Source organism: Equus quagga, chromosome 6 (assembly GCF_021613505.1).
Source record: "Equus quagga isolate Etosha38 chromosome 6, UCLA_HA_Equagga_1.0, whole genome shotgun sequence".
Taxonomy (NCBI): Eukaryota; Metazoa; Chordata; class Mammalia; order Perissodactyla; family Equidae; genus Equus; species Equus quagga.
Genome location: NC_060272.1, coordinates 60,268,307 through 60,520,217, shown reverse-complemented (window position 1 = coordinate 60,520,217; position 251,911 = coordinate 60,268,307). Strand labels below are relative to the sequence as shown.

The following is a 251,911-nucleotide window of genomic DNA, read 5'->3' as shown; positions in this document are numbered from 1 at the left end:
TGGAGAGAGGCGCTCACAGCAGGCTCTTTCCACAACACTGTTACTCTGTGGCTCAGGCATGACTTGGCCCATAGGGAGGATCTGGACCCGTCTTATAATGGCTTGGCATTCCATGTTTTAGGAAGAAATGGGACCAGATATCTGGAGAATGACTAAATCTGCTTTCTACTTCGTATTTCTAAGGTTGTCCACCAGCTTACTGACTTCATACTTCATCCAATGAGAAGAGGACGTTCTCAGTAGACCAGGTGTGTGGACACCTCTCTCCTCTACCCTACGAACACCTCTCCCCCTGGTACTTGTGGGGGGCAGTGAGTCTAGGTCTTGCCCAGCTGTGGCCCTGTGTCTCTGGAAGAAAGAGGTTGGTATCATCAATGGGCCATTATCTCCTGGCTGGAGGCCTCATAGTTTGGCCTTTGGCAGGCGGGGATGTCCTGGATAAAAATGAAGCTAACGCTTGCTGTCTGCAAGGCTCTGTTCCATTACTTGTGGATGTTAACTCATTTAATTTTCCACAGCAGTGTTATGAGGTGGCTCCTTTCAGTACATCCATTTTATAGATGAGAACACCAAGGCACAGAGAGTGGAAGCGCTGTCTGCTTCCCGAGTCCATGGGCATAACCACTGTGCTGTGAGGCCTCTTGCCTTGTCGAATGTAACATTACCAACATTAGGAGTGGTTGATGTGGTCCAGATTCCGCTAGGAAAGTGTCTTCCAACTTATATTCCGGACACCAGATTTTGTGGACAAATGGAAGGATATGGAAAGTGCTAAGGAGCATTGGGATACATCAGTAGCTTGCAATGTACCTGTTGAAACTGGTAAAAACTCTATAGGTTTTACACTCTTTTCTTCACCAAAAAGCAGGGTATGAGGCAGAGGTTGAAAAGTGAATGCACACAGCAACTGACACACATTTTGTAACATTTCGAGCGAATTTTTTTGCGGGGAGCCCCTGGCAGAGAAGTTCCAGCGTCAGCTCTGGCTGAACCTCACCTCCAGGACCTGACCGCTACGTCGACACAGGGACTCAGGATTTTCCAGGTTTCTCTTTGTACTGCAGGGTATGGCAGGGTAAATCCAGGCACGACTTTGCGGCTGCACAGATTCCTCTTACTCGCCGACTGATGCTTTAGCAGTTTTCTCTTGGTCCTAGTTTCTCCTGAGAGAGAGACAGGCTCACCACAGCAACGATCATCAAGGTGTTGGTGGTGAGGGAGCGAGTCCCTATGAGCCGTGGCTGGGAAGAGGGTACAGGACTTGGCAAAAACCCTTCTGTAAATTCCAGTAGCCCATTCTCGGCCTCAATCAACAGTGCCTGGTCAGGAATGGCCCTCGTTGCTCCCACGATACAGCAGCTCACCCTGGGCCCAGCCTGGGCTCCCCTCGCCACACCCTCTCTGCCATAGTGTGGTCATTGGCATCTTCCCCACCCATCAGCCACAGGAGTACACTTAGCCGTCTCAATGCTGCCACTGCTTGAAGTGTGGTACCTCCCTCAAAGTTAAGGAGATGGTGAGATGTAAGCCACACGTCTCTTGGCTCTGTAATAGCAGAAACCGCAACATGTTCATGAAGGTGAAAATAAAAATACAGCTATAAACATTACGATGCAACTGACTTGAATTGCAACATCTGGAAAGACCCACAAGTACAACCTCTGAGTTATCTGCTTCTGCCTCCACTCCTTCCATTTTTTTTTTTTTTTTGGGGTGAGGAAGATTGGCCCTGAGCTAGCATCTCTTGCCAATCTTCCTCTGTTTTGTATGTAGGATGCTGCCACAGCACGGCTTGATGAGTGGTGTGTAGGTCTACGCCCGGGATCCAGACCTGTGAACCCCAGGCCGCCGGAGCAGAGTACACATACTTAACCACTACGCCACTGGGCTGGCCCACTCCCTCCAATTTTTTAAAAACACCATCTGCCCTTCAGACTTCTGTAGAGCTCAGTCAGGTTGCCCCACAATGATCATGTAGGTACAATAAGGATTACCTGCATAAAGTGCCAAGGAGAGATTTCTGGGCACCATCACTCCAATATTCATCTCCTAGGTGAACAGAGTTATTGTTGTTGGTCATTTTTACCTCTTAAGGGGGTTGCATTGGTGTAACTTTCTGTGTCAGGAATTAGGAATATAAATGTTCTCACTCCATTTCTGGGGAATGGAGTAGAGATAGAAGGAAGTTTGTCACTGGGGTGTCCCTCCATCTTCTGTGTGGGGGTTGGTATGGGGACTTTCCTCAGGGAACTCTGAACAGAGTGGGGAAGAGTGTGGATGCTGAAGTCCTCAGCGGGCAGTTAGTCTGCGGACTTGGGCAAGTTGCTCAGTGTCTGTGAGCCTCCTGCTCCTCATCTGTAAATAGGGGTGCTGATCCCAGGACCCACCTCACTGGGTGGTTCCCATGAGTAAACATAAGCTCCTTAGGTCGGCGCCTGGCACATAGTGAGCCTTCTGTAACAATTAGTTCTTCTTATTAATCATGATAATTACAAAAGAAAGAGGCTCTCCTTGGGTCCAAACTAGCCCCCCCCATCTGGTTCTTTCTTCGGTCAAAACTTTGCTTTCTGGCCCCCATGCCTTCTCCCTTGCTGTTAGCTCTCCTTCTGTCTCTGTCGAAAGTCCAACCCATTTGCCCTTCAAGGGCCCTCAAAATGTCACCCTTTCCAGGTCAAGTTTCCTAAGCCCCTCAGAGGGATGCGAGTGTTGTCTCTGATGCTGCCAGAGCCCTTGTTATCTACCCCTTTCCCCATACCCCTGACATATTGGGTTGAGGCATCTTTGAGCAGACTCTTGCCTCTCACATCCACCCACTAGAGAGCTGCCCCCATGCCTCTGACACCTGTGCCGGTGGCTGGGGGTGGGGCCATATCTGCAGGTGCAGTGTGTGGGCAGTGCAGAGGAGGGGTGAGGGTGTGCTGCCAACCAACATCCTCTAAATGCCACTGGCCTAACACCTCGCACATTTATTTCTTGTTCCCCTAGACTCTGCCTTGAGTCTGGGGGACAGTCCAGAAGAATTATCTTCATTTGGTGGCGCACTGTTTTAGGCTGCTTTGATCATATGGCATCTCTGTGAGAGCAGATGCTCCCATCATCTCTAAGGCAGGGGAAGAGAGAAAAGGGAGGCCACCTCTTAAATGCTTCCATCCGAAAGTGACTGTGCCAGCTTTAAGCTGCTGTCTCTGGGCTCCAAAGCTCCCCTTCTGGGATTCTGCAATGTGTTCCTTTCCTTTGCCCACTGGCTCCCTGTTAGGCTTGTCCATAGGGGTGCTGGAGGCCAGGGGGAGTGGAGAAGGCACTTGCTCCTTCCTGTTTGCTCGAGTTCCTTTCAGTGTCGTCCCACAATGTCCCTGTGCCCTCCCAGCAGCATTGGCTCATCTCCAGCTCCTTCAGACACAAACAGAAGCCCCACCAGCCACAGGCAGGCAGCAGCTCCTCCGCAGAGGTCTGACTTCCCCTTCCCCGGGCTTCTCTGCTCACCTTCCAGGTTCCGATGTCCTCAACATCTTCCCTTTGCTCCCATCCCAAAAACTCGCAGCTTTTTCCTGCAGTTATGACCTCTGTGTCACCTGCTTGCCTTGTTAGTCAGCTTGCTTAACACTTGTTAAACCAATGCCCAATGTTAAATGATCCCTGTTAAATGACAAGTGTGGCGTCTGTTTTCCTGACTGAACCCTAGTGAATACAGGGAAGATCTTTCCTGCTCACATTTCTTAGGCCAGAAGTAGTCACCTGGCCGCTTCCAGCCTCAGTGGTATGGAGGTGGGGTGGGTGGGGAGAGCCCTGAAGGAGGAGAACCAATATTCGGCCAAGGACTTTGTATTTTGGAATTTAAACTGTGTGTCCCAGTAACTATTACTGCATAACAAAATTTTCAACCACTTAGTGGCTTAAAACAACCATTTTATTGTGCTAATTCTGTGGGTCAGGAACTCAGGGATGGCTTGTCTCTGCTCCATGATGTCTGGGACCTCAGCTGCAAAGACCCAAAGGCTGGGAGTGGGTCCACAGTTGGGGGCTGACATCATTTGAAGGCTCATTCACTCACCTGTCCGGTGCCTGGACCCAGGAGACTTGAAGACTAGGACACCTGGCCAGATTGTCTGCATTATTCTGCACTTTGCTTTTGACCTTAATAATATATGTTGGTGTTCTTTCCACATCAGTTAATGGAAGGCTACTGTATTCTTTTTGCTACAGCTGCATAGTATCCCATTGCATTGGGTGTACAATGTGTTTAACCAGTTTCCCATTGTTGCTCATTTAGGTAATTTCTAGTTTTTTGCTGTTACAAAAAGGTCTGCAATGAATAGTGTTGTCTAATATGTCACAAGTGGGTGATTAGATCTGTAGGATAAATATTTGTTGGTTCACTTGCCTGATCAAAGAGTACAGGCAAAGTGTAATTTCCCTTCATAGGGACTGTACAGCTTAAACTCTCCTAGCAATGTGTCGTTTCTCTAGTGTTACCAGCATAGTGTGTGACCAGTTTTGCATTTTTTGCCAATGATAGTGAAAAACGGTTTTTCCATGTTTTATTTTGCACTTCTCGCTGAGTGTGAGATTGAACATCTTGTCATACATTTGAGTTCTTTGTATTTCCTTTCCTGTGAACTGCCTGTATCCTTTGCTTCTTTTTATATTATTATTTCACATCCATATTTTGGGACTTAGTATGTTTTTTTATATTAGATTAGATTAGCCCTTTTCTGGGATACGAGTTGCAAATATTTTTTCCTGGTTTGCTATTTGCTTTTTTTTTTTTTTTTTTGAGGAAGATTAGCCCTGAGCTAACTGCTGCCACTCCTCCTCTTTTTGCTGAGGAAGACTGGCCCTGAGCTAACATCCATGCCCATCTTCCTCTACTTTATATGTGGGACGCCTACCACAGCATGGCATGCCAAGCAGTTCCATGTCCACACCTGGGATCCGAACTGGCAAACCCCCGGCTGCTGAAGCGGAAAGTGTGCACTTAACCGCTGTGCCACCGGGCTGGCCCCTGCTTTAACTTTTTAAAATTGCTATACACAAAGTTTTTATTGTTATGGCACTGAAATGATCAATCTTTTGAGTTGGCTTCTGTATTTTGAGACATGGTTTGAAAGGCCACCACCACTCCAAGATTATAAAGGAATTCTCCCATGTCTTCTAGTTTATTTGGTCTCATTTTTTACATTTAAATGTTTGGTTCATTTGGAATTCATTCTGGAATAAGGTGTGTGTGAGCTATGGATCCAACTGTAATTTTTAGGTGGCTACTCAGTTCTCCCAACATCATTTACTGAATTGTTCTTTTTCACTCCACTGACGTGAGGTGTTAGCCTTATCAAATACTAAATTTCTGTATTTACTCGGGACCATGGGCTTTCTGTTCTGTTCCTTTAGTGTTTTTGGTTTAAGTTATTGAGGCTTTATAATTTAGTGGGGCTAGTCCCTTCTCATTGCTCTTTTTCAAAGTTTTTCTATTTTTACTTTTCCAAATGAATGGCAGTATCATACTCTTTTATTTACAGTGGATTTATAGTATCTTTTAAAACTTGAGGTTCCTTTTTTTAAGTAATTCTTAACTGTATTGTCATAAACTGTGTGCGCTCTTTCTGGACACGTACTCCCTGGTCCTTTGCAGTTTTAACTTCTTCACTCCTCTGAGGTCATTTTGAGCCAGATTTACAATGAATGGACTCCAAGTTTTTCATAGCATGACAGGACACTAGACTTCATGCTGGTTTAAATGGGTCTGAGTAAAATTCAGAGTATCATAAATTAATTCTATTAGTATTATTACTTGAGCACCTGATACATGAATTTTCCTCAAATGTTTTCTTGATTACTTTTCAGAATACAAGCTGAGAGAGAAAAGGTCTTATACTCCCATATAGGAACATTCTTACTGCATAGTGGCAGTCACTGGTAAACTGTGGAACCATTAAACATAATTTCTTCTCTAAGACCGTGGGTCATCCTAGAAATACTGAGTCAGATAGAGCTGATAACTTAGGCCGGGGCAGGCAAATCATTCAATAGCTATGAAGGACATGCATAAAAATTGTAAACCAGGCAGGCACCACCCAGTGACTGAAGGAACACCCAAGGAGGTCTGGGAAGTTTGAGAAGGAAGTGAGAAGTTGGCCTGTGTCCTTAGCAAAATGGACTTAATGACTAGGTTCTAGTTTATTTTATTGACTTGATGTACAGGGTTCTCTAGTCCTAAGCTATCTGAATATCAGTCTTTAGGTTAAAAAAATTGAGGTGAAACTCACACAAAATTAACAGAAAGTGAACAATTCAGTGGCATTTAGTACATTCACAATGTTGTACAACCACCACCTCTGTTGAGTTTCAAAACATTTCCAAAATAAAACCCCACACCCATTCAGCAGTTACTTTCCATTCCGTCCTCCTTCTAGCTCCTGGCAACCACTAATCTCCTGTCTGTCTTTATGGATTTCCCTACTGTAGTTATTTCATGTAAATAGAATCATACAATAGGTGACCTCCTGTGTCCGCTTTTTTTCACTTAGTATGTTTTCGAGGTTCATCCACATTGTAGCTATATTCCCTTTCTGAACATGTTAGCTTCTCATTTGTGGTAAAGAGATTTCATCCTTGGGAGACTAAGTATTTAAGAGAATGGGTTATTCTAGGGCTAGGTGTGGGCTCAAAATGGGAATCCAAGTATCAAAGGATGAAATTCTAGAGGAAGGAAACCAGAGCTTCTCATTTAGTCTGATACACTTGTACCAGATTCTTCTTGTCTGATTTCTGTTCAATCCTTAGAGGGCTGTGGGTTGTCTGGATATAGGTCTTTGGCACAATGTCTGGCATACCCAATAAATGCTATCATAAATGGAATATTAAAGTCAATCATTATTTTGCTTTCTTTCTTGGAATTCAAGACTTCTGGGGGGGGAGCACAGGATAGTTGTCAAGTGTAGGGGTACTAAACCTATCACCTGGATTCAAATCTCAGCTCCATCATTTATTAGCCATGCTACCTTTGGGAGATGCTTGACTTCTCTGTGCTTCTGTTTATACTCAATAGAGCAATTAAGAGGATTGTATGAGATGACTAAGATAAAGCACTGAACACAATGCCTGACACCCATTGAGTGGCCAGTAGATGGTAGCTATTATGATGTGAATGGGTCACATGGCTTCAAAACCTACCCATTTTCAAAACTCATTTCTTTTGACAAGTTTTCCACAGCAAGTATCATCCTGTTTATTATATAAGATGAAAAATAGCCCTTATAGCATCTAAACATTTGAAGAAACCACTCCAGACACTGAGGATTTGATGACTATAACTATTAAAACCTTAGTTCTTCTGTCAACTTTTTTTGAGTCTTCTCTCCCCTTTAAGAGTACCAGGGAGAAAATAATGAATAAATAAAGGGATACTCTCGAGGGCATAATGCGTTATCTTAAAAAGTGTGTATAAAAATAGAATATTTAAAAAGCTCTTTTAAAATATGCAGCATATACATCACCTGTGTTGATGGCAGGTGGTCAGGATACAGGATGACAGGTTTTAGGTTTTGGGGAACCATTTTCTTTCATCGTTGGTTTGCCTGACTGAGTCACCATATACACGGGATCCTCCTGCAGAGAATCTGTTCATGAGGCTGAGAAGGCGTCTGTCTGTGTTGGAAACCAATCCACAAAATGCTCAAACACAACATGTAAAATTCCTATTTCTAATCTACAGAAAAAAAATGAGGTGACATGCCACCCTGTAAATCAGTATCATATTCTTCTCAAGGCTGATCTCATACTTAGTCGCTTCTGTAGGGTGAGGCTCCTACATTCAAAAATATCTCCTCTTCCCCAGCCTAACATTTTAAACTTTATTGTGGTACCCGCAGTTGCTGCAATTAGAGATCCACCTGGATTTTAAAAAGCAACGTATCCCCAGACGACGTCTGTGGGATGGAAATTTTCACAGGGGATGAGTGAGAGGGAACACTGAACTTGCTGGTGGAGGGCAGACATGGGGGCAGATGGCACTGCCAGCAACCGGAAGGTTATGCCCCCGGAGGTGGGCAAAAGAAGGAAAGAAGTGAAGAACACAGGAAAGGTGAGGACAGGTCAGAGATTTTCTTTCCAATAGGAAGGTTACCTCAGACTCATCTTTATTCTTTATAAAGGAAGCAAGATAGCTAAGGAATTGCACAAAATCAAGTCACTAGGATAAAACTTCTAATTTCATTCTTTAACTTACTGGACTTTACCCTTTTTGAGTACGGGTCCTCTGTGTTCAAGATGTGAATACTGTAGGCCCACCCATTGCAAGAAAAGGGAAAATCTTAACATTTTCGAAACGAGGCAGCAAATAGTGAATGTATATGAATACAATAAACATATCTCAAAAAAGAATGATACAACTTTTATTTTCCATGGATTTTAAAGATACTTTTGCTACATAGTTTATGTATTTTTATGAGATTATATTTTTTCATTTGTATGAAGTTCAACCTTATACAATTTTAAGGTGATATGTTTGGTAGTGTATCTATAATCTTTAAAAAGTTTAGAGTTTTTGGAATGTACAGTATATGAGGTAAAATAAGATTACATTAAAAATTGTTTTCTCCTCTGCACTGATTTTGCAGTGAGACTCAAAGGGCAAGGACACTATTAAATGACATTTACTATCAAAAATAGGAGTTCATTTGAGTTACTATGAAAAACATAAGCCACTGTAACTGTCACAGTGGCACATTTTACCATTTTAGACATTCAACTATATAGAAATCTCTGGGCTATTACACTCAAACTCATTTGTACTGCCAAATGTGGCACTTTTAAGAAGTTTCTAGAAAATAATTGCAATCACTGTTGTTTTGGGGGAAAGTTATCAGACTATACATAAGAGATTAAATTTAAATAAAATGTAAACATACAGTATATTATAGTGACAGATCATTCTTACCACTTGGAAAGGCCAAGTTTATCCGCTTCTTTTTTGAACAAAGGTTAATGTTTTTTCTATAGCACAGATCATTTGACATAAAACAATTACAATACATGCCCATTCTAATATAAGAGAAATTCTTCAGAGATCTTCAAAGCACAAAACATGTGTCCTTTTTTCAAAGACTGACAGAAATGCTTAGTAATCACTAAAATGCTAACATGAGCAACTAAAAATTAGTGATTCACTATCCTAAAATTCAAATAATAAATTAAAAAGGCTAGTTACAAGTGTTTTACAGATAACAGATGTGATAAAACAAGAATTTTAGATAGTTTCATTACAAACTGTATTACTACTGGCAGTCATTGACATCTATGCGAGATGTACAATGTGATACTTGACAAGATTCAATCGGATCATTCAGTAACTCACAAATGCAAGCTCACAAAACATTAATGAATTACGCAATTGCAAAGTGCTCTAATGCAACATTAACCACATGCAATCAACAATTTGGAACAGTATCTTAACAGACATTACATTAAACATTAGTTTTTCAAGAAAGAAAGCAGCTTGAAGTTTACTGGTGCAAATTAATTTTGTCTTCGGATTTGGTGCCCCAAACAAAAAGGTTAGGTTTGATTATGAATTCTGATGGTGATGGCAGTAGTTGTGGGAGAAGCAGCAAAACTTATGGGAGTTCTTCCAAAATTAGCCTATACCAGATAGATGGAGTGAGTGCACATATGTGTGTGTATATATATATATTTCTACACTCGGTATGTATAGTTTATCTATATGCCATATATGTACGTCATGTCCTTACACACATACATATAGTTCAAAGGTTCACAAAACCAAATTAAACAGGTTTGAAATGCAGAGTTGATTATAATTACTTTTAAAAAGTAACTATCGAAAAGCCCTCTGTTCTTTTCCATGTTCTCAAGACCTGAAGAGGTGCTTTTTGAGTAAACATTAAAATATTTTTAGGCCAAGTAAACTGTCTGTGCTTTCTTTAAGTAACATCTGTGAATTTGTGAATATATACTGGTAATGAAGAACTCCACATTTATCAAACAAGAAGCTGTTTTTTCATGCATATTCTTTCATCCAGTTTTTGTTTGCTAAGCCCCTCCAGTTATTCATCATAATCCCACTTACCAAATAATTAAGACAAATGAGGAGGTAGAAATATAGCACTAGATTGCTTTCACAGCATCAGACTTGAACATTTTTATAGAGCATGTTAGTGTAAATTTTAATCATTCTGAATTTTTTACTAGGTAATTATCTTTAAAAGGAATAGATCAGGTTGTCACTGTTACACTCATGCTGACTGGTCAAAATATCAATTACACTGTTGCCTCTTGGAAAGTTTGTTTTACAAGAAGCCATGTCAAAAAAAAAAAAAAAAAGGCAAAAGAAAAAGAAAAAAATAGGAAAGAAAAAAAGCCCCAACCAAACAAAAACCCAAAAATTGCTATTTCTGTGGCTTGCATTCTAATAAGGTGCCAGCCTCTATTTAACAATATAAGCACTGAAAATGGGAAGAATGATATACTATAGTCTCAATGCCAGTGCTAAATGCCACTGTTTTTATAAAAGCAATACAGAAATAATTTTAGTACATGACGAAATAAAATGTAATACAGTATTAAAAATAAAGTTATATTTTCACTTGATTACAAAGTACTGAATGATAAAGGCAATCAAAATGGAAAAGAAAGCAAACAGCACAAGGATGACGGCTGCACACTGCTCGTCACTAAGTGCCCGCCGGGTCCTCGTGCTTTCCACAGTGTCTCTGTTGGTGCTGGCTGGTGGTTCAGTCCTCTGAGAGATGAAGAGCACTGTTGTGCTGTAGGGACCTACTAGGTCCTGATGCCCCACAGGGTCTTGGCACTGGCGAATGGCACACACACGGAAACGATACTCACAGTTCAGCTGAAGGCTTGAATACCGGAATGAAGAGTCGGGACCTTTGTAAATCTGTTAATAATATATTAGAAAAAGAATTATGTATGAAGGCTGGGCATAAAATGTGTTAAAATTGGCTATTTTTGGAATTATTTTTGACATGGAAGCTAGTGAGTGTGACTGCTTTTATTTTTTAAATGACATTTTAAAAATACTTATTCATCAAAGAACTTATCTGTCTGCTGTACAAGGGCAGGAGAAATTTGCAAAGTAAGGATGTAAGATTGACCTTCACAGAGCTTATAGACCAGTTAAGGAGTGAAGATGTGCCCCCAAAGTAGCTAGAGAACAAGCAAAATCAGCCCACAGGCTTTTCGCTGGTTTCCTTAAATGTAAGAAGTCCTACTTTTGGAAATCATTCCATGAAAGGAGGAACAGTGTCTAATCTTGCTCCCCCATTAATCTTTGCATAACTGGTTTCTGTACAATTTCAAACATATCTTATCTGTTAACAATTAATGTAAAACAATTAATGAGTGAATAAGGGGAACTTACTTTTTTTTGCTGAGGAAGATTCACCCTGAGCTAACACCTATGCCAGTCTTCCTCTCTTTTGTATGTGGGTCGCTGCCACAGCATGGGCGCTGATGAGTGTGGTGTAGGTCTGCCCCTGGGAACCAAACCCGGGCCGTGGAAGCAGTGCACACTTAATTTAACCACTATGCCAGAGGGCCAGCCCAAGGGGAGCTTTCTATTGGCATCTATGGCAAATCATTTCAAAAACTTTAAGGAGAGAGATTGCTCAGAATCACAGAACTGGATCTTAAAACTCAAATCCTCTCCCCATCCCTTAGAAGGGAAATAACAAGAATGAACTTCTATGGATTTTCAAGAGAGTGTGCTAGTGCTAAAGAGGATACGCATTAACACTGGTCACTCCTGGGTCCCAGTTCTGTTCTACCACTTCACACTCCTTGTGATCTCAGACCAATTACCTTAGTATAACAGGCATAACAGTAGTTATCTTGTATGCTAATTATGAGAATGAAATAAACTAACACTTGTCAAAGCACTTAACACAGTGCCTAGCATACAGTGAGTACTCAATATATGGAAGCTACCATTTCCATCAACGAGTTCCTTCCCTCATCTTATAAATAAGAAAACCAAGGCTCATAATGACTTTTTTTTTTTAGGAAGATTAGCCCTGAGCTAACTGCTGCCAATCCTCCTCTTTTTGCTGAGGAAGACTGGAACTGAGCGCACATCTGTGCTCACCTTCCTCTACTTTATACATGGGATGTCTACCACAGCATGGTTTGCCAAGTGGTGCCATGTCCCTACCCGGGATCCAAACTGGTGAACCCTGGGCCTCCAAAGCAGAACGTGCACACTTAACCACTGTGCCACCGAGCTGGCCCTCATAATAACTTTCTTTTCTTTTCTTTTTTTTAGGAAGATTAGCCCTGAGCTAACTACTGCCAATCCTCCTCCTTTTGCTGAGGAAGGCTGGCCCTGAGCCAACATCCGTGCCCATCCTCCTCCACTCTATACGTGGGACGCCTACCACAGCATGGCTTTTGCCAAGCGGTGCCATGTCCGTATCCAGGATCCGAATCGGTGAACCCCGGGCCGCCGAGAAGTGGAACGTACGAACTCAACCTCTGTGCCACCGGGCCGGCCCCTCATAATAACTTTCTAGTTGAGTCCTTTCAGTTAGTTGGTGGGCTATAAGTCAGATCAATCACGATCTGGGCTAGCATTCTTTCATGCAATTATAGCCACTTCAATTGTAGCTGTGTTGTAAATCTAAATTTTTACATATTGGTTTGCTCCTTAAGGAGGAAGGTAAGATCCTTGTCTCATTTTTGTGTCTTCAGAATCCAGCATTTATAATAGGTACTTAATAAAAAGCCACTAAATTAGTGAATTACTGACTATGTATATGTCAAAATGTATATGGGTGGATGCTGAGAAGAGATATAAAGAAACTTTTATTGAAGGAAGTAAGCCTTAAGATGGATCTTAAAGAAAATGGTGAATATACATGAGTCCTGTGGATGCAGATAAGCATTTCAGGGGGGTGGGAATATAGAAATGGTTCATGTCTGGGCAATGGTAAAAGCATTAACTTAAGTAAATTAGAAGGTTGTATTAGAAAGCATGTGAAGACTGTGCACATACAGTGAGGCCAATTTAGTAAAAATAAGAAATATGTATTTGTCTTATGGATATAATGGGTGATATATATTTTTGTCTTTAAAATTTGCTTTAAAGGGCTGGCCTGGTGGCGCAGCAGTTAAGTTTGCATGTTCCGCTTCGGTGGCCCGGGGTTCGCCGGTTCGGATCCCAGGTGCGGACATGGCACTGCTGGGCAAAGCCATGCTGTGGTAGGCGTCCCACATAGAAAGTAGAAGAAGATGGGCACATATGTTAGCTGAGGGCCAGTCTTCCTCAGCAAAAAAGAGGAGGATTGGCAGTGGATGTTAGCTCAGGGCTAATCTCCCTCAAAATAAATAAATAAATAAAAGATTTACTTTTCATTTGTCTCCAAGTGAGCATGGTAATGTGGTTAGAAAAAACACAACAAATGGTATGAGGGTGAGAGGTGAAGAGATCTGACACAGACGAGGAATATGGTCACACAATAGTTGGAAATTTAGGTTTAATTCCACAGGGGCCACTTGAGATGTAGTGATAGTTAAACAGTGCTTAAGGAGTCCTGATGGTAAGGCTGAGTGAGGGACTGAGGGAACTGGCGGAACAGGGGCTCTTGCTGTATAAAAGCACAAAGTTATGAGGCCTTGCTATAGTTTTTATGGATCATTTTTAGAAATGATTTTTATAAGAATAAGAGTTGGCAGGCAAAAAAAAAAAATTGTTTTCCAAGAGTTTAAAGCTCAAGCATCAAAATGATGCTAGTGCTTATGCCAGTGATGAGGTGAGAAAGAAGCTGGAGAGGAAAGACCAGGAGGAAAGATGATGAGATCAAGTTTCCAATTTTGTGTTTTCGATGCTGGGAAGATATCTAAACAGGGAGATGTCTTACAGGTAACTGTAGATACAGGAGTGAAGAAAACAGGTGAACTTGCTAAAGCTGATTTAAAAAGGTTTATCTTATCTGGTGAAGCTATTCAAAATAAGCCTTAAAGCTTGAGATAAGCTGGGTTAGGTCTTAGAATGAGAAATAAGAATTAAAATGAAAATACCATTCCCTGCCCCACCACACCCCCGATATTGGTAAGGTAAAATTGTTGTGACCTTAATAAATAGAAAAGTGTAAGTGAAAACTCTAATAATTCATGATCTTTTGGCCTGGAGCTACTGCTCACAGATAGTATTACATATAACTAAAATAAAACAGCCCCTTATATTTGCTATCAATCAACTATCCATTTATAGGCAGAGTGTGGCAAATATCAATTAATGCAGATTTACAGTTAAGAGAATGGCAGGTAAGAGATTACTGTTTCCACTTTAAGCTTATTAAATTTAAACTTGTGAAGTTTGTGTGTGTCTAGCTGGCCAAGAACTTTGAAGTAGTATGCCAACTGCAACAGAATTTTACAGGAAAACCTTTAAACAAAGTTTAGAGTCTCATAAATTGGTATTTGTCCTTATTTTAGCTTTGTAAATATATCATAGCACGGAGAAAATAACAATTGTAGAATTGAGGCCAATAAAAATGAAACCAGTATTTTACCTGTTTATATCTATCTCTAGATCCACATTCTGAACACCTATTTAGTTGGCTAGATTAATTTACCAAGTAGTCATACTAAAATTCAAAACAGTCCTTGTTGTTACCTTTTAAGGACAAGTGTACACATTTACTATCAAAGATAGCCATTTTCGAAGCTGTTATTACAGAGGAACAGATTCTGTTTAACTATTTCCACTTTCTGTGTACATTACATATCCACAATCTGATTTTACACTGACTAATACGCACAGTATGTATTACTTAGAGCAGCGAGTGTAAGACGACGATTTCAGTGACACATTACTTTTAGACTGGATGCAGACTTACTTAAGCCTTTCCTTAAGATTTATTTTGCATTGATTACATTTAAAAGTAATTATTCATTATGACATACTGATAAGGCATATGTTGTCATATCATTTGGCACATATGATCACATAGTGTGATCCTTCTGTAACTTAGGAATATACTACTGCAAATAATTCTTTGTAGCGATCAATAGACGAAGACAACAGTATAAAGCCTCTCAAACAACTGACTGTAGACGAATAGCCACACTGCCCTTGTCTCTGCCATTCTCCCCCCATCATTGCTGGGGAAGTTGTTAAGTGAACTTGGAGCTTTCAGAGCAGTTCTTAAATTTACTGTGCACAAGCAACACTTGGAACTTGAAACAAAAACAGAATAGTGGGTCCCACTCCCAGACATTCAGGTTCATTAGGTCCAAGGGCCACTCTGAGTGAGGAGCACTGTTTCTGAGAATCCAAGTGTAGAAGTTTAAGAAAGGAAGAAGTTGTATAGAATCCAACAGGCCACTGTCCCAGCACCCATTCTCTGACACTGCCAAGATGCCAAATACTGTGATTTTGGACAGGGTGTCAAACTCTCCCTTACCCAGTCCACGTAATAGGAGAAGTGGGCCTCACTCTTAATTCCAGAGGTGGACCCCGGTTGGCTTAAGCCCTGGCACAGTCATTGGTTGAGGGATGGCTTTGTAAGCCAAGTGCTTTCTCTTCCCTGAATGTGAATGAAGAAGACCCATAGCTAAGGGTAACTGAAGGCTGTGAGAGAAACCATGTCCCTGATAACTTCATGGAGCTTCTGGATCAACCAATCCTGAAGCCTACCTACCTTCAAGGCTTCCCCCCTAAGAGGATTAACACTTAAAAGCTTATAAGCCAGTTCGAGTTGGTTTTCGTGGTATTTGCAACACAATGAGCTTTGACACAAGAACTGCCTTAGGTACAGACTCCCAGGTGGGGTTGATCTGGTTTGAAAGTGGCTCTGCTGTCCCCCAATATTTGCATTTCACCTTGTGATAACACTTGAAATGCTATTTTGGTTAAAAAGGACTTGCTTTCAAAAACATATACAGTTCTGAGAGGATTAAAGAGCCTGCAGACACTTGACTTTGGTATGAATTTTCCCAAGCAAATAGTCTTTCTCCTGAATGCCGATAAGGCCAGCTATACTGTGTATATGAGAGTTATGATGTATATGAGGGAGGCAAGAGTCAGAGGGAAAGTACAATTTTAGAGAACAGGGCAAGTCTAGGGAAAGTGCTACAGAACAGGACATAGAGTAGCAGGAAGGCAAGCAAGGGTTTGGTCAACGCCACTGAATGATCAAAGAGGAATGAAGAAAGGGAAGAATCCAAAGAAATCAGTTTGTTTCTAAGTTTGCCCCAGGGTCATAAGTACTTTTTGCTGCCGGGCTAATTTGCTTCCAGATCCCCAAACCCAGCAACATTATAGGTTAAACAGGTTTTTATAGGCCAGCCTAGCAACTCAACCACCACATTATAAATAACAATCCCCTAGTTAAAAACATCAACAGTTCCTACTGCTATAGAATAAAGACCGGTACTTGGCCTCCTCCACTACATACTCCATTCCTGAGCCTTACTCAAGGCACACTTGAGAGTTCATGATTCATCTTAAGCTCACCAGCCCCCCAAAAGACTCACTTAAATGACACTCCTTTTGGAAAACGTTCCCAAACTCCAGATCGAATAAATCACTCCTTTTTATAAAGTAGGTTTTAGCTTTATTGTGACCTTTGATTTGTTTAGCTATGTAAAATGTCATGATTATAAAATTTCTGCTTGCTTGCTAAATTCTAAACAACTTTCTTGAGATCAGAACAGTAACTTAACAATGTAGACCCCCCAAATTCTTTATACACAGTATTTAATATAAGTGTATTGAATATAAAATTAATTTTAAGTAAAATACTAAATTCCACGAATGAAATTGAATTCGCAAAAAAAGGAACTTCACACTTTTGGAATATAACTTGCCAATAAATCATAACATTTTATAAATGTTTAAGAGCTTGAGATGAGCATATATAGGATGAAGTTCTAAGGAAATCCGTGTTTTAAGTTTTACAGCGTGCTGACGATCTAAAGTGAGTGAAGTGCTAAGGTTAAGTTAGCTTTTAAGTTAAATTAGAATTAGCATTGCTGTTTCATGCAGTGATATGCTTATTAAAATTCACATACTACTCAAACGTGGGGTCTCTTTCCTTTAAATGTGTAATATAATTATATTTTCTTTAATATAAATTTTTGCTTCCTCCTTGGAAGGAAACCTGTTTATCTGTAAATTATATTCAAATCTAATTATTATGCCAATTTGCAGATGGCTTAATAAAGAAAAACAATCACATGCCAAACTTAATCTGACTCTTTGGGGCCTTTTGTAATTTCAGTTAAGAAATTATACTTCCATACTTAACAAAACTTGAAAGAACAAAATTATATTGATATTGAAAAATATTCTATTATGAATAGTTATAAAAGCACAAGATGGAAATAAAACAGATGAATGACTGGTTTTCTTGTGGGAAAAGAAAATACAAGATAAGATACTAAAATGAAAACAACCCAGCTTTTTAAAAGCCCTCAAAATCAAGAAGGTTGACAGCAAAAGGGGAGACTCAGATGAAATGCTTATAGAAATTACGCTCTTGAGTTGCAAAAGAACCCGTCTTTTTCTTCTTTATAGAAGTTATAATGAACATTGACAGCTCCCTACTTCATCTTACTGCTTTCATCCTCTAAGAGGAAGCTATCTTTGAAATTTCTCGGGAAGGTGATACTTCCTCTAGGCTTCCATAATCCTCTGTCTACTGTCATATTTACAACACTGCATTATAATTATGACTATTACTATTATTGTAAAAGCCTCCTTAATGGTCTGCTTCTGCCCTAGTCCCACCCTCGCCAAAATGACCTTGTGTCTCATCATGTGACTACTCTGGTCAAAATCCTCCACTGGCTTCTCATTTTACATGGAGTAAAACTCACAGTATGGCCGATAATGCTCTACATGATCTCCACAACACTCTTGGACTCTCTATCATTAACTACCTGACTTCATCTACTGTTTGTCCCCTTGGCTCACACTGCCCCAGCCATATTGACCTCTTTGTTGTTCTAAATTTAACAAGCATGCTCCTGCCTCAGGGCCTTTGCACTTATTGTTTCTTCTTCTTGGAACACTCTTCTCATATTCAATTCCTTTGGGTCTCTGGTCAAATGTCACCTGCCTGCCCTGTAAGAAACAGCATTCGCTGTCCCTCCCTCCAGTACTCCCTATTTCTCTTACTCAGTTTTACTTTTTCTCCACTGTGCTTATCACTGTCTAACATGTGATATAGTGATGTGTTTATTTGCCTTTACTATCTCTTTTTCTACTGGACTGTAAGCTCCATGGAGGCAAGGGTCTGTTGTTCAGTGTTGTATCCTGAGTGCCGCCTAGCGGAGAGTTCAGTAAATACTTATCAAATGAATGAATAACCTGTTCCAAGTGTAGTTTACACAAAAATGATTCTGAATCCTCAGATACTGTGTAGTTACTAATCTTTGGAGCATAGTAAGTACTGAACAAACGTTTTTGAATTAGGAAAATATAGTCAAATCTTGCATTGAAAATACATAAAAAAGAGAAAGGTAAAAATACATAGCCACAGAATTATACCATGGCACATACCTGTTTGAATTCTGAATCCTTTCCCACCATAACTTGAAGACTATAAATAACTGGATCACCTTTCATTGGCTGTAAACACTCCCATGTAATTTCACAAATGTGATCATTTACTTTCTCTATTTTGGGGGCTGTAGAGAACAAATACAAATAAAATCTGCTCTACTTGATTTTTAACTTGGCACATCACACAGACACTTGTTTTAATCAAAATCAACAAACCTTTAAAACCCAGTTATAAACTTGAAATGAATATCAGTGAATTTTTGAAAATTGCAGAGAAGTGCTTCACTCTCATTATCTCCAAGCTATACAATGTACAGGCGCCACAATGGCCAGACTGGCTAAAAGATGTGTCAAGGTAAGCACTGCTTTCACTGAGCTAAAAAGCCAATAGAGGGGTATGGCAGTTCTAAAACAACGTTTATGGTACTTCTCAGAGCATCACTAGAACACGAAATTTTATACCTTAAGAAATCTCCTAAGAAGATGAGTTGAAAAATACCCCTAGCTGCTTGATCACATATGACCTCCACACTCAATAAATAGTGGGATACAAAGGGGTTAAAATTAGCAATCTTTTTAAGACTAAGAGACACTAAACGGGATAAGGGAACAGAAAAATGTGAAACTCTATCAACATTATTAGAAAGACTATTCAAGAACAGTCCTGCTAACTATAGATCTGCTTAACAAATGATACATTCAAGTACAGGATACACAACACTGGACTAGAAGTCTTTGTGATCTGGCCTCAGAGTGTGAGGAATTTTAGTGTTTTTGGCTAAATGCACCAAGTGTAATCCTTGCCAGGGTCATTTAAAAATAAGAACCCCTCTGAAATTAATTTTAAAGATCTATCTATAAACAAATGTGTGTGAGTGTAAATTTGATTTAAAATTTAAGTTAACTAAGAATTTACTTATGTTTTGCTTAACAGATGACTTGACTCTCTCCTTGAAATCCAACTGAATGAAACAGTGACTCAAGACAACCAGAGTTTGTGATTTTTTCTTTAAGTAACAATAGCAGAAATAGCAAATGACCCTAGTAGAAAACCAGCCTACTATTTATTCAATTCAGTATTTTTATGTTAGATTTTTAAGAAGATCAGTGACAAAATCCAGTACTTATCTGAGTATCAATGTGCCAGATAAAACAGCTTTTATTATTTAGTGAATCTCCCAGTAGGTGGGCTTGTCTATATAATTTCTTCCTTATAATTTAAATGTTGGACACATACTGGATGATAAATTTTACCAACAGCATATTAAGCACATTATGAATATGGATTTAAAATTAATTTATTATAGAAGAAAATAACTTGAAGATGTATAACTTACCTTTCAAGGCAGCTGGCACAGATTTTGGAGTAGTGAAAATATATTCTTGGGAGAGAGGACCTTCCCCAGCTTCATTACAAGCTTGAATACAGAACTTATAGGATGTTGATTCACTAAGTCTTTGCACTTTGTATGTATGACATGGACCTCTGTACAAGGATACAAACCTAAAATGGAAATGACTCTTGTTAAAAACAAACCTTGGGGCCAGCCAGGTGGAGCAGCGGTTAAGTTAGCATGTTTCACTTTGGCAGCCTGGGGTTCGCAGGTTTGGATCTCAGGTGTGGACCTACATAATGCCCATCAAGGCATGCTGTGGCGGTGTCACAGATACAAAGCAGACGAAGACTGGCATAGGTGTTAGCTCAGGGCCAATCTTCCTCACACACGCATAAAAAAAACCCAAAAAACTTTGACTACCTTATGAAAAATGTTTTGAAACTACTAATGAAGTACAGTTGGGACATCATTTAGGAGTAATAAGTTGCTCCTAGAAATTAATGCAAGGAATGGTTCGTCACTCCAAATAAATCTGTGTTTTTTCATCAGATGATGAAAATCACAGAAATAAAAATTTTCCAGTTTGACATGGTTTCCTGAAAATTTATTTGCTAAATCTCATGTCAAATCATGGTAACTGTTTCTTCTTAGGCTTTCTCGTATAGCTTTGTTTCTGACTGCTGTCTTCTAATGTATACATTTTTAAAGATACTCGGAACACAATTTTCATTATAAATTATTTCTAATTAGAGTCATGGGCGTACAATTTGTCACATAAAAAAGAATTCTTAATTCCCAGGCATAATGTTAGCTGATTTGGTGATGTTTTCTAGAGATTTACATAGCAATATGAGAGAATATATAATTTTCCATAAATTATCTACTTGAACTGTCCGATGGAAAGTTTAACATCATACATGTTATCCATAAGTTCAATGTTCCCCAATATTTCTGATTGGCTGTTTTTTAAATTTTTGGAAACTGGAGAATGAAAAATGAATGCTCATATAGTTCTAATAGTTTAAAAATTGTAGTTAGGTTAAAAATGAAAATATTTAATGACTACAAGTAACAGTATTTCCAAGAAGCAGTAATTGGATAAGTCTTGCCTTTTCAATCTCCAAATTTTTTTTTAATGGTAGGAAAAAAAAACACTGGTAAAACCACCGTTGAAAAAAGCTGAACAATGACAAGACCTGTGGTCAGGGAATAGCGGAAGTTGCATCCTGACACTATCCCACAGCAAGTGTAATTAGCTGTGAAAAATCAAAGGGAAGGAGTGTAACTAAAGATATTAAATTTATATAGTAAATCTGCAATATCATCAAAGGGTTTCTTTATTTTCCACAGCCAAATGCCTCTAGCTATACGCACACCCTACAACAAGTGTCTAGATGCTAGCTAAATATTAATTAAGCTTGACGTTCTATAATAGAATATAGACTATAATATAAACTACATTAATAGAATCTCAATTCTATTATCTTTCAACCAAAACACTAATTTGACCTGTTTCCGGTAAACCTTTTTGTATTACCCCATATAAATGCTAGAAAGGGGATGAAAATAACTTAAAGAATTAATTCATCCAACAATAATAATACATATTAAAGATAAACGGCTATACCAAAAACCTATGGCGAGGAAGAACTCCTTCAGTACATAAAATTCTGCCAAGAACAAAAAATAAAATTCATAGAGGCACAGATTTCAGGAAATGATCAATACTGTTTGCTCTGTGTAATGCTCTTACTGGTGATACAGTATGTTTAATTCTGAATGTGATTTTAAACGTGTAAGTATTTCTAATAGTACTCATGTACGAGCACCGCATATATTTGAATCTATTATTGAATACTTGGGTAAGATACAAACCCAACACAAAAAACAAAGTAACCTTGGGAAAAACTCTTTCTAGTACTCTGAATCCATCAGATATACAAATTGTTTCTAATAAATTGAGTGAAAAGTAAAATTCAAATTCTTAAAATATCAGAAGAGTAAAAGCTGTGGAGGGTATATGGCATTGTTTATATGGGATATAATGTTAATAAACAGCCCCAGATTGATATTTGAATAATTTATATTACTACTTTGAGTAAAGTAATTCAAATGCATGATTTAGTGGCAAAGTATATGGCAAGGGTGTAATGATAATGTAAAGAGTGGCAGCATAGATACGAACCTGAGTAGCAAGGGGACGGAATAATCAGAGTCTAACTGAGATCTGACACTGAGGAACTGAACTATACTCATTTAGTGTGCAGGCCCTGTGACGGGGTGTGGAGAAGAGTGAGGCATAATCTCTGCCCCTGAAGGATCTCAGAGGCTTTAAGCCAATCAACCACTTACTGTAAAAACTGCCTCTGGCTGGAAATAAGCATTGAGGAGCTCATTTTGTAGCAAAGATGAGGCTTCTTTTACTAGCATGAAGAGAGTAAATGGGTTGCAGAAGAGAGCCAAAGAATAGCTCACTTAATTTTTTCTTTCTTGGCAGCTCTCTCACAAGTTATAAATAAGAAATCATTGTGCTTTCTGATGTTTTGAAAACAGCACACAATTATTTCTTATGAGAATTCAGTTTTTGAAAATTTATATACTTAAGCCCTAAGAAACTAGATAAAGAAGCAATTAAAAACACCTACCTTCCATTCTTATCCTCCATCTGAAGGTGGTACTGAATAGAATCTGTTGATAATGTCCTTGGGGTTCCTTCTCCCCATTTCAGTTTAAGGTTCTGGTGGCTAAAGGCAACACATTCCAGACGAGGCGGATCAGGAGGGAGGGGCTTAGTTTTTAATTTTATCATGTGACTGAAAGGGCCAGCTCCAAGGCTATTCAAGGCTTGAATTCGTATTCTAAGTGCCATGATTAAAAAAAAAAAAAGAAATTTAGTTTATGATTATTTATCTCTCTGGTCGAGGCAAAAATTAATATAGTTTTCAGAGTGTACCTGTATGTTGTATCCGGTTGCAAATTGTCTATAATATAGCTTGTAACCTTTCCCACTGTCAAGGGCTGTTTATCTCCACAGTCTATGCTGTAGGCAAGGATTTCTGAACCATGGTCACAAGGCTTTTCCCAGCTTATTGCAAGGCATGTAGAAGGTGAATAATGGGGATCTTCTATTTCATCATCACTTATTTCTTGAAGACAAGTCACAATGGCAGGAACTGATGGTGGAGTCACACAGGCTACTACTTCACTGAAAGGGCCTGCACCCACAATACTCAGAGCCTACAAATTAACAGAGCCCATAAGTTAACAAAAACATGACCATGAAAATGCTCACAAAACACAAACCCCTGAATAGAGTAAGTGACAAGGCCCCAGTCGCCTTTACCTGGACTCTGCAATAATAGGTAGTTGCTGGTGAAAGTCCTTTTAATTCATAACTGAGACCAGGCCCACAGTAACATATCTGCATACTTCCTTCAACTCCTCCCCACTCCAGTCGATATTCAGTGACATCAGTTCCATTACTCAAAGGGACCTTTAAATTAAGGAAAGTTATCAAATTCTGTCATTGATTAAATAAGCTTTTGGACAAAAATATTGTTAACCTAAGCATGTCAAAAACTAGATTGCTTCTGAATTTTTAAAAAATGTTTAAGCAGAATTAAAACTGTTCAATATTATATTATGTTTTCATTCACTAAGGCCACCTCAGTTTAAGATTGGTCAAAAAGTATAACTTGGGGCTGGCCCCGTGGCCGAGTGGTTAAGTTCACGCGCTATGCTGCAGGTGGCCCAGTGTTTCCTTGGTTCGAATCCTGGGCGGAGACATCAAACCACGCTGAGGCGGCATCTCACATGCCACAACTAGAAGGACCCACAACTAAGAATATACAACTATGTACCAGGGGGCTTTGGGGAGAAAAAGGAAAAAAATAAAATCTTAAAAACAAATATATATATATAACTTTGTTTTCAATTAGAAGTAGAAATATGACTGAATCACTTTAGGAGTATTTTAAGGTAAATATACTTCAAAATAATTCTATTAAGTAGTATAAAATGTTAAGTCATACAAGGACATTTTCTTTGTTAAATCTCAAAGGAAACTGAAAATGAAATTACCGTTACTGATTACTACTATACCAAATAAATACACCGGAGATAATAAATGTAAGAGAAATACTACTATATTAACTCCTATGAATGTTTATTCTGAACGTCAAGCTCACCAATGGCTAAATATCTCAGGACTGAGACACAGCCTTCGATAAAATACAAAGCACACCATGAACAACAATCTAAATACTTGTAAAGCAAATATACCTTACTTAAACGCTTCAAAGAGAAAAAGGAATTCACTTTTTACCACATGAATTTAACTAGGACTTACTCTGTATAATTTAGGAGGTGAAATGGACAGTATCTTTATTCTTTTATATAAACTATTCTGATCATTTAAGAAAGTAACTATAAGACAACAGAAATTACAATACCTCCCAATTTACTTGTGCACAAGTCGCAGATTTACATGTCACTTGAGGGGGCTTGCACTGATCTGGTGGTCCAGGGGCTGTAGTAATCTCACATTTTTCTGAAAATGGTCCAAACTAGACAAACAAATATAACCAGTGTTTTACTTTTCACCCACTGATGGCACAGCTCTCCGTAAATATTCATAAATAATTAAGTGCATCATCCCTCTCCTTAAAGACTAATCGGTGATTGTAATTCTAAAAGTATTCACAGAAAGTAAAAAGATTTAATGATCATGGAAGTGACTATGTGGGTATTTTTAAGTTTCATTTACTATACTTCCTTCATGAATTGGTTTTTATAAGAAGGGGAGGGTACGAGGGAACTACGTAGGTAGAATAAGTCAGAAGAAATTATGAGGAGTGAAGAAATCGATACCAATTAAAGGCATGAGAGATGGTAGGCATAAATTATATCTTAACATTTAGAATAGCTTTAGAAGGGTCTAAAATGTATATTCTCTGGAAGTATAGAAAGCACATATTTACTTAAGAGGGTTTTGACAAATTATCACAAACCTGAAAATATAGATTAAGGGCACTAGGATTAAAGATGGTATCTCAATGTACTGCAGCCTTGTGGGGCTGACAAGATGATGACTTCAGACAGGAAGGAATGACTTACATAAGTTCTGCCAACAAAGGATGTAAATTGGACATTTAAGAAATTTAAAAATAAGTTTACAGACAGAAATACTGAGCTCAGCTGGAGAATGGGGTGTAAAATATAGTACAGTTCACTAAAATCTGAAATAATGGGGAAGGGAGAGATTTGTCAGTTTAATTTTGTGAAATATTAATTACAGAAGAGTTTAAAGAAACAGAGTACTATTCAACTGAGGTAAGAAATTACTGCTTTGTCCTTAGAGAACCGGATTTAATGCAGAGATGAGAGGTATCACAGCTGAGTATAAAGGACTTTGGTTCTGGAGTCTGACAAACCTGTCTGGTTTATCTCTATCACCTCTTAGTTTGCGTGACTGTGGGCAAGATATTTAGCTTTGCTGAGCCCCAGTTTCCTCAGTTGTAAAATGGAGATGTTGGCTATTTTGTCCATTTTGTGGAGCTGTATGAATATATAGGTAACATTAAAAAAAAATCCACACAAACCCAGAAATGCTTAAAACATAAGTAGGCAAAAAATAAATCACAATTAGTCCATCTGAAAGTAAATGCTGCATATAACCAGCCTCAAAAAAACAGTAACTCGGGCTGGCCCGGTGGTGTAGTGCTTAAGTGCGCACGTTCCGCTTCGGCGGCCCGGGGTTTGCTGGTTTGGATCCCGGGTGCAGACATGGCACTGCTTGACAAGCCATGCTGTGGTAGGCATCCCACATGTAAAGCAGAGGAAGATGGGCACGGATGTGAGCTCAGGGCCAGTCTTCCTCAGCAAAAAGAGGAGGATTGGCAGCAGTTAGCTCAGGGCTAATCTTCCTCAATAAAACAAAAAAACCTTAATTACTCCAAGTATTTCATCTTATAATCTCCTTTCTACTCTTAAATTTACTAAGTAAACCCTATCAGCACTGCCTGAAAGGCAAACGTTAGCTCAGCTGAAGTCCAAAATGTCAGAAATCATAAGTGGGCTTTGAAAATGTACTGGGATTCTAGAACAATTAAGTTGCAGGATATACTGACCTCTCTCTTATTTATCAATATAGGCTCATTAACAATTGTAAAATTTGGAGTCACATGTTGAAAGCAAACTGGCCAAATAATGGGTGCAATTATATATGTTATATAAAACACTACTGTGATTATGATTCAGTTCGCACATCCTCCTACCCCTATTTTGTTAGCTGCGCGCAGTCTGAAGCTGTAAGTCTTTCCTGGAAGAAGGTTGCTCACTGTACATTCTACTTCAGAACCTTGGTAAACTTCTCTGGGTTCATCTTTTTCTACAGGAGACATTTCTACATCATAGCAGTAAATGGGTGATCCACCATCGACCAGAGGGGGTCCTAAAGGTGACAAGATTTATGCAGTTTAACAAGAGAAATATATTTAGTATTAACTTAATTATAATTTATTACCAAAATGGAAATTACCCCATCGTAACTGTATTTCTTTTGCTTTGGGTCTACCCTGTAACCTGGGAGGGAGGCATGGGCCAGGAGGCACAGCTGGAGTCTGCACAAGTAAAGATTCAGATACCTGCCAAAACAAAGCAAAAGCAAAACAAAAATGCCCCAAGCCAAATAATCAGATTGTTTTTGTTAAAGGAAAATAACACAAATACAAAGATTGCATCAATGGCTTCAAACGGTACTTGACTATCCACTGAAAAGGAATAAAGTTCTGAATAAAATCAAAATCCAATTAAATCGTTTAATCTCAAATTTTATACAGACAAAGACACATACTATGTGACTACTATATACAAAGAAACTTACAGGGGGGTGGTGGCACTAAAAAAAAGAACAAAAAACTCTCCCTTGTTTCCATAATTAAAAACCAAAAGGAAACCAACAAACTCTTAACACAACCTAATGGACATTAGTTCTGATCCTGTCTAATGGATCCACAAATCTCTTCTAAGGAAGGATGTTTTAACACATTTTGTAAATGGTCTGTCGTGTTTTCAGGAGGTTTAGACTATTTTGGCTACTTTACTTTTAACCTAAACAGTAATTCGTTTATTTATTTATTTAAAAAAAATCTTTCCTTCTTCCTTTCCTCTTAAAAATAATTCAAAAATCAGGTAAGCTTTTCCAAGTATTTGGCATATTTCCAAGTAATTGGTATTATTTTTAGTTTCTATGCTATCTTTCAAAAAAATGTCTTTTAGTTTTATTTTTAAAAACGTTCTCTTAAAAACAATGAAATAAACTCAGTGCCATATTTCTTATCTGCATTGTATTAAGATTTACCTTAACAATCTTTCCAAACATGAATAAGCTATTTGGTCATCACCTTATTCAGAAAGGTATCCTATATAAGAATGCTGTAATACTGTATCAGAAAAATAGAGTTTTTTTAGGAGGGGGGAGGAAGGAAGGGTTTCCTTTTTTTAAAATCCAGGAAGATTTTATTAGATAAATGAAGCAATTAGATCCCAAGCCTGTTGGGCAGGACTTGCATTTGGTTTCACGATACTCGCATTTTCAACAAAATGCTTATAATTCACTTTTAAAAATATACTTTGATTGCACTAAATTCCATTTGAAAAATAATAACAATTATGAATGCTCCAAGAAACCATTCTTGGTTAAATTCATTAAAAAAAAATTCACTCCTATTAAAAACCATACCTCTGTAGAACATTACACGTCTCATTTATAATCCATAGTACATTTTACATTGTACATAGTACCATCCATATATAGTACATTTTAAGTTCATTTTGGTTATTGGATCTCTAATAATAAAAAGTAATTGCCAACTTTTCTGAAATAAGTAACTATAAGAATCTATGTTTAAAGAGTAAATGATATTTTATGGTTTGTTCTGATACATGTAATTTATGGAGCAGTAAATCAGTCTACAATTATTTTATTTCTATTGGGTATTGTTATTAAGCATCCTAAAATTTATCTTTATAAAATTTTATGCAATGTTTTTGTATATTTGTGTATACTGTATATTTTGGATATATTTTTCCAAAGCTAAACACCAACCAGACAGTAGATATTCACTGAATACTGACCATAAGCTAAGTACTACATTAACATATTTTGGTCACTTTAAAATTAACCGCCTGGGCTACAGAAATTACTTTTATACATGTATGGATACATTTAAATATTTGAGGTAACATCTGGTGATCCCATGTCATTTGATCAAACTTGAAAAAAAAATCTACACATAAGTATTACCGCACTCTGTCCTCCATCACTGATGCAGTAAACTCGTAAACGATAGAAACAGCCTGGATTCAGTCGATCACAAAGATGCTCCCTAGTAGCTCCACTGTATATCATATCCCATTTGTTTCCTGTAAGGTGAAGAATTATGTTCGATCAGCTGCAAGGTAATGTTTAACGTTTTGGTATCATGGACACAGCAGGTATCCTAGCTTCACTAAATAAGTGTTTACGTAATTTGTCAGAAACAATTTAAGCTTGTTTCGAGTTTCCTGGAAATGATCTAATTTTCTCTATGTGTGCAGCTTCCTAGACAAATTTGCATGGCTTTGTTGAAGTGAAATATCTCTGTAACTCTGTACAGACTTTGGCCTAGATTGGTAATTTGCTTTTAATTAAGCATTTTAAATGTGTTTACTGGTCCAGCAATAACATTATAACATACAAAGAACAGAAAGAACCAATACCATAGGAAGTTTAGCCTTAATTAAAAGACATCCTTGTGTTTTTTGGCAGGAAATAGGTCAGTTCATAGAAACAAAGATTGCTAAATGTATGATTCAAGAATAAAGTTCACTAGGCATAGAATTTATTACTAAAACTAGTATAATGTAAGTTAAATTTTAGAAGATAGTTTTTCTCTGTACATCTGGATATAAATCTAACTTAATAAACCAACCTTCAGAAGACTTTAGGTATATTGCAACTGAGCAATGCAAACAAATGAGAAAAAAACCCTGAAAATGCAAACGTAAATGATAAGTGTACAGCAGTCCTACATTTGATTCATTGTATTTCTGGGGACTGATTACAACTTAAAGTGGGTCATAACAGGCAAAAGCTTAACTGCTACAAACAAAGGAAAAAAATCAAGAGGAAAGAAAAGAGATCACATAAAATGTAAAGTCATGAGAAATAGAGGCCGACTGACTGGTATAAATCTATCAATATTTAACAGTTATTCTTACCATTAGGACCTTCTGCCATCTCTACTACATATTTATTGATGGCTGCTCCTCCATTGTCTTTTGGTGGGTCTACTCGAAGAAAAAAGGGTATTAGGCAAAGTACATATAATTTAAAAATGACAGAAAACCCTAAAAAACAAAATACCAAACATAGGATTTCTTAAAAAGAAAAAAGAATAATCTGCAATGTTTTATTAATACCAGCATCTCATTACTCTATTGGTTTTGCATTAAGTAGTATATAAGCAGGTGCTCAATAAATGTTTGTTTTAAATGAATGATTTTCTTTTCTCCTGAAAGCCAGGATGACCCAGGTGACTTTAGCTACAAGTTCGGTAATCTTTCATTTCGTACAGTGCTACCCCTGCTCATAGTCCTACACTGGATCCCAAGTTCTCCCTGTATCAAATCTGAACTTAGTATGTGTGAATACAAAGCTTTCCACAACAAAGATCCTCAAACAATGAATGACTCTCACATTTCTTATTGAACTTGCCTGAGCTAACAAATTTACTCAAATATGTTAAAAATTATCTTAATATTCAAATCATCTTAATCAAATATAAGAGTAATGATGTACAGATATGCATGACATCTTACCCCAAGTTATTTTAAAACTGTGTGAATGTATCTTTCCTTTAACTGAAGGCTTTACAGGTACTCCTGGTTTATCAGGGCATGTAGTAAATTCTACTATTTCACTTGGATTACTTTTACCTTCTGAGTTGTAAGCAATAACCTGTGATGAGAACACGGAGACATAAAATAATTAATGTTTGACACCTAATGATAGATACCGGCTTAATGAACGAAGTGATGAGAGACAAATGGGCTCAATCAAATGATAAAGAAAGTTTTCAGACTGTGATGGCTTGTTTATGTGAGAATTATGTGTTTACTGCTTGTCTTCAATAGGGACTCAGCATATCTGAAGAGTATTCAGGTATAATCAGTCCCCTTTTAGAGTCAGTGCTGGGAATCCAGTGTGAGTCTAACATTTGGATACTAAACAAGAGTCATCACAGGGACAATTGTGATACTTGATGGGCTTTAGGCTTGCTTTACTTATTCTTTTAATATTCTTCAGAGGTTTAAAAAGATGTCCACAAATTCTTTGAATTTCCTGTCTTCAAAAGATAAAGCCTAATTCCTCTTCCCTTTGAACTGTACTTAATGACTTCTAACAAACAGAAAGTAGCAGAAATGATGGTGTGTGTAGCTTCCCTATGGAGAAGCCCGACTGGTAAGAAACTGAAGGCTCTGACCAACAGTCAGTGAGAAACTGAGGGCTCCTGGCAACAACCACTTGAGTGAACTTGGAAGCAAGCCCTCCAGCCCCAGCCAAGCCCTCAGAAGTGTGTGGCCTAAGCTCACATCTTGACTGCAACCTCACAGAAACCCTGCACTAGAACCACCCAGCTAAGCTGGTCCTAGATTCCTGACCCACAGAAACTGTGAGATGATAATGTTCTTTCTTTCAAGCTAAGTTGTACAGCAACAGAAAAGTATAATTCATAGCTAGGTATTATTATATTTGACTTCAGAAAATTAATTATATTTATATTTTTACCTTATCTCTTCTACTCAACTTAAATCTCAAGTCCAATATCAAACTTGATATGATTTTCTCTTCTCCAAACTTGCTCCATCTCTGTTCTTTCCCATCACTAAAAAGCACTACCATCTACCTAGTTGCTCAAGTCAAAAATCTAGGAGACATCCTTGATTCTTCTTGCTCTAAACCTACATATCAAATCTATTAGTAAATCTTGTCAACTCTACCTCCACTTCTCTGTTTTCTACTACTACCACCACCTTAGTCAAAGCCTCCTTTATCTTGTCTTTTCTGAATGACTATAATCTACTACTAACTAGTTTCCCAACTTCCATTCCTTCCCCCAACTGCATCTACTTTCTATACAGCAGCTAAAGGGACTTTATCACTTCTCAGCTTAGAACCCTCCAATGGCTTCTCACATTAATAAAATCTAAATTCCTTATCATGGCCTACAATGCCCTATGTGATTTCACTCCTGACTACCTACACGTTAGGGTATTTTGCATTAGCAGTTATCTCCCCTGCCTGGAATGTTCTTTTTGACCTTGACCATGCTACCTCCTTGTTATTCAGATCTGTTGTCATTTCCGAGAAGACTTTCTTGACTCTCCAGTTATTCTGTCACTTCACCCTATTGGAGTTAACTTGCTTAGCACTTATCACTGTCTGATATTTGTTTGCTTCATTGTCTATTCCTCCCACTAGAATATTAGCTGTTTTGATCACTATTGTATTCTTACTGTTTAGAACAGTGCTTATCACAGAGTAGATGCTCAATAATTACTGGTTGAATGAATGACTCATAGTTGGGGACCACTATGACATGACACTATAGATAAGGATCTAAATAAACCTACTACCCCAAATAACTCATGCAGCCCATGAGAAGGTAAAATTTAGTCCAATTGTTCAATTTTGCTCAGGCTTCCTCAGTCCTCTCACATATTCACATGGATTTCAGGATGAATTTTCTCACTCTGCTGCTTTACAAATTAGACTACAAAGGGGATCAAAACATTTCTTAATATGGTACACAGTGTCTACTTAAACCTAATAACCAGAGGAAGCTTTTAAAGTAAGAGCAGACTCTAAAAACCATAAGGATCCACTAATTATGTTTTTAAGGCTATATATTTCAGCAGTGTCTCCTTTTACTTCAGTTAGCCATAAATGTATTAAAGGTATAAAGCTATTAAGGTCATCTTTTTCTCCCTCCACAAATTTTACAAATAATCAAAACATTAATTTGGTGCCCACCACAAAGGGAGCACTGTGCTAGGAACTCTAGGTGTTCTGCACTCCTTACTTACAATGAGTTTAGAATCTTTGTGTGGAAGATAGGCAATATGCATATCAAAAGAATTAGGCAAGAGAAGAAAGATTACTATGGCCTACATAAAACAGTCCAGGAAGGTTTTGAAAAGGCAAATGGAAGTAATACTGACAACAACAGTGAAAAGGGAAGCTTGGATAAGAGAGAACAGAAAGACCTGAGGATAAGAGCAGAAGTGAATGGTTACTAGAGAGCTCTGCTCAGGGAAGGATGAGTAATCAACCTGGCGAGGTAGCCAGTTCAAGTAAGGAGTGAAAGGCAGTACATTTTAATAACTGAATGCGTCAGAATATAAAGAATCTTAGGTAAAACTAAGTACATTGTTTTTTAGGGGGAAAGCTGTGTTTCAGAAAGATTAATCTAGTTATAAAATAGAACCTGAATTAGAAGGTGAGAGAATAGCCTGAAAGTGATACTGAACAGGTTTGGAGATTCAGTATTCTTCATGACAGAAATGACCGGTGATATAAGGCAAAGAGATGATATATCCAAGGGTGAAAGAGATATACCAAGAAGATTAAGGACTAAACTCAGGCACACTTACGGCAGAGGAGAAGGAAGACATCATAAAATGACACCAGACAAGATAAGAAAGATGAAAGGGACATGACTATGTACTGACATAGATGCTGATGTCTAAGTGAATTTCAAGGACGGAAGATGAGAGAAGTTGATAGATTCAAGATGCTAACTGTTTTGATTTCTCTCCACCTCCGAAAAGGCCTCAGAAACAAGTAACAAGCTGAAGTCAAAATATCTAAGGGTTCTCAGTTCAAGGTACTCAGACCTTGACCTTTAGAAGCCTTGCTACTTGAAAAACTTACTTTTCAGGAACTTTAGGAAACAAGGCATCAGCTTTCCAGTGGCCCAGAGTCATTTTCAGAGGAAATTATCCTCTGAAGCCTTTAATTCTTTTTTTTTTTAAATGTGGACACCAGGTCCTAGCCTAGCTTCCAGTGAACTACTGGATGTAATTAACACTGTTTGCTTGTTTATCACTCTGAATTTCAAGTGATTTTAAGAATTCTGACTGTTATCTTATGCTTTAAATTTTTATTTTCTTTTTTCTTTGGTCCTTAACATTTTTTCATGGTTCTAATTTTGTTTTGGTATTTTGACTGTCTTAGGATTGTCCGTAGTGTAGAACCTAGAACTCTGGCATTTGGTAAATTTGGTCATATTACAATTTTCTTTTATGTTAATCATATCCTTATTGTTTCTTTCTTTCCTCCTCCTCCTCCTTTTTTTTTTTTTTGGTGAGGAAGATTGGCCTGGGCTAACATTTGTTGCCAATCTTCCTCTTTTTGTTTGAGGAAGATTGTCCCTGAGCTAAGATCTGTGCCAATCTTCCTCTATTTTATATGTGGGACACCACCACAGCATAGCTTGATGAGCAGTATGTAGGGCCACACCTGGGATCCGAACCCGTGAACCCCGGGCTGCTGAAGTGGAGCAGGCAAACTTAAAACACTACGCCACTGGGCCGGCCCCTGCTTATTATTTCTTTACAAACAATAATATACTATCTAGTCACTACTTCCTGGATTATAATATTTTTATTGCTTTTGCTTAGGATTTTAAGTTTTTTTAGAGTGTTAAGATTTTATATTGACATGTTTGCTTGAAAGAGGAGTCTGCAATGTCACACTAGAAAAGGAAGACCGAGACACAGCAATAGGATTTAATGATTCAAAACCCCCTCACAGCTGGCACCCAGCACATGGCAGATTCAAAAGAAATGTCTGGGCTTCTAGAATACTTCATACAGTCCTCATTTTCTATTTGCTGGATTTTTTTTTTTCTCCTCTAGTTCAGTGTTTCTCAAATTTCAGCAAGCATCAGAATCACTTGGAGGGCCTGCTAAAAATCAATTGCTAGGCCTTACCCCCAGAATTTCTGATTGAGTAGCTCTGGGGTGGGGCCAGAGAATTTACATTTCTAACAAGTTCCCAGGTGATGAGAGAATGGTCCTGTGATCACACTTTGAGAACTACTGCTCTAGATATTATCACTATTTTAATTTATTTGTTATTTAATAAACCAGCATATAATCTCCTCCTACAATCCAGTGATTTGTTAAGAGGTGGTTTAGGGACACACTGTTTTCCCCTTCCCTCTCCAGTTATTTGGGGGTGCTTTTTGGAAAAGCCTATTGTCTCCTTGGAGATTCTATACCCTGCAATTTGAGAGTGACTGCCACAGTGAAACAGTTTTAAAGAGAAATTTCAGATTTGTTTACAGTAATTAGTAAGGAATTTAACTCCTGGTTGTGTGTACACATTTTTGTCCCTATGTGGCAATAACACCATGGCACATGGTTTCATGGCAGTAGAATTCTAAGAACTATAATAAACTTACCAAATTATAAAGACACAAACAACTTCCCCTTAAAAGACCTGTTGGTATGACAATCATTACTGAAGCAAAATATAATCCAGTATCATCATGAGAGAAAAACTGGAATGAATGTATATACTTCTCAGGCATTTTATAAATCTTGTAAATATGAAAACTGTATTTGGAAATTAAAATGACCCAGTGTTATCATAAGTTTTAAAAATGAAACTAGTATATGAAATAAACCATAACAAATATAATTATTATGCACTATATAACAAATTTCCCATTAACATTAAAATTTTTTTTTTTTTAAAGATTGGCACCTGAGCTAACAACTGTTGCCAATCTTCTCTCTCTTTTTTTTTTTTTTGCTTTATCTCCCCAAATCACCCCCGTACATAGTTGTATATCTTAGTTGCAGGTCCTTCTAGTTGTGGAATGTGGGATGCCGCCTCAACGCAGCCTGACGAGCGGTGCCATGTCCGCGCCCAGGATCCCAACCAGTGAAACCCTGGGCCACCGAAGTGGAGTGCATGAACTTAACTACTCGGCCACGGGCCGGCCCCAGCATTAAAATTTTCTTTCTAAGGTTCTCAAAGAGTAATAAAATTTATGTTTGCTTTTGGATAGTGAAAACAATTTACAGTGGCTTCTATCATTTATTTGAAATGATTTGATTAAATAAGCACTGGTAGGAAAATTCAAATGTTGAATTTATCAACTAATAACCATCCTGTTGTATTTCTGGGAAAACTGCACAAAAATGTAGGCTGGCTTATATAACTGGTATGATAACTACTTCAAGCACTGCCTGCCGAGAAATAGCAATGTTTATTGATGAGGATTTTTAGGCTGGTTAATTTTAAAAAACTGCAGATGAGAAGCAAGCTCCTAGGATTGGAATTTGCTTGCTCTTTGAGAGATATCTGCATTTGTGAAGGAAGGGGGGATGACCTTGTAGGGACCTGAAATTGGCCACCCCAAGATATGTCTCTTTGGCAACAGGATTGTTTTGGGCTGCTTGCTTTTGATAAACTGGGACAGGGAGGGAGGCTCTGGGGAATGGAACTTGCCCTTGTTGGGACACATTTACATTTGTAAGGTAAATCTCTATCTGTAAAAGGTGCCTCCCTCTCTGTACCAGGAAGAAGAGAGATGACCTTATCCCTAGAAACTCTTAATGGGGAAGGCAAGAACTTAAGTTGGTTGCTGTCTGGCAATCTCATGTAACTGATTTAGGGTGGTGGCTTCTGACCTTTACTTAATCCGATTTGATTCTTGTCTAAAAGTCATAGGATCACCCAACGACCAGACCCCATCTGCACTGACACCGTTTTAACTTTTTTTCATGTTCTTTCCTTTGTCTTGTAAAGAAATGACTCACATACCCATGCCTTATAAAATTACCCCTAACCCTCAACTCCGGGCAGCAGCAGGAGCTCTGACAGCCCATGGGTCCTGTCCCCATGCTATTCTATTCTCTAAATAAAAGAGCACTACTGCCAGATCTTAAGAGTCTAAGAAATCTTTCTTTCCACTCCTCGGCTCACCAACCCCGCATCATTTATCACTGACCAAGTCAGAGCTAAAATATATCCTAGAATGGATGCTATACTAGGAAGGATACAGAATTTCAGGAGTTTCTACAGCAGAAGAATTTTCAAAGCTTGCTACTGTTTCAAGTGAGCAAGAATGATATGTAGAGTCTCCATGGCTCAAGCAAGCAACAATGACACTGAGAGTCTCTCCGCCTTCCTCGTGAAATAATTCAGTCCAAAGGTCAAAAGGTGGGCTAAACAAGGCAAGTATTTGTGCTGGAGGACAGGGGTGGACTGGGTGGAGGCAGCAGCCATTTGGCTAGCTGGAACTCAAACACTCTGAGCAGGACCTTAGGGAAGGGTATGAGGGGAAGAGAAGGAGTTTGAGCCGAAAAGTACATATATGGAACATAACTGGGGCAAAGTCTCTCACTGATGATGAAGGTGGTTGGAAATAAGGAAAGGAGAAAACTAGAATTAACCTGTGGCGATATGGTGTGAACTCATGATTTTTAAAAATAGATATATATAGAAACACAGTTGTAAATGTGTTTGTGCATGTAAACTGTATATATATATATACAAAAAACATATACATACATATAGTTCCTAGCTCTGTCCAGTGAGAGGGTGCCCAGGAGGAGCAAAACCCCTTTAGCAGTAAGTATACTTACTACCTAGACCTTGGGTTGTAAATGCTACTGTCCACTAAAAGGACCCAGGTGCTTTGAGAGATGGCCAATTCCAAGGTTGAAGAAGGGAAAGTATAAGACAAGACTGGAATATCATGTGCCAAAAAGGAAGGGCTCAAAGAATGATAGAGGGACATGTCAAAAGGAATCAGAAGCCAGTTTGAAGGGGCTCCCAAATCTGAGACAATTTGACCCTCACAATTGATAACCATGGTAACAAAACATAACCCACTCAAGATACAGGAATCCATGAGTTCATTCTAATATAAATGAGGAAGAGAAAGCTTTTCCTTGTAGTATAATGCCAACTAATAAATCTAGAAGGAATAATAAAATAAAAAAATCACTACTTGGCAACCATTAATCATAGTAATAATTGATTCAGGCAAGAATTATCAATGAGTGTTAAAACTAGTGGGTAAAAGTTTGATGAGGAATAAGATGTTTAACATAGTATTTACAAAATACTTATTACAAAAGGAAAAAGAACAACTTTACAGTGAAGAAACATGGCAGATATCACCTTCATCAAGTGACTACCAGTAATGGGACAAGTGAAATTGTGCACCATTTGATATGATGTACTGAGAAAAAAATACCATTACTTTTTCTGGTATCTCTGCCAAAAAATCATATTCTGAGTATGTTTAACAACAGCCAGATATTAAAAGACATCTGTTCACATTATACAAATAAGAGTTTCATAAAACATTAAAATTGTTTTGAATTTAAATATAAAAAGTTTGAGAAGCACTGTTATACAGCAAGAAAGTAAAACAATAAAGCTCATTAGAAAAGGCCAAAATTACTTAAGATTTAAAACTAAGGAGTGAGGTATGTACATGGCTTTAAAATAACAGGAACAATAAGAACAACAAAAATCTTTTAAGGGCTTTCAAAACTTACCTTAAATTTATACTTTGTACTACGTCTGAGATTTTTCACTGTGTAAGCAAGATCTTCTCCATCATATTTAGGCTTAAAACCATATCCCTACAAAGGGAAAACAAGTCTTCACTGAATGTGTTACAGCAGAAATATGGGGAACAACAAGTATGTGAAAAGATTCAGGTGTTCTTCATTTTCTACTATGTGCAGTGATTAATGCTCTGTTGAGTGTAATCCTTACTTTGATGCTTCTATCTTGAGTGGACAGATCCAGAAATGCTACTAAATATTTGTAGGAGGATGAGAGAGACCTCAGATTCTCAGTAAATACAGTAGCCAGGAGAAGATCTTTGTGCTGAGGGAGGAGTCAGAGCCAATGTTAACTTTGTCATCATTAAGCTTATCCCTAGAACTAGCAGGAATTTCCCAGACAGATGTTGCAACAGCTAAACAGAACTGTAACTAACATATTTAACTTGCTCTGAACACAAAGTTGTGTTTAGGTGACTAAATGAATGGTTGGTTGTGTTGGTAGGGATGTCACTTAGGTTTGGGATTGCTATTAATGCTTCACTACTTTCTCAATGTTATTTTTAAAATTTTTAAAATTTGCGGGGCTGGCCCTGAGGCTGAGTGGTTAAGTTCAAGCGCTCTGCTGCAGGTGGCCCAGTGTTTCGTTGGTTCGAATCCTGGGTGCGGACAAGGCACTGCTCATTGAGCCACGCTGAGGCGGTGTCCCACATGCCACAACTAGAAGGACCCACAGCTAAGAATATAACTATGTACCGGGGGGCTTTGGGGAGAAAAAAGAAAAAAATAAAATCTTTAAAAAAAAATTTTCTTTAAATCTGAGATATAATTCACCATAAAATTCCCATTTTAAAGTATAAAATTCAATGACTTAGAGTATATTCACAAGGTTATACAACCATCACTTAATTCCTAATTCCAGAATAAAGCCCATATTTTATTTTTTGGTTTGCAGTCACTTCCCCTCTTTTCTCATCCACTAATATACTTCCTGTCTCTATGGATTTGCCCATATCAATATAAACAGAACAACGTAATTTATGTGGTCTTTTGAGACTGAGTTCTTTCACTTAGCATAATGTTTTCAAGGTTCATTCATGTTGTGGCATGTGTCAGTACTCCATTCCTTTATATGGCTGAAAGATATATATCACATTTTGTTTATCCATTCATCAGCTGATGGACATTTGGGTTATTTCCACATTTTGGCTATTATGAATAAAGCTGCTATGAACATTTGTGTACAAATGTTTTTACGAACAGCTGTTTTCAATTCTCCTGGGTATATACCTAGGAGTGGACCAATGCTATTCTTGACTCATATTGCCTCACAGTAGCTCTGAAAAGCTATGGAACTACAAGAACTAACAGAAGACACCCTAACTCTTATTCAGCTTGGTTCCAGCTCATGGGAGATGAGCCACTGGTAACTAGATTCAGGCTGTACCATAGTCTTATGAGGCTCTTCAAATCTTCTATGGCACTTGCAGGGAAGCAGTATATGAACACAGCTGGAGAAGGGCAGACACATTATTTCCTTATCTTTTAGAGCTGCTTAATCTAGAAGGCTGTGGTGATTTTTCCCCACTTTATTTTCTCCAAAACATATATATTTAAAATGCTGTTGCTGCCAGGCACAAACATACATTCAAACACACATAAAAAGCAAAACCCCCTCCTACACATTAAAAAAACCAAAACTGTCTTCTCCCAAACAATAACCTACTAAGGATTCAAAGGATTTGGGGAAGGATCTAACTATCGTGGCAATATTTGCTGTATCAAGATTAGTGCCACACTAAAAGATGTTTTAAATACTCTATTTAAAATACATATTCATACTTACTGAAGTTTCTTCCTCCATCTCTAAAATGTAAGAAATTCCTTCATCTGATGGTGTTCCTAGGGGTTTACTCCATTGTAAGGATAACCAAGTAACCCCAGCCTTTGTTAACACAGGACTTGCTGGCATAGAAGGTGCACAGCCTGAGGTGTAATATAAGACTTCTTCACTAAAACCACTGTTGAAACAAATGGTTTTTAAGAAGGAATGAAAAAAAAGTTATTTTTAAAGCTAAACAACTCATTTTTGATAAATGTCATTTTTTTGAAAATGACAATTTTGATGATTAATTATAATCCAAATAATATATCTTGGATTTGGTATCTTTACGGCAACCAGGTCAGATACCTAAAATGAATCAGTATTCTTTTAAAACTGCATTTATGTAACTAAGACATTCTCTTACAGCTTTTGCTAGGCCAGTAATACATATTAACTGTATCAACAAAGTGACAAACTAAAGCATAATTTTTAGTGGATAATTTGGACTGTGAAGAATTTACACAAAGAAGTTGACTGGATAATCTAGGATATCTACATTAAAATATGTCTTACCTTGTACCATAGTCATTTTTGGCTGATAGTCTAAATTTACAACCCATCGCTGGTGACAATTTAGTAATTTTAAATTGCTTCTGTGAGCCCATGTAACACTGACAAAATTCTCCATTTCCTTTTCCCTAAAAGAAATTATTGTATCATTATTGTAAAAAGATAAATACACATCAATTCCTAATTGACAGACAGTAACATAGTAGCTAGTGTATATTAAAAGTCATCTTTGTTACCGTGCACACCACAGATCTCAAGAGAAAGTTGAGATAACACACATCTTTTATATGATATTTACTGATCATTAAATGCAGAGTTCAACAACTGGAGAGTAGGTATCTTTGCATACTCTTGAAATAAGTACCCTGTTTTAGCTGATGCTAAACCTCTGGCTTTAATGAAAGAAACTCTTCCCAGGTATAGACCCCACAATCTCTATGGGGGGACTGGTAGTGGTGAAAACAGGGTGATTTTTGATACGCACAACTGGCGGTATTCCTCATCCTATGAAAAGTTCTATGCAAACAGTTTTAGGAAAAGGTCCCCAACTCATCCTAAACCCCCACCTAGACAGCTGCTAAGCTTCTTTAAAATAAAGGGTTTGGAGCCACTACTGCTTAGATGTAACAATGAAAGATTATAAGCAGAGAGAAAAGCCCAATTATAGGCAATAAGATGGGAGAGAAAAGTCTGCAGCTCAGGACAACTCAAGAGTTTTGGAAATTTAGGGTGCTACATAAAATGGACAAGTCTCTCTTTCTCCATTCATCTTTCTTTACTGTGTTGGTAGAGAGAAAGGGTGCTCAGGGTGATATCAGCTTCAAAGAAAACCTTTAATCCATATCTGGCTGCTTTACTAAACTCTCTTGTTAGTTTTAATAATCTTTACAGTTGATTCTACTGAGTTGTCTAAATAGAAAATCATATCTTCTTTAAATAATGATAATTTTGCCCCCCTGCCCAGCCACCATGGCTGTACTTCTTGTTCTGGTTCCAAACCATACTGCAATAACTATAATGTCCTGAATAATGTTAAACAAAGGTGGGAATAACTGGCAACTTTGACTGGTTTGTGCTTTGACTAGAAATGCTTTTATTGTTCAGTGATGGTACTTCACTTAATATAAAAATAATTATCAAATAAGAATTTACCTTTCTATTCTTAATTTGTTTTGAGTTTTAACTGGATGGGTGCTAAATTTTAGCAAATATCTTTTCATAACTTATCCAGATGATATGGTTTTTCTTCTAACTTACCATGAAATAGTAATAGATTTCCTATTTCTGAATTCTCTAAGAACTAATGGAATAAAATCTACTTGGTTGTATTTCATTACTCTTTTAATATACTGCTGCATTCCCAAATTATCAATGGAATTTCTTCTACTCCCTTTGGCCCCTCCTCTTAGCTATGGTGTTAGCAGCAGGGTAAGAGGGAACATCATAAATGACAGTAAAAGTACTAAACAATACAGTCCAGTATGCTTGCTGTGGTAGACTGAATAATGGCCCCCCAAAGATATCCACATCTTAATCCCTAGAACCTGTGGATGTTATCTTATATGATAACAGGGACTACACAGAGGTGATTAAAGTTAAGGCTTCTGAGATGGAGAGATTATCCTAGACTATCTGGGTGGGCCCTAAATGGAATTACAAACATCCTTAGAGGGAGGCAGAGAAGGAGTTGAAGACAGAAGAGGAAGAAGGCAATGTATAATGGCAACAGGGGGAGAAAAGGGGATCTGATATGGCCATAAACCAAGTAACGAGGACAGCCTCTAGAAGCTGGACAAGGCAAGGAAATGGGTTCTCCTCTACAGTCCCTGGAGAAGCATGGCCATGGTGACACCTTGATTTTGGTGTGTCCAAAACCATTTTGGATTTCTGGCTTCCAGAACTATAAGAGAATAAATGTGTGTTGTTTTAAGCCACCAGGTCTGTGGTAATTTGTTAAAGCAGCCATAATAAACGAGTACACGTGCCTTTAAGGCTGATGTGAAAAAAAAATTCCTTCATCAGGGTAATTACCAAAGTGACAGCTTTGATGGTGGTGGTTTAGTGGAAAACAAAACAAAACACAGGGAGGTCTAGTCAGTACTGTTTTCTAAGAACACCATCAATTTACTCATGCTCCACATGAAATCGTTCACGTTGTTTTTAAAGAGGAAAAAACTTAACTGTTAAAACAAAAAAGGTCATTTCTGCCTGAGGATATGCACACAATTTTAGCCTAATTTAAAAAGACTTAATTTACTTACCTCATCCCATTCTAAAATAAAGCTTTGGATTTTAGAACCATTGTCACTCGGTGCCTAAAACAAACACGGAAAAACAAAGTGAGTAAAAATCAGTACTTTTGTAAAAGATATTGTGATGATCTAATCTAAGGAATCTATTGTGTTGCAGATGTTCTCTGTGATTTAGCATGGAAATCATCTGCATAGAGAATACAGAAATACATGTATTATATACCCCATAATCTTTTTAAATTCAAGGAAAGAAAACAGCAAGAAGCTACTCAAGTTTTTCTGAAGACTGAACAATCTCTTTTAGCAAGAATTATCTTAACTTTTATAATCTGTTTAAAAAAAAAAATCACTTTGCCTTTTATCAGGTTTTATCGGCTTTAAGCTCTTAGGATCCATCCTGTCATTTTCATTAAAACTCACCTTACAATCTAAATGTAATATTGTGTAATACCTCAAGGAGTGAAAGAAGGGTGCTGAAAGGAACCCCAAGAGGGCATACGAGGGCATGTCTGGATCGCTGCTTTTAGATCCAATGTGCCAATTACCTGAGACTGCTGATTCAACAATCTGCTAATTATCAGTGGTGAAAATTTCAGTCTCCCTTGGCATTTTATTCCAGTATTTAATCACTCTAGAACTCAAGAATTTCAATGTTACTTCTACCTGAATTTTCTTTCCACAATTTCAGAACCTATTTCCTCTTTAGTTCTCATTTATATGCAGAACTGATCACTACTGTCCTTATAATAACTTCACCTATTTGAAGACAATTAACTCTAAGACTCCTCTTATCAAAATTAAATAATCTTAAATTTTTAAATGGTTCTCCAGAGAACTTCTATAATTTTCTGGACTCTATCCAGTTTTTAAATAATATTGCCAACTATGTAAACAACAATTAAGTATTGTGAAGTTTTTAATAAAGAGTCTTTTACAACATGACAGTCCAAATTATTTGTTGAATACTAACACAGATCTTTTGTTCAAAAAATTTTAAAACTTGCAGTTTTTAACTGGTTAGCATGACCAGAATTTTCTGTGTAAGTTGTAGTAACAGATCACTGATTGGCACAGCAGTGGCACATAAAAGTGACTATAAGGAGAAAGGTGCAGAGAAAAATCCTTAGGAAACTCCAAATCTTACAAAGCGGAGGAAGAGAATCTAAAGGGAGAGAAGATTTCAAGTCTCAGCAGGAAGTGAGTGGGGTAAAAACATATTTCCCTAGAGTTAATGACTCCAGATTGCTCTAGTCTAGTTGCTAAGGTCTCATATTTACTTTGCTTAATTTTGTCTACTTTTTTTGTGAGGCTGTTAAAATGTCCACCTTGAATGACTTGTGACCTATCCTCCAGTTTTTCTTTGAGTCAGAAGGGAAATTATTATTTGTGAAGTTGTTTCACCTTATCTCATTTAATCCTCACATCAACTCTATGAAGTACTATTATGTGAAATGTACAAAAGAAGAAATGGAGGCTTGAAGAGCCCAAATAATCTGTCCCAGATCACACAGTCATTAAGAGTGAAGGCAGAACTGAATTTGGTCTATTTGACACAAATCCAGTGCTCCTAACCCAGCAGTATTCCAGGGCTGAGCAATAAATAGAAGGTCTGCCCAGGTACTAGCAATAACAAAAGAGCAAAAGACCAATTTCAGTCAGATTTTTACCATCACCATGCACTAGCATTCTAAACAATGTCAGCTGATAAAATACTTCTCTCAACCGCTACCCAAGTACCGACCCATGCCACTGTTCTCATACATGTTAACTCCCAGAGTAATACTTTTAGATTATATGAGGCAGCAGAGTCAAAAGATCTGATATTTAAGCCACTAAACTACTCAAAGCCAGTTTTTTTCAACTTTAAATAATTACTATGCTTATTATGTTCCAGGCATTGTGCTATGGGCTATACAGATATGATCCGATAACTCTCCCAATAACTCTGAGGTATATAATACTATCCCCAGTAATAATAACAATGGTATATCTTTCCCCAACCATCTGATTACTGTGTGTATATATAGGACCATTTCTTGGGCAAGCCTGGGCATTGCATGAGCAACTAGTGGCAGTGTTTACATCTTGTACAGGCCTATTGGGATATGGTTAAAGACAAAGTTCAAAATCCAATTTTAATTATCTTCAGAATAAACAGCAGTGTCCTATATAGAAATCCCAACCTTCACGAAGGGCGCTAGGCTGCTACCCCAATTGCCCTACCAAAGGAAAGGGCCTGAGCATATTGATAAATAAAAGGCTACCCTAGGTGACAGGAAATAAAATTAGTCATACTTATCACATATGAAAATGTATATATGTACATACTTGCCTGATTTATGTGCACTAAAAGTACTTTGTAACTACAAAAAGCATCTAATATCCTCAGAAGAACTAGAGACTAAACAAGCTCCGAACAAGTAGTTAGCTCCAAATTTTCAAAAGCTTTCAGAAAGCAACGTAGTCCTGAGTTTTGCTCTTGAGGTAAGAAGAGATAATTAAATCAAGATGAATAGTTATTTTCTCACTGTAAATCAATGGTCGCTAACTTAGTACTTCCTTCCAGGGCATGTTTTGAAATTTTGGGGGATCTGATCATCACAATAATGATAGGGGGAGGAGATCAAGGATGCTAACAGTCCTACAGAGTGTAGGACAATCAATACAAATGAACGATTTTTCTCTTTCTCTAGGACTTTTGGATGTCCAGCACCATGTAGGTGAAATATCTGTTTATAATGATCAGAGGCCTAGAACCTAATTCCATTTTACAAGGTATTTTTCGCATAGTTTTAACAGTTACTGAATTTCCCCAAAATGCAACTACTGTGCGATTTGGGAAAGACTAGTTAATTTCGCTCAGAAATTTACCAAAATCCATATATCAAATCATGTCACCAATGACAATGTTGTCCATGGTATTTAAATTACCAATTCTAGGTACAGTGTCTGTCCACTTCATTACATCTTCTTGTGTAGCTGGGCCCAAACATTTATATATTAACACATATATTATTCTAATAAAAATAACTTTATTCCTCCTTTAAAACATTATATTGATATTTTTTAAACTATGAGTCTAGTTGTTATTATGAACCTCATTTTAAGATAAAATTTAAGATATAAAGACATCAATACAAAATATAAAAAGTAATAATGAGCTTGAGAATCGCTGTTGAGACTCTCAATGTCATCACATGCCCAGTATAATAAGGACTGCTAATTATAAATCAATATTTTCTGCTATATTTACATATAGTAAGAAAAACCATTAATAAAGTTCTTTTTGTCCCCCAAAACAACTGAAAATTAATATTATGGGGGGGAAAAAAAGGAAATAAATATTCAGTTGGAAATACTCTGGAGAATATTCTCACCTTCCATTGCAAAGTGAGTGAATTTTTGGTCCGATTGGCTATCCTTGGTGGATTAGGTATGTCAGGTTCACAGCTCAAGGTGGTGAAGCTTTCAGCTTCTGAAGGAGTTCCTTTTATAGAATTGTATTCTGCTTGGACTCTATGGTCATAAAATAAACAATTTTTACCTCGCAGAATCACTGTATCCTACCTTCAACAGCATCACCTTTAATTACTTGCAAGTTAGTAAGGTACCCTCTAAATGTTTTATTGAGAAAAATGTGTATTAGAAGTTAAGCATGGCCCTTAAAAAGTGAAAGAAAAATAGATCAGTGGCTTTCATCTTTTTTTTTCACTGCAACCCAAAGTAAGAAATACATTTTAAATCATGACATAACCATGTCTGTGCAATGTATATTTACACACACACACACAAATGTCCTGAAACAATATCCCTAACCAGGGGTAATATACAGATACTATCTATTCCATTTGATTATATTTAATTGAAAAAGTATGGACTATAACCCACAAAATTAATTTCACGATTCAATAATGGTTGCAATCCACAGTCTGAAAAATAGTAAGTTGGACAGTACTTTGGGTTGAGCCATAGGAAGTATAATTGAAGATTTAATTTAATAGTTTAATAGGAATAATCCCAACCGCAAATGCTCTTTTCAAAAATGGAGGTGACTGACTAAATGAGCCCCAGCTGGGGAGGCCCTGGTTTATAAAATTTTGATAAATTATAATAGAAGAACTGCACAGAGTAAAACAATATCTAAATCATCCCCAATTAGATGTTGTGAAATTCTAAGAGTTGTAATATCCCAAACTCTTTCCAAAACAGAATGTAGCAAAAATACGCAAGTTCGAATCACTTATTTATGACTCTGTTTTGTAAAAATTTCAAAAGCTGGGACCATTTCCCAGTGCTAAATTAAATATCATAGACATATTATACATTATCACTTACATATTCATTCCAATCCCTAGGTCCTATAAACAGGGTGATTAACCCTTCAATATAACATTTGAGTTAAATGTTTTTGTTTTCTTGGGAAAGTGCTGATAATTATACCAAAAGAAAAACCAAAGTCCACAAAGTCCATGTTTTTAATCCAAAATTAATATCTAAATTATATTCTAGGTTTTTAAGGAAATGACTTAAAAAAACAACTATGCTATATCATATCAAAGCAACACACAGGAATTCCTTACTTTGCATGGTAATCTGTAGCTGGTTTCAGATCATTTAAGGTGACACTTGTTTCTTCTCCTCTGGGGGAAAAAAGGTAATATTTCATTGTCTGATAAATAAAGCATTTCCAGAGGATTTGCATGGTGTACACTACAGTCTGTGGCACTTTATGAAATGATACAGCTTCTTACTTTACCAACTATAAACATATTCAGATTCCATCAATGTGGAATTTATGTAATTAGGATATGTGTGAAACTTAAGTATGTACCTGCATACCACTTTAAAACAAAAAGGTGTGCTAAGCAAATCAACTGTATAAATCAGGGTTTGTTTTTTGTTTGAGTGGAGTCAGGGAAGATATTTAGCTTACTGAAGAAATGGAATCATTTTCAATTATTTAAAAATCCATTTTGTACAGTTAAAATGCTAAATAACACATGTACTAATGAAAGCAAAACTACAAATTTTTACAAGGAGTCTGCCACTATTGCATTCCATTAGAAGATAACATGGAACTTTATATAAGATACTACAGTTTAATGAGTAGAGAAGAAAAAAAGTGCATCATTATTTGAAGTAAAGCATCTCCCATGCTTTACTCCCATGCTTCAAATACAACAGTACATATCTTCTTACAATAATCATTTGATACAACTATTATTTGGGTATGTAGCCAACAAACCAGCCCATTTCCTATTTCTTTCCTTTTAATCACTGTTCTCTGTTCCATTTCTTTCAGCTAAGTTTCTCTCCTCTCCACTTTATGGAGTTCTTCCCAACCCTGCCCCTCTTGCCTTCCAGCTACCCTATTGCTCAAATCAAAGCCAGTAAATCTTATGAGAAAGAAAACATGTCTCACTGATGGAAGTACACTTTAATGAACTGAACAGCTGCTGCAGCATCCTCAGAAGAGACCTTAATTAGGATAGGGTAAAGGAGGTGACTAATGTCCCTCTCGTGCTCTCTGGTCACGCTGCAAATGGAAATAAACCCTTCTTCTTAGCAGGCAGCCACATCTAACTAGAAACAGCAATTAACACAAAAAGAAACCATTACATTGATGGTCCTTTATCCCCTATTTGCCCCTTAGGTAGGTTCGTCTCTTTTAAGAAAAATGAATAAACACAAGGAAGTCCCAAAAGAGAGGAGGAGACAGGATATTTTCCATAACCTTATGTTACTAGATGATAGTCACTGGGGCAATTTGACTTTCTTTTCTTTCCTATACTAGCTATTTTTTGAAAAAAGATACCAAGAAGGCTGATGCATACAGTGTTTTATGTTAATTATGATCATTCAAATGACTAACCATCTCCTTTACCATCTTCCTGGTGCTTAAATTATAACTAAAAATTGACTTCACTCTTTCTTTTTTTTATTAGAATAAGCAACTTCTATATAAATAAGGGCAGAAAAATAATTTATTTTACAACCATCAGTCATAAATGTCACAATTTTAGCCAATGATTCTTCCTAAGGCTTCTTGGTGTATAACACTTTTGAATAAAGGAAAAAGAACTGTGGTAAGTTTTCAAAATATGATTATTAACATGTCAACGTACAAATGAGGAACAATGGTACCATATTCATTTTACAATAGGACATGAGCTTGTACATAAAAGAATTCAACCTAGCTCCTTAGAGGAGCAATACCACATTTCATGAGTTCAAAATCTAAGAGTTCTCCATTTCTGGGCCTGGCTTCTACAAACGACAATTTTATATTTATGCCTCAGGAATATGGGAATAGTGAAACATCTATTAGGCGGTCTAATGAAAAATAAAAAAGCTGAATGTGGCCAATGAAAGTGATTATTCTAAGGAAGTGTAGACGGAAATGTGTAACAGCTGGCATTTGCACTATTTACACTGAAATCGCTATCACTGGTCAATTTATAGACTCAAAATAAAAGCATGAAGAGGGAAAAAAATAGAAGAAATTACTACTAAGCTCTTAACCATTAACTTACACAATGGGAGGGAGTAAAACATAACAAATACCTACGCATATACACTTTTATATTTTCCATCTTTTCCAGTACTTGAGACCAGAATTTCATAACCATAGAGCTCTGGTACAGTAGTCTCATCTGTTTCGCCATTAATGAAGTTGGAAGGAGGTGACCAGGTAAGTATTACTGTCCTTGCCTGAATGTCAGAGGCCTGCAAAAACATAATATTCAAAAGCTCTTTGAAACAACTGTAATGTACACAATGAACAGTGAAAAATCTAATGGAATTTCAAGATCAAATAAAATCTATCTGTATCTACTTACATAAAACAGCTCACAAATAGAAACTTGTCCATTTGCAGATGAGATATAATTTGTTGCAAAAGGGCAAATGGGTGCAATAAAAGTTTAAAGACCATTCTGGGCCATTCAAAACTACTAGCGTGAATACCATATACAGTCAAAAGAGTGAACGGGAGAAAAAACCCACAAAACTCAAGAGAAAAATGAGAAAAGGATATGGACTGTCCAAAGAAATACAAATATAAATGAATAATGTATGAAATGATGTATAACTGAATTCATAATTAAATAAATGTGAATTAAAACAAGATACCACTTTTCATCCACTGAACCGGGGAAGACTAAAAAGTTAGTAATATCTAGAGGGTTGAGGGTTTAGAGAGATGGGCACTCTCTTAAATGTGGATAGGAGTATATATTGGTACAAATCCCAATTCCTGTGTAGAGTTACTTAGGAACCAATATAGAAGTTTAAAATGTGTTTACTTTTGATCCAGGAATTCTATGTCCAGGAATTTTTTTCAGGATAATAGCTATAAACTTACATAAGTACATAAATACATGCACTTAAGAATATTCACTGCAGCATTTTTAATTATGGCAAGAAATTGGAAATACTGGCACAGCCTTTTAACACATTACACTATGCAGGTGGTTGAAAAAAGAATGAGGTAGACACATATGTGCTGACATTTAAAGATGTCCTCATATTCGTGCTACGTAACGGGGGGAAAGGGAAACTGCAAAGCAGTATATATGCTATGATTTCAGTATTAAAAAACATAAAATGCATACAAATATCTGAAAACGTACTGTACAAATGTACTAATTTGTACTTTTGAGGATTTTGTGTGTATGTGTGGTGGGGTGCAGGGAGAGCTGAGAGAGAAAAAAAGATGTCTTCAAAGTGTTTTATACATTTTGGATTACTGAAGTAGTTTATGAGTACGTATTACTTTGAGAATCAAAGTCTAAGAAAGAGGGAAAAAAGTCTAGGGATTAGATTTAAACTTTAAATTTAAAAGATTGGTAAGAAAGGTTACCAAATTAGACTTTGACATTAATGTAAGAGCTTACTTTAAAATTATTTACACTGAACGTCTATCTTATTCTTTCTAAACATAACACAAAAAGAAACCACTAAGCACTAGGATGAGGACTGCCCCTATCTTGAATTAGGCAGAATAAACAATCTCTTCACAAGGATAACTTTTTCTCCTTTTCAAAGTTCTCAAAGCCTGAATAAATTTAGAAGACTACTACTGCATTTATTCTGCTTCTGTTAAGTCACAGGAAATATTTTTACTTAATTAACATTTAATATTTTACTTATTGTCATACTATCCTTAACAGGTCTTAGTACAGTACTATGTTTTATTTATAAGGGACATAAAAATGATTTCTTGTTTTAACCAGTGTCCATCAAGCTATTAATCTGTAACTGTGCAGGTTTTTCTTTTTTTAAACACACTTACTATTAACATACACATATGTACACCCTTTAGAGTCTCTTGATTTTACGGGATGGTCATAACTGTGGGAATAGGTAAGTGGACATTACTCTGAAGGTAAGTCAGTCAATGGCATTAACTGGCATCTACTTGATGAAGCTTACTTTATCAGGTTTGTACTCTGATGTATTCTGACTACATCATCGAAAGTATAGGCAGTGGAGACAACCTTAAGTAGGGAGCCATAAGACTTGCCACTAATTTGCTTGGTGATACTGAACTTTCAACCTTTAGGGTTCCAAGTCTCACCTACAGAAATCCGTGTTGAGGGAGATGATCTCTTTACCATAATTAATCAAATACAGTATTTTAAAAAGACTTTTATTTTGGAATAAATCTAGATTTACAGAGAAGTTGGGAACATAGCATACAGAGTTCATGTATACCTTTTACCTGCTTCTCTAATGTTAACATCTTACATAACAATGTATTATTGTCAAAACTAAGAAATGAACATTGGTAAAATATATTAACTAAGTTTTTAACTAAACTATACTTTTACCTATTAACTAAATAGACTTTTCCAGGATACTATGTTGAATTTAGCAAATACGGTTAAAAAATTAAGACACACTGCTAATTTCACCTTTTTTAGACAGCTTGTTTTTACAGAAAACTCTTGGTTCCAATTTACTCTATTAAAAACATATTTTATTACTTGCACATAAATGTTAAGGCACAAAAATGTTAATTTCACTGGGGCTGCTGTGAAAACTTCATGAGAAATGAATTTTGAACAGAATTTTAAAGGACTTGGGATGGGATATGATTCAGTAGAAAAGAAATCGGTGATTACTATTATAGGAATGAGTAATTTCTTTTTGTAAGCTTATGCTTTTAAGCTGGTTGTCCAAGGAATGTGTATAAGTGTGTATTTAAAAAATCTCCCTAGTAATTTCACTCCCATGAGAACCACAGATTAAGGCGGAAAGAGAGACAGATAAAAGACCATTAAAATAATCAGAGGAGAAAGAGGAAGACAGTCACATCTTGAAAGACAAGGGTAATAGTTCAGAAATAGTAAGTGATCAACAGTGTCAAATACTGCAGGGAGGTCAAGGAGAATGAATGCAGTCTGAATAATGCCGAAAAATGCTGTTTTCTGGTGCTAGATGCAGACGGATTATAACGAATTTCTTCTTGTAAAGAAGAAAGAAAGGTGGACTCCCATCTAGCTGTGAAGTTCCTGTGTAAAGATGAGGTAGTAACTGTGTGTATGTGGAGGGAGCCAGGGAAGACTCCATCCTAGAAATTTATAGTGCTAGAATTGCTAAAAAGCTTGGAGTTCACTTTGGCATTGGAGAGTTAAAGGTAAAGAGAAAATCTAAGATGATATTGAGATTCAGGAAAACCTAGATGGACAGGTGTTCACTGATGGAAACACTGAAAGGAGACAAAATAAAAGGGATTTAATCCAATTCCTACTTCATTTTAGAGGAGCAACGGAGAAGAAAAAATAGTATGGGAAAGAAGATTAAGAATTTGATTTTCTGGATGAAGTTCCAGTTGCTGGCAAAACACACAAACTTGAGTATTCTTTAGGATGCCTCAGGAGATGTGGTTCTAGAGAAAGAGATGAATGAATATTGAGGGTTGAAAATACAGATTTGGAAATCATCTGAAATATGTCTTCTATGTCTATGAAATATGTATGCTACTTTAGAAGTAAAATTTGCTTTTATATCCATCTCACTTGATTCTTACAATTACCCTCTAAAGTAGGCAAAACAGATACAACTATCTTCACTTTTATAGAAGAAACATATTCAGAAAGGTTAAGTGACTTGTTTGAGGTCCCTGAATTAGTGACTAGGACCTGAATAATTCAGTTCTTTTCCCACTATACAATGCTTTCATCCTGAATCCACTTCTAGGCAGTAGCTGAAAATAGATATGACTATGTAAAAATACGTATGAGTATTGACAAAGACTAAATGGTGGTAGGCAAAATGCAAATAGAACTGGTTGGATTATGTAGGATATTTTAATTTTTGAGGCAGATTGTGGTGTTTGTCAGGTTGTGATCAAAACCACTCTTGAAGAAAAGCTGTCTGTCAGGTTAAATGCAGTCTACCTAGGAAGGTATTGAAAGGACAATTCTTGATCCTTGTCTGGATATGGGGATTAGGAAGTGGGAGAATTACTCAGAAGATAACTCAAAGGTTGAGCCTAGGGAAACCTGGAGTCAAATACTGGTTCCAGTGACCATAAAAAGGGAAAGGAAAGGGATAATAATTCTGAAAGCAAAAAGGTAGTGAGTAAAAGCTAAGACACATCTAATTTTAAGCATTATTAAAACAAAGATGTCAGTAGATTTTGACAGAAAGGAGACTAGGAACAATTTCAAAGAAGCCCAATGATAAGACAAAGACTTCTAGCACAGTTAATTATTTCCAGCATATGAGGAGGTACAATACCATTATACTCCATTTCATGGAAGAAGAAACAGAGTTGGAAAGGCTGAGTGACTTGTCCCAGGTCACTCAACCCGAGTCTGCAGCTGAGGCTGAGACTAGCACCATGTTCTCCCCCACACACTGCACTTGAGTCACAGGAGTGCGCTTTTCTTCTTTTTTGGTTCCTCACATGTGCCACATCAGTGCTTTTCAAATGCTGGTTTCTCTGTTTGCAAAACTGTCCCTACACTTACCCCCATGGACAGTGCCCAACCATTACCCTCTTCTTTACGTTTCAGTTCAATCATCCTCCCTTGGGAAATTTCTTTGACATCTCTGTCAAGGTCTAGTTTTCGTACTATTATATATTCTAATAGCACTAGATCTCTTTGTTCTGGCACTTCACAGATACAATTTTATGTTTATTACATGATGCTTACTCTACTAACCCAGGTTCTGAGGGCAGGGGCCATGCCTGCCCTCTGTTTGCCATTCTATCTCTAGTTTCTGGCACAGCATCTGGCATTTTGTAAATGGTCAAATGTTTATGGAATGATTGAGTGAACGAATACATTTAATTTGGTGCTCTAAATGAACAAGAGCATGCAAAAGCAGCCACACACGCAAAAACAAGCAAAAACCCTGACCTGTATACTTCACAGCTCACAAGTAATTTGATAAAAGAGGCATAGTTACTCAAATTGTTAAAAACAAACTAAAACAAACCAAAGCAAAACAAAACCATCAGCATTACTTTATGTTTTATGACACAGGGCTTATTATTTTACTAAATTACATCTTCCTCATAGTATTGGGCAAGAAATTCTGAAAAGAATTGTTTCATGCTTTACTTTAGGTGACTGAGAAATTATACTTTTTTTTTTTTTTTGGCTGAGGAAGGTTAGCCCTGAGCTAACATCTGTGCCCATCTTCCTCTACTTTATATATGGATTGCTGCCACAGTGTGGCTGATGAGTGGTGTAGGTCTGCAGGATATGAACCTGTGAACCTGGGTAGCCAAAGTGGAGTGCGCCAACCTTAACCACTATGCCACGGGGCCGGCCGCCCAAAATTATACTTTTAATATTATATACTACAACAAGTAAATGCTGCTAGTATTAGCTATTATGTCATTCAAATATTAATTCTATTAAGGCAACCACCAAATTCCTTTTCTAGTAAATCTAGTGATATACATTTGGATATACACAGATCTTTGAAGGTGACTAACTGAATTTCAATCCAGCTTTAATACTACTTATTAAATCTACTCTTGCTTCAGTTTCCTCATCTTTAAAACAGGGAAAAGAGTACACAACAGGTGGTGTAGGAATTAAAGAAAATAACGCATATATGTATTCAAAGCACTTTCAACAGAGTTCGACATTAATAAACTTGTTAGCTATTATTAGAAAATAATTCTGTATATGTTTACATTAATTTACATACATACTCTCAATTCTTAAGAGAAAGCAAAGTAGAATGAAAGAAAACTAGAGCATTCAAATGTATTATTTAGGATTGTCAGAAAAAGCAGGACCACAGTAGCATATTCAAAGAGCCATTGGCTTACCCGAACTTCCTAAAAAAGGGTAAAAGGAAAAGGTAAGCCTTTGTGGAGAAGGTGTTAAGAGTAACAACTTTTTAAATCTGTTTTCATACAAAAAAATAGAGCAAAGCATTTTTCAGGTAATTTAGTACAAAATATTTCACCATGGATTTTTTTGGGGGGAAGAGGTAGAGCTTTTTGTTTTGTAAACCAAGAAACACTTTTATCAGTGTTTAATAAATGGCCTTATCCTGGCTGAAAAAGCCCTACTGTCTACTTCTGCTATCACATTGCGTACTACTCTCTCCTCCATTTCGCTACACTCTAGTGATAATGGTTCTTCCCATCTGGCAAACTTGCATGCTTATTCCTGCTCTTCCTCTCCCATTCCTTCCAACTTTTGTACCTTTTCTAACTCTTCAGAGGCTCAGAGAAAGTTTTCCTGATTGGTCTGTTTAAAGCAACTCCCCTCTCCTCAGTAACTCATTCATTACATCACCCTATTTCTCTAACAGCACTTTTTACTATCACATCTGATTTTGTTTATATATTTGTTATTTATTTCGTGGCATATAGTAAGGGCTCAATACATATTTTGATTGGTTATCAGGATGTGAATAAATACTCTGATTGACTGAACAAATAACTAAGTAGCTCCTAAAAGAATAATGTAATGACACAGAAAGATTGCTAAGTCATAGCACAGTAAGTGAAAAATGCTTGTCACAGAACAACAGGGTAGAGTATGATTCCTTTTTCATAAAAAGACAAAGGTAAAAACTTATATTTTGATAAATGGACACATACAAATGAACCAAAATAGGACTAGAAAGAAACTCAAACTGTTAGGCATGATTAAATTGGAGGAGTGGGTAAAGGAGATTTATTTCTAGTCTCTATATATTTATGTGTTACTTACATTTTACCCTAAGAGTTCACATAGTAAAAATAAAACATTTGGGATTCAATCTTAATCACTGGCACTTCTGTTAGCTTACTCTTAAAATGGAGTGAATTATAGCTCTTAAAAAACCAGAGAAAGAAAAAGACTAATCTGAATAACTCCTGTGATACGTTTCCTTCTAGTCTTCTCCTAACTTTTTCTAGTCTTTTCTTTATAAGGTTGTAATCACAGTGTCCAAATAATTTGATCTCCAGCATTTTCCCTACAAAAGGATCTTTGCATGTTCTTGCAGTCTTGAAAACCATATTTTAAATGGCTATATCATTCTGTTCAGTAAAAATAGCCCAATTCATCTATGCATTCCTTTGTTTTATTTTTGTTAGTATTAATGCTGAAAACATTTTTGTTTGTGTAGCTTTTTATTGAGAAATGGGACCTCACAGTTTCAGAGAAATTTAATTTATATTTCTTCTGAATGCTAGTAAAGAATTCTTTGGGGTCTTAATGGGTTTAAAAAATTCAATTTGTATGAGCACTTTACTTAATATTAATTTTTGTCATATCTGATGTGAATGTTTTCCTATTAGGATGGTAACCTTTGTTTAGGCTATTTTAAAAATATGCAGACAATTTTAGGTAGCCAGTTCTGCTGCCAAATCTGTTCCTGATTTTCTGATTTCTTCTACTACATCTACACTTACAAACGGTTGGGGAAGATTAACTTTCTTCTGTAGTTTAACTTTTTTTTAATCTGAAGTCAATAGGATATATTGTATATGGAAATCATACAAATAGGTTTTTAAAAAACTGATAATCAGGGGCTGGCCTGATGGTGTAGTGGTTAAGTTTGTGCTCTCCGCTTTGGTGGCCTGGGGTTCATGGGTGTGGATCCTGGGCGCAGACCTACACAATTCTCATCAAGCCATGCTGTGGCAGCGTTCCACATACAAAATAGAGCAACAGTTTTCTTCAAGCAAAAAGAGGAAGACTGGCAACAGATGTTAGCTCAGTGCCAATCTTCCTCACCAAAAAAAAAAAAAAAGTTGATAATCAGTTGTACCCACATTATTTATTAGATCTTTGCCTGTCCCAATGATTTTCAATGTCATTTAGCATACATTAAATCCCTGTTTAAAAAATGAATTTTTGACTGAACATTCTGTTTCACAGATGAATGTATCTCTCCCCCTATGTCAGATCTGTAGTGATCCATTATTGACCTCACATTCCTTATATATTAAGTTTTAAGAAAGGTCTGAATAAAAATATACCAAATCCTATGAATATACTAAACATAAATGTCAAGAAAATACATGTGATACTTACCACTGGTTTGATAATGTTGGAAAGAAGTGCTTCAAAAGCTTTAGTTTCTTCATCTTTCTCTTAAAAAAAAAATTGAATATTAAAAAAATGAATTTAAATGCAATCATTTCTCTCCCTCCACAATACGCCTTCTGAAACTAGGTTGGTATTTGAGATTCTGTTTCAGTTTCTATTTCCATTTTAACTATGATTACTAAATACAATCCCACTATATATATCTGAACCAGTCACTAAGTTTTTCTTATAGAAAGTATATTTTTATTCATAGTTATAAAAAATACTCTCTGGAAAGTTCTCTTTTCCAATCTCATACCTCACAATGACAAGTTAACTGAGTGTTGTTTCATGACACGCCTTAATTGTGGTTTCCAAAATAGGAATATAATTGACTTGACCGTAACTTATAGCCACCTCCACTGATATATCTGAAACTTCAGCTTAACTATTCTGAAACATCAAGTGCTGAAAAATAATGATCAGGAGGTCTCAAGAATATGGGAGAACATTTTTGTAGCTGTTAATATACAAGCTATGAGGCCACTAAAGCATTAAAATTTGCTGGTGGGGAATGAAAATTTTAAAAAGCAATAAAGGAAGTGGTGCTCCGACTTCATATGGTAGAAGTGACAGGTTAGGAGAAGGATCCAAGGAAAACATGGGGATTTTAAGAGAAAAGAACTTTTGAAGAAAAGAATGGAGAGTACTCTATCCTTACTATAGAGTATATAGATAGACTGGTGAATGACATAACTAGAGCTATCAGAGACTTACATACAAAGAAGTTGGCAGAAACAGATTTTCATAAAAACCAGCATAGCCTTATCAAAGGCCCAGAAAGAGAAGAAAAGGAATCTGGATGAACTTTATCTGAGTTTTCCTATCAGACAGAAATTTTTCTTGGTTAGTAAAATTTATGATATAAATCAAATTACTAATTGAGCTTTCCCAATCTGTAAAAAGAAATACCCTAGTAACACTTAGGTTCTAAATTTTTTCCCTCACATTTAGGAAGTATTAGGCTATTAATCTATTGTTTATCTGGAGCATGATGAAATGACTGATACACTTTTAGTAGGTTAAATAATGATGAAAAGTACAAGTAAGAATAGTCGAGTATTTAACAGTTACCTTCTAGCTCTGTATCAATTTGTGCACCTCCTTTCCCTCTCCCTGACTTGCTCTTCACTGATCCTGTGTTTACACCACCAGCATTCTGCCCTTTTGTAAGTCCATTATGCTCATTTATGGGAGAAGGGCATTTCTGGGGCGATGATGGGGGACTGCTCATTTTATCTTTCTGTGTTCCTTGGCGATCCTTTAATTTTTTCTGCAAACGTTCATAGGTTTTACTAGATCTTTCATCTCTAAAGTTGGACCTTCCATGTGTAGAGTGAGCATCTAGGAAGAAATAAAAAATAAAAAACATTTAAAAAAGATCATTTTCTCCAAATACATTTATGGCATGAGAAAAGAATAGGAAATACATTTATCAATTTTGCAAAACAAAGCTATTTCTGTGTCTCCACCAACTGACAAGTAAGCTTTGTCACTTCATTATAATTATATATATCTCAAATAAATTTACAAAGACATTTCTTTCCTTCATCTTTCCCCAATTAACTATTAATCTCCACAGAAACAGCCTGGTGGTGTGCTATGATCATCATAGGTGGGGAGTTAGGCCTCAACTGAGCTGTGTATAGTTCTTTTTCTCTCATTCTTCTGTAGCTGTTACTTTTGGCATTTCTTTCAGTTTCAACATATAAAATAGGTAAAAAGAAAACTACCACCTGCTTAAATTCCCTTATGACTCAAAAAAACAAATCACCACTAAAAACTAAAGTTTTCTCAGTTAGCCAAAAAAAGGGAAAAGGAATAGGATTGTTTACTAATAACAGAACCTAGGTACAAAGTATTATATCTTTGGATATTCTAAACTCAAGGTTGTGATTTAGAAGAATATATTCATTCTAATAAAAGCCACACAGCAATATAATAAAAATCAACACATTCAATAAATATTGTTAAATCAACTGTCTGCAGATTTTATTTTTATTTTAAATTTAAAATCTGTAATGAGAACAATTTTTAAAAGAAAAGTCTCAAAAATTTCAGCAAAGTTTTATCAGTACTTTAAGAAAATCAGTATAATATTCTTGAAATGAGTATGTACAATAAGATTAGAAATAAAAACAGAAATTTTGGATATCTACATGTAAAAGAGTGAGTTTGCATACCTTCCTCAGACCATATACAAAAATTAACTCAAAATGAGTCAAAGACCTAAACGTAGGGACTGGAACTATAAAACTCAGAAAAGGAAACAAGTGTAAATCTGCATGATCTGGATTAGATGAGTTTCTTAGATGTGACACCAAAAGCACAAAGAAAAAATAAATTGGACTGTATGAAAATTTTTCTTTTCTGCATCAAAGGATATCCTATCAAGAAAGTAAAAAGATAATAGGGGAGAAAATATCTGCCAATCATATATTGATAAGGGACTTGTATCCAGAATATATAAAAACTCTCACAATTCAGAAGTAAAAAGATAAAAACAGCCCAATTAAAAAATGGGTGAAAGATCTGAATAGACATCTCTCCAAAGAAGATATACAAATGGCCAATAAGCAAATAAAAAGATGCTCGGGGTCGGCCCAGTGGCGCAGCGGTTAAGTTCGCACGTTCCGCTTCTCAGCAGCCCGGGGTTTGCTGGTTCAGATCCTGGGTGTGGACATGGTACCACTTGGCACGCCATGCTGTGGTAGCCGTCCCACATACAAAGTAGAGGAAAATGAGCACGGATGTTAGCTCAGGGTCAGGCTTCCTCAGCAAAAAAAAGAGGAGGACTGGCAGTAGTTAGCTTAGGGCTAATCTTCCTCAAAAAAAAAAGAAAAAGAAAAAAAGATGCTCAACATTAGTAGTTATTAGGGACAAGAAATCAAAACAATAATGAGATAAAACTTCACACTCACCAGGATGGCTAGAATCAAGACAGATAATAACAAATATTGGCAAGAATATGGAGAAACTAGAACCCTCATACACTGCTGGTGGGAATGTAAAATAATGCAGTTACTATGGCAAACAGTTATGCAGTTCCTCAAAAAGTTAAATATAGAATTACCTTATGACCTAGCAATTCTACTCTTGGGTATATATCCAGGAGAAGTAAAACATATGTCTACACAAAAACTTGTACACAAATTTCAAGCATCGTTATTCTTAATAAACAAAAAGTGGAAACAACCGAAATGGCCACCAATTAATGAATAAACAAAATTATATCCACATAATTTAATATTTTTCAGCCATAAAAAGGAATGAAGATACTGATCATGCTACAACCTTGAAATAAGCCTTGAAAATAATATGCTAAATGAAAAAAGTTAGAGACAAAAGACCACATATTGTATGAACATCTACATTGAATATACATTTATATGAAACGTCCAGAATAGGCAAATCCATAGAAACAGAAAGTAGATTAGGAGATGAGGGAATTGGGATTGACTGTTAATAGGCACAAAGTTTCTTTCTGGGATGATAGAAATGTTCTGGAATTAGTGATAGTGAATATAATATCTAGTGATTATACTCACAACCCAAAATATACTAAAAAATTATACACTTTAAAATGGTGAATTTTGTTATGTGAATTATATCTCATTAAAAAAGAAAAAAACCATAGGAACTGTAATTAGTTCATGCTTTTTAAACAGTTATCCAAACATTTTTATATTTGATTTATTACTCAATATAAATAAAATAATAAAGCAACCATGGGGGAAAAATAAAGAATTTGTTATAGTAGAAAGAGTAGGAACTTTATTATCAAATAGATCCAAGTTACTTTCAGAAATTACTTAACATTTCTTAGCCTCAGTTTCTTCATCTGTATTTTGCAGGATTTTCTTAAGGATTAAGTGAGATAATACATGTATAAGCATAGTGTCCAGCAAAGTTCAGGCTTAATAATGGTAGTTGTTGACTGTGAAAAGTTGGATTAGATCCCATTTTGGGAATCCATACAAAATGTGCAAGGAAAAGGGGTCAGGGAGGAAACTAATGGTTACAAAACTATCGTCAGTTTTTAGGATCCAGTGGTAGATTCCTTGGCTTATAACCTCAAATACATGACTCTTGTCTTCCATCAATGAGTAGCTAGTCTTTAGACTTGTACCCTTTGTAGATCTGTAGGCTTCACTTTCCTTGACATCACTGTAAATTACAGCTATGTATTCTAATGCATATCCCCTCTGAATAACAAGGGGTTTTAATAATGCAAAACAGAAGTAACTGTAATATCCAGTTTTCTCTTATAATCTTCTCAAATACATTCCTAAAAACTAAATCATGAGGGCTGGCCCCGTGGCCTACTGGTTAAGTTCAGCGTGCTCTAGTTCAGCGGCCCAGGTTCAGTACCTACACCACTTGTTGGTGGCCATGCTGTGACAGGGACCCACATACAAAATAGAGAGAGACTGGCATAGGTGTTAGCTCAGGGCAAATCTTCCTCAGCAAAAAACAAAACAAAACAAAACACAACTAAGTCATAGTTAGCAGTAAAAAAAAAAAAAAATAGAAGGAAGAGATTGACTTGTAGTATAAACTCTTGCTACTCAAAAGTGTGATCACTGGACCACTGCATGAGGCTCACCTGGAGTTTGCTAGAAATGCAGAAACCCAAACTCCACCCAGACCTATGGAATCAATATGCATTACTTGGGCAATAGAAATAAGTCTGAAAATATGTATGATATATGACATAATATATATAATACATCTACTTCTTACAGGCTGTGCTGCATGATTTAAATTTTGTATTTAGAGTTCTTTCTTCTATAAATTTACTAAGTATAAATGACAGGTACTGCTTAGCACAAGGGAAACAGTGATGCATAAAACATTCACTTCTTAGAGGTTTTACAGTCAAATAAAAAAGATATACAAATAAACCCCCAAAAATCAAATTGTGTTAAGTTCTGTGAAAGAAACCAAAAGGTTTTAGTGCAAGAGACTGATACGGTAAGGTCACTGATGTTCTCTCTGAAAGCTGAAATCTAAAGGGAAAAAAAAGGAGCCTGCTATGGAAAAGGGTGAAGAGCATTTCTGGTAGAGAGAACACCATGTGCAGAGGCATTGAGGCAAGAAAGAACTTTGAGGTTTTGAAAAATTAAAGAGGGGATGGGGTGGGAATAAGTGGGACAAGGCAGTCAGAAGCTATAGGGAAGGGCCTTGTCTGGGGCAGTGGTTTGCAACCAGGGCCAATTTTGGCCCCTAGGGGTCACGTGGCAACGTCTGGAGATATTTTTAGTTGCGACAGCTGAGTGAGGATGAGGGAGAGGGCTGGAGTTGTGTGCTACTGGTATCTAGTGAGTAGAGGGCAGAGATTGTGCTAAACATCCTATAATGCATAGTTCTGTCCTCCACAACAAAGACTTATCCACCCCCAAACATCAAGAGTACTGAGGAAAGGTTTAGGATTTTATTCTAAACGCAACAAGAAGTCACTGAAATATTTTAAAAATAATAGGAGAATGGCCTGATTTATATTTTAAAATGATTACCCTGGCTGAGCCTGCATGGCTGGAGACAAGAATGACAGCAGAAAATCAACTGGAAGGCTGCTTTTGTGGTTGTCCTGATGAGAGCTGATGGTGGACTAGATTTGAGTAGCAGTGGAGAAAAAGAAGATAAATTTGGGAAACTTCTGAAAATAAAACATATCAATTGATGTGGAGATTGAAAGAGGAAGAATCAAATTTGACCACCTGGTTTTCACTTGAGCAAACTGAGTGGACGGTGGTACCATCTATCAAGATGAAGATGACAGAGAAAATCAAGTTCTGTAATTTAGATTTATGTTTTAGAAATGCTATAACTGAAATTCATGAGGCATTTAAGCGGCGTTATCAAGAATGCAGTTAGAAATATAAGTCTGGGGCTCAGAGGAGAAGTTTTGGCTGGAGATACAAATTTGAGAGCTGTTAGTATATACATGGTATTTTAAACACATAGGAAAGAATAAGATTACTATTTTTTCAATCCCTTTCAGAACCTAGCAACTCTGGTTAGTGGCATCATAGCGTTCAGGATTTAACAATGGCATGATTATTCCTGGCTGAAAACTTTCCTCAGAGCCTAGATGGTCGGACAGAGGAGAAGATCTCTTGTTTGAACATGTCCCCACTAAATACTGCTGCAGGATATCAGTTACTTCCCTTCTTTTATTTTTCTCTTTACTCATCTGCCTTGATGGGAGATCATGAGGAGGAAACATTTAACATGGTGCTTGAGTAATAACAAATGATTGTGATAATTGTTACCGTTTTATTGTTTCTTTTATGTAATATGATCAGAACAATATGATCCAAGCAAAGAACAGCCAACTCCATAAAACAGAAATATTTTTAGACGTCTTACCTACATCTCCATATACTTGTGAAGACTGATACTGGGGCATATATTGTGTTGTCATGTCTCCAGCTGCAGTTACTGGTGAGTACATATGGCGCGGTGGAGGGGGCATCATGGTTGGGACAGGAATGAAACCTGGGAGAGGAGGATGTGGAGAACGGTGTATGACTGTGTGACCACCAGGATGAAACTCTGGTGCCTGAGGAACCACAACAACTCTTCGAACACCATTGTCTTCAATAACCTACAAAATGAACATCAGTTAAAAGTTTCTTCCATGGGATGTAAACAATTTTTTCGAAATATGTTAGAGTAAGAATTTTTACACCACTAGAAGTTAATTAAGAAATTTTACAGAATCAACATGAAAAAATTTTATTAAATACATTAAGTATATACGAATTAACATTGAACAACAAGAAGTAGTTTTCTTTTTTTGTGGTGAGGAAGATTGGCCCTGAGCTAACATCTGTTGCCAATCTTCCTTTTTTTTTCCTCCCCAAAGCCCCAGAACATGGTTGCATATCCTAGTTGTAGGTCCTTCCAGTTCTTCTATGTGGGATGCCACCACAACACAGCTTGATGAGCAGCGTGTAGGTCCACACCTAGGATCCAAACTGGTGAACTCCAGGCCACCAAAGCAGAGTGCACAAACTTAACCACTATGCCACTGGGCTGGCCCCTTGAAGAAGTAGTTTTTGTTACACAGTGCAATATAAATCTTAAAATACTGATGAGACTAGCTAAATAATAATAATATAAACAATAAGCTATGATATTAGGAATTTATTCCATGTGCTACATGCATTTAGTGATGTAGTAAAAATGAAGGGAGACTCAAGGGAATTTTTGGTGGACATAATAGAGCCAGGAATTGATTTTCTTTTCCAAATTATGTGTGCGGAGGTAGGGAAACAAGTTGTGAAATAGAAATTGGGGAAAAAACTGGAGCCAGACTCCTAATATCAATCATATATTGAATGTAGGTACAAAACTACCACCACCAGGGCAGTTTTAACAGTTGAAGATTATTTCAAGAGAGAGAAACATCTAACAACATATTAACTCCCAGTTAAGAAAAATATCTCTGTCTTTGAGTCTTAGAAATTATTTTTTTGTGAGGAAGATTGTGCCTGAGCTAACATCTGTGCCAATCTTCCTCTATTTTATATGTGGGATGCCACCACAGCATGGCTTGATGAGCTGTGTGTAGGTCTGTGCATGGGATCTGAACCTGGGAACCCTGAGCTGCCAAAGTAGAGTTGGTAAACTTAACTATTACACCACTGGGCCAGCCCCAGAAATTACATATTTTTTAAGAGGGGTCACAGTGTGGGAAAGGATTTTTAAAATGACAGATTTATTCCCTTTGAACCTCATTGGAGCTGCAAGGACATACAGGAAAGCCTAAAAGGATATAAAATTTCACCCCAAAATTAGAAACTCTCTACTAAAATAGGGCCCTTCCCCTTTTAGACTTAAATGATTACTATCAGGGTACAATAAATGGCTAACAATACTTTCCCTAAGGAAATAGAAAACGATTAAAACGTGAATTGTTAACCAAAAGGCAAATACTGATATTTTCAGGAAGGACAAGTTTTGCTATGCTTAAGAATAACAAGTTTTGTATATGAACATATACAAGCTTGGTAGGTATATTAGAAAACACATTTATTTGGGTACAGATAAGCCTAACTCACAAATAATTACTGCTTTAGAAAGAATAGAGTTGCTACTAAACAGCTTATTAAACTATCTTTATCTGCTGTTGGGAGTGTGAGGTGACTTGTCTGTAATATAGGACTAGAAGACCAAATGAATTCACTATTTTTTGGGGTTTTTTTGGTGACGAAGATTGTCCCTGAGCTAACATCTGTGCCAATCTTCCTCTATTTTGTATGTGGGATGCCACCACAGCACCGCTTAAAGAGTGGTGCATGGGTCTGCACCTGGGATCTGAACCTGTGAACCCTGGGCCGCTAAAGTGGAGCACATGAACTTAACCACTATGCCACCAGGCCAGCCCCGAATTCACTGTTTTTTATATTCTAGCTCAAGAACTACAATTCCTTGCTTCCAGCGAAATGGATGTCTCATATCCCACCTTTCTTCCTATTTTACTCGGTTCTGAATTCAAGCCTCAGACAAGTGCATATGATTAGTGGAAACAAAATCATATCAGCAACTACAGCCAAAAAGAATCTGGAAACTGTTTATAGCTTTTCAGCCTCTAACCTATAGACAGCGACATTAGAAAGAATTTAAGAATGGATTTTGAGTGAGCCAAACCACAGTGTACATCACAATATACAACTCACTTTTATCAGCTCTCCGACTCACAAATCTTAAACGATCCTCCATTTTTGATAGGATTATAGTCCACACTCTTTGACCTGGCATTCAATCTGGTTCCAACCTACTTTCCTAGCTGTATCTTTCTACTATATCAAATTCTGAACCCTTAACTCCAGTCAGGCTACTATAATAAAAAACCTATCTTCATACTGAATTTTTGCATCTTGTACTTATGTTTATGCCATCTCTCTTCTTCACTTTGCTTCCCCTTTATAATCATGTGAATCCTATCTATCCTTCTAAATCTAGCTTTATGTTCTCCACTCATTAAAAAAAAATTTGTTTCTGACTAAAACAAAGACATTGGTAATTTAGGAGAGAAAAAAATTAGACTGTGTGGGAGCACACATACTAATGGATAGATAAACACAACAACAAAAGTAAATTATTTAGCATGTTGCAAAGTGACAACTACTATGGAAAAAAAAAACAGAGCAAGTAAAGGGGATTAAAACTATAGTGGGAGAGGGGGACAGCTTGCAATATAAAATAGAGTGATCAGGATAGGCTTTATTGACAAAATGAAATTTGAGCAGAGACTTGAAGGAAATGAAAGAATTAGCCATGCACAAATATGGAAGAATGTTCTGGGCAAAGGAACAGTTAGAACAAAGCCCCTAAGGTAGAAGTGGCTAGAAGGAAGCCAGAGGGACTGATGAGTAAAAAGGAGGAGGAACAATAGAAGCAGATGAGGTCAAAGAGATAAACAGGTGGACAGGTCAGGTAGGGCCATATAAGCTATTACGGACTTGGACTTCAGCATTTTACTCTCAGTGAAATGGGGAACCGTCACAGAGTTTTGGGCAGAAGAGTGATAAGCCAGTGGTTCCCAGTCAGGGGTGATTTTGTCCCCATGAGGACATTTGGCAGTATCTGGAGACATTTTTGGTTGTCACAACTTGGGGTGGGAGGGTACAACTGGCATGTAGTGGGGTATAGGTCAGAGATGCTACTAATTACCTTACAACACAGGCAAGAAATCCTGATATAACCTTATGTTTAATAGGATTACTCTGGCTGCTGAGTTGAGAATAGATTGTAGGGCAAGGGCAAAAACCGGGAACTCGGTTCAGGAAGCTATTGTAGTAATCCAGGCAAGTAATGGTGGTGGCTTGGACCAGGGAGGTAGCAGTGGAGGTGCTAAGAAGTGGTCCATATTCTGCATATATTTAAAGGCAGAACAACAAGATTAGCTGATAATTCCACCAGAGAAGCAAGAGAAAGAAGTTATGGAAGGATGGTGTCCCATCAACTGTGATGGGAAAGGCTGTAGGATACAACAAGTTATTTTGGGGGAAAAGATTTGGAGTTTTAGGTTTTGGACATATGAGTTTGGTCAGTCTATCAGACATCTAAGTGGAAATGTCAAGTAGGCAGTTAGATATACTCATCTGCAGTTCTGGAAAGATTGAGAAAGGACAACCGAGTAGGTAGGAAGAAAACCAAGAGTGTGTGGAGTCTGAGAGTTTAGTGAAGTGTATCAAAGAGGAAGGGTTAACTTTGTCAAATGCTGCTGACCGGGTAAGTAAGACGAAGACTGAGAACTGACCACTGGACTTAGCAATGTGGAAGTCATTGTGACCTTCATGAGAGCAGTTTTGGTGTAATCATAGGGGCAAAGTCTGACTGGAGGGGGTTAAAGGAAAAAATGGGGAGGAGAATTAGAGCTAACAGCACAATTTTGGGAAGTTTTCCTGCAGAGGAGAATATGGAAATAGGGTAGTGGCTGGTAGTAGTGGAGTCAAGAACTTCTTTTTATTTGTTCTTGTTTTTAGTGAGAGCAATTACAACATGTCAATATGCTAATGAGAATGATCCATCAGAGTAAAAAATTGATGATGTCGAAGAGAGAGAAGAAAAATGTTAGAGAATATCCTTGAGCAGGCTAAAGGGGATGGGATTCAGGACTCCAGTGGGGGCACTGGGTCTAGACAGGGGCAGGAAAGTTTGTCTTTGTTATGGATGAAAAAGATGAGTTGAAAAAGAAGAGATGACAAGGCAGAGCATACAATTCCAGATGCTGGTCGAGGTGCGGGGCTAGGAGTCTGTGGAAGGTTTCCTTATACTGCTGTCCACTCACTCTTTCCTGGGCACCATGATCTCAGTGATCTCTCCCTCTTGTCATTTCTATTGCATTTATTCTGTATCACTTGTTTGGTATTTATAACACTAGTATTTGTTAATGTTCCAAATGCATATGTCTTACTCTATAACTTAACTGTAAATTCCTCAAGGGACGTGTGTTAACTATTTAATTCTCATAACAATGCTAGAAATAGGTACTACTATTATCTCCATTTTTCAGATGGGGAAACTCAGGCATAGAGATGTTAAATAACTTGCTAAAGTCATACAGGTAGTAAATGGAGGAGCTAGTATTTGAACTCAGGCAATGTGGGTTCAATTCCATGTTCTTATCCACTTTGTGGGCATAGAATCCATAGGTACCTGTCTTATAGTTTCTTTTTTTATTTTACAACACAAATGTAATCTCACTCACTGGTTAAAAAAGAAATGGCCAAATTACTTACAAAAACTACTTTTCTGCTGAAAAAGAACATTTAAAATACAGAGATAAGCTGGGGGGAACGGAGAATGGGTAGTTATTGTTTACTAGGTACAGCATTTCAGTTTTGCAAGATGAAGGGAGTTCTGTGGATGGATGGTAGTGCAACGGTGAAGGTACTTAATGCCACTGAACTGTACATTTAAAATGGTTATGATGGTAAATATTTTGTTATGTGTATTTTATCACAATTTAAAAAAAAAAGCTAAGATGCAGATGGGAAAAAGAAAAAAAAAAAAGCAGCAAAGAGCCAGACCAGGACCAAGAGAGTACAGACAACTCCATCACTTCAAGTAACCATCTAAGTAGCCAATATCTTTAAGGCGAGGCCAGAGACCTCCAAACTATCTGTGCTAAGTGCAGCTGCTGAGAAATGGCCAACCATGCAGACATCGATTTTTACACCAAGAGGGTACATCAGTGGTGATGATTAAGATAAAATCAACAAGTTGTGAAAAGGAAAAAAGATAAAATATAACCTAAATTAGTTTACGTTAATAAAAATTAAAACAAAGATAAGACAACAAAATATAACTAAATAGAGCTATCAGCACATTCTGACCACCTAACCACATATGCCATGCAATTCCTAATTAGGCGAAGCTCTGGTTTCTTTCCTTTATTGAATACAGACCTAATTGAGAGGGGCTTCAGGAAAGGAGGCTTACTATCTGACATTTTATAGTCATGCACTGCATAACAATGTTTCGGTTGAGGCCAGACAGCATTTACAATGGTGGTCCCATAAGGTTAGTACCATACGGTCTAGGTGTATAGTAGGCTATACCAGCTACGTTTGTGTAAGCACACTCTGTGATGTTGGCTCAACGATCAAATTGCCTAATGATGTATTTCTCAGAACGTGTTCCTCTTGTTAAGTGACACATGACTATATTGTGTGTCTTCTCCACCAGAATATATCTTCCATGATAAAAATCTGTTCTGTTTTATCATTTTCTTCCCAATACCTGGAACAGTACAGCTAGCATACGGCAGATGATCAAAAAAAGTATTTACTGAATGAATGATATGACCAGAAAAAAAAACGTATTCTGTTAGGTCTACTAGAATGCCACATTTCTTTCCCCCCTCTTAACACCACCAAGTAATCTGAGTTCTGTGACTTCCTCAATTCCTACAATCCTTGCTTCCCCTCTACTTTTACCAAACTACTTCTATGGCCTCACCCTGAACCCAGAGCTACTCCATCTTTAAGCTACTAAACAATAATATAGGTATTTTTGATCATTCGTTCAACAGATATTTCATATATCTAACTATACATAAGTGACTACAACCTTTCTCTCTAGCTCTTATTATAATTCTTCATCCTTATCTAAACACCTAAGTTCTTTTATCTTCCAGTATCTTACACTGCTGCACATCTTTTTTGGCTATTCTCCCCAGAAGAGACAGAGAAGATTGAAATCAGACTGGTTTGTAGCATCTTTGAAAAATTTACTGACCTCATTGTTGCGTGCTGACATAAAGGCAAAGTGAAATACCAAGTGCAGCTCAAAGGAGTAATCAGAAACTTTCCCTGAAGCTGATACAGGCCCTTTCCCCACATTATGAAATCTACAATCCCCTTCCTGTTAGGTACCCTCTCATCACCATAACAACCTGCATGCCATAAAAACAGGTGAGCCATTACAAGAAAGGCAGAAGGAGAGAACTTTTGATGTTGCCTTTCAGGAGTCCCATTCTGGTAGTCTATAACTTTTTCTTGAAAAATCATTAACTTCATCACTAAAATATCAAGTATTACTCTGTGCTGCAATGCTCTTAGGGACTAGAAGTATTATTTGCTAGTAAATTAAGTTCTTTCTACTCCTGTTACCATTTGCTTTCTGTGTCATCATTTGCTTTGTGTTTGAATTTTGTAGTTTTTGTTTGTTTGTTTCCCCATTTGATATCTTAGTTCACTGGGCACATATCTCTGCCTCTATGCAGTACGTCAACCTCTCATAAACTTCCCTTTCTTACTTGTTAAACTGCAATAATAAAGCTCATTATTAAGGTTATGTATAAAATTATCTTTGTAATTTTATAATTAGAAAAAAGGCTAAAAGGAACTATACTATACCCTTGCACTACATAACGACATTTTGGTCAATGATGACCCCATTAACAACAGTGATCTGGTAAGATTAGTACCATAAAGCTGATGTGTGTAGTTGGCTATACCATCTAGGTTTGTGTAAGTATACTCCATGATATTTGTACAACAATGAAGTCACCCAACAATGCATTTCTCAGAATGTATCCTCATCGTCAACTGACGCATAACTGTAGAGGAAGATTATTTTATTGGCTTTTGGCCTAAAGATACAGAACCTCAACTTGGATCATTATTTGATTTACAAATATATGTCGAGTCCCTCCTATATGACAGGCACTGTTCTCAGCATTAAGGAAATAAAGATAAGTAAGTCCTATATGATCTGGTCCCATTACCCCCCTGACTGCATTACACCTATTCTGCCTTGAGGACTCATCCAGCCAGTGGCCTCCATGCCATTCCCAGGCACGCTCTCATCTTAGGTCACTTGCTCTGGCTGTTTCTGTTCCCAGAATCCTCTTTCCTCAAATAAATACAGGGCTAACTCCCACTTTTCCAATAAGGCCTATTCTGACTACCCTATTTTAAAATGTAACCAGTTCTATGTAACCAGTCCTATTTTCCTTTTGTCCCCATGTCACTCCCCACCTAACATATTATATAATTCATCCATTTATTATGCTTATCATTTGCTTCTCTCCACAAGAATGCAAACACAGAAGGACAGAGGTCTTTGCTTCTTTTATTCATGGATATATCCCAAACACCTAGAAGAGGGCCTGACATAACATGAGCACTCAATACGTTATTTGTAGAACACTGTTAAATACAGGAACTATAACAATTCATAATCTTCACAGGAAAGAATTTATTAACAGTGATAAATTCATTAAAAGAGGGATATACATAATGTGCCATGATAACCCAAAAGGAGAGGCACCTGGAAAGGTTCAAGGAAAGCTACTTCTAGAAGGTCACGTTGAGTGAAATAAGGTTAGGAATTTGTCATAAAAATCAAGATAAAAGGTACTGTTAGCTGAGAGAACAGAAGGATACCCTATAATTACATCAAAATAATTTGTCTTAATCATCTTTATGACACTAGCCCCCAATACAGAGTCTGGTACATGGTGCCATTCAATAGATATTTGCTGAAGTGAACTATGGTAGAGAGAAAAGATTAGGTACGGTCTTTACGTAAGTGGAGAAAGGTCTGAGAAAGAGTAATCAGAGAAGCTGAAAGAATCTGGACAGCATTATGCCAAGGAAATCTGATGTAAATCCTATCAGTGGTGTCAAATGTTTAGAGGTCAAAGAGGATCAGGCTGGGTGGCCAGCCCAGTGGTGCAGTGGTTAAGTTTGCCCGTTCGCCTTCGGCAGCCCGGGGTTTGCTGGTTTGGATCCTGGGTGCGGACATGACATGGCTTGGCAAGCCATGCTGTGGTAGGCGTCCCACATATAAAGTAGAGATAAAAAGTACAGGAAGATGGGCACAGATGTGAGCTCAGAGCCAGTCTTCCTCAGAAAAAATAGGAGGATTGGCAGCAGATGTTAGCTCAGGGCTAATCTTCCTCAAAGAAAAAAAAAAAAAGGATCAGGCTGGAAAAAAGCCCTTTGGGTTTGGTACATACGAGGGAGCAGATTTAGAAGGGTAATATGGGCAGAATGCAGACTACAATAAATTAAGGAGTCAGTATGTTAAATAAAAGTAGAGAGTGAACAGACTATTCTTCTGAGAAGATTACAAAATATTCTCAAATATGTTATCATCTCATCTTACAGTGAGGACACTGAGACTCAAGGAAGTTGATTTGTCCAAGTCCATGCAGCCAGCAAGGGTTTGAAATAAGATGTGGAATAGCTTTTCTGACTAATTCTCATACTACTTCCATCCTCCTCACCAGCATAGTCTTCTTTTGCTGTCATTCATACAGTGGTGGGCTTCATAGAATGGACAGTGAATCCACCATGAGATCCCACCAATATTCTGGCATAATCAGGGAGGAAGTAAGAGAGTGCACGAAGAAAATTTCAAGTGCAAATTCAGTGCTGGGAAAAGAAACTGGATATTTCCAAAAAGGGTTTGAGGCAATGAGTGCAGATGACATAGAATCGCAGTAGCAGAAGATACAGAACACCTGCAGATCTTACAGTTTAATTCCGTTTGCCTGTGCAAAGAATAAAATTTATTCTTTAAGTCAGAGTTTCCCAACTAGTATGCAGGAAAGGGTTCCGAGTGTGTGGTGATATTGATTCCCTTAGCCCTTAAGGTTGCAGGTCTACAGATCTAAATTCTCTTCTATTTAACACAATGTGTCATATAACTGTCATGGGAATCTGTGAGCCATTGTATGAACAAGTTTGGAAGCACTGTCCTGGGTTACTTCTAAGCGAATGATTACTTTAAAAAAATGTTAGTGTAGGGACCTTTAAACCTTAAGATATTATTTATATTACTCACATATTCAGTGAGATAAAACTCTAGAATTAACTCTCTATTATAATTCAATATTCAAAGACAAGGCCAAATGATGAGTGCTGTCAATTTAATTTTTCCTCCTTTCCAAATATACTAAATGTACTAAAATACTTGAAATAGATTTACCAAAGATATACTATACTGGGTAAGCTTCAGCACTTAAATGGTATTTTTTATCTGAATTAACATAAAATGAAAAATAACATAAAAACATACCTGTGGGGCATATCCAGGAGGCATGTAAATAGGAGGCACAGAACCATTTGGGGACATCATTGGAACCTGAGCAGGACCTGAATGGGTCACAGAAATGATGTATTAATCCAAGATTACTTAGCAAGCTAAAGTTGAAAACAACTTGAATTATACTTTGAATACTTCATCTAAACACTCAAACTAATAGTGACTATATTACTATAAAAAGAAATTCAGATAATTCACCTGTTATAAGATATAAACACTTATCTCATAGAATGCACTGATTACTCTTTACCTGCAGCTGTGTTTCTCAAACTTCCCTGGTGATCATAATAGTCACCTGGGGAGCTTTTTAAAACACACAGATTTCCAGGCTCTCCCAGTGATTCTTATTTAATATGCTTACAACGGAGTTTTGAATCAGTATATTTACTTTACAAGTATTCCAGGTGATACTTATGATTGTGCAAGTTTAGAAACACTGACTTAGAGAAAATCAAACTAAAGTCTGCATATAAAATCAATGAAAGATACAAAAGGCAAAATTTTGAAAAGCAATAGGAAAAATTAAGAAAAAGTCAAGAGAAAAAAGCAGTAAAAGACTAGTTAGAAATTTGGAACTTGCTTTTGTTAGGGTTAAAAGCCTCTTGTCTAATACGTGAGTCATGTCTGTGGGGACTTGAGAGCAAAGTTAGAGAAATGCAATACGTGTATTTAGCTAAAGAAAAATTCTTTTGTTTCTTACACTGAAAAGTTCCTAGAAAAGAAAAGGAAATTCAGCTTGTCTTATTCTACATTTCCTTTCATTTTTATAGTGTTATCCTTTCCAAACAACTTTTATAAATATTATCTGTATACCTTCTCTATTAACCTTTCTGGGATAAAATAGGCACTACTTTTGGAAGGTGTGTTCTATTCTTTCTAGGGAACTAAAATCTTCCTTGCTTTATGTAATTTTTTAAAAAAGTATCTCACCTTCAGATACTTGTTCCTCGTAACTTAAGGCCGAATTGCCCCTCACCCACTAGTTTTTAATAACTTGGGATGAAACCTTCTCACAGAGCCTAATAAAGGTACCCAAGAGTCTGTGAAGAATATAATGAGGGAAGAGTTCCTTTCATACGCAGAATTTCAACCTGAAGATACCTATAGTGGATCTCAGTTATAACAGAAAAGAGGAAGAGCTTAGTCACAGGGCAGAAGAGAAAAGAAACAAATTTCACTAGTAACTTTATACATACTTCAGAAGAACAGAATAAAGAACATGAAGGTTACAGCAAATCACAGCCACTCTCCTCTTTCTAGGGAAGGGGGAGGGGTGAGGACTCAACAACAAAGTGGTCGTGGGGGAAGGGGAAGGGAGGTGAGAAAGGCAGGCAAGGAAAGAGAAAACGTAGGAAAAAGGGGAGTGCAGGAGGAAAAAAATACTGAAGAGTGGTAAGGAAAAGGGGGAGTGAGGAGAGGGAGATCACGGAGGGAGCGGGGAGGACAAGGCAAGAGGGGAAAGAGGAGAGGTAACAGGAGAAAAGGGGAGGGTAAGGAAGAAGACAGGAGGGGAGAAGAGGGCTGGAAGGGAGGGAGAGAAGGGGAGAGAGAGATGAAAAAAAGGGGTGGAGAAGGGGAGGAAGAGAGGAAAGAAAGAAAAGGTAGGGAGGGGAAGGGAGAGAACAAGGAAAAGGCTGAACTGGTTAAAAGGAAGTAAAGGAGTGTATGCGTATGTGGGACAGACTACCAAATTAAGCTATATAATGACCATATAAAAAGAACTTTTCAACAAAATACCTCCTCATCTAAAACAAGCCCAGCAAATACATGAAGTTGTTTAGAATATTATCTTAAAATAGCTAATTATATATAGTAATACTAATTTATTATGTGCTGGGCCTTTTATATATTTTTTATCCTCATAATTATTCTATTAGGTAAATATTATTATTATTACTCCCATTTCCAGATGTGGAAAATTGAGGCAGAGAGGTTAAGCTGGCCCAACTGGTAGAACAAGGATTCAAAACCAGGCAGTTTCATTTCTAAGGCTATATCTCTACTACATATTTAGTAAACACTAAAGTACCATGTATTATTGGCAACTGATGTAATTTGAGGCTTAAGAACTATGCTCTGATGTTTCTAAGGAAAATCAAGGCCTTCATTATTTTTATATCCTTGAAAGAAAGGAAGAATAAAATGTTCCTAAATTTAAGCCACCATTACCTATTTGCCAAACAAAACTTGTATGGTGCTTTATACTTCTAGACTAGAAAGGCTTCACTCAAAACACACCTTTTAACTCCTTATGCTGCACTCAAGAGAAGATGAGAACAGTTTAAAACTAATCCTTGTTCATTTCTATTAGCTAATTTATATAAAACTATAGCAAACTACTTTTCTGAATCCTGAGAGCTGGCTTACATCTTCGCAACATGTGAAATTTAGCTGGGAACCAGAAAGAGAATTCATTGAAAATCATATTTCTAATCTCAGTAAAGAGAATTAACATTAATTGAGCTTCTATTATACGTGGCAGGGACTGTGGTTCTCTTCACATGCTGTCCAATTTAATCCTTATATCAAGTCATCAGAATAGGTTTTTTTTTTGTTTTTATTTTTTAGCTAGCAGAGTAAAAAACAAGTGATTGTTGATTATGTGTAAAATTGTAAAACAACTTTGGGTTGCCCTTCTTTCACTAAAAATATGAATACATAAATACTATGTAGTTAAAATTCAAACCCTATTATACCTTGAGAGCTGCTAAAATAGTTTATAATTTAGTAGTACAAAATTCTACTTTATCCTTTAATTATATTTAAGTGTGATACTGAAAATAGAACACAACAAACTCAACCTAAAATAAACCTGCAGTAAATACATTACTAGTTGCAGTCCAGGAATAATGATTAACTCATCTCCCTATGAAGTAATCATTTCACCCTAGCATGGAGATTTTCTTATCCTAAGGCAGAAATGGTATACAGTTATATATTTTTTTTAAAAAGACAATCATGGATACCATATTTAATATCTAAAATACTGGTGTGAAGTAACATTCAACACTGAACACATAAAACTCCCATTGTATAAACATAGTAAAATACAAGTGTTGATGTTTATAACTACCATACAGCACCATTTCTGTTGCTATTCCTGTCTACAGTAGCAAAACCCTTTATAAAGCCTTCCATACTTAATGATACAAGTGTTCCATTACTTTCTTGTGTCAACAATACTTTTTAATTTACAAATACTAAAAAATTAACCACAAAACGTGATTAAATGCAGTAAGCAGATTTTGTCCCAATGAAGACGTTAAATGTGTTACAGACTCTATCAGTAAATGCACATATGGCACAAAGATATCTGAACTGGAGATGTACCTGGCAACTCCTTAATAATCTACATGATTTAAGCAAAATCTACCCCAAATCATAGAGCTACTGATTTTTTAAGAACATATTTCCTATTCCAAAATCTTGCAGAAGAGGAAACAATTCTATTCACCAACTGTCTTAGGAATTTGAGAAGCCCCTCACCTCACTTCCTTAAAAAGTGCCATCAATGACTTAAAAAAGACATTTCATCTAATAAGTTAAATTATTCTTTATCTTTTCTTCATTACTATACATTCACGTTTAAGAGTGTTTTTTTAAATGAAGCTACTAATTTTAAACGAAGCTACTAATTTTAAATTCTTAAAATGCAATGGGCTGCTGACGTGCTACACATTCTTTATAAGTAAGCTTTCACAATGGCTTCCAAATAATCTAATACCAATTTTCAGATTTTAGTTGTAATATGAAAAACCTAGTAAAACAAATGCATTGCAAAGGAATATTCTGTGGAATATAAAATCAGCCCAACTCTACACACAATCTTATCTTTTTATAACTACATGGTAACAATTTAAAATATTTTTATAGCAATAGATTTGGCATCTATTGAAAAAACACACAGCATGACTTCAAATTAATACAATGCTTTCTATGTTTTAAAATAAAAGCAGAATGTTCAAAAACAGTCAGCAAATCTTACCACTCATTTTGTTTTTACAGTAGCAGCAGAGAACAAGAAAATCCAACAAGGAAACAGCGTAGTACACGTTAACAGCTTTAATTGGAGAACGGCTTTCGCGTTTTTTTTTTTTTTTTTTTTTTTTGCAAAGCTGCGAGAGGAAAAGATCCTTTGACCGAGTCACGTGATAACTATCACATGACCTGCACTGACCCGCGGAAAAGGAAGGGGAAAAAAAGGGAACGTTCCAGCTGGCAGCATTTCGGGTATGGTAAATGATTAAAGGATTTCTACTGCCGCTGCCTTGAATTTGACGATGTTTCATACTTCCTTATGAACCGCTCAAAAGCTCGCCGTAATATACGTACAGAAATACATATTCGATGTAAAACTATTCTGTTTTCACTTTTCTCCCATAACATCACAGGCACTGTCTTCTCATTCAAATTTTATTATCCAGCACGCTGCTTAGAAAGTTTAGGATACATATAACATTTATTAATTTAGAAGATTCGTCCTGAAATGTCCTTGTGTAACTTGATCCACCCTCCGTATTTAATCCTTAAGGAACGCCCACAGTACTTGATCAATGTGTTCCTCAAATGTGGAATTTATGTTTCAGGCTGGCATTTGCCTCTCAAGCTTATAAAGGCTACCCCTTTTTTTTTGTTTGTTTCACTTTCTTTTTTTCCTGTTTGTTTTTTTTAAAGATTTAACTGTGACATAAATACGGATAGGTGGTGGGTGGAATTCTTACTCATATCTATGAAATCTGAAAAGACAGGTTTAGGCTCAGAGCACTCTACTCAAGCACACATGGAGACCAGGAAGGAGACCAAATGTGTTCAGTTAACAAGAGAAGACTGTAAGAACTTTCGGAGGTCTTTTCATTACTTTATGGTGCTATGTAAGTTAAGGAAATTTATTAATACCTAATGCAAACATACAGGTAAGGATAATGATTGTGATTTGTAATAAATTGCACAATGGAAAGAAAATGGATTTTGGTATCAAAAGATATAAGTTTTAATAACAGCTTCAATATTTATTACCAAGGCAATTTATGGCTCCTCTTTGAGTCTGTTTCCTTCTGTAAAAAGGTTAAAATAATCAACTTCATAGCATTGTTGTGAGAATCAAATTAGATAAATTTACAGTACTGAGTACACTGGTTGGCACCACTCTATAAATGATAGTTATTATTATAAGTAAATGTATGATCACCATGCGTTTTCAAAAATAATAATTATATAGTGCAGAGTATGTGCCAGGCACCATTTGGAGTGTGTTACATGTGTTAATTCACTTAATCCTCACAATAACTGAAGTAGGCATCATTTATACGTAAGGAAACTGAAGCAGAATGCAGTTAAGTAACTTGCCAAGGGCACACAGTGAGGCAAAGCCAGGATTATCTAAGGATAAGGGTATATTTAAAAAAATATATGTAAACCATGTTTGAAAAGGCTCAGTCACCCAAAAAGGTGGAAAAGAACTGGTAAGAGATAACCTGGAGCAATAGGTTTCAATAAATACATTCCAGACACCCAAGAGGAGGTAAGACACTAAAGGACCATTCTCACAAGTGGGAGAAGGGTAATTATTAACTTCTAAGTTCTTACTAAAAGGCCAGGCTTCCCTGAAGAACAAGACTTAAGAGCAGAGAGTCTCCTGGTCTCAACAGAATCTGCTGGTAAATGTTGGACTCAACCTCTCAGTAAATCCAACCATGCTTCTGATCTTCAGTTCCTAAACAAAAAGCAAGCCCCTGCCGCCCACTTCCTCATTTTGGCTCACGTTCTCGCACAGCTGTGTTTCCATTTCTTGATTCTTTCTTTAATTGATTATCTCTTTCTCAATTCTTTCCATTGTACTCATTAGAACCTTTTCCTCTATTATAAAGAAATTTCCTTATATCCCTCAACCTTTTCACAGAACACTGGTTCCTGTGCTTCCTCTAAATGAAACCTGGCTCTCCCCAGGACAGTTTTTCCAGCAACCCCTGAGAGCAGAGGCTTCCCATTCTCTCCTGAGGCAGTCTCCAGATACCCCAAGGCTGCTTCCCATTACCACTGTTGTTCCCATTTCATGCTAAAGTTTCTTTTTCTTTGAGATCATCCTGTCAGTATACCACCCTCTACCCCGTCACTGCTGTCATGCTCAGCCCTCATTTATTGAGAACTTTAGCACTGTGTTGACGGTTTTTTGTCTCTATCCCAATTCTTGCCCATCAGCACAATGAATTTAATGTCCAAAAAACCTAGGCTCAAACTTTCTTGAACTCCTCTTCCATTCTGTTTTTAGTAACCCACATTCAAAGACATCCTGGAACCTATCACTTAGAATTCCACTATCTCATCTTTGAAATCTTAACCTTTCATATTTTAGTCTCTGGGCACCACATCTACCTTTCATCTCTCTAATTCTCTTTCCTCTACATTTGTTCTTTCTCATAATGATCTCTCTTCTCCTGACCCAGCATTGCCTTCAGTGCCTTATTTCCTTTCCAAACATCCATGTCTTCCTTTTACTTCCCTTCCCTGGAAAATCCCCAATTTTAATCCATCAGATAGTTACCTTCTCTTCTCTTAGACTTGAACTCTAGAAATCTAGACTGGCATGTTTATAAGTTTAGTTATCTCCAACCTTAACTGAGCAGTCAGCATTGCTCTGGAATCCTTTCAGGAATTTATCCTAATAACCCATCCTATTTTCTAGAATGATTATCAGAGATCCTCACTACTCTTTAAGGACCTTCCCCAACCTGACCTCAAGCACTTATCTCAGAATAAAATTCAACTCTTTCAAGGTTATCTACAAACTTTTCTCACCTCCTTTTTCTGTTTACAGAAGAATCACTGTCCCTTCACTAAGTCAAAGCTCTTTCTCCACTTCTACTCTTGATCTGATCTCTTATTTTCTCCTCCACTGGGTCTTTGCTTAATTGGTCATTTCTGTCTTGTTCACTATTTTCAACTGTCTTCAGGACTCTTCTAACAAGACTTAGCTCTATACCTTTACTATCCTTATAGTTGGCACAGAGTTCTAATGCCCAGGATTAGTGACACAGTCCATACTTTTAAGGACTTTTCAGTTACAATAAGGAAAATATAAGATAGATGTATTTTGTTTCCTAAAGATCTTGTTAATTCAACAATGTGCATCAAACATTTTTTATAGGAATAAACATAAAATGAGAAGATGCATTGAGAACATTAAAATTATAGGAATGAATTATGCAAGAATGAGCATATTTTTCATTTTCTCTTTCTTACCTGATTATATGACAATTTTAGCAAACTTAAAATGCACCTGCTTTTTATTTTCACAACACTATCTCAAATATTTTTGCAGAGCGCTCTCTTAAATTAATAGCACGACATGTCATAGCCACTGTTTGGACTTCCTGATACCATTTTAACATTAACTATTAGCATTCCTGGACTACTGATTTTCAGGTAGGCTTGTCAATACAAGCACTAGCACTATACTTGGGTGACTTTGTTTATAAGCACTTATTGCATACCAGACACTGGTCTAAGTGCTTCACAGAAATTAACTCATTTAATCTGCATAATATCCCTAAGAAGTAGAATATTACTATTTCCATTTTACAGGTGAGGAAAGTAAGATACAAAGAGGTTAAGTAACTTGCAAGGTCTCACAGCTAGTAAGCTGTCAATAGAATGAGGTGGTCTAGCTCTGAAATCCATGCTCTTCACCACTACATTACACTGCCTCTGTTGTTTAGGATATAACAAATTATAAAATAAATGAGAAGACTGCAGCACAAAATTCATTTGAAGATAAACCACAAACAGAAAAGGCACTAAACCAGATAGTAAAGCACCAAACATTTGGATGAAGACTCCACACAATACTCCCCAAATATCTGCCAGTTGCATATAATGATAACAAAGCAAAATGTACCTAAATGTATCTCACTGAAACTGTTCCAAAGAAAGATCCTAAAAGTTTCTAGTGAGTGATATGGAAACAGTCAGTGAATTACTTAATAGCCAACCTGTTCCAAAAGATAATTTAAGATATAAGAGATACACACAGTACCAAAAACAAAAGCTAAAAAAACCAAAACAAAAAAGATGACAAATTAAAGAAAACAGAAAATTAATATAGGGAAAATTAAGATAGAAAAAAATAATATAAATAAGAACTGAGGCTGGTCTTATGCCCTTTCTAGAACCAGGCCATAGAATGCCTCTGGTTTATATGAGCTGAAACGTGATTAAAATTAAGACACCAAGGACCACACTGTCAAGCTAGTCCTTATCTTTTGCAAATCAAGTATGTCTCAAACTGCCATAGAGCATGGCCCCAATAATTTGGCTTGAAAAAAACTAAAGCAGATATAATCCACTGCTGACTTCTGCCATATATAAAATTCAGTAAAGCATCTAAATAAATGTCTAACTTTAAGCAATGTACTCTCAAAAATAATTACAGATGGTCCCCAACTTACAATGGTTTGCTTTACGATTTTTTGACTTTACAGTGTTACATTCAGAAACTGCATATACACTATGATACACATTCAGCAGAAACTGTATTTTGAATTTTGATCTTTTCCCGGGCTAGCAATATGTGGTACGATACTCTCTCGTGATGCTTAGCAGTGGCAGCGAGTTGCAGCTCATGAGGGTACACAGCCAATACACTTGCAACCATTCTGTACCCATACAACCATTCTGTTTTTTCACTTTCAGTACAGTATTCAATTACATGAGATATTCAACACTTTATTATAAAATATGCTTTGCGTTAGATGACTTTGCCCAAATGTAGGCTAATGTAAGTGTTCTGAGCATGTTTAAGTAGGCTAGGCTAAGCTATGATGTTCAGTAGGTTAGGTGTATTAAATGCATTTTTGACTTACGATATTTTTAACTTATGATGGATTTATCAGGACATAACCCCATTGTAAGTCTAGGAAGACCTGCAGTAGCAAAATGAACAGGTAAGACAGCTGAATCAGTTGGCTTGCAGAAGGGGATTCTATGAGGCAAATTAAAAGGCGGAAGAGTTGGCTCTGCTTTTATAAAATTCTTTCCAGCAACAAACAAACAACATCAGTTGTTTACTAAGGTTGCTCTTAGACTGTAGTAATACATCTGGGTCATTTGCATGTCAGAAAATTTAAGAGGCAGACTCATTTAGCTCAGCAAAAAGTGGTTCAAATCATTAAGATATAAATTTAAAAGAATGGGGATGTGAAATACGTCCCTCTTCTACTCCTCTACAAATATATACCTAATCCTTCAAAAGACTGACTGACCATGAAGGTGACCCTCATTCTTGTGGCAGTACAGGTTCTGAATAAGCATCTAAATAACAAGTGGTAAGCTCATGCAGCTTAGACCATAACTGATGCATGTCCATGGAATCAATGGACCAAGGTAAGGTCAATGAAATCTGCAACTAATCAAGTGCTCTATGGGGAGAGTCTATTGCTGGGAAGTGACTGACCATGATATATGCAAATAATTACAGGAAGAGAAGAGGAGCAAAGGATTAGAACGTATAACTTTGTTCTTGGGCACAAGTCAAACCTTGTTTCTTTTAAGCCTCTCTTTATTTGCTTGCCCATGTTTTTCCTCTTTTGTCTTTCAGGGGCCTTAGTCACCTTGCAGATCTGGCCACACAGTAGCATTTTCTTTTTCTATGACTTTCTCCTTTACTTATATTAAACTAAGGTATCAATTTAACAAACTTTTTTTTGTTTTTGGTGGAAGATTAGCCCTGAGCTAACTGCTGCCACTCCTCCTCTTGTTGCTGAGGAAGACTGGCCCTGAGCTAACATCCATGCCCATCTTCCTCTACTTTATATGTGGGATGCCTATCACAGCATGGCGTGCCAAGCAGTGCCTTGTCCGCACCCGGGATCCGAACCAGCGAACCCCGGGCTGCTGAAGCAGAACATGCGCACTTAACTGCTGCGCCACTGGGCTGGCCCCCCAAAAGTTTTATTTTACATGATGCATGCCAGTAGGAAGCAAATGTGAGGATCATCCTAAAACCAGACATGTTTTAGATTGACTGGGACACCAGTGAGGTGGCTAGATGAGGTTAGGAGGCTAGATATTAACCAGAGAATGGTAAATACCGACAGATATCTGTGTTCTAATGTAGTATTTCCCAAATATTTGGATTTATGTACCAGTAAAATTTCAAAACAAATTCTGGGGACTCATTAAGGTAACCAGCTTTTTATTGGGCCAAGTGATGTCATTAAAAGGAAACCAGGGAGAAATTAAGGACAGATAGAAGGAAGTCTATCCTATATTTTCACATCAATTCATCGAGGAAGGATATTTTAACCTCAAAATAGTAGGAGGGAGTTCAGAATTTTAAAAAAGTCTCTAGGTTGAATAAATTTAAGCTTACTGAAAAATCACTATATTATCCTTATTTTCTCCATTTCTTATACTGGTGAAATTTCCCCAGTTCTGTGGACAAAGATTTAGGAATAACTCATAGTAGTAAGAGAGATAAAGATTTGTCCTCAAGGCTGGCTAAGCTGTGGTGATGGAAGAGGGAGAAAACAGAGCAGAGGATGGGTAACTATATTATCATCATTCAATCTAGGACCCCTTTGAAAGTGAAAGAGAACACTAAAAAATCATTAAAATTCTGTATTTGGAATAGTTCTTCACTGACTGACAAATTGCTTTTATTATATTGAGGGACATGAAAAAGAATTCTATTAAAATTATGAAAAAATAAAATGCTTTATTAAAAAACACATATGCACATACATCAAAGAGCATTTTATAGCCTTCTTTATGTTGAATATATGAATACTAAAGAGTAGTATTAGCAGAACAATTATTCTTGGTACACATCCATGTATTTTAATCAATTTGTTAGCTATATCTGTCTCTAATTCCATATCACTGATATTTAACTGAAAATTTTCTTTTTCCAATGTAGTCTTACTTTTAATTCTTTCATAAAACTGCCTGCAGGAGCTGGCCCGGTGGTGTAGTGGTTAAGTTCGCACATTCTGCTTCAGTGGCCCGGGGTTCGCAGGTTTGAATCCTGGGTGTGGACCTACACACTGCTTATCAAGCCATGCTGTGGCAGTGTCCCACATACAAAAAATAGAGGAAGACTGGCACAGATGTTAGCTCAGGGCCAATCTTACTCACCAAAAAAACCCTGCCTCCAACTATTGTATTTTATGATCAATAAATTTGAAGCTGTTGATATCTTCAATTGACTTTCTACAGTATTTTAATTTAAGACTATAATACTTGTATTAAGAAAATACTCTGATTCTGAGGTGCTATCTGGTAAGGTGGGAACAAATTCTGCTAAGTCGAGGACATTCTCAGTTCTATTTTTTCCTTTATGAAATGTATAAATATTTCAGTCCAAATATTTTCACTGGTACTATAACAATACCTTCAAATATTTTTACAAACAAAACTCAACTGAATTGTCTCTACTTACGATTCTTTTGAATGTTTTACCAAATTTAGAATTTTTTTTAGCTCGTTGCTGAAAGGGTTTATTGTAAAAGAAAAAAGCACTGCCACTAATAGTTATAGATTTATAAGATGAACGACAAAACTATTCACACTCTTTTTAATATATTCTAGGCAGGGGTATTTAGAATTTATTTCCTCCATATATTTCATATTCATCTAACCTATACACTTTCCAGTGATCCCTCTAACTGGTGGCCTGGTTACACCAAATGGCCAGCAGGGGCAGCAGCATCACATTCTTCAGGAGTCACCAACACCAGGAGACTGGAAGGAGTTAGCAGTCCCTGGCCCTCAATATCTTAGAGTACTTTGCTTTACTACTAAGTATCTTAACTGCTATCTTTGACTTGCTTCTCACAAGGGTCAGGAAAAGAGAAACAGTTTATTCTGGTTGCCTTGAGATTTAATCACAGGTTAAAGTGAAAACAAGAGATTGATAAACTGCTTACTAGAGAACATGGCAGAAGCTGGAAATACAAAATGGTGGTCGACCAGATGCATCACAGCTTATTTTAATAGAACTACTAATTATACTCTGTTAAAAAATGAAAAGTCTGGGACAAATATTAAACTGGTTAGATACACGATGAGAGGCATAAAATGGGACTGTCCTAGACAAATTGGGGCATGAGGTCACCCTATTAATGGGAGATGATTATTTGTTAAGACTATAAAACAGCTGGCAACATTTATTCACATGAGGCAAGCAATTAGCACAGGCCTTGAATCTACGAATTTAGCAAGTGGGTGATTATAATTTGGGAGCAGAATGAGGAAGAAAGTTATCAAAGAAAGAGAAAAGATCAAGGTCATTATTTATGGCTTAGATGTTTAGGGGCCTTTCATTTCCTTGAAAATTTATTATTCTTTTTTCAGGCTGGATAAATTAGACTTCTTAGACTAGAGGCCTAAGTATGATTCAGAATTATGGGCAATTTCATTTATTTATATACAGGTAATTGAAAATTTCTATAAGTAGATTAGCTAGGCAGTTAGATTTATCAGTGATAAGCACACTAAATAGGAAAAGTCTGAAGAATGACTATCATATTATGGTTAGAATCTACCTTTAGCACTAAATTGAACTGTATACAGATAGAAAACGAAGTAGGAGATGTGTTTACCAACCACCTGTTTCTAAACAGGACGTTATTTTTAGTGCTTTTGTTTAGAAAGCTACAAAGGCTGTGATATTAATGTGCATGAATGTAGCAGGTCGTGAACACTACTATTTTTAGTATCAGTCTAATGTGAACAATAATGAATCATTCTTTGTTATTCTACTAGGAAACAGTGGTTGGGATTTACTCCAGCACATTAGGTTAACTGTGTCTCAATAACTGCACACCCACACGCTGACATCACACAGGCAGTGATACGGATCAATGACGCAAATCCTGTCAGGATCAAACATTAAGGCCACAGCGGTTGAAAAAAAATGCCCACACTGACAGGGGAGACCAGTCATCCAACATGCACAGACTGCATTAAATCAGCACTGCTGATGTTGAAAAGAGTTGTGTTCAGTTCTTTTTTACATAATAGCTAAGCCTTTTCACTTTAATTACAGATTTTACATATAACAGACTCTGTATTTATCTTTAAGTTTCCCTACAACTTCTGTGGTTTAAGGTCTGGACCTTTGAAAACATGTCTACCAGCCACGTGTTATCTGGAAAATGGCCATAGTAGCCAGGCTCTTCAGACAGACCTTTTTCATAACATGCCAACATTTATTACCCTTTTTAAATAACATGTTGTGCTTGACAAATAACATTTAGATTTACATTTGGAGCATTATGCCATGGCCTCACAATTCACTGCTACCTCACAGTCTTCTTCCCACTGTCAGCTTATTTGGGCTCCTGCTGTTTTTAGTTTTATTGACATCAAAATATTAATTTTTCCCAATTATTTTATTGAGGTCATAATTGTTTATCACATTGTGCAATTTCAGATGTACATTATTATTTATCAGTTTCTGTGAAGACTATATCATGCTCACCACCAATAGTCTAATTTTTATCTGTTCAAGATCCATATGTGCCCCTTTACCTCTTTTGCCCACTCTCCCCAACTCCTTCTCTGGTAACCACTAAACTGTTCTCTTTATTCATGTATTTACCTTCCACATATGAGTGAAATTATACGGTGTTTGTCTTTCTCTGTCTGGCTTATTTTGCTTAACATTATACCCTCAAGGTCTACTGCAAATGATTTTGTCTTTTTTATGGCTGACTGGTATTCCATTGTGTATATACACCACATCTTTATCCATTCATCAGTTGATGGGCACTTCGGTTGCTTTCACATCTTGGCTATTGTGAATAATGATGCAATGAACATAGGGGTTGCATAAGTCTCTTTGCATTGTTGATTTCAGGTTCTTTGGATAAATACCCAGTAGTGGGATAGCTGGGTTGTTTGGTATTTCTATTTTTAATTTTGGGAAATCTCTATACTGTTTCCATAGTGGCTGCACCAGTTTGCATTCCTACCAGCAGTGTATGAGGGTTCCCTTTTCTCCACATCCTCTCCAACATCTGTTACTTATTGTCTTGGTGATTACAGCCATTCTGACAGGTGTACAGTGATATCTCATTGTAATTTTGATTTGCATTTCGCTAATAAATGGTGATGATGAACATCTTTTCATGTGCCTTTTGGCCATCTGTATACCTTCTTTGGAAAAATGTCCGTTCATATCCTCTGCCCATTTTTTGATTGGGTTGCTTTTTTTGTTGTTGAGCTGCAAGAGTTCTTCACGTATTTTGGAAACGAACACCTTGTCAGATATATGATTTGAAAATGTTTTCTCCCAGTTGGTGGGCTGTCTTTTGTATTATTCATGGTTTCCTTTGCCTTCCAGAAGCTTTTTAGTCTGATGTAGTCCCATTTGTTTATTTTTTCTTTTGTTTCCCTTGTCTGAGAAGACATGGTATTTGAAAAAAGGCTACTTAGACCGATGTCAAAGAGAGTACTGCCTACATTTTCTTCTAGGAGTTTTACGGTTTCAGGTCTTACATTCAAGACTTTGATCCATTTTGAGTTAATTTTTATGTATGGTGTAAGATAATGGTCTACTTTCTTCTTTTGCAGATGGCTGTCCAGTTTCCCCAACACCATTTATTGAAGAGACTTTCCTTTCTCCATTGTATGTTCTTGGCTCCTTTGTTGAAGATTAGCTGTCCATAGATGTGTGGTTTTTATTTCTGGGCTTTCAATTCAGTTCCATCAATTTGCCTGTCTATTTCTGTATGAGTACTGTGCTTTTTTGATTACTACAGCTTTGTAGTATATTTTGAAATCAGGGATTGTGATGCCTCCAGCTTTGTTTTTTTTCTCAGGATTGCTTTGGCTATTCGGGATCTTTTGTTGCCTCGTATGAATTTCAAGATTTTTTGTTCTTTTTTCGTGAGAATGTCATTGGGATTACGAGTGGGATTGCACTGAAGCTGTAGATTGCTTTAGGTAATATGGACATTTTAACTATGTTTATTTTTTCCAATCCATGAGCATGGAATATATTTCCATTTCTTTATGTCTTCTTCGATTTCTTTCAATAATGTCTTATACTGTACAGGGTATAGGTCTTTCACCTTCTTGGTTAAATTTATTCCTAGATATTTTATTTTTTTTGTTGTTGACTGTAAACGGGATTGTATTCTTCAATTTCTGTTTCTGCTAGTTCATTATGAGTGTATAGAAATGCAACTTATTTTTCTTAGTTGATTTTGTACCCTGCAACTTTGCTGTAGTTGTTCATTGTTTCTAATATTTTTCTGATGGATTCTTTATGGTTTTCTATATATAGAATCATGTCATCTGCACACATTGAGAGGTTCACTTCTTCCTTTCCAATTTAGATCCCTTTCGTTTATTTTTCTTGCCTAATTGCTCTGGCCAAAACCTCCGGTACTATGTTGAATAAGACTAGCAAGAGTGGGCAGCCTTGCCTTGTTCCTGTTCTCAGAGGGATGACTTCCAGTTTTTCACCTTTGAGTATGATATTGGCCATGGGTTTGTCATATATAGCCTTTATTATGTTGAGGTACTGTCCTTCTATACCCATTTTGTTGAGAGTTTTTATCATAAATGGATGTTAGATCTTGTCAAATGCTTTCTCTGCATCTACTGAGATGATCATGTGACTTTCATTCCTCATTTTGTTAATGTGGTGTAGCACATAGATTGATTTGCAGATGTTAAACCATCTCTGCGTCCCTGCTATAAATCCCACTGGATCATGGTATATGATCCTTTTAACGTATCGCTGTATTTGGTTAACCAATATTTTGTTGAGAATTTTTGCATCTATGTTCATCAGCAATACTGGCCTGTAATTTTTCTTCATGTTGTCCTTGTCTGTTTTTTTTTTATTTTTTTTATTGAGTTATTGATAGGTTACAATCTTGTGAAATTTCAATTGTACATTAATGTTTGTCAATCATGTTGTAGGTGCACCACTTCACCCTTTGTGCCCACCCCCCACCCCACCTTTCCCCTGATATCCACTAAACTGTTCTTGGCCATAGTTTTAAATTTCTCATATGAGTGGAGTCATACACAGATTATCTTTCTCTCGCTGGCTTATTTCACTTAACATAATTCTCTCAAGGTCCATCCATGTTATTGAAAGTGGAATGATTTTGTTCTGTTTTGCAGCTGAGTAGTATTCCATTGTATATATGTACCACATCTTCTTTATCCATTCGTCTGTTGATGGGCACTTAGGTTGCTTCCACATCTTGGCTATTGTAAACAGTGCTGCAATAAACATTGGGGTGCACAGGACTTTTGGGATTGCTGACTTCAGGCTCTTTGGATAAATACCCAGTAGTGGGATGGCTGGATCGTATGGTAGTTCTATTTTTAGTTTTTTGAGGAATCTCCATACTGTTTTCCATAGTGGCTGCACCAGTTTGCATTCCCACCAGCAGTGTACGAGGGTTCCTTTTTCTCTGCAACCTCTCCAACATTTGTTGCTATTAGTTTTAGATATTTTTGTCATTCTAACGGGTGTAAGGTGATATCTTAGTGTAGTTTTGATTTGCATTTCCCTGATGATCAGCGATGATGAGCATCTTTTCATGTGCCTATTGGCCATCAGTATATCTTCTTTGGAGAAATGTCTGTTCGTGTCTCCAGCCCATTTTTTGATTGGGTTTTTTGATGTTTTGTGGTTGAGTTGTGAGAGTTCTTTATATATTAAGGATATTAAGCCTTTGTCAGATATATGACTTACAAATATTTTTTCCCAGTTAGTGGGTTGTTTTTTTGTTTAAATCCTGTTTTCATTTGCCTTGAAGAAGCTCTTTAATCTGATGAAGTCCAATTTGTTTATTCTTTCTATTGTTTCCCTTCTCTGAGAAGGCATGGTGTCCAAAAAGATCCTTTTAATACTGATGTCAAAGAGTGTACTGCCTACGTTTTCTTCCAGAAGCCTTATGGTTTCAGGACTCAGCTTTAGGTCTTTAATCCATTTTGGGCTTATTTTGGTGAATGGTGAAAAGGAATGGTCAATTTTCATTCTTTTACATGTGGCTTTCCAGTTTTCCCAGCACCATTTGTTGAAAAGACTTTCTTTTCTCCATTGTATGCCCTCAGCTCCTTTGTCAAAGATAAGCTGTCCATAGATGTGTGGTTTTATTTCTGGGCTTTCAATTCTGTTCCATTGATCTGTGCACCTGTTTTTGTACCAGTACCATGCTGTTTTGATTACTGTAGCTTTGTAGTATGTTTTGAAGTCAGGGATTCTGATGCCTCCTGTTTTGTTCTTTTTTCTCAGGATTGCTTTAGAAATTCGGGGTCTTTTGTTGCCCCATGTGAATTTTAGGATTCTTTGTTCTAATTCTGTAAAGAATGTCATTGGGATTCTGATTGGGATGGCGTTGAATCTGTAGATGGCTTTAGGTAGAATGGACATTTTAATTATGTTTATTCTTCCAATCCATGTACATGGAATGTCTTTCCATCTCCTTATGTCGTCATCCAATTCTCTCAGAAAGGCCTTGTAATTTTCATTATATAGGTCCTTCCCTTCCTTAGTTAAATTTACCCCAAGGTATTTTATTCTTTTTGTTGCGATTGTGAATGGTATTGTATTCTTGAGTTCTTTTTCTGTTGGTTCATTACTGGAGTATAGAAATGCTACTGATTTATGCAAATTGATTTTATACCCTGCAACTTTGCTGTAGTTGTTGATTACTTCTAACAGTTTCCCAATGGATTCTTTCGGGTTTTCTATATATAAGATCATGTCGTCTGCAAACAGCGAGAGTTTCACCTCTTCCCTCCCTATTTGGATTCCTTTTATTCCTTTTTCTTGCCTGATTGCTCTGGCCAGGACCTCCAGTACTATGTTAAATAAGAGTGGTGATAGAGGGCATCCTTGTCTCGTTCGTCTTTTCAGGGGGATGGGGTTCAGTTTTTGCCCAGTGAGTATGATGTTGGCTGTGGGTTTGTCATATATGGCCTTTATTATGTTGAGGTAGTTTCCTTCTATGCCCATTTTTTTCAGAGTTTTTATCATAAACGGCTGTTGGATCTTGTCAAATGCCTTCTCTGCATCTATTGAGATGATCATGTGGTTTTTATTCCTCAGTTTGTTGATGTGGTGTATCACGTTGACTGATTTGCGAATGTTGAACCATCCCTGTGTCCCTGGTATGAATCCCACCTGATCCTGATGTATGATTCTTTTGATGAATTGCTGAATTCTGGTTGCCAAAATTTTGTTTAGAATTTTTGCATCTATGTTCATCAGTGATACTGGCCTGTAGTTCTCTGTTTTCGTGGTGTCCTTGTCAGGTTTTGGTATCAGCGTGATGTTGGCCTCATAGAATGTGTTAGGAAGTGTTCCATCTTCCCTAATTTTTTGGAATAGCTTGAAAAGGGTAGGTATTAAATCCTCTCTGAAAGTTTGGTAGAATTCCCCAGGAAAGCCATCTGGTCCTGGGGTTTTATTCTTTGGGATGTTTTTGATTGCTGTTTCAACCTCTTTCCTTGTGATTGGTCTGTTCAAATTGTCTGCCTCTTCTTGAGTGAGCTTTGGGAGATTGTAGGAGTCCAAGAATTTATCCATTTCCTCTAGGTTATCCATTCTGTTGGCATATAGTTTTTTGTAGTATTCTCTTATAATCTGTTGTATTTCTGCAGAGTCTGTTGTTATTTCTCCTCGCTCATTTCTGATTTTGTTTATTTGAGCTTTCCCCCTTCTTTTCTTTGTAAGTCTGGCTAGTGGTTTGTTAATTTTATTTATCTTCTCAAAAAACCAGCTCTTTGTCTCATTGATCCTTTCTCCTGCCTTTTTCGTTTCAATAGTATTTATTTCTGCTCTGATTTTTATTATTTCTCTCCTTCTGCTGACTTTGGGCTTCATTTGTTCTTTTTTCTCTAGTTCAGGTAGGTGTGCTTTAAGGTTACTTATTTGGGATTTTTCTTGTTTGTTAAGATGTGCCTGTATTGCGATGAATTTTCCTCTTAATACAGCTTTTGCTGTATCCCATATGAGTTGGTATGGCATGCTATCATTTTCATTTGTTTCCAGGTATTTTTTATTTCTTCTTTAATTTCTTCAATGATCCATTGCTTGTTCAGTAGTGTGTTGTTTAGTCTCCACATCTTTGTGCCTTTCTCAGCTTTTTTCTTGTAATTAATTTCTAGCCTTATAGCACTATGATCTGAGAAGATGCTTATTATTATTTCAATTTTTTTAAATTTGTAGAGGCTTGCCTTGTTTCCAACATATGGTCTATTCTAGAGAATGTTCCATGTGCACTTGAGAAGAATGTGTATTCAGCTCCTTCAGGGTGGAGTGATCTATATATGTCTATTAAGTCCAATTCTTTTAGTTTTTCATTCAGCTCCACTATTTCCATGTTGATTTTCTGTCTGGATGATCTGTCCATTGATGTGAGTGGGGTGTTGACGCGTCCCCTACTATTATTGTGTTGTTTTTAACATCTTCCTTTAGGTCCTGTTAATAGTTGCTTTATGAATCTTGGTGCTCCTGTGTTGGGTGCATAGATATTTATAAGCGTTATTTCTTCTTGATGAAGTGTCCCTTTGATCATTATATATTGTCCCTCTGTGTCTCTCTTTACCTGTCTTATTTTGAAATCCACTTGGTCTGATATGAGAATTGCAACACCTGCCTTTTTTCCCTTGCTATTTGCTTGAAGTATTGTCCTCCACCCCTTCACCCTGAGCCTGTGTTTGTCCTTGGGGCTGAGGTGTGTTTCCTGGAGGCAACAAATTGTTGGATCTTGTTCTTTAATCCATTTTGCCACTCTGTGTCTTTTTATTGGAGAGTTCAATCTGTTCACATTGAGAGTGATTACTGATGCATGTGGACTTAATGCTGTCAATCTGTCGCTCATTATCTTGTTTTCCTGTGTTTCTTTTCCTGTGTGCTTTAGACTACCCATTTAATACTGCAATTTCTTATGCTAGGTTTCTTAGATTTTTCCTTATCTATGATTTGTGACTCTGTTCTGTACTTTATTTTAGTGTCTACCTTGAAGTTTGTATTTAGAATCTCGTGTATAATATAGTCTATTCTCTGGTGGTCTCTTACTTACTCAACCAATACTGATTTAGACCCTTTGCTCTTCCCCTCCTAAATAATTATTTTCATTTTTTATTCCAACTCGTCTTATTAATTTGTAGTTAGAGTGCTAAGATCGTCCTTGTTTTGCTTGTTTCCTTATTTTTACCCTAATGCTATAGTTGAATATTTGCTATCCTGTTCTGGTTCTATCCATCGGTCTCCCTAGTCTGTGGATTGTGTCCCCTTTCTCCCTTTTTTCTTTTTTCAAGTATGAGTGCCTTCTTGAGGACTTCTTGTAATGGAGGGCTTTTAGTTACAAATTCCCTTAACTTTTGTTTGTCTGGAAAAGATTTAATTTCTCCCTCATATCTGAAGGAAATTCTTGCTGGATAGAGTATTCTTGGCTGAAGGTTTTTATCCTTTAAAGCTTTGAATATATCATTCCATTCTCTCCTAGCTTGTAGGGTTTCTGTAGAGAAATCCGCTGACAGTCTGATAGGGGCTGCTTTATAGGTTATTCTCTGTTTTTTTCTTAGTTCCCTGAGTATTCTTTCCTTATCATTTCTATTTGCCAACTTTACTATTATGTGCCTTGTGGTGGGTCTTTTTACATTGACAAATCTAGGAGATCTAAAACCCTCCTCTACACACATTTCTCTGTTGATCCCTAGATTTGGGAAGTTCTCTTCAATAATTTCGTTAAGCACACTTTCTGCACCATTTTCCTTTTCCATATTCTCGGGAATTCCTATGATCCTTATGTTCTTACTCCTCATTGAATCCATTATCTCTCGGAGATTTTCCTCATTTTTTTAAATTCTTAGTTCTCTTTCTTACTCTGTCTGGCGCCATTCAACCTGTCTGTCCTCGATTATGCTGATTTGCTCCTCTATGTTGTCTACACGGGCATTCAGGGAATCCATATTCTGTTTTGTCTGGTCCATTGTGTTTTTCATCTCAAGTAATTCTGTTTGATTCTTCTTTATGATTTCAATCTCTTTTGTGAAGTAACTCCAGAACTCAGCTTGTTTCTCTTTCTCTCTACCTCATTGAGTTTTTTTTATTATAGCTGCTCTGAATTCATTATCACTGAGTTTACCTAATTCCAAGTTCTCAGGACTTAATTCTGTGTTTTTATTGTTTTCCTTCTGGTCTGGGGCTTTTATAAATTGCTGGATGGTAGAGGAGCGGTTTTTTCTCATGGTGGTAGAATTCAGTTGCAGTTACAGCCTGTCGCCACTAGATGGGGGTTGAGAGTGGCGTGTTAGCTCTCTGCCTTGGGGCAAGATGGCTGCGCCCACTGGCTTTGCTGGGGGGTAGGGGCTGTTACTCACACGCGCTGGTCTGGGTTCAGATCAGTTCTGTTCTCTGGTCTCCCAAGGCCTTTGATTTATAGGGTCCCCTCGAATGGAAGCTTTCCCCCGTCAGCGGGTCTCCACTGAATCAGCGGCAGGAGTCCTGGATGCTCCCCCGGTCCCGCGGCCCCTCCCCCACTCCTTCCTGACCCCGCCCCGCAGCGATTGCAGACTCTAGGGGAGGGGGCGATGTTCTCTCCTACCGTTCCAGCGCCTCCGAGGGTGTAAAGCTAGGTTATGATCTCCGCCTTCTTGGTATTGTAGGTCTCTAACGAGCTGGCATTATGTTTATTCTCTGAAATTCAGTTCTTCCAATCTTTTGTTGTATTTTGGAGGGAGAGAATCCTGGGTCAGCTCACCCCGCCATTTTGCTCCACCCACTCTCCGTCCTTGTCTGGTTTTGATACCAAGGTAATGTTGGCATCATAGAATGAGTTAGGAAGCATTCCACTTTCTTGAATTTTTTGGAACAGTTTGAGAAGGACACGTCTAAGTCTTCTAAATGACTGTCAAGAATGAGTCGTCCTTCAGAACAGGACAAGAGATTTAGGGCAAATTCTCTCTCGAGGAAAGGAGCATGCATTTAATTATTGTGTTTTCTATGTTCCTGCAGCACCCGAGCTTGGGAGAATGAGTACAAAAGGGTAAGGAATTCCAACATATTAAGACTAAAAATAATGTTAAAATATTGAAATGTGATGATCTTTCATTGTAATAATAAAAGGGATTTTCCAAAAATGTTGAAAGATTATATGATAAAATGAAGCAGAAGAGGATGTCAGACAGACAACTTTGTTGATCCATAAAGAATGGAAACGGATTTGACTAAAATTTACTCTCCAAAAGTGAATCAACATCTTCAAATAATGTTATCACACAGGTTTTGGGATCAGAATTCTATGATAAAATTATGACTCTGGCAGAGAGTTATGTAACATCTGGAACCTTAGAGAAATTAATACACGCCTGTAAGGAAATCTTCTACTACCACCATTATTATGTTACTGCATGGCTCTTATGGTTAATGGAGGCATGTCTGGATATGCCTTAATAAAATACTATAACCACAGTCAGAGGCACATGTCATACTTTTGTAGATACAGAAATGGTCCTTCTGAGAAATGAAATTATGCCTAGTGTTGGTTGCCATGATAGAGGAAAATGAGAATTGTGAGGATGAATCCTAGATAAGTTGGAGAAAGAATGATTTTTTTTAATCTATATATATCTAGGTAAGTACTAAAAATCACATTCAACATGTTGCCATATAAGGAAAGGAACCAGGAAAGATCTTTTCTGTTTCCTGGGACAATCTCTGCAGATGGTATAGGGTATGTAAATCAGATTATGTAAATTCATGGTAGTCTCCTTATAACTTTATGTAAATGTTCTCTAAACATCCTAGCCTTACCTTATCCCAGCTATGCTTTGAGGAAAAAATAGAAAGGTTTATGCCTGAGTTAGAATGCTTAATTAGCACTTCCCTAAGTCCAAAATTGTGGTTGCAGGTACTACAAGGCTACAACTAAGGTAAATCTCTGTATTTTTAATTCAGTTGCCCTTCCCTCCAGGAGATCCTTCTACTGAAGCTAACTTTAGAGAGTCTGGTTTTTATTCTTAATAAAGAAGGTGATCTTTCTCGATACTCTTTCATAAGGTTAAGAAAATGTACATAAAGTACAAAATAGGTTTGTAGTAAATACTGGTCTCTTTCCCTAGCACTCCTTCACAGAATGGTTTCGTTAAATAGAGAGGATCCAAAGAAATACATCTTCTTGCATAAATACAGCCTGGATTATACTCATACTTTTTTGGGATCAACAAAACCCTCAACGCCTAAAGTTTTTTCACCTGGGTTTCTTATCTGCCCTTCTGAGTGTCCGAATTCTTTAAACCAGTTCTATAGTATGATATCAAATTTACGTATGTGTTTTCTTCCACCCCCTTGATTTTTAAAAAATTGTCAGACTATTACTATGTACTTAGAAGCTTGGTATGTCCCATTTTTTAGTTTTTATTAGTTAAAAAATCCACTTATCTGTACCAAAATACATGGTACACCACTTTCCTGAATGAGTACAGGGTCTCAGCTTTAAAGAAATCTTTAAATTTTATACAATAAAGTTGGACGAAACAACTTAAAAGGGATTAAAACATCATTTATATGATTGATTAAGCAGTTAATATTTGTCAAAATTATCAAAATATACAGAAAGTACAAAGAAGACAAAAACTCCTGTAGTCCTACCATACATAGACAGGCACTTGAAGGAAATGTGCCAAAATTATTTTTGACGCATATACATTCATTATAAGTAATATTTTCTTTATTACAAAAAGAGCTAATTCTATTGATATCTTTCATAATGTAGAATCAAATAAATGGTCTTCAAGATTCGAGTCCTGATTAAATGAAACTACTAAATAATAAAACTTTTTAATCTTCCATCTTGGGGAGGTAAAAAGTAAAGAACAACTCATCCTTTGAGTATCTCCTAATCCCTGGACTGGTCTGAACGCTCCTGCTATGAGGTTCCATAGCACCCTTCCTTCTAATCATAGCACTTCTCTCACTTTATTGACTCCCTTAATCATCTGTCTTCCCTGGAAGACTATAATCCTCGTGGGGGGCAGAGATAGGGTCTATTTTATTCATCATTAAATCTTCAGTTTTGGAACAGTAATTGTACATATTAAGTTCATAATAAATTGCCAAATTAAAAAATGGATTTAAAAAAGAAACCTTTAGGCCTTATTCTAATCTAGACTCAGTAATTTATTCAACTCAATCTTCTAAATAATCTCCACTATAGTGCCATACAATCAGTATTAATGCTTATAATGATTTAGGGCACTGGAAGATTCTGAATTATTTTCAGTATATTCTGTTTACCAAGGTTAAATTTAAGTGTTTATTTTGTAAACATTTTCAGTATTATGATTTAGAAAAAGGCTTTCTGTTTTTACCAGAAATTTTACAAGAATATCTTGTGCTAGGTTAAAGTTTAAAGCACATACTTTTATGCCTATAGTTATTAACTCTAATAATATCATCTTCAGCAAAAGTATCTTAAAGCCAACTGTTGGTTTCTTACCAAAAAGATGAGAAGGTGGAATCAAATGATATTAATTCTCCCCGACCCTCTTTTTAGGGTAATAAAAAATTAAGATCTTTCTCAAGTATAAGTGAGGAAGGAACTTTTTCAAACTCTAATATGTGGTGTTTTTAATATACAATCTAGTATTGTTTACTCATTAAAATTCTTTTGGTGGACTCTCTCCTCCAAGAAGAGGATTAGTAAATGAAATAAAACGTTCTCTCAATGCTCTGAGGAAAAATTACATTTTGTAATGAAAAGTAAAAGAGATTTTATTTGCCCCAGCATCATGTAGTACAATGTATATAAAGCTAAGTGGCACTCTTTGGTAGCCACTTAGGGTCTGCAGATGAATTTATGAGTAAAGTTCTTGGTTTACAATAATTTGGTTTCAGCTCTTTAGAAACAAGACACTCTAGTTTCTAGCATACAATTTTGAATGGCTTGCAGTAAGTATATGAACATATTTCAGGAAGAAAGTATGTGGTTGGGAAGAACTAACCATTGCTGAGCTGAGTAGAATACCATCGTAGGTACTTTATGTTTGAGAAGTGGCTGTGAAGTAATAGAGTATGGACTCTACAGCTAGACTTCTAGTCCCAGCTCAACCACTCAGAAACGGGTAACTCTGGGCAAGTTATTAAGCCATGGAGAGTTTACAACACGAACTGGTACAGTGATTGTTGAATAACCATTACCTAATATCATATATGCTAATTAAATTACAAAGTCATTTTTCTCCCCTTTTTCCATTACTTGAGAATCTACAAGGCATTCTTCTTGTAATCAGAAATAAGTGCTGAAATGAAGACAATTTTATTGTTTATTCCTAAAATAAATCAATAAAAGTTTATTTAATTTCTATATATGCATTGGGCAGTTCTAGGAGCTATGGGGAGGGGAAGGAGGATCTAGCATACAAGGAGTAGAATACTATCGTGTCACAGTTTTGTACCATAATCTCTTGAGAAAGGTCGATGTGGGTTCAGACATCTGTATGTTTAAACTCCTCAGCTGATGCTGAGATCTCTTGGTATAATGATAAAAATTACAGTCTTTACAGTCAGAAATCCTGGATCTCTGACTGTAATTTGAACCCAGATCTACTAATAACTAGCTAAGAGACTTCTATAAAGCTCAGGTTTCTCACTCTTTTAAGGTTTAAACAAGATTAATGCAGTGCACAAAGCACAATGCTGGCAGACAACGAACACACCATTACATTATTAGTGGCGGACTCTATGACAGATAAAAGATAAAAACCAATAAATAACACATCCCAGGTTAGAGATAAAGGTCAGACAATAAGTACAAGAGAAAATTAAGGAGCACTTTTTAACACTGGGGCGGTTAGAAAGAGTCGGAAGAGGTGAAACTAGTATTCGGTTTTGAAGGATTGGAAAGATTCAGAAAGCTCTCATGTGTGTGTACATGTAAGTGTATGTTCCTGTGTAATTTTTCTAAGGAGCAACGTGAACAAAGGTATGAAGGGGGTCTCTGCAAGAAATATTTAGAGACTATGGTTTCTACTTAATCCCAGAATATTTGGAGTGGAAGATTTCTGGAAGAAAAACTAGAAAGAAAGATTGGAACCAGGTGATCAAGTGCCTAGATAATTAGGGTAAGGGTTCTATGCTATACGAAATGGGAGAAGGCAAGGTTTTTTGGTTTGTTTTTAGCATAGTAATCAAAAAGGTAGTGTTTTAGGAAGGCCAATCTCTATAGTCAGAGAAATGAATATGGAAAAGTGACAGATTTTTCTGTAAATAAATTTGGGTCCTAATCAATGTGGGATTAATGTTCTTAAAAGGCTATAAAACTACTCGGTTAAGTGTAACACATGCGTAAATGTATTTTTGTGACAGATTTTAATCAAACCTAGTTAAAAAGCATAGCTCTCTAATTTGACTATTTGTGGAAACCTCTCCAATTTATAAGGCTGGGTCGGTGGCTTTGATCAAATCACAATATTTCTTCCCCAAGAAGAAGAAGTTGCTTCATATAAATAGTTCTCAATTTACTAGTAAGTGAATTGGCAAGACAGATATTTCAAACTCAGAATTTACCACCCCACTCTCTCAACTGTACAAATGATAGTAAAGTTTTGTTATAAATAAAAAAACCCAATAAAAACTGATACAGCCTAAAAGGTAGTTATAATACTGTGCATACCAATGACAACAAAAGTGGAATGATCGTTTTCTATTAATTATTGTTAAAATACATTTGAACATATCAAACACTTAAAAATACCTAATATACTTAGTTCTTGATATATCTATACCTATATCTATCTATATCTATACATGTATCTGACATGACCTCCTTTGGGCCAAGTTCATTGGCTAAACTCCAAATGACAAAAATCTCAAGAGGGATAAAGTAGAAGAATGGAGAAACACTAATCTCAAAGGGACAGGTGAAACGTGGCTGAGGAAAGGTAGATAAATATCTTTTGGGTAAAAAGAAAGGGGGAGATGGAAGTTTCTTGATACAGCCCTTATTTACTTAAAATGTTATTTTTAATAGGAAGTACAGTTATAAGATTGAAAAATAAAAAAATACAAAAAGGTATAGAGGGAAAACTTTCACTCCATCCCTGTTCCCCATTTCAAGCACCACCACCCCATAAGTAAAAACTTTAAAAGCATTTGGAGGATCTTTCAAGATTTATTATTTTTTTACAGTCTGTGGCATGTTAGTTACCTTCTAGTATGTGTTTTCCCCTTCTTCCATAGTAATAATCCCCTGAATTTTTTAATCTTCTGGATTTTACTTGGACACCTGGTCACTCCAACCAAAGGCATTTTTTAGCCCTCTTCCAACTAGAAGTAGTCAATTAAGTAATGGCCAATGAGAACATGAGGAGAAGTGATGTGTACAATCTCCAGGGTGTGTCCTTAAAGAAAGAAGGTGTATTTCATATGTCGTCTTCTCTTCTCTTTTCCATTCTGTCTGGGACATGGACATGGTGGTGAGCCATCTTGGACCATGCAGATGAGTGCAGTATCTTAGAGATGGCAAACTAAGACAGAAATAACCTGTGTCTCCGCATCAACTTTGGGACAGAGAATTCCATACAAGCACTAACTGCCTACCTTTGAACTATAATGCAAATATCTATAATGCAAATATCTATAACTATAATGCAAATAACTATAATACAAATATATAAGACAAATATAATTTGTCTTAGTTTCCTATTGCTGTGTCTCATTAGCACAAACTTAGTGGTTTAAAAAAAACCATCCATTTATTAGCTCACAGTTCCTTAGTCAGAAGTCTGGGCACAGTGTGACTGGGTTCTCTGCTCAGGGTCTCATAAGCTGAAAATGAGAGTGTCAGCTAGGGTGTGTTCTCATCTGGATGTTGGAGTCCTCTTCCAAACTCATGTGGTTGTGGCAGAATTCAGATTCTTGAGACTGTGGTACTAAGATCCTCATCTCATTGCTGGCTGTCAGCCAGGAGCCTCTCTCAGTTAGAGGCCACCCACATTCCTTGCTCCACAGCCCATTCCTGAATCTCTTACTTCCAGGAGAGCCCTCTTTAAGGGCTCCTGAAGCCCTTAAGGGATCCTAGACTGTTTCTCTTTCTTCAAAGTCAGCTGCACCCTATATCACCCAATCATGGAAGTAAAATTCACCATATTTACAGTCCCAGGGATTATGTAACAGTGTATCTAACAGGGGGCAATGATCTTGAGAGCCATTTTAGGATTATGTCTACCACATCATTTAAGCTCTGGTTTCAGGTCTTTCCCACAAACTTTTTTTTTTTTTTGGTAAAAATGAAAATACATTTTTTGAAATTTATTTTTTAAAAATTGTGTTTAAAATATACATAATATAAAATTTACTATTTTAACCATTTTTAAGCGCACAGTTTAGTGGCATTAGGTACATTCACACTGTTGTAAAACCATTACCACCATCCATCTCCAGAGCTTTTGTCATCTTTCAAAACTAAAACTCTGTACCCAGTGAACAATAATTTCCCATTTTCCCCTTGGCCCCTAGCAATCAACCATTCTACTTTCTGTCTCTATGAATTTGACTAAGTAGAATCAAACAGTATTTGTTTTTTTGTGTCTGGCTTATTTCACTTATCTGCTACATACTTTCGAACTTAAATCTTAATACACATCAAAAAACACTGAAGAGGAGTTGCCAATGAGATAGGAGAAAGACCACGAGAATATGTAAACTATAGAAGGAAAAGTCAAGAGAACAGTGTTTCAAGGAGGGAATAATACACTGTATCAAATGCTGCTGGAGAGGTCAAATATGATGAGAACCACGACGACTTATTTTGGCAACAAACAGGTCATTGGTGACCTTGACAAGAGTGTCTGGAAGTAGTAATAGTATCCGATGATCATGGTTACTACTGCTATCGATTACTTTCCCAAGGTATGAGAATTCTAGAGTCAAGCTGAGTGGTATTAAGCTGAGTAAAAATCAATTTAACCCAAACACAGTTCCTTTGGCCTCAGTTTCCAAGTCACTTCAGGATGAAATGGGATTTTAAAAGAAATATTTCAGAGAAAAAAATGGATAGTACAAAAAAACAGAGACTACCTATATGTTGCACATAACTGTCTACTGAGATGATTTATTCAATTAACAAATATTTACTGAGTGCCTACAAAGTGCCAGGCATTGACCTCATTATAGTTGTACATTTCCTTAATTGTTTCAGACACAAAAAGTTAAAAATGTTAAGAAATTAATTTGAATGGTCAGTAAAGACAGTCTGTCTATTGGGCTAACCTTAACCTAAGCAAACAAGTAATGATGCTAATTCTAACCAAAGGCCTTCAGAAAATTTGATTCTAAAAAAATCCAATCATAATAATTAGGGAGAAGCAAGTATCTGAGAAATTAAGAATAGATAGCAAAGTTTTTCTTCCATAGAAAACAGATTATTTCTAATTTTCTATCCATTACCTAAAACATAACAAGGACTTTTAAACAAAAATAACTGACCATGTGAACGATCATTTAATTTTAAAAAGCAACAACCTCCCTCTCATGAAAAGATGTTACCATTTTCTTTTACTTAGACATACTTATTTTACAATTGTTTAGTATCATATATATTCAAAAGGCAGCTTTAAAAATAAAACTAAACAGAAACTGCCCTAGATATGTAGTTCTTAAGAGTTATTAGTCTAAAATCTGCTTAAGATAAAGATGCTCTCTTACTTTTGTCTCTCCTAATTCTTTAAGGCGTCCAAATTCTTTTTTACTCTCTTGCCTTTAAAATTATCTAATCTTTCCATTTTTTCCATTCTAAGTCAATCTGTTTTCCTAGCCTCCTCATTTCCCAGCTCTTATCTACCTTTAGTAAGTGGCTTCTTTCCTAAAAGGGAAAGGGAGAGAAAACTGTACCTAAAATAAACTTTTTATATTCATATTTCTGCCTATGCAATAAAATACCATTTTGTGAGGCCAGTTCAGAGAATGCATAGATCTATTTGTTTTAGTCAGTAACCAATACAAAAATGTCAGAATGCAACAGGTTTAAAAACACTGATTGAAAAGTTAACACAAGCTATTTTGCACATTTATATTTCTGGGTCTTAATTTCCTTTTGCTGTCGCTCATTAAAATTTTTTTAAATTGAGATTTTTGTCACTTACTTTAAAAGAACTCACTAAACTTGTTTAGATTTCTTACTTCCAAGAGAATAACTTCAAGAGTAATATTTTATTCATTAGGAATATGAAGAATTGATGACAACTGAATTTGCCTATATTTTCCGTTTTAGCATAAAGGTTGCAATTTTCTCTTAACTAAGTCATATATAACGAGGTTTCTTCTCAAAAAGTAACTTTTAGTAGCTTTTAGAGACAACCTGGGATGATTACATAATGTAGTCAGGATGAGTCATAGTCATTCATTTAACCTAAAATGGGCTAAATTTATGAATGGATGATTGTTATGATTCATTTTCACAAACAAGACTCATTAATGTTTCGAAACTAGTATGTTAAGCCTGTCTACTGGAACTGATGTTTTTATCTTAGAAGGGGAAATTGTAAAGGACAAAGTTTTTAATATAACAATATGATTCCCACCAATATGAAAGTTACCTATGCTTCAGAGCATTTTCTAAGGGTAGTTAAGATTGTCTAAGTAATATACAAAGAACAGAAGTTCTCCATGGTCTAGTTTGATAAATTATGAAATAAGTAAATAATGCCTACTGATGTGGGAATGAGTATCTCCTACATATAGTTTTGACTTGAGTTACTTATAATTTCCTTAGAACCTAAAGAACTTGATTAAGTTCAGCCAGATCTGTAGTAATGGAAAGTCAGCAGACCAAAGATAATCAGTGGTCTTATGAAAAAATCCTTAGAATACTGATTTGCCTATTATTAAAATAAATTTAAGATATGGCATAAGATATTAGCATAGTTATGAATACATAAAAATTTGACAGCTAACAGAAACTTGTTAACTCTAATTTGCACTAGCCCATCCTTATTTCACATATGCGAAAAATAACTTAAGAATTTAATCTACCCAAGGCTACATAACCATAAAATTTTAGACTTACGAAGAACCTTAAAAGGCATCAACTCCAACCAAACATCCACTCAAAAGAAATTAAACCTCTCTAACAGTATCATCAAGTGAAGAGCCAGTACATGCATTATGACCTACAAAGATGGATGGGGAAGTGATTGCTCCTGAGCCTCTTTGACAGCTTCATTACAAAGTTCTTCCTCATACTAAGCTAAATCTGTTTTCCTATAACTCCCGCCCATTGGTCCTGGAACCTAGGTTGACTTACCCCTGACTTGTGCCTTTACCAATGCATCATTTAGTTCATGCACACATTTTGTTATTTCTTTAAAGTTTTATTGTTGTGAATTTAGGAAGAAAAGTCATATGTATAATATTTCATGCAGCCAGTTATGGTAACTTTAGCAAAAATTTGTAGTGATGATACATAAAACAACAGACATTTAACTTCTTATAAATTTCATAAGTATTTTTAGTATCAAAGCCCTGACAAATCTAACAAGAAACAAGGGAGCTGAGCTCAGTGTGGTTGTATACACGTCTCAGGGATTCCAGAATATCAGAGCAGGAGACTAAGAGTCCTACTTTCATGACAACTCCATCTTCCTCTCCCCTCCCCGACAAAGACATCCTGGGAGGAATGGGCTTTGATTAGATCTTACAGGCATAAGGATTCAGACTAGAACACAGAGAAGAACAAAGCCAGGAGCTCCAACTCTTGGAGGGTAGAGAACTCACTCTGCAGTAACAGAGTTGGGATTAATGGGATACAGGTTTATAAGTATAGAACAAAATACTCTATTTATTAAGGATCTCACAAGTCATCTGGCTCAGTCATGGAGACTTGCTAAAAAAATGCTCTGCAAAGGAGATGGCAAATATGAAAGAGCATACTTGTGGGAGGGAGGATAGATATGTGGTTATACTCATCATGATCCCAGAACAGACAGAGAGAAACAAAATGCTAAGTACCGGTTGAGACAAACCTTCCCTTAACTTCAAAAACCCCTATAATGTCAGGGAGAGGCAGGATCAGGTACATGAAGAGACAAGGTAAGAACAGAAAAGCTGTGATCAACAGCAGCAGCAGTGAAGAGAAGAAAAACGGGAACAAAAGTGCTAACAATAATTGCCCCCAGGAGCAACAGTGATGGTCACTTCTTGAATGAGGTGACAGTAGAAGGAACAAGGGCTAAATGAACCCCCACTGTCAGACTGGAAAGCGAATCAGCAGCCACAATGGTGAGAAGATATCAGTAACTGTTGCGAAACTGGTGAGAGCCACTTGAAAGCAAAAAGGAAAGCAGCAGGGCTTGGAGGTGTGGCGTGATGTCTTACTAACTCTAGTGGGTGAAGAAGCTCAAAATTAATATGCTCTGGGGTTGTTAGTTAGGTTCCTGGTCTCCCTAAGTAAGGTGAGACATGAGAAAACACAGGTGATACTTCTCAACAAACTTGAATTCACCTTGATGCTTTTTCTATATTTAAGAGCCAAATCATAAGAAAATAAGCAGAAATCCAGAATTTGGTCAAATGATTAACATCCTGGTGTTACCTTTGGCTTATTATTTCCATATTTAAATCAATATTTCCATATTACTCTACAATCTTAACTGGTGCTCATATTGAAGACTCTGAGGTGCTAAAATATCTCTAAGTATAAAAGCCTATTTTTAGTATATAGTAGTTACCAAGGCAAACAAGTATACCAATATATTTAAAAATATTTTGGGGCTGGCCCGATGGCGTAGTGGTTAAGTCTAGTACACTCCACTTTGGTAGCCTGGGTTCACAGGTTTGCATCCTAGGTGCAGACCTAAACCATTTGTCAAGCCACGCTGTGATGGTGACCCACATACAAAATAGAGGAAGACTGGCACAGATGTTAGCTCAGGGCTAATCTTCCTTGAGCAAACTAAGAGGAAGACTGGCAACAGATGTTAGCTCAAAGCAAATCTTTCTCACCAAAAAAATTTAGCAGTTAATTTTAATAAATATCGACAGCATGTCTATTAAGCAAAAGGCTTTATTTTAGCACAGAGAATCGGAGATGAAAAACAAACAATTCCTGTTAGGGAAACCAAATAGAAGGAAGCTAATATTCCTTGAACACTTTAGTTAAGTAAGGTTTTATGTATCAAAATAAAGACAGCATCATTGTTCATGCCCCAATAAGAGTCAGAAGTTTAGTGAAAGTTTCTCTCCCAAGTGTTTATTTCATTAGGAATTTGGACTAATAAATTAGTTGGCAGCCTTTTTATAGGTCTATTGTGAGCAATAACCATTCACTAGCTCAATTACTTTATGAAAAATGCCTTGCACAGATCAACTTGTTAAATTTAAGACTCTCATTCAGAGTACTCCCAAAATTAACTAAAGAGATCTCAGTTTAATTAACAGGTTATTCTGGAATCAAAGAATCTCGCTAGAATGAATGTTGGAGTTTACCCAAGCAAACTTCTTTTTCTATGCAAGAATTACTTTTATATAATCCAAACAGTGCATAAAAGCACATATAATGATGTGATTCTGATATAACAAAGCAACGACTCTATTTTTCTGTTAAGTTTATTGAGGTCATGATAGTTTATAACATTGTAAAATTTCAGTTGTACATTAATATTTGTCAGTCACCATATAAATGTGCCCTTTCACCCCTTATACCCACCCTCCAACCCCTTTCCCCGCTGGTAACTACTAAACTGCTCTCTTTGTCCATGTGTTAGTTTATCTTCCACAAATGAGTGAAATCATACAGTATTGGTCTTTCTCTGTCTGGCTTATTTTGCTTACCATCATATGCTCAAGGTCCATGTTGTTGCAAATGGGATGGTTTTGTCTTTTTTTTATGGCTAAGCAGTATTCATTTGTGTATATATACCACATCTTCTTTATCCAATCATCAGTCCATGGGCACTTGGGTTGCTTCCATGGCTTGGCTATTGTGAGTAATGCTGCCATTAACACAGGGTGCATAAGTCTCCTTGAATTGCTGATTTCAAGTTCTTTGGCTAAATACCCAGTAGTGGGATGGCTGGGATGTACGGTAGTTCTATTTTTAATTTTTTGAGAAATCTCCATACTGTTTCCACAGTGGCTGCACCAGTTTGCATTCCCACCAGCAGTGCATGAGGGTTCCCTTTTCTCCACATCCTCTCCAACATTTGTTATTTTTTGTCTTGGTGATTATAGCCATTCTACCAGGTGTGAGGTGTTATCTTAGTGTAGTTTTGACTTGTATTTCCCTAATGATTAGTGATGATGAACACCTTTTCATGTCCCTGTTGGCCATCTGTATACCTTCTTTGGAGAAATGTCTGTTCATATCCTCTGCCCAGTTTTTGCTTGAGTTGTTGGGTTTTTTGTTGCTGTGTTAGTTCTTTATATATTTTGGAAATTAACTGTTTGTTGGATATACGATTTGCAAATGTTTTCTCCCAGCTAGTGGGCTGTCTTTTGTATTGTTTGTGGTTTCCTTTGCCTTGCAGAAGCTCTTTAGTCTGATGAAGTCCCACTTGTTTATTTTTTCTTTTGTTTCCCTTGTCCGAGTAAACGTGGTATCGGAAAAGATCCTTCTAAGACGGATGTCAGAGAGGGTACTGCCTATATTTTCTTCTAGGAATTTTATGGTTTCAGGTCTTACATTCAAGACTTTGATCCATTTTGAGTTAATTTTTGTGTATGGTGAAAGAAAATGGTCTCCTTTCTTCTTTTGCATGTGGCTGTCCAGTTTCCACAACACTATTTACTGAAGAGACTTTCCTTTCTTCATTGTATGTTCTTGGCTCCTCTGTCACGGATTAGCCGTCCATAGATGTGTGGTTTTATTTCTGGGCTTTCAATTCTGTTCCATCAATTTGTCTGTTTATTTCTGTGTGAGTACCGTGATGTTTTGATTACTATAGCTTTGTAGTATATTTTGAAATGAGGAATTGTGATGCTTCCGGCTTTCTTCTTTTTTCTCAGGATTGCATTAGCTATTCGGGGTCTTTTGTTGCCCCATATGAATTTCAGGATGCTTTTATCAAGAATAACTGGGATTCTGATTGGGATTGCACTGAATCTGTAGATTGCTTTAGGTAGTACGGACATTTTAACTACATTCATTCTTTCAATCCATGTGCATGGAATACATTTCCATTTCTTTACGTCTTTTTCTATTTCTTTCAATAATGTCTTACAGTTTTCAGGGTATAGGTCTTTCACTTTCTTGGTTAAAATTTTTCCCTAGATATTTTATTCTTTTTGTTGCAACTGTAAATGGGATTGTATTCTTGACTTCTTTTTCTGCTAGTTCGTTATCAGAATACAGAAATGAGACTGATTTTGTGCATGTCTGTGTGAGGAAGATTGGCCCCAGGCTAACATTCATGCCAATCTTCCTCTACTTTGCATATGGGAAGCTGCCACAGCATGGCTTGATGAGTGGTATCTAAGTCCACACCTGGGCCGCTGTAGCAGAGTCTGTGAACTTAACTACCACACCACTGGGCCAGCCCCACAACTGATTTTTGTAAGTTGATTTTGTGTCCTGCAACTTTGCGGCAGTTGTTGATTATTTCTAATAGTTTTCTGACGGACTCTTTAGGGTTTCCTATATACAGAATCATGTCATCCGCAAACAGTGAGAGTTTCATTTCTTCATTATCTATTTGGATTCCTTTTATTTCTTTTTCTTGCCTAATTGATTTAGTCAAAACCTCCAGTAATATGTTGACTAAGAGTGGTGAGAATGGGCACCCTTGTCTTATTCCTGTTCTCAGAAGGATGGCTTTCAGCTCTTCCCCATTGAGCATGATGTTGGCCATGGGTCTGACACATATGGCCTTTATTATGTTCAGGTACTTTCCTTCTATATCCATATTATTGAGAGTTTTTATCATAAATGGATGTTTGATCTTGTCAAATGCTTTCTCCACATCTCTTGAGATGATCATATGGTCTTTATTCCTCATTTTGTTAATGTGGTGTGTCACATTTACTGACTTGTGGATGTTGAACCATCCCTGTGTCCCTGGTTTAAATCCCACTTAATCATGGTATATGATTGTTTTTTTCCCCTGAATTTTTCTCTTTAGCATTTGTTTTTTAAAAGATTGGCACCTGAGTTAACATGTTTTGCCCATCTTCTTTCTTTATTCTTCTTCGCCCAAAAGCCCCCCAGTACATAGCTGTATATTCTAGTTGTGAGTGGCTCTCATTGTGCTATGTGGGATGCTGCCTCAGTATGGTCTGATAAGCTTTACCATGTTTGTGCCCAGGATCTGAATAGGCAAAACCCCGGGCCACCAGAGCAGAGCATGTGAACTTAACCACTCAGTCACAGGGCAGGCCCCTGTATGATCTTTTTAATCTATTGCTGTATTTGGTTTGCCAATATTTTGTTGAGAATTTCTGCATCTATATTCATATAGTTTTTCATAGTATTCTCTTATAATCCTTTGTATCTCTGTGGTATCTGTTGTATTTTCTTTCATTTCTAATTTTATTTATTTGAGCCTTCTTTTTTTCTTAATGAGTCTGGCTAAGGGTTTGTCAATTTTGTCTACCTTCTCAAAGAATCAGCTCTTGGTTTCATCGATCCTTTCTGTTTTTTTTTTTGTTTGTTTCAATCTCATTTATTTCTGCTCTAATTTTTATTATTTCCCTCCTTCTGAGTTTGGGCTTTGTTCTTCTTTTTCTAATTCTGTTAGATGTACTTTAAGATTGCTAATTTAAGGTTTTTCTTGTTTGTTAAGGTGGATCTGTATTGCTATGAATTTCCCTCTTAGGATTGCTTTTCCTGCATCCCACGTGAGTTGGTATGTTGTATTTTCATTTTTCTCCAGATATCTTTTGATTTCTCCTTTAACAACTTCAATGATTCATTGGTTGTTCAGTAGCATGTTGTTTAGTCTCCACATCTTTGTCACTTTCCCAGCTTTTTTCTTGTTGTTGATTTCTAATTTCATAGCATTATGGTCAGAAAAGATGCCTGATATGATTTCAGTCTTCTTCAATTTATTGAGGCTTGCCTTGTTCCCCAACATATGGTCTATCCTTGAGAATATTCCATGTGCACTTGAGAAAAATATGTATTCTGCTCTTTTGGGATGGAGTGTTCTATATATATATATATCTATTAAGTCCATCTGTTCTAGTATTTCATGTAAATCCACTAGTTACCTGACTTCCTGTCTGGATATCTATCCACTGATGCAAGTGGGGTGTTGAGGTCCTCTACTATTATTGTGTTGCTGTTAACATCTCCTTTCAGGTTTGTTAATAGTTGCTTTATGTACTTTGGTGCTCCTGTGTTGGGTGCATATATATTTTAAGTGTTGTCTTCTTGCTGGGGTGTCCTTTTTATCATTATACACTGTCCCTCTTTGTCTCTCATTGTCTTCTTTATCTTGAAGTCTACTTTGTCTGATATAAGTATGACAAAACCTGCTTTTGTTTGCCATTAGCTTGGAGTATTGTCTTCCATCCCTTCACGCCAAGCCTGCGTTTGTCTTTAGAGATGAGATGTGTTTCCTGGAGGCAGCATATTGTTGGGTCTTGTTTTTTAATCCATCCCACCACTCTGTGTCTTTTGTTTGGAGAATTCAATCTATTTACATTTAGAGTGATTATTGATACATGAGGGCTTCATTGCTGCCTTTTAATCTCTCGTTTTCCATTTGTTCTGTATTTCTTTTGCTTCTTGTCCAGTGTATTTCACACTTCCAATTCAGTTTGGTAGTTCTCTATGATGGTTTTCTCAGTTTTCTCTTTATTTATCACTTGTGTTTTTGTTCTGATTATTTGCTTAGCGGTTACCATGAGGTTTGTATTAAAAAATCTAGTAGATGAGACACTTCATTTTCTGATAACCTTTTATTTCCTTAGTCTAAGCCAATTCCATCCCTTTTCTCTTCCCCTTCTAAGTTGTTGTCACAACTATTTCCATCTTATGTTGTGAATATGTGGTTAAAATGATGAGATTATATTTATTTTTGATGTTTTCCTTCCCTTTATCTTTAATGTTATAATTAAGTGTTTGCTAACCTGTTCTTATAGAGAGCTGCAATTTTATGATTTTGTCTGCCTATTTATCTCCTTGCTCAAGGTTTTGTAAACCTTTTCTTTCCTTTTTTTTTTTAAATCAGGTATGAGGGCCTTCTTGATAATTTCTTGTCAGGGGAGGGTGTCTTGGGTGATGAACTCCCTTAGCTTTTGTTTATCTGGGAAAGTTTTTATTTCTCTGTCATATCTGAAGGATATTTTTGCTGGATAGAGTATTCTTGGTTGGAAGTTTTTGTCTTTCAGAATTTTCAATATATCATTGCACTCTCTCCTAGCCTGTAAGGTTTCTGCTGAGAAACCCACTGAAAGCCTGATAGAGGTTCCTTTGTAAGTTATTTTCTTCTGCCTTGCTGCCCTTAATACTTTTTTGTTCTTATTGACTTTTGCCAGTTTTACTAATACATGCCTTGGAGAAAATCTTTTTACAATGATGTAATTGGGAGTTCTATTAGCTTCTTTTACTTGTATTTTCAGCTCTTTCCCCAGATTTGGGAAGTTTTCAGCCATTATGTCTTTGAACAAGCTTTCTGCTCCCTTCTTCCTCTGTAATACCCATAATCCTTATGTTGCATTTCCCAATTGAGTTAGATACTTCTTGGAAAGATTCTTCATTTCTCTATAGTCTTAGTTCTCTCTCCTCCTCCATCTGAAGCATTTCTTTATTTCTGTCCTCCAGACTGCTAATTCTGTTCTCCATAATATCACCTCTGGTATTCAGGGATTCCAGATTTTTCTTTATCTCATCTATTGTGCTTTTCATCTCCAACATTTCTGATTGGTTTTTCTTTATTGTTTCTTTTGTGAAGAATTCTCTCTGTTCATTAACTTTGTTCCTGATTTGTTTGAACTATCTGTATTTTTTTGTAACTCACTGAGTTTTTTTATGATGGCTATTTTGAACTCCCTGTCATTTAGACTGTGAATTTTTGTGCCTTCCAGTTTGATTTCTGGGTGCTTGTCATCTTCCTTTTGGTCTGGAGTAGTAATATATTTTTCATACTGTTTGAGGTGTGGATTTGTGTCTTTGCAAAGTGATAGTATCTGGTTGCAGAGTGCACCTGCCACCAATGGGGGAAGGGTCAGGAGCTGTGTATTCTGAGCCTGCTGAGATCCCTGGCAGTTGTGCCTGTCCCCAGAATCTATGCTGACAGGGCCTGTCTGATTCTGGCTAGCTTGCTCACAGCTGTTGCTTTTCTAATGTATGTGGGGATGCTCTGGCCGACTGGCTGAGCTGGAGCACTGGGCAGAGGGAAGTCTGCTTTCTTTCGCCTGCATGATCCTGGAGGTGTTCTTGCTCTGCCCTTGTTATCTGCTCTCTTGGGGTGCTGGCTTGACAGAGACACACCCCCATAATAGCTTATCCACTTCTGTGTGGGGCTTTCCCACAGGCTACGAGGGAATTTGAGGATCAAAGGTATTCCCGTGGAGAGCTGCCCCTCCCCCTACTTTTCTCAGAGCCATGCGTGGTCCCATGCTCTGGGTTGCTGCCACTGGGGGAGGAAAGGGAGATCCCCTTACCACCTTCCACTTCCTCTCAGGGGGTCCACCTTCAGACGTATGGCTGTGTGGGTCTCTCAGACATATTTTGTGTTGTGTGAATGTTCTCTGTGGTTTATGAATGTCTTTTTCATTGTATCTTACAGGGGAGATTCTAAGGGAAGAGCTTACTCTGTCATGATGCTGACATTACTCTCAATGATTCCATTTTTATACAGCCGTAATTGTTGGACAGTTCTTCCCTGTGAGTCAAAATCTGTTTTTCTGTAACTCTCACTCAGTCTAAATTCTGCCATTAAAGGTACAAAGAACAATGTATTCCAAGTCATAGTTCTCTTTTCTAGGTTAAATATTCCACAAGTGTTTTTATAGTCTTTTATAAGAATGATTTCATGATTTAGTGCTCTCTTGGTTCCCCTCCTGGGTTCAATCTCAGTTTGTCAATACTTTTTTTAAACTAAATACTTCTCTTTAAATATATAAAAGGATGCCATCTAACCAGAGTATTACACCATCTGTTCTGAACTTACATTTCTGTTTTTGCAGCCCAAGATTTCATTTGTTTTCATTTTTGCAAATAAGATTCAACAGGTGACTCATATTTAGCTCTAGTTCTACTAAAATAAGCGAGTTCTATTAATAAAGTTAAGTCTATCTCTCCTGCACTGTCGTGGAGACTACCATTTGTTTTGGTGCATAGGCTCTGAAGACCTTTTGTGTATTGGAGGACCTCTTGTGTGTTGTGTGTGGTGTGAGGTAAAGACCACTGCTCTTATAGGTGCTGATAACCTAGGAGGCAGTGGTGGGTAGCTACAAGATTCCTGTTGCAGAAGTGGTATCTGTGCTGGAAGCACATAACACCGAGTTATTAGTGAAGAAAGGGAATGAGTATAATCATGGCACTCATGATAACTTCTTATTCATACCAGTTCTGTAGCATGGTTTTGGAGAACTGTTCCTGAAGCTTAGCCTTGAGTCTGGTTCTCTAGTCCTCCCAAAGATTCTATGACATCCAATATCATTTTCTTAAAGTAATATTTTTAAAAAATTTTGAAAGAATCACGAACTTACAAAAAACGTTGCATATCCAGCCAGCAGAAAGAACTATCTTCCCTAAACCATTTGAAAGTAAAATGCTGACATGATGGCCTAGTACCCATGGAATACTTTAGTATGCATTTCCAATAGAAAAGAACAACTTCCAATATAACAAAGCAACCATCAAAACCAGGAAATTACGACTGATACTTTATTACTATCTGTTATAAGTTGAATTGTGTCCCCCCCAAAAAGATATCTTTAAATACCACTACCTCAGAATGTGACTTTATTTGGGAATAGGGTCATTGCAGATGTAATGAGTTAAGATGTGGTGATGCTGGAGTAAAGTGGGCCTCAAACCAATGGTATCATTATAAAAAGACAGACATGTGAAGACACAGAGACACAGGAAGAATGCCACGTGAAGGTGGAGACAGAATGGGGCGATGCATTTACAAGCCAAGAAATCCCAAGGACTGTTGGCCATCACTAGCAGCTAGGAGAGACACATGAATTCTCCCCCAGAAGGAGCCAACCCTGCTGACACCTTGATCTTGGACTTCTAACTCCAGTACTGTGAGACATTAAATTTCTGTTGTTTTAAGCCTCCTAGTTTGTGGCACTTTGTATGGCAGCCCAAAGAAACTAATAAACCATCTAATTTTCAAATCTCATTCAAGATTCACCAATTGTCCTAATAACGTGCCTTCTAGCAAAAGTGTCTACAGTCATTTACCACATAATGACATTTTGGTCAATGACAGGCTGCATACATGACGGTGGTACCATAAGATCAGTACCCCATAGCCTACATATGTAGTACGTTATACTATCTAGGTCTGTGTAAGTACACTCTATGATGTTGGCATAATGATGAGATTGCCTAAGAATGCACTTCTCAGAATGTATCCTGGTTGTTAAGTGATGCATGACTGCAGTTCAGAATCACGTATTGCATTTAGTTGGCATGTTCCTTTATGTCTATCAGTCTGAATGATTCCTCAGTCTTTCCTTGACTTTCATGATCTTGACTTTTGAAGACTACAGTCTAGTTATTTTATAGAATGTCTCTCGATTTGGGTTTGTCCACTATTTCCTTGTGTTTAGATTCAGATTATACATTCTTGGGAGAAATATCACAGAAGTGACACCATGTTCCTCTTAGTGCATCATATCAGGTAGCACACAATTTGGATTTCTCCCATTACTGATGACATAGGATTTGATCACTAGATTAAGATGGTGTCTGCCAGGTTTCTCCACTGTAAAGTTACTTTTTTTTTTTGGCCTTTAATCAGTAAGCATTATGTGGGGAGGTACTTTGAAACTATGTAAACAGTCCATTTTCCAGCAAACTTTCAATTTGTTCATTTATTTATTTATATTTGGACTCACAGTTTCCTATTTTACTCAGTGGGCTTTAATCCATTTCTATCATTTTGATGCTCAAACTGTGTCTGATTTTGCTAGTAGAAGTTACTTCAAGCTGGCTACTATGTCATTTTGACATGTCTTCATCCATTTTTGAGCATTTCCTTCTTTCTGGGCTAACAATATGTTCCAGTATCACCTTGTACTTTCCCTGCCCCAGACCTAGAATCAGAAATGTCTGAATATTCTGATTAAGTTGCCAAAGGATTCCCTCTAGTTTCCTCCATTTCCACATCTCAAACTCCTTCTCTGATAGTAAGAAACTTGGCTCTCATAACTTTTAATGTCACTGCTTCTTTGATTAGCGCCCGGTACATATAATAAACCTCCATCTCTGCCACCATTCCTGCCCCTGGCAGATGCTCTCCTAAGCCCCTTCTGTCTCCCCACACTGGGCAACTCTCCCAGAGCAGATGCTAGCTTCACTGACTTCCCATGTTGAAGCCCACTACCCACCCAACTCCCCATGTAGATATCCTTCTCTCCCTGGCTCCATGTGGTCACACACAAACTCTAATACCCAGTGCTGGGCTACCTACTCCACTTCTGTGTATATTCTCTTGTCACCACATTTGGGCTCTGACTCCCCTCACTAGGCCCTCACCCCACCATGTGGACAACCTCCTTAACTCTGCTTTGGCTCTGACAACCCATACCAGGCCATTCCTCTATGCGGATGCCCTCCTCAACCCACTCAGGCTCTCATTTTCTATGCTAGGCTACCCTCCACATGTGGATGGGCTTCCCTGGGCTCTGATACCTCCTATCATGGCAATAGAGATCCCTTTCTCACCATGCTCAGGATCTGATTCTCCTTGCTGGACCCCATCCCACACCTCCCATGTAGACAACATCCTCCTCACTTTGTTTGGGCTCTGACAGCTCAAACTGGCTCTGAGTCTTCATGGTGACTGCTTCTACTACACAGACACTTTCATCACCCTGCTGGGGCTATGACACCCCATGCCACGCTACCCCTCTGTGTAGATGCCCTCCCCACTCAGCAGCAGACCATCCTCCATGTGAATGTCCTTTTTACACAACTTGGAATCTGACTCTCTGCTCCAGAACACCCCCAGCATGTGAACGGTCTGACCCTGCTGGAGCTCCAACAATCCATGTCAGGCTACCCTTCCACATAGATGGCCTCCTCACTGTTTGAGCTCTGACTCCCTACATCAGGTTGCCCTCACATATGGATGCTTTCACCTTAGTCTTGCACTGATTCTCTACACTGGGCCACTCCACTGTATTTATGACTTCCTCATCCAGCTCAGATTCTTACACCCCACGCCAGGCCACCCCTTCTTGAGGATACCTTCCTCAGCCTGCTTTGACTCTGAGTCTCTATACCAGGCCACCTCACTATGTGAATTTCCTCCTCACTCTGTTTGAGCTCTGATTCTCTACACTAGGCTATTCTCCGATGTGATGAACTCCTCACCCAAATTAGGTTCTGACATCCCACTCTGGGACACTGCAGCTCACCTCCCCCACTCCCATCAGTGCAGTGTTGCCATAGACTGAATGTTTGTGTGCCCTCAAAATTAACATGTTGAAATTCTAACTGGTATTAGGAGGTGGGGCTTTTGGGAGGTGATGAGATCATGAGGGTGACACCCTTATGAATCACATTAGTGCTCTGATAAAAGAGATCCCAGACAGTTCCCTTGCCCCTTTTGCCATGTGAGGACACAGCAAGAAGTCAGCAGTCTGCAACCCAGAAGAGGGCTCTCACCAGAACCCAACCATGCTAGCAGCCCAATCTTGGACTTCTAGCCTCCAGAACTGGGAGAAATAAATTTCTGTTGTTTATAAGCCACCCAGTCCATGGTATTCTATATGGCAGCCCAAATGAACTAAGACAAGCGTCTATATTGTTCTGCCCCACCTAATGGCTTTAGGATTGAAGTGTTAGGAAGGAAAGAGAAGACTAGGAAGACTCTCAATATCATCTTAATAAACTCCTTTTGTGTTTAACAGACAAGAGTCAGTTTCAAAAAGAAACTCTGATACACATCTATACAGTACCAGTGCAGTTAATTTTTTAAATCAAAATGCCAAACTTTGTATTTACTCCTATTAAACTTTATCCTATTGGTTTAGACCTATCATTTTAATATATTCTGATCTTCTTGAGCTTGATATTTACTTAATGTTATTAGTTGTCCTTGGTAACTTTCTAAAAATTCTATAAACATCATTTATTTTTGTCAAAGCTATTGATTAGAAATGTATAGAAAGAGCACTAGAGAAAAAAAGTCCTGGATGTTATAACATAAGACAAAGTTTTAAATTGGCAATGGGCCAGTGATCAAATTTGATTTCATCTTCCCATAAAGATACATAAGAAAGTGTGTCAGATAAGCTTGAGGAAATAAGTAAATAGTGCTTGCTTATTCACTTTTGTCTCTTACTGAATACTGCATGAGTGAACAGATGAAGAATATATAAAGTCCTCACTCTTGCTGAAGTGCAACTGTGGAGGCAATGTTGCAGAAACAAATCATCAAAATGTAGATCCAGTTAATCCATGATCAACATAATTAGGGTTATATACCTGATGCAGCTCTTGGGTTCTGTGGTTCCAGATATAAACAGAATGTCTAAAATACGTCCAAAACAATACATCCATACACACACATACACATAGAGTCTATTACACAAACAAATGGCAAGACAGGATGTAAAAGTAATCACTAAATTGCTTAATATAACCTGACTGATATAAGAGTAAGTGGCAGAGCTGGAAGGCAAACCCAGGTACCGTACACGTGCTTAACTATTACCTATAGATTAATAAATGTAAACAATCATCAATATCTTTGTTTGTCTTCTTAAATACATAATTTGAAGGGGCCAAGGCATATAAAAACTATTCAGGCCTAGGCAATCTGTATATTCTTTTTGCTTTTTTATAACTTACTTTCTTACATGTAGCAGCATGGAATCAAACCAAAGGAGAAGTGCCATAACAATGCAAAATCACTAAATATTTAATTAATAAATTTTTACTCTTTAGTCCTATTTATTCATTTTGAGGTATCATGGAGGAAACAAAAAAGAAAGCCACATCTCCTTCTCAATAATGAGGGTTTTTAGATAAAACTGTTTTGTATATAGACTCCATTTGCTTGGCACATAGAAATGCTCAGAAAACGTTAAGTTTTTTCTCTTCCCCATTCAACTTAATTAAACATTCACTGAGCATTCTCTAGGTGCTGGGTACTACATAAGGCAACACGGCTACAAACACATGTAAAACTAAATTTCTGCCCTCAAATATTTCTATATGGGTAGCCAGGTATAGGAGAGGAGAGAAACTGAAGAAAGATCTAGTCTGCAAACACTTCGCAGAAAGGATGTCTAAAGGATGAGTACCAATTTATTGCTAGGAAAGCAGGCTCTAAAACAAGGATCTTAAGAGTTTACCACATATTCTCTACAAAATATGCGTCTAGGACCTTCCCCTCCCCCCGCCCCCAGTAACCTAAATTCAGAAACCTTCCCTAATTCTCTATTCTGCATACCTCCCCACAAAAGTAAATTAAGAAGGGCAGTCTTTAGCACGTTACAAAGATCTATTAATACTAAACTGGAAGATTTACTCATTCAATAAATTTTTACATCCCTATGTACAATTACCAGGCAAAAATGAATTAATTTTCACAGTATCTATCATCATACAAGGCAATCTGTTGACCTATCAAAGCACTTCACTAAAAAAACCAAAAACATCAAGTTATCAGATCAGTTTCAAAATACCTTTTCATAGAAAAAAACTGAGACATTCAAGATTGTACTCGGATTTCAAAAGCAATGATATATTTGTGCTGAAACCAATGAACAGTGGCTTAAGATGGGAAAAATAAGGTATGAGTCAGAATCAGGCAGTATAAATAAACCTAAGCAATAAGCAGAATGGCAAACTGGAAAGTAGTTAAAGGCAGAGAACTACACTTTTAGATATTTAAGAGTGATGCAGGATCTAAAAGAACATGAAATAAGGCAGAAAAGGGGAAGACAGATGTCAGATCCTGGATAGGACTCATAAAGAATGGTATGCAACAATAAAAAAGTGATCAAATCAAATGGACAAAGAATATTCTTTTCAGCATAAACAGGAAACATATTTTGAAAAACATATATTGAAAAGCGCTTGTTTCTACCCCATAATTTATTTCCTTTTCCCCCTCTTTTTTAGGGGATGGAGGGAAGAGAGAGAAGCTCAGCAATGCATTTAAAAGATTATTTGTTGTATTTTATTGAACACTTTTGTTTGTAATAAGATTTTTAGGTTAACAAGTAACCACATATCAACATAACAGGAAGACGACATTGACCTTTCCAAACTGTAAATTGGATGTTAACTCTCCTGCATAATCTTCCTCAATGGCTCTTCTTCACCTTTACAATAAAGTGTAAATTCTTAGCATGACAGTCAAGCCATTTCAAGATCTGTCTACATTTTCAGATTCATCTCCATCCACATCCCCTTATACAACTTTTTAGCAAATCTAATCTCTTTGCAGTTATTCAAATAAGTCAAGGTATTCTTTCCTTCTGTTGGTTTTGTATGCTGTTCCCCCTGCCTAAAATGCTTTCCTGAGACTCTTTTGTCCATTTGGCCAACTGCTATTTTCCTTAAAGACAAGCCATGTGTCACTTTCTCCTTGAAGAATTTTTTTCCTGACATCACTCCCACAAAACCTCATGCCTATCTCTAATGGTTCTTTTTATACTGTAATACAATTGTTAATTTTTCCCCTTTCTTCCCTGCTACACTGTGTTCTTGAACAGCAGGAACTGTGTTTTAGTTTTCTTTGAATCCTCAGCAGCTGGCACAGAATACTTCAGCAGACACTTAGTAAATTCATGAAAAAAAAAATTGGCAATTTATATCTCCAAGCAGTACGCTATTGTAGTAAAAGTACTATATTGAGCTCTGCCTATATTTAGCTATATCTCACAAATTCTGAACCTCCAATAAAATAGGGGGATCATTTAGATGTTTAAGGTTTCCTAGGATTTCTGTTAACAGTTTTTATTTCTTTAAATTCTTGACAGGCAATAAAACTACTTTAAAAAGAATAGTTTTTAATTCAAATGTTTATTGATTTACACTGTATTTATCTCAATTCTTTAGGTTTCACTACAAAGGTTTTCTTTTATTAGTATAGTGGCTGTGAAGAGAAAAGTTTTCCTAACTTGATGGCCTTAGGGCCACAGGATTCTATTTTTCTCTCAGCTTCACTGGCATATGATTTTCCTCCCTTAAGACTTTCTCTTTCTCTTTGTTACCTGTTGCCTCCACTTCTATTTCTACGCTTATTATTTACCTAGCTCTAGAACTAGTTCAGAAAGATGTATGCCACATGATAGAAACTAGTGATGGCAAAAGGGAAGAAAAGGGAGGAGGACGAGCTCCAGTAGGCATTAGTCTTTTCCTGTCCTGTCTTCTTCTCTTGCTTGGAGTGAGGGCACATTGGTTTTTATAAAGACTTCAACCCCAGTCCCTCGTTCACTACTACTGCTTCCACCTTTATCTCATCTTTTAATTTTGGACAAACAAAAATATAAACAAAGAAGGGAGTGCTTTTTACTTTCTGTCTGGTTCCCCTTATCCCTTGCAGTGTTTTAAAAAACTCTGTCCAGTAATTTTAAAACAAAGTCTTCCCTCTTATAATCTGTCATATAGAGAGAGGAGTCTCCCTTTTCTACTGAAGCAGAGAAATGTGTCCCTGCCTAAAAATATCTTCACATGGTAGTCAGTGCCTATTATTAGGTGACTGTTAGTACTTCAGACACATTATAAATTAGATAGGCTTTTTTGGTCCTGACTGAAGGAGTAACTGCTACATAAAAAAATCAATGTAATTGATTTTATAAGGGAAGGGATTTACAAATTATAGCTACAAGTTGACTTTTAAAATACAAGTTATTTAAAATTCAGTGATTATCTGTGATTGGCAGTTTTTGTACTTTAAGTCACACTAAAAAGGTAATGAGTATCCTCATTTGCAGATTTGTTCAAAAAGATCAGTGTTATATTAGCTAAAATGCTTCCAACATAAACAATATTCTTTGAAAACAACTTGAAAAGAGATGTATAAATAAACCTAAGGTGTGTGCTCTATTAGAAACTTGCATTCTAAGAGGTACCCAGTATAAAAATGAAATTATTTTTATGAAAACCTAATTGATGAGTAAAGACAAGAGAAGCTTATTATATTGCTTATAAATTCTACTACCTGGTTTATTTTAAACCCTTAAGATGTGGGCCCTTCCTATTTGTGGTTACCTTAATTGCCACACACAAGATTTAAATTAACTTAGAGAGAGTGCTAACTCTAAGACATGTAAGGTTTAGATGGCAGGCTAAAAGTTTTAATTTTAATTATTGAGCTAATTGCTCTTCTGGAAAGAGATAAGTCTATTTCTTCTTAGAGTAAATAGATTAGACAGCCCAGGGAAGATGGAGGGTACCATAAGTCCTATTTGACCTGGGACATTCTTGGCTGATATCAGTTGCCTTGGAGTAATTGCTAGGGTCCTCTTTCATTTTCAGAAGTGTCCAGTTTGGATGATAAAGCATATGGTCACCGTATTTCTGATGTGCTTTTTCCAAATTAAAGCAACAACTGTTAGTTAGATATCCAATATATGGAAGGTCAGGAACTGAAGGCAATACAAAGAAATTTAAGAAGTGGTTATCTGCCCTCGAAGTGCTTAGAACTTAGTTGGAGAAACTGAATAAACATTTCAAGTTAAACATACAAAATTTAAATGGCTTTAAAAAATATAACAAGAATAAATATTGCAAGAAAGTACATAGTTACTTACTAAATGAATCACACAATAATTGGTGTTATGGGGTTTCAGTGGAGATGAGGGTCACTTTCTATTAAATACCACCACAGCACCCACCACCACCATTTATTGAGCGCCTTTTATGTGCCAGGTCTGGTTTAGAATGCTTTTCAAGCATATTAGTTAACTCTCACAATTATCCTATGAAGTGTGCTATTACTCACAGACAGGGGAATTTTACTGATAAGAAATGTATCTGATAGAAGTTAAACAACATGTAAAAGTTCATACAGCTAGTTTGTGGCAAGAGTTGGGATTTAAAACTAGGTTCTCTAATCCCAAAGCCAGTGACCTTTTCGCTGCTCCTGTCTTCACAGGAGGCAGTGGTTCTCGACTGGGGTTGGTTTTGCTCCACAGAAGACATTTGGTGATATCTAGAGACATTTTTGTTTGTCATAAATGTGTGTGGGGGATGGCTAGTGAGTAGTGAGGAGGGGATGCCCACTAAAGACTTCACAAAAAACCTTTTAAAAATAAGATCTGAGCTCAGTCTTGAAGCACTGGTAGGATGTGGATAGGCTGGGGGCAGGGATGATAGGCTGAATTCAAGATAAGAAGAAAAATACAGAAAGTACTAGACAGGTTCAAGAGACAGTGAATAAGCCAACTTACCAAGATTGAAGGGAAACAATATCGAAGGGAAAGTGGAAGCAAGACTAGAAAGATTAAATGATCTTTTAAAAAGACTAAGGAACCTGAACCGGATTCAGTGAATATTTCTGAGAAAGAGAGTCACGCGAACAATTTAATATTACATTAAGATTAATCAAGAAGCCAGGGCAAAGAGACTAATTAGGGTGTTCCTGCAATAGTTAAACCATAAGGTATTCAGAGTTTGTGCCTTGGTGTGGTGGTAGTGAGAAAGAAAGGAAGAAACTGCAAGCATATACACTTTTATGTATCATAAATTTTTGTCTTGTTTCAAATCATAATAAATTATCATTCTTACCTGTAATGCACTGAAACTGTCCATCTTCTCTTCTTATTGTAAATGCTTCCCCCGGGTTAACTTGTACCAAAATAACCTTAAAATGAGGGGAAGAAGTATTAATCAAAACAAGCAAATAATAGAGCAAATAATAATAATCAAAATAGAGTACATCAGTATATTGAAATACTAAACATTGCTAGTTAGAGAGTATATGTGAGCTATTTAACCTCATGAAACTGGGAAGGAAGATAGCGATTACACATTTTACACATTTGTTGATAAAAATATTACTTCACTTTTCTGGAGGTCAGAGTTAAGCCAAAAGCAAGGAAATAAAAAAAACAGTGGCAAACTTTTATTGGAAAGTCAATAAATTTTACTCTGAAACAAAGATAGAGTCAAACCACAGAATATTTGGATCATCTATGCTTAATTATTCAGTTGCTAAGTACGTGTTTTTCTAAAGATAAAGTATAAATTGATCAGCAGAGCATGAGATGAGCATACTTGAATTAGTCTGACATCTCAAATTATATCTGGGAATGTATCAAATTAATCCTACCACTTTAAATGGTTTTCTTTTCATTATATAGGTAATACACATTTTATGACATCTGAAACACACAAAACTGGAAAAAGATCAGAAGTCTTTCTATCCTAGGATAAACATTGTTAACACTCTGATAAATTTTTTTTTTTTTTTGAGGAAGATTGGCCCTGAGCTAACTGCTGCCAATCCTCTTTTTGCTGAGGAAGACTGGTCCTGAGCTAACATCTGTGCCCATCTTCCTCTACTTTCTATGTGTGACGCCTACCACAGCATGGCTTGCCAAGCAGTGCCATGTCCACACCCGGGATCCGAACCAGTGAACCCCGGGCCGCCGAAGCGGAATGTGCACACTTAACCGCCTTGCCACCAGGCCAGCCCCTCTGATAAATTTCTTAGTCTTGTTCTCTATGCATAGGCTTAATTTTTCCCCTTAAATATAGATAAAAAGATCTCCAATTCTGTATCTTTTTCAAGTTTAATATTATAAAAAAGACTTTTCCATGCTGTTAATTACTCAAAGTATTTGTTAAATGACTATACTATAAACTACTTAACCATTCTCTTAATGTACGGAATTTAGGTAGCATTCAGTTTTTCCATTATTATAAATAGCGCTGAAGTGAGCATTTGGTATGCAGTTTTCCCCTCTCTATAATTAGTATTGTTCCCTTACGACATATATTCCCAGAAATAGAATTCCTGTGCTTGTTGCTAAATTACTTTTTAAAAGTTTATTTTACTAATGCATATTCCCCCTCACGGTCTATGAGAACATCCTTCAACCACATTCTCTGCAACCCTGGAAATTATAGTTTTAAAATCTCTGCTACCTTGATAGATGAAAATAGTATATTACTATTGTTTTAATTTGTATTTCTTTGATTATTAACAAGGTTAAATGTTATCTTTATGTTTGTTACTAGCTCTTTTGTAACTGTTTGTGTCATCTTATCCTTTTATCTTTTGGGGTCTTAAACGATTTTAGTGATTTGTATGAATTCTTTGCATATTAATAATAATAATATTGTACTAAATTACGCTGCAAAATTTTCTCCTTTTATTCAAATACAATTGTTTATTTTCCTGTAGCCAATGTTATCCATTTTTTCCCTTGTGACATCTTCTATTGTTTCTAAATTTAAGTTGTGGCTGGCTAGCAAGCACTTGAAATGTGGCTAGTCTATATTGAGATGTGCTATGAGAATAAAATACACACCGATTTCAGAGACTTAGTACAAAAAGACCCAACAATGTAAAATACCTCATTAATCATTTTTATACTGATTACATGCTGAAATAATATTCTGGACATACTGGGTTAAATAAAACATTATTACAATTAATTTTACCTGTTTTTACTATTTGAATGTGGCTGCATTATATTTCCATTGGACAACACCAACCTAGAGTTTGATAAAAGTACTTGTTTCTATTTCATTCTAGTTTTTAGATAATTTAATTGCTTATATTTAGTTCTTTAATGCATCTAAAATTTATCTGGAGAAGGTCCAAAAATTTTTTTCCCCAGAGAGCTAATTCATACAATTTGCTAAATTTAAGATACCTCTATTAGCATATGATATACTCTTCTGCCTATTATATCACTAACTACTGTGGCAAAAGAAGCTCTGGAAATATATTTTATTTTAAACACTGTAACTTTAGAAGTATGTTTTCTGATGTACCTCAATGATTACTCTTTTTGATAATTGACTGACGATAAGTGCTATGATAGAAGTAAAGTGCAATGAGAGCACATGGGATCAAACATTTAAATTAGTCTATTACCTGAGCATGGGTGTGTGTTTATGTGTTTAATGGAGCTCCTAACCTGAGGGCCACAGACATCCATTCAAAGGGTTTGTGAACCACCTGGAATTGTACATGCAACTTTCTGCAGATATTGCAATTTTCACTGTTTTCATTAAATTACTAACGGGGTCCAAAACCCAAAGTAGTGCTTACTTGTGTGTGTCACACTATGGTGTGCTTCACATACATGTTATTGCTTTTAATCATGATCACTTGTCAGTACTGGTTGCACTGTGTGTGGAGTTCTATAAAATACTAATAGTTCCTCTAATGAATTCATTCACTACAAAGTTGAGAAAAAGAAATAAAACCAAACATGACATATACACAACTAATATATCCTGATATTAGGCAAAAAAGAGGATAAATGGACCTCTTTTAAATTATAATAAGATGTTCAAGAAAATATTAAGAGGTGAAATTTATCCATTTATCTAAAAATCATTTATCAAACACCCATTGTGCGGCACCAAGAAGAAAAATGAATCACAGTCCAAAGCCTCATAACAGTTCACAGTGTAGTGAGGTAGAGACAAATAAGTACTCAGCCAATTAACTGTCCAGTGTAATAAGTGGTATAATAGGGATATGAACAACGTACTATAGGCTCCACTCAGCCCAGGATGATCAGAGAAGATTCCTGGAAGAGATGATAACTACATAGTGTTCACAGGGACAACCAGGAGTTAACAAGCTAAAAAGATGGGGTGATGACACTTCAAGGAGAGAGCACACACAGTATATATGAAATCATGAGGGTGAAGGAGATTATGGACAATTTGAAAAAGGAGAAGCGTGTATAGCTAAAGTTTGAGAAATGAGATGGGAAAAGATAAAACTGGAAGGATAAACAGAGGCTAGATTATGAAGATCCTTAAATATCAAGCTAAAGAGTTAAATCGTTAATCTTCAGGCAAGGCTATTAAACAGGGAAGGGTCCTATCCAAATTTCATCTTTACTTCAACTTCTTATTTTGAAAAATTTTAAATGTACAGAAAAACTGCAATAGTTCAATGAACATCCATACATCCTTCACCTAGATTCACCAATTGTTAAAGTGTTGCCACATTTGCTCACTCTCATGCTCTTTTAAACCATTTTAGAGCACCTCAGTAATGTTAACTTTGATCACTTGGTTTAGGTGGTATCTGTCAGATGTCTCCATTATAAAGATACCACTTCCCTTTGAAAGTAATTAACAATCAACATGGTGATACTCTGAGAATCTGTAAATAGCTTATTCCTCAACAGTCTTTCATCCAATGGTTTCAGGAATTATTACTAAATCATTACCGTGGTAGCCGTAAAATGGCAATTTTTAAAAGTCATTCTTTTTACATTTACTAGTTTCTTCTAATAGCATTCTTCTATTAAGAAGAGGCTTCTTTTCTATATTCTTCCCTTTATCCCACACCCCAACTTCAAATGTTTCTTAGTAGAAGTATGAGCTCACAGATTCTTTCAAAAATCGTCATAATTTATTCCTGTTAACATTTTTAGTCAGGTGAAATTCACATAACATAAAATTAACTCTAATGTTAAAATGTACACTTCCATGGCACTTAGTACATTCACAATGTTGTGCTACCACCACCTCTATCTAGTTCCAAAACATTTCACCATCCCAAAAGTAAACCCTCTGCCCAGTAAGGAGTCATTCCACTTTTTCCCTCCTCCAAAACCCTGGTAACCACCAATTTGCCTTATGTCTCTATGAATTCACCCATTTTAGATATATCATATAAACGGAATCATATAATATGTGATCTTTTGTAGTTGGTTTCTTTCACTTAGCATAATGTTTTTGAGCTTCAACCTGGTTGTAACGTGTCAGCACTTCATTCCTTTTTGTGGCTGAATAACATTCTATTGTATGGATATACCATAATTTTGTGTATCCATTCAAACACTGATGGACATTTGGACTATTTCAACTTTTTGGCTACTGAGAATAGTGCTGCCATAAACATTCATGTACAAGAATCTGATGTCCTGTTTTCAATTCTCTGGGATATATATCCAAGAGTAGAATTGCTGAGTCATAGTGTAATTCTATATTTAAGTTTTTGAGGAACCACCAAACTTTCCCACTGCAGCTGCATCATTTTACATGCCCATCAACAATATGCAATGGTTCCAATTTCTCTACACTCTTGCCAGTGCTTGTTATTTTGATTATAGCCATCATGTGGGCATATAGTGGTATCTTACTGTGGTTTTGATTTGCATTTCCTTAATGACTAATTATGTTGAGCATCTTGTCATGTGTTCTTAGTGATTTTGAATTCTTTGGGAAAATGTGTATTCAAGTCATTTGCCCAATTTTAATTGGGTTGTGTATCTTTTTGTTGAATTTTAAAAGTTCTTTATACATTGTGGATATTAGACCCTTATCAGATACAGGATATGCAAATATTTCCTACTATTCCGTAGGTTGTCTTTTCACTTCCTTCATAATGTTCTTTGACATACAAAAGTTTTTAATTTTGACGAAGCCCAATTTATCTAATTTTTGTTGTTGTTGCTTTTGTTTTTGGTGTCATCTCTAAGACTCCATTGCCAAATTCAAGGTCATGAAGATTTACTCCTATGTTTTCTCCTATAAGTTTTATAGTTTTAGCTTTTATATTTAGGTTGTTGATTCATTTAATTTTTGTATATGTTGTGAGGTTGGGGTGTAATTTCATTCTGTTGCATATGGATATCCAATTGTCCCCCTACTGTTTGTTGAAGAGACTATTCTCTTCCCATTGAACAGTCTTGGCAATCTTGTCAAAAACAAACTGGCCCTAGATGTATGAGTTTATTTCCACACTCTCAATTTTATCCCATTGGTCTATATATTTATCCTTATGCCAGCACTACACTGTTTTGACTACTTTAGCTTTGTAGTAGGTTTAAAACTGAGAAGTGTTAGTGCTCCTCCTTTGTTGTTCTTTTTCAAGACTGTGTTGGCTATTTGGGACCCCTTACAATTCCATATGAATTTGAGATGAGCCTTTTCATTTCTGCAAAAAAGGTCACTGGAATTTTGATAAAGATTGCACTGAACCTGTACATTCCTTTCGGCAGTGTTACCATCTTCACAGTATTAAGTTTTCCAATCCATGAACATGGGATGTCTTTCCATTTAGTTAAGTTGTCTTTGATTTCTTTCAGCAAATTTCCATAGTTTTCTGTGTACAAGTCTTTCATCAACTTGCGTAAATTTATTCCTATGTATTTTATTCTTTTGGATGCTACTGTAAATGGAATTGTTTTAATTTCCTTTTCAAATTCTTCATTGCCAGTGTGTAGAGACACAGGTGAATTTTTTGTGTTGATCTTTTACCCTGCAATTTTGCTGAGATACGTTTATTAGTGCTGGTCACGTTTTTGAGGATTCTTTCGGATTTTCTATAAACAGGACCATGTCATCTGCAAACAAACCTTTAGCTACACTAACCCAGGAAAAAAGAGAGAGTGCCCAAATCAACAAAATTATAAATGGAAGAGGAGACACTACAACTGATACCTAAGCAATACAGGTAGGTAGCATATATAGTATAGATTTGTTGGACAAAGGGATGATTCACATCCCAGGTGGGACAGAGTGATTCCATCATAGTATTCAGAATGGCATGCAATTTAAAACATGAATCATTGGGAGATCTCATCAAGATGGTGGTGTAGGCAGACTCTGAACTCACCTCCTCCCACAAACACAATGAGATTACAAATATTTTTGGAAAAACTGCCATGGAGAGAAAACTGAAAACTGGATAAAAAGAACCCTCACGACAAGGGACAGTCCTGACTGAGGTGGAAGAGGCAGAAATTCCTTCTGGAGAGAAAAAAGCCACCTTCATGAGCGGCAGACCTTCACAGTTGGCCAAGAGGGAGCCACTCTAAGGTACGCAGCCCTCCCTGGAGAAGTGGGGACCTTAGTAGGGGCCCGTTACCACTATAAGCATCCTTCAGACTCAGGACAACTGAGATGGGTGTCCTACTATTTGGCTTCCCCGGCTCTTAACTGCAGCGGGGAATACCCACAGAAAAGCTATCAGGTGAAAGCCAAAAAGACCCTGGTCTTAAAGGGCCCAAGCACAAATTTACCTGTCTCAAAGAGCAACCTAAAATCTCCAAAAAGACAGCTGCACAGTCCTTTGGTGAAAAGAGACTCACCTGGCAGGCTCTGGGTGCATCTTGGTGAGAGGTGAGACCTCTCCAGAGACTGAGACATTGGTGGTGGCCATTGTTGTCAACTAGTACAAACTTGCTGACACAGATGCTAGCAGAGACCACTGAAGTTCTTCCCCCAGCCTGATAGCCCAGGGGTATGCCACTAGGGCACAGATTTAATCCAGTTCAGCTGGGGAAGGCAGCCCACCCTAGAGACCAGCTCCACCCAACAGCAAGCCCTCAGCCTACTTGCCTGTGCACATAGACTGGGTGCCTTGATCCTCTACAGGCAGACAAGTGTGTCTGCCTCTGTGGGGCAGAGCCTGTATAAGGACCAGGTGAACTGTGGGGGGTGTTGGTGGAGAGGTGGGGGCCTCTGCAGTGGGGCAATTGGGTAAACACTCCAGGGGGTTGGGAAGCGTGCACGGACCAGGGCTGTGTTGAAGGTGTGTGTGGACCTGTGGCGGTGGGGCTTATCAGTGGCAGAAGACCTGTGCTTCTTGAACAGCCACAAAGAGGATCAGCCCCACTTTCCAAAGCCTAAAACAATTGGGTGCTCCTATACCTAGGGCCAGCCCCACTCAGCTGCAATCACAAGAGAGCTGACAACAGCCTTGCAGGCCTGAGGACTACAGCAACTGTAAGCCCCAGAGCCTAGCTACCAGCTACACTGGGTACCTACTCAGTTATCAGGAAAACTGCAACAGGAGTGTGCTATCAGACCCTGTAGCCAACTGTGCTGGGGCTCCCTGAACCTGACTTACAAACAGCCTGCCAGGGAGGGAAAGACTCCACTCCCTGGTTACCTGCAGTAAGAGCAACCTGGGCCACACAGGGGTCACTCCTGGATCATTTGGACTGGTGTCAAGAGGGAAGGGCACTGCTGGGCTTCAAAAAGCATCTCTTACATAAGGCCACTTCTCCAAGATCAGGAGACATAGCTAACTCACCTAATACATAGATATAAGCACAGACAAAGAGGCATAATGAGGAGGCAAAGGAACACATTTCAAGCAAGGGAACAGGACAAAACCCCAGAAAAGAACTAAATGAAACAGAAATGAGCAATCTACTTGACAAAAAGTTCAAACAAAAACTCAGAAGGATGCTCACTGATACTGGGAGAAGACTGGATGCACACAGGGAGAATGTCAACAAAGAACTGGAAAATATAAAAAGAACCAATCAGAAATGAAGAAGACAATACTGGAAATGAAAAATTCACTAGAAGGACTCAACAGCAGAGAAGATGATACAGAAGAAGGGATCAGTAAGCTGGAAGAAAGACTACAGGGAATCACCCAAGCTGAACAAATAAAAGAAAAAAGAATTAGACAGAATGAGAACAGTCTAAGGGAACTCTGGGACAATATCAAGTGCACTAACATTTGTATTATAGGTATCCCAGAAGGAGAAAAGAGAGACAAAGGAGCAGAGAACCTATCTGAAGAAATAATAACTTAAAACTTTCCTGACCAAAGGAAGGAAACAGACACCCAAGTACAAGAAGCACAGACAGCACCAAAGAAGATGAACACCAAGAGGTCCACACCAAGACACATCATAATTAAAATGTGCAAAATTAAAGATAAAGAGAGAGAATCCTAAAAGCAACAAGAGAAAGGCAAGAAGTGATAATACAAAGGAAAGCCCATAAGGCTACTGGTGGACTTCTCAGTGGAAACCCTACAGGCGAGAAGAGTGTGGCAGGACATATTTAAAGTGCTGAAAGGAAAAAACCTACAGCAAAGAATCCTTTATCCAGCAAGGTTAGCATTCAGAATGGAAGAAGAAATTAAGAGCTTCCCAGACAAGCAAAAATTAAAGGAGTTTATCACCAAGAAACCAGTTCTACAAGAAATGCTGAAGGAACTTATTTAAGTGGGAAAGAGAAGATGACAAATAGGCATAAGAAAATTATTTAAAAAAAAACCCAAAGCAAAAACCAGGAAATAAAATCACTGGTAAAGGCAAAAACACAGCAAAGGTAGCAGATTAACCACCTATAAAGATACTAAGCAAGTTAAAAGACAAAAGTACTAAAATTACCTATTTGAATGATAAGAGGGTAAGGGACAGACACACACAAGACAAAAGATTAGATATGATTTCAAAAACAAAGTGTGGGAGGAGGGGTGTAAAACAGTAGAGCTTTTAGAAAGAGATCAATCTAAAAAGACTATCGACTCAATATAGATTTCTATATATGTAGAATATTATATAGGAACCTCATGGTAATCCCAAACCAGAAACCTATAATAAGTAAACAAATAGGTAAGAGGAGAAAAATCAAACATATTACTAAAGAAAGCCCTCAAACCACAAGGGAAGAGAAGAAGAGAAGAAGAAAGGCACAAAGAAGAATTACTAAAACACTTAGAAAGAAAAAAGCAACGAAATGGTAATAAATACATTTTTATCAATAACTACTTTAAATGCCAACGGACTAAATACTCCAATCAAAAGACACAGTGTGGCCAACTGGATAAAAAAACAAGATCCATATATACGCTGCAAACAAGAGACACATTTCAGACCTAAACATACTCACAAACTGAAAGTGAAAGGATGCAAAAAGATACTCCAAGCAAATGGCAAAGAAAAGAAAGCCAGGGTAGCAATACTTATATCAGACAAAATAGACTTTAAAACAAAAACTGTAACAAGAGACAAAGAAGGGCAATACATAATGATAAAGGGAACAATCCAACAAGAAGATATAACACTTGTAAATATCTATGCACCCAACATAGGAGCACCTAAATATATAAAGCAATTATTAACAGACAAAAGAGAAGAAATAGACAGTACCACAATAATACTAGGGGACTTTAACAGTCTGCTTACACCAATGGATAGATCATCCAAACAGAAGATCAATAAGGAAACATTGGCCTTAAACTACACATTAGATCAGATGGACTTCGTAGATATATATAGAACATTCCATCCAAAACCCACAGAATACACATTCTTTTCAAACGCACGTGGAACATTCTCCAGGATTGATCACATATTAGGGCACAAAACAAGTCTCAATAGATTTAGGAAGATCGAAATAATACCAATCATCTTTTCTGACAACAAAGGTATGAACCTGGAAATCAACTAGAGGAAGAAAACCAGAAAAGTCACAAAAATGTGGAGATTAAACAAAATGCTACTAAACAACAATTGGGTCAATGAAGAAATCAAAGGAGGAAACAAAAAATACCTGGAGACAAATGAAAATATGACATGACAAAATCTATGGGATACAGCAAAAGCAGTTCTAATAGGGAAGTTTATAGAAATTCAGGCCTAACTCAACAAACAAGAAAAATCCCAAACAAACAATCTAACAGTGTACCTAAACGATCTGAAAAAGGAAGAACAAACAAAGCCCAAAATCGGAAAGAAGGAAATAATAAAAATCAGAGCAGAAATAAATGAAATGAGACTAAAAAAATAATAGAAAAAATTAATGAAACCACGAGCTGGTTCTTTGGAAAGATAAATGAAATTGACAAATTTTTAGCTAGACGCACCAAGAAAAAAAGAGAGAAGGCTCAAATAAATAAAATCAGAAATGAAAGAAGAGAAATTACAGTGGACACCTCAGAAATACAAAAGATTATAAGAGAATACTATGAAAAGCTATGCACCAACAAATTGGATAATCTAGAAGAAATGGATAAATTCTTAGAATCATACAACCTTCCAAAACTGGATCAAGAAGTAGTAGAGAATTTGAATAGACCAATCAGCAGTAAGGAGATTGAAACAGTAATCAAAAACGTCCCAAAAAATAAATGTCCAGGACCAGATGGTTTCCCTGGTGAATTCTACCAAACATTCAAAGAAGACTCAATACCTATCCTTCTCAAACTGTTACAAAAAATTGAAGAGGAGGGGAGGCTTCGTAACTCATTCTATGAAGCAAACATTACCCTGATACCAAAACCAGACAAGGACAACACAAAAAAAGAAAATTACAGACCAATATCACTGATGAACATTGATGCAAAAATGCTCAACAAAATACTAGCAAATCAATTACAACAATACATTAAAAAGGTCATACATCATGATCAAGTGGGATTTATTGCAGGGATGCAGGGACAGTTCAACATCTGCAAATCAATCAATGTGAGACACCACATTAACAAAATGAAGAATAAAAATCACATGATCATCTCAATAGATGCAGAGAAAGCATCTGACAAGATACAGCATCCAATTATTATAAAAGTTCTAAATAAAATGGGTATAGAAGAAAAATACCTCAACATAATAAAGCCTATATATGACAAATGCACAGGTAATACCATTCTCAATGGAGAAAAACTGAAAGCTATCCCTCTAAGAACAGGAAGCAGAGAAGGATGCCCACTTTCACCACTCTTATTTAATATAGTATTGGAAGTCCTACCCAGAGCAATCAAGCAAGAAAAAAGAATAAAAAGGATCCATATTGGAAAAGAAGTGAAACTGTCACTCTTTGTAGACGACATGACTTTATATACAGAAAACCCCAAAGAATCCACTAAAAAACTTTTCGATACAATAAATGAATACAGCCAAGCCACAGGACACAAAATCAACACACAAAAATCAGTTGCATTTCCATACACTAACAATGAAGTAGCAGAAAGAGAAATTAAGAATATAATCCCATTTACAATTGCAACAAAAAGAATAAAATACCTAGGAATAAACATAACCAAAGAGGTGAAAGATCTGTACATGAAAACTATAAAACATTCTTGAAAGAAACTGAAGACACAAAGAAATGGAAAGATATTCCGTGCTCTTAGATTGGAAGAATCAACATAGTTAAAATTTCCAACTTCTTAAAGCAATCTATAGATTCAATGCAATCCCCATCAAAGTTCCAAGAACATTTTTCACAGAAATAGAACAAAGAATCCTATAATTTATATGGAACAACAAAAGACCCCAAATAGCCACAGCAATCCTGAGGAAAAAGAACAAAGCTGGATGCATCACACTCCCTGATTTCAAAGTCTACTACAAAGCTATAGTAACCAAAACAGCAAGGTACTGCCACAAAAACAGACATATAGATCAATGGAACAGAACAGAGAGCCCAAAAATAAATCCACACATATATGGACAGCTAATTTTTGACAAGGGAGCCAAGAGCATACAATGGAGAAAGGGGAGTCTCTTCAAGAAATGGTGCTGGGAAAGCTGGACAGCCACATGTAAAAGAATCAAAGTAGACTATTATCTTATACCATGCACAAACATCAATTCAAAATGGATTAAAGACTTGACTGTAAGACCTGAAACCATGAAACTTCTAGAAGAAAACATAGGCAGCATGCTCCTTGACACTGGTCTTAGCAACATATTTTCAAGTACCATGTCTGACTGGGCAAGGGAAACACAAGAAAAAATAAACAAATGGGACTACATCAAACTAAAAAGCTTCTGCACAGCAAAGGAAACCATCAACAAAAGGAAAAGACTACCTAAGAATTGGGAGAAGATATTTGCAAACTATATATTGGATAAGGGGTTAATATCCAAAATATACAAAGAACTCATATGTCTCAACAACAAAAAAACCAACAACTCAATTAAAAAATGGGCAAAAGATCCAAACAGATTTCTCCAAAGATATACACATGGCCAACAGGCACATGAAATCATGTTCAACATCATTAACTATCAGGGAAATGTAAATCAAAACTATAATGAGATATCACCTCACCCTAGTCAGAATGGATATAATTAACAAGACAAGAAACAACAAGTGTTGGAGAGGATGTGGAGAGAAGGGAACCCTAGTACACTGCTGGTGGGTGTATAAACTGGTGCAGCCACTACAGAAAACAGTATGGAACTTCCTCAGAAAATTAAGAATAGAACTACCATATGATCCAGTGATTCCACTGCTGGGTTTTTACTCAAAGAACTTGAAAACACTAATGCATAAAGATACATGCATCCTTATGTTCTTTGCAGCCTTATTCACAATAGCCAAGACTTGGAAGCAACCTAGGTGCCCATCAAAGGATAAAGAAGATGTGGTATATGTACACAATGGACTACTACTCAGCCATAAGAAATGATGAAATCTGGCCATTTGTGACAACGTGGATGGACCTTGAGGCTATTATGCTAAGTGAAGTAAGTCAGAGGGAGAAAGTAAAATACCACATGATCTCACTCATAAGTAGAAAATAAAAACAACAAGAAACAAACACATAGCAACAGAGATTGGATTGGTGGTTACTAGAGGGGAAGCAGGGAGAGGGGAGGGTGAAAAGGGTGATTAGGCACACGTGTTGATGGTTTATAATTAGTCTTTGGGGGGTGAACATGATGTAATCTACACAGAATTCGAAATATATTATGATGTACACCTGAAAGTAAAAAAAAAAAAAAAGACTAGTATATGAATGTTCATTGCAACTTTATTTGTAGTAGCTCAAAACTGGAAACAATCCAAATGTCCATCAACAGGTGAATGAATAAACAACCATGATCTCAAAAGAAAACAAAACAAAAAAACCATGAATTATTTCTTGAATTTTCCATTTAATATTTTCAGACCATGGTTTACTGTGGGTAACAAACTATAGAAAGCAAAACAGTAAGAGGGGACTATTGTAGAAGAAACACATCTCAACATACTAAACGCCATCTATGAGAAGCCCACAGCTAACATTACATTCAGTGGTGAAAAGTTGAAAGCTTTTCCTCTAATATCAGGAATAAGACGTAAGGGTATGCACTCTCACCACTGCTATCCAAGAAAAATAAAAGGCATCACAATTGGAAAAGAAGAAGTAAAACTGCCTCTATTTGTGAATGACATGATTTTATATACACAGAATCATAAAGACTACCCCAAAAAGACTTAGATCTAGTCAAGGAATTCAGTAAAGTTGCAGGATACAAAATTAACATACAATAATCAGTAGCATTTTTATACATCAACAATGAAATACCTCAAAAAGAAATAAGGAAAATGACCCCATTTACAATAACACCAAAAACAATGAAATACTTAGGAATAAATTTAACCAAAAAGATGAAAGATCTCTGCACTGAAAACTAGAAAATATTGATGAAAGATACAAAAAATGACACAAATACATGGAAACATATCCCATGTTCATGAATTGGAAGAATTAATATTAAAATGTCTGTACTACCCAAAGTCATCTATAGATTCAATATAATCTCTATCCTAATCCCAATGGGATTTTTTACAGAAGTACTAAAAAATCCTAAAATTTATATGGAATCACAAAAGACCCCAAATAGCCAAAATAATCCTGAGAAAGAACAAGGTAGGAGGTATCACACTTGCTGATTTCAAGCTAGATTATAAAGCTATGGTAATCGTAACAGAATCGAGTGCCAGAAATAAACCCAGGCATATATGGTCAACCAATATTTGACAAGGGAACCAAGAATACTCAATGCAGAAAAGACAGTCTCTTCAATAAATGGGGCTGGGAAAATTGGATATTTATATGTAAAAGAATAAAACTAGAACTCTATCTTATACCACTCACAAAAATTAACTCAGAATGGATTAAAGACTTAAATGTAAGACCTGAAACCATAAAACTCCTAGAAGAAAAACAGGAGAAAAGCTCCTTGACATGGGTCTTGGCAATGATCTTTTGGATATGACATCTAAAGCACAAACAACAAAATCAGAAATAAACAAGTGGGGCTACCTCAAACTAAAGAGCTTCTGCACAGCAAAACAAATGATTCACAAAATGAAAAGACAAGCTATAGAATGAGAAGAAATTATTTTGTAAACCATATATTTGATAAGGAGTTGATACCCAAACTATATAAAAAAAACTCATACAACTCAATCGCAAAAAAAAAAAAAAAAAAACCCCAAATAACCCAATTAAAAAATGGGTAAAGGACATGAATAGACATTTTTTCCAAAGAAGATATACAAACAGCCAACAGCTACATCCAAAAAGTGTTCAACGTCACTCATCACTAGGGAAATGCAAATCAAAACCACAGTGATATAGCCATTCTAACAGGTAGAGGTGATATGATCAAAAAGACAAGTGAAAGAGCAACTGCTGGTAACAACGTTGAAAATAAGGAACCTTTGTACACTTTTGATGGGAATGTAAATTGGTAGAGCCACTATGGAAAGCAGTGTGGAGGTTCCTCAAAAAATTAAAAATAGAACTATCATACAATCCAGCAATTCCATTTCTTGGTCTATATAAAAAAGAAAAACACTATGCCAAAGATACGTAAACCTCATCTTTTTTTTTTTTTTATTGAGTTGATAGGTTACAATCTTGTGAAATTTCAGTTGTACATTAATGTTTGTCATTCGTGTTGTAGGTGCACCACTTCACCCTTTGTGCCCAACCCCCACCCCACGTTTCCCCTGGTAGCCACTAATCTGTTCTCTTTGTCCACAGTTTTAAATTTCTCATATGAGTGGAGTCATACAGAGATTATCCTTCTCCAACTGGCTTATTTCTCTTAACATAATTCCCTCAAGGTCCATCCATGTTATTGCAAATGGAATGATTTTCTTCTGTTTTGCAGCTGAGTAGTATTCCATTCTATATATATACCACAACTTCTTTATCCATTCATCTGTTGAGGGGCACTTCGGTTGCTTCCATGTCTTGGCTATTGTAAATAATGCTGCAATGAACATTGGGGTGCATAGGCCTTTTGGAATTGCTGAGTTCAAACTCGTTGCATAGATGCCCAGTAGTGCAATGGCTGGATCGTATGGTAGCTCTATTTTTAATTTTTTGAGGAATCTCCATACTGTTTTCCATAGTGGCTGCACCAGTTTGCATTCCCACCAGCAGCGTATGAGGGTTCCTTTTTCTCCACAACCTCTCCAACATTTGTTGCTTTTAATTTTATATATTTTTGTCATTCTAATGAGTGTAAGGTGATATCTTAGTGTAGTTTTGATTTGCATTTCCCTGATGAGCAGTGATGATGAGCATCTTTTCATGTGCCTATTGGCCATCCAAATATCTTCTTTGGAGAAATGTCTGTTCATGTCTCAAGCCCATTTTTTTATCGGGTTGCTTGACTTTTTGTGGTTGAGTTGTAAGAGTACTTTATACATTATGGATATTAAGCCTTTGTCAGATATATGACTTGCAAATATTTTTTCCCAGTCAGTGGGTTGTTTTTTTGTTTCAATCCTGTTTTCATTTGCCTTGAAGAAGCTCTTTAGTCTAATGAAGTCCCATTTGTTTATTCGTTCTATTGTTTCCCTTCTCTGAGAAGACATGGTGTCCGAAAAGATCCTTTTGATACTGGTGTCAAAGAGTGTACTGCCTACGTTTTCTTCTAGAAGCCTTACGGTTTCAGGTCTCACCTTTAGGACTTTGATCCATTTTGAGTTTATTTTGGTGAATAGTGAAAATGAATGGTCAATTTTCATTCTTTTACATATGACTTTCCAGTTTTCCCAGCACCATTTGTTGAAAAGACTTTCTTCTCTCCATTGTTTGCTCTCAGCTCCTCTGTCGAAGATAAGCTGTCCATAGATGTGTGGTTTTATTTCTGGGCTTTCAATTCTGTTCCATTGATCTGTGCACCTGTTTCTGTACCAGTACCATGCTGTTTTGATTACTGTAGCTTTGTAGTATGTTTTGAAGTCAGGGATTCTGATGCCTCCAATTTTGTTCTTCTTTCTCAGGACTGCTTGAGCAATTCGGGGTCTTTTGTTGCCCCATATAAATTTTAGGATTCTTTGTTCTAATTCTGTAAAGAATGTCATTGGGATTCTGATTGGGATAGCGCTGATTCTGTAGATTTCTTTAGGTAGAACAGACATTTTAACTATGTGTATTCTTCCAATCCATGTACATGGAATGTCTTTCCATCTCCTTATGTCGTCATCCAATTCTCTCAGAAAGGCCCTGTAATTTTCATTACATAGATCCTTCACTTCCTTAGTTAAATTTACCCCAAGGTATTTTATTCTTTTTGTTGAGATTGTGAATGGCATTGTGTTCCTGAGTTCTTTTTCTGTTTGTTATTAGAATATAGAAATGCTACTGATTTATGCAAATTGATTTCATACTCTGCAACTTTGCTGTAGTTGTTGATTACTTCTAAGAGTTTTCTAATGGATTCTTAGGGGTTTTCTATACATAAGATCATGTCGTCTGCAAACAGTGAAAGTTTCACTTCTTCCCTCCCTATTTGGATTCTTTCATGTTTGCCATTTGTACTACTATATGCCTTGCAGTAGGTCCTTTTACATTGACAAATCTAGAAGATCTGAAAGCTTCCTCTACACACATTTCTCCCTCAATCCCTAGATTTGGGAAGTTCTCTTCTATAATCTCATTAAGCACACTTTCTGCTCCATTTTCCTTTTCCACGTTCTCGGAATTCCTATGATCCTTAAATTCTTTCTGCTCACTGAATCTGCTCTCTCTCGGAGATCTTCCTCATTTTTTTTAACTCTTAGTTCTCTTTCTTCCTCTGTCTGGAGCCATTCAGACTGTCTATCTTCGATTATGCTAATTTGCTCCTCTATGGTGTCTACACGAACATTCAGGGAATCCGTATTCTGTTTTATCTGGTCCATTGTGTTTTTCATCTCTAGTAATTCTGTTTGATTCTTCTTTATAATTTCAATCTCTTTTGTGAAGTAACTCCAGAACTTGTTGGCTTCTCCATCTTTCTCTCTACCTCATTGAGTTTTTTGATTATAGCTACTCTGAACTCATTTTCACTTAGTTTACCTATTTCCAAGTCCTCAGGACTTAATTCTGTGTTTTTATTGTTTTCCTTCTGGTCTGGAGCTTTTATAAATTGCTGGATGGTTGAGGAGCGGTTTTTTCGCATCATGGTAGAATTTGGTTGCAGTTACAGCCTGTCGCCACTAGATGGGGGTCGAGAGCCCCGTGTTCTGAGCTCTCTGCCTTCAGGCAAGATGGCGGCACCCAGCGCAGTTTGCCAGGGGGAGGGGCTGTTTTTCTCACGCACCCATCTGGATTCGGATCAGTTCTATTCTCTGGTCTCCTGGGGCCCTGTGTTTATGGGGTGGCAGTGCACGGAGGCTTTCCCCCGTCAGCGGGTTTCCACTATAGCAGCAGTGGGAGTCCTGGACGATCCCTCGGTCGCGCGGTCACTCCCCTGCTCCTTCCCGCACCCGGGGCAGCGACCCCAGACTCTAGGGGAGGGAGCGCAGTTCTCTCCTACACTGTTCCAGCTCCTCCGAGGCCAGCAGCATGGTCTCCATCCTCCGTCTTTTTGATACTGTAGGTCTCCAACGCCCTGGCATTAGGTTTATTAGCTGAAATTCAGTTTTTTTCCAGTCCTTTGTTGTAGTTTGGAGGGGAGAGAGTCCGGGTTAGCTCACCCCGCCATTTTCCTCCACCCACCTGAACCTCATCTTTATTGCAGCTTATTACAATAGCCAAGACATGGAAACAACCTAAGTGTCCCGTGACAGACAAATGGATAAAGAAGTGTGGTATATATATATACAATGGAATATTATCCAGCCATAAAAAAGAAAGAAATCCTGCCATTTTCCACAACATGGATGGACCTTGAGGGCATTATGCTAAGTGAAATAAGTCAAGCAGAGAAAGACAAATATTGTATGATTTCACTTATATGTGGAATCTTAAAAAAAAAAACTTAAAAAAGACATCAGATTTGTGGTGGTTACCAGAGGCAGGGAGTAGGGTAGGAAAATTGGATGAAGGTGGTCAAAAGGTACAAAATTCCAGTTATAAGGTAAATAAGTACAAGGGATGTAAGGTACAACATGCTGACTATAGTTAACACTGCTGTATGGTGTATCTGAAACTTGCTAAGAGAGTAAATCCTAAAATTTCTCATTGCAAGGAAAAAACACATTTTTTTCCTTTTTATTTTGTATCTATATGAGAATATTGATGTTAACTAAACATATTATGGTAATCTTTTCACAATACATGTAAGTCAAGTCATTATGCTTTATACCTTAAACTTATACAATGCTGTATATGTTAATTATATCTCAATAAAACCGAAAAAAGGAATCAAAATCCACCCCTAAACACACTGTATTACAGCTACACAACACCCAAAACAAAGAAGAGATTTTAAAAGCATCCAGAGAGAAAAATATACATTACTTATAAAGGAGTAACAGAACAGCAAATTTCTCAACTACAAGAGTAAAAGAATGTAGTGTACTAATATTTTTAGTCTTAAGAGACAGTAACTATCAACTTAGAAACTTATACTCAGATTTCTAAACTATCATCCAATAAAAGAGTGAAACAAAAATATTTCAGGTGAATATTGAAAGACTTTCACTTCAAAAGAAGTAGGTAGGAAGAAAAGTGCGTGAACAGAAAATACAAAATAAATTGTTAGAGATAAATCCAAATATATTAATAAAATAAGTATAAATGGACTAAGCTTGATTACTTAAAAAAGAGAGAAAATAAAATTGGATTTTTAAAAAATATTACAGAGAAAAATGACAAATTATGGTAGGTTATTTTAGTACCTTTCTCAGTGATTAACAGAACAAGTAGACAAAAATTATCAGGGATATGGGAGATCTGAAAAACACCATTAATAATATTGATCTAATGGCCCGTGTAAAAAAATATTGCGCCTATTAGAAAATATTCAAGTGCATATGGAATTGAAATGAAAATTACAAGAATGGACTACAGAGAGCACCATAAATCAAGTTTCACAAATTTCAAAGAATCAGTATTATAAGTCCTGTATGTACAATTAATTTTCAAATCAGTAATTTTAAAATGTTAGCAAATTTTAAAAAGTTTCAGTAATTTATGGGTTAAGGAAGAAATCATAATGAAAAACAGAAAATGAGCAGGAACTGTAACCAAAACATTATAAATTAAAACCTTGGAATGCCGGCAAAACTGTTACTTATCAAAAGTCATAGACCTTTAAATTTTTATAATAGAAAACATTGAAAATTAATATATTAAATTAAGTAATTCTGTAAGCGAGAAAAGGTAGAGCTAAGTCAAAGAAAATAAAAAGGAGGAAACAAAAATAAGAGCAGAAATAATGAATCAGATAACAAAGAAATGCTGGAGGATGAGAAAACAACTCTAACAGGAAACAGAGCAAAAGATAATCAAAGAAAAAGTGCAGGAGGAAAAAGTAGTTACTTTTTCCAGCCTGGGGCTTTTTTTTCCTCCAAGGAGATTCTCAAGCCTTGGGAGATTTTTTGCAAGGAGATGGCTTTAAAATACATTTTATAAAATCTAGAACTTATCTCTATACATAGGTTTTATTTAGGGGAATATTAAAATTATAGCTTTTCTCCCTAAGATCTTTACAAGGCTGGCTCCTTATTACTAAGTTGTCTCAACTCCTTTTCATTTTGTATCTATATGAGAATATTTATGTTAACTAAAAATTAAACTCAAACATCAACTCCTCAGAGGGACCTTCCCTGATCACCAAAATCTAGCGTATATGTACCCTCACACAATTTCTACCATATCTATTTTATTTTTTACCACTTATCACTACCTGAAATTATTTTGTGCAATTATTTGGTTAGCAGTTTACTGAGCAGTTTCCACTCCACTACAACAAAAGTTCCCTGAATGCAAACAATGTGACTTGTCTTATACAATGCTATACCCTAGAGCCTGGCTCGTAATAGTTTCCAATAAACTTTAGTTCTACGAATAAACAGCTGAACAGTGAGGACTGAGAGGTATGTGGAATTCTTTCATTCATTCAACAAACATTTATTGAGGTACTTCTTACATGTGAAGCTCTGTTCTAGGTAAGGGGTTAGAGTAGTAAACAAAACAGACAGAATTATCTGCCTTTATGTTATTTCAGAGAAAGAAAGTTACAGGATTTAAGTTACGCCACAGAGTAATACCAAATGAGATGATTATTTTTTAAAGTCTAAAGGAAAATGTGTCTGATTAGAAGAAATTAATATATATAGATGCATGTGTGGTTGAGAATCACTTCACTGTTACCAACATCACAGATCAAACCAGGGCTACTTTGAAATAATGGTGCCTGCCTGAATTCTAAGCACACTGACAGGTTTCTGGCAAATAAACAACAGGATTTTTGTCCAGCTTCAAAATACAGAACTCACGTATCTTCAAATTATCTGGATTCCTAGGCCATTTTTCATTCATCTTCAAAAATGCAGCAGAACTTTCCATAATCTCATCAACAATAGAACAATGTGATAAGGAGAAAGAACTACAAATGACAGACTAGTTGTTCTACCTGAGATAAAACATGCCCCAAAAATCTGTTTCCAGCATAATCATAAATAAATTAACACAGCTTTTTGACATATATTTTCTAACTTAGTGACCCCAGAAATCTTGTAAACAAAGCAACTCTCAGAATTGTGACAGGTGAGGAACCTTGGTAAATTATCCATCATTTTGTGATGCCTCTATTAGCAAAGGAGTATATTACAGAGCACATTTTACAAATACAGTATCAGAAAATGATTATGCAGTACTTTATTGGACCTTAAAAAGGAAATTCTTCAATATCTTCAAATTTCACAGAAACAAATGATCGTGCTCTTAGGTGACTACTTATCTCAAATGTACTGCTGATCTTCCAATCCCTAACCCCTTCAAAAATCAGAGTTCAGACTTGACAGTTTCATTACACTCTTTGTAAAAATACGCAAGCTCACTTCTATTCTTCACTCAGTTTCTTTCACTTCCTACATCCCTAATAATAGATCTGGTGCCATGTTCAAGACATCGCTCTACTGGTGCGATAGACCAGCCAATCAGTTTTCCTTTGTCATCCTTTGGTGCAAACCGTGGGAACTATTTCTAATGCCTGGTTTGAGTTAATAGTATCAACGGTGGGTGAGTACCCAGTTGATAAAAGCAATTGTCTGAATATCTGCTCGTAGTCGCATTCTGAATAGATATATAGAGCTAGCCAACATTTTAAGTGTGTTCTGAACCAAAAAATTCAGAACTACTAATACTTACATTACTTTCTTTTTTTTTTCTTTTTGGGTGAGGAGGACTGGCCCTGAGTTAACATCCGTTGCCAATCTTCCTCTTCTTTTTTTCTCCCCAAATCCCCAGTAGATAGTTGTATATCCTAATTGTAGGTCATTCTGCTCTTCTATGTGGGATGCCACCACAGCATGGCTTGATGAAAGCTGTGTAGTTCCACACCCAGGATCCCAACTGGCGAACCCCAGGCGACTGAAGTGGGGCATGTGAACTTAACCACCTGGCCCTGGGGCCGGCCTCTATATTACTTCTTGAATAATAGATAAACATATGCTTGAAACATATGTTTCCAGTAAGAGAGCTACCACCAAAGAGCAGATAAGCATTGACAATGACTGTATATAATGCCATACCATGTAGATTTTTAAATTATTCTTACAAGTATGCTATGATAATATATGAAAATATTTACACAAAAATGTTACATTAAAGTAGCACAAAAAAGGTATTATAATGAAAATGTCACTGATTAAAGCTATAAATATGCCCACTATGTACATTAATGAAGACTATAAAAATCTAGAAAAATGTAATTAAAATTTAATGCTCCTTAAATCCCTTAACAAATAAAAAAGATATAATGACTCAAAGAAGTTATGGAAGAAAGATAAAACTTAAAAAGATCAAATATAAAATTATTTACTCAGGGGCCGGCCCAGTGGCACAGTGGTTAAGTTCGCACGTTCCGCTTCTCAGCGGCCCGGGGTTCGCAGGTTTGGATCCCGGGTGCGGACACGGCACCGCTTGGTAAAAAGCCATGCTGTGGTAGGTGTCCCACGTATAAAGTAGAGGAAGATGGGCATGGATGTTAACTCAGGGCCAGTCTTCCTCAGCAAAAAGAGGAGGATTGGCAGTAGATGTTAGCTCAGGGCTGAGCTTCCTCACACACACACATACACAAATTATTTACTCAGAGAAGGAAGTAAGTTTTTAAAAAAGCAGGATAGCAGAAAAATACATCTTTGGAGTGAGGAAGGAAAGAGGACAAAAGACCATAGATTTCAGAGACTCGCGAGCCTGATGTGAATGCCTCTAAACAAAGCATGCAGCTTGGAAAAATTTAGAGCTGAAGGAGACCTGAGGTATCATTTAGTCCAATCCAGATTTATTTTTTAAAAAGTAAACTAAGAGATGATTATTAGTATTACTGAAAAAGTTACTTCATTTTATAAAACCATTCAACCAACTGTTCTCTTATATAGCAAACTCCAATGCATTTAACTTGACACTCAATTTATATCAACTAACAACTTAAAGAAAGCCAAATTCAAATGAATATTCATAATAAAAAATATAGAACTTAGATACCACCTTGGAATCTGAACTACTGAATAAAAGTGCCAATTTTATTTATTTATGCTTTGTCTATACAAATAAACTTTATTCAAATGTCAAGGCATAATAATTTATTAATAACATTTGCATATATTTTAAAGGAAACACAATAATGAGTAAACAATATTTAAAAAACATAAACACCTAACTATAAATTATACCTTACTATCTAATTTTCAATTGCTACTAGTCATTGCTAAATATAACTAAAATATTCTTTTGCATTTCAAAGACAATACGTAATTCCCTGGTCATCTGCGTCAATTTTACTTAACTGCTATCAGCCTAAGCTCTTTACATGTAAAACGAGAATTTAAAAAGCAGCAATCTTACACCTGCCCCACAGCACCATTAAAGTGTATTAGATGTGAAGATATGTGCTAGAGGAAAGGGAATACATCTTAGAATCACTCTGGGAATTTTTCAAAACACTGTGTAGATATTTAGGTCTGTCTCCAGAGGGTAAGGAGTCTGGTATTTTTCCCCTAACCTGAATCCCAGGGAAATAATCGGTCTTTCTAATGTAATTACTCATAAGTTGCTAAGATAGCCATCTGAGAAACCATGCTACTCTTTATTGTTCCAGAAAGTATCACTACTTTAAATCCTAAAGGATTTAGTGAAAGATTCTAGGTTAGTGCTAATATTTTATAATCTCTAAAGGAAAAAATAGAAAAAAACCAACATAAGTTATTCTAAGTGATTTGTTCTGTGCAGTTAACATATTAAACCTTTTGAATTTAGGAAGTAATTTTAAAGTTTGTATCTATAAAACTCTTAACAGTTTAAACTGTTTATCTTGAGAGATATATACCTAATTATAAAATATTTAGGGGTATATTCATTTCTAAAAATGTTTACCGCTATTTTCATAAAAAATAATCTACAAAACCAGACATAATCACTGAAAAAAGTACAGAAAAATGCTTATGGATGGCATCAATCTTGCAGATATAATTTAATTTTCTGCTCTCTACCCTAAAGGATACACAACTTACACTCTTATTGTACCTTAAGACTAACATTCAGTTAGGTCTGAGGAGAACAAAGTAAGTACTTTCATATCTCTATTTCTGAAACTCAGTAGAAGATTTAGCAGACAGAGTAAGAAAATCAACCCAGAAATCAAAACCATATATTCATGCTTTCCAATATTTACAGATGTATTATCTTGGCTATCATATCAGTTTGCTAGTGCTGCCATAACAAAGTACCAAAGACTGGGAGACCTAAACAGAAATTTGTTTCCTCACAATTCTGGAGGCTAGAAGTCTGAGATCAAGGTGTCAGCAGGGTTGGTTTCTTCTGAGACCTCTCTCCTTGGCTTGTAGACGGCCATGTTCTTCCTGTGTCTTCACATGATCTTCCCTCTATGTGTGTCTGTGTTCAAATATCCTCTTACTATAAGGACACTAGTAAAAGGGAAAATCCTATTGGATTAGGGCCCACACCAATGATCTCATTTTAGCTTAATTACCTCTTCAAAGACCCTACCTCCATACACAGTCACATTCTGAGGTACTGGGGGATTAGGACTTCAACCTATGAATTTTGGGGTGGGGAACCACAATTCAGCCTGTAACAGCAACCCTTAAATTACAGAAAAAGAACACGAATCACATTGTCTGGAATGCCTAATCCTTTTCCTGTTTCCTATCCAACAGCTTCTTCATGCTTGCTTGAGGATGCCAACTTACTTGAGGTTGAGAGTGACAGTAAAAGAGAAAATCCTTTGGGGTCTGTACTCTTAAATAATAGTTAATATACCTTTAGCAATGTAGTTTTCCAATCCATGGTTGAAGGGCTTCAAATTAGGTCAGTGCTCACAGAGTTGTTGTGATGACTAAATGAGTTAACATATGCCAAGTCCTTAGGACAGTGACATATAGTAAGCACTATCTATGTATGTGTTAGCTGCTGTTATTGTAAGCACTGTATGCGTAGCTCTTAGTATTATTTTTATCAGAGCAGAACTGTCATCTTAAGGATTTGTCCCTAGCCTAGCGGAAGTGGACCAATTTACAGGGGAGATAATATACCCAGAACACAATGTTTATGAGATTTCTCCTGAATTCGTCTGAGACCTGCCTGCCTCTTAACTTTTCATATTTTCCTGTGAGCCTTTAGCCTTCCAGCTATCCACTGGCTTCATTCCGTTCAATCTATTGTTCCATGGTCAAGAGCTTCATCTTCATTTCCTAGTTTGTGACTTATTTGCCACTCTCCAGCCTGACATTTGAGTCAGACTTGACTTTTGCTAACTGATACTTCCTTATGCTAAACCTCTGCGATGCAGGACTTAGCCAATGAACAAAGAATTTCTTCTTCAGGAAATTCTACTTATCTTTCAAAATGCTGACACCCTAAAGCAGAGTTAGATTATTCCTGTATTAAGGGCCCACAGCACTTTGTACATCCTTCTATTAACACTTAGCACATAACTGTATTCACCTGTTTACATATTGTTCACCACTACAACATGAGCCCTTCCTAACACTTCAATCTGTTTATAGTTACAGAGTCTACAGAAGTTGAACAAATATTTGCTAAATTAACTACTGTCCATCTCTAAATAACTCCTAAATCTTTTCCTCTGGCTTTGAGACCAGGGCTAAGCTGACAGAACTTTCTGTGATGATGGAAATGTTCTATATTTATGTTGTCTGGCATAATAGCCTCTAGCTACATGTGGCTATATATGTGGTCTGTGTGTATACACAAGTGCTACTGAGCATATGAAATGTGACTGGTGAGAATGAGGAACTGAATTTGTAATCTTATTTAATTTTAATTAGTTTAAATAGCCACATGTGCTTAATGGCTACTGTATTAGACCATATAGTGCCAGATTCCCCAAGCTCCAAAATTACATTTCAAACGACCTTCTGGATTTATTCACCTTGATAAATTGCAGCTACGTCAATCTTATTATGTGTAAATTTGAACTCATTATCCGAGTGTCCTGACAAATTAAGCTGGGAAATTCATTTCATCTGAATACATTCTCAATCCACAAACAAATCTGAATTATTTATACATCAAAGTGTTATTAAATTGACTTGATTATAAGAACTTGGAATCAAGTTTTATATGCACCTCACCAGATCCTGTCAATCTGTAGATGGGCTGGCTGATGTAACATATTTCAGCTGAAGTCTTAACAGAGATTAACATTTGTAAATAAATGGGCAATTATCAAATTAATGAATTTGAGTTTAGTTTTTAGTCCTATGAAGGATAATAACTTGTAAACTTAATTAAGAATATATGGTTAATACCAGCATATAGACAACTGAGTTCTGTCAACCATCCACCCACTTTCATTTATTTGACAATAATTAACGAGCAACTACTATATGTTAGGCACTATTTGCGGAGTTGGAGATAACAAAGATGAATTGGTAAGGGAGACAGTTACAGCAATTATAATGCTAAGATAGAAGAGTACAGAGTATAATATGTGATAATTACAAAATACTTATAAAAGTTTTTTTTCTGTTTAGGCTCATTTGTCTTCATAATTGCTTCTTAGAAATAAAAGTATTGTGACAGAAAAAATATGGATTTGGAATCAGGCAATTTTACATTATAATCCTACTCTATGACTTAATAAATGGTGGTTTTTAGGCAAATTATTTAAACTCTGTGAACTTCAGCATCTTCTTTTCTAAAATATAGTATTTTTGAAGGATTAAGGGAAAGACTGTATGAAAAGCTCCAGCATAGTGCCTGACAAACAGAAGACCCTTAAAAACAATATTTCCTTCAAATCCAGTACAAAGAGAATTTTAATTAATCATCTAGACTATGTGGAATACTTCATTTCCTGATAATGGTAGAAAAATTAGGTAATATCCTATACATAAAAATATATAGACAATGTATGCATGTACGTATATATACAATGTGTGTGTGTGCACATACGCGACTAATGCTTTGTGTCTTCACCTACTTCTGAACGGATTGTAAGTAGATCTGTTCTTCATTCTCTTACTAATCCTACTCAAAACGATCATACCTGCATGAGTGTGCCATGTATCCCACTGAACATGTATGGGAGAGTTGGCAACAACTAAATCTTTAGTTTCTAAAGCTAGTTCTATTAAAAGGTCATATTTAAAATTTTTTCCATTTTAAATAAAATGAAATTATTTTAAAGAAAAATGACAGGGCTTTACAATAATCAGAATATCACTGTCAATTCAAATTTCCAGATGTCTTACTTGGGTTTGGATGTCCACATATTTTTAATCATTCTACTATTCTTTAAAAACTGGCATTCAAAGCAAGTCCAAGGTATCAAGACTACCAAAGGGGATGATTACATCACCAGCTAAAAGTTGTGTTTTACTCTATTGCTAACAAAGCACTTTCACATTTATCATTTTGTTTCATTTTAGGATTGAGTTTAAAATATGAATTCATTGTTCCTATAGATTATACCTGAAGGATAACAAATACCCCATTAACATGAACACTCCCAGTATAAACTGCCTACATTTGAAATTGAAATAATTTACTTTTAATAAAAATTCCTGCTTTATGTTTAAAAAGTAAAAGTTTATCTTTAAATGCTGACAGTCTTCTCACAGAAGAGTAAGTGTTCTTACATAAATTACATCAACATACTGAAATCAATTCATTATGCTCATTAAAACTCAAACACACAAGTTTTGTCTTTTGTTTTTTTGCTGAGGAAGATTCACCCTAACGCCTGTGTCAATCTTCCTCTATTTTATATGTGGGTCACCACCACAGCATTGCCGCTGACAAATGGTATAGGTCCGTGCCTGGGAACTGAACCTGGGCCGCTGAAGTGGAGTGCGCCAAACCTAACCACTAGGCCATGGGGCCGGCCCCAAACACACAAGTTTTTATATTGAGAGCTAAAATAATGAGGAATATTGAAACTAGATAACATCTTACAATGCAATAGAATCAAGTCAAAAGTAGATGACGTAATTCTAAGTTTCAAAAGTTTTATGATGACAAAGTTATACAGGTGACAAATAGTATTAGGTTATTTTCAACTTAGCAATAAATCATCCAAATGAAAAGTGTTTGTGTATATGTGTGAAATACAGTCATTTCAAACATGTTAACAAATAAACTAACTAAAATATAATTATTGACAACATTCTTTAAAGTGGAAAGCTAATTAGTGCCTGTAAAAGAGTTACATTTCTGTCTGATGTCTTACAGTAGTCTGTCATGGCTTTCCTTTTTCCTAATATAGCTTCTGTAAAATCTCCATATTTATAGTTTCACAAAGAGCGCAGTTGGACTAATCATTCTTAACAGATTCATAAACTCTGAAACTCTATACTCAACTTATAAAGACCTTAAATAGACTGGTAAAACAGACAAGTTATGAAGACTCCATAATAAAATGTTAAAATATAATTATCTTAGCAATAAATATAAGCTATAGGCTAAAATAACTTCATTTATATGTAATTTACATATTGAAAATATTAGTGTCCTAACAGTTTTAAGTACAAAGTTGTAAGGTCTTATTTTTATTTAAGTTGTAGTATTTTTTTCAAAATACAGATAACTACAGATTCAATAAATTATTTTAGGGTAAACCCAGCCAGTGATTTTAAGTTTACCATAAAACTGGCAAATTTGTGGCTTTTACTCCCTATCAGAATCTGCATTTCTTTTTAAAGTATCATGATTTCACTCAACATATAAATACATATGCTTTATATATAAATTATAAAATCTGTTCAAAGTGCTAAATCATAAACATGCTTTTCTAGGAAAGCCACTCCAAAACCTTAGCACTTTACTTACTCTTGCTTGCATCCTCTTTAATTTTCTCATTCAACTGCTGCTACTACCAAAAGCTGCTCCAAGATTCAAGTTTCTGCTCCAGGTGTTCCAATTTTTTCCATTCACTAAATACTGAGGTAATCTTTATTGGCAAGTTGGACCTCAGATTGTCCTTATTTTAATGTCAGCCTTTACAAATGCCATTCTGGGTAGCACCTTAGAATATCTTATAGCTATCTGTTGAAAATACACGTAGAGGTAGGATGTTAAAAGTCAATCAATTATCAGTATACTCATCAATACTGATCTCAAACCTTGCTTTCTACCAAATTAGCCAATGTACAGTGAGCTTCCTGTTGTACATGGATATATCAGGTCACCACAGCAACTAAATCAACAAAGACCTGCAGCAGTATCTGCTTCTGGATGATTCAACATCGGCCAACAAGAGGGAATTTAAGAGTACTACACTGTTTCCAAATACATTTCATTTTAAAGCCATAGTTTTACTTATTTATTTTTGCTCTCTGATCTTGGAGTACTCCATGTAGTATACTTACAGTTTATAAATACTAGATGTAGACACATATGTAAGGCAGTCAACAGTGTCACTATGCAAATAATTTATCATATATTAGAAATGATAACCTATTAACAGTCTAATTCTGAAACTAAATCTATAAATTTAACAGATTTATCAAAGAAAGATTGATAATTTATTTCTGGATTACTAGCAATCACACTTACATTACATAAGCACATATCTAAAATACGCAGATGGGTTTTTAAATATTTTTTATTGAGATATAATCCAAATACAAAAAATTTACCCTTTAAGGAATACAATTCAATGGTTTCTGGTACAAATACAGAGTTGTACAACCATCACCCAAGTAAATTTTGGAACTTTTTCATCACTTCAAAGAAACTTTTGTAGACTTTTGTGACTGGCTTCTTTGACTAAGCACAAAGTTTTCAGGGCTCATCCAAGTTGTAGCATATACTGAAGTACTTCATTCCAGTTTATGGCTGACTAACATTCCATTGGATGGTTATGCCACATTTTGTTAATCTATTCATCATCTGTTGACAAATGTTTGGATTGTTTCTACCTCTTGGCTGTTATGAATAATGGCATACAAGTTTTTTTTACATAGACATGTTTTCGTTTCTCTTGAAGGAGAAGTGCTGGGTCTATGGTAACTGTATGTTTAATTGAGGAACTGCCAGACTGTTTTCCAAAGTGGATTCCCCAGTTTACATCCCCACCAGCAGTGTATGAGGGTTCCAATTTTTTTCCACATCCTTGTCGACACTTGTTATTATCTGACTTTTTGATTCTAGGCATTCTAGCAGGTGTGAAGTGGTATTTCATTGTGGTTTTGATTTGCATTTCCCTAATGACTAATAATGTTGAGCAACTTTGCATGTGCTTATTGGACAGGTACATAACTTCTTTGAAGAAACAACTATTTAAAACCTTTGTCCACTTTTCAATTTGGTTGTCTTCTTATTGTTAATGTATGAGAGATCTGTGTATATTCTGAATATGAGCCCCTTATCAGATATATGATTTGCAAATATTTTCTTATTTTTTGGGTTGTCTTTTCAGTTTCTTCATAGTGTCCCTTAAAGCACAAAATTTTTCAATTTTGATGAAGTACACTATATTTCATTGTTTTCTTTTGTGCTGTTGGTATCGTATCTAGGAAACCACTGCCTAATTCAAGATTGTGAAGATACAACCTTGTGTTTTATTCTAAGTTTTACAGCTCAGTTCTTATTTCAGGTCTTTGATTGATTTTGAGTTAATTTTTATGTACTGTATGAGGTCGGGGTCCAACTTCATGCTTTTGCATATGGATACCCAGTTGTCCCAGCACCATTTGTTGAAAAGACTATTCTCCCATTGAATCATTTAGGCATCCTTCTCGAAAGTCAACTAACCATAAATGTAAGAGTTTATTTCAGGACTGTCAATTCTATTCCACTGATCTATATGTCTGTCCTTATGCCAGTATGACACTGTCTTGTTTACTGTAGCTTTCCATCAAGTTTTGAAAGTAGAAAATGTTGAGTTCTCCAACCTTCTTCTTCCTTTTCAAGACTGTTTTGGCTATTCTGGGTCCCTTGCATTTCCATATGAATTTTAGGATGTATTCGCCAATTTCTGCAAATACTTCCATTTTGGTACGTGATGGTGAATCTGTGCAATCTGGAGAGTATGCCATCTTAACAATATTAGGTCTTCTGATCTATAATCATGAGATGTCATTCCATTTATTTAAGTCTTCTTTTCAACGGTGTTTTGCAAATTTCACTGTACAAGTCTTGAACTTTAAAAAAATTTTTTCCTAAGTAATTTTTTTGACACTACTGTAAATGGAAATCTTGTCTTAATTTCACTTTTAGATTGTTCATTGCTAGTTTAGAAATACGATCAACTTTTCTATACTGAACTTATATCCCACAATTTTGCTGAACTTATTTACTAACAGTTTTTTAGCAGATTCTTTAGATTTTCTTTTTACATGATGTCATCTGTGAAGAGAGAGTTTTATTCTTTTTCCAATCTGTATGCCTTTAATTTCTTTACTTGCTTATTTACCCTGGCTAGAACGTTCATTATAATGTTGAATAGAAGTACTGAGAGCAGGACATTCATGTCTTATTCTTGATCTTTGGGGAAAAGCACTCCATCTTTCACCATTTAGTATAATGTTAGCTGTTGTTTTTTTTTAATAGATACCCATTATGAAGTTGAGGAAATTCCCTTCTCTTTCTAGCTTAGTGAGTGTTTTTATCATGAAAAGGTGTTGAATTTTGTCAAATTCTTTTTCTGAGTCTATTGAGATAACCATGTAGTTTTGTCCCTTTTCTATTATGCTGTATTACACTGACTGCTTTTTGTATGTTGAACCCTGTGATATTGTGATTTATAAGAAATATATATTTGGTCATTCAGATGATGAAAACATATTTCTCAGACATATTTGGTCTTCATCCACAGCTTCTGGTTCACGGCTCCCCAAAACCCTGGAATTTCCTGAGTGATAAGAGCAATGAAAGCTCTTGCCTTCAGTTCTCAATCCCACTCAAGGGTGGCGGCTGGTTTTTGGGAGAACCAGCCAGGTGACTAGAGGCTTGAGATTGAATCAACTGCCAATGGCCAATGACTTGGTCAATAACGGTTGCATAATGAAGCCTCCATAGAAACCCAAAAGGACAGCCCATCAGCCCCCTTTTTTGGAGAGTTTCCCTCTTGGAGAACCAGGATGCTTCCACATGCCTGAGCTGGGCCCCAAGTTCTATGAAGACAGAAGCTCTTTTGTTCAGGACCTTGTCCTTTGTACTCTTCATCTGGCTGTTGATTCGTATCCTTTAATATTCTTTATAAGTCAGTAATCTAGTGAGTAAATGGGTTTTCTGGAGTTCCGTGAGCCATGCTTGCAAATTAATTGAACCGGAGGAGGGCAACCACGGGAACCTGATTTATAGCCAGTTGGTGAGAAGTACAGGGCACAACCTGGGACCTGAGGGTTGTCTTGTGTGAAGTGAATTCTTGGACATCCTGCTGGTGTCCAAGAACTGCTTGTTGGTGTGGCGAAGCCTCCACACACAAACATTGGAATTCGGTCCAGGAATGGCTTTTGCAAACCCATTTTGCATTCCTGGGATAAATCCCACTTATTTGTGGTGTGCAATACATTTTATACCTTGCTAGATTTGGTTTGCTAGCATTTTGTTGAAGACTTTGTGTCTATGTTCATAAGCAACATTGGTCTGCAGTTTTCTTGTGATGTCTTTGCTTTAGGTTTGATATTAATTCTCCTTCAAACATTTGGAGGGATTCATTCATGAAGCCATCTGGGTCTGGGCTTTCCTTTGTGAAGAGTTTTTTGGTTAAATTCAATCACTTTACTTGCTACAGCTACATTCAGATTTTCTATTTTTTCTTAAGTCAGTTTTGGTAGTTTGTGTCTTTCTAGATATTTGTCCAGTTCATCCAGGTTATCTACTTGGTGGCGTATAATTGTTCAAGTATTCCCTAATAATCCTTTCTATTTCTGTATGATCTATAATAATGTCTCTGCTTTTGTTCTTGATTTTACTAAACTGAGTCTTCTTTTCTTCTTGCTCAGTCTGTTTAAGGGGTTGGCAATTTTGTGATCTTCTCAAAGAATTAACTTTTGGGTTGGCTGATTTTTGTCTATTTTTCTATTCTCTATTTCATTTATCCCCACTCTAACCTTTACTATCTTTCCTTTTGTTTGCTTTGGGTTTAGTTTGCTCTTATTTTTCTAGATTCTTAAGATGGAATGTTCGGTTACTGATTTGAGAACTTTCTTCTTTGTTAACATAGGCTTTCAAAGCTAAAAATCTCCATCTAAGCACTGCTTTTGCTGTATCCCATAAATTTTGGTATGCTGTGGTTTTTGTTTTCATTCACTCCAAGTATTTTCTAATTTCCCTTGTTTCTTCTTTGGCCCATTGGTCATTTAGGAATATACAGTTTAATTTCCACATATCTGTGAATTTCCCGAATTTCCTTGTTACTGATTTCTAATTCCATTCCATTTTGTTTGGAGAACATACTTTGTGTTATTTTTATCTTTTAAAATTTATGAGATTTGTTTTACAGCCCAGTATATAATCTATCATAAACAATGATCCGTGTGCCCTTGAGAAGACTGTTCTGCTGTTGTGTGGAGTGTTCTATAGATGTCTGTTAGATATGGTAGGTTTACAGTGTTGTTCAAGTCTTCTATTTCCTTGTTGATCTTCTGCCTCGTTCTATTCATTACTGAAAGTGGAGTACTGAAGTCTCCAACTATTACTGTTCAATTGTTTATTTCTCTCTTCAATTCTATCAATTTTTACTTCAGGTATTTTGTGCCTCTGTTCTAGGTGGATATTGACCCTTTTATCACTATAAAATGTCCTTGTCTCTAGTAACATTTTTTGTCTTAAAGTCTATTTGTCTGATACTAATATAGTCATTTCACCATTTTTTTGGTTATAGTTTGCATGGCATATCTTTCTCCATTCTTTTAACTTCAACCTACTTGTGTCTTTGATTTAAAAAGCATACCTTGTAGATCCAGCACATCAATCAGGGGTTTTTTATCCATTCTGTCAATCTCTGTCTTTTCATTGTCATGTTTAATTCATTTACGTTTAGTGGAAATACTGACAAAGTGTAATTTACTTCTGCCATTTTGCTATTTATTTTCTTTATGTAATTATGTCTTTTTTTGTTCCTCAATTCCTCTATTACTGCCTTTTCTGGGTGCTAAACATTTTCTAGTGTTACATTTTAATTTTCTTATTGTTTCTTTTACTATATATTTCTTGAGTTATTTTCTTATTTGATGCCCTGGGGATTACAATTAACCTTTTAACTTATAACAATCTAATTCAGATTAATGCCAACCTAATTTTAATCGTATATAAAAACTTTGAGCCTCTATGACTCAGTTCCTTGTCCCCTCCTTTGTGCTATTATAATACTAATTATATCTTAATACATTATAAGCCAATCAACACAGTGTACATAATTACTGCTTTAGAAAAATGTCTTTTGAATCAGAAGAAAAGAATTAAAAACAAAATATATTTATACAGTCTTTTAAATTTACCTAGGTAGTTATTTTTACTGGTGCTCTTTATTTCTTCATATGGACTCGTCACTGTCTTGTGAACAGTCTTACTGAAGACAAGGAAACTGCCGAAAAGGCATTCATTAACCAAGTGCTACCATTTCTAAATTGCTTTATTAGTATCAACTGAAGCACCATTTACCTAGAACCAAGTGTTTCCAAATTTTGAATTTAAACTCAATTTCCTTTCTTACTCCAAAGTGACTTAGACTGAGGATCAGAAGACCTAGATTATAGTGTTACAACTCTGCAACTCAGTGTGTAACCCTGGATAAGCTAGTTAGCTGTGAGCTTTACTTAGTTTTTCCGTGTGTAATAATGTGAACTGGACTATTTTTTCTGTACTCTTTTTCAGTTTGAAAATTCTGTAATCTCATCATACTCATTTTCATACACACTTTCACAACTGGCATTCTCTAAATCATCATTACTTTATGCCTGGTGGGGAGGGTGGATAGATAAGCCAATCATTCCTTTTTCTGGTGTCTCCCCACTCCATTCCACTTAATTATGTAGTTAAATAGAATAATTTTCCTCAAGGGTAATTCTCATCATTTCATTAATCTACTTTGGAAACTTTAACAATTAGCTACTGCTTATTACCTCAAATACAAAATTTAGAACATAGCATTCAAAACTCTTTATCAACAACTCTATCCACAATATCTAAGCTTATGTCTTTCATTCCAAACAGAGAAAAGTAGAGAGTACTGCATCCATTACTTTCCAGAATTAACCAGATTTATGTTGCCAAATTTGCCTCTGATACTCTTTTGAAAAAGAAATATACATTTACAGATTTTTTTTCAACTTGGAAGTATACTTTTCTCATCCTTGTTTTAATATTCTTAATATGCATGCTAGTATACATCCACTGTTAGTAGATACTATTGTTTTGTAAGGTTTTTTTGTTTATCAGTGGTATCATGTCTTATACATCCCTTTCTAATTTGCTGTTTTACTCAATGTTGTATTTTTGAGATTTATCCACTGTATAGATTCATATGATGGAATACTGGTGTATAGTATTCTAGTATTTCATTTTATGAATCCTCTAAATTCTACTCATTTCTCTACTATTGGATATTTACATTGTTTCCAGTTCTTTCATTATTACAAAAAAATATGCAATATTCTTGCACATGTGCCCTTGTATACGTGTATAAGATTTTCTGTAGGATAAATGTCTAGAAGTATATATGTTAGATTTTAGGTATGCACTTTTTCAGCTTTATTAAATATTGCCAGATCATTTCCCAAAACGGTTGTGCCAGCAGTGCATGAGGTATTCCATTGCTCCACAGCCTTACCATATTGTCAGACTTCTTAATATTTACACCCTCATTGAGGTTTTAATTTGCATTTCTCTCCTTTGAAACACAGCTCCAATCTCCTTTCTTCCCCCAAACTTTTAATTAGTCCCATGAGTCACTTCCAAGAAGATAGGGTACTTTGTTTGTATACAGACACTCTTTGTGGCCAACTCTGCAGCTAATATGAAATTCTTTTCTTTATACAATAAGCACTCAACTAATGTGCCAGTTAAGTACCAGCTCTTTTAGCTTTAAAATGCCAGTTTTAATATTACATAGGTATATAGACTATTAAGTGGTTAATAATATGTTTACAGACACATATGAGACACTGGAATTGATGCTTACTAGTTAAATAATAGGTATTTTATTCAGACATTCCCCAAGATGAAGGCATAATGGATAATTTAGAGCCATGCTGAAATCCTGGAAAAAGAAAACAATTTTTCCAAGTATAATCAAGTATTTCCAAGGCAATAGTGATGAGAATAGCCTTCCAAATCACTTTTGGCCCTTACCCATATACTGTTTATAATACTGCACGTATCTACTGGGGGGAGGAGGGTAATACTCAAACACTTAATTGTAAATCTTTAGGAGCAAAAATTGTATCCTGTATCTAATATTTCTTATACAACTTAACCCAGTAGTGTTTGTGAAAATGAACCGTATTTCAGTTCCTAAAAAAGCCCTATTTCAAAACTAACCACCGTATCTAAACAATTTTAAATCTAATGATTTGTCACACAATCATGATTCCATGATTTCATGATTCCACCTATCCATGTGGAGCAGGCAAAAGGAAGATATTTAGGAGACAACTTAAAATACTAAAGAAAATATCAGTGGTGGCAATAAAAGATTTTTTTCTAATCACATTTTGAGGAAGGGAGAAAATGGGGAAAACATGAACTACTACTTTAAAATAATGATTATTAAACAACAAAACAACAGTGTGAGGTGGCTAATTTTGAACTCATCAGAACCAATTATTTTCAACATTGTTATAGAGAAGATGACTCTCCCCACATCCCTCACAAAAAAACCAAAATCCCCAAACTTAGGAAATGTTCTTGTTCATTTTTAAAATTTATTTTTGTTCACACAGGAGGTATGTAAATATTCCCTTTAAAATTCAAACAGTAAATACATCCACCATGATAGGTAAAATGAAAAAGATAATTTCAAATATTGATCTGACTGCAGAGCAACTGCCAACTAGTGCTGGTGGGAATGTAAACTGGTACAGTCTCTTTGGAAATCTTTTTTACCATCAATTGGGGGGTGTTTTGTGGTGGGGGGGAGGAGGGATAATCTTAGCCTACAGAAAGGCAGCCGATATTTGGGGGAAAATAATAGTCATCTACAATAAGGAAGATAGAAGAAGTAAGTTTTGTGTTTGAGGGAGTATGAGAGGAGTTCAACTGAATTTAAGATATTTTGGGATACATAAGTAGACATAAATAAAAATAACAGCAGTTACTATCTGAACATTCATATTCTTCATGACCCTTGCATTCCACTTCTAGGTATATACCCAAAAGAAATGCATGCACATGAACAACAAAAGCCATGTACAAGAAATGTTCTTTAAGAATTATTTATGATAGTCAAAAACTGAAAACAATGCAAGTTTCCATCAGCAGTAGAATGAAACAATTAGGGTATAGTCAAATAATGGAATATTAGGCAGCAAATACTATGCTACCTGTGGTAACATGGATGAATTTCATACAAGAATTGTTGAGCAAAAAAAAACCAGAGACAAAATAATACATACTGTATAATTCTGTTTATATAAAATTCAAAAACGGCAAAACTAATCTTAGGTTTGGGGAGGAAAAAGGAGATACTGCTTCAGAGAGGGAGTACTTCTTGGGAAGGGGTACAAGGGAGGAGTATCTTGGGGATGCTGGTAAAGCTCCACTTCTTGACTGGAGGGTAGAGATAGGGGCTATGTTCACTTTATTTTTTTATGGGGCGGTATAGAAATGATTTGTGCACTTTTCAATGTATATTGGTCTTAAAAACATTCTTAAAATTTAAACAGTTCAGATAAAGCAAAATTTGTCCTTCCACTCCTTGCCAACCAACCTCTTTCTTCTAAGAAAAAGAACCACTATTAACAGATAGGTAAGTATTTGTCCAAAATTTTTTTTCCTGACATTTGAAAGTACATGGGGTTTTTTTTTTTTTACCTTTTTTCAATTGTTAGAGCTTTTTTTTAAATTAAAAAAGTAATAAATTTATAAGATTAAAAAATATTCAGACAGTACAAAAGGGTGTATGGTAAAATGTCAACTCTTCTTTTTGGGGTCAGTCCCTGTTTATAATTTATTGTATACTTTTCTGTCATGTATGTATATGTGTGTGCATATGTGTCCTATTTTCAAAATGTTTTTTTCTTTTAAAGATTTTATTTTTCCTTTTTTTCCCCAAAGCCCCCCGGTATACAGGTGTATATTTTTAGTTGTGGGTCCTTCTAGTTGTGGCATGTGGGATGCCGCCTCAGCATGGCCTGATGAGTGGTGCGATGTCTGTGCCCAGGATCCGAACTGGAGAAACCCCAGGTGGCCAAAGCAGAGCACACAAACCACTTGGCCACAGGACCGGCCCTCAAAATGTTCTTTTTTGAAAAATCACACAAATGCAGCATTTTAGGAATCTAAATCTTGAGCATTCTATCTGGTGGTAAGAAAATATACAACAGTACTTTGAATATATAATCACCATGGTTTATTACTGAAAGGGAAATGTTATGAGGGTTGAAAGAGGAGAATACAACTTCTATTTCCACAAACATCTGTACAATTTTTGACCAAAAAAATCTTGCTTTGTATGAAGCTAATGTAAGAACATATAAAAGATCATGGGAAAAATCACCTTTGTAAGAGGATTCCTTTTTTTTCACTTACTATCTCTTATTATAGAAGTTTATAATCAGATTCACTCTAAAAAAATTTTAGAATTGTCCAGATAATTTTCACTTGAATGTATTTCCCTATTTACTCAATGCTGCTTACAAGTTATTCTTTATTTCTTCCTCACTTCAGCCAAACTATATTTCTTAAAAGTCAACAATTTATACAGGATTCTAGGTCACAGGAGTGGACTAACTACAGTCACATAACTAGAAACATAGGAATTATTCTAATTGTAGAGTATCTACAAGTTGATTTAATAGAACGTCAATTATTTTTAGACCAGAATCCATGAAAATTCCATGACTATTATGTTTCTTCTTTAAGATGTTATTCCCTTTAGAGTTTGATGACCCTGTCTTTCACAATAGGCTTAAATGTATATATATATACAATTCATTAAAACACTAAAAATATTCAACATTTTAATTGATAACTGTCATATTAGCTCGAATTACATGAAAATATTTTGCTAGACATTTTTCAGATGAAATAATTTGTCAGTAAAACACAAAATAATTTGCCAACTTTTATTTTCTTGGAAATGGGAAGAGATATATACCTTAAAAGCGAATAAATGAAATGATATTGGTCTCAGTCATTCAACATTTTATTGTTTCTTGTTAAATATAAAAATAACTTCCAGTTTGTTAACATTCTCCGTAACTCTGTTTGCTTTTTTATTGATACTATAGGAAGCTTTTTTTCTTTAAATAGACTACCTTAAAATTTACAACCAATTTCTGTCTGATTTTACACCTTAGAACAAGAATCAGTGCAGTATTTTGCACATAGATAGCACTTGAATATGTGAAGCTGATTTTTTTTCCAGAGTAGCATACCTAAATATTATAGTTAACTTTTAATAATATGTTCTTATAAAAATGTGATAATATAAGCAGGTTTTCAGATCTGTACCTAGTGTGTAAGGCTTTTTATACTATCTCTAAGGAAAAGTTAATTGTTAATACTGGAATTTATAAAAAGTATTTGACTTTCTCATGAAATGTCATAGAAAGTGGCACGGTGTAGACATGCAGGAGAGACTAATGGGAAAGAAGAGACTGGCTTAATGTTTCAATTATAGCCTTTCCAAAAGCCTCTAAGAAAGAAAAATTTAGAAAATAGCAATTTTGTTTGCCAGGCAAAGCTATAGAGCAGTTAGAAGACTAATTTGGGCCACGAAATTTTTATGATTGAGGGTCTGGATTAGAATTCCGGTGCACAAAATTACTGTTAGGTGTGAGCTATTATTTTAGAGTCTCAGTAATCTCACCCCTAAGATTTACTGTTTACAGTTTGGTATTTAAGCTATCAGAATTTTTAATGAATATTTACAACTTTTTAAACTAAAAAATGTGATCACTTTTTAAAGTTCTTATATCTGATGTTTGGTTATTAGTGAAGATTTTCCTTCTTATTTCCATTTAAACCAAACAAGACTTCCAAGAAGATAAATTTTAATCCAAAGTAGCATCAGATAAAAGCTAATGTCAGAAACTAACATTTTAGGATTTGTTTTAGGTGGTGTAGAAAGGGAGAAACACCTTTATTTTCACTTGCTTTGCTGTTTTGGTTCGTCCCTAGTGCCCTCTGGACAAAAAAGCTCTGAATACTTTCGAAACAATTCTCAATCAAGAGTCCAAGCAAGGAAAGAAATTTAGTGACCTATGGTTTATTTATTCTGAGTTTCTTAAGTAAAGATTTGAGTCAGATGAAAACATGCCTTCTTTTTACAATTATTCATGCAGCAGGCTGGCTTTGAAGCAAGTTTTATTCTACACAGTCATGTATTTATATAATGTAAAGATTATTTCATACATGTTGGTATGTAAACACTGTTTTCCAAAGTAAGATAGATGTCAATAAAAAAATCTAAACTGACACTAGAAAATGAAATGATCTCTGATCATTTTGCACGTTTTATTTAATTAAAAACCCCATTTTTGGATGATGCCACCAGGAATGGTAGAGTATGAGCTTATAAAAACTCCACTCCTCCATAAAAGCAATGAGAATACAGTTATGTGCTGTATAATGACATTCCAGTCAATGACACAGAGCATATACGATGGTGGTCCCAAAAGATTAGTACCATATAGCCTAGATGTGTAGTAGGCACACCATCTAGGTTTGTATAAGTACAATCTAAGAAGTTCGAACAATGACAAAATTGCCTAACAATGCATTTCTCAGAACGTATCCCCACTGTTAAGCTATGCATAACGGTACAGGCAAAAATGGTGAAAATCAATTTTTTCAGAACTGGAAATTAACCAAAGGCTTGCAACAATTCCTTCAAGGAAAACAGCTGAATCCTGGTACATAGAGCAAGTTTTGTGCCATTTAAATTTGCCCTATTCTCTTCTTGCTCTCTGGCTTCATGGTAGCCTTAAAACCAATAGCCTCAAAATCACAGTAGCAATGAAATCCAGCAGACTAGCAGTCACTGAAGGGGACAAAATGGATTTGGAGCTCCACAAAAGTCCCATCTCCAAAGAATTACCATTATTTGACTTGTCTGGCAATTTCCTGGAAACACCCTCTCGCAGGTTTTGCCTTCATTTGACCTGTCTCAGAGCTCTCTCACAGCAAACAGCTCTCACCCTAGGAAGTATGACTAAAACAATCAGTGGCAGGTGTTTTAAGATCACAGTTGCCAGAGGTGATGATAACAACTGGGGAAACCAAGAAGTTGACCAAAAACCTTGAAAGGAAAAGCTGGGAGATGCCCACGAGGGGCTTTGAAAAGCTTCAACAAGTTCAAGTCAAGGTACAGTATAAACCTAATTTCATTTTGGCATCATAGGCCAACTCACAAGGTGCTCCAGCAGAAATAACTAACATTTCCCCCTACACCAAATCAAAATCCCCTCAGTACAAATCAACTCATTCATTCCTATGGCTTCACTACCCTTAATACTCTGATGACTTCCATATCTCTGGTTCAAATCAGATCTTCCTCTTGAACTCTAATTCATTAATTTACCTATTATTATAGGGATTAAGACAATGATATATGTTTAGGAGTCTTAGGGACCTGGCTTTGAATCCTAGTTCCTGCCTTTCAGAAGCTATTATACCTACCCTAGTACCAAGTAACTTAACACCTTTCTAATTTTTAGTTTCTCTAAAATCAGAATATTGAAGCACTTCTTAGGACTGTTACAAAGATTAAACAAAATAAGGATTTCTGTAAAGGACCTGACTCAGTATCTGACACATAGCAAGAGCTCAAATGGTAACTGCTATTATTTTGATTATTTCTACTCATATATCCCCAAAACATCTCAAATTCAATTGAAGTTCTCTTGTACTGTCTCAAACCCCAAACATGCTGCTACTTCTCTGTTTTCCTTATTGTATTAGGCTGTACTATTTTCTGCCTCTCCCTAGGGTAAGATCATCCTTCCCCACCCCACTGATGGCAGGTTTGGCCATGAGACTTGCACTAGTCAATGAAACATGGATAGAGGCCAATATGTAGTTCACCATGATCTCTGCCATGATACCAGCAACATTCTACATAGAGGGTGGATCTCAAGTGAAAATTAGGTGGAGCATAGCCACTAATGACCAGTGAGGGACACGTAGTTTGAGCAATAAATCTTTCAGTAAACTACTGAGATTCACAGACTGTTTGCTACCGTGAAATAACCTTGCTTATCCTAACTGATAAGATTTATCTTAGTGAACATGGCCTTGCCATCCACCTAAATATTCAAAGAAAAGCCCTGGAAAAATTCTTATCCTCTCTCTCAGTTTTGTTCTATGGCCAGTTCACCAATTCTGGTCAATTCTACCTCCCTAATATTTCCCAATTTGTACATCATTAATTTGACCTTAATTCAAGTTTTTTGTTTTCATCTATTACTACAACATTTTCTTTCTCCAGCTTTGCTCCTCTTAAACATTTTAATCTGCATTAATAAGATTAAAGTATTTATTTTCTTTTAAATGCTTCAAATTCCTTATCACAATCATTAAGTGCAAAACAGTTCTTAGTAAACTTATAAATGTAATAAAACTCAAATTTTCTTAAAGATTTTAACACTGTTTAAGTACCAAATATATACAGATTATCTCAGTAATATTAACACATTTCCAAACATAACACAAAAGTATTAATAGTATAAGTTTGATTTATTTCATTACTTCTATACTTAAAGTCAAAGAAAACTCTAGACCAGAAGGCTTCACTGAACAGGTTCTACTGAAATAATTTTAAGTTTATACAAATTTACACAGATAATAGGAAAAAAGTAAAGGGTATACTCCCCAATTTATTTTATGAGACTAGCATATCTTTGATACCACAGACAGGATATTAGGAAAAACTCAAATTATAGGTTAATCTCACTCACGAACATAGACTAAACATAAAGTCCTAGAAAAAATATTAGCATACCCAAATCCAGCAATATACAGAAAGAACAACATATCACAACCAAATTACATTTACTACAGGCATACATCATCAGTTAAACATTAGAAAATCAATGCAAATTATTATATCAAAATTTAAAGGAGAAACATGATCATCTTAAAAGATGAAGAAAAAAACTAAAAATATTCAACATCCATTTATGGCAAAAAATTCTAAGGACACAAGGAATAGAATGGAACTTCTTAAGCTTATAAAGAATATCTATAGGGGCTGGCCCCGTGCCCGAGTTGTTAAATTCACACGCTCTGCTTCAGAGGCCCAGGGTTTTGCTGGTTCGGCTCCTGGGCACAGACCTAGCACCACTCATCAAGCCATGCTGAGGTGGTGTCTCACATAGCAGAACCAAAAGGACCTACAACTAGAATATACAACTACGTACTGAGGGGCTTTAGGGAGAAGAAGATGAAGGAAAAAAAAAAGAATATCTATAAAAATCTATAATAAACATCATGCTTAATGATAGAATGCTAAAAACATTCTCTTTAAGACCAAGAATGAGGATGCCTATCATTACCACTTCTATTCGGCATTACACTGGATGTCTTAGCAAATAATGAAAAAAAAAAAAAAGAGGTAAAGGATTACAAAGGAAGGAAAAAACTGCCATTATTTGCAGATATGATTTTATACATAGAAAATTCAAAAGAACCTACAAATTATTACAATTAATCAAAATATAATAATTATTATCCAGCAGGATATTAAAGCAATATACAAAAATAAACTGTATTTCTATTTACCAACAACAGAACATGAAATTTCACACACACAATCTATAATAGCATAGATATATCAACATCAACTTCAAGGACTGAAAGACTCAACATTGTGAAGACGTCAATTCTTTCCTAAATTGATCAATAGATTCAAAGTAATCTGAATCAAAATCTCAGCAGGGTGTGTGTGTGTATTAATAAGCTAATTCTAAAATTTACGTGTAAATGCAAAGGCAAATATATCAAGACACTCTCAAAGAACAACAAAGTGGGATGGTTTGCCCTATCAGTTACTAAGACTTAATTTAAAGTCTTGGTGTATTTTTGGCAACCAGGATAATCAAACAAGACCAACAGAATAGAATTAAAAATTGAAAAACAATTCTACAAATATATGGTCACAATTTATGACATAAGTATCACTATAGAGCAATAGGAAAATGATAGTCTTCTCAATAAATGGTGCTGAGATGTCAGCATACATATGGAAAAATAATCAAACTGGACCCATGCCTGACACAATTCACAAAAATCAACTCCAGTAGACTTTACAATAAAATGCTCAAAGCAAAACTACACTTTTTAGGGGCTGGCCCAGTGGCCGAGTGGTTAAGTTTGCACACGCTGCTTCAGCGGTCCAGGGTTTCACCGGTTTGAATCCTGGGCATGGACACAGCACCGCTCATCAGGCCATGCTGAGGTGGCATCCCATATGCCACAACTAGAAGGACCCACAACTAAAAAAATATACAACTATGTACTGGGGGGATTTGGGGAGAAAAAGCATAAAAAAAAAAAGAAGCTGAACTCCAACAGCCTTTGGATAAAAAAAATATATATACTTTTTAGAAGATATAGCAGAAAAATATTTTCATTGCCTTAGTGTAGGGAAGAATTTCTTGAACAAGAAACAACACACTAACTCTAGATGGAAAGAACTGATAAATTTGACTATATTAAAATTAAGAACTGTCATCAAAAGACACTAAAGAGAGTGGAAAAAAGTGAGGATAGGAGAAAATATTCACCACACCGATGACTGACAAAAGGTTTATAGCTAGAACATATAACAAGAGTTTTGACAAATCAAAAAGAGAAAACAACATCATTGATAATAATCCAAAACTAGAAACCACACAGATGTCCATCAAGAATAGAACAGATAAATGAGTATATTTGGTATATTCATACATGAAATCCTATACAGCAACGAAAAAGAACAAATTTCAGCTACATACAATAATCTTAAAAACAACACTGAACTCAGCAAGACACAAAAGAATAGTTACAATAAAGGTTAATTTAGGTAAAGATCAAGGATAGGCAAAACTATATTTTATGTACTTCTCTATATATGTTATAGTTCACAATTTAAAACAGGTTTTGAAAAGAGTAAGTTGAGGGCACGTTCCGTGTTTTCTTAGATTCTGTACTGGTCTATTTGGCATTCATTCATCACAGGGCCAATTATATAAACTCTATCTTTTTATTTTCTGTATTCTTGATACTCTGGCATTTGTGGCTGATCTGGCTAGGGACAGACTGCCCCTGCCAGGGCTAACCAGTTCTTAAAGATAGCAAAGGGCTTGGCCAGGAACACATCTCTCATATGCAAACCAATCAATTCTGAGTCTACAGCTTCAACCAACTCCTTATTGGAGTCTTAGACACAAGCCAATATTTTTCTTGCCCTAATCATCCTAGTGCCAATTACCAGCCAACTAAAGATCACCTATATAGCCCAAAGCCTGCCAGAATTATTTATTTGATTTTTACTATTGAGATATAATTGACATATAACATTGTATTAGTTTTAAGTGTACAACATAGTGATTTGATATAGGAATACGCTGCAAAATGATTACCACAAGTTGAGTTAACATCCATCACCACAGAGTTACAATTTTTGGTGTGTGTGCGTGATGAGAACTTTTAAGATCTACTCTCTTAGCAACTTTCAAATATACAATAACAGTACTGTTAACTATAGTCACCATGCTGTACATTATATCCTCAGGACTTATTTATCTTATAACTGGAAGTCCGTAACCTTTGACCATCTTTACCCATTTAGCCCACCCCTCACCCCTCACCATTCGCCTCTGGCAACCATCAATCTGTTCTCTGTATTTATGAGTTGGGATTTGTTTTTAGATTCCACCTATATGTGAGATCGTATGGTATTTATCTTTCTCAGTCTGACTTATTTCATTTAGCCTAATGCCCTCAAGATCTATTCACACTGTGGCAAATAGCAGGATTTCCTTCTTTCTTATGACTGAATAATATTCCTTGTATGTGTGTGTGTGTGTGTGTGTGTGTGTGTATACACAACTTCTTTATCCATTCATCCATTGATGGACACCTAGGTTGTTTCCGTATCTTGGCTTTCATAAATAATGCTGCAAGGAACACGGGGTGCAGATAATTTTTCAAGATAGTGATTTTGTTTCCTTCAGGTAAAAACCCAGAAGTGGAATTGCTAGATCATATGGTAGCTCTTTAACTTTCTGAGGAAACTCCATACCGTTTTCCATAGTGACTGCATCAATTTACATTCTCACCAACAATGCACAAAGTTTCCTTTTTCTCTGTATCTTCACCAATACTTGTAATTTCTTGTCTGCCACAATTATTGAAGCTAGCCAATCCTAAACTGTTTATTCTACCCTGCTTTGCCTTTCCTGCGGAAACACCAATAATGGCTTTGGCCTAGGCTGTCTTTCCTCTTGCTCCTGATCAAAACCTAATGCTTTCCCTGTGGCCCAGGCGGCATGCCATGTCTCTCTTTTAGGAAATATAAGTAATAAAAATTTCCTTTCAATAGCATTAGCCTCTCCCACGTCATTACTCAGTCACCTCCGTAAACTAATATCCCACAGGTACAAGCGAGACAGTTACAAAATAATAATTAAAAAAGATTAATGAAATGGAGAAGATTCTGATAAAGAAGCTAGATGGGTAGAGACTGAGTTTTAAAAGGTCTTAAGTATAAGTTTAAATGCATTCAATCCTTTTGGAAAGTAAATGAGTAGAGATTACACAATATAAAGTTAAATTAGTAAAGTGCTGAACCACACAAGAAACCAAAATATCTGAAATTTTCTTCTGATGGGGGCAACAGTGAATAGAGCTAGAAGTATACCACTTGTGCTTGAAGCTCAAATTCCCTAAAGCAGATTTGGAGGTTCTAACAGGGCAGCATAGCACTCATATATATGCTTCACCTTCTCTCTCAGGAAAGGATATAATCTCAAATCAAGCACATGCTTGAGAATGCAAAATGGTACAGCCACTTTGGAAAACTGTTTGGCAATTTCTAACAAAGTTAAACATAGTTTTACCATTTGATCCAGCAACCATGCTCATAGGTATCTACCCAATTGAACCGAAAACTTATGTCCATCCAAAAACCTGCACATGAATGTTTAGAGCAGCTTTATTTATAATTGCTGAAAACTGGAAACAATCAAGCTGTCGCTCGACAGGTGAATGGATAAACAAACATGTACATTCATACAATGAAGTATTCTTCAATACTAAAAATAAATGAGCTATTATGACACAAAAAGTAACTGTCTAGACCATATTGCTAAGTGAAAAAAATTGGTCTAAAAAGGCTACATACTGTATGAATCCAACTATATGACATTCTGGAAAAGATAAAATTATAGGGAAAGTAAAAGTATTAGTGGTTGCCAAGGGTTTGGGGAGTGGAGAGGAAGACCAAGGGAGGGATAAATAAGTGGAGCACGGAGGATTTTCAGGGCAGTGAAACTTTTCTCTATGATGCTGTAATGGTGATATATGACATTATATATTTGTCAAAACCCATAGAGCTTTACGATACAAAGAGTGAACCCTAATGTAAACTGTGGAATTTATTTAATAATAATGTATCAGTATTGGCTCAATTGTAACAAATATATTATACCAATACAAGATGTGAATAATAGAGGAAATTGTGTGGAAGAGGTAGTATGAGACAACCTAAATCTAAACCTGCTCTAAAAATAGTTTATTAATAAAAATGGGGGGGGGGATGAGGATTCTACAAACAGAAAAGACTGTTCAGATGCTGCCAGTCAAAATGAATGATAAATATCTATTACAGCCTCCCTAAAAGCACCACTAGTAGCAATGATGTCAGGAGGGATTCTCTCTAGTATAATTCATAACCCAAAAGACCCACTGTATATGACATACTATCAAAGACATCTTCTATATAAAACCAGAAAATATTGATGAAGAGAGATAATCTGGAGAGCCAAATAGAAGACATTAATTTGATCTCAACAGGTGGAAGAGTAATCATTCCATAATATATTCCCAAGAAACAGTACAGTATTCCCAAGAAAGTCAACACAAGGGAAAAACTGTTATCTGAATTTTTAATATCATGCATGTACATGACACTTCCCTATCAGGAAGTCTCTCTTAGTTTGCTTCTTTACTCCAGGCACCAACCAAGCGGTGTCACATCTCCACAGGCAAGCTCTAACTTGGCCATGCTTAGCATACCAACAAGTTCCTAAGTTAAGACAAATGTCTGTTGTCAAGTTTATTAACCTCCCACCTCTAAGTGTTACCTATTTTTGTTAGTTCCTTATATGTTACCACAGCTATTGGTCCATTCTTTTACGTTTATACCTTAGTATGTATCCTTCATAACTATCTCTTAGTTTTTGATCCACTGCTTACTATAACTATCTCTACTTTAAGTCCTGACTGGCAGATCTATAGTTCCTGCAGTCTTTTAAACATTTATTGAGTGCTTCAATTCAGTTTCAGCAAAACTTTACTGAGCTCCTTCAGGTTCACTTCACCCTCATAGCTACAGCTATCCTAAGAAGCTATTATAACCTCTGTTTTATAGTGAATCAAACATACAGAAGTTAAATAACTTGTCTTTGGTCACCTGAAGCAAATCTACCTCTATCAACCAAGTCCTGTGCTCTTTCCACTCATCTTTATCTCTTTCCCTATCAAACTACAAAGCACTCTGCTAGTTAGAATTTAAGACTTCACTACACTTCCTGAAACCTATTTTTCAAACACTACTTAAAAACCTGTCCTCTAGACCCCCTGACCCGACCTGCTCCTTCCAATCTTGTTCTAGTGAATTCTTCTATTCCCAGCTCCTTTCTCTATATCCATCTACAGCACTACTGATACATGCTAGGCATGGTGCTCTTAAGATTTCAAGAAAAATTCTGCCAACAGACTCTCCTTTTGGGGGAAAGAAGAGAAGTAAGACTTGAGAGGTCGTCATGGTCTTGTTTCAGCCTGTTGTCTTCCGCTTAACAGATTATACACTACAGGAACATCAATGGACCATAATTAACTGCTTAATAGATTCTTTTATGTATTGACTATAAACAACCTGAAACCAGTGATCAGCCTGAGGCAAGAGTGATAACTGAAGACACACCTAGTGCCTCAAAGTAAATGAAAATCTGCCACGTCCATTATTTTTTGAGGGGAAAAAAATCTTAACAGACAAATTTGACCACAAAAAGCAAGTGAGTGAAATGAAGTTGCTGCTAAGAGCTATCTGAGCACATGTGAAAATTAAAACCAGGATATACTTTTCATGCCATGTTTACACAAACCAGAAAAATTCAGAACCCAAGCCAAGTGCTCTGGATTTTTCAATAGCAAAGTTAGCAAAGTAGCCCCTTATCTTGTAGGCAAATCATAACTGTCCACTATAGATACTACGTTTGTAAAGTAACAAAATATGACTATTTTTTTTCTTACTTTCCCAAGGAGGCAGTATGAGTAATGGTTAGGTGCAAAAGCTTTGTATGATCTTGAGCGTTTGTGAAACTCATTTTGCTTTATCTGCAATATAGGGACAGGTGTACTCACCTCACAGGATTGTTCAAAGAATTAAATGAGATCCTGAAGTTCTCAGCACAATGTTTTTTACATAATCATCCCTCAAAATGTTCCTTTTCCTCCTCATTATTATTTATGTCCTTAGTCTGTGTTTCCTCACCTACAGTATTAAAATCTCCACCATATAGGGTAGTTGTAAGAATTAAGCACATTGCATGGCACATAACAGGTACTTATGAAAGCCCATCATTTCCATTTCTTTAGGATTACAGGAGGAGTCAGGAGTCAATGAAACTACACAACTATATTTATAAAGCTCTGGGTTGGGAGAAAAACACACCAGCTTCTCAAGAATTGTGTATTTACCTTTGGTAGGGGGAAGTCTGGTGAGGAGAAGAGTGTAGGAAGAAAAAGAAGATAAAGTTTTATTATTATATAATGTAGGCAGTCATTTAATCACATAATTAAGTATGACTTCATAATGATTTGAAGTAATGATTTATAACAACATTAAAGAACAAGGTTAAACTTACTTAAAAAACAATCAGGGACTAGTACACTGTTTCAAGTAAAACAAAAACATCTTCAGTGGCAACAAAACATACACACAAGAAATTTAAACATTAATTAGCAAGACATTTTAGAAGCGACTTCAAAAACAGTCTCATTACTTCATCGTCCTATGAAACCCAAACAACATTTTGAACTAGAATTTAAAACATGAAGTAACAGGAACCCACTATTGTGAAGTTTAATTCTGTTTTAAATTTTGCATTCTTCTGAAAGAAATACATGTGTACCAGACATAGGGAAATAAACATTTCAGGTTCCTTACCTGTTGTGTTCCATCTGCACTTACAATAGGGGCAGAGAGAAGAGAAATATCACTACTTAAAATCTGAGCTGTATCCAGCAGTGGCGGATGTTCTGCCATTATCAATAAGACATTAATATATCGGATAACCCTCCAACTCTGAAAAACAAAAATAAATAGCCATTTGTGTGGACATTCCTAAAAATATATTAAAATATAATATATTCAAGATTTGTCTCATTCTTTATCCCAAAGAGATATTCCCGTCAAAGGAAATTTCACAATACTCTGGTGACTACTTTTTTTTCTGTCAACAGACCATTTAAGGAAATTTATGTCTTATAACTTAACCAACTATCTGTCAAAGTAGACAGTAAATTAAGATATATTAAAGCCAATATATCAGCAGCTTCTATTTAAATTCCATGTCTGCTTGTCTCTCTACCCCTTCCATCTCTATACAATATTTATTTAACCACCACTACTCTAGCTAAACACTGGGAGAGGCACTAAAATGCAATGATTGAGTGAGGCAACTCTACCACTAACTTTTTCTATGAGCAGAGAAGGTGATTATGAAGACCGAATCCCCCCTCATTACCCTATGAGTCTCTAGGAACCACACAAGAATTATAATTTTTCACTGATTCTTCAGATGGAGCAAACTGGTAGAAATGAGAACCTTTAAGTTTTGAGCTTCAATACTGGTCTTCTATCATTCTGTCTTTTTATTCTTTTCTAAGTGACACCTACTTTACAATAAACCAAATCATTTCAGCGATAAAAGTACAAACATTTAGAATCTTTGCCTGTAGACATAGAATCACTTATCTAAAAAGTAAAAGACTTGACATAAGCAATATTAGTCTACCATATACAACATCAAGTAACTAAACGTCAGCAAATCACAACTCAAGACGAATACAACTGAGCTCCACCATAAATTTTATCTAACTTATACTGAAAGGCAACAGATATTTTTGGATGCTTGCAGCATTCTACAATCCAGCAGTGTCAAGATGTTTAACTTTTAAAAGACATTAAATTCATTTTGTTTATTTTAAAATCTTAAATCTTTGCAGAAACTCTCATACAAGTTGATTTAACCTAAAAACAATTCTCTATTTAGATATATAAAAACTGCTATAAGACTTTCAAAAATATTCAATACAGGTATCTATTTCAAGATTTTTACACTTAAGATCATAGTATGGAATGTTTTATATATTACTTAACTCATAAAAATGCATGCCATTTAAACCTAACATATAGACAGAGACAAATCTAACTTATGGCTTAATCTGTACTGCTATATTTTTAAAAGTCCAATAAAATCAGTAAGTACTTTAAATCAAATCAAATAATTTCACTCTGTGGAATATACAAAGAATTACATGACAGGAAAGAGTCAATGTATTATTTTCCCTCTTGCATGTCACATAATTTAGTTTAAGGAGAACTATTTTAGGGAAGCTAACTCAGGATTAATTAGAGAAAATTTATAAGTAACTTATTTTCTTAATTAGTAAATTAAGAAAAATTACCACCATTGAATAATTTGTCATTGTATTCTACTTGTGATATTTTATATAATATGCTTAGCTAAAGCTGTAAACTACCATTATTATTTAAGTTTGAGAAAGTAATGCTGAAGATACAACCACAGTTTGCTTTCAAGAGGTGGACTGGAAGCTTTGCAAAGATACAAATTTCTTTTGAACCTCCAGTTAATTCCAAGAACAGTGCTATTATACATTGGATCTGAAGCCACATGCTATGTTTTAATATTATCATTCCACTTACAGTATTCTAATTGATTCTTTTCAAAGCTATAATACATCAAAAGCTTCATTTATGAACTGCTTTCTTGTTTGGCCATATCCATCACAGTATATGCAAAGTAGCAGGTTTTATTTAAGCATGAGAATTGGAAACTTCGGCCATGCAACTAAAACGTTGCATTTAGAAATCTAAAAATTCTTTTGATTTCTACATAGAGAACATTGTCAGTTTCTTCTTTCAATCAATTTCTTCTAATTTTGTTATTCCTACTTTCTACATTCTCATTTTATCTTGTGACCACAAACACCCACTTGTTTTAAGTTATGCATCTATTTTGTTTCTTTTTAAAAAAGTGTAATGTTTGATATGTGCAAAAAAAAGGGGAGGAGTAATTTGTTGCATTTGCTAATTCTTACGGAATAAGTACTCCCCCACGGCCTATTTCAAGCTGTTATAGTTCAAAAATCAACCTGGAAATTCCTGAATTTTTAACAATTAACTTTTGTATACAAGTACAAGATGGTCTCAATACATCACTGTTTCTATCTAAATCTATACATCAATATATAACTATCTATGTAGTAATACTATAATATTAACATTTAGGGAATCTGGTGAAGAAAAGCTGAATATCTTTGTACTGTTCTTGCAACTTTTCTGTCACTCTGAAATTTAAATTAATGTCAAATTAAACAATATTTAGAAAAATTAATGTCAGGTAGATTGCAGATCTGAATGTAAAAGGTAAAACAAAAAAGCTTCTAAAAGATAAAGACAGAAGAATATCTTCATAGTCATTGGATAGAGAAAGATTTTTTAAACAGGGTATAAATTATATTTCTTAAATCATAAAGGAAAAGAATGATATATTGAACTTAATTAAAATTAAGAACTACTATCCAGGGACTGGCCGGGTGGCGCAGCAGTTAAGTTCGCACGTTCCGCTTCTCGGCGGCCCAGGGTTCCCTGGTTCGGATCCCGGGTGTGGACATTGGCAAAAAGCCATGCTGTGGTAGGCGTCCCACATATAAAGTAGAGGAAGATGGGCATGAATGTTAGCTCAGGGCTGATCTTCCTCAAAATAAAAACAAAAACAACACAAAACAAAAAGAACTACTATCCATTAAGAAATATCTTAGAATGAAAAGGCAAGCCACAGACAGAAGACATTCACACCATAAATAATTGAAAAAGAGTGAATATTTAGCATATATATAGGTCTCTTACAAATTGATTTTTTTAAAAAAGAAAAATTCCAAAAGACTTGAAGATGTTCTTCACAAAAGTGGAAATTTAAGAGACCAATAAACATACGGAAAGACTGTCAAATTCATTAATTACTAGGAAAAAGCTAATCAAAAAATCATAATGAAATAACACCACGTACTCACTAGGATGATAAAAAAAAAAACAGACTGACAATATCAACTATTAGTGAGGCTTTGGAGCAACTGGCATACCCATAAGAAATGGGAGTGAAAACTCATAAAATCACTTTGGAAATCAGTTGGATTTTATCTAACAAAGTTGAACATATAAATATTCTATGACCCAGTTACAATCCAGCTATTAGACTGCTAGTATATACCAAAAAGAAATGCATGCACATATACACCAAAAAAAAAGTACAAGAAGGTATACAGCAGCATTATTCTTTAATTGCCCCAAACTGTAAACAATTTAAATGTCCCTCCACAGTAAACGGTAAATTGTATCTGATTCCATCCAATGGACTATATAGCAATGAAAATTAATGAACTAGGGATCCAGGGAACACCACAGATAAATTTCACAAATACAATGTGAGTGAAAAATGGAGAATACACACTGCACAACTTTAAAGAAAGTTCAAAAACTGATAAAACCAATCTATGGTGTCAAAAGTCGGGATAGTGATTGCCTTTAAAGACAAAGAAAAGATGGGGACTGAGAGGGGCATGAAGGCAATTTATAGGCTGCTGGTACTGTTCTATGTCTTGACCTGAGAGGCTGTTACGTGGTAATTACCAATGCACTATGCATTAAGCTGTACACTGATAAGTATGCATTTCTCTGTGTATACTTCAATAAAATTATTATTATTATTATTACTTTTTGCTGAGAAAGATTCGCCCTGAGCTAACATCTGTGCCAATCTTCCTCTATTTTATATGCAGGTCGCCACCACAGTATGGCTGCAGATAAGTGGTGCATATTTGCACCCAAGAACTGAACCCAGGATGCCGAAGTGGAGTGTGCCAAACTTAACCACTAGGCCATGGGGCCGGCTCCATCAATAAAATTATTTTTAAAAGTTAAAAGGACCACATGATCATCTCAATTGATGAGAAAAAGCATCTGACAAGATTCAGTACCCTTTCATGACAAAAACACTCAACAAACTAGGAATAGAAGGAAACTACCTCAACATACTAAAGGTGACATATGAAAACCCCGCAGCTAACACCATGCTCAGTGGTGAAAGACTGAAATATTTTCCTAAGATGAGGAATGAGGCAAGGATGCTTGCCCTCACCACATCCATTCACAGTGTTGGACAATGTATGGAAGTCCCAGCCAGAGCAATTAGGCAAGAAAGAGAAATAAAAGGGATCCACATTGGAAAAGAAGTAAAACTATCTCTGTTCACAAATGACAAGACATTATATGTAGAAAACCCTAAAGATTCCATTAAAATGCTGCTAAAACTAATGAACAAATTCAGTAAAAATGCAAGACACAAAATCAGCACACAAAAATCAGTTACATTTCTATATACTAACTGAACAATCTGAAAAGGAAATTAAGAAAACAATTCTATTCACAATAGCATCAGAAAGAGCAAAATACTCAGGAATAAATACCAAAGAGGTGAAAAATTTGTATACTGAAAACTACAAAATACTGCTAAAGAAATTAAATAAGATACAAATAAATGGAAAGACATCTTGTGTTCATAGAATGGAAGAGAATATTGTTGAGATGTCCATACCATCCAAAGCAATCTACAGATTCAATGCAATCCCTATCAAAATCTCAATGGCACTTTTTGCAGAATAGAAAAGTTCATTCTAAAAGTCGTATGGAATCTCAAGGGACCTTGAATGGCAAAAACAATTTTGGAAAAGAACAAAGTTGGAGGACTCAAACTTTCTGATTTCAAAACATATTACAAAGCCAGAGTAATCAAAACAGTGTGGTACTGGCATAAAGACAGACAAATATACCAACGGAATAGAATACAGAGCCCAGAAATAAACTCTCATATGTACGGTCAAATGATCTTCAACTAGGGAGCCAAGACTATTCAGTGGGGGAAGAACAGTCTCTTCAAGAAATGGTGATGGGAAAACTGCATATCCACATGCGAAAGAATGAAGCTGGATCCTTATTTTATACCATATACACACTTTAACTCAAAATAGAAAAAAAGACCTAAATGTAGGACCCAAAACTATAATACTACAAGAAGAAAACAGGAGGAAAGCTTTATGACGTAGGATGTGGTAATGATTTCTTGGATACGACACCAAAAGCAAAGGCCAGATAGACAAATGGGACTACATCAAACCTGAAAATTTTTGTGCTTCAGGGGTCACATTCAACAGAGAAAAAGGCAATCTATGGAACAGAAAAATATTTGCAAACTGAGCTCTGGCTGCTAGAAAATACCACAGGCTGGGTGTCTTAAACATTTATTTCTCACAGTTCCTGAGGAGGCTGGGAAGCCCAAGATATGAGTGCCAGTATCCTCAGGTTCTTCGTGAGAGCCCTCTTTCTGGTTCCCAAAGGGCCACCTTCTTGCTGTATCCTCATATGGCCAAGAGAGAGGGAGCTCTGGTCTCTCTTCTTCTTCTTAGAGGATAAGGGCACTAATCCCAGCAGGGGGCTCCACCCTCATGATCTCATTAAACCTAATTATCTCCCAAAAGCCCACCTCCTAATACCAACACATTACGACTTATGGCTTTGACATAAGAATTTTGAAAGAACACAAACATTCAGTCCATACATTTCACCCTTGGCCCCCTAAAATCCATGTCTTTTTTGCATGCAAAACAGTCATGCGCAACATGATGACGTTTTGGTCAATGACAGACTGAATATACGACGTGGTCCCATAAGATTAGTACCATGCAGTCTAGGTGGGTAGTAGGATTACCATCTAGGTTTCTGTAAATACACTCTGTGATGTTTGCATGATGACAAAATTGTTTAACGACACATTTCTCAGAACATATCCCTGTTAAGCAATATAGCACTGTACATTCATTCCATCCCAAAAGCCACAAGTCTTAACTCACTTCAACATAAACTCTATAAAGTCTCACCTAAATCAGATTTAGGTGAGACTTGACATACAATTCATCCTGAAGCAAAATTCCTCTTCAGTTGTGAAACCATTAAGTTACATGCTTCCAAAATACAATGGCGGAACACACATACGGTAGATATTCCCATTCCAAAAGGAAGATATCAGAAGTTAGAAAAGGGGGACAGACCCCAAGCAAGTCTAAAACAAGCAAGGCAAAGACCATTACATCTCAAGACTTGAGAATAATCTCTTTGGTTCCATGCTCTGCCCGTTGAACCCAATGGGGTGGTGGCATCACCCCCACAGACATTCTTTTGCCTTGGTAGAACCCTAACATGCTGGGCAGAGGTCTCATCCTTGGAAACTCAGGTCGAGGCAGCCCTACCACTCAGGCCTGTGCACTCTAGACCTGTGGTAAGAGTAGCAGCCCTGATAACAGGAGTCACCTTTGGGGTCCTTCTTCCCTTATCTTAAAGGATAATGCATGTTCCCAGCCTTCCTTCATTCCATTTTTCTGTTTTCTTTAGTCCCAGCTGGAAGTGTTTTCTGCTGGTATAATTTCTCTCTCTTCCTGGCTTCTGTTAAGATGCTGATTAGGTCCATGGTCCACACTCACGCTAATATCCTTATCAAGTGGTTGGTCAGCCACACTCTTGGTGTTCTCTTCTGAACATGCTTTCTCATTTTTTGCAATATGGATAGGCTGAGGATTTTCCAAATCTTTTAAGTTCTGGTTCCTTTTTGCTTAACAAAGCCTTCTTCACTTCTCTCCTCTCACATTTTACTATAAGCAGTGAGAAGGAATCAAGCCACTCCTTCAACACTTCGCTTAGAAACCTCCTCAGTTAAATACCCAATTATCACTCACAAGTTCTACCTTCCATGAAACATTAGAATACAAACACAACTCAGTCAAGTTTTTTTGCCCTTTTTAGTAAAGATCACCTTTTCTCCACTGTCCAATAACAATATTCTTCATTCCCACCTGAGATCTCAGAAAGGCCTTTACCATCCATATTTCTACCAACATTCTGTTCATAGTTATTTATGTATTTTCTAAGAAGATGGAGGTTTTCTCTCCAGCTCTCCTCTTTTCTCTCTCCAGTCACCATCAGGAGTCCTTTAAAAGCAATCTTGGCTTTTCCTAGCATGTGCTTCAAAACTTTTCCAGCCTCTACCCATTACCCCATTTTAAAGTCACTTCCACGTTTTTAATTTGTTACAGCAGCACCCCACTTACTGGTACCAATTACTGTTTTAGTCAGCTCAGGCTGCTAGAACAAAATACCACAGACTGAGTGACCTAAACAACAGACATTTAGTTCTCAGTTTTGGAGGCTGAGAAGTCCAAGATCAGGGTGCCAGCATGGTCAGGTTCTTGGTGAGGGCCCTCTTCCCGGCCTGCAGATGGCTACTTTCTTGCTGTATCTTCACATGGTCAAGAGAAATCTCTCGTCTTTTTTCTTTTTTTTTTTTTTTGAGGAAGATTAGCCCCAAGCTAACATCTAGGCCAATCTTCCTCTACTTATATGTGGGTTGCCACCACAGCATGGCTGATGAGTGGTGAAGGTCCAAACCTGGGATGCAAACCTGCAAACCCAGGCCACCAAAGTGGAGCATGCCAAACTTAACCACTACGATACAGGGCTGGCCCCCTCTTTGTCTTCTTATAAGGGTACTAATAAATAATGGGGGCTCCACCCTCATGACCTCACCTAAACCCAAATACCTCCCAAAGGTCCACCTCCAAGTATGATCACATTGGGAGTTAGGGCCTCAACATATAAATTTGGGGGGGGGGGGGGGAACGGGACACATTCAGTCCATAAAACTATTAGGTTTAGATACAGTACTATTTTTTTTTCCTTCAGTCAACTCCTGTAATTCTTAATCTATACTAGTTTCCTTACTCATATATTCTGCCACAATTTTTCTTCCTTAAACCTCCTCATTCATATCCATCTATTCTACCTGAATTTGTTCTATTCTAAGGATGTTGACGTTACGATGACAATAGCCTAGACAGAGAATCTAAGGTAGTCAGATCATGACAATGAGCTTGGCCGAGTTTCAAACTTCACTTCTACTTGCTTAAAAATTATGTGAGAAAATGCAAAGAAGGATCCTATTTGGATTCCAGCCACAGCGTCACTGAGGAACCCACAGGAAAAACAGATACATTTAGATTGAGAAATTCAATGTATTTTTCTGGTCTTTTAATTTGTCTAAATCAACAAAACTAAAAATTTTGGGACTCCAAGGCCATATGTGAAATCATAAGACTACTACGTACATCAAAAAGTCTTAGCATCACATTTAAATCTAGAACTTAGGAGTACTTGAAAATAAACCTATGAAAAAAGGTAAAAATATTAAAGTTACAGTAGCAACTCTATTAAGATGCTGTTATTATGGTGATTTTTTTCTCTATTTCCCCAATTTTTTTGTAATGTGAATACAGTTATACCACTTTCATCAAAATTTTGACTTAAAAATGAATAGCATTGGTGCCGGCCCAGTGGAATAGTGATTAAGTTCATGCACTCTGCTTCAGCAGCCTGGGGTTCACAAGTTTGAATCCTGGGCGTGGACCCAGCACTGCTCGTCAAGCCACGCTATGGCGGCATCCCACATAAAATAGAGGAAGACTGGCACAGATGTTAGCTGAGAGCCGATTTTCCTCACCAAAAAAGAAAGAAAGAAAGAAAAAAGAACAGTCAGTCTCCAAGAGTCCTAGGCCACTACAGAGTCACATTTAGCTTATCAACCATCTAAATAACTTTTTGGGAGTTCAATAAATTTTTCTTAAACTTGGACTTTATCCAATTTACTAATTCATCTTACAAACTGATATCATAAAATGTATTTTTCCAATGCAGACCTCTATATAATTTTTTTAACTTTTGGATTTTTTATCTTCTAAACTTGACTACATTAGATTACAAAAAAGTACTATAAATCAACTGTACTGGAATTTCCTGAGATGAAAGTCATGAGAATCATTCTGCAAAATCACCCTATCATTTCTCAACAGAAATTTAAAACAAATATTTTACAGATTTTATTTAACAATGAGAACATGACCTTAGATTATTTTCCCCCAAGACTAATTAATTCTTTCAATTACTCTGTTTGATGTTAACTGTACTCCAGAAAAATGACTCTTAAAAATATATGTAATTAATTAAATCCATTATTTTGGTTCACCTAAATTTCCAATTAATGCGAACTTTCATTAAGACACAAAGGACAGCTGTACTTTTATTTATAAAAGAAATCTATATTCGTACAGAAAGTAAAAAAGGAAATGGATAGTAAGGAGAGAGAGTGCTATCAATGATTTTAAATGACTGACATCAAATAGGAAAAAAATAAGACAACTCTTTTGATCATTCAAAAGACTTATGACTGATTCAGTCTTCTCGTTCTTTCTCTCCTCAACACCCACTTTTTCATTCCTTTGGTTACTGGAAGTACAAAATGAACACTGCTACAAAATTTGGAATAAGAACAGACTGCTAAGAACTAAGAGTATTACATTAAAAGAATAAATAGAGGCAATCCTCAACTTAGAATTAGGCTGCCTTCCAACACTGCATTTAGAAGTCAGAAATGTTTAGGGAGGGAGGGCCCCATGACATAGTGTTTAAGTTCGATGCACTTCGCTTTGGTGGCCCAGGTTCGGGGCTTCGGATCCCTGGCACGGCCCTATACCACTCGTCAGCCATGCTGTGGCAGTAACCCACATATATACTGGAGGAAGACTGGCACAGATGTTGGCTTGGGGCTCACCTTCCTCAAGCAAAAAAAGAGGAAGACTGGCAACAGATGTTAGCTCAGAGCTAATCTTCCACAACAACAACAACAACAACAAAAAGAAGTCAGAAATACTTGGAAAATATTTTCCCATAGAAACATGTAATAAGTGGTGGTTAGGTTCTCAGATCATGCTACAAAAGTTCAATTTAACCTCTTATATATATTTCTTAAATATTTTTATTTGTGGAAAATTTCAAACATACACAAATGTAAACATTACACTATAATGAACTCCCATGTCCTCATCACCCAGTTTCAACCAATTCAACTCACAGCCAGTCTAGTTTCATCTATACACCACCTACTTCTTCCTGTCTTGTGTTATCTTCTAGTATATTATATAATTTTATCTGCAAATATTTCAGTATGTATCTCTGAAAGATAAAGACTTATTTTTCTAAACATAACCACAAAACCATTACCATACACAAAAATTAATTTCCTTAAATCATCAAATATGCAATGCTTAAATTTCAAACTGACTCATTAATTTTAGTTTTTATTGAGGTGACATTGGTTTATGACATTACATACATTTCAGGTTTACATCATACTTTGACTTCTGTATAGACCACATTGTGTTCATCAGCAAAAGTCCAGTTGCCATTTGTCACCATATAAATGTGCCCCTTTACCCCTCATTTTTAATTAATTGCTCCATTAACTTTCATTAAAACTTGTTTGAAGCAGGATTCATATTAAATGCACATACTATTATTGGTTTTCATGGCTTTTAAAAGCTTTTAATGTAAATTCTCTCCATTTGCCTCATACGACTTCTATAATAAAATCTATTTTAAAAACCAATAATTTGTCCTTAAAGGTGACAATAACTAGATCACATAGCTATAAGTGACAAACCTTTTCATGTTGGTATATCGAGAGCCATACTGATGTATGTCATTCTAAAGGTTATAACTACATTCCATTTTTAAAAGGAGTTTGTATGTAACGGTTTCTTTCCCAGGTACTTGAGCCCCACATCTCTTAATAGCTTCTATGTATCCCCAGTTAAGGGACCATAACTTCTTCTTTATAAGCCTCTACAACGTGATACACAGTGAATGGAAGGGAAAAAAACTTTAAGACTTGGTTAAATAGAGAACTGAAAACAGTGAGACATATAGTTATTTGTTTATTTATTAAGATTAGCCCTGAGCTAACATTTGCCGCCAATCCTCCTCTTTTTACTGAGGAAGACTGGTCCTGAGCTAATAGCTGTGCCCATATTCCTCCATTTTATATGTGGGACGCCTGCCACAGGATAGCTTGATAAGCAGTGTGTAGGTCTGTGCCTGGGATCCGAACCGGCAAACCCCAGGCCAGCCCCAGTAAGCTATATTTTTCACTATACACCTGTGTCCGCAGTAAGAAGATTTAGGAGATGTAATCAGTCAATTACACAGATGGTGTATCTTATAAACCCAAGCCTGTCTCTCCACCTCTACTATCATTACTTTAACTCCAAGCTTCAAATCTTTTTGCCCAGATGACAGCAGAGCCTCTAGATGACAGATTTTACTTTGCCAAAGATAGCTGAAGGATCTCCCATCCCACACGCTCTTCCAGAACCTTGCTGTTTACTCATCAAGAGAGGCAAACTATTTTCCCTTCCCTTGAATCTGAGTGGTTTTGTGACTTGTTTATAAGCAATAGAATGCTGTGGAAATAACTATGTGAGTTTCAAGGCTGGATCATAAAATGTAATTCAGCCTCCACCTGTTTGCTAAAACATTCACATAATACTTGGAGCCCTGAGCCACCGTGTCAGAAGTCAAATTACCTTCAGGCAGCCATGACACGAGGAAGTGGAGTTATATGGAACAGGCACACATAGGTGCTCTAGTGGGCAGCCCTAGTCTTTTATTTGTCTCATTCTAGGGACTAGCCAAATGAGTGAAAAAGCTTTCATGTGATCCCAGTCCCCTGCTGTCAATACAGAGGCAGCATTTGCAGCTTTCAAACCTTGAGGCCCCAGACATCATGGAGCCTAAATAAGCTATCCCTGCTGCACCCTTTCTGTATTCCTGACTCAAGGTATCCATGAATATATTAGTGTGGTTGTTTAAGCTACTGGACTTGAGGGAAATTGGTTACGCAGCAACAGTAACTGGAATAGCCCCATAACAGGATGCAATGAGCTGACTGTTTGTGACCCTCAAAACTGGGAAAAAGAAAAGTCAATCAATGGAGGTAATTTAGAGAACATTAGTGAGATCTCATTTTAATATCAACTTTGACTAGAAAATCTCAAAAAGCCAATTTCTAAGACAAACGCAGTATCAATATACTGAAACACTGTCTTCTGTATCTACCCATAATTATAGCTATGATTTGTTAAAATATTATTGTTAAAATTTCATTACCACCCCACCCACCATTATTTTATCTAAGAGCACATCCGGGCACCTTTAATTCTCTTGCACAAAAATTTAAAAAGGAAATCATGTGAGGATCTTATATTTTATTATGAAAATTTTCAAACCTACAGGAAAGACAAAATAATTAAATAGTCAACACTGTATATGTGCCATCTAGGTTCTAAAACTAACATTCTTCTTTACCACATGTATTCCTGTGTCCATCTTTTTTCAAAAACACATTTCAAAGTTGCAGACATCAGTATATTTCACCCCTAAACACTTAAGGTATATTTTAGCAACTACTATTCAATATCTGTTTAGTTCTTTTTTGAAGGCAAAACTTAGGTATGATGAAATGCACAAATCTTAAGTATGCCATCACGTGAGATTTCTTGAAATGAATTCTACCACTACCAGTGTCTAAGTAACTACAGTCCTGCTGCTGCTGTAAGGCCGTCGTTTCCAAACTTTGGCGTGTATCAGAATCACCCGCAGGGCTTATTAAACAGATTGTTGGGCTCCACACCTAGAGTTTCTGATTCAACAAGTGTGGGCTAGGGCCCAACAATTCACATTTCTAGTAAGTTCCCAGGTTAAGCTGATGCTGCTAGCCCCAGGACTATACAGATCTAAGAGCAAACTAACTTTTACATAAGTATTAACTTGATGTCAAGTTGATAACAATGTAAGGTACGTCATTCTTGAGGGCTCCACCTCAGCTGTAAATACATTCTTGTTCCTCAACTAGCAATATATAAAAATAGTTTCCTTAAGGAGAAGAAAGTATTTTTAAAGTAATCAAGTTTAATGAGACCTTTGAAATTGCCTTTGGATATTTCAGCCAAATCTATATACTATGAGCCAAATCAGTTTTCCTCTCAGAGTGAAACTAATTCCTACAGGTTAAAAAATAAATAAATAGAAACTTTTAAATGTTCTTGGGAAATGGCAGAGTAATGAATTAAGTTAAACATTCATCAAGCACATACAATGTGTCAACTACTCTAGATTTTTAAAATAGCTTTATTGAGGTATAATTGACATATATCAAATGACACATTTAAAGTGTACAATCTGATAAATTTTGACACATAAACTACACCCATGAAACCATTACTACAAACAAGATAATGAACCTACCCATCATCCCCCCCAATGTCCCTACTGTCTATTTGTAATCCAGCCTTTGTATTTCCATAATGATTAATGATGTTCAACATGTTTTCATGTGCTTATTTGCCATCTGTATAGCTTTTTGATTAAGTATCTGTTCAATACTTTCCAGCATTTTATTACTGGGTTGTCTTATTATTCAGTATTATAGTGATTTACATATTCTGGATACTAGTCTCAGTTAAGTGATTTGCAAAGACTTTCTCCCTGTCTGTGGCTTGTCTTTGCATTCTCTTAACAACATCTCTTGAAGAGCAGAAGTTTTAATCATGAAGTCCAACTTACCAATTTGTTATTTTGTGGATGGTGCTTTTGGTGTTGTATCCAAGAGATCTTTGCCTAATCCAAGGTCACAAAGATTTTCTCCTACGTCTTCTTCATGAAATTTTATAGTTTTAGTCTATTCTATTATTGAGGGGTATGGAAATCTCTGCTAAAATTGCATATTTGTATACTTCTCTTTGCAAGTCTATCATGTAATTTGAAGCTCTTCTATCAGATGCACAAAAATTTAGGATTATGTCCTCTCTATGAATTAATACCTTATTATGAAATGACTCTCTTCGTCCCTGGTAATAATCCTTTCTCTGAAATCTAACTTCTGATCTAATATAGTCACTCCAGCTTTCTTTTGGGTAGTGTTAGCATGGTATATCTTTTCTAACCTTTCAACTTATGTGTGTCTTTGTAGAATGGGTTTCTTGTAGATGTGATATACCTGAGTCTTGATTTTTTTTAAAAAAAAATTTAACCCAATGATCTCTGCCTTTTAATTATAGTGTTTATACCATTTATATGTAATGTGATTATTTATATGACTGAGTTCAAATCTACCATCTTAGTATTTGTTTTCTGTTTGTCCCACATGTTCTTTGTTTCCTTTTTCCTCTTTATCTGCTTTGTTTTGGATTATTATATTTTATCTCCCTTGTTGGCTTAAAGACTATAATTTTTTGTTTTGTTTACTTTAGTGGTTGCTTTAGGGTTTATAATATGCATCTTTAAGTTATCAGAATCTAACTTCAAGTAACATTATACTACTTCAGCTATAGGTACCGGAACCTTACAACAATATACCTGTAATTTCTCCCCTTCTGAGCTTTGTGCTATTGTTATCATATATTTTACTTTTACATATGTTATAAACCCTACAATTATTACTATTTTTATATTAAAGTCAACTGTCTTTTAAATATATCTAAATAACAGTAATAAAAAATCTTATATATTTACCCATGCAGTTCCCATTTCCAGTGCTCTTCACTCCTTTCTGTAGGTCCAAGTATTCATACGGTTTAATTTTCCTTGTGCTTGAAGGATTCCATTTAACAAGTCTTTTAGTATAGGACTGAAGGTGATGAATTCTTTCAGCTTTTGTATGTTTGAAAAGTCTTCATTTTGCCTTTATTTTTGAAAAATATTTTTGCTGGATAAAGAATTCTAGGTTGACAGCTTTTTCTTTAGGGTTTTAAAAGATAGTTATTGCTCCATTATCTTCCAGCTTACATTACTTCTGGTGAGAAATCTGCTGTGGCCCTTATCTTTGCTGTTTTTCTCTGGCTGCTTTTAAGATTTTTTTCCCTTTATCACTTGTTTTAAGTGATTTGATTATTATTACTTGGTGCCATTTTACTCATCTTCCTTATGTTTACTGTGTTTCTTGTTTTATAGTTTTTATCAAATTTTGAAAAATTCTGGCCATTACCCCTTCAAATATTTTTTCTAACTTCATCTTTCTAAATAATTCTCTTTTCTCTGTGTGTTTCATCTTGGATAGTTTCTATTGCTATGTCTTCACGTCCACTAACCTTTTCTTCAGCAATGTCTAACATGCCATTATTTCCACCCAGCATGTCTTATCTTTGACACTGTAATTTTAATCTAGAAGATCCCTCTACTTAACATTTTCAATCTTACCTCTAACTTCTCCAACATATCAAATACAGTCAAAACTGTTTTAAGGTTCTTGACTATTAATTCATCATCTATACCATTTTGGGGCCAGTTCTGAGTGACTGATTTTCTTCTCATTATAGTTAGCATTTTCCTACTTCCTTGCAAGCTTAGCAGTTTTGATTGAATGTCAGACACCATAAATTTTACCTTGTTGGCTGCTAGATATTTCTGTATACCTGTAAATATTTTTGAGCTTTGTTCTGAGATGTGGCAAAGTGACTTGGATATAGATTCTTCTGGGTCTTCCTTTGGGCAAACACAGAATTGTGTTTTCGCACTAGGCAGGAACAGAGCAGCATTTAGTGCAGGGTTAATTTTTCCCCAATACTGAGCTAAGCCAAGACCCTCCAGAGTACTCTACCAAATGACCTGTGAATTATAAGGCTTTCTAATCTGGCTGGTGGGAAGAGGCAGTATTTCTGGCCCTGGGTGAGCTTAGATACTGTTCTATATAATCCTGTGAGGCGGCTCTTTCTCTAGCCCTGGGCAGTTTCCTTACATGTACGCATTTATTAGTACTCTGATGAATACTCCAGGGGGACCCACTCCAGATCTCTGAGGTCCTTTTTCTGTGCAGCTCTCTCCTCTCCGGTACTCCGTTCTGAATAGTCTCATCTCCTTGGACTTCTAGCTCCATCTCCTCAAATCAAGGAGTCAACTGGGACCTACTTGCAATCCCCTTCCCTGTACTGTGCCCTGGCAACTTTCTCCAGGCAGTAGGCAGGGCCAATCACAGGACTTGCCTTGTTTTCCCACTTTTGTTGCCTAACATCTAATATCTCGAGTGCCACTGTTTCGTGTATTTTTTCTAGTTTTTTAGCTGTTTCAGGCAGAAGAATAAATCAAGTCCCTTTTACTCCTTCTTGACAGGGAACAAATTCACTCCTCTTAATTTTTAATGCACCCAATGGGCAGTAGCAAGGTGAATGAATTTATCACAAGTAGAACCCAAATAGCTATGCTTTCAAAGCATGATTTTTTAAAAGTATGGCCCAGGGTTCACCAATGGAAGCCAGTGTGCTCTTGATACGCCCTGAACTAAAACAAAAATCAATGTTCTCTTTATAGATATTTTGGGCAAGTGACACAATTCCTTAGCTTTTATTTCTGTGTAAGACTAAGTATTACTTGTTAGTAACCTGCAGAGTGAGTTATTTGCTAAGAAAATGTGTTATGTGTAAAGTAAAATTAATACATTTCTGGAGATTACTTAGGCCTCTAACTCAGGATTCTACTAAGGTATTTGGCTGTCCTGTAACGCAAACAGTTAGGGTTCCCATATCTTGTGGGAGAGACACTTCATTATTTGTTTATCTATCATCAGTTCTCTCTTCAATTGGTCCTAGTTTATGCGGTGTCTGCAACTGGTCACAATTTTCAAGTCCAATAGCTTTTATTTATAAACTACTACATGTTTAGCTTTATCATTCTCACATTCAATATAGTTCCTGGAGAAGGCTGTTTGATTAACCCTATGAGGTACAATGATGCATATATACACTAACAATATTTTTGGCTTATTACTTTACCCTTGTTGCTAAAGTGGGTGTATTCATAAAGCTTCCAATTTGGCTTATATGGTGACATTTCACCAGCAATGTGCTGTTTATGAGTTTATGATATTCAAATAACTTACAACATATTTTGATGGTAAGTGCAATAACATTTTTATATACAGGGCACTGTTTATAGGGCATAATTCTGTAATAGAATAGGTTGAACCATATAAAATTACCATTTAAGGTAAAAAAATTAAAATAATTTCATATGGTTTAATCTAATAAAAGTAAATGCACATATATTTTTTGTCTAAAGTAAATGAAAATTTATATAAATTGTCAGCAACAAATTTACTGTAACTTATTTATCTTATTCTCCAATTCCTTGTCCACTGGAAAGGTAGAAGGGATAGAGTTGGTAGGATGGTGGGCCCCAGTCTTTTACCTCGTGTAAGTGAAGAGAGGTTTACAAAGGAGGGGTTTGAGAGCCACTGCCGTTACTCTCCTCAGTCAGATATACTGAATATAACTTAATTTAATTAAGCAGTCAGGAGATGCATCTCCCATTCCCCCACTAAGAAACACTACCATGAAACTATGGTTAAAATAAACTTCAAAGGCAATCTTGATGAAAAAGATATCACAAACATACTTCCAGTCAGGAAACTATGGGAACAGAGAGCAGAAATTGCTTCCAAGAATCAACCCCAATCTGTTGAAGGAAAGACAGTGTGCATGTAAATAAGACCTTTTTTTTTTTAAATACCATCTTCTTGAATCTCAGTTTACAGCTCTAGCTGTGCGGTGTTTTCAGAGCACTTGGGTTACATTTAGAGCCCAAGATAATTACATCTGAGACAATTCTACTTTTATCTACAAATATTTTCTTGCCCCTCTTAAAAGTACTAGCTTATATATTATACTCACTTTGCTTTTTTAGAATTCCAAATTCTTGGTTACATCTATCAGAGTGACTTTGGATGGAAAACTAAACGAGCAGTTTCTGAATATTTTCTGGCCAAATACAGGTACATCTTGCTTTACTGTGCTTTGCAGATGCTACATTTTTTATAAATTGCAAGTTTGTGGCAACCACGCATCGAGCAAGTCTATTGGTGCCATTTTTCCAAGAGCATTTGCTCACTTAGTGTCTCTGTTACATTTTGGTAATTCTTGCAATATTTCAAAATTTTTCATTATTACTACTATATTTATTATGATGATCTGCGATCAGTGATCTCTGATGTTACTATTGTAACTGTTTGGGGGCAATATGAATCATGCCTATATAAGACGGTGAACTTCATCAATAAATGTTGTATGTGTTCTGACTATACATACCGATCAGATGTTTTCCCATCTCTCTCCCTCTCCTCAGGCTTCCCTATTCTCTGAGACACAAGAATAGTGAAATTAGGCCAATTAATAACCTACAATGGCCTCTAAATGCCTGAGTCAAAGGAAGTGTCACATGTCTCTCACTTTTAAAGCAAAAGCCAGAAATGATTAAAGTGAGGAAGGCATGTCAGAAGCCAAGATAGGCCAAAAGCTAGGCCTTTGTGCCAAACAGTTAGTCAAGTTGTGAATACAAAGGAAAAGTTCTTGAAGGAAATTAAAAGTGCTACTCCAGTGAACACATGAATAATAAAAAAGTGAAAACAACCTTATTGCTGATATGGAGAAAGTTTCAGTGGTCTGGACAGAAGATCAAACTAGCCACAACATTCTCTTAAGCCAAAGCCTAACGCAGAGCAAGGCCCTAACTCTCTTCAATTCTATGAAGGCTAAAGGAGGTGAAGAAGCTGCAGGAGCAAAGTCTGAAGCTAGCAGATGTTGGTTCATGAGGTTTAAGGAAACAAGCTGTCCCCACAACATAAAAGTGCAAGGTGAAGCAGCAAATGTTGATGTAGAAGCTGCAGTAAGTGACCCAGAAGATCTAGCTAAGATAATTAATAAAGGTAGCTACACTAAACAACAGATTTTCAATAAAGACAAAATAGCCTTATAATGTAAGAAGATGCCATCTAGGACTTTCATAGCTAGAGAGGAGAAGTTAAAGCATGGTTTCAAAGCTTCAAAGGACAGGCTGACTCTTGCTGGTGGCTAATGCAGCTGGTGACTTTAGGTTGAAGTCAATGCTCATTTACCATTCCAAAAATCCTAGGGCCCCTAAGAATTATGCTAAATCTACTCTGTCTGTGCTCTAGAAATGGAACAACAAAGCCTGGATGACAGCACATCTGTCTATAATATGGTTTACTGAAAATCTTAAGCCCACTGTTGAGACCTACTGCTCAGAAAAAAAGATTCCTTTCAAAATATTACTGCTCATTGACAATGCACTTGGTCACCCAAGAGCTCTGATGGAGATGTACAATGAAATTAATGTTTTCATGCCTGCTAACACAACATCTATTCTGCAGCCCATGGATAAAGGAGTTATTTCAACTTTCAAGTCTTACTATCTAAGAAATAGATTTCGTAAGGCTATAGCTGCTATAGACAGTGAATCCTCTGATGGATCTGGGCAAAGTAAATTGAAAACCTTCTGAAAAGGATTCACCATCTGGATACCTTTAAAAATATTTGTGATCCATGGGAAGAGATAAAAATATCAACGTTAACAGGAGTTTGGAAGAAGTTGATTCTAACCCACATGGATGACTTTGAGGGGTTCAAAACTTCAATGGAGAAAATAACTACAGATGTGTGGAAACAGCAAGAGAACTAGAATTAGAAGTGGAGCCTAAAGATGTGACTGAATTGCTGCAATTTCATAAAACTTTAACAGATGAGGAGTTGCTTCCTATGGATGAGTAAAGGAAGTGAGATGGAATTTCTTGAGATGGAATCTACTCCTGGTGAAGGTACTGTGAAGATTGTTGAAATGACAGCAAAGGATTCAGAATATTACATAAACTTAAGTTGACAAAGTAATGGCAGAGTTTGAGAGGACTGACTCCAATTTTGAAAGAAGTTCTACTGTGGGTAAAATGCTATCAGAGAGCATCACATGCTACAGAGAAATCATTCATGAAAGGAAGAGTCAATCAATTAAGAAATTGCCAGAGCCACCTCAGCCTTTAGCAACCACCACCCTGATCAGTCAACAGTCATCAACATCAAGGCAAGACCATCTACCAGCAGAAAGATTATCACTCGCTGAAGGCTCAGATGATGGTTAGCATTTTTCAGCAATAAAGAATCATTAAATTAAGGTATGTATATTGTTTTCTCAGACATAATTACCGCACACTTAATAGACTACAGTATAGTGTAAACATAACTTTTATATGCACTGGGAAACCAAAAATTTCATGTGACTCTGCTTATCGTGATACTCATTTTATTGCGGTGGTCTAGAACTGAACCCACAATATCTCTGAGGTATGCCTGTAACACCTTGGCATCTAGGTTTACAACAGAAGAGTCTGAACTCCTCTGTAAAAGCTTCTGTCTTACTATAACTTCATCATATTTAACATGTTTCCTTCCTTAATCCCTTCCAAATAAAGAATTTTGTCATAACACATCAAGAAATCAAACATTTCTGTATCTTTCATAAAAAAGATTTGTCTGTAGAACCCAGTATTTTAACGTTGTCCATTCAAACCAGATTTTTTGTTTATATGCCCACAATTATGCCTGAGTTAAAAATTAATTGCCTCAGGTAGGCCCCATGGGTGAGTGGTTAAATTCACGCACTCCACTTCAGGGGCCCAGGGTTTCACTGGTTCAGATCCTGGGTGTGCACCATGCGCTCAACAGGCCATGCTGAGGCAGCATCCCACAGAGCACAACCAGAGGCACTCAGAACTAGAATATACAACTATGTACGGGGGAGCTCTGGGGAAAAGAAGAAGGAAAAAAAAAAAAAGATTGGCAACCATTGTTAGCTCAGGTGCCAATCTTTAAAAAAAAAAAAAAATTTAACTGCCTCTAAACATGGTCATCTTCTCTCATCTGATTTTCAAAAAATTTTCTTTCTTTTTACTCTGTCTTCAGCTCGAGGTACTGACATCAATCCCGAAATTTACCACCAACTTTCTTAAAATATTAAGTTCTAATATTAAAAGGGGGAGAATCAAAATATCCAAGTATATTAAGACTTGAAGACAACAATATCCAAAATTATAATTTTATACTTGAAAAAGATAATTGCTTTTATAATAGAAACTCAGAAAACAAAGTACACGGAAATTGCCTTGGTTGGCAGATACGGTTATAAAGGTTGAGAATCACCCATCTACAATTCTCACTTCTTTAACCCAGTGTAACACAGATTCAGATACAATACTATACTGAAATTGCTATTTTTAAAAGCACCGATGACTTTAGACACCAACTGGAAAGCTTCTGCGAGTAAAAGGAGGTGCTATTAAGAATTACACAGGGAAGAGTCAGCCCTGACAGCTGATTGGTTAAAGTCGGGCACGCTCCACTTCTGTGGCCTGGGTTTGGTTTCCAGGCGCAGAACCACACCACTCCTCTGTCAGTAGCCATCCAGTGGTGGCAGCTCACATAGAGGAACTAAAGGGACATACAACTCTGTACTGGGGCTTTTGGGAGAAAAAAAAAAAAAGGAGAGAGAGAGAGAGAGAAAGGAAGACTGGCAACAGATGTTACCTCAGGGCGAATCTTTCAGAGAAAAAATTACACCGGGAAAAGAGACATAAATCAAGGCTGTCCAACCAGAAGATATGGTTCTAACAAGGAGTAATAATCATCACCAAATCCAAACCCTCTTATGTTTAATTATTATTTTTGTTACATCCCAAAAGTTGTATATTTTATACTTAAAAACACACATACAATCTTTATTTTTAACTCTTGCTCCTATTCCCAAATCCAACTCCTATTTCTACAGTTACTCACTGTGGAATGTACCCTTTCAGACTTTTTCTCTGTACTTACCCGTGTATGAGGTTTTCTGGGAGTGGCTGTTACATAAATGAAACCGCATGTACTGGTCAGTGTCTTGCTTTTTCACGTAAAACACCTTAAGATTTTCCTAAATAAGTACATCTATTATCTATTTCATTCTTTTTCATGGCTGCCTAATATCCTACTGTAAGGGCATACCATGCTTTATCTATTCTAATGATAAACACAAAAATTCCTTCCATTTTTCTTTACACAATTCCCCCTCTGTGGGGAATAACCAAGTAATATTCTCTATGAATCTATGATAGTATTTCTGTATTGCAGGTGATACAGAAATGAGACTTCTGGTTCAAAGTATGCACTTTTAAAATTGACAGATACTGCCAAACTTTTCTCCTAAAAAGATGAAGCTGTTTATACTCTGTTCAGTACTTTATGAGGGCCTATCTTCCAATTTGATACTTACTAATATTAAAGTTTTCCAATTTTTGCTAATTTTATTAGCAAAGTTTTTAAAAATCATATTCTCACTGATGTTTTGAATTTCTCAGATTACTGATATGGTTGAGCATCTCTTCAAAACTTTATAGGCTATCTATACTTCTACTTCTTTAAAATTCCTACTTACATTCTTCCTCATTTTCCACCAGATTCTTTTTCATACTGATTTGTAGGCACACCTTGTATACTCTGAATATTAACTTTCTCTATTATATGTCAAATATTTTATCCCAGTCTGTTGCTTGCCTTTTTTAATGGCATCTAAGTTTGATGTCTCACTTGAAAAGGTCTCCTCTACCCTAAAATTTTTTTAAAAATTCACTTCTTCTAAGGGCCAGCCCAGTGGCTAAGTGGTTAAAGTTCCACACACTCCACTTCAGCAGCCCAGGGTTTGTGGGTTCGGATCCTGGGTGCAGACCTACTCCACTCATCAGCCATGCTGCGGAGGGATCCCACATACAAAGTAGAGGAAGACTGGCACAGGCGTTAGCTCAGGGCAAATCTTCCTCACCAAGAAAATAAAAGTTCACTTCTAAAATTTGTGTCATTTTGTTTTTTACTTATAAATATTTAGTCCATCTGGAACTTAGTTTTGAAAGTACCTCAAAGTGGATACCTAATTATCCTTACCTCAACTGGACAGCCAATTATCTCACATCATTTATAAACTAGCTCTTCCATTACTCACTTGTTTATCATATAATAAATTCTTTTCTATCTACAGAGCTCCTCCTGAATTCTATATTCTGTTCCTTTGATCAACATGCCCATTCCCACTCCAAATTGCTATTTTTTTAATAACTGAGATTTTACAGTACATTTTGATCTTTGATGGGTAAGCTGCCCTTTGTTATGCTTTTTGAAATTACCTGACAGTTCTTGTGTCTCCCTCTCAAAGCCTGAAACATCAGTTTGTCAAATTCCATTTTTAAAATCCTGTTGTATTTCTAATTAGGATTATACTAACTTTATTTTTGACTCATTTGATGAGGACTGCCGTTTTTATAGTATTAAGTTGTCACATTCAGGAATATAGCATTCCTCTATCCATTCAAATCTTCTTGCAGTTTTCTTCATATAGCTGTTGCATATTTTAAACACTTCTTAACTATTGTATAATTTAGGCTTCTACTTTTTTTAATTGTTTTTCATAGTTGGTTATCACTGGTACATAAGAAAGCTAATGAAACTTCTAAGTTTATCTTACAGCCAGTTAGTTTACTCTAATCTCTTTTTGACTCAAATCATTTTCTGTTGACAATCTTGTATTTTCTAAGTAGGTAATCATATCAACTGCAAATAGGAACAGTGATATATTCCTCCTCCACCTTCCATTATTTAGAGGTTAATTATTTTTCTTGTTTCTTACTATATTAGCTAATAAGACTTTTGGACAAATGTTATGCTCCTATCTTTTAATGGAAGTGCCTCTACCATTTCACTATGACATTTAATATAGGTTTCTGGTAGAGACCCTTAACAAAGTTATTTCTGTTGAAGAGTTAGCAGGGACGACTGAATATTAAAAAATGATTGTTTTTAGCATCAAAGAGATAACCATATAGTTTTCCCCTTTAATCTCTTAATATAGCAAATTATATTAATACGTTTCCTAATACTGAATCAATACTACACTCCCAGGATTCAACATATCAAAACTGGTAAGATTTAATCATTAAAAGTCCAGGTTCTGGAGTCAGAATGCCTAGGTTCAAACCTCAAGTCTTTCACTAACTACTTGTATGATCTTGGGCATCTCATTTATCTCTGTGATTCAGTTCCCTCATTTTAAAAATGGTCACAACTGGGGCTGGCCCCGTGGCCAAGTAGTTAAGTTCGCGCGCTCCACTTTGGCAGCCTGGGATCCGCTGGTTCGGATCCTGGGTGCGGACCTACACACCGCTCATCAAGCCATGCTGTGGAGGCATCCCACAGAGAAGAACTAGAATAACCTACAACTAGGATATACAACTATGTACTAGGGCTTTCAGGAGGGGGGAAAAAAAAAAGAGGAAGACTGGCAACAGAGGTTAGCTCACGGTCAATCTTTAAAAAAAAAATTTTTTTAATTAAACAAATAAAAATGGTGACAACAGTATCCACCTTAGTGGGTTGTTGTTTTACGGATTAAGTAAACTGATACATTTAAAGTTGTTTGGAACAGCACCCAGAACCTAAGTGTTTAATATACATTAATTATTAGTTACTGAGTGCCTTATATTTGCAGGCATAACATATGAAGCATTGCAGGGGTCGGCAAACTAAGGCCTGTGGGCCAAATCTGGCCCCCTGCCTGCTTTTGTAAATAAAGTTTTATTCAAACAGTCATACTCAATGTTTATAATTTATCTATGGCTGTTTTCATGCTCCTACAGCACAGTTAAGTAGTCACAACAGAGCCCATGTGGCTATAAAGCCTAAAATATTAACTATCTGCTCCTTTATAGAAAAAAAATTGCCAACCACAGCAGTACTGTTCAAACTCAAGGAGTTCACAGTCTAACAGTTGAGACAGACAAGTTATGAAATATATATGCAACAGTATGATATGCATACAATCACGATATTCTAAGGGTATTATGGAAACACGTGGCAATTCAGTACTAAATGACAGGAAGGAGTCACATAGTGAAAAGAGGCAAGAGAAGAGGTACTTTATTTACCTTTAATTACATAAAAATAAGTATTTGTTTACACGTCCTTATCTCTCACAATAGTGTGTGAATTACTAGAAGGAAGGGATTATGATATTCATTTTTGTGACACTCATATTCTTAGTACCTAGGACATTTAAAGTTTTTAATAAATGATTGATAAATAAATGAATGGTGAAAATAAGAATAGGATACTTGGGTGACAATGATTAGACATGCTGGTCAAAGTTCTAGATACAAATATCCTATGGAGAGCATTTTACTTGCCATGGTAAATGGACTCTCTCTTTTAATGTTCCTAATAGCCAATTTTAAGAGATACATCCTATTATTACCCCTTTCTAATGTGAAGAAACTAAGTCTCATAGAAGTAAAGTACCATGCTCATGTTTATATACAGTCAGTAAGGGAATAAGCCAACAAACAAACTTACATCTGTCTAATGTAAAACAGATGCTCTTTCTACTACAAGTTGGGAGGTGGTGGAAAATAGACATAGTCACAAGATATCAACAGAGTATGTACTCAAATAGACAGAAGACACTATGATTGATACAGCAGGAATTACGGTGTAATTTTAATTTCTAAAATTGAGCAACGATTTGAACAAATTCATGTTTTTGAAATATTAGCCTGGAAGAGGCCTGAAAGATGGATTAGAGGGACAGCTGTCCCTACATTTTACCCAAAGGCTACTCTATCACACACAGTGGGGCAGTTTTAGTGAGGTTCAAGTAACAGATAAAAAAATAAACTTGCTAGCATATTATGGCATTTGAGTAACAGTGATTCACCTACTGATCGGAAGTATCAGAAATAGCTGGTCCTAATATGGAAAAAACAAAAAGGTACTTCATAAACTATTAACCAAAATGTTAAGGAAAAAATGTATATATTGCAAATGAAAATATTACACAGAAAAAAATCAAGCCTTCAGCACAAAACTATAATTGAGAATGGGTGTCTTAAGCAAACCAAAAAAATCTAGAAAATGTAAACACAATGAAATCACAAATCATAAATTATGTTTTCCCTTTCCTTTTTTATTTAAGCAAATCTTTAGAAAAACTAACTTTAAGTAAATGAAAATGACTACTCCTTCAAGCTGGATCTAAACAAAAGTAGTTGCTGTATATAACATCTATTTCTGCAAAAGAAAGCATATAATTACTTTTTAGGGAAAAGTCTTAACTGTGCTTTAAAATGTACTTAAACATCTGTTTAGAACCCTCAGAGAAGTAGGAAGATTTTTTTCCCCCTTCACTGGGGAATTGGATAGTGACGCAATCACTTAAATTTTTAAAATTATTCTGTTCAAATATATATTAAAATGTGGATTCTGAAGAAGGAAAACAGAAAACAGTACCTATCAGACATTTCTGATTGCGACTAATTAATATAAACAATCAAATTTATCAAATTCAGGTAACTTACACCAAGGTTTATTTCAAAGTACACATCATACTTACTTTGTATTTCTAACAACTATCACATAAGAGATCTCAAGAAGTGAGGGAGGAAGAGAGATACAGAAGTCCATAACAAGTAGTAGTTTCATCTGTAAAATGAGAGTACCACCACATACCTGGCAGGTCTGTATAGGATTTAAAAAAATATCCAAGTACAAGGCCTAAAATGCAATGAGAGTTCAACAAGTGGATGTTATTACTATAGATACAGAAATAGTCTTCCACTTGAAAAAACGAAAACCATAAGGAATTCACTTTTGCTTATTTTCGCCCCATTTTGGAAAGAACAGCCGAAGCTGCTTGGAAGATCAGTATTCCCTTGCAAAAAGGAACAGAGACATTGGATATGAAGTGCACTGAAAGATTAAGAAGAATGAAAAGAAAGCTTTCATATGCATTCTCTCTGCCAGGAAAGCAGTTAAAACTTCTGAGTAAACTAAATGTTTACTGGAAGCATACTATATTTACAGAACTTTGGAAGATAAAACTTGAACTCATAATCTCTGGTCTTACTAAACAAAGGCTGCACTGCTTGCAATACAGTAGTATTAATGTAAGCACTTATATGATACTTTAATGTTTTCATCACTTCCAACATCTCTGGGTACTCACAATACTTCTGTGGGGAAAACAGGATATATACATTATTCTCCATTTTAGAATTGGGAACCTAAGATTGAAAAAACGAACCTGAGATGATATGGATAATAAGGGTGAAGCTGGATCTAGGATCCAAGGTTTTTATCTCCTGTCTAGGAAACGGAAACAACGGGAATGATGAAGCTGGTTCAAGCACTGACAAAAGGGGGGTGGGACAGTGAACTGTTAATTTCTCCTTAAAGCAAAATTTAAAAAGCCAAATTTTTATTAAGAAAGAATTTGTGAAGGCTGAAATGTAGTTCAAAAGGTTTGTACTGCCTTAAAACTTCAGATAGTATATTCATTTTACGAAGTATGGAAAATGCTAGTATAAAGAAATTCCAAAAGTTAACTTAAATTTTCGGGTTTTGTTTGTTTGGTTTTTACGGTTTTAGGAGGAGAAAAAGAAACGCCACTGATTTTATCCAGGTAGCTCTCCATCTTATACATCTTTACATTTTCCTAGCACCTAGTACTACCCCTGATACGCAGAAGATACTTACTAATGTCTGCTGAATGAAAGAATGCTCTTATGCTATATGCTTGCTCTCTTGATGACACAAAATAGAGTAACCCTAGCCAATTGATTTATGCAACCATAACCTAGGCACCACTATTCACTTCACAATGGCAAGTGAAATGCAGTGTGCTGAAGAAAACAGAACTGCCTCAGAAACACACAGCTATAAATTTAGAAACTTCAAAGAGCTATTTCATGTAAATGAATTTTCAAAATAACCGATACTTATCCTTTAAATCGCCATAACTTACCTTTAAAGAATCTTAATGGAAATATTTTGAAGGAGATTTCTAAGTCTTTCTTCTCTGCCTTAATCTGCACAAGATATAACCTTTTCTTGATGACTTAAGCTCATCAAGGTAAACATTAATTATTAGACTGTTGTATAACACAATGACTCTTCTTGGAGTTTCTGAGGGATGTCAAATGGCATGTCTCTTCACTAACTCACCCTAGACTACTTTTAAAAATTAGGTTTCCTACTGCCTGCTCCCCTGTTGTCACTTATAGGCCAACAGCATCCTAGCAAAGGTTTCTAAAGTGCCAGTTGTAGTTTAAAATATGTAAAACCAGAACAGGCAGTTGATATACTTAACCTTATATAAATTCTAAAGCAAGCCACGGTGTAGCTATTTTCACTGCTCTAAGGCCTGGCCCAAAGGCTTTTCTTCTTTCACTTCCTAGTTCTGAGAGCTAGTCTAGGCTGTTGCTAGAAGTTTGGCCACAAAATAACAATTACAATCGTAGATATTTCTGCATATTTTCTTTATTTTTACTATAACATATGGAAAAAATATAAATGATAGTCATAACAAAACACACAAACAACCAGTAGACAAACGACTTAAGGCGCCTCACATTATGTGCTATATGGACAATTACCTAGCCAATTATTAGCCAAGAGTCAGCAAACTAGGCCTGCTGGCCAAATCCAGCCCACAGCTGGCTTGTTTTTGTTTGGCCCTTGAGCTAAGAATGGTTTTTACATTTTTCAAAGATTGTGGGGGGGAAAAAAAAAAAAGAATATTCAACAGAGGCTGTAAGTGGCCCATGAGGCCTAAAATATTTACTATCTAGCACTTGACAGAAAAAGTCTGCCGATCCCTGATCTAAGCTATAATAAACAAATATAAGACATATAAGCTGTCCCTTATACATAAAGGTTAAGCTACTAATATGTTAAAGTAGATGTATAGTTCTTTCAGTGATGGGTTCATAATGATACAGCCAAACTGTCGTGTCCAGCCATGCCTTTTCCACTTTTGACCATGCCCTGGGACTCAGCCAAAAATCTCTACCCAACCTTCTTTCTTTTTTCCTCCTGATACTTGTCCTTGGATGCTCTCAGACTGGTCTCCTTACTACTACTTTCAGCTCTGGCTGTCCATCTTTTCTTTGGAACGTCTTTCCTTTTGCTATCTAACTCCTTGCTAAGCTTCAAGTCTGACTTCCTCCAAATGCCTTCTGGGATGGTTCTAGCCCACAGTGGCCTCACTTTCCTTTAAATTACAGTCCTTGCCACACCATTTAATAATGCCATCTTATATTTTTGCTAGTAATTTCCTATGTGTTGTCTCGTAACTCCAACTAGTTTGTAAACTACTTGAAGGAAGAAAACACATCAAGTTACTTTTGTATCCCCAATAGCTCATCATCCTCTGAGCACATGTCATCTCCCAAGTGCACCTATCTTGGAGAAAAAAAGAGTCTGAGGACTGGTAATGGGTGGTAAGTGACTGGAAATATAAAGGATGACATCCATAGGCTACATTGCAAACTTACAAAGTGTATGCTAAAGACAAGCAAAACTCTAAGAGTAGGAGAAAAGAGAGATAAAGATCAAGAGATAAAAAGAGACCACTGAATAATATTCTGAAATAAAAAGAGACCAAAATACTAAGAAAATGATAAAAGCTCACAATACATGTGAAAAAAAAAATTTGCCTTTCAACACTATTGGCCATTAACTTCCTTTTAACAAGCAGCTCTTGACATTGACATGCATAGGGGGCCCCCCTTTTTTTTCAATGTGATAAACTGAAGCACTAAAAGACACAATGGCATAGACACATACAGTTTTCTAAATCTTTGGATTTACAATAGTGAATTTATTTGAAGTCTGCTGGGATTGCTAGGAAAAAAACAATCCTTTATCTTTTGATTACCTGGTTAATAAAATTCAAAATCATGTGCATATCCCTACATCACTCTCAAAGACAACATCGAGACTCGTTTTCAAAGAAAAATGCACCAAGAAGATCTAAAAAAACCTCTTTAGGTTAGTTCATCAAATTGTATTTTAAAAACATAGGTAAAATATAAAGTGCACAAGCCTTGCATGTATGAACAGAAAAAATATACACAAATGTTTTAAAACAAGCATAATTACCCAGGAGTTTAAACTAAAAATGGACAAATTATAAATAAAATGCTCTTTACCTAAGTTAAGCTACAAAACACAATGAAAATATTAATTGTGCAGCCCTTCTTTTTTTCCTAGGTTTTATACTCAGTCCTGACCTATGCCTGGCTGGACAGAGGGAGAAATTTTTTCTTAATTAGCAATAAATTATGCTTAATGTTATACTACGGAAATTTCACAATTAAAAAGTAATTATTAAATACATGGTAAAATAAATCAGCTCTCAATTACTCACGTGAACAGGGGAAGTGATGACACAGATGACATCAAAAGAGAATCCTAGAACCTGTGTTTTCAAATGCATGTCATTAAACTCGAAGAAGCAAATTACCCTTATAATTATGTTTGACTGAGGCCAGTGTTAACCAGAAGTTTATTTTTCCTGAACATTTAATGATTTTGAGGATTCAGACAAAAGGGAAAAAGGGGCAGCTAATTCAGAAGCATACAGGTGGCTTATGGGCAACCAGCCTGGGATAAAAAATTTTTCCAAGAAAACTGAGAGACGATCTATGAAGGGAAAGAAGAAAATATAGTAAAATGTAACATGCTAGTGCTGAAATTTTTAAATATAAAATTATTTATAAAAATTTTAGCAAGGTATTTTCCGGTTAAGTCATCATCCCTTCTTCCCCCTAACTGGTGTTATTAGTGATGACAAGAATTATCAGTGGGCTAAAAGCAAAATTCTAGGTTCTATGTTATAAAAAATATGTTAAAAATCCTTTTTATTACTGTTTTCTGTTAAGTCCACCATCTGTCTCAGTGGGCACTTTATCTTATTACTTGAGAAAAATCAATTCAACCAAGAAAATATCAAAAAGGCACAGGACTCATCTCTCTTGGATATTTTTAGGTGATTTAAACAAAACTTACACCGTGGCAAGAATTACAGACTTACCAAACGCACAAAAACTAAATATTTATGCAAATACCAGATCATAGCCACAAAACTCAATTCGTTTCTGCCTAACATATGGCTCCAACTCCGGAGTGGCATATGCTTAGCCCTGGTGCTAGTAATAGCATGGTGATAAAATATTACAGTAACAGCTCAACTTTTGTTATTTCCTTCTTATAATGCAAACAAACACACACCAACTTTGGCTTCAAGAACTGAAAACACAGACCACAGTAAGAAGCAAAATCATTATGCTGCTCAGTTTTAAAAGTCCATGGTGAACACACACGAGAATTATACTGTTAAAAGAAAGAAAGAAATCTGTTTCGCCTGCTATTCTTAGTTAATAGATGCTCAGACACAAATGTGTCCACAGGAACTTAGGTAAAATTTCACAAAAGCAAATCGAGTCCTACGCCCCAGCAAAAATTACCGCCCCCCCCCCAAAGATATCCCAAGGCTTTTAACGCTAACAGTTTAATAAAAGGACGATTAACGACAGTAATGAAAACAGCCGCCGCTCTGCCCGCGATTTTCGGACTAAATTTGCTCGTTTTCCTTTACCTAACGCGTGACGTCCTTCCACCACTGTGTCAAAAGTTCAAAAATCCAGGCTGTGAAGGAGGGCGAGGACCGCAGCCTGGAGGCAGCCTCCCGACGGAACAGGTGGCTGCCGCGGAGAGGGCCGGCCAGGGACGGGCACCGGCCAAAGGCGAGCAAACACACCAGGGCGGGTTTTCGAGGTTTTAACCCCCAGAGGAGCGGGGAAAACTCTCTCCAGAAAAGCGGTCAAATTCGGCGGCTGCCGGGCGCCCAAGCCGAAGGTGCGGCGGCGCTCGGCGCTCCTCTCCGGCCGCCTCCGCGATCGACCCCCGAGCCTCCCCGAGCGGCGCTGCTCGCCGCGGGTCCAGGGGCGGAGGGAGGGCCGCCTGCGCCCCCGCGCCGCCGCCTCGGGCTGCTCGTGGGGCCGCCGCCGCGCCCCCGCCAGCGCCTCCCGCGGGCACTCGGGCCCCGCAGGTGCCCGGCAAGTGGTCGGGTCCGTCCCCGGCCCCGCTGCCCGCGGCGCGCCCGCACGACGGGGTGGGCCGGCCCCCCGACGGGCCCGAGCCTCGCTCGGCGCCCCGGCCCCTCAGCCCCAGCCTAACGGTCTCCGTGGCGCCCGCTCCGGGGCGGGAGGGACGGGCACGGCTCGGTCTCCCCGCCTTTCCCGAAGGGAGCGCCCGCGCTCTCACCTCCGAGTCACGCCGCTCTGAGGCGGAGGAAGGCGGCTTCCCGGGCGCCTCTTCGGATTCCTGAGCGTTCGCGCTCTCCCTCAACGGCAGAGCCAGCTCTCGGGGCCTCCGCGGCCGCCGGCGCACTGGCTGTTGGGGAGGTTTCCCGGCAGTGACGGCGCCGCCTCAGCCCCGCTCTTCGCTCCCTCTCCGCGTAGCTCCCGCTTTCTGTTTCACCCGAGGGACCACGAACGCCGCCGCCGCCATGCTTACTACGGAGCCGGGAGGAGGAGCCCCGAATCGGCGCGCCCAGTGCGGCTGCGCGAGCCTCGCCGACGGCGCCCCCGCCGGCCCGGACCCCGCGCGCCCGCCCCGCGCCCGCGCCCGCTGCCCCGCGCGCCTTTCCCGGGAGCGCCGAGCCGCCCGCCGAGACCCCCGGCCGGTGGAGCCCAAGCGCCCTCTCGCCGCACCCGCGGCGCCTGCCGCCTCCCGGGGCTCTAGGCGCTCTCTCGAGGCCCGGCGGCGCCTGGCTGGTCGCAGGATCCGCCGCGGCCCGGCGGCGAGCGGCGCTGGGGAAATGTGGAGTTAATGGACGTTTCTAAGGCCACTCACACAATTCTGTCTAAATTGTAAAAGGTTCCTCCCGAGACGCACCGGCTCGACCTCTTTCCGAAAGCACAAGACTTTAACGCCGGCAGGTGCTTTTAAAGACACTCCCCCCAAGGAAGAGGAAGCCAAGCGAAGTGGGCTTGGATGTTTACAATCCCAGACACTTCGAGCCCGGGACCTCGATAGCAAGCAAAAATGTTTAGATATTACTTCAGTGGAAAACGTGGGGGTTCGTTTCTTGATCTCTCCCCCAGTCAAATCGCGTGGAAGCCCATTACCTTAGTTTGTACAACGGCACGAAGACTTACAGATGAAAGCAGCCGCTCTTTCCCGAACCTCCTGCAGTTGGGGGCGCTGCAATGCCTGAGGGCTAGCCTGGGCTGCTGACTTTTCAGTTCCCACTGGCAGGCTTGGGAAGAGGCCAGTTCTTGGGACGGGTCGTTCTTGAGTCCAACCCCATGTTCCTTCAAAAACCATGGAGGATGTAACCAGGCTCCATGACCTGGCTTTCAGTTTATTAACTGTGCTGCCTTTTAAAATAACAGTATTTTTATTTTAATCTGTTTACAGAAATCCTTTTAAAATGTACTTATTCCCTACTTTCTTAAAGAATGCAAGGGTTAATCAAATCCTTTGTTGATGACTGACCATCAAATGCAATACCTTGGCCATACGCTAAAGTCCCAGGGGCTTGCTGAGGCATATAAGATCCCTACTTTGGTGCTATTTTTTTTTCTCTTTGGAATGTTCTCATCACCTTTTCTCATATCTGTCACTGCTTCTCATCTCATCGGCCTCTTTATCCACTCTGATCCTTCCTCTCATCCTTTCTACTTTACTGTTTATTTTTTACTCTTTTCTTCTTTCTTAACTGCTTTTCTCTATGGCTCCAGGTGATGATTGATCAGATGTTTATATCTACGGCCAGCTAATGAGAGATTCCTTTTCTTCCCATCAGTAAATAGGATAGTTACTCTATATCAAGATATTTTCATTGCTGGTCACTATGAAAAGTTCTTTCCCTGCGAGAGGTGTTTCCTTTTCTTGACTTCCAAATTTTGCCCTCTTCCAGACAAAATTGCTGGAAAGCTGATTTCTGAATAATTGCGGAATAACTGTATATTCTTTTAAACTGTGAGGATTTATCAGAGTGTGGATGAGTTGAGTGGCTTCTCCATATTGCTGCCCCACGTCTGTTTGGTCCAAGACTAAGCTAGTGGTTTCCAATCCTGACTCTAAGCTAGTCGTTTCCAGAGCTTCCTACTTGGGAGCTTTTAAAAAAGACAATCTTGTAATCAGCTCCTCAAGATTTCAACTTTGTGGGTGGGGGGAGGCCCAAGAAATGGCATTTTTAAAAAATTATATTTTAAAACATATGTTTGGGGCATACCTATATGTGTAGGCACAAAGAAGAACAACTATTTTGAAGGAGACTAAGACATAATTCAAGAATATCAGTGAAGTAGATCTAGAGATTGTCTTCAACAATACGCAGTGCTTTAAGGTTGAGTCAAGTGAGGACTTAGGGATTTATGTCCTGTGGAGAGAATGAATCACACACATAAATAACCCTAGCATGGGCACCAGTATGAATTCTCTGGGAATCCAGAGAGGGACAAGAATTTACGTCAGCTTTGAACACGTCACTTCTCAGTGCTTCATTTTTGTTATCAGTAGAATGAGGGTCATTTTCAATCCTCATCTTTCTTGAGCTCTCAACGATACTCAACACTTTGACCAGTTATTTCCTTGAATATTTCTTCTTCCTTTGGCACTATATTCGCTTGGCTTTTTTCCTACGTTTCTGGGTATTGCTTCTCTAATTTCTTGGCAAATTCCTTCTCCTCTCCCTAGCTGTTAAATACAGGAGTACCTCACAATTCAGTTTATGTTATTTTTCTGTTTTCATTATAATCTCTTGGCCTAAACATCATCACCCACACCAAAGGCTTCAGTTATCCTCTATATGATGATGATTTCTGCATATGTGTCTCTGGCCCAGACTCTTCCCCCAAATTCCAAATCTGATACCAACTGCTTCATTGACATGTTCACTTAATGTCTCAAAGTTACAAAGTTTAGTCCAAGTGAGTTCATAAACTCTTCTTGTTTTCCTTTCCCCTCATCTATCCAGTTGTTCAAATCAAACATGTAGTAGTCATCCGTGGTATTTCCCTCACCCTCATGCTCCATATTCATTGCAGCACCAAGTCATGGCAATTTTATCTCCAGAATCTCTCAGATTGGTCCACCTCTTCCCAGTTGACATCAGTCTAATCTGATCTCATTGCATACAATCTGAGTCCTTCCATTCGTTTTCCTCTTTCCAACCAAAATGATCTTTCTAAAAACAAAGAAGACTATGTCACTTCTCACGCGAAGCCCTTAAACAGGTTCTCATTGCTCTAAGATAAGACTAGAATTCCTAAGATGGCCTACCAGGCCGTGTGAGGTCTTGCCTTTTCTGGTATCTCATCTCATACCACTCTCCCCTGGCTTCCTCTCTGGAAGACTTCCTGGCTTTCTTTTAGTTTCTCAAATGTGCTGTGATCTCAACAGCCACAGGTTCTCTGGATATGCCCTTCCTCTCCCTTTTAACCATCTTTTCTCTTATTTGTCCCAGTAAGGGAAAACATTTCTGACTTCCCAGACAACTTCAAGCCCCTTATTGATGTCAGCTCTCCTACCACCATGTTCCTTTCCCTCTATGACTTAGCACAGCTTGTAAAATTTGGTATGTGTAAATACTAGGTATATGTCTGTTGCTCTCTTCTTGGGGAGAAGAACTGTGCCTATTTTTGCTTACATAGTGCCTGGCATGTATTAGGTGCCCAATAAATATTTCTGGAATGATTGAATGTTCTTTGAGGTCCCTTCCAGAATTCTAGAAGGCTGTTGAATCACACAATTAGAAGATTACTGATCACTTTTGAGAGAGCAGTCTTCTGTCTGCTTACTGAGAAGAGATACAGGAATATGTTGGGAGATAATTCTCCATGGAACTATCATCTTGTGAACAGAGTCACTAGCAGCTTTTGTTCTAGACTATCCATCTTTTCCAGGATGTTTATATAGCAAACAGCCTTGGAAGATAGAAATAGTGTCTCCTACCAGAGTAAAGGGTGCATGTGTTTACCATCCAATATGATAATGTCTTCTTCTGTAACAAAGGTTGAGCAGGTTTGCTTGCCGCCCATTATAAAAAATTGGGTGTTTCCTAAGCTTGGGGTTCCTCAGCTATGACACGAACCCATTGCATGTGCTGCATCACCCTGGCCACTCCATGGTTGCCCTAGGTGAGACTTGTGAGACAGGGGAACCGCCATAAACAGTAAGCTGGTGCTGCTTGCTGTGCCATGTGTAAAAGAGTCCTTTGACCTGGAAGACTCAGGTTTTCTGCCAGCATCCAGGAATCTGTAGCAGGCTAAGTTATTAGCTTGCAAGGAGCATAAAATCTTGGACCTTTCACAGTTCTTGACAAGAAACAGTGGGTTGAATAGAAAGAAGGAGATGACGTCAAACAACAAGTGGAGACTTGTCTTTTAAGTTTGGAAAAAAAGTTTGTTGAGGAAGAGAGATGGGACAACAGATTGAGGTGGGAGAATTGTGCTGACTGAATTTTCTGTACAACATTGGAGATCCTAACTCTGAACAGAGCCAGAGAAAACATTATTGCCCCTGCTCTTCTCTTTGGATGGGGAACTGGTGCAAGTCTGGAAGAGGAAAGGGAGGTGAAAGCAGTTGACCTGGAGGTACATCAGTTAAAGCAGCCAGAAGCTTTTGTTTGTCTGTGAGAAAGAGTGTGAAATAATGTGGGGGAGTAGAGACAGACTGGAGTCAGGTAAATCTCGGCTTGAATCTCAGCTCTATTACTGATTGATTGATTTATCTTGGGCATGTTATCCTTCGGAGCCTCAGTTCCTCACCTGTAAACTAAAGATAAATATCTACTTTGCAGGATTAAGTGGCATAGTGCATGAATATGCCTGGTACATGCCTGATCCTCAATAAATAAATGATAGCAATATGATTAGGATGTCTTGGCTATTTGTGCCCTAGTGAGGGTAGGGAAGTCCAGAACCTTCCTCCATATTTACAAAGATACTTTGGAAAGGACTTGGCCAGAGTTAACTCTTGCTCCAAATTCTTGACCCTCTTGCAATCTCCATTCCTCATTGTGCTTCTCCAGCCATACTTTACTCCTTTCCTAAAAGCAAAGGAAACAGCACAAAGTAGGAAGCAACTTGATATTGGATGTTAGCCATTCCTACTACAGGGAATTTCTCACTGGCCATCATTCTCCTCAGACCCTACCCTGCCATTATGTTGCTATGGACACTCACTCTAACAAGAACCTTCTCCACATTTTTCTAAATTTCTGAGACCTCCTAAAACCACCTCCCTTTAAAGCTACCTAGGGACAATTCCCAAATTCTTGTTAATTTTTTTTTACTCAGGGAAATATGGCTCTTTGTTTTCTGTCCTCATTTTTATTCAGAATAGCCTTGGAAGCCTTAGATTTCTTTTCAAAATCAAAAACATACATTTAAGTTATTTGCTAAAGAGTAACTTGGTCTTAGAAAAGTAGTTCCTAAACTTTAGCATGAATAAAAATCAACTGGGGTGCTTGTTTAAGATATAGACATTCTACCATGGGTCCCCCACACCAAGGTTTGGACTCAGTAATCTGCATTTTATGAGCACTCCAAGAGATCCTGATGAGGGTAGTCCATGGCCTGTACATTGAGCATCTTAGACCAGCTCACACAGTAGTCAACTTTCACAAATAAGATGAGTTTTCTCTCTGTGACATGGAGTTAAACTAGGATTGACTCAATTGTTCAAGAAAACCACTCATCTATGGTTCAAGTCTTTTATATTGTTTCTTCTTTATTGAGAAACCAATTAGGAAAGACCAAGGAATTCCTTAATCACTCAATGATAATCCTAATAGTCCAAATTTGTCAATGTTAATGATATGGTTTCAAAGCAATGCCACTGAAGACAATGTTACTTCCAAAAGGGGAAAGTCTTATCTGGTTACTGACCAGGACTTGCTGAATAGGTTCCTGACCTGAAGCAGCTATACAGCTAAAGACAGATTATAAGGATTTTCTCTGGGTTGAAAAAATAAGGTTTTTATATGTGTCTTCTAGACTGTCAACAGCTCTTTGATGTTTTGTACAGCTTTAGGAGGCTCTGATAGCAGCCCTGGGGTTGAACACAGCACGATCATTATCTAGCATAACCAGATGACATATGAATCAATTTTAAAGACAGAAAAAGAAGATAGGCATCTATAGGGATAATGTGGCTGAAGATGACTTAGGATTTGAAAAAACTGTTCCCGAACTACCTGCTTTTTTTTTTTTTCCGAAAAAGCAAATTTCAAAACCAGAGCAACGCTTTATCAAGATAACAATGAAATTTTAATTGGAAAAAATGAAAATAAAATTTAATTGAGTCAGGAACTGACTTTCTTATTTCAAATTTTTATTTATAAAATTTTTAAACATCAAGGCACATCTGACCTTCGATCTTATTTTCTTTTTAAACTGTACGTATAGGATGTAAGCTCAGTACTATTATGTTCAAAAGACAAAAGCTAAAATTAATTACTAATAGTAATTACCATCACTAAAAGAAAGTAAAATAGGGGGCCAGCCTCGTAGCGTAGTAGTTAAGTTTGCACACTCTGCTTCAGTTGCTTGGGGTTTGGGGGTTTGGATCCCAGGTGCGGACCTACACACTGCTCATCAAGCCATGCTGTGGCGGCATCCCACGTACAAAAATGGAGTAAGATTGGCACAGATGTTAGCTTAGTGACAATCTTCCTTACCAAAAAAAAAGAAAAAAAGTAAAATAAAGAGACTCTTATTTAAAAAATAATGAAAAGTGAATTTACCAAATAAATACTCAGCTTCAAATTAGAGAAGTTAATGACTTAAAACATTGGAAATTTAAATGTAGCCCATTTTCCCAAGCTATGGCAGACTAACTGTAAAAATAGGATCTTGGTAGAATTGTTAAAGAGTGGTCTCACACTCTTCTCCCATCCACACACAAATTTCCTCCAGATGGTTCTAAGAATCTTCAGGGATTTGCACAGGTGCACTCCAAGAATGAATCCTCTGAGCAACTCCATGACATTCACCATCTTCCTCCTTTCCTTCTCTGGCTTATTGAGGCTTTTCTGGCTCCTATTGTTTCCAATGTGAACAAAGCTCCCCACTGCAGTGCTGTCTGTGCTGAGACTAACAACCCCTGATTTGAAGGGCACCCATACCTGTACCAAGTTACAGTTTTCCATGAGCACCATCTCCTGTTGCTCTTGTCTTCAGCTCCAAAACTCCCATGTACATCACTGCAAAGCATATAATTACATAATTTGTTTCGAACCCTGGGACTTAGGCATGAATTCATGGAATAGACAACATGTTCCACTAAGCCTTTCCCTCTAACACTGGGCAATTTACCTCGAAGCAAACTTTTCATATCTCTCTTCACTTGAGTTTTTTTCCCCTCCTCTTTAAATAGGCCTACTCTACCAGCTCAAATCCTAGGGAAAAAAGCAGTTTAAGCTCAGGCTGTGACCCCAGCTACAAAAACAATTAAGTACTTCTGATGTGGGACTTGGATATTAATGAAATGATTTACTATATTAGTTTTCTTCATAACGGTCTCTATTGAACATAGATATTACACTGGACATCTTATTCAACATAGAATAAGAACAAATTCCTTTCTTGTAAGAATCTAATTTAAATCGGTAATCCAAATTTGCTTCAGAGAGGGCCCATTGCAAAGGAGAGAATCAATCAAGAATATTTAGAAAATACTTTTTATATTGAAGGCTCTGTACAAAGAACAAATGCCTTAACCTTAACAAATTTACTTTTTGTGCTAATTATTTATCTTTTGCTCTCAGCTCCAAGTCTACCCTTTAATACTTTGCTCTGGGATGCTAGGGCTAGGTCTGGAAACTACATTTCCCATACTCCCTTACTGGCTGTCTTCCTGTTAGGATCAGCCAATGGAGGCTGTTGTAACTGGAGAGCAATTGGAAGGCAGGTGAAGTAGAGACAGGAATGCTTCCTATTTGCAGTTCCTGTCAAAGAATAACAGCTACAAAATAGCCTGAATGTCTTTTGGCATATTTAGCATTAGCTGTGCCACATCCCTTCATGGCTAACAGGACTAGCCAACTGTGGCCCCTTGTTAGGGTAAGTACTAGGCTTATGACACCTCCCTCAGAGACCTGAGTACTAACTATATGAGGACCCTCTTCCTCCAAGCAACTAGGTTTTTTCCTCCCCACCATCCCCCAAAGCCCAGCAGGTGTTAGCTACTTCCTCCAGTGTTCCCTATTTGCCCTTTCCGTTTTTCACTATGTATGTAAAACTACTTCCTTGAATTACATCTCTCAGTTTGAAATACCTATCATGGTTTCTGATTTCCTGCCTGGACTTTCATGGATAGATTTTAACCAGATAGATTAAAAATACCTGGCTAGGGAGACAAACTCTACTCATGCAACAAGACGTTCAGAGAGCGATCGTTTAAAATGAACAGCTCAGAAACAATTTGCTACAGGGGTTCAGAAAGGCGAGCAATGAGTTGCTATGGGATGATTAAATACGGGCATTGTGCTTTTTAAATTTAACTTCTTTTATTCAATCTTCAACGCTGTGACCAAAGTACTATTAGTCCCATTATATGGATGAGAAATGTTAGTTCTGAGAGGCTAAACATATGTCCACATACATACAACTAAGAAAGTGGAAGAGCTGGGATTCATACCTCGGTCTGCGTGACTGCGTAACGGACATTCTTTCCGTTATCCATGTTAGTTTAGAAGGGGTGAAATTTGAGGTGAACCTTGAAGAATAGGCTTCAAACAGAATGGTCAGAGGAGAGCACTTTAATGTGAATGATAGCTAACAAGGGCATGAGGTTGGGAAAATGCCAAGGGTGCCTGGGGGTAAGAAAGAAGCCAATGCAAAAGTTTGTGATGGAGGGTGTGGAGATAAAGGGTAGGAAAAGTAGGTTGGGGCCAGATTAAGAAGGACCTTGGTTGGGACATGAGGAATTTAGGAATCACTTATTTTTAATCAGGGTTCAGAGAAGTGAAATGACAGAAGTGAAAAACTAGCTGGTATTGTTGATTAATGGACTTTATCACTGATATTTGTCAAGCCACTGTTGTTATCAAAGGCTTTTTAAATAACCAACGTTTTAAAACAAAACAAGAGAAATTAAAACAAAGCAAGAGAAAAACCTACCGCCATCAAACCGAGTGATTAGAAAAGGAATTTTAGCTTTGCATAAATTTCAGGAGAAGCAAAAAACAGACATCAAGCAAAAAATTTCTTAAAGAAAGAAACTGATTTTTAGCACAGAGGAAAAAAAAGAATACTTATTTATTCTTTGCTTTAAGATAAAGTCCTAAAATAATCTACATGACCATGAGAAATGAATTAAGTGCTTTTTATAGAATGGTATTATTATTTAACTAATACATCTTTAGGGGATAAAACGAATAAATTAAAATGACAAGCCAACAACACTAAATTGAGAGAGACCAACAAAGCGGGCCTCCAATCAGCCTGTCAGTGGACTAGTATGTTCTGTTACAAAGCTCTCCTTGAAGCAATTGGATTCAGACACATTATGGGTTAGATAGACTTTTGTGGGCTAGCCTGGAAATTCAACTGTCATTTATAACTTTGTTTCCATGGCAAAATGCCTTTGCAAGTTCCAAACAGCAGACTTTCAAATTAACTTTCGGAATATAACCCATTTGCAACTTGGGGACCACCTGTGCTTTGAATGTAGATTGTCTATTATAACCAGGGCTTTAACTCCACTGGATCTCAGAGGATTTCAAATTAGTTAGTACCTTTCTTTCAAATCCAATACCTTATTTGGGAAAAAGGAATTAAAAAAAGTAACCTACCTGGTGTGAAGAAAAGGCAAATCTAATGACTTTTTTTCCATTAAAGGCCTGATCATAAGGAAGCAAACATTTTGTCTACAAGAAGAAAGAATAAAATAATGAATTAAAAAGTATCTGAGGATTTATAATGGAAGACAGTATTTGTTTATCTTTTTGCATACAGTTTGTCTCTACAGTGCAAAGGTAACACAAAGGAAAGAACTGAGTCGATTACCCTTAAAATCTCTGCTTAAACTATTCTTAATAATGACATTTGTATACTATAGGTGAAATTTTTCTAGACTAGAATTGTAAAGATTATTCCAGTAATTTTCCATTGAACAGTACACAAAAAGATGCAGGCAAAGACCTATAAATGATACCTGATGTTAAAAATTGTCACTTTACAAGAGGGTGGATACGCTTATTCAGGAAAAGGATATGAAACATTTGATTGAATTTCCAGTTAATTTTACTCTTTCAAGTAATTTTTTTTCCTCTTTAACAAGAGAGTAATTGAAATAGATTCAAAGCAAAATAAGAAATATTTCTCTCTTCCATCAACTTGTGCTTTATTGAAGACTTGAGTTAAGCTCATTAAATTCATAGCTGATAGGTTTGGGAGGTACTCTATATATTCTGTAAAATCTTGGTTTTCCATCAGATAGGTAAGCTAATGAATGCTGGTGTTCTTAATGAAAGCTCCCTTACCGTTTCACCCTGGAGTTTTTGTTTGTTTGCTTGTTTTATAAATCAGATCTCTCCCTGGCCCATTTGTCACATAGGTAGTAGGAATAAGAGCATTTATAGGGAAATCTGAAAAAATTTCTTCTATAAATACTCTAAAATATCTTTTAAAGTCTTAGCCTGACAGTTTGAAAATTATTATCTTTATTTACAGTTTCCCTGGCCCTTTATTTTTATATATTGTTTTTTAAACACTTCATTTTGGTATTCCTCATAATGACAATTCAAAGCCATCAGCCTGACAGTCAAAAGCCCTGGATACTAGTTACTCATTCAACAAGTACTTCCTGAGGGCCTTATGTGTAAGTGTTCTCATTGCCATTCAGTTCTACAAGTGTTTTAATTTCTATTATGGTTTTCTCCATAATCCATGTAAGTATTTAGTAGTACATTTTTTTCTTTCCAAAACGATTTAAATTCACATTTTATTCTTGAATTCTAAGCTTTTTTTTTTTTATCCTGGGCAGAGAACATTTTATATAATAGCTGTTCTTCAGAGTTGTTGAACTCTCCTTGGTGACATAATATGTGGTCATTTTTTAAAAATGTGCATTTGAAAAGAATGTATTGTCTCTATTTGGTGTGAAAGTCTATTCATATTTATTGGATCAAATTTGTCAATCTCATTGTTCAACTCTTCAGTATTCTTATTAATCATTTTGAGTTTGACTCTCAGTTTAAAATCTCCTACTGAGATTGTCAGTTTGTCCATTTCTTCTTGAAATTCAGTTAGATATTGCTTTATAATTTTGGGGCTATGCTTTTAAGTACATACATGTTGAAGATTGGTGTATGTTCTTGGTGAATCATTCTTTCTTAGTATTATTCAAGGTCTCTCTTTATCTTATCAATTATTTTTGCCTTAAATTCTACTTGGGCTAATTTTATTTTTGCTATTTTTATTTTTTCTATTTGTCTGATTTAGCATATATCATTTTTTATCCCTTTATTTTTAGTCTTTCTGTGCAGTTATGTTTTAGATGTGTCACTTACAGGCAGCACAGACTTTATTTTTCATCCATTCTCATAATCTCGTGGTTTCATAGGTGAGTATAGTCTTTTTATATTTATTGTGATTCCTTATCTATTTAGACATATTTCTATACTCTTAGCTGTATTTTCTTTTTATTATGTTTTTCTTTGCTTTCTCTCCCCACTCTACTTTCTAATGGATTAAATAGAGTTTTCCATGTGTCCCATAACTTTCTCTGCTGGCTTAGATTTTATAGATTATTTTTCTGTTCTTTTAATGGATTTATTTATTTATTTAAATTTTATTTCTATCCTCTTGCTAAGCACAATACTGATTTTGGCCTACTTTACTCTTTAGTGTATACAACTCCCTTGTTTTCTCAGTTGTCCCGTTTTGTTGCTGTTTTTGTTATATCTAAAGTTTTAATGTATTTCTCAATTGAACATAAAAATGTGTATTTGTGTATTAATTTATACTCAGTTATTTATATTTACCAACATCTTTTTAGCTATTTCTGTGCTCCTTGTTGCTTCTCATATCCTATACTTTCCCTCTGGGTTCACTTTTCTTCTTGTGGAATGAAGCATGTACTTCAATAGCTCTTTTAGTGAAGGTTTATGAAAATTTTGGACTGGATCAAATGGTTCCTAACCATTTCAGACCCAGACGCATCTTTTTTTTAATTTTTATTTTTGTAAGGAAGATTGGCCCTGAGCTAACATCTGTGCCAATCTTCCTCTATTTTATGTGGGATCCCACCACCGAGTGGCTTGACAAGCAGGTCTAGGGCTGTGCCCAGGATCAGAGCCTGCAAACCTCAGGCCGCCAAAACAAAGCATGCAAACTTAACCACTACGCCACCAGGCTGCCTCAGACACATCTTTTTATAGCGAATATTTTATAGTGCCTTTCGTCACTTCAACTAAATAAAATACATAGATAATATAACAATGTGTAAAATTAATAACTATATAATATATAACTTAATGTAGAAAATTTCTAAGCAATCAATACCATAACTGTATATAATACATTAGCAAAAGGAAAGTAAGTTGTAAAAAATAGTGTACATTTTGCTATGTAAATAAATGCTTGAACATGACCACATTAGAAGACGTAAAGAAGTAGTCACATGATTACACCTACTTATAATGTTTAAGTTTGGATTTAAGAAAAGTAAGATAATATTCAACTGAATATTATCAGTATTTTTACATTTTATCATTTATCTTATTTACCACTTATTTTATATTTTACTTTGTATTTGACATTTTAATAAAAAGCCTAAATATGTATACACACACCCACATATGCATGTCCATACATAGAATCACCATAAATCTGATACTTACAAGGTACAGATGTGTTATTATTTGAGACTCAAATTCCTTGAATGGCCTTGCTATTGGTGATGGAATTTTCCAAAATAGTGAACAACCTTTAGTAAGTGTGGAGTCCACAGAGACCCATATGATTTGAGGAGGTCCGTAAACTTGGAGGGAAAAAAATACATATGCTTTCATCCTTGATGTGATATACATGTTGCTTTGTCAAAGAATACCCTTAATGCTCTTATTCAAGCTAAGCGACAACAGCCTTCACATTAATGTATCTCTGCCTATAATTTATGTATATGTACTTGTTATTTGGGGCATTAAGGATGGAACACATAATAGTACAGTAGTCTCCCCTTATCCATCAGGGATACGTTCCAAGACCCCTAGTGGATGCCTAAAACCACAGATAGTACCTAACCCGATAGATACCATGTTTTCTCCTATACCTATGTATTTGAGGTGCAACAGCAGTTCGTGAGGTAAAACTAGCATGAATTCCTTTTCCTTCTTCACAATTTTGCAAACTGAAGATTTGTTCTTACAAGCAGATCTTAGCAACCTCAGCATAGGATGTTTTTTCTTTGCTTATTAGCTCGTAAAATTTCACCTTTTCACTTAAAAGAAGCACTTTATGGCTTTGGGGCCATTATTAAGTAAAATAAGTGTTACTTGAACACAAGCACAGCCATACAATCTGATAACTGAGAAAGCTGCTAAGTGACTAACCCCTGGGTAGTGGATACAGTGGACAAAGGAATGATTCACTTCCCAGGGGGGATAGAGCAGGACAGCATGAGATTTCATTGTGCAACTCAGAATGAAAACTTATAAATTATTTCTGGAATTTTCCATTTAATATTTTTGGACTGTGGTTGACCGTGGGTAACTGAAACCATAGAAAGCAAAACTGCTGATAAGGAGGTACTACTGTAGTGCACATTTATTTTCTTTTTTCAATATGTTGAGAACTCTGTTTCAATATGATTGGCTTACTTTGTTTTATGTATTTTCTTTTATGCCTTTAAAAGCATTATTTTTAGAAGTGAAGTCTGTAGCCTCTCTAGATTACCAAAGGAGTTTTTCACACACACACAAAATGGCTAAAATCTCAGAGCCAGAGTTTCAACATCTTTGTATTTTTCTGCCTGAGTTGACTCTGTGGGATAGGGTCAGAGCCAGGACCTCAGTGAGGGATTGTCCAATAGGAGTGTCTGAAAGGAGTCAAAAATCAACATAACTCATAAATATAGTTAGACTATATTTCTGCAGAAATTTCTGTAGAAATATAGTAAGACTGGTAAAAGACAGGAATGCAAGAAGGTATTGACAGAATGCTCTTCCGTTTTTCGTCCATCAGGCTAGACCTGAGGTCCTCAAACCTTGGTGTGCGTAAGAATTCCGAAAAGCTTGTTCAGAAACACTGATTTAACTGAATTAGAATCAGTAGGGTTTGAGTATCATACTTGTGATGCATATGACTCATAGACCAAACTCTGAGAAATCTGGGCTATACGTGCACCTCTTGCACAATGTTTTAAAGGGACCAGTCAGCACCTGATACACGTTCCATTTTCCTGCTCCTTTGCTCTGAAAAGTCTTTCCCTTATTTCATCCTCTTGGCGTACTTTTATTTATCTGTTAAGCCTAGAGCACATGTAGATTTCTCTACATTTGTTCCTTCCCAAATCCCTCCTCCCACCCCTCCCACAGTTCTTTATGCTATAGGGATATTTTTACATTGTATGAAAATTATTTGTTTAAGTGTCTGTGTCACTAGGCTGAGATCCACAAGGGCAGGGCTATTTCTATCCATCCTGGGTTGCTTTCTTTTTTTTTCCCTTCACATCTTAGATATTTGTTAACTTGAATTGAAAATGAAGAAATTCTCTTTTCATTGAGAATTCTCATAGACTTTATTCTAAAATCAGTCTCTTATAGATTCAGACTTCTCTATCTATATGAATGTTTTACTCATTTTATCTTTTCCTCTCAGATCAAGTTTCTTGGGAATGCATACATATACATACACCTACATATATAAAAAATACCCCATATTAATTACTCTGGCAGAGAGAGTTACCTACCCAATGTATGTTCTCCTCTTACATACAAGCCATAAAAACAAAACAAAACACCTGTATTTTCCAGTGTTCCTTGCAAAAAATGTCAATCGTGTTACCCACTTCTGAGACGTAAACAGAAATTATTAGGTAGGACTTCCAGGAAAACCCTTAAAAGGAGGACAGATTTAGCTGGTTTGAACATTTTTACCCTTTCCCCTTTGATTCTCCTCTTCTTCCTATCTGGAACAAGGACACAACATTGGGAGGTAGAGTGGCCATCTTGGGACCTCAAGGTGATGAGCATGCTAGGATGGTTGATTGGAAAAACACAGGAAGCTTGGGTCCTGATTACATCATGGAGCCACTGGCCAGCTCTAGATTTTCTATTTCTATATTTCTTGCAACTAGAAAAAAACTGAAATCCTCATTTATTTAAGCTACTCTTCCTTCCTCCCCCCACCTTTACTTCCTTCCTTTCTTCCTTCCTTCTTTTTTTTCTTTTCCTCACCCTCTCTTTTTTGGGTTTCTGCAGTAGAACGCAAAACCTTGACTGATAGCTACCTGGCCTTATCAATGAGTAGGGTATGCTCCTCTTAACCTATGTTAGTGCAGCAGAAAACTAAAGAACTGTCCATTACTTGGTTGTTTATTTGACCAATATAGAGAATGAACATATATTCTATCTGACCTCTTCATCCCTAAGTTATACAGTGGCATTTATATCAATGTTGCATTTATAAAAGTCATATATGTGTGTGTATATAAAATATATGTATTTATATGTGTACATATACACAGGTGTCTAAAAAGATGTTTACCACAGCCCCAAATAATTAACAGTCGTAGGATTTCAGATTATTTTTACTTCATTTCTTGTAATTTTATATATTGCTTGCATCTCCTTCATGACTGTGGATGTATCATCTTTATAACACCAAAGATAATAAAACTGCTTTAAAAAAAGTGAAGTATAATAGTAAACATGTTCTTATTAAAAACAAAACGTTTTTTCTAAGAATATTTTTAATTAAACCACACTTCGAGGGAATGAAGCAAAGGACAAGATTTTAAGTCATCAGAAAGAACGTGAGCCCTTGGACTAATCCCTATGGGAGCTCTGAGCTGCCATGTTAAAGGCTAACAGGACCACAATGCTAGAAAGGCCTCCTACAGGTGCACATCCTACCTGAGCCCAGCCTTCCAGCCATTGCCACCAAGGCACTGGGCAGTTATTGAAACCATTTTGGACTCCCCAGATCAGCCTCTTGGCCACCTGCATGCCACCAAATGGCCTCTGTCAACTCTACGTGGAAGAGAAGAATCACCAGGCTGGTCCCTGGCTTCAACTTCATGATATATAAAAAAAGTGATTGGTGTTAGAAAAAAAAGAACTTCGATTCTCACCACTCCTGTCACTTGGGCTAATGGTTCTACCTATCCAGTCACCCCCTTCTAAGGCTAGAGGCTTACTGTCCAAGGGTGGCTCTCCTACATGGTGTCTGGGGCCTGCGAGGGTTTCTCTTTGTCCTGTTCCACCTGTTTTACAAGCAGCCATCTTAAAATCTTTCTATTGTTAAACATAGGAAGCCATAAGATGATCAGTATGTTTAAGAAGAAAAAAGGAAACATTGACTAAAGTATACAGGATTTAATGTAGTTCTAAAGAGAATAGGTACTAAAATAGACACTAAAATGTACAATCATCACTGTGAAAATCACCAGGGCTACTGTATGGCAACTTCTTTGGATTTTATATAAATGGAACCTCCTGCATTTACACAACAGCAGTGGCTTGGGAGGCACTTTGGGAAAACATGATGAAATATAAGGGATGCAGCTGTATTGATCAGGGTTCTCCAGAGAAACAGAACCAATAAGATACATATCTATATATCTATATCACATATATAACTATATATCATATATATGAGGAGATTTATTACAGAAATTGATTCACGTGTTTATAGAGGCCAAAAAGTCCCACAATCTGTATCTGCAAACTAGAGAATGAGGAAAGCCTACGGTGTAATTCAGTTGAAGTCTGAAGGCCTGAGAACCAGGGGAGCTGATGGTGTAAATTCTGGTCCTAATCTGAAGGATCCAGAACCAGGAGCACTGATGTCCTAATGGAAGACGGATGTCCCAGCTCAAGCAGAGAGAAAGCAAATTTGCCCCTCCTCTGCTTTTTTATTCTATTCAGGCCCTCAATGGATTGGATGATGCCCACCCATATTGGTGAGAGTGATCTTCATTGGATTGGATGATGCCCACCCACATTGGTGAGAGTGATCTTCTTTATACATCTACCGTTCAAATGCTAATCTCTCCCAGAAACACCCTCACAGATGTACCCAGCAATAACGTTTTACCAGTTATCTGGGCATCCCTTAGCCCAGTCAAGTTGACACATGAAATTAACTATCAAAACAGCCTTCCCTCAAAGCATTTGTCATCTAGTTTTGGGAGGGCAAATATATTCGGACAGCAAGATAATCAATAAGGTTTTTGTCTTACATACAACATATGTACAATAAGTGCCATAGAATTTCAAAAATGGGAGATGATCACTGCAGGTCAGCGTGAGTTAGAAGGCTTTTGGAGAGGAAGTTATCCATTTGGTCCTTGAAGATAGGGAGGAAGTCTTATAGGTGCATAATAGGGAAAAAATGCCTTCCTTGTTCCAAAGGAGTTCACTGAACCAGACATTCTTTACTCATTACGCCCTTAAAAATATTTTTTCCCTACCCCATCGTTTATATAGTGTTTCTCTAAGCAATAAAATTTATATTATACAAAGTATTATATATGAGGCATTGTGATTAACTTCTCAAGGGAGAAAGCAGATAGTTCAGATACGGCTGAAGTAGTATGAAAATAAATCCTTAAATTAGCTTGATCTAGAATCTGCTGTGAAATGTTACATTTATAAATGAAACAAGAGCAATCTAAGGTCTTTAAAGGTTCTTATTTTCTAAGTACTTGTTCAAATCTCTCTTAGATAAATTGGTATTAGTTACTTAAAATGTTGGAAATTAGATGAGTCCAACTCAGGGAACAAGGAGCCAGGTTCTCAGACTTTTCTCTGATTACATGTCATCTTCTCAACACTTAGTTGCTGAATGAATAAATACATGAATAAAGAACGTGGAAGATTCAGAGGAAAAAAATTAGCAAAATCTGGTTAACACAGTCTAGTGAATATTTTGGCTGCTAAATTGAAACAAAACCATCTTGTTTATGAATAGATGACTTAAAATTAAAAAAAAAATAAAGTTGCATGATTTCAATGCACCTTGCTATTTCTGATTTCTTTATAGCGTGATTGTATTCTCTAGTTGTGCTAGAACTGCTTTGAGGTTAAACTTCCAATATTTTGCTGTGACTCACTGCACTCTTTAAAAACAAAGAAATAGTAAAGGGGATGAGACCACCATCACAATGGATAAAGTGAACTAGCAATTCACAACACTGGTTTTTCCCTTGCTCATATTTTCTGTTTGTTTTGCATTGAACTTTTTGTATACCTTTTGTAATAAGAAAAAAAAAAATATTAAACTTTATTGAAAAATAGAGTAGATCTTAAAGGATAGAGAAGGGCTTGGGATTTTGACCAGTCATAGTACACTCTTATGATATGGGGTGATTGTGGATCAATTATTTTCTTCCTATTTTCCCCTGTCATTGTACTTCAGCATGTGTCATTCAACAGTTTAGCTGGGTTTGAGGTAAGAAGCTCTCCTGGCCTCCTGGGAACAGATTCTAGCAGGTGGTTACTGTGTTGAAAACTCTTTGAAGAAGAAAGGTATTATTTAAGTATTAAGCATTGTTATGAACATCCTGCCTTTTAAAAGCTCAAAGGGAAAGACAAAAGGACCTGTCCTTATTAGAATTTCCAATTAAACTGGGAAGGATAAATTATTTCCAAACCATCTAATCTTTCCTACATGTCCCCACTGCCCCTATCACTACATTTCAGTCAAACCCACACATGGAGAGAGGAATGAATCCAACCTCTAATTTTCCTTTTAGCTCTAATAAACACGTTTATTACAGGGTTTCCCTGCACGTTTGTTTATACACACAATCTTAGAGGAACCAGTTTGCTTCCACTAATGAGATTTAACAATATTCTCATAAGCAGTACTACTTGCTCCCCACATTGAGTGGGTAATACCAGAACACGTGGCTGTTTAGTTTAGGATCTCATAAAGCATTGTAGCAAGTCCTTTAAACTGTGATATAGTGGTGTAAATTTGTCTGGGTATAATAATCATTCCTGGAAGAGTCATCAAATATACCTTTAGAGATGAGTTACTGGGAAGTTTTTATTCTTTTACAGGGAATTAGTAACAGTCTTAATACAATTGCCAGTTAAATTAATTGAATTATGAGACCCTTTGCATGAAGTCAATTTTTATGACTTGTATGCTTGATGCCATCTCCCTTCGCCTTCAACCTTCTGAGTTATAATTCCAAAGTCATCGAGCTTTAAACTGACGAAAAAGCTCATGATTTGGTGTAATTGATATTTTGAGGGGTACAAATTGAATTTCAAAATGATGTTAAGGAATCCCAAATAACTATGAATATCTGTCACAAGTACAATGATTCGAAAAAGAGTATGTCTAATCAGATTAGAGACTGAACTGAAAGCATGACAAATTTAGACTGGATAATTCAAGGATATAATTTTTGGCCCAGTGGGATGGGTTTTGAATTCAACACCAGTTATTTTTGGTAGAAAATTAACTCTGAATATTTCAAATGAAATGGCACCGTGTTAAATTACCTGTTCTGAAATGAGGACCTTCATTCTCTTCATGAGATTCTCTTTTAGAAGTACAGCGTGATAAATTAAGATTTAGACTATGTACTAAATTGAAAGTATGAAATCCCATCTTTAATTACTTGAGAAATCAAGGATTTGCAAATCCTGGTTATTCAGAGTGCTGTTTTGCTTCCATGTGTGTAAATGTAGAGATTCCATAAAGACCAAATTTTTTGCTTCATTACAAGAGTGAAGAGTTTCAGTTAAAAATATAATTTCCTTCCAAATGTATACATTAAAAAGCCTGAACTAGTTGTATTGCTAGCATTTTTGTGGCTCTAACAGCAGCCTCAAATTAAGAGTTCACTACTTCCCTCAAGAAGGATCATCAAGAACCTAATGGCATCATTGAGGCTGTCACCTGGGATCTCAACTATGGGAATTGAGACAACCATCTTGAATCATTAAACTTAGTTTATTAATCATAGAATATAAACATAGGCTAAGTGTAAGGGAATAATATGAACATCTACTCTGTTAGTGTGGGAAACCTAGTCTTAAAAATAACTTGAGGGGGCCGGCCCCGGGGACGCAGCGGTTAAGTTCCCACGTTCTGCTTCTTGGCGGCCTGGGGTTCGCCGGTTCAAGATCCCGGGTGTGGACATGGCACTGTTTGGCAAAAGCCATGCTGTGGTATGTGTCCCACGTATAAAGTAGAGGAAGATGAGCATGGATGTTAGCTCAGGGCCAGTCTTCCTCAGCAAAAAGAGGAGGATTGGCAGCAGATGTTAGCTCAGGGCTAATCTTCCTCAAAACAAACAAACAAACAAAAACTTGGAAGTTAAGGGCAACCTAATTCTAATGACTACTCTCCTGATTCTGCCCTGAAACTTTGGTCCCCTCTCAGATTCTCTCTTCAGGAATAACACTTCCATTCCTCAGCTGCTAGGCATATTGGCTGCTGTTAGCTCACATTGTGTTTCTTACTGGAAATTGCCTTCTGCCACAGGGAACTGCCTTGACCAAGGAACCACTCCCTCTAAGGGACAGCTTGTGGCCAATGACTGGATGATAAAAGGTCCAGGCCCCGTGCTTCAATTTTGGCCAACTCAAATGGGCCATCCCAGCCCAAAAGCTCCTTAACAGATTGGCTGATGTCTCAATTGCAATAGCTTTTCGGGCCAGCTCTGCTCTCAACTGTGTTCTTCACTCCCTTACAGGTGTATCTCCTGAGAGTACCCTCCAAGTGAAGTTTTTGCAATCAACACCTCTATCCCTATTTTCAAGGAAGTCAGTTTAACACAGAGATTATCATCATGGGCTGGCCTATTGCACTGGCAGAACATGTTGCTACAGAGACTGACTCTGGTGAAAAATCTTACTACCACCACCCTGCTAAACTGGTGTTCAATATTGCCATCGTCAAACTGCTTCTTTGATTTAGTCCTGAAAGCACATGATATGTGGAAAAGTTTACACTGTTAATTAATATATGAGTTTCCTAGCAGAAAACAAGACCCCAAGAAGAAGACAGTCTACTGCAGAGGTAAGATTGGATGAGCTATGGGAAAGGGAGAGGGGAGAAAAGATGTTATGCAGCCTGTGCGGGAAGAGAAGTTCATAGCGGGGTTCCCTGAGCCAGCTGGTGTTGTATGTGTGTGGCGGACGGAGGAATAGGGAAGGCCACAGGAGGACAGTGAGTAACCCGGAGTCAGGGATGCTGAAAGGAAGGCTGTGGAAGGGTGCTACTTGACAATTTTTGTTTTAAGATGACTGTAAAATGAAGCTGTTCTAGACCACTACTGCCCACACATATAGTTTTCTCTTTTGAACTCCTTTTCCCACTCACTTTGGTGCTGTCTTATTTTGTCTTATGTCATTTAAATATTTAGTAGAAGTATGCCTTTTCTCATACTCTTTTGGACGCCTTATAGGACTAACTTGGAACTATACACACAATAGGGGTTCAATAAGTACCTGGTGAGTGAATGAATGACTAGATAAATGTAAGATGAAAAGATTGAGTTACAAAAGAAAAAAACGTTAGTGGTCTGAAAGTCCTAGATCTATGGTTTCAGGAATCTTTAAGATGTAGGATTTAACGTGATGTTTTTTGATAGGAAGCAATGGATAGATATATTTTTATGTTGACTGAATCCAAAGGATATTTTTGAGATGGCAGTTTTAATCCAAAGTTGCTAATGATATAAACATCTTGTCATAAGAGATAACAGACTTCATGTAATTTTGGCAATTGTCACAGCTCCGTGAGAGCAGAGAGAGACCTGCTGGAAGGTTACTTGCATTATGTAAACTCTGAACCATAAATGACTTCTCTTTGTTCAGGGAGTTCCAGCCACCCCCTCCCCCCGTTGAACACAACGTTCTGCTTTATGACAGAGAACAAAGATGCGGACTGCAGAGCACTTCTGCGTCTAGAGGCCTAAATGGCTGTAAAATGACTCCATTTCCAGATGAAATGAGGAGGCTCCTATTTCTCTTGGACAAAGTCTTGATACATTCCTCTCTTCCCCTTAATCCCACTGACCAAAGTACTCAGGTAAAACATTTCTAGGAACAGTTTGAAATGGGGATAATAACCACTTCCTTTTACCACACTCCACTTTTCCAGGAAAGATAATTTCTTCTTAAATTGATGCTTATTAAGGAACACTCCACAGTTACTTCTTCCTCCAAATAAAATATCTAACTAAAAATATTAAAATCATTTTGCATGTATTCATAGAGTAACAATTGTGGGTTAAAACCTTTAGCATATGATTACTTCAAACAGATATAAATGTGAGTAAACGTAACAGTGAACCATGTAATGATCTCTTCCTAAAAGGTTAAAGCATTGATTTCCTAGCTTCTCCCTCTTGTTCTCACCACAACCCTTGAGTTGGTCTGCAGTGACATTATTCATTTGAAATGGGACAAGCTATTTTAAAAAGGCATATTTAAGTCACATTCAATAAATGAAGTCTATGTTGAAAATGTATTAATCATTTATAATAGTAAGAGCTTAATTGCCCAGAAACATCATTAACCTGAAATACATTAGTTACATTCTGTAGTTGGGAAAGATGGGCAAATTACAGAAAAAATTGGTGATGATAGTGACTTACTACTAAAAGCAAATTCCAGAGAAAAAGTTTTCTTCAATAAATGGTGTGCCCTCTTTTACCCATGAACAAATATATGGTTAAATTCCCAATGTTTTATCCTATTGAGCATGTCTGAAATAATTTTGGCCAATAAAAGTCTCAAAATGATCCAATGGAATTTTTTTTTTAAATGAAATAGCTTTCTCGTGAACTCACAATAAAATTCAAGTTACTAAATTGACTCGTGTTTTGTTTGGAATTAGGACATATGAGTTAATTACCTTTTGGAGGACATATTTTAAAGATAATTTTAGTTTCAAAGACGTATGTGAAGCCTTTTTTTCCTGAAGATAAGTAAGTAGTAGGGACATTCAAGTAAAATAAACAGGAAAACAAGTAGAATAAAACAAAACAAAATAAAAATATCATTAGCATTACTGGATTTTGTCACACTGTGTGGGGGCGAGGAGAGAGTGAAGGCCATGCATTCAAATAATTGAAATTCAAATATTAAAATGCAGGCTGTTTATGAGGATTAATAACTGGAATTGTGTTCATGTGGCATTATCCTTTACTAGTTCTTGTTTCTCAAACCAATGCAAAATAAAGTCAACAAAACGTTTACAGATTTATGTTGTTCTTATCGCTTCTCGGCCTTTTGGCTAAGATCAAGTGTAGATTTATGTTATTCTTGACAGATTTCTTCATGAGGTAAATATAACAATAATTAATAAATGTCTAATTGTACCTGAATCCTTGTGCTCCAAGAACAAGAATGAAATAATGAACTGGAAACCCAGATCTGCAGTTTGCGAAGGGAAGTTAGTCTAAGTTTTTGACAGAATGTCCAACAAACTGATAAATTTGAATTTTTGAGGTAATAGAGGATTTCCTTTTGAAGAATGGAGAGACCACATTTGCCTTCTTATACGTGAGATTGTACCCGTGAAGGTGATTGAGGTCAACAGGTAGGGATGTGCTATAGTCCATGAACCAGAGCAGGCTTTGAATGGCTCTGTGACAGAAGTTTTCAGCTATGCGTGTCATTTAATTTTAAAATTTTAATTAAGTGAGCAGTTAAAATGGCTCTATTCTAAAGTTGAACTCATAATTTGCCCCAAATTTTCAATTCTTGCCTATCGGATTGCTCAGAGTTTGTGTTATTTTAATGAAGTAAATGAAGTTACTTCCTTTCACTATGATGTATAAAATGCCTTCTACTACTTATTAGTCATTACCTGGGACTACTTTTCTTCCTGTGTGGCTCTCTATCTTTTCTGTGTTTAATCTAATTGTTCTGGCCAACTGCTGTGATCTGTTGGGTTGTGAAGATGGGTAGAATAATTTCTTAATTGGGGTCTGAACTGAAAACAGCTTTACCGTTAGGCAGAAACAAGGGTGCCACAGCAGCTTCTGGGTCAGATTGTTAAACACAGTTGTGGTTACCCAGGGACGTTTATGCTTAAACTGTTCCAGGGCCAATGTCACTCACAAGGTTAGTATGTTAAGAACCTTTCTTTTTGAAGCTATATCCCAGATAACAATATCTCCAAATCCATGTCATTAATTGTTTCTAATGGTCAGACCCAGGACCTCCCACACTGACTTATTACAGATCTTTGCAGATGATAATGAGATTTAAACTTTACTCATTTATTAATAAATGAATATTATGAGCACGGTCCACGTGCCGTATCCTGTATAAGAAGCTGAGAAGCCAAAGATGGAAAGACATGTCTTCAGTTGTGTTTTTCGGTTCCCATTTTGCATGCCACTTTTCTATCCTGTGTTCCCAATAGGCTTTATAAAATGAAGAAATAGGTCTGCAATCCTTGCGCTTGTGGATAAGGAGTGAAGCCTCTCTCTCAAGGTAAGCAAAAGGAAACTTCGAAACAAGTGCTACTGAACTTATAAACTTACAAATTACTGATGGTATTGGAGAGCTCTTCATTTCAAGATGACAATTGTATGGTATTCCAAGACAATCAATAAAGGATTCAGTTGTGTTTCCTGTACTCTGTTTACTCACACAGAAAATCACATACACAAAAAAATCCCAAGTTATCGTCTTCTCCCAAACCTGCTTTTTTCCCCATAATCCTAACTTAGATAATGACACCACTGTCATGTAGTACTCCAGTCGCTGCCTCCAGTGTTCATCCCCGAGTCATGCTGGGTCTACTACCCAAAGATATTTTGAATCTGTTTACTGCTTGCCACCCTAACTGCCATTGCAGAGATTCAGGTCTTCATCATCTCTGTCCTGAACTGCTGCACAGACTCAGGATTTCCTAATTGGCCCCATTTACCTCCAATGCCTTCCTCTTCAGTTCGTTCTCTGCACAGATTTGTCTTTTTAAAACACAAGTATGATCATGTCCCCTCCCTGTTGTAGAGCCTTCATTGGCTCCTCATTGATGATGTAGCCCTTCATTCTGTCTTCTGTCTTCATTTCCCACCTCTACTCCACACACCCAGGTCACATAATATGCTCTCTGTACTTCTCTGCCCTTCCATGTACAGTTCTATCTGCATGGAATGCCTTTCACCCCATTACCTTGTTTTGTTTTAAGATACTGTTCCGATATAACATCCTCTAATTTTTTTGCTGTTTTCTCAAGGCAGAGCAGGTTGCACTTTTCTCTGTGCTTTCAGGGTACTTTGTATGTATTTCCTTGTCTTTGCTGATGAAGATTAGCCCTGAGCTAACATGTGTCTCAATCTTCCTCCACTTTATATGTGGGTCACCTCCACAGCATGGCTGACAAGTGCTGTAGGTCGGTGCCCAGGATCCGAACCTAGGCTGCTGAAGTGGAGTGCACCTAACTCAACCACTACACCATGGGACCGGCCCCACTTTGTATGTATTTCTAATTTAACTAATCATTTTATCTTCTAATTATTTGATTACATTTATTTTTCCTCTTTTACATGCTAAGCTACTGGATCATGGAGGTTATCTTATTTATCATTATATCTCCAGGCTTAGCACATTGACTGATCCAGAGTTGCTTTTCAATAATGTTTGATGAATGAAGAAACCAGAGTTGATATGTTCCTGCAATTTATTTACTAGGTTTGTATGGGATATGGCACCATCAGCAATGTGCTGATTGTGTGTGATATTGATAGCAATAATATAATCAGAATTTTCTTACTATTTTGTACTCCACAGAGGAAAGCCATGGATATACATATAATTTACTTGAATTTTGGAGATGAAGTAGCATAATTCCCCGAAATACTGGATGAGAAAATTGTACATGGCTCGGGAGAACAATGTATTCTTTGACATTAACCATGAATGCTTTCAAAACAAAAATATAAATTCTCCTTGCTTCTGAGCTGTTTTCCCTGGTCTCTTTCCTATAAGAGATCACATTTTTCTTCCTGCACACATAATATTTTTAGAGCACTCTGCTGTCATGAAGCATTCTGAAACCCCTAGTTAACCTATTTAGATCTCAGTGTTCTTATCTGTATAATGAGGCAAATGGTACTAAGCTGTTCTCCCAGGGATGTTTGATTAAATACATTTCTTGACATTGCACAGACCCTGCATACGCCAGCAAGGATTTTCAAAATAAAATGTTCTATATGCACAGAAAATTGTTTCATTTGGCATTGTTTTAAAAGCAAGCACATTTCCAAGAGGAACGTTTGCACCATCAGCAAACGTTTCAAAACGCATCTAAGGTAGAAACTGTTATGACTGCAGTGAATGTTTTATTTGGGGTTGATAAGATAGGCAAGTATTTCAAAACATCTCCACCCATAATTTTTAATGGGAAAAGCAAGGCTTGGTGGAATGTGAGATAATTTTATCTTTGTTCAGTATACTGGCTGTTATAGGGAATTTTCTAATATTTTTTACTCCAAGACAGCACTATGTTGTGCTGTATCTTCTTACAGTGCCTTCTTTGCCACTTCAAGTAGGAAGAGAGCCCAGAATTCCTGATGTAATGCCCTGCCCTGGCAATTTTCCGCTATTTCATGTGGCAACAAGGGCTGCCTTGATCTTCCACATAGGCGGAGCTAGCCTGGCTTAGGTGGACAGGGTCTCTTTTTCCACAACTCTAACTTTTCTGTCCATCCGACCTCTCCACTTTTTGTGACAATCGCGTTTCTCTCCTAGTTATAGGTGGACCCAGCCAGGCAGAGAGGAGAAGCCAGTCAAAAAAGGGATAAATGAATGGAAACCAAGACAGAAATATAAACAAAACATATTCTGGCATGCTTCTGAGACGCTGAAAAGCAGTAGGATGAATTTAGATTTTCCAAAAAAATTGTAAGATTATACTACAGCTCACATTCTTTTATCTTCTATCCCAAACCTGTATTCAGTTGTTAACAGGTGAATAAATGAACAGTTCCTTCAGTAGAGTTGGTGTAAAAAACAATGGCTGTCTAGCCAGTAGAAATGGCATAGGCAAAGATTCTGACTCTAAGAACTGGACAGAGTCAAGTTCTGGTCAAGTCTCTTTCCTCTTCTCCATAGCTTGATGTGCAATCATCTGGAAACATTTGTTTAACGTAAAAAAAAAAACCCTTTTTATCGAGGCATAATACACATAAAGAAAAATGCATATAAGTCTAAATGATGAATTTTCACAGACTGAGCACACTCATTAACCAGCATCATTTGGAGAGTTTTTTGTTTTAAAGGCATAGCTTTCGGTACCCTTTTCCAGACCCACTAAATCAGAATCCCAAATCTTGAGGCCCAGGAGTCTGTATTTTAAATAAATTCCTCAGGAGATTCTTTTGTAGCCGGCTGGGCACTGGGTTGCATTTGTGAATTGCAGTCTGGATCCCAGGATGCTTGTATTGGGCAGAGAGAAAGACATTAAGGTGAGTCATGGAGCCCTGGAGGAAGGTAGAGTGAGGAATCCTGCTTTGGGAAGAGTTCTAAGAGTTGTTTGAGGAAGGAAGTATGGCAGAAAACTTCCATTTGCCTCCCAGTATTAATTTGCCTTTTATTGTATAGTAAAGAACCCTAGTTTTCAGTGAAGAACATAGTAAACTGGAACAAAGATTAAATCTTGGCCTCCTTTATTGCTAGATGTGGTCAAGTAACTAAATGTTAGCCAATGGGATACAAGTGGAAGTGTCATATGTGACTTCTGGAAATTTTTTAAACAGTTGAGGTGCACTCTTCCTGATGATTTCCTTCTCACTAGTGGCTGGGATATGGAAGTGTTGGCTGGAGATCAGGCAGCCATTTTGATCTAAGGGGGACAAAGGCCACACATTAGGGGTGATAGAGCAGAAAGCCAAAAGGAACTTAGATTCCTTAGAACTTTATGGATTTCACACCAAATCATAGTACCCATTCAGAACTTTTAATAGAAACAAATATTCTGTTTTGGTTACTATTAATAATATGGATTTTCTAATACTACAGCTGAACCTAATCCTGATACAGAGGGTTTTCCTGTTCTATATATGTATTTCTGAAGGATCCCCAACAAGAGGTGGTGATCTTTCAAGAACATGGTGTTCTATTACTTGCCAGGAAACGACTGAGAGCAAGTTTGGGTTTTGATAATCAACTCTTAAGATACACTTGCTTGATTGTACAGTAGGAGCTTGCTTTCTAGGAACTGTTTATGTGGTTGGTCTCTTTTCACGTGGACCAGGTCTTATTTGGTATTTGGAGCACATTACTGGGATTCTTCAGAGAGTGGCTTGTTCTCTGCAAGTGAGTGTTAGCCTTATCATATCATACTTTCAGGAGAATTCTATGGCTTAGGCAAGTTTCCAGCAGCAGCTAAGGGTACTGGGTCCAATTTCTAAAGAGATGAAGCTGGCACAGGCTAGGTATGTCTGCAGGTCTTAAGCCAAGATAAGCAGGAGTGGGCTGTCACTACAGCTCCAGTGTCAGTGGGAGATATGAGACATGAACCAGTTATGGGGATGGGGCTGAGGCAGAGGTAGGGAAGAACAGCAGGACTGAGGGCATCAGAATGCCCAGGACTAACTGACTCAGGTCTGCAGCAAGGCCAGCCCCAAGGCCGTACTAGCTAGTGTCTGGGGTTCTGAATGCATGTATACTCTCTACCTTGGTCAGAAACTGAACATAGCTGAGGCTACTGGTGAAAGATGGGCCTGCCTTAGGCTGAAATGGATAAGAGAATGGTCACTGTCTGACTTTTTGCAAGTTACTTAACTCTTCTTAGCTTTAGCTCCCTCATCTGTAAAACTGGGACTAATAATACCTAGATCATAGGTATTCCGTCATCGATTAAAAGCAAAAATTTTATTTGCAAGGAATTTGCAAATTGTGATGAGTTATACAAATGTAAATCATTACTGCTATCTGGGGAGAAGGATGGCAGCAATTTGTGCAGAGCAAATCACCATGGCATTTAAGAGCAGATGAGTATAATTCATTTGTTTAAAATGAAAGTGGGTAGATTTATAGAGTTGGGATATAATTACTAGATTTGTAATCTGGTCAGGAAACTTAAGTCAGAGAGGTACTGTATTCTTATTTGAGAAAAATACAAGGTTTTTAAAGAGATCATGTGACAGATTTGTTTCCCTTTTAATCGTTTCACGGACAATATGGTTTATCTTAGGGAAGCCACGATTCACAAAAATACAGTTTATAATCCACCAGAATCAAGAACGGCTACACTGAGAGTTTTGAATGGTGTGTGTTGTTCCAGACAACCATTAAGGACCAAATACAAGAGTCAAGAGCGCTTGCTTCCCGTCACAAAAGCTGCATTGGGGCATACGGGTTTACAATTGTATTTGTTGCAATAAACCACATTTTATAGGCAACAGGTGTAGCTGCCTTATATCCTAAATTGTGTGAGACTGTGCTGTCAGGCTGGCTCTAAATGGATTTGGAAAGATTTATGGGACTGAGTGACAGCCAAGGTGATTCTTGAAATTGACTTTTTAAGGTGTCATTTTGGGGAATGACAGGTTATAGTTACTAAAAAAAATACTCATAATAATATGGAGTTTGTCTTTAAATGGCAGGAGGACTGTTTAGTGAAAAAAAGCTCATTTTTTAACTAGAGATTGCTAAACTTTGGACATTCGATGAATCCAGTCGGCTCTGAGCATGTGGCCTGACTTCCTCAGCCATTGAGAACCCCTTCCTCTCCCAGCCAAAGGCCACGGGTTCCTTTAAACAGGACTGTAATCTACTCACACTGCTTAAAACAGAATTTGCTCCTAATTAGTGTCTTTTCTAACTATTGCAATTAATTTTAAGACAAAGAAATCAGCTATGCTTCAAAGAAAGAGAGGGAGGAGGAAAAAAAAGAAGGAAAAATTTATTCCTTGCTCTTGTCAGATGAGCTGCTTCTCTTTCTCCAGCGGCTCCTTCATCAGTCATCCCACCCTGGGGGGCCCCTATGCTTGCTCCTCTCCTCCAGATAAATCTCTTAATCTCCGCCCTCCTCTCGTGTTTCAGACTGTCAGCTAGTCTCACAAAGGCTGTTAGCATTTGAACTTAGTATTTTATTATAATAGAAATATTACAGCTTTATAATAACAAACAAACTTTAGAGAAAAAGCCCTGTAATTCTCCTTAACATAATTGTTTCCTCTGTGTTTACTTTGAGTATGTTGTTAATTCATTTGTTTATCTGACAAATATTTATTGAGAATCTCCAATAGCCCAAGCTCTATTTGAGACCCTGGAGATATAGGAGGGAACAAACAAGACTGCCCTCGAGGGCTTTTCATGTGAATGTGGGGAGAGAGAAAATAAACAAATATTACGTCAGATGGTGTTAAGTTCTAAGGAGACAAAACAGGGTAAGGGTTGGAAATCTGGGGTTGCATGCGGGAGCTATTATTTCGTTTCTGTCTTCTTCCAATTACACACATATTCTTATTCTGTACTCTGTAACACCACGTGTTCTTCCCCGTGAAAAATGCCAACTCCTCCCATTCCAAAAAAAACCCATAAATATACATTTAATGATATGATCTGGATGTTATTTTTTCATAGCATTTGTATGGCATTTAATGCAACTAACACTAATAAGAGGCTTGATGCTAACTCTTGAGTGGAGAAAATTGGAGGAAATAGACACAGAGAGATAAGACAGCATCAAATAAGAGAGGAAACTGGCAAGAGATAGGAGAAAAAAAATTCTAGTCATTAAAAGTTTGCACTCATCTATCAAACTCTGAGAATTTTTGGCAAGATCAGATTAGGGTAGAGAAATCCTGAGATAAAATTAGAAACAAATCAAGAAAGATTAAAAGCAGTTTGTTATTTCAGAGTTAACAGTCTTAGCCAACCTGTGTATCATTGATTGTTTATTTCTGTTTTGCATAAAGTTCCTGGGTTCCCTCTATCGCTCTCTTGTTCTAGAAAACAGTCAAAGATTTAGAAACGGGAAGTCCTGCCTACCTAGACATGTCAGGACAATTAGCGATGTGAGAGATACAGGAACACTTTAACTGAAAAGTCTAAACCAGAAGATACTAAGCTTTGATTTGAGCTCCACCTCAAGTCTACTCCAAGTTGAAAATGAGTGGTCCAATTCTTCCTGCCCCTTTTAAAAACAGGTATATTTGTATACGGCTAATTTTCACGAAAATAATGGTTAGTATCATTATAAGTAAAATTCAAGAGCCCTATTTACTTTGGGAGCCGGCGAGGACCAGCAGAATGAGCTCAGCATTTGCAATAGGCAGATTTGGATGTGAATTCTGGCTTTACCAGGTACTCATTGACCATAGGCAACTCAATTAATCTCGCTGGGCCTCCTCTCTTACTGAGCATAATGTTTTCAAGGTTTGTACATGTTATAGCATGTATCAGTATTTCATTCCTTTTAATGACTGAATAATATTCCATTGGATAAACATTAGGCTATCCATTCATCAGCTGATGGACATTTGAATTGTTTCCACTTTTTGGCTATCATGAATAATGCTGCTATGAACATTTGTGTATAAGCTTTTGTGTAGACGTGTTTTTTTAGTAAATTTCTGTTGTTTTCAAGATTTTATTTTTCCTTTTTCTCCCCAAAACTCCCCAGTACACAGTTGTATATTTTAGTTGTGGGTCCTTCTAGTTGTGGCATGTGGGACATGCTGCCTCAGCATGGCCTGATGAGTGGTGCCATGTCCTCGCCCAGGATCCGAATGGGGGAAACCCTGGGCCGCCGAATCGGAGTGCGCGAACTTAACCACTCTGCCACAGGTCCGGCCCCTAGATGTATGTTTTTGATTCTCTTATGAAAGGAATTGCTGGGTCATACCATAACAACATGTTTAACACTTTAAGCAACTGCCAAACTATTTCCTTTATTCTAAGTAGCTAAAAAGTGGATGATTCGAGCAGAGAAAATACAAGATGAGCTCGGGGCAACTGTGCAAGAAAGCAAGGAAGTGCTAAAAATCTGAAAGATGGGGCCATATCAAAGGGACACAAGAGCCAACCTAAAAGAACTACTGAGGACCAAACTTGGAAAAATCTGAACAACAAAGGAAATAGCATAGTGTTGGATTAAAACCCAAATATAAAATAAATATACGTTAGTCCACACTGATATAAATAAATGATTGAATAAACAATAAGTGGGGAAGAAGAGACAAATCTTCCTTAAAGAAGAATTCCAAATAATATAAGTAGATATTCCCCCTCCAGAAGGTGGAGCTTATTTCCCTTGAGTGTGGATTGGACTTAGTGACTCGCTGCCAAAGAAAAGAGTATGGAAAGGAGAAAAATAGTAACTTTACAGAGAAACTTGACAACACTACTTTAACCAAATGATCAAGGTCAATATCACCAGCCATAAGTCATGTTGAGATCATGTGCCCGGCGATGTGATGTGATGAGAAGGGCACTTCTCTCATGAGGTATTTCTCCCCAAGATCCATAACCATAATTTAATCATGAAAAACATCATGTAAATGCAAATTGAGGGACACTCTACAAAATACCTGATCAATACTCTTCAAAACTCTCAAGGTTATAAAAGATAAGGAAACAACTGAGAAACTGTCACAGAACAGAGGAGAGTAAGGAGACGTGGCAACTGAGTGCAACGTGGTGTCCTGCTTGGGATTCTGAAACAGAAAAATGACATTAGTGGGAAAACTGGTGCAATCCAAATAAAGTGTGGAGCATAGTTAATAGTAATGTACCAATGTTGATTTCTTAGTTTTGACAAAAGTACTACTGTAATATAAAACGTTAATGTTAGGGCAAACTGAGTGAGGGGTATATGGGAACTCTGTGCTATCTTTGTAACTTTTCTGTAAATGTAAAATCATTCCAAAACAAAAAGTTTACTTAAAAGATAAATTCATGACATGTAAACATAAATAATACATTTTAATTGAAATAGATATATTTGCCAAAATAAAAAAATTATTTAAGAAAAAAAATTTACTGGGTATAGGAATGGTTATCCAGGAAATTTAGATAAAAGAATTTGTTACTGAGAATGAATGTTGAGATTTATCTAAACTAGTGGTTTACATGGATTAAATTTACCATAAGAGAGTTGCTTATCGTTCTATCAAACTATCTAAAGTTACAAGGTTGATTGGCTAAAGCAACAGCAGCTACTGCGGCAACAATGATTTTTGTCATTTGATACCCAGCACTTAGCAATTAGGGTACAGTTCTGTTGTCTTCTTCTGTGGGTTAACTTCTCCCTTTTCTTAAGCATTTACTTATTATTACATTTACTTATCAGCGTTTACCAAATTAGTGAGTTCGTGTTACACCCAAGAAGATATTAATTTACTTTGGCCTCCTTTACCTGGGGTTGCTAAAATACACTTTACACACTCTGGCTGGTTGATCTCTTTCCTGGTTCAGGACTCGGCTCTCATGTAGACAGTGATGACTCCCAAATTTGTATCCTCACACTTCTCTCTTGAGTTTCAGTCTTGTATAGCTGACTCTTTTCTGGACATAAACTGGCTGTCCCGTTGGTACACAAATGAAAAGATCCTAGAGTCAAGCACATTCTCTTGCCACCTTTTATTCCTGTTAAAATTGTTCCTCCAATTATATTCCCTTCCTCAAGCAATGATTGTCAATCTCTCAGGGCCAAAAAGAGACCCGAGAGTCTTCTGAGTGACTCTAAGTGGCATGCTGGTACAGACGTTGGTTGCTTAACTTCATCCTCACTTTTTAGTCATGGGCTGAACCTCCTGCCTGCTCATTGATTTTTGACCTTGATCCTACACATCCACAGGCTTTGGCTTTTGCTTTTCCCCAGTCTTCCACTGAGCGAGATGCAGTAACTTGAATTTGATTCTTCAATATAGAGGGATTGTTTAAACCAGGGGTCAACAAATATTTTCTGTAAGGAGCCAGATAGGCTTTACAGACCATACGGTCTGTCTAAAGACTCAATTCTGCTGTTGTAGCACAAAAACAACCATAGACAATATGTAAATAAATGAGTGAGGCTGTGTTTCAATAAAACTATAAAAACGGGCAGTGGGTCAGATTTGGCCTGTGAGCTATAGTTTGCTGATACCTCATTAAACCATAGCATTGCATGACATTGCCTATGACAGTAGTTTGAGAAGGCTGGGAGCTCTGGAAAGAATCCAGAGGAACATCAGTTTTGAAGCAGTTGACTTGGGAAAAGAACTAAGTGAAGGAGAATGAGGAAGAGCAGTCAGAGAGGTAGGGAGAAAATTAGGATATAGATGTGTCCTAGAAGTCAAAGTAGCAGTATATTTCCATCATAAAATGCTGCAGAGAGGTGAAGTAGGATGTGTTGAAATCTGGGTGAGCTTGGGCATAAGCCATTCTGAGACCATGCTGCTTTGTGACAAAAGTGCACAGAAAGTTGGAACCAGGGTAACATAGGCTGAAGTTCAATCCTGGGCCCCGGGTCATTCCAGGAAGACTCAGGGTAGAAGGAGTGAGAAGTGAACGTCTCAGGATATCTAAGACCCAGGGCTTGCTCAGGATGCACAAAACATCGCTTTGGGATGGCAAATTTTCTACGTTCTAGAGTGGTGAGATTGTGAAATATATGGCCTTACTTTCTAATCCAAAAATATGTATACATGTCCTGAAAAGCATGTGGACATTGACTTCTCATTAAGATATCACTTCTCAGTAAGATATCACTGTCTACTTTCTGGTGGGGAAACTGAAAATAGAAGGTTTCTGGAAAGTTTGACATCACGGATAAAACCTAAAACCGATGAACCAACCAACCAACCAACCAACCAACCAACCAACCAACCAACCACCCCTAACTGTGCCCCTCAATTCCTTCCTCAGCCCCGCTTTTGCAGGGGCAAGGAGGGCAATCAGACAATTTGAGAATTTAGTTCCATGCAATATATTTAAAAAATCCTTTTCTGTTATCATGATCTAACAACATGACTGTACTTGGCATATTATAATTATATAGAGAGATTACAATAACATATATTCCTTGAATTTACTTTTAAATGTTTTTACTTTTTTGACTATGGAAATATACCATTCATCCTCAATGTGTAAAGACTGAAGTAGTCTTACATGATTAGTGGTTTTGAATCAAATCTTTCTTTACATAGATTTTAGAAATAATTTTTAAAATAAAGAGCTGATAGCATTCACTAGAAATCTTACCTTATATATTTTGTTAATCATTCATATGACCACATTTTTCAATTGAAAAAGTACTTAGGATGGAAGTCTTGTTTTTGTTCCTTCTTTTTTTTCCAAGCCCTTATGCTTCTGTGACATAGACTCGAAAGATTAACCACCTCAGAAACATTCTGGGGCATGAAGCCCAGTAAATGACCAAGAAAACCGCATGAGCCTGCTGCCTTTTTGTTCTAGGAATTCTGCTGGAGAGTTCTTGGAAAACATGACAAGTGGATTAACTTTACAGTCCAAGGTTTACTGGAGAGTTAAAAACAGAGACACTGAGAGAGGCCTGTGACTACTCATTTTGCCTTTTGATCAGTGGGAGTAAAACCTGGTACTGAGGACTTCACCTCATTAGTGGGGCTCTCTGACCACACCTCTCTCTTTTAATTCTTTCCTGAGTGAATTTGTAATTTGCCTTTGGTTTCTTCTTTTAAAACAACAATTGTGAAGGATCAAAGAGGAACTGGATAATGACAAGGAGGAAGTGGCAAGTTAGTGACATCTTTGTAGAAGGAATAGTGACTATGCATAGTGTGATTACTCAGAAGTAGTCCTCTGAAAAGTGACTATAGAATAAATTCCAGTACAACAAACTCCACGACTGTCCTAGTATCTCACTAATTCTTTAATTTTTGTTCAGCCATTAACCTTTCATTGAACATCTACTGTATGTAAGATTTGGTAAAAAAAAGAAGTATAGAAGAATAGATAAGAAATTGAGATTTTAAAGTCAAATAGAAACGTGTCTGAATTCCCAGTTCTACCATTTACTAACTGTAGTGGGTTGAATTGTGGCTCTCAAAAGATGTGTCCACCGGAAACATCAGAATGTGACCTTATTTGGAATAAATCTTTGCAAATGTAATTAAGGTAAGGCTCTTGAGATGAGATCATGTTCGTTTAGGATGAGCCCTAAATCTAAAGATGAGTGTCCTTATAAGAGACAGAAAAGGAGAACACAGAGATATACAAGAAGGCCATGTGGAGATGGAGGCAGAGATTGAAGTTATGCAGCCCCACGCCAAAGGACATCAAGGGTTGCAGGCAGCCACAAGAAGCTGGCAGAGAGGCATGAAACGGATTCCCCGCAGAGCCTCCAGAGGGAATCAACTTGCCAACATCTTGATTCTGGGCCTTCTAGCCTCCAGAGCAGTAAAAGAAAAAATTTGTGTTGTTTTAAGCCACCAAGTTTGTGATCATTTATTGTGACAGCCCTAGAAAACTAGTACACTAGCTGTGTAACTTTGGGTTAACTAACCCTCTGTATGTTAGTTTCTGCCTCTGTAAAATGAAGAGAATAAGATTACCTACTCATAAAATTATTGTGTAGAGTCAATGAGATAATAGGTACACGTACAGTCTTTGGCAAGGAATCTGGCACGGAGTAAGAGCTCAATAAGTGTTGGCAATTATTCTTAAGGTATTTATGATTCAGATTGAATTTCTAACTTATCAATATTGTGATTACTTGCATAGTTACCTCCCCTGCCTTTTTTGTTTGGGAGATCTTTTTACCTTTAAAAGGGAAAGAAGAAAGACGGAGAAGGGCTATCATGCAGATGAATTGCTCCTCTGAATATTGCTGGTGGCAGCAGCCATATGGACTCCAGAACCTCTGTCCCTATGACAAGAGCATGGTATGCATTCCTCAAGGGGCTGTGGAAGACTGGGTTGGAGCACTAAGCACTTGTAAATATTGTTTGCAGACTTCAATGCACTTTTATCAAACTGAGTCTTTAGGTCTCTTCAAGTTTATGGGGATCTCAACAGTCCTCCAGAGTGAAGATGTGCAGAAAAAAAAAACAAAACCAAAACCTTCAACATATTTGGTCTTAAAATTGTGCTTGGGGAACTACTTCTTCCTTTACTTAGGTCTTTTTCTTTTTTTTTTTAGCATCTTTAATAACATGTTAAAAGTTTCTCCATAAAGTTCTTATAGATGTGTTAGATTTATTTGTAAGTTTCTGATTCGTTGTTATTGAAGCTTGTATCCATTTTTAAATTATATTTTCTATTTTGCTAAGAATTTTCAAATGCCTTTACTGAATCTATTAAAATGATCCTACAAGTGTTCTTCTCCAACCAGTTAATGTGGTGAAATACATTTATAGATTTACCATTGTTAAACAACCTTCCTGCTCCTGGGATACACCTACTTTGGTCATTGATTAATTAAAAAATAATATTGAGGGGCCAGCTCCATGGCCTAGTGGTTCAGTGCAGTGCTCTCTGCTTTGGCGGCCCAGGTTCAGTTCCTGGGCACAGAACTTCACCACTCATTGGTGGCTGTGCTGTGGTGGTGACCCACATACAAAACAGAGGAGGATTGGCACAGATGTTAGCTCAGGGTGAATCTTCCTCAGGAAGAAAAGAAAAAGAAAAAATTGATTTCTATTTATGTTCCAGGTGGTGTTCAAGGTGTTAGGATAAAGCAATGGGGAACAAAATAACCAGAAATTACTACCTTCATGGAGCTTACAGACTAGTGTTTTACACACAGCTGGATTGAGTTTGCAAATTTTTTTTTTTAGTAATTTCTACTATGCTCTTGAATAAAATTGGCTTGCAATTCCACCTTTTTGTACTTCTCTTGTCTGTGTAGTTGACAATGATCATATATGCTGGATCATTGCACCCAATTGGAAGAGCAGCTCGCAAATCACCCTGGACTTGATTTAGAGCTTTTCTTGCTAGGGTCTGCACTCACAACTGATAGTCTTACATATATTTTGTAAATGAATTGAAGCAGCACACTCAAAAGTGATGTAAATTGCCTCCAAAATCCAAAAAAAGGCCCACCCAAGGATCGTGCCACATTTTTAGTGGTAGGAGGTGAGAGATTCAGCAACTTGTTTTTCTCCTCAGCAGGAAGGGATATCTCAGCATATTCTAGACCATCGGAATCCAGAAACTTTACTGAGGTGATGGCTTCCTGAATTTTCACAGGGTTTATCTTCCACCTTCTGGTTTGCATTCTCACATGTTTTCTCCAGGTCTATGTCAATGTAAATAGCAACCCTTGCACTTCTTTTGGTTTATAAGACATTTTCTCCCAACTCAGACTCTGTACTTTTCCCCTTTGAACAGGATGAGATCTGATCTTTTTACGAATCTGATGGCAACAAGGAGTATTCAGGATAAGTCTTGAGGAGACTGAGTGCCACCTTGTAAGACAACTGCCTCAGAAGAGGTTATTACAGGGTATTCAAGTGAGGAATACATCATCTCCTTAGACAGGCAGGGTAGGCTTCTTCCACTGGCTAGAGCATCTCCAAGTGCTTTGTGGTGGTGGTGGTGCGGTTAAGATTCTCAGTGTCTTCTGAACACACGATTCTCAGTGTCATTTCCGAGGAAAATGTCCCCATTCCAAACTTCAAGCCTCACTTCTACTTTACCAATGCCTTGACTTTTACATAGGAGACTTAGGGAAGCTGTGAGTTCAATTTAGATTGTAATTCTGCAACCCATATTGTCAAATTTTGTGTTTTGTCTTCAACAATATTTGCCCTGTGACTGCAAGAAATAAGACATTATGTTAGGAATGTAAAGGAAATTCTCTGGTAATCTGTGACTTAAACTGAGTGTGTAAAGACCTGAGCTTATAATTTTCTTTCTGTAAATGCTCCAGTGCACTCAGAAGAATCCATTCAATGCCACTATCCTTGTAGGCACCATTACTCCATTAACAACCAAGTGAAGCAATTACTTGTTTCTCCAAAGTACTTAACTCATTAAGAACTTCATCATAAGGAACCATAGGTATAATTAACTGTAACGCCAACATATGGATTACTAGCATCCCATATTCCGCTGTCAAGGAGTTCGGCACTGCATTCAAGCCCAAGGACACAACCAAATCAATCCCGCAAGCCATATTTTTAAACATTTTTTCTGCTAGAGTTATTCCTGTATTAATTCATGTGTAGTTGGTGTCCACTCAGAAGACAGAAATCGTACCAGTTATTTTAACAGAGATTATTTAATATAAAAAATTATTAACTAAGTATTAAATTGCTAATTAGGTAACAGAAGAGGCAGCAAGAAAGCACTAATATATCATGAAGATAGCAGCTGTGGGAACCGCTACCATCCCTATGGCTGGGGGATCAAGGAGAAGAAGTTGGAATTTATTTAAACTTAAAAGTTTGCAGGAAAGGCTCCCCAGAGCTGGGAGTCAGACTTCTAGGAATGGGCACAGCTTGACTTTCTCTGACATCTCTGAACTTGAAGGAGAAGCCTTGTGAATTTGGGGCTCAGACTTCTGAGGTGAGGACACTGGCTAGCAGGTGCTGTTGTCTCTGAGGGAGTGTGATGAAGTTCGTCCTGCAAGTGTTGGCAAAGTTGCAAACTGGATCCAACTGCTGCTACAAGAAAGGACTGTATTTGCCAAAGTGTAGGGTGATACTCACCAGAACAGGAAGCAGACGAGAAGCCAAAAGAAGGCAAACAGGAAGTACAAGTCCCTTCTTCATCCCCCAGCCTGGCAGTCTCCCTCTAGAACTGTCTAATGGCAAAGTCTGATAGGGAGCCAGGTGGGAAAGCAGAAACGTGGTTTGCAGGGTCCTGGCATAGGCACTGCACAGAAAAGGGTGGGTTTGGAGTTATGGGACAACTACACAGACCCATGTTTGACTCTCTTTCTTCCAATATTCTTATTACTCTGAGTCTGTGAGAAAGTAAAGCAATGAGAGAATTAAACATTTATTTACAAACCATTAGAAATAATTATTACTTCGGTAAGGGTATCTATTTACTCAGAAATCCCATATTAAAAACAAAAGCCTTTAAAGGATTGTGTCTATTGTTTATAAGAACTGGAATTCATATCCCAACGATGGAAATACTGAAAGCTGGAAAAAGATAGGCTTGAATGGTTTCATTGGAAGGGAAAATAATAAAGAAAAATGCAACTTGAAATTTAATTTAAACATAGAATTTATTTTTATTCTTATTCTATACTTTGCAGGCATTTGACATTCTACTGATTCCTGATAAAATCTTGATGCTTATTGTGAGAAAACTCTTTTAAAAGGCAAAATTCAGGGGCTGGCCCCGTGGCCGAGTGGTTAAGTTCGCGCGCTCCACTGCAGGCAGTCCAGTGTTTCGTTGGTTCAAATCCTGGGCGCGGACATGGCACTGCTCATCAAACCACGCTGAGGCAGCGTCCCACATGCCACAACTAGAGGGACCCACAACGAAGAATATACAACTATGTACTGGAGGGGCTTTGGGGAGAAAAAGGAAAAAATAAAATCTTAAAAAAAAAAGGCAAAATTCAAATTTAATCGATACCTCACCAGTTAAAAGAGGCTTTCTTTCTTTTTAGCTTAAGATACATTTGTTCCAACTCAGTGATTCATAATAGATTCATGGCTGATGAAATTGGCCTTAAAAATAAGGAACAAAATATGGAAACATTTAAGTCAGGGGTGAGTTTCCTACAGGGTCTAATTGCAAGGATTCTCTGTAATTAAACCGTTCTGAGTGTTGGCTTAAGATTTAATAAGCTGATGTCTAACTTTCCCATGATTATCTTCATTCAAAACAAATCAGACTTAAGAAAAATATTTTTTTCCCAAAACTGTAATGCATTTCAGACTCAGATACACTTAAATGAATTCAAATAATAAAATGCAGTACCAAATGCCACATTCATCCCTTAATGTGTTTAGCATTTCCAAAGCAGTCTAACAGCCTTTATCTTTTGCATTGTCATAAATCATAACACAGATGCTATTTCTTGATATCTTTCAGTCAGATTTCAGTGCTGTGCCACAGAAGCATTCTCTATCAATATGGCTTTTTTGTAAATGGCTTCATTTTGCTGTTGACAAGGCTGATATAAACAAATTGTGTAATTTAGTCTACTACCAAATAAATCACATATGAACATTTAAGTTTAACTGTGCTAGCCTGATAGTCTGGCAAGTGTTTTTGTCTTCATGGAGAGTACTTGACATTTAAGTTCAACCCAGTAAAACAAAAACAAAAGCCTGAGTTTATTCTCCTGCATCTGAGGAGAGCCTTCGAGCAAGCAAAAGGTGGTTTAACTATGCCAAGTAAGGAGGTTAAAAAGGCATCATTTCTGAAGGTCTTCTGGGCAAGCTGCTTGTAAAGACATCTTGAGCCTTCTCCTGATAAAGTAAATGACGTTACAGGGTGATTTTGAGGTAAGCCAGAGCCTGTGAGCAAAACCTAATGACGTTTGGTTCCGTATTGGTGAAACGTATAAATTCCGAACTTCTCCTGCCAGGAGGAGTTAAGCACCTCCTGGGTGTAGGAGAGACACAGATATGCCCAGAGTCTCCTACATTATTGCAGAGGAGATGCTTTTATTTCCCTCATTTTTTTAGATTCCAAGGTGATAGTTGGAGTGATAAATGGGTTGAAAAGATGCAGGTGAAAAGACGCTCAACATGATTAGTCATTAGGGAAATGCAAATCAAAAACACAGCGAGATAATGCTTCACACCAGCTAGGTTGGCTATTATGAAAGAGAAGGAAAATAACAAGTGTTGGTGAGGATGTAGAGAAATTTGAACCCTCATACATCACTGTTATGAATGTAAAGTGGTATAGCGGCTTTGGAAAACACTGTGGCAGTTCCTCAAAAAATTAAATGTAGAGTTACTATATGACCGTAGGCATAAACTGAGATAACTGAAAACAAATGTCCAAACAAAAGCTTGTACATGAACGTTCCTAGCAGCAGTATTCATAATAGCCAAAAAGTAGAAACAACTGAAATGTCCATTAATTGGTGAATGGATAAACAAAAGGCATATCCGTACAATGGAACATTATTCAGCAATAAAGAGCAATGAAGCACTGAGGCATGCTGCAACATGGATGAACCTTGAAAGCATTATGCTAAGTGAAAGAAGCCAGACATATTGTCTGATTCCATTTTATGAAATGTCCACATCAGCAAATCCATAGAGACAGAAAATAGATTAGTGGTTGCTAGGCATTTGGGGGTGGGTAGAAGGTAAGTGACTGCTAATGGGTGTGGAGTTTCTTTTTGGGGTAATGAAAATGTTCTGCAGTTAATGGTGATAAAGGCACAACTCCGTGAGTATACTAAAAATTACAGTTCATCCTTTAAAAAGATGAACTTTATGGTATATGAATTGTATCTTAATCAAGATACTATTTAAAAGAAAATTTTAAGGAGGCACTCATCTTCAGGTGTGAACCCTTCACTTTCACGAGCCTGAGGAAGTACCTCATTCACTTTTGACCCCAGGGTACCTTTCTTGCCTCATCCTAGTCCCAGGCTCTGCTAACATACTGTGGAGCTCACCACTGGCTGGATCTTATATTCATTTGGGTTGTATACTTCATTTACTTCCACTGCTTCATTTTTGTGACCCCAGTTGCCCACATTGCTATCTACTGATTGGCCCTACCATAAAACCTACGTCCGCCTTTGCCAGTCCTGATTGAAGCAGGAAGGTGGGGTCTGTGGCTGGTATGTAGTAGGTGCTCCAATACTGGTTGAATAGATACCATTTTCTTAGGAAATATCACCCAGTGACTTCCCATTGCTTTCAGGTTGAAAATCCAAACTTCTTCCTGGGAAGGCATGTAAGGCCCTTTGTGACCAGCCCTTAGAGACCTGTTCAATCTCCATCTATGGTACTATTTAGATCTCCCTGCATAATGCTCCTGTTAGACTGAACCCTTTGCAAGTCTTGGAATGTTTCATGAACTCTTTCTCTTCTCTGGCTTTGCATTTACTCCTCCTCTTCCTGGAGCATTCTCTTCAAATAGTAGCTTGGATCCTACTCAGTCCTCCTTCCTTCCCCTTGTCCTTTGCAGGTGTCCGGTCTGCATCATAGTCTGAAGGCTCTTTCTTCTTTCTCTGATTTCCACCCCGTTATCCGTCACAGGTGTTTTCCTCAACAAATCTCTTGCATTTCTAATTCTGTCTTGGCGTCTGCTTCTCAGTGGACTTGAACTAACGTACTAGCTTGACAGTCACACCACCGTTTTTATTCTTTCAGTGCTTTTTACTCCAGAAATTACACCAAGAATCCTAACTTACCTAAATCTAAACTTAATATCTTCACTTTCTTTCCAAACAATGCAAAGACTTTAGATTCTTTGTTTTCTCCCCAAAGCCCCAGTACATAGTCGTGTACCCTAGTTTTAGGTCATTCTAGTTCTTCCATGTGGAATGCTGCCACAGCGTGGCTTGATGAGTGGTGCGTAGGTCCACATCCAGGATCTGAACCGGCCAACCTTGGGCTGCCTCAGTGGAGCACGCAAATTTAACCACTTGGCCATGGGGCTGGCCCCCCAAAATGTAGATTCTTAAAATGTATTTCTTCACTTTCCTCACCTTTATGATATATATGTCAAATATTTTAATTCTTTCTTTGTTTTAAACATTATACAATAATATTACTGTTGTTCTATATAATGTTGATTTGTATTTACCATTCTCAGTGCTTTTCCTTTCTTCCATTTGCAATCACTTTCTTTTGACCTCAAGTACGTCCTTTAGAATTTCTCTTAATGAGGACCTGCTGGTGCAAATTCTCTGTTTTTGTTTGTATGAAGATATCTTCATTTTGACCTCACCCTTGATGGTAATGTCAGTGAGTGTAGGATTCCAGGATGGTAGTTATTTTCATTGACCTCAGGATGGTGGGACTTGGAAAGCTAGAAGTGTGCATGAGTAGATATTCTTCAAGCTCAATTGTTACCTTCTTGGACTCCTAGTTTACTCGATAGACAAAGGTGACTTCCAGATGGATTAGAGACGTAAATGATAAATCTATTCACTTAATAAAAGAAGGTGTAGAAGAATATCTTTGCAATTCAAATACATCTAAACTACGAGGCAAAAGTCTGATAGATTTGACTATGTAAAAATTAAAGAGTTCTATTTCACATAGGACACTTTGATAGATTTAACAGACAGATGCCAAACCAAGAGAAGGCAATTGCAATGCCAAAAATCATCAATGTACTATTATTTGCTAATCAATAAGAAAGACAATTGAAAAGTGGACAAAAGATATGAACAGAAGTGGAAATACAAGTGGATGACAAGTATATGAAGAGGGGCACAATCTCATTAGTTATCACAAAAATGCATATTAAAACAATAACCAAACATAACTTTTCCTTTGATGTTTTGACAACAATTTAGAAAAATGGATAATAGGAAGTGTTGGCAAAGATGTGAAGAAATGGAGACCATGAGGTGAACTGCTATAGCTATTATGGAGAGCAATTTAACAGCTTTTAGTGAAACTAAATATGCATATATGTTATGACACTGTATTTCACTTCTTGGTATACAGGCCAGAGAAATCTGTGCAGAAGTCTATGAGGAACAGGTAGGGGGCTATTTACGGTGCTGTTGTTTGAGGCAGTGAGGAGTGGGAAGCAAGCTCATTGTCCTATAGGGAAAAGATAGGTAAATGGTTGAGTACTATGCAACAATTGGAAGCAGCATACATACTGTACAGCATTACTGATAGGTCCTAAAAACATAGTTGTGTGAAAAAAATGATAAAACAGAAATAGATCAGTAACAATATTAATGTAAGTTATAAACATGTATACACACAAAATAAACACTCCAGATTTTACAAGGACGCATATATATTTAAGGACAAATATCAAACACCTCAAAGTGGATGCTTGTGAAAAAGAGGAATATGGGAGTAATTAATGGGACTAAAGGGGAAAAAGCAAAACAGGAGAGGAGTCATAAACTGAAGAGAAAAATCAACTCATCTCCTTGTTTCTGAGGTCCAGTTCTCACCCTAAGTCCCCCAAATTACACAATGTCACCTCCTTTGTCAGGTCTTGCTTGACTCCTCCATGAAGATGGAATTCATAGCTGCTTCCTCTGGTCTGTTCCATGTTCTTTCTGTTATACTGTGCTCCAAGCTCTATTTTAATACACACCACACTCTGTCATAGTTATTGTTTTATGTGTTTTTCTCCCCTAACTCGGTGGTGAGAATTTCGAAGATGGGAACTGAATCTTATTCATTCCTGTATTCTTAGCAACCAGCTCAATGCCTGGCATATTGAACATTTGTTCAGTGAATGATCTACTGAAGGAAGGGAATCATGATGGAGAAAAACTTGTTGAAATCAAGGAAAATCAGCAAGGTCAGTAGTTAGAAAGTGAGGGGAATGTAGGTTACACGTCTGAGTTGCTGTGGGCATTTAGGGAAAAACTGCTTGGACATGGGAGACTGAAGGAAGAGAATCAAAGAATTTCCGGAAGAGATTCCTATCTAATTCCGAGAGTGGGAAGATGAGAGCCCAGCTGGAAGTGCTATCTAGGCCAACCTACCAGCTGCACACAGACCTCATCCTCTCAGTCCTACTCAGGGATACTGCTCCAAAAATGTCCCCACTTCTCTCATGCATCATCAGTTTTCTCCTCTCCACTGGCTCATTCTCATTAGCATGCAAGGAAGTTATAGCGTCTTCCACTGAAATAATCATCCCACAACCTCTACATCCCACTGGAACCACCACTGCATTTCTCTCCCCCCATTTCCAGCAAAGCTGTTTGTCAGAGTTGTCCCCACCACTGTCTCTACTTCCCTCTCTTCTGGTTTTCTTCGAATCCAACCCAGTCAGGCTTTTGCCCCATTAGTCCACTGGAACAGTTCTTGTAAAGGTCATTAATGCCCGTAAATTGCCATATCTGAAGGTCGAGTCTCAGTCCTTATTTTACTTCCTCTTTCAGCAACATTTGAAAACAATACTCCTTCCTCCTTGAAACAGTGGCTTCCAGAAGACCACTTCCTTGGTTCCTCGATTCAACACTTCCTCTTGAATGACTAATGGGCATTTCATACCTGACGGGTACAAAACTTAACTTCTGATTTCCACCCTCAAACTTGATCTTTCTCCATCAGTTGCCCAGGCCCCAAACATGAAGTCATCTTTGAGTCTTTCTGCATCACACACCTCACACCTGATCTATCAGTGAATCCAACTGGTGACATCTTCCAAACAAATTTTTAAATCTGACCACTTTATCACCTCAGGGGCTGTCACCCTGGCCCGATCCACCATGGCCTTTTTTCTGGGTTATTGCAAGTGTCCCCTAACTGGTTTTCCTGCCATCACTCTTGCCACCTCTACCCCTGCCCCTTGTCCCACTCTATTCTCAGCACAGCAGCCTTTTGAAACCTAGAGATTCTTTTAAAATCCAAGTCAGGTTATGTCTTCTCTTCTTAAAATCCTCCATTGGCTTCTCATCCACTCCAGAGTAAAAGCCACTGGCCCTCTATTACCTCTTTGACCTTATATCCTACAACTCTTTCACCAAATTACTCCCCTCTAGTCATACTGCTGCTTGTTCTCCTGCTTGTTCCCTGACCATACCAAGCATATTTTTGCCTCAGGGCCTTTGCATCTGCTCTTCTCCACCTGGAATGCTTTTTGCCCTCCAACAGCCTCATGGCTTAGACTGTCACTCCTTTGGCTATCTGTTCAAATGTCACGTTGTCAAAGAGATCTTCTTTCTTTACCCTTTCTAAAATAGCACCTCCTTCCTTCACTCTCTTACAGTGCTTTGTATTCGTTTGTAGCATTACCACATGTTATATTTATATATTATCTGACACCCCCTTCTACTATGACTTTGTATTTCTTGTTCATTGCTATATCTCCAAAGCCTAGAATGGTGCAGGGTACATATTGGATGCTTTAAAAG

General features: G+C 36.9%; 1 protein-coding gene and 1 pseudogene across 2 annotated transcripts; one reads left to right on the top strand and one right to left on the bottom strand.

Annotated features, from left to right (window-relative positions):
• Positions 1-8,368: 8,368 nt before the first annotated feature.
• Positions 8,369-205,419, bottom strand: FNDC3A (fibronectin type III domain containing 3A). 2 transcript variants are annotated; one of them, XM_046664277.1, is made up of 26 exons: positions 205,092-205,419; positions 173,005-173,142; positions 122,642-122,717; positions 72,771-72,847; positions 63,096-63,333; positions 57,798-58,067; positions 56,670-56,728; positions 48,734-48,891; positions 46,746-46,805; positions 45,543-45,681; positions 42,175-42,228; positions 39,917-40,041; positions 39,365-39,539; positions 37,507-37,593; positions 29,740-29,878; positions 29,140-29,208; positions 28,184-28,302; positions 26,417-26,522; positions 26,154-26,329; positions 24,330-24,443; positions 23,222-23,371; positions 22,832-23,115; positions 22,524-22,736; positions 19,879-20,045; positions 18,539-18,666; positions 8,369-10,912 (listed from the first exon to the last, which is right to left on the bottom strand). In XM_046664277.1, the coding sequence occupies exons 2-26, from the start codon at positions 173,101-173,103 to the stop codon at positions 10,598-10,600; spliced, it is 3,597 nt and encodes a 1,198-aa protein (XP_046520233.1). In that variant the 5' UTR covers positions 173,104-173,142; positions 205,092-205,419; the 3' UTR covers positions 8,369-10,597. The 2 variants fall into 2 exon arrangements, with proteins under 2 accessions (XP_046520233.1, XP_046520234.1); XM_046664278.1 differs by lacking the exons at positions 122,642-122,717; positions 173,005-173,142; positions 205,092-205,419 and adding an exon at positions 76,783-76,883.
• Positions 205,420-228,251: 22,832 nt separating this feature from the next.
• On the top strand, positions 228,252-228,367 carry LOC124241418 (uncharacterized; annotated as a pseudogene).
• The last annotated feature ends 23,544 nt before the right edge of the window (positions 228,368-251,911 follow it).

Bases quoted from the DNA above. Each gene is read 5' to 3' on its own strand.
- FNDC3A (XM_046664277.1), bottom strand. From the start codon at position 173,103: ATGGCAGAACATCCGCCACTGCTGGATACAGCTCAGATTTTAAGTAGT. The intron at 42,229-45,542 runs GTGAGAATATTC...TGTTTGTTTTAG, and splicing joins CACTCACTTTGCAATGGAAG to GCACCGAGTGACAATGGTTC. The intron at 20,046-22,523 runs GTAGGTGTTTTT...TTTCCATTTTAG, and splicing joins ATGGAGGATAAGAATGGAAG to GTTTGTATCCTTGTACAGAG.